Genomic DNA, 271,405 nt, shown 5'->3' on the forward strand with positions numbered 1-271,405 from the left:
TTGAACTCTTTTGATCCTGACCTCTAATATAATCCCACAGTAATAAGAGACAGACTCTATGATTTCAATACCTTTAGATCTGAAATTTCCGCACCTTGTTTTATGTCCCTGGATATGTTCCAGTGTCTCCTAGTTTATACTCTATGGGAACTTGAATAGAATTTGTATCCTACTGTTACCTGAAAGTTGTATAAATATTAATTATGTCAAATTGGCACATAATACTTTCCAGGCCTACTATATACTTCTACTTCTCTGTACATTCATGCTATTAATTTCTGAGAGTTTGATATAAAAACCTTAATTTTTCCACTTGAAACAAGCAGTTGTAATATATGGTGGCAGCATATGTAGCTTTGTTCTGGATTTTCCAAGTCTCTTGTAAATGTGTTATCGCATTTTCATAATTTAAAAAATAAAAAAGAAAGATTAAAAAAAAGATCTACCCTCACAATAAATTAGTTTACCAAGCCCAACCTGTGGGGGTTTCATCAGTGCTCGTGACCTCGGGGGAGGGAAGCCCCCAGCTCCAGCCCCTGCAGCCCTCCTGACCCAGCAAGGGGCGAGGAGGGACTGAGAAGCACTGGATCGGTCACCAAGCCCAGGAAATAGACACTGCCCCCCCAACACACCTAACCTGCACATCCCAGAAGGCCTGCTGGCCACAGTTCCCATCACGCACGGATACATCGTGTCCAGCTTTGAACAAGAAATCACAGGGCGTCCTCAGAGGCAAGACCGCAGCTGGAAGAGACAGAGCCAGCATCAGAGCCAGACTCAGAAACGGCAGGGAGGTTGGAATTCTCAGGCTAGGAGATCTCTGTGTGTGTTACAGGCTCTAATAAGACACTCAAGAGCTAATGGGTTATGGGGGGGCGGGGGGAATCCCAGGAGAGAATCAAAGAAATGCTAGTAATCAAAGCAGCGGAAAGAAATGAAGAACACCTCGGACGGGCTCATCAGGAGGCTGAGCCTCCTCAGGAGCCTCCATCAGGAGGCTGGACATCAGGACAGATCCCGGCTCTCAGCAGACCTTTCAGCCCGAGCGAAGAACCAGGGAGCGTGAAACAAAGACACAGTAGAAGGGACTTCCCTGTGGTCCGGTGGTTAAGAGTCCACCTTCCAATGCAGGGGATGTGGGCTCCATCCCTGGTCTGGGAACTAAGATCCCACGTGCCACGCAACTAAGCCCGCACGTGGCAACCACTGAGCCTGCGCACAACTGGAGAGTCGGCTGTGTGCCACACGAAGACCAGCACAGCCATAGTAATAATGATTTGCTACAAAAGAATAGAAACTCCCCAAACAGAAAAAGAGGAGCAAGTCTGAAAAAAATGGAACAGAATACCCAAGAACAGTGAGGTAATTACAGAAGAGGTAAAACCAAAGGTAACTAATGTACGCCTGTGGCTAAAATGTGAACGGGAATGTAGCTAAATTAGAAAATTGATGGAATGTTTAGCTTAAGAAAGTTTGGACCATTCCCATTTGAGTTAATGAAACATTAACCATAGGTCCTTCTGACAGTGATTGTTAAATTTAGTACATCTACATTTTTGAAGTTATATTTTAAATATATATATCATAAATACAGTATATATTTATAAATATATACTGAATTAAATTTTATATAATTATTAAATTATATCTATTTTATAAAATATAAATATCAGTAGCTAAAATTATATTTATTTTCTATATTTATGAATTATCTTTATAAAGTTTTAGAATGTAAGATTTTTTAAGCTGTAATGCTGACAAATTGAATATTGATTTCAATACCTAAAGCAATCAAGGACTTCCCTGGTGGCGCAATGGGGAAGAATCCGCCTGCCAAAGACGGGACACAGGTTTGATCCCTGGTCCAGGAAGATTCCATATGCCAAGGAGCAAGTAAGCCCATGCGTCACAACTGCTGAGCCTGAGCTCTGGAGCCTGGGAGCCACGACTCCCGAAGACCGTGCGCCTAGAGCCCGTTCCACAGAGAGACGCCACTGTGGTGAGAAGCCCAACCACTGCAACAGCAAGTAACCCCATGCACACTAGAAAAGATTGCTATTTATAAAATATAAATATCAATAGCTTAATATAAATATAACAAATATATTATAATAGATTTATATATAATTATAATATATATTTGGAGAAGGCAATGGCATCTCACTCCAGTACTCTTGCCTGGAAAATCCCATGGACGGAGGAGCCTGGTGGGCTGCAGTCCATGTAGTCACTAAGAGTCGGACACGACTGAGCAACTTCACTTTCACTTTTCCCTTTCATGCATTGGAGAAGAAAATGGCAACCCACTCCAGTGTTCTTGCCTGGAGAATCCCAGGGACCAGGAAGCCTGGTGGGCTGCCATCTGTGGGGCTGCACAGAGTCGGACACAACTAAAGCGACTTAGCAGCAGCAGCATAATATATATTATATATCATTTCAATATTATATATATTTATTATATATTTATATATTATATTTTAATATATAATAATGTAATATAATATAATTATATAATTGTATATTATATGTATTTATAATATATTATATATAACATATTATATATAATATAATATATAATATAAAAGAAAATAAATATATAAATAAAATTTATAAAATATATTATATTATATATAATACATATTATATTTTATATTATTATATAAAATACTATATTTATAATATAATATATTTTATAAATTTTATTTATATATTTATTTTAATATAATGATATATTTAATATGTAATATATATTTTATATATTGTTTTAATATATAGTATATATTATTTATATATAAATATATATTTATATAGATTATTTATTATATATATAATATACATAATAAATATATAATAAATAAATAATAAATATATAGTATATATATAATAAAATAAATATCAATATCAAAATATAAATATCAATGGCCCAATAAATATACATAATTAAATATGTATATATAAATATATATCAATATATCAAATATAAATATCAATAGCCCAATAAATATATTATTTATATATATAATATATATAATCAAAATATAAATATCAGTAGCCCAATACATATACTATATATAATTATATATTTATATATGTATTATTTAATTGTATATTTAAATATAAATAATGTTTAATATATTTATTATTTCACTATATATAATAAATAAAATCAATATCAAAATATAAATATCAATAGCCTAATAAATATATTGTATATAATTATATATTTATATAACTTATTTAATTGTATATTTAAATATAATTTAATGTATTTATTATTTAATTATATATTATAATAAATTTGATAAAAATAAATATCATTATCAAAATATAAATATCAATAGCCCCTTGCACACCAGCAACGAAGACCCAGCGCAGCCAAAAATAAATAGATAAGTGTAATAAAAAACAGACAAACCCTCAAGCAACCGGAAACCCACAGGGAGCACACACGGTCCTCACACTGTCGCTGCCGCACCGGGTGAGGGCTGCGTGGAGGACAGGCCAGGTGAAGCCACTCGGAAAGCCGTGAACCGCGGCGAGACCACGTGGGGGCGCCTCCCTGCGAGCGCCCCCGAGGACGCGGGAGACGCGGAGCCAGCGCTGCCCGCCGCAGCCTCATTCACCGTTTTCCCCGCTGAACCACCAGCAGATGCTCGTTTCCAACGCCCGCAGCCTCAGGCCCCGCTGGTCTCAAGGTCTGAGCTCCCGAGGGAGGGGGGCGCCCACCAGGGGACCAGCGGGCAGCCACCGGGCTGGTGCGGGGCGGCCACGGGCCACTTCCGGCCCCTCAGGCCCGGCATCAACAAAGAGGTTTTGTGCTGACTGCAGTGACTAATCCTGATTACCAAAGAGAAACCAAACCACCGGTCCACAAATGAAGTAAGGAAGACGACAGTCATCCCTCATATCTGTAGAAAGCCGGTTCCAGGACCCCACGGGCGCCAGATTCCAAGGATGCTTCAGCCTCGTGGATAAAACAGCGTTGTTGTGTTGTCGTTGTACAGTCACTAAGTCATGTCCGGCTCTTTGCAACCCTGTGGACTGCAGCCTGGCAGGCTCCTCTTTCCATGGGATACTGAAGCAGGTTGCAGTTTCTTACTCCAGGGGATATTCCCGACCCAGGGATGTAACCCACATCTCCTGCATTGGCAGGGGGAGGCTTTTCTACTGAGCCACCAGGGAAGCCCATAAAGCCACACAGTATTTTCATTTGACTATGCACGTCCTCCTCTGTGCTTTAATTAATCTCTAGACAACTTGTGATACCTAATACAAAGTCAGTGCTACATAAATAGTTGTACACACAATGTAAATGCTATGTACACTGTTGCCAGCAGGGCAAATTCAAGTTTTCCTTTTTGGAAACTTCTGGACTTTTTCTGGAATATTTTCAATCCCCAGTTGGTTGACCCGTGGCTGGCTGGCTGGCTGGATATAGGAGATCCCTTGAGGCATGGTCAGCATGGCCAGGCCTGGGACTCAGGTCCATGGAAAACTGAAACAACCCAACTCAGGCAGGACCACGGACCGTGTGGCTAGGATTGCAGGTGACACGTGCTCTGAATCCCTGAGATTAACAGGAAGGACGCTCCCCACCGCCGCCTGCAGTGGCCTCCTGCCTGGCACTCTCTCCACGCCCTGAGGCCACCTCTTGTGAGCCCTATCGGCACCATCAAGACTTCACAGTCCAGATGTGGTCAGGCGTTGTGCCAGGGTGATGACCAGTATGGCCCTGAGGCTCAACCTCTGTCTCCTGCAAACAAGGAACACAAGCCCATCAGGTGATGAAGCCGTGTGCTGGGAACACGCAATACACAGCAGGAGGGTTTCTTATAAACACCACAATGTGTTCACGACTAAATCTATTTTAAACACTCAGAATTTTTCTGCTGGAAAGCGGTGCGAACAGGAACCAGGAAGTGAGCCATGTGCCCAGCATCTCACCCGATCCCTGCAGATATATAGAGGCTCCTGGCCCAGGAGGCCCCACACTGAGCACCTTCTCTCTCTCCACCTACTCCTCTAACCTACTCCACCCTCAATCCACCAGAACCATGGGCTGCTGTGGCTGTTCCGGAGGCTGCGGCTCCAGCTGTGGGGGCTGTGGCTCCAGCTGTGGAGGCTGCGGTTCCAGCTGTGGGGGCTGCAGCTCCAGCTGCTGTGTGCCCGTCTGCTGCTGCAAGCCCGTATGCTGCTGTGTGCCAGCCTGCTCCTGCTCCAGCTGTGGCAAAGGGGGCTGCGGCTCCTGTGGGGGCTCCAAGGGGGGCTGTGGCTCCTGTGGGGGCTCCAAGGGGGGCTGTGGCTCCTGTGGGGGCTCCAAGGGGTGCTGTGGCTCCAGCTGCTGTGTGCCTGTCTGCTGCTGCAAGCCCGTATGCTGCTGTGTGCCAGCCTGCTCTTGCTCCAGCTGTGGCGAAGGGGGGTGTGGCTCCTGTGGCTGCTCCCAGTCCAGCTGCTGCAAACCCTGCTGCTCCCAGTCCAGCTGCTGTGTCCCCGTTTGCTGCCAGTGCAAGATCTGATTCTTCAACACACACCCCAGTATGTATCAGATGCCCTGGATGGAGATAAATGCTTGACCTCAAAGCCCTGAATCCCAGCCCTGGCCTGCTGTTTCAGGAATGTGGGAGCGGGGGTGTTTATAGTAGAAAGAGCTTGAGAGGGTCTGACCCCTGACCTCCCATCAGCTTCCTGTGAAAAGCCTCGACCACAGCCCTCAGACGTCTCCCCTGAACTCACCGGCTTAATTCTCTGTCATGGGCTACAGATTCTGAGAATCCTTGCAATTCCTTTCAATAAACGTATCCCTTCCCCGCACACGTCCTGGTCTTATCATGATTCTTTTCTTACTGTTTCTGGTAATTTACCATTTCAACATCCCTCCTCTCTCTGTCTCCTTTGGATTTCCTGAATCTCAACAGAGCATTCAGCAACCCACTGCCCCGGGCAACCCAGAGTGCTCAGCACCCACAGCACGCACTGTGCAAGAAACTGGGGCTCAGGAGAGAACCGGGCACCCACCTGCCCGAGGCGGCTTGACTGTGGCGGGGAGGTGGGCAGCCCTGATCGGGTTCGGGAGGGGGCAGGGGCCAGGCAGCCACAGGGGCCACAGGGACGCCAGAGGAGGGATGGACGTGAAGGTCTGAGGCCGGCTGCAGAGGCGGTGGGGGCCAGCCCCGTTTCTCAGTAACTTGGGGGTAAGAATTCTGAACACAATGACCGTTTGGATCCGCGGCAGGAAACTGAGCCGTGAAGAGAGGTGTGTCGCAGCACCCGAGAACTGAAAGCGACCTGACTCTCTGGTCTTCGCTGTGGTTCCGCATAAGCTCCACAGGATGGCGCTGGAGCTGCTGTAAGAGGCTTCGCATTTGCTTGAAAGGGATTTATATTTTCAAGTCTTTTTTTTTTTTTAAAAAAAGCAGACAGGGAAATCCCACGCTACCCACGCTCCTGAATCCTGGAGACGACCCGCTGTTCTGCAGAGAAGGGAGCGAGGCTGCTGTGCGGACACTCACGTCTGCTCTTCAAGCTCAGAAAGAGGTGTGTGTGTATGTGTGTGTGTGTGTGTGTGCGTGCGTGTGTGAGCACATGTCTTCACATGCACATCAGAGGAAGAGAGAGATGCCTTCTGAACCGCGGGGACTCAGAGCTCGGAGCCCACCATAGCCAGTGGTGTACCTGGAAGGCTCCTAAGGCCTGGCTGGGGACCCCCAGTGTGCACCCAGTCATGCCCTGGTGGCTGCTGCCAGCTGCTCTGCAAGTGTTCCCACGGGGCCTCGGGTCCCACAGCCGAGACCAGCAAGTGCTAAGCTGAGACACTGCAAACGCGAGGTGCTGCTCAGAGAGCCACCCATGTCCAGCTGCCTCCCCATCAGCGCCGGAAACTGGCCCGGTCCAGTCACAGAGAGAAGCCGGCTCAGCCTGGGGCCAGGGGTTGCGCACCAGGGCCAGAGCCTTTATCTCTAAACTCTTAAGTCATGTCTGCCCGTTCTGGCCTTTGCTTTCTGTACCAGACTCTCCACTTGGGACAGGACTGTCTCCCAGGCTGGCGGCGGGGGAGGGTGTGCAGATGAAGAGCACAACAGTGGGGTGTGGGGTAAACAGAGCTTGGGCTCCCGAGCTTGCCTGCAGAGCTGCTCAGGACCCGGCCCTGAGCCCCTGGGGTCCAGCCGCAGGGCAGGTGGGACGCCCTGACTGCCCTGCTGCTCTTGTTCAGTCGCTAAGTCGTGTCTGACTCTTTGCAACCCCACGGGCTGTGGCGCACCAGGCTCCCCTGGCCTTCACTATTTCCTGGAGTTTGCTCACACTCACGCCCACCAGGTCAGTGATGCCATCCAACCGTCTCGTCGTCTGCCGCCCCCTTCTCCTTTCGTCTTCAATCTTTCCCAGCATCAGGGTCTTCTCCAATGAGTTGGAGCTTCAATTTCAGTATCAGTCCTTCCAATCAATATTCAGGACTGATTTCCTTTAGGATTGTCTGGTTTGATCTCCTTGCAGTCCAAGGACTTTCAAGAGTCTTCTCCAACACCACAGTTTGAAAGCACCAATTCCTCAGTGCTCAGCCTTCTTATGGTCCATTATGACATTCGTACATGACTGCTGGAGAAACCATAACTTGACTGTACGGAGCTTTGTCGGCAGAATGACGTCCCTGCTTTTGAGTACATTGTTTGGGTTTGTCGTAGCTTTTCTTACAAGGAGCAAGAGCCTTTTAATCTCGTGGCTGCAGTCACCATCGGCAGTGATTTTGGGGCCCCCAAAATAAACTCTGTCCATTTTCTCCCATTCTATTTGCCGTGAAGTGATGGGACTGGATGCCATGATCTTGGTCTTTTTAATGTTGAGTTTTAAGCCAGGTTTTTCACTCTCCTCTTTCACCCTCATCAAGGGTCTCTATAGTTCCTCTTCCCTTTCTGACTGTCCTGGGGAAGATGAGACCAGCAGCATCGCATGCTGCGTCGTCTAGGCCCCGGCTGAACTCGGACAATCAGATATTTTCTCTCTTTGCCTCTGTTAAGCCAGGTCTCCCCTTCTGGGTTTCTGCAATTGGTTTTTGGACATAAGCTGCCACTGAGCTTCCAGCCATGCCCATTCAAGCTCTGACCACCCAGACAACCTGCCGACCGCTGTTCCTGAATCCTAAATCCATCTCTTCTTTCCTACAAACAGAGCAGCATAGTTACACCCTGCAAGCTCTGCCCACGACTGGCTGCCCCTCCAACACCTGCGGGGCCAGCCCCCTGCCCCGGGCTGTGATGCAGCAAACGTCCGCTCGGGATGCTGAGCCCGGCACAGCCCAGGCCACAAGGCTTCTTCCCCAACTAGTGGTCCTAGGAAATGCACTGGGAGCCATGTAGGGAAGGGAGAATCCAGTCACCCCGAAGTCTCTCTGGTGTGAGCATACGGCAGTCAGGGGGCATGGAAGAGGAGTTGGGAGAAGTCTGAAACAGCAGGTCAGAGGGAGAGCGAGTCACCAGCCAGACTGACCGAACACAAGGCGCCCGGGGACTCAAGGGCAGACCTGGGTCTGGAAAGGGGCGGCCATGTCCACCAGGAAAGGGGCCGAGGTTCCTCCTGTTTGACCCGTAAAGAAAGTCTCTTCTGAGAACTGAAAAGCATGGGTGACCTTCGAGAATAAAGAAAGCATGTTCATGCCTGCTTTTAAAAAAATTACATGGGATCAACCAAAATATGAACACTCTAGGACTTCCCTGGAGGTCCAGTGGTCAGGAATCCACCTGCCGATGCAGGGGACACGGGTTTGATCCCTGGTCCAGGAAGATGCCACGTGCCGCCGGGCAACCAAACCCACGCACCACAACTGCTGAGCCTGCGATTCTAGCGCCCGAGCTCTGCGGCTGGAGAAGCCACTGCGTGAGGAGCCCGCACACCACGGGCCGAGTGTAGCCCCTGCTCGCCGCAACTAGAGAAAGCCCACGTGCAGCAAGAAGACCCAGCGCACGCGTGCACACACACTCACAACACTCTAGAGAGTGGGATTGTGGGTGATTTGCCTGCTTCTCTACTTCTCCAGTTTTGTTTAACTAAGATCTCACTTTTTTCCTGAGAAGTAATTGACGTGTCTCTCTCTCTTTAGCCGCTCAGTCGTGTCCGACTCTTGCGACCCCGTGGACTGTAGCCCGACAGGCTCCTCTGTCCATGGGATTCTCCAGGCAAGAACACTGGAGTGGGTTGCCATTCCTTCTCCATTTGACGTATAATGCTGTCTTCAGGTGTACAACGCAATGATTCAGTATATATATTGTGAAACCGTCACCACAGTACATCTAGCAGCAGGCTCACCTTCTAATTACAATGTTTCTTCTTGTGACCAGATCTTCCTGCGACTCTCAAACATAGAATAGGCACCATTAACTACTGTCTCCATGCTGCACCTGAGGTGCCCGGGACCTGTTATCTTGTAACTGGCATTTGTGCCTTTTGACGCCTTCCTTCACCCCTGCCTCGGGCAGCCCCCACCTCTCTCTGTACCCATGAGCCGGCTGGGTTTGGGGGAGTTTTACATCCCACATATCAGTGAGACCACACAGGATGTGTCTTTCTCTGTCTGACTTATTTCACTTAGCTTAATGTCTTCTCAGTGTTCAGCTGCCCGGTGTCTGATGCTTTGTGACTCCATGGACTGTAGCCCTCCAGGCTCCTCTGGCCACGGGATTCTCCAGGCAAGAGTACTGGAGTGGGGTGCCATTTCCTTCTCCAGGGAATCTTCCCGACCAGGGATCAAACCTGGGTCTCCTGCGTCTTCTGCACTGCAGGCCGATTCTTAACTGCTGAGCCACTGGGGAAGCCCCCACAGTATCCTCTACGTCCATCCCTACTGTCCCAAATGGCAGGACACCTTTCCTTCTCTTTATAGCTGAATAATACCCCATGATACACCGCATCTTCTTATCCACTCACCCCTAATGGACATGTAGGTTGCTTCCATGTTTTCACTAATGTAAACAAGGCTGCAGTAAACATGGGGGTCCAGAGGTCATTTCAAGGTAATGTGTTCATTTCTCTAAGATAGTATCCAGAAGTAGAATTGCTGGCTCATACGATAGCTCTATTTCTAATTTTTTGAGGAAACTCCATACTGTTTTCCACAGTGGATGCACCAACTTACATTCCCACGAACAGTGCCTGAGGGTTCCCTTCTCTCCACTTCCTCATCTTGCCATTTGTTGTCTTTCTGATAATAGCTGTTTGCAGGTGTGAGATGATACCTTGTGGTTTTGATTTGCATTTCTCTGATGGTTAGGGATGTTGAGCATCTTTTCATGTGTCTGTTGATCATCTGTATGTCTTCCTTATGGGAAAAAAAGTCTATTCAGATACTCTGCCCATTTTTTAAGCATATTGTTTGCCTGTTTTTTGGGGTCTTTTTGTTTCGCTATTGAGCGATATGAGCTCTTTATATACTTTGGATATTAATCCTTTATCAAAAAGGATTAATCAAATGATTTACAAATGATTAATCAAATATTTTCCCCCACTCGGTGGTTGCCTTTTAACTTTGTAGGTGGTTTGGTTCCCTTTGCTGTGCGGAAGCTTCTTAGTTTGATACAGTCCTGCTTGCTTACTTTTGCTGTTGTTTCCACTACAAACCTCAAATTTTAAAAAATAAAACTTTGAAGATAAGTAATGGGGAGGTTTTCAGTACAGAAAATAGATGTGGGGAAAGATCCCAGGACCCCCAGTTATATGTAGTCAACAGAAAATTGGAAATAGCACAAAGCTGGAGCTGTTCCTTTTTACAGGAAACAAATAAGACAGGGAAGAAGCCAGACTTAGAAACCCAGGAGGGTGTCTGCTGGGAAAAGTCAACAGAAGCCCATGGATTCCAGGCCCACAAACAAGACACAGCACAGATGGGAACCAGGAAGTGAGCACGTGCCCAGGTCACACCCGCCCCAGCAGGTATATAGAGGCTCCTGCCCAGGAGGCCCCACACTGAGCACCTTCTCTCTCTCCACCTGCTCCTCTGACCTACTCCACTCTCAACCCACCAGAACCATGGGCTGCTGTGGCTGTTCCGGAGGCTGCGGCTCCAGCTGTGGGGGCTGCGGCTCCAGCTGTGGGGGCTGCGGCTCCAACTGTGGAGGCTGCGGCTCCAGCTGTGGGGGCTGTGGCTCCAGCTGCTGTGTGCCCGTCTGCTGCTGCAAGCCCGTGTGCTGCTGTGTGCCAGCCTGCTCCTGCTCCAGCTGTGGCTCCAGCTGTGGGGGCTCCAAGGGGGGCTGTGGCTCATGTGGGGGCTCCAAGGGGGGCTGTGGCTCTTGTGGGGGCTCCAAGGGGGGCTGTGGCTCCTGTGGGGGCTCCAAGGGGGGCTGTGGCTCATGTGGGGGCTGCGGCTCCAGCTGTGGAGGCTGCGGCTCTAGTTGTGGAGGCTGTGGCTCCAGCTGCTGTGTGCCCGTCTGTTGCTGCAAGCCCGTGTGCTGCTGTGTTCCAGCCTGCTCCTGCTCCAGCTGTGGCAAAGGGGGCTGTGGCTCCTGTGGCTGCTCCCAGTCCAGCTGCTGTGTTCCTGTTTGCTGCTCCCAGTCCAGCTGCTGCAAACCCTGCTGCTCCCAGTCCAGCTGCTGTGCTCCTGTTTGCTGCTCCCAGTCCAGCTGCTGCAAACCCTGCTGCTCCCAGTCCAGCTGCTGTGTCCCCGTGTGCTGCCAGCGCAAGATCTGAAGCTGTGTCCAGGGACCTCAAGTGGCTCCCGGGAACCCAGGAATCTAGGAAGTGACTGGTGCCCCGTCCAAGACTAGCAAGTGGCAGTTCTGAATCCATCTTTTCTGAATGGGGAGCCCAGCTCTCCAGTCCCAGCAGATTGCTTCCCAGATGCAGGCGAAGGGACACCTCTTCGTGCCTTCTGTCCGTTCTGGATCCCCGCGTCCTCTGCCTCAAAGAAGTCATTTCCTTCCCAGTCTCCGCATGACTGCAGTCCCCACAGGCCCCTGATTCCTGGAGCCCACTGACCCTTGTGCTTTGGACTTGGCCTACCTGGCCCATCCCACAAGGCCAACATCTGGACCACAGACCCAGAGGGTGCCCCCACTTTCCTCAGCCCCGCATCAGCTGGCCCAACGCCGCCCTTCACCAGGATTCGCCTGTGCCTCCTTCACCGGCCACAGTCCAGTCTGGACCTGGTGCAGACTCTAAATAAACACATTCCCTTCTCAAGGACTCTGTCTCCATGATACTTCTTTATTTTTTTAATATTCTTTTAAATTTTTTTGGCTCCACTGGGTCTTGGTTGCGGCAGTGGGATCTTTTAGTTTGGGCACATGATCTCAGTTTCAGCATGTTGGGTCTAGTTCCCCAACCAGGGATTGAACCCATGCCCCTCTGCATTGGGAGCATGCAGTGTTAGCCACTGGAGCACCAGGGAAGTCCCCAAGATACTTCTTTAATGGCCACTCTAATGAGGAATTCAAAAAACAGCTGTGCATTGTTGATGGGAATAAAAAACAGGTGCAATTTCTTTTTTCTGTAGGTATTTTTGGCAATATTTACTATAATTTCACTGTTGCTGGCATTATTTTCCTTGCTTTGGTGGCATTTTAAAATACAGTTATTAGTAAGAATGAAACAAAATATAGCAGTTGGAAAAGAGAAAGTAAAATTATCATTATCTACATATGTTCCCACTGCATACCTGGCGGGGGGGTGAAAAAGTACCGCAGAACGTAAGTGAACTCAAGCAGAAGCCTGGGGACATAAAATGTAAAATCAACAGCCTTTCTCCTTACACGCAAAAAAACAGAAATACAGTGAAAGACAGCACTTCCTCCACTCCTTAAACGTGAACTCTACAAGAGCCATTTCTAAAATCTGCATAAAAAGCACTCCTTCTAACAGTAGAAGCTGGAAATTGTCCAGATGTCCATTAACAGAAAGGAAGAACTGCCTGTGGTTTAGTCGCTCAGCGGAACACCAGGCAGCAATGGGGACTCTTACAGACTGATGCTGAGCAGAAGACATCGGCAGAAAGGCACACGCTGTGACCGTTTCCACATGACGTCCATAACCACACGCAGAACAGACTGGTCTACACCACGAAGGACCGGGATGCGGCTCCTCTGGGGGAAAGTGGTTGGAAAGAGGACAGAAGAGAGCTCCCGGGGTCTGGGGATGCTCTCTCTCTAAATTGGGGCATGCTGGTTACATGTGTGTTCAGTCCGTGAAAATCTGTCAAGCTGTCAAAGACGGGCACTCAATATGACACATGGTCAGTGTGCGCTTCGTGGCTGAACAGGGGAGGACCTTCGCATTCCGTTACAAGGTCGTCACTAAAGGGATGTTGGCTCTAAGCCTAAACTATGCTTAGTGGCCCATCTTTGGAAAACTTGCCTTGCAGGTTACGGGCATTAAGGTAAAATAGCTTCGCAGGAAGCGTGGTGACATTCTTCTCCGTGAACTTCTATTTCAATAAAAGTCTTTAAAAATCTATGTGAAGAAAGTTGTAATATACTGAGAGACATGAAAGGAGTCATGAATAAAAGAACAGATAATTCTTGTTTTAATAGGAAGGTTTTTTTCATTTATATATATTTATTTCGAAATATTTATACCAGTACTGCTGCTAACTTGCTTCAGTCGTGTCCGACTCTGTGCGACCCCATAGACAGCAGCCCACCAGGCTCCCCGTCCCTGGGATTCTCCAGGCAAGAACACTGGAGTGGGTTGCCATTGCCTTCTCCGCATACCAGTACAGTGAAACTAAATTTGAGAGACACTGGATATCATCAGTTTGGATATTGTTCGTTTATTATAAAAGAGTAACATGGAAATTATTTACGTGATGAAAGACGTCACGACTTCAGTGGAACGGGCAGCTTCATGTGATGTCATTTCAATAGTGACATTTCAGTCGACATAGCAAGAATGCCACCATCTCTACATAAGAAGTGATCCTTGTCTATAACTACTTTGTGTGCTATGTGCTAAGTAAATTGTATCTTTACTTCATCTCTGGTGCTCATTCGCTTCAGTTCTGTCCGACTCTTTACAACTCTATGGACTGTAGCCCACCAGGCTTCTCTGTCCATGGGATTCTCCAGGCAAGAATACTGGAGTGAGTTGCCATGCCTCCTCCAGGGGAACTTCCCGACCCACGGATCAAACTCACATCTCCTGGGAGGAGAACTGTATTTCCAGCTTGCCCATTAACTGGTTGAATCTCTCCACTCTTTCCATTAGAGCCCCATCCACAGCTACTACCATTGCTTGCAATGTTTCCTTGTGATTTTTCTGGAAGCTTAATGCCCCTTTGGTTACAGTTTTAGTTGTCCTTCTTTCAACTAATACTCGGTCAAAGAGGGGAGGAAACTTTCTAAATGGCTGTCCTGCCATGACCCCGGCTGCCGCGGCTCCCAGTCACGCTCTCACGCCTTGATGCAGGCAGCAGGAAGTGTTAATATTTTAAGCAAGTCATTCTTCCTAAATTAATCTATATACTGGATCTGAATACATATACCAAGAAGATATTTTAAGTAGCTACGCTGACTGTAACATTTATACAGAGGGAAAAAAAGATATACGTAAAAATAGCTAAGAAAATGTTGAAAAGAAAGGGGACCAGGACTTCCTTGGTGATCCAGTGGTTAAGAATCCGCCTGCCAAAGCAGCGGACACACGTTCAATCCCTGGTCTGGAAAGATTCCACATGCCGCGGGGCAGCTAAGCCCGAGCCGCGCAACTACTGAGCCCTCCTGCCACAGCTACTGGAGCCTGAGTGCCCAGAGCCCACGCTCAGCAATAAGAGAAGCCCCTGCACTGAGCGGCCCCAGCACCAACTAGAGAAAGCCCCCGTGCAGCTGCAAAACCCCAGCACAGCCAAAAATAAATCAAGGGAAGAAATAGTTTCAGAAAGAGTCCATTGCCTAAAAAGAAATGGAAGCAGATACCAACCCTATTATTAAGTTATGAGCATTCAAACAACTTGAAACAAATGTAAAAATCCAAAAAATAGAGGTAAAAGAACAGACCACCAGAGAGAGGTTGAAACGAGCGTGAGACTTTTCTACATATAAAAGAGAGCATATTATATTTGTTCAAAAATAGATTATTCCACAGACGGATATTAAAGCAACTATGCAGAGCCTTCCTGGGCGGCTCGGTGGCAGAATCCACCTGCCAGTGCGGGAGATGCTGCGTCCATCCCGGGCCCAGGAAGACCACGCGCGCCGCGGGGCGACGAAGCCCAAGCCGCGCAGCTACTGCGCCTGCGCTCTAGAGCCCGGGAGCCGCAAGCACTGAGCCCACGAGCTGCAAGCACTGAGCCCACGAGCCGCAAGTACTGAGCCCACGAGCCGCAAGTACTGAGGCCCGGGTGCCTAAAGCCCATGCTCCACAGTGAGAAGCTCACGCACTGCAGCTAGAGAAGAGCCCGTGTGCAGCAACAAAGACCCAGCACAGCCAAAAACAACTACGGAGGACGCTAAAAAATCAAGATTGTGCCTTTACTTCATCTCTTGTGCTCAGTCACTTCAGCAGTGTCTGACTCTCTGCGACCCTGTGGACTGCAGCCCACCAAGTTCCTCCGTCCATGGGAGTCTCCAGGCAAGAATACTGGAGTGGCTCGCCATGCCCTTCTCCAGGGGATCTTCCCGACCCAGGGATGAAACCTGGGTCTCCTGCGCCTTCTGCATCGCAGGCAGACTCTTCACTGCTGAGCCACCAGGGAAGCCCCACTTCATCTCTTACTCTAAAAATAAATTCCATACAGAGTAAAGACTCAAATGAAAAATAAAAACACAAAATGACTAAAAGAAAAGAGGAACTTTTAAAATAATACTGAGATGGGATAGTTGTTTCTAACCACACTGCTGGGCATACACACTGAGGAAACCAGAAGGGAAAGAGACACGTGTACCCCAATGTTCATTGCAGCACTGTTTATAATAGCCAGGACATGGAAGCAAGTTAGATGCCCATCAGCAGATGAATGGATAAGGAAGCTGTGGTACATATACACAATGGAGTATTACTCAGCCATTAAAAAGAATACATTTGAATCAGTCCTAATGAGATGGATGAAACCGGAACCTATTATACAGAGTGAAGTAAGCCAGAAAGAAAAACACCAATACAGTATACTAACGCATATATATGGAATTTAGAAAGATGGTAACAATAACCCTGTGTACGAGACAGCAAAAGAGACACTGATGTATAGATCAGTCTTATGGACTCTATGGGAGAGGAAGAGGGTGGGGAGATTTGGGAGAATGGCATTGAAACATGTATAATATCATGTATGAAACGAGTCACCAGTCCAGGTTCGATGAACGATACTAGATGCTTGGGGCTAGTGCACTGGGACGACCCAGAGGGAGGGTATGGGGAGGGAGGTGGGAGGAGGGTTCAGGATGGGGAGCACAGGTATACCTGTGGTGGATTCATTTCGATATTTGGCAAAACTAATACAATATTGTAAAGTTTAAAAATAAAATAAAATTAAAAAAAAAAAAATACTGAGATGGGATAGTTGTTTCTAACCATGGCACAAAATCCAGCAGCTCACGGAAAGAAAAGATAGACAAATTTGGCATAAAAGAAAAATAAACATATAAAAAGAACAATCTGTATGGCAAAAAATAATAACGACAGTGTCGACTGATAATTAACAAAGGATGAGCTTCAGCCGGAGGGACGGCCGTCCCATCAGTCTGGCCTGCAGGGGGGCACTGACCCGATTGAGTCTCTGGTTTGGAAGCCACAGGAAACAGGCACAACACAGGCCGCATCCGAGCTGCCGTTCCCGGGCGGGCGCCAGGGGCTGAGATGACGGGCTGCGCAGAGGGGGCCGGGACTAAAGGCCCGGGAAATCCACAGTGATGCAAAGCGCACACACGAACCCAGAGAAAACACCTCCCCAGAAAAGGTCTGAGAGCTACCACCTCACCCCATCAGAAGGACCACAGTTACAAAGACAAGCAACCGGTGCTGGCCAGGACGTGCCGAGTAGGGGAGCCTGGCGCTGCCGGCGGGAAGGCCAACTGGCGCAGCCATCGTGGGGAGAGGAGGTCGGCTCCTCCAGAAATCAGAAACAGGCCTGTCACGCGGCCCGGCAATTTCACTTCTGGGTATCTACCCAAAGGAAACAAAGACGCAGTTAGAAAAGACACAGGACACCAATGTTCACTGCAGTGTTTTTTACAACAGACAAAACACAAAACCTAAGAATTGATGCTTTTGAACTGTGGTGTTGGAGAAGACTCTTGAGAGTCCCTTGGACTGCAAGGAGATCCAACCAGTCCATTCCGAAAGAGATCAGCCCTGGGATTTCTTTGGAGGGAATGATGCTAAAGCTGAAACTCCAGTACTTTGGCCACCTCATGCGAAGAGTTGACTCATTGGAAAAGACTCTGATGCTGGGAGGGATTGGGGGCAGGAGGAGAAGGGGATAACAGAGGATGAGATGGCTGGATGGCATCACTGACTCAATGGACGTGAGTCTGGGTGAACTCCGGGAGTTGGTGATGGACAGGGAGGCCTGGCGTGCTGCGATTCATGGGGTTGCAGAGTCGGACACAACTGAGTGACTGATCTGATCTGATCTGAAGCATCCATCAGTAGATGAAGAAAGAAGATGTGGGGTATATATATATATAGCTTTTTTCTTAAGGACACTTTAGAACCAAATTCTGAACTGTATTCGTTTTTGCACGAGCCCTCACAACTATGTCAAATGTAAAAGCACATGTGACTCATTTATCCAAAACAGTTCATGAAAATTGGACCCAAATAAATGAGAATATGTACAAAATAAACCGTGAAATAAACCAGACAGAAATATGTGTCCAGGGCTGTATACACTGTTTGGAAATGGTGAACCCCGATTGGCTGGCAAGAGTTGTCTGTTGCTACTGCCACAGGAAACTTTACAAGCAGTGTGAAACGTTTCCACCGACAGAAAACAATCCACCTGTGACTTTACTCGACAAAGGGAAAGACGTGGATGCCGCAACCAGCCCTGGAGCAGCGTTCGTCGGTTAAGGGCAACAGTGCACAGCCATCTTCAGAACCGCAGGTGCACTCGCAGACCACCAGGCTGTGTGCAGCCCCAGAATCCCTGCAGGCAGTTCCCTCCTAACTTGCTGCGGCGTCTTCCACAATAGCTCACGTTTTTCACCAAAGAATCTGAAAGTAACGATGGCTCGCTATGGTTTGCCAGTAGAAGGCCGTGGAATTTGATGTTTTAAGTCCTCTTAAATAGATCTTCAAAAATTCAGGAGAGAAATCTGCACACACACAATGTACCAGAAGGGCACTCAAAAGGACGAGTTTGTTGTTAAAGGACAGATGTGCTTTCTGAACTGCGGTTTGCCAGCTCAGTCGCTCAGTCTGGTCCAACTCTTTGCGGCCCCGTGGACTGTAGCCTGCCAGGCTCCTCTGTCCTTGGGATTCTCCAGGCAAAAATGTGTGCTGTGCTGTGCTTAGTCGCTCAGTCATGTCAGACTCTTTGTGACCTCCGTGGACTCTAGCCCGCCAGGCTCCTCCATCCATAGGATTCTCCAGGCCAGAATACTGGAGGGGTTGCCATGCCCTCCTCCAGGGGATCTTCCTGACCCAGGGATCAAACCCAGGTCTTGTGCATTACAGGAGGATTCTTTACTGTCTGAGCCACCAGGGAAGCCCAAAAATGTTTGGAAATATGTTTTTAAACATTCCAGGTGAAGAACTGAGACGGGGCTCCTGTGGTGGTCCAGCAGTTAAGAATTCGCCTCCCTGTGCAGGGCACACGGATCTGTTAGGCAGGCAGAATAGGGAGAAGGAGTCCAAAGTGGCGGTGGCTAAAAGACAAGGAAGGTTCGAGGACCAGAGTGAAGACTTCAGGCAGAACACACAGCACTCCCGGCTAAGCCCAATTTGCATAGGGCAGGCCCAGGTGGGGGAAAAAACATATAAAAGGAGGAGCCAAAGCGCTTTCTCTCGGACTCTCTCCCACGTGTGTGCGCCCTGGGTCGCACCTCGGTCGCCACGAAGCGAGCGCACGGGGTCCGCGCGATGTCGGCCACCCACCCGACCCGTCTTGAAACACAGACCAAGGAGTCTAATGCGTGCGCGAGTCAGGGGCTCGCACGAAAGCCGCCGTGGCGCAATGAAGGTGAAGGCCGCCCTCGCCGGCGGCCGAGGTGGGATCCCGAGGCCTCTCCCAGTCCGCCGAGGGCGCACCACCGGCCCGTCTCGCCCGCCGCGCCGGGGAGGTGGAGCATGAGCGCACGTGTTAGGACCTGAAGGACGGTGAACTATGCCTGGGCAGGGCGAAGCCAGAGGAAACTCTGGTGGAGGTCCGTAGCGGTCCTGACGTGCAAATCGGTCGTCCGACCTGGGTATAGGGGCGGAAGACTAATGGAACCAGGAATGTTAGGCAGGCAGAATAGGGAGAAGGAGTCCAAAGTGGCGGTGGCTAAAAGACAAGGAAGGTCCGAGGACCAGAGTGAAGACTTCAGGCAGGACACACAGCACTCCCGGCTAAGCCCAATTCGCATAGGGCAGGCCCAGGTGGGGGAAAAAACACATAAAAGGGGGAGCCAAAGCGCTTTCTCTCGGACTCTCTCTCCCGCGTGTGTGCGCTCTTTCTCTCTCTCTCTCTGTCTCTCTCTCTCTCCTGCTATCTTCTAAATACAATGGAGCTATAACACTGATTTGCCTAAGAGCTGTAGCACGGTTTGTCCAGGACCCGAGAGCTGTGACGCGCCGAGGGCTTTAATGTCCGTCGCTCCAATTCTTTGTTGTGACGAGACAAAGAACCGAGGAACATACACTCGCGTGACAGATCCAATCCCTGGTCTGATAAGATTCTGCAACTAACCCTGGGTGCCACAACTGCTGCGGCCACGCCCTGGAGCCGAGAACTGCAACAAGAGAGGCCACTGCATCGAGAAGGCCGTGCACCGCGGCTGGAGGGCGGCCCCCGCTCACCGTGGCTGGAGAAAAGCCCCTGCAGCAAGAAAGGCCCGGCGCAGCCAAAAAAGAATGAGAGACTACACGACCCTGAGCCAAACATGCAAGAGCAAAGTGTCTGTTGTCATTTTCACACTTAGTTATTAAAGAACTAAGAAAGATTTCTCATCAAAAGTAGTAAAATGTACCTCCTACACTGCTGGTGGGAATGTGAATTGGTACAGACACTACAGAGAACAGTATGGAAGCTCCTTAAAACAATAAAAACAGAGCCACCAAATGACCTGCAATCCCACTCCTGGGCTTGTATCAGAGAAAAGCGTGATCTGAAAGGACGCACCCAGTGTTCGCTGCAGCACCGTTTACAACAGCCGGGACGTGGAAGCGCCGCGAGGCCCATTGGCAGAGCAATGGATGAAGGAGGTGCAGTGCATACGCGCAAGTCAGTCGTTAAAAAGAATGAAATGGCATTTGCAGCCACACAGATGGCCTGGAGAGTGTCATACTGAGTGAAGTAAGTCAAACAGAGATGGAGAAATCAGGAAAGGCATCCCTTATATGTGGGATCTAAAAGGAAATGATACAAATGAACTTACTTATGAAACAGAAAGAGACTCAGAGAATGAACTTACGGTTGCTGCGGGGAAAGGATGGGGGAGCAGATGGTTAGGGAGTCTGGAAGGGCTGTGTACACACTGCTATATTTAAGACGGATAACCAAGAAGGACCTACTGTGTACCACATGGAACTCTGCTCCGTGTTATGTGGAAGCCTGGATGGGAGCGGGGTTTGGGAGAGAATGGGTTCATGTGTGTGTGACTGAGTCACCTCGCTGCTCACCCGAAACTATCGCAGCATGGTTAGTCAGCTCTACTCCAGTGCAAAGTAAAAAGTTCAAAGGAAAACAAGTAATAAGATGTGAAATAAACATGCGAAAATAAGCTAGAAGTGATTCCTAAAAGTGAAAATATTATTCAGTCAATCATATCCAATTTTTCGCGACCCTATGCACCACAGCCTGCCAGGCTCCTCTGTCCATGGAACTCTCCAGGCAAGAATAGTGCAATGGGTTGCCATTCCCTTCTCCAGGGGATCTTTCCAACCCAGAGACTGAACCCAGGTCTCCTGCTTTGCAGGCAGATTCTTTACTGTCTGAAACACCAAGGAAATCATGCTGATGAAAGGCCCAAATTACAGCAAAATTTCATATCACGTCAATAGCAGAATTCATTAACAAGAGGCGACGCATTTCAAACAAAAGTAAGGAAAGCTCATGAATTATTTGATAATCCAGTTAATGTGTAATAGCAAATCACATGAGTATTTTGGTAAAGGTTTATGTTTCCTGCGGATTTGACATGAAAACATTGGCACAGTCAAAGGTAGTCTTAAACACATAATGGGCCAACCCCACCAAGGACGCAATCACAAGCAGGCTGACAGGTGTGACTTAAAAAGAAATATAAGGTAAGCAAGGAGGTCAAACCAGTTAATCCTAAAGGAAATTAGTCCTGAATATCCATTGGAGGGACTCATGCTGAAGCCGAAGCTCCAATACTTTGGCCACCTGGCGTGAAGAGCCAACTCATTGGAAAAGATCCTGATGCTGGGAAAGACTGAAGGCAGGAGGAGAAGGGAACGACAGAGGATGAGATGGTTGGATGGCATCACCGACTCAATGGACAGGAGTTTGAGTGAACTCTGAGAGATGGTGGAGGACGGGGAGCCTGGCGTGCTGCAGTTATGGTTGCCGGGGCGGTGGGGAAGGGTGGGGGAGTGGATCGAAAAGAGTTGGACACGACTTATCAACGGAACAACAGTAAGACTAAACACCAGACAAAATGCTGATGCCCTGAAGTTTTACAGCACAAATGTAAAGACATTTGATTAATATTTGCCCAGATTTGAGAGCAAACCTAAATGCTTATGTATCATGAGGCTAAAACAAACTTTCAAAATCAACAAGTAAAAAAAAAACCTCAAGCAGCCATGATAAAGGAAAAACTGAAGTATCTTTGTGTTCACTTTAGAAAATAAAACTCTGAAATTGTTGTCATATGATTAAGTGATGAAGGATATGTGGCCAAAAAAAGAAGAAAGAAAAACCATTGTGGAGGATGCCCTGGGGTAGAGAAGAGGGGTTGGGGCAACTCATTCAGCAAAATAAGATTATTTTCCCTGCGTCTGTGCTCCGTAACGTCTGCCTGTCTGTGAACCTAGCTAGGCTCCTCTGGCCGTGGGATTTCCGAGCAAGAATACTGGAGCCGGTCGCGACTTCCTCCTCCAGGGGATCTTCCCGACCCAGGGATCAAACCCGTGTCTCCTGTGTCTCCAGCGCAGCAGGCGGACTCTTCACAGCTGAGCCAGTGTGTAAAGCCCTTATTCTCCCATTCCGGTCGCATTTGTGGTATCTATCATTTCTTTAAATCCGTAACTTACTGTTATTTCTTTTCTTCCTCGGTTAACTCTAATACATGCATACCCTCTCTGGGTTGGGCCTCCAAAGTCAGACAACGTATACAGATCTTGAACTCCAGCCTTTAAGCTCGAAACGAGGCCAGTTTGGAGTCAAGCGAGTTCTGCTCCCGCACAGAAAGCGGCGGGAACCTCGGCGCCCCCTGGTGACGACCCAAGAAACCGCGCCTGGGACCCGGGGCCGCGTCGCCCGAAGCCGGGGGCGGGGGGTGTCTCGCCAACTCCAGGACAAACTCGCAAGATACTAACACTAGGGCCCCAACTTCTCAATATTTCTAGTAAGAAGCTGTCAGCACTCCACTTTGAGGTATTCCCTTCCCAGTCACACATTTTGTTTTCTCTGTTAGAGTTCTAGATATCTGGATACCAAAGAGATAGCCAGGTTTCTTGAAAGAACACTTAAGAGTCTTGGAAACAGAGACCCAGCGGCGGTGCACACGGCCTCAGGGATCCTATTCTGGCTAATAATGCCCTTAGAATATGCTCAAGTCCCCTCTGTACGTTCGATCTGCTGACAATAAAACTAAAAGCTGAAAATGGATCAAGAACTCACCTGTGTGTTCTGCTAGAGGGTTAAGGTCAATAACACTGGTTCCGGGCAGCTCAGTGGGTAAGAATATGTCTGCCAGTGCAGGGGACACGGGTTCGAGCCCAGGTCCATAAGTCCCACGTAAGTCAAGTCGTCAGCAAGGCCATGCTCCCTCTGCAAGTCTGCAAGGAGAGCCCGTCTCTCATCGCCACGACCTTCTGGTGGCTGCCAGGATGCCCTGGCTTGTGGCCACCTCACTCAGACACTGAAAGTGGCACCTGCAAACCCCCTCAGCTGCACCTCACACCCTCTCCTCCTCTCGGCCTGCTCAGGCCTCCCCCACCTCTCTCTCACAATGATGGATGTGGTCACACTTAACCCATCACCACCCAAGGGGATACTCCCTCATCTCAAGATGCCGAGCTTAATCACACCTGCAAACTCCCAACAGAGATGAAGGAGCCTGGACCCAATGCCATCCTCACAGGTCACACACAGTCCAACCAGAGGCAGGTGACCAACTACCGGGGACGCTTAGGAAGGACAGACTGAAATCCAGATGAATGAGGAAGAGGCAAATTTAGAAACCTAAGAAAGTTGTCAGTGACCCAGGCAACAGGAGCTCAGACAACAAATAAAAAAACATGACCTGGAAAAACAGACAAGAGGAAGTGATCAGCAGCCTGGTATACACCCCAGCAGGTGTATAAAGGCTCCTGGCCCAGGAGGCCCCACACTGACCACCTTCTCTCTCTCCACCTGCTCCTCTGACCTACTCCACCCTCAACCCACCAGAACCATGGGCTGCTGTGGCTGTTCCGGAGGCTGCGGCTCCAGCTGTGGGGGCTGCGCCTCCAGCTGTGGGGGCTGCGGCTCCAGCTGTGGAGGCTGTGGCTCCAGCTGTGGGGGCTGTGGCTCCAGCTGTGGGGGCTGCGGCTCCAGCTGCTGTGTGCCCGTCTGCTGCTGCAAGCCCGTGTGCTGCTGTGTGCCAGCCTGCTCCTGCTCCAGCTGTGGCAAAGGGGGCTGTGGCTCATGTGGGGGCTCCAAGGGGGGCTGTGGCTCGTGTGGGGGCTCCAAGGGGGGCTGTGGCTCCTGTGGAGGCTCCAAGGGGGGCTGTGGCTCCTGTGGCTGCTCCCAGTCTAGCTGCTGTGTCCCCGTTTGCTGCTCCCAGTCTAGCTGCTGCAAACCCTGCTGCTCCCAGTCCAGCTGCTGTGTGCCAGCCTGCTCCTGCTCCAGCTGTGGCAAAGGGGGCTGTGGCTCGTGTGGGGGCTCCAAGGGGGGCTGTGGCTTGTGTGGGGGCTCCAAGGGGGGCTGTGGCTCGTGTGGGGGCTCCAAGGGGGGCTGTGGCTCCTGTGGCTGCTCCCAGTCTAGCTGCTGTGTCCCCATTTGCTGCTCCCAGTCTAGCTGCTGCAAACCCTGCTGCTCCCAGTCCAGCTGCTGTGTGCCCGTCTGCTGCTGCAAGCCCGTGTGCTGCTGTGTGCCAGCCTGCTCCTGCTCCAGCTGTGGCAAAGGGAGCTGCGGCTCCTGTGGGGGCTCCAAGGGGGGCTGTGGCTCGTGTGGCTGCTCCCAGTCCAGTTGCTGTGTCCCCGTCTGCTGCTCCCAGTCCAGCTGCTGCAGACCCTGCTGCTCCCAGTCCAGCTGCTGTGTCCCCGTGTGCTGCCAGTGCAAGATCTGATGTAATGGTCAGTCCAGCATTCAGCTAACCTCTTCCAACCGCGGCATCTGTGAGGCTCTCTGGCTTGTCATTCTCCTGCACACATCTTGCTCTGTGGACCTCTTCCCTGCATTTCCTGACTCCAGCATAGGAAGCACCATTCACATGAGGAGCCATGGCTCTGTCCCCATCCATCTAGGATATCCTTATGCAGAGGAAGGCCGCATGCTAAGAGTCCTCTAAAAACCAAGTGGCCGCCACCTTTCCTTCTGACTCTTCTAAGGGCCATCATCTGCCACAACCAGGCGCTGACCCTCATGTGAAGGGTCTGGTCAAGAACATCCAGCTCCTGGCTTCTCAATAAGAAAAGATGCCACTGTGATCACATCCAAGTTTCCTTCTCCAATGAAGCCCAGTCCAGCAGAACTCCGTTCCTTACAGCAGGTTTCTGTACTTGTTTGTTAAAATACAATAAAATGTCCTGTCAATAAAGTTGTCTTTGTCACTGCCAACCGAATTCATTCCCGCTGCAACTCTTCGTAGCAGTCTCTGTACAACGCACTGGTGACCAAGTGGGTTCACTGGAAGTGGGTGCCCGGAAGCCCATGCCAGCTGACCAGGCCCTGACTCCACTTACCACCAGGTGTCCCGTCTGCTCCAGCCACGGCCATACTGCACCACCGATGTTGTGGCCGGGGGACATTCCAGGGTGCGGCAGAGAGGCCTGGGCTCCGAGTCAGGATGTGACGTGTGTGACCTGGACGTGTGGCCGTCCAGCAGTGGGGCTTTCCCTTGGGGGGGGGGGGCCAGTAAACTTGCTGTGTTGGGGCCAGCACCCTCTCCATGCCCCTCCTCTCTCACGTCCCAGAGGCTGGACAGCACTCTCCTGACTCTCTTGTGGCCCTGGTTCCAGATGCAATGGCTCAGCCCTTGCAAATGCCAGATGCAGAGGCTCAGCCAGTCTGCATTTACCTTCTCATGGTGTTTAGAAAAGAAAAATAACGCAGAAGCAGATAAGGGCATTGTGGACCTCTGCATGGGACATTAACAACATCCACTGTCCAGCCACAGGTGTCCTGCTCATCAGTCATAATGCAGCAGGGTGGGCTCCTAACCCAGACTGGCAGGGGTCCTCACATACAGGGGAAGTTTAGGGACAGGCGGACACACACATGGGGAAAACACGGGGAGAAGATGAAGCAGAACTCTGGTGATGGTTCCACAAGCCAAAGATCACCAAAAATGGACCAGGGACCTGGGAGAGAGCATAGAACAGATTCTCCCTCACAGCTGTCAGAAGGAGGGAAGACAGCACTGAGAAATTCACCCAGACTGTAAGAGTCATAAAGGGTTCAGCCATGAAATAGAAGCCAAGAATCGTGGAAGAGATCAGAGGCTCCATCACAGTTCTAACAAGTGTCCCACATGGAAAGATCAAAAGAAATGGCAGGAGAACAATACTCAGAGAGATGACACATGAAGCTTCTTCAGATCAAAGGCACAAACTCAGTACCTAGGAGGAAGCACAAGAATATATACAAACAAGTCACGTCAGAGTGAAACTGGAATACTGCAGACAACAAGGAGTGGACTTCTGCCGCCATGTACAATGTGGTAAGTTGCAGCCTCCCAAAATTCCTACTACAACAACTAAAAGAAAACCCTGATGCTGGGAAAGATTGAAGACAAAGGGGAAGAGGGTGGCAGAGGATGAGATGGTTAGATAACAACACCAACTCAGTGGGCAGGAACTTGAGCGAACTCCAGGAGATAGCAGAGGACAGGGAAGCCTGGCGCGCTGCAGTCCATGCGGTTGCAGAGACTCAGATATGACTTAGTGACTGAACAGCAAACACAACAAATTAGGGGCTTCCCTGGAGGCCCAGGGATAAGAACCCGCTTGCCAGTGCAGGGGACACAGGCTTGACCCCTGGTCCAGGAAGACTCCACATGCCACAGAGCATCGAAGCCCGTGTGGTATAACTGCTGAGCCCAGGTGCCCAGGGCCTGTGCTCCCCAAGAGACGACGCCACGTGAGAAGTCTGCACGCCACAACCAGAGAGGAGTCCTGCTCTCCGCATCGAAAGCAAGCCCGCACAGCAGCGAGGACGCAGCACAGACAGAAAGTAAAGAAATAATTCTTAAAATAAAGCCAGGTAAATTACCAAAAGTGTATCTGAAAGACAATGGGGAAATATAGAGTAACAGGGATTAGATGGATAGGATTCCTAATAGCAGAAACCTTTCCCCCAAAAGAGGGCTCTCCCATGATGGAAGATTATACCATGTAAAACTTCTATGGTCCTTCCATAAAAAGTAGCCGGTAGACAGAAAAAAAAAAATTAGCAGACATAAAGAGAAACAGGAGGGGCCTTCCTGGAGCCCAGTGGTTCAGACTCGGCACTTGCCCTGCCAGGTCCTGGGTTCAGGCCCTGGTCAGAGAACTAAGATCCTGAAAACTGCATGGCCAAAAAATAAAACCAGAAATAGGAAAATGTGACAAATAATCAAAAGCGGAAAATGTAATAAAAGCAGACTCAAAATGATTCAGATCTTACTGTTAACTAGCAAAGACTTAAAGATAGCATGGGGAAAATATGGACATACTAGATGAAAAGATGGAAAAATTCTGCCAAAAGAGTGTCCATAAAAATACAATAAAATGGACATTCTAAAACAGAAAAGTACAATATATAAAATTCAGAATTTATCAGATGGCTTTAACAGATGACTGGACATAGCAAAAAAAAAAAAAATTAGGGAATTCAATTTTTAAAAAAGTCCGTTTGGAAAAACATCCAAACTGAAGCAGATAGAAATGAGAATGCAAAAAATAAATGACTGTAAAAGACGTGTGGGAATGAGCCACAAGTCTAACATAAGTGTAATTGGAAAATCAGAGGGAAATAAGATAGAAAATGGGGCAAAAGCAATATTTCAAAAGAGAGAGGTTGAGAATATTTTAGACTTAACCAAAGATATCAACCCATAGATTCAAGAAGTTCAGCAAAACTCAAAAAGAAACTTTTAAAACCCTAGCTACAAAATGATCACCTTCTGAAAGAAAAAAAATGTTAAGGTCTTAAAAGCAAAGAATATGGCACATAATTCCCAAAGAAGCAACAGTAACATTTAGGGCTGACTTTTCAAGAAAAGCCACGGAAGCCGGGGGACAAGGGCACACCACCTCTAAAGGGTGAAAGAAGAAACTCGCTAACAGTTCTGCATTGGAGACTCTCCTCTGAAAAATAAGTTTTGCAAAAGTGAAGCTTAAATAAAGATATTTAAGAAAGACAAAGACTATGCCAAAGCCTTTGACTGTGTTCAGTTCAGCTCAGTCGTGTCCGACTCTTTGCGACCCCACGAATCGCAGCACCCCAGGCCTCCCTGTCCATCACCAACTCCCGCAGTTCACTCAGACTCACGTCCATTGAGTCGGTGATGTGACTGTGTGAATCACAATAAACTGCGGAAAATTCTGAAAGAGATGGGAATAGAGACCAGACCACCTGACCTACCTCTTGAGAAACCTATATGCAGGTCAGGAAGCAGCAGTTTCCTGCTGGAAACTGGACATGAAACAACAGATTGGTTCCAAATAGGAAAAGGAGTATGTCAAGGCTGTATATTGTCACCCTGCTCATTTAAATTATATGCAGAGTACATCATGAGAAATGCTGGGCTGGAAGAAGCACAAGCTGGAATCAAGATTGCCGGGAGAAATATCAACCTCAGATATGCAGATGACACCATCCTTATGGCAGAAAGTGAAGAGGAACTAAAAAGCCTCTTGATGAAAGTGAAAGAGGAGAGTGAAAAAGTTGGCTTAAAGCTCAACATTCAGAAAATGAAGATCATGGCATCTGGTCCCATCACTGCATGGGACATAGATGGGGAAACAGTGGAAACAGTGTCAGACTTTGTTTTTTGGGGCTCCAAAATCACTGCAGATGGTGACTGCAGCCATGAAATTAAAAGACGCTTACTCCTTGGAAGGAAAGTTATGACCAACCTAGACAGAATATTAAAAAGCAGAGACATTACTTTGCCAACAAAGGTCTGTCTAGTCAAGGCTATGGTTTTTCCAATGGTCATGTATGGATGTGAGAGTTGGACTGTGAAGAAAGCTGAGCACCGAAGAATTGATGCTTTTGAACTGTGGTGTTGGAGAAGACTCTTGAGAGTCCCTTGGACTGCAAGGAGATCCAACCAGTCCATTCTAAAGGAGATCAGTCCTGGGTGTTCATTGGAAGGACTGATGCTGAAGCTGAAACTCCAGTACTTTGGCCACCTCATGGGAAGAGTTGACTCACTGGAAAAGACTCTGATGTTGGGAGGGATTGGGGGCAGGAGGAGAAGGGGACGACAGAGGATGAGATGGCTGGATGGCATCACTGACTCAATGGACACGGGTTTGGGTAAACTCCGGGAGTTAGTGATGGACAGAGAGGCGTGGCGTGCTGCAATTCATGGGGTCGCAAAGTGTCGGACACGAATGAGCAACTGAACTGAACTGAACTGAAGAAAGACAAAACTAAGAACACTCTTCACAAGCAGACTCATACTTCCAGAAATACTGAAAGATGTTCTTCAGGCTGAAGGAAACTGGTCCCATAAAACACACACACACAGATCTACCGGAAGGAATGAACAGCACTAAAAGTGTAAATAATACAAAAGATAAATACAAAAGAGTAATGACCATAATGAGCTGAATTGTGTCCCCCCAAAACTCTTAGACTGAAGCCCTAATGTAATATTTGGAGATAAGGCTGTTTAGAGAAATGCTCGCTCAGTCGCTTCAGTCCTGTCTGACTCTTCTGTGACCCCGTGGACTGTAGCCCACCAGGCTCCTCCTTCCGTGGGATTTCCCAGGCAAGAATAGTGGAGTGTGTTGCCATTTCCTCCTCCAGGGGATCTTCCCAACCCAGGGATCGAACCCAGGTCTCCCGCACTGCAGGCAGATTCTTTACCAGCTGAGCCACCAGGGAAGCCCAAGAATACTGGAGGGGCTAGCCTATCCCTTCTCTAGCGGATCTTCCCGACCCAGGAATCGAACCAGGGTCTTCTGCACTGCAGGTGGATTCTTTACCAGCTGAGCCTTCAGGGAAGCCCTTGTAAGGGCAGAATTAAGGTTGAATGGAGTAGTAAGGATGGGACTCTAACCCAATAGGACTTCTGTCCTTATAAGAAGAGGAGACACATCAGCTCTGTCTCCCCCCGGCTCTCCTGACAAAGGTCATGGAAGGAGACAAGCCAGAAAGAGATGTCTCACCCAGAATCAACTTTGATCTTGGACTTCTAGCCTCCAGAATTGTAAGAAAATAAGTTCCTCTTGTCTCTGACACCCAGGAAGTGGTCCTTTGCCAGGGCAGCCAAGCAGAGTCATACACTGAGTGTTTAAGGCAACAATAATAAACGTGATTTATGGGATTCACAAGAGTGTACAGTGAACTGTACAAGTCAGCAGGGGGAGGTAGCCCCTAGTAATGCTCTTGATTTCCTTGTGAAGAAGTGAAAAACACTAAGGGTGGACTAAGTTTGTCAAGGAAATCCTGAAATGTGAAATACGAATAACCACAAAAGAAAAATCCAAAATAATCTACAAATAATGTATCACAAGAAATAAGTAAATTTAGCAACATCAGTGGGGAAACAACATAAATTTTCCAAGTGTAGTAACAACAGTTAGAAAATTTTAAATATATATTTATTTTTATTAAAATACAAAAATTATTTACAATTGATCCCCTAAAATAATAAACCTAGAAATATAAATCATATGAAAGATGTACAGATTCTCTAAAGTGAAATTATAAAGCATTACTGAAAGAAATTAAAGAGGATTTAATAAACGGAAAGCTACGCATGTTCACAGACCACGTGATTCGATGTTGAAAAGGTGTGAATTTTCCAAAAATTGATTACTGTGTTCAGTTAAAATCCTAGCAATTTTTTTTTTAATTTGACAAACTTACTTTGAGTAGAAGGGGTAATAGTGAACATTCTTCCCTTGTTCCCAGTCTTACAGAAAAATATTGTTTTTGCCACTCTGAAGGACAGGGAAGCTTGGCATGCTGCAGTCCATGGAGTCGAAAAGGGTCAGACATGGTCTAACGTGGTTAACTACACTGATTCATTTTCAAATATTAAGGAAACCTTTTTTTTTCAGGTATGATAGTATGAGAGATTAGTATTAGATATTGTCTAAAAGTAAAACATAGTTATCGTTAATAATATGATTCTTAGTTTTACTTCAATTTAAACTAGCCATAAGGAACGAAGATGGTGACCGCGGTGGGAAGGTTGCTCTGGTCTTCTCGGTCTCTTCGTAATTGACCCCAACAGAGTCATCAAGCATCTGAGCGTCAATGATCTCCCAGTGGGCCGAAGCGTGGAAGAGACCCTCCACTTGGCGAAAGCGTTCCAGTTTGTGGAAACCCATGGAGAAGTCTGCCCGGCCAACTGGACACCTGAGTCTCCTACAATCAAGCCCCATCCAACTGCTTCCAGAGAATATTTTGAGAAGGTAAGTCAGTAGACTGTCCTGTGCACGCCTGCAGCTTCCCGCACCAGAAAAGAACCACAGTGGGAACTCACTTGTAGCTTTTCAAAGATTAGTATTTATAGCAGGCAAAAAAAAAAAACCAAACCCAGTGATGCTTATATTCATAAACAGTATTACTCTACTGCTACTGCTAAGTCACTTCAGTCGTGTCCGACTCTGTGCAACCCCACAGACGGCAGCCCACCAGGCTCCCCTGTCCCTGGGATTCTCCAGGCAAGAACACTGGAGTGGGTTGCCATTTCCTTCTCCAATGCGTGAAAGTGAGAAGTGAAAGTGAAGTATTCAGTCATGTCTGACTCTTAGCGACCCCATGGACTGCAGCCCACCAGGCTCCTCTGTCCATGGGATTTTCCAGGCAAGAGTACTGGAGTGGGGTGCCATTGCCTTCGTTTTTGTAATGTTGGCCAAGGCTTTTAAAATGTTTTCGGTTACTAATGTAATGAGTCCAAGGCAAGGTGTGGATGGATGGCTAGTTTCTGCGGAGTGTGTATGTGGCTCACCTGTTTCTTGGATCCTGTCTTCAGTGGGAAAAGGAAACAGATCTTTTTCCTCAGCCTTACTTGAACCTTTGTGTATACCAGAGTAGTACAACAGGTATTGAAAACTTCTGATCAAAGGTCTTGAAATTTTCCTCTTGAATTTCTTTGTATTAAACTGAATTTTCTTTAAAGAACATAGTTTTAAGTTGTTAGTATCAGTGGTCTAATTTAACACTTGCATTGAATGTATGGTTGAAGGAAATGTGAATCATGTTTTTTTTTAAAAAAAGCACAGTGGCAAAGTGACTTAACTGATGGTTCATGTTCCCCATTCCTGAGATTTATAGTTTATATAGTTATTTTACTTACTTTGTTAGCTGACTTAGTGTCTACATACATTTCTAATATTGATTGGGTATAATTAGAAAGGATATTTATTGAATCCAAGGATTGCAGTATGAATTTGAATCATTCATGCATTTGAATTATTGTAATGATTTTCTTTCTTGAAGTGTTCCACGTAGAAAATATAATAAAAAATATACATATTTTAAAATAAAAAAAAATAAACTAGCCATAAGCATATAATAATTCTTTCATTAGTAATGCACGTCTCTTACTCTCTCAGACTTTTTTTTTTAATTTATTTATCTATTTTAATTGGAGGAAAATTCCTGGAGTAAAGCCTCATGAAAATTTTTAAACTATATGTCTACCACCTTGATTAAAAAATTAAAATTAATCTTTATGTAATAAATAATAAATTTAGTGTGAAGACGAATTGGAAGTTAGTATTCTCCTAAATAAGCTGAGAGGAGCTGCATTTGGGGCGCTGAGCGTAAGCTGGGCCCGTCCACCTGGAGCCACGAGCCTCTCCCGTGCAGCCAGACACTGAGAAGGAGGCCCCCGGGACTCTGTTGGGTGCAGACTTGGGCCATCCTATCGAGGGCCACTTGTGACGGGCAAAAAGGGCAGGTGACCAGTTCCTAGGGATGTCAAGAAGGAATGGGCAAGCAGAGCTCAGGCCCTAATTATAGGAGCCAAAAGGCGGGGAGACACCAAATTTAGAACCCTAAGAAAACAGATGCTCACGAGTCAGTGAGAGCACAGGGGCAAGGAGGAAACAAATGCGGCCCAGACAGGAACCAGGAAGGGAGCACGCGCCCAGGTCACACCCACCCCGGCAGGTATATAGAGGCTCCTGGCCCAGGAGGCCCCACACTGAGCACCTTCTCTCTCTCCACCTGCTCCTCTGACCTACTCCACCCTCAACCCACCAGAACCATGGGCTGCTGTGGCTGTTCCGGAGGCTGTGGCTCCAGCTGTGGGGGCTGCGGCTCCAGCTGTGGGGGCTGCGGCTCCAGCTGTGGAGGCTGCGGCTCTAGCTGTGGGGGCTGCGGCTCTAGCTGTGGGGGCTGCGGCTCCAGCTGCTGTGTGCCCGCCTGCTGCTGCAAGCCCGTATGCTGCTGTGTGCCAGCCTGCTCCTGCTCCAGCTGTGGCAAAGGGGGCTGTGGCTCCTGTGGCTGCTCCCAGTCTAGCTGCTGTGTCCCCATTTGCTGCTCCCAGTCTAGCTGCTGCAAACCCTGCTGCTCCCAGTCCAGCTGCTGTGTGCCCGCCTGCTGCTGCAAGCCCGTGTGCTGCTGTGTGCCAGCCTGCTCCTGCTCCAGCTGTGGCAAAGGGAGCTGCGGCTCCTGTGGGGGCTCCAAGGGGTGCTGTGGCTCGTGTGGCTGCTCCCAGTCCAGTTGCTGTGTCCCCGTCTGCTGCTCCCAGTCCAGCTGCTGCAGACCCTGCTGCTCCCAGTCCAGCTGCTGCATCCCCGTGTGCTGCTCCCAGTCCAGCTGCTGCAAACCCTGCTGTTCCCAGTCCAGCTGCTGTGTCCCCGTGTGCTGCCAGCGCAAGATCTGAGATGCTGAGCTCAGACCTCAGGTGGTTCTAGCCAGTCCCAGCTCCCTGACTGTGAGCAGTGAGACGTCCAGACCCCCAGGGCACACTCCGTCTCTCCAGGGTGGTGAAGTCTGCATCTCTGGGACCAGAGCCCTGTCGCACACTCCCTGGTGGGGAAGGGCTCCCCGTGTCCTGCTTGAGCCGTCTGGGGACTCGCTGCCACTTCCAACCCATGAGCATGCCCCTCCTTGGCAGCTGAGCTCCTGCATGTGCAGGCTGCTCAGGGACTGAGCCACAGAAAGCCCACCCCTCATCCTCTGATGGGCACAGGGCTGTTCTAACCATCTCCTGGCTTCTTGCTGCTCTGCCCCGGTTCTCACATAACCTCAGGGCTGGTGCTGACCTCCCAGGGCCTGGGGCCCAGATCCACCAAATAACCCCCCCTCTTCCGTGACTCCACCTCCTTCTGATCTCGGTCTAGCAAATCCTACTCTGGGCTTGTGAAGCCGCTAAATAAACAGACTGTCCTCAACAAACCTTGTCTCACCGTGATTCTTTTCTTACAGCCTTTCACAGAAGAAACATTTCTAAATGTCTGGCATACCATCAGTGGTAGTGGAAACCAGAGTGTGTTGGCAATATTTGCTGAAATTTATAGTATTACACGCAGACCTTTTCTCTCTCTTTTTTTTTTAGTTTTTTTTTTTTAATGTGGACCGTTTTTTTGGTAAGTCTTTATTGCACCTGTTACAATACTGCTTCTGTTTTATGTTTTGGGGTTTTTGGCCACAAGGCGTGTGAGATATCTCCCCAGCCAGGCATCGAACCCGTGCCCACTCCACTGGAAGGTGAAGTCTTAACCACGGGACCGGCAAGGACGTCCCACAGGCAGACCTTTTCATTCTGTGCATTGAGTTCTCATCATTTACTGGGAGGAAGGGATACTGTAAATTCACAGATTTTGTTGAAATAGCTGGTTAACACAAAATTATTTATCAGAGGATGGAATTAGCCACCACCTAAAACTGAATGGCTTACACTTGTTTATACGACTTATGACACATGCTCTGGGTGGGTGGTAAGGGGACTCCAGACAAACAGCAGCGATGCCTGTACGGTCACTGTGACTCGGGCTGGGGTTTTGTTATTATGTGATGACAAAAAGTCAGGACACAAAATGTTAGACGCATGTGGTCACAATCATGTGCAGCCAAGAGACGGATGAGCTGGTTTTCCTTAATGTTTTATTTTTAATTTTAAAAATTAGTAAGCTTTTAAAAATATGCGGATCTGGGGCACTGTGAGCACTCCTAAGCCTCACGTGTGGTGGTTACACGGGAACAGAAGTTCAAGTAGCTGTAAACGTTGAAGGTAGGTACACGTTCCCACCTCAAATCAGAAGCAAAACACAGAAATGAAAATACACCATCCAGATGCTCTTAAGTCACATGGAGAAAACAGATCACATCAGGATTTCCCGGTGGTCCAGTGGCTAAGACTCCATGCTCCCAATGCAGAGGGCCCAGGCTCGATCCCGGGTCAGGAAAGTAGATCCCACACTCTGCAGCTAAGACCTGGTGTGCCGCGGCTGAGACCTGGTGTGCCGCGGCTGAGACCTGGTGTGCCGCGGCTGAGACCTGGTGCAGCCAAATATATAAACATTTAAAAAATAGGTCACATAGAACCCCCTTGTACAGTCGGTGGGAATGTAAATCGATAGGCCACTATGGAGAACTGTATGGAGATTTCTCAAACAACTGTGACGAAAGCTATCATCCAACCCAGCAGCCCCGCTACTGGGCACACACCCTGAGAAAACCATAACTTGAAAAAGACACATGTGCCCCAGTGTCTGCTGCAGCACTGCTCACAACAGCCAGGACCTGGAGGCAGCCTAGATGCCACTGGCAGATGAATGCATGAATGAAGAGGTGGCGGTACATACACACAGTGGGATATCACTCAGCTATAAAGAGGGGTGACTTTGAGTCAGTTCTAGTGAGGTGGACGAACCTAGAGCCTGTTATACAGGGTGAAGTAAGTCAGAAAGAGAAAAATAAATACTGTATATTGACACACATACATGGAATCTAGACAAACGGTACTGATGAGTGACCCTAGCGGCAGGGCAGGAACAGAGTCGCAGACATAAAGAACAGACTTGTGGGTGAGCTGAGAGAACAGCACTGAAATATACACGCTACATTCATAAGACAGGGAGCTAGCGGGAAGCTGCCTCACAGCACAGGAAGCTTGGCTCAGGCCCTGTAACGACAGAGACGGGTGGGATGGGGCTAGGTGGGAGGGAAGGCCGAGGGGGAGGGGACGCAAGCATACTGGTGGCTGAGTCACCTTACACAGCAGAAACCAACATGGTACAGCAGCGATCCTCCAATTACAAATAAAGTTTTTAAAGAACGGATCATATCAAGCCCAGCGTTGGACGTCAGGGGAAAATCACTTCCCTCGTTCTGCCAGATACAGGACCGCAGGCCGCAGGAAAGAGCTTGCCCCTGCGTTTGGTTCTCCAACTATGCTGTGCGTCCAGGACTGCTGACGTTGTCAACACCAAGAGCTGGGACAGAGCCTGAAACCTTCTGTGAAAGTCACTCTTGCCTCCCATAAACTCAGAGTTAGGAAAATCCTTGCAGGGTACCAGAGAGGCCCAGGCCAAAAACCCTGGCAGGACACACAGACTGCACAGCCCATCACCAAAAGGGCGGGCTCCACAGACAGGACTGGCATGCTCCAGGGGCAAGGTTGACGACCACCACCCAGTACCATTCACTGGTGATCTCCAGCAGCCAGACATTCCTGCCTTGTGGGGAGGGATCCGTCTAAGAGGGGGAAAGAGTCTTTCAACCATGGTGCTGAGACAGCTGGAGACCCACATGGCCTTATTCTACACCATACACAAAAATTAACTAGAACTGGACCCAAGAGGGACTTCCCTGGTCGTCCGGTGGTTAGGAATCCACCTTGCAGTGAAAGGTGCCGAGGCTCCGCCGCGGCGACCACAGTCCCACATGCCGGGGACACTACGCCCGCCCCTGCGACCACGATCCCACATGCCGGGGACAGTACGCCTGCCCCTCAACCACGATCCCACATGCCGGGGACAGTACACCTGCCCCTGCGACCACAATCTCACATGCCGGGGACAGTACGCCTGCCCCCTCGACCACGACCCCACATGCCGGGGACACTACGCCCACACACCACAGCTGGAGAGCAGCTCCCGCGCCACAGCTGAGACCCAAGGCGGCAATCAACAAACAAACCAACCTCAAAATTAGACCCCAGACCCAAATCTAAGTGCTCAGACTATGGAACTCTTAAAAGAAAACATGGGTGTAAGTCTTCAGGACCTTGGGTTTGGCGAAGGATTCTTAGATATGACACAAAAAGCAAGCAACAGGGGAAAAAATGGATAAATTGGACTTCATCAAAATTAAAAACATTTGTGCTTCGAAGAACATCACTATGAAAGGGAAAAGACAACACAGATTGGAAAAAATGTTTGCAAATTACGTGTCTAAAACGGGCCTTTATGTGACCTATACAAACTTCAGTCTGTCTGACGGGGATTGCCAATGATTTGCGCTCAGGAAATTAGAAATAGAAAGAAACTTCCCCAAATTGATAAAGAACACCTACAAAAAACCTACAGGCAACATCGCACCTAATGGTAAGAAACTCAAAGCTTTCCCACTAAGATCAGAAACCAGGGGAAAATGCAGTCCTCGCTCAGCACTGCTTTCCAGCACCACGCCGGAAGCCCTAGCTAACACACTCAGACATGAAAAGGAAATGAAAGACATCCAGATTGGGAGGGAAGAAACGAAACTGTCCTCGCTCACAGATGACATGCTCATATGCGTAGAAAACCCAAAATAATCAATAACAACAACTCCCAGGGACAGGCCTCCCTCCCGTGTTCCCCGCCTCTCGTTTGCAGAAGAGTTCTAGCCTCCGAGGTCTTCCCTGAGTTCCAAACGGTAAATCAGAGAAGCGAAAAAAGCAGAAACAAAGGCATACGGTCAAGCAAGACACAGTAATAATAGTTTAGCCATAAACTACTTCCTCCTCAACAGCTGTAGATAATATCATGAGCCACGTCCTGGAGCTGTTTTGCAGATACTGAAGCCCCCAGCAGGTGGAAGAAGTTAAGTGCAGGCTGCCCACAAGCACAGCTGGAGCCATAAGGGTGATGACCGAGATTCTTCAAGCATCGCCCTATTACTTCACCCGACTGCCCGTCTCAGAACTGTGCACGAGGCTAGTCGCCCACCCTGGGACCCTCTCCCTCACGCTGTCTTTAAAGACCCTTCCCCCTGGAAATTCCGACAGTCCAGTGGTGAGGACTCCGTGCTGTCACTGCTGAGGGCGTGCGTTCAAACCCTGGTTGGAGAACTAAGATCCTGCAAGCCACGGCTATAAATAAATAAATGTGATTTGAAAAAAAAAAAAAAGCCCCTTATCTGAAAGCCACGGGGGAGTTCAGGTCTTTTGAACCTGAGCTGCCAGTTCTCCTGGCCTGGTGCCTGCAGTAGGCACGGCGCTTCCTTCCTGCAGACGGTGTCCGAGACTGGCTGTGTCGTGCAGACACGGCGCTTCCTTCCTGCAGACCGTGTCCGAGACTGGCTGTGTCGTGCAGACACGGCGCTTCCTTCTGGCAGACCGTGTCCGAGGCTGGCTGTGTCGTGTGTTGGGCAAGCGGGCTCAAGTTTGGTTTTGTAACAAACACCTTCTTGGGACAGCAGGAGCACAAAGGCACCTGCAGGGAAGCGGGGCTCTGGGCTTTGTTTGGGGCCCCACAGAGAGAGCAGCACACACCTATGAATGGCAGATATTGCATTCTAGAAAATTCCAGAACAGCTACAAATTCTGGAAAGTTCTTTCCATTAATAACTGCAAAACAAAATGGCAGGAGATCAAATTTAGAAACATAGGAAAGGCGACGGTGGACAGAACCAATGAGAGGCCACGGACAAGCAGTGTGTATGCACAGACACACACACACGCACTCGTGGGCCCTGGAGAAACTCACAAACAGGAAGTACTAATAGGAAGTCAGCACATGATCCACCTGTCCTGGCAGGTATATAAAGGCTCCTGGCCCCAGAGGCCCCACACTGAGCACCTTCTCTCTCTCCACCTGCTCCTCTGACCTACTCCACTCTCAACCCACCTGAACCATGGGCTGCTGCGGCTGTTCCGGAGGCTGCGGCTCCAGCTGTGGAGGCTGCGGCTCCAGCTGTGGAGGCTGCGGCTCCAGCTGTGGGGGCTGTGGCTCCAGCTGTGGGGGCTGCGGCTCCAGCTGCTGTGTGCCTGTCTGCTGCTGCAAGCCCGTGTGCTGCTGTGTGCCAGCCTGCTCCTGCTCCAGCTGTGGCAAAGGGGGCTGTGGCTCGTGTGGGGGCTCCAAGGGGGGCTGTGTCCCCGTTTGCTGTTCCCAGTCCAGCTGCTGCAAACCCTGCTGCTCCCAGTCCAGCTGCTGCAAATCCTGCTGCTCCCAGTCCAGCTGCTGCAAACCCTGCTGCTCCCAGTCTAGCTGCTGTGTGCCCGCCTGTTGCTGCAAGCCCGTGTGCTGCTGTGTGCCAGCCTGTTCTTGCTCCAGCTGTGGCAAAGGGGGGTGTGGCTCCTGTGGCTGCTCCCAATCCAGCTGCTGCAAACCCTGCTGCTCCCAGTCCAGCTGCTGCAAACCCAGCTGCTCCCAGTCCAGCTGCTGCAAACCCAGCTGCTCCCAGTCCAGCTGCTGTGTCCCCGTTTGCTGCCAGTGCAAGATTTGAAGCTGTGACCTTGAACCCCCTACAAGGGACTCCAATCTGAGCTCCCATGGCTGTGACCAGTGAGACACCGGTATCCTCAGAATGCAGAGCCTCGTGCATCTTCATCAGGAAAGGCACTCCCTGAGACTCTGGATCCTGAGGGCACTGCAGGCCACCTCGTGCTCCCGCCCCATCTTGAAGCCCCTCCCCAACTTGTCGTTCTCACCTCTGCTCTTGTATCTGCCACTTATCTGGGTCTGAGCCAGAAACACCCCCCACTTTCCTCACTGGCTCCAAGGACCAGCTAGTGCTGTTGCTGCCAGAGACCTGCCCACCTCCCCATCACCTCTCTTCACCTGAGTTGTGTGGGTTCGGGACTCCCAGGAGGGCGCTAACACTCCCCCATCCTGGGATTGCCCAGGACCCCCAGCCCATCTCCCCTCCTCCCTGGACCTTGCTCTCCAGCACCTGCTCTCTGCTGCAGACCCCAAAGAACCCCTAAATAAACACATTCTCCAACACCAGCTGGGGCTCACTGTGGTTCTTTTTTACTTGCTCTGTAGACGAAACACTGTAGAAACACCAGTGGAGTGAAAACTGGTGAAGCTTCGTGACATTTACAAATGTTGAATCAAATTTCCTTTTTGAGAGATGCGTTTTCTCAGAATGTGTCCTAAGGGACAATTCCTGGTTATTCCCCAGAATCACACGATAAGGCTACGAGTCAGATTATCATTCACAGAAGCGAGAACTCGGGCAGTGTCTGTAAGTACAGCGAGTGTGACCCAGTGGTTAAGTTTCCCATCCCCAGGCGGGCACCAGGCCGAGGGCACAGACACCTGTGCACCCTGGCCACCTGAAACGATGGCTATGGGGTCAGGAGGGACGTGGCCTTCTCTCAGCTCTGCGCCCTCGGGGCCTTAGCAACGCTTCTCTTTCATTGCTTGGCTGGTGCTCTGTTCTGCTCTGACGCAGTTGGGACCAGCCTCTTATGAGATAAGATAAGCCTCTGAGCTTATCTCATGAGCCTTTTTAAACTACACGTTTATTTTGTTGTTGCTCAGCCACTAAGTCATGTCCGAGTCTTTGTAACCCCATGAACTGCAGCACGGCAGGGTTCCCTGTCCTTCACCATCTCCCAGAGCTTGCTCAAACTCACATCCATTGAGTCAGAGATGCCATCCAACCATCTCATCCTCTGTCGTCCCCTTCTGCTCCTGCCCTCAATCTTTGCCAGCATCAGGGTTTTTTCCAAAGAGTCAGCTCCTCATATCAGGTGGCCAAAGTATTGGAGCTTCAACTTCAGCATCAGTCCTTCCAATGAATATTCAAGGTTGATTTCCTTTAGGATTGACTGGTTTGATCTCCTTGCAGTCCAAGGGACTCTTAGGAGTCTCCTCCAATACCACAGTTTGAAAGAATCAATTCTTCAGTGCTCAGCCTTCTTTATGGTCCAGCTCTCACATCCATACATGACTGCTGGAAAAACCATAGCCTTGACTATATGGACCTTTGTTGGCAAAGTAATGTCTCTGCTTTTTAATATGCTGTCTAGGGTTTTCATAGCTTTTCTTCCAAGGAGCAAGTGTCTTTTAATTTCACATCTTGTTGATTCAAAGGTATGGTTTAAAATAACACATAAATGATGAAAGAAATGACCCAGATCTTCTAAATAATTCCTAAAGGGAGGCATTCTAGACATCGGAACTCATGGCCTCTCAGAAGAGAAACACCTCTGGTTCTCAGAGGCTGCCAGCCCTCACTGGCTCCATGTGCACGTCCACAGCACCTGCTGGGCACCAGGCCCTGTTCTGACTCAGGAAATGGCAGCAAACAGCGTAAAGAGCCTGCTGTCGAGATTTTGGCTGTCCAGTCGCGAGAAGCTGACAGAAAGAGCGTGATCAGCCTGCGGGCTATGCTGGGCGCTGAGATGGCGCCGTGGAAATGGGAGGGAAGGCTGGCAGGGCGAGCACCACGCCGCAGAGCCCAGACACCACACGGAGGACCTGCGGGCACCTGGGGACGCAGACCTGGCTGGCAGCCCTCCTCGCCCTCAGACTAGAGCGGTGGTGCCTCCCACGGCCGGCAGGAGACAGGAAGGTTCTGGTTTATGACTAAACTCTCCCCACCCACAAACAAAAGGAGGGAAAATCTCATTTTTCATGAATTTGAAGCGGTGCGATGCAGTGCCTTCCCCGGCGGTCCACTAGCTAAGACAACACTCCCAACGGAGGGCACGGGGGCTCTGCCAAAAGCTGAAAGCCAGATGAGGGTAAGCGCTCTGTATTTAGGGGCCAGTGGGAAACAACACCCCAGTATATCCCCTTTCCTCTGTCCTAAAGGCCCACGGCTGACTTTGGAACCGTGGACAGCCAGCCACCAGGACAGGGTGGTCTTTATGGGCCCATTTTCTTTTTAATACATATTTTAAATTAATTTAAAATGTGGGGTGGGGGCATGGATCCAATCCCTGATCAGGAAACTAAGATCCCACATGCCGAGTGGTCAAGAAGAAGAAGACTCAATGCAGAGAGCTAAGCTTGCCGCTGAGTTCCTATCTCTGCTCACGATTGAGGTGACACCCGACTCTGGTCTTGGTGACGGGGGCTTTTCCACGTCCTTGACGGCAGAAAGAAAAGCTGCCGACAACAAGTCGTTCCCTAGGACCGTTTGTAGAACTTCATAGACCCCTGGAATCCAGAACCTTAGGGCCAGTCTCTTGGTCCTAACAGGACACGATCCCCTGATGAGAAAGCCTCTCCAGTAATGTGATTTGTTGGTGCATCCACTTTGAAATAGGAAAATACCCCGTGGACAGTCACAGAAAAGCACACGCAAGCTCTCAGACCAAACGTTGTTGACGGCTGCATTTTAACTTACGGGCCACCCAGGTGGCTCAGTGGTAAAGAATCTGCCTGCCAATGCAGGAGATGCAAGAGACCAGGGGTTCCATCCCTGGATCAGGAAGATCCCTGGAAGAGGAAATGGCAACCAGTTATTCTTGCCTGGAAAATCCCACCAACAGAGGAGCCTGGAGGGCTACAGTCCATGGTGTCACAAAGAGCTGGACATGACTTAGTGACTAGGCACCCATGCACACATTTTAACTACCCTCTGCATAAACCAACTAGAATTACACTATTCACATTACTTTGTAAGCAACTTGATTTTTTCCAATAACACGTATTATCATGGATACCCCTCCTGGGAAGTGGCTGAAGGTCTGACTTTTATACGAATCTTTATGTCTTTACGCCTAGACAAGCATAGTTCCCACATTGGACTCACTTCTCTATTGTCATCTTCTTGGCCAGCCTCCTACCCGCCCCCCACCCCATGCTCCCATGCCACCCAACCACCACGCTACCCCAGCCTCAGGGACACGCCCAAAATACATGCAGGAGACACTCAGTATTGTTTGTAACAAAGTAGGGTGCTATTCTTCTCATTATCTGCAGCTACATGCTGAAGCTGAAGCTTCGGTACTGTGGCCACCTGATGTGAAGAGCTGATTCGTTGGAAAAGACCCTGATGCTGGGAAAGATTGAGGGCAGGAGGAGAAGGGGGCGACAGAGGATGAGACGGCTGGATGGCATCACTGACTCAATGGACGTGAGTCTGAGCAAGTTCCGGGAGAAAGTGAAGGACAGAGAAGCCTAACAAACCGCAGTCCAAGGGGTCACAGAGAGTCGGATACGACTTACTGACTGAATAACAATGCATTGATCACTAACTGATGCCTCAGGGAAATTTCTCCCATCCAACTGGTGTGGCTCATCTAATCTTCTTAAAGGGCATTATTATTGGTTCCTAACTGGGTGGTATTTTTTGGCCAATGCTGCTGCTGCTGCTAAGTTGCTTCAGTCGTGTCTGACTCTGTGTGACCCCATAGACGCAGCCCACCAGGCTCCCCTGTCCCTGGGATTCTCCAGGCAAGAACACTGGAGTGGGTTGCCATTTCCTTCTCCAATGCATGAAAGTGAAAAGGGAAAGTGAAGTTGCTCAGTCGTGTCCAACTCTTAGCGACCCCGTGGACTGCAGCCCACCAGGCTCCTCCGCCCATGGGATTTTCCAGACAAGAACACTGGAGTGGGGTGCCATGGCCTTCTCCAAAAGTATCTATGTGTGTTTATGTTTGCTTTTATTTTTAGCAATTTCAAGGCAAATTGTATTATATCACCCAATTGTTTTAGTTGTTGTTTTTAAGAAAAGGAAACTGTAAGAATTTATATTCCTAGAAAAAGCGTATAAGGGCACCCTTTTCTTCAAATTCACCAGAAAGAGGTGTTATTATTCTTGTTAATTTTTTCCCAACTGGTAGACATAAAATAACTCATTCTTACTTTGATTTGCTTTTAACTACCAAGGAATTTGGTCTACTTTTCATTGGGGGCAGCAGAGGATACAAACGGTTAGATGGCGTCACCGATTCAATGGACATGAATTTGAGCAAACTCTGGGAGACAGTGAAGGACAGGCACGCCTGGCGGGCTCCAGGCCACGGGGTCGCAAAGAGCTGGACACAAGTGAGCACGACAATTTGCTCTTCAGATAACTGCCTATTTTCTACTGGATTGCTTGTATTCTACCTGTGAATTTATAAGAGCTGCTAATGATTACAGATCTTAGACCTGATAAATGACCCCAGCAGCTTTTCAGGCTACAGGGTCAACATGCAAACCTTGATTGTATGTCTATTCACTTGTAATGAACAATCAAATTAAGAATGCAATTCCATAGTTCTGCAAAGAATAAAATACTTTGGAGTAAATTTAACAAAGGAAGTGTGAAACTGATGATCTGCAGATGACAAAGGATTATGGAAAGAAACGAAAGAAGATCCAAGCAAATCAAAACACATCGCATGTTTGCTGTGTCTATGTGCCTCTAAAAGTCTACACTGAAGCCCTAACCCCCAGTTTGGCTATATTTGGAGGTGGGGCCTGCAAGGTCATTAAGGTGAAGTGAGGTCACAAGGGTGGCCTTCAACCTGTACGAATAGTGCTCTTTTTTTTTTTTCTTTTTTGGTCATATCTCTTGGTTCTCGGCAGTGAAAGTGCCAAATCCTGACCACTGGACAGGGAACTCCTAGGAGGAGGGTCTTTAGAGAAGAGGGAGCAGAGACGCTCCACCCCTCTCTCTCTGTCTCTCCATCTCGCTGTCTCTCCATCTCTCTCTGTGTCTCTCTCTGTCTCTCTATCTCTCTCTCTGTCTCTCCATCTCTCTCTCTTTCTCTCCTTTTCTCTGTCTCTCCTCCTCTCTGTCTCTCCATCTCTCTCTGTGTCTCTCTCTGTCTCTCCATCTCTCTCTCTGTCTCTCCTTTTCTCTCTGTCTCTCCTCCTTTCTGTCTCTCCATCTCTCTGCCCCTCCTTCTCTCTATCTCTGTCTCCTCCTCTCTCTCTCTGTCTCTCCTTCTCTCTGTCTCTCCTTCTCTCTGTGTCTCTCCATCTCTCTCCTTCTCTCTGTCTCTCCATCTCTCTCTCTGTCTCTCCATCTCTCTGTCTCTTTCTCTCTCTGTCTCTCAATCTCTCTGCCCCTCCTTCTGTCTCTGTCTCCTCCTCTCTCTCTCTCTGTGTCTCTCTCTGTCTCTCTATCTCTCTCTCTCTCCATCTCTCTCCTTCTCTCTGTCTCTCCATCTCTCTCTCTGTCTCTCCATCTCTCTGTCTCTTTCTCTCTCTGTCTCTCCATCTCTCTCTCTGTCTCTCCATCTCTCTGTCTCTTTCTCTCTCTGTCTCTCCATCTCTCTGTCTCTTTCTCTCTCTGTCTCTCCATCTCTCTGTCTCTTTCTCTCTCTGTCTCTCCATCTCTCTGCCCCTCCTTCTGTCTGGCTCTGTCTCCTCCTCTCTTTCTGTCCCTTTCTTTCCCTCCCCCCACACCTATGCACACACATCCTAAAGAAAGACTGTGTGGAAAACACAGTGGGAAGGCGGCCATTAGCACCCAAAAGGAAAGCCCTCACCAGAAGCTCAGTCGGCCGGCGTAGTGATTTGGACTCCAGCCTTCAAAACTGTGAGAAAACAAGTTTCCTTTGTTTTTAAGCCATGAGTCTACGGTACTTTGTTGTGGCAGCTCAGGCTGACAAACACAACATTCATGTATCAGAAGATTTAACTACATTGAGATGGTAACACTTCCCAAATTGGTCTACAGATTCAATGAAACCTCCATTAAAATCCCAGCTGGCCTCTTTGTAGAAACCGACAAGTTGACCTTAACATGCTTATGGGAACTCAAGGGATGCAAAACAGCCCTGAAGAAGAGAAACATGGTTTAAAAACATAATTTAAAAACATAGTTAGAAAGGAGAACCACACTTCCTGATTCCAAAACTTACTACAAAGCTCTTGTCATCAAGACAGCGTGGCAGCAGCTGGGGACGGGCACACAGACCAATGGAGTAGACTCGAGAGCCTGGACATGAGCCTTCGCCTGTGACCGGTGACTGTGGACAAGCTGCCCAGGCCAACGAGGAAAGGACAGTCCCTCAGAAGGGCTGCTGAGGGGCTTCCCTGGAGGTCCCGTGGCTGGGGCTCCGTGCTTTCACTGCCAAGGACCCGGGTTCAATCCCTGGTTGAGGAACTAAGATCCAACAAGCTGAGCAGCACGGCCAAAAAGGGGGAAAAAATGATGTGGAGAAGACTGGACGCCCACACTCTTAGAAGACATGGGGGTAAATTTTCATGACCTTGAATTTAGCAATGGCTTCCTAGGTATGACACTAAAACACGAGCAACAAAAGAAAAGAAGAAATCGCATTTTAATGAAGTTTTGACATTTTGTGCATCAAAGGACACGACCAAAAAAGTGAAAAGATAACCAGCAGAATGGGAAAAATATTTACAGATCACATATCTGTTAGGGCCTAGGAGCCAGAATGTATTAAGAATTCTTACAACTCAAAAATCGAGAGACAGATAACCCAGTGAAAAAGTGGGCAAATGATGTCAACAGATACTTACCTGAAGAAGGTCTAGAAACGGGCAACAAGCACGCGAAAAGGTTTGCAGCATCACTAGCTATCAGGGAAAGTTAAACCAAAACCACAATGAGATACCAAGAGAAGCCACCACAGAGAAACGCAGGCACCGCAACGAGAGCGTATCCGCTGCAACTAAACAAAGGCCACGCACAGCAGCGAGGGCGCAGCGCAGCCAAGAACAAACACACACCTGCGTTTTTTACAAAGATAATGGGAGAAAATCTGGTGACCCTGGGTTCAGTGAGGACTTCTTAGACACATCAAAAGTGGGATGCATAAAAAATGATAAGCTGCACTTCATTAAAATTAAAAATATCTCCTCTGCAAAAGCACTGTTAAGAGAATGAAAAGACAAGCCACGGCCTGGGGTAGAAGTTAAAAATCTTTCCAAAGCACATCTCAGATACAGGACTGGTATCCAAAATACACAAAGAATTCTTAAACTTGACGAAAGAAAATGAACAACTCGATTTACAAGTGTGCAAAAGATCTGAAAGGACACATCCCCAGAGGGATGTCAGACGACAAACAAGCACGTGAACACAAGCCTGTGTGTAGACCGCTCAGGATTGGCGAGTTTAAGTGACAACGAGATACCACTACAGACACTCTGGGAGGAATGCAACACGATGCAGCCACCTTGGCAGTGTCTCAAAACATTAAACATGCTCACACCCGACTACTCAACAATCACCTTCCTCAGTATTTACCCAAAGGGGTGGGAATTTGTGTCCACACAAAAACCTGCACATGGATGTTGACCGCTCTATTACTAATAATGACCAAAAATTGAAGTCACCAAGATGCCCCTGAGTAGGTGGTCCATCCAGACAAGGGGGATATTCAGTTCAGTTCAGTTCAGTTCAGTCGCTCAGTCGTGTCCGAGACTCTTTGTGACTCCATGAATTGCAGCATGCCAGGCCTCCCTGTCCATCACCAACTCCCAGAGTTCACTCAAACTCATGTCCATCAAGTCGGTGATGCCATCCAGCCATCTCATCCTCTGTCGTCCCCTTCTCCTCCTGCCCCCAATCCCTCCCAGCATCAGAGTCTTTTCCAATGAGTTAGCTCTTTGCATGAGGTGGCCAGAGTACTGGAGTTTCAGCTTTAGCATCATTCCTTCCAAAGAACACCCAGGACTGAATGGAATATTATTCAGTGCTAAAAAAGAAATGATCTATCAAGGCAGGAAAAGACAAAGAGGAACCTTAAAAGCATGCTGCTAAACGAAAGAAGCCAATCTGAAAGGTTTACACACTGCATGACTCCAACCAGACACCATTCTGGGAAAGGCAACTCTGCAGAGACAGCAAAAAGATCAGGGTTTATGGGGAAGGGTGACGGTAAGGAGATGAGGTGAATAAATGGAGAGCAGAGAACGTTGAGGGCAGTGCAACTGTTATTCTGTATGACACGACAACGATGGATACCTGTTCTTACGCTCTTCTCAAAACCCACAGAAGGCACGACATGAAGAGTGAACTCCAGTAGACTATGGGAACCTCCCTGGTGGTCCAGTGGTTAAGGGTCCAAGCGTCCAACGCACAGGACACAGGTTCAATATCTGGTCGTGGAACTAGGATTCCACATGCTAAGGGGGCAACCAAGCCCGTGTGCCACAGCTAGAGAGCCCTTGAACTCACAACTGCTGAGCCCCCACTAAACACAGGCAACAAAAGCCAAGAATAAATCACACTTTAGTGAAGTTTTGACATTTTGTGCATCAAAGGACACGACCAAAAAAGTGAAAAGATAACCAGCAGAATGGGAAAAATATTTACAGATCACACGTCTGTTAAGGGCCTAGTAACCAGAATATATTAAGAATTCTTACAACTCAAGAATAAAGAGACAGATAACCCAATGAAAAAGTGGCAAATTATCTCAACAGATACTTATCTGAAGAAGATCTAGAAATGGGCAACAAGCACATGAAAAGGTTTATTCACCCACAGATGAATAAATACAATATGGACTTTGGTTAAACAATGATAGGTCAGTATTGGCTGACCAACTGCAACCGATGTACCACACTAACGGAAAATGTTAAAAAAAAAAAAAAGGGAAATCGTATAGGTGGAAATAAAGGGTGTGTGTGGGAATCCTCTGTACTTTTTACTCCATTTTTTCTGTTAACCTGAAACTGTTCCAGAAAAATAAAGCCTATTAAATGTTTTTAAATCTCTGGGTGTGCACCTGACTCCCCTTAGCTACTCTTCATTTTTGTTGTTGCTTACTTGTCATGCCTCCACACCAGGAGCTCCATTTTATTGGGGGTTGGTGCCCAGCCCTCCAATTCTGTCGTCCCTTAAGTGTGATCTCAGACCTCCTGCTGCCCCGTGGAGTCCGCTCCATCCACAGGACACCTGTGCGGGCTGCATTCTCACAGGACGTGGAAGGCACTCTGGGCTCTGGCCCTGGGGACCGTTAGGCAGCACAAGGCAAAGGCTGGATCCCTACCAGGAGGAATCCACTCTGCTCCCCAGTGTTCCCACTGTTCTTCCAGAAGTAGAGAGGACTCAGGCTTCCTTTTTTCTTACCTCCTTGGGGACAGAGAATGAGGACACCTGACCTGACTCCCACTCTGCTCTGGGGTCCTCTGGGGTCCACATAAAGACAGACACACAGACCAATGGAACAGAATTGAGAGCCTAGAAACAAACTCTCATCTATACGACAAGCGACTGTTGACAAGGATCCAAGTCTCCGTCCAGACCCACTGCATCCCAATATTTCCCCAGGCCAGGGTCCTGACTCTTTCCAAGTTCTCTTCAAGTCCAGAGTTTCAAGGAAAGCTGAAACTTCATCCATAACCCCATTCACGACCTCCCTGCCCACTGCCCTTGAAAGACACATGGGTTGGAAACAAAGTTGACAACAGAGGAGATGTGCTACGTATTCAAGCTGCCATCTTCCTAGAATCCCCTCCAAATTTTATTTCTGAATAGAGATGCAAATTTTCTAAATATTAACCAATAGGATACAACACTGTATCAAAGTAAACATACACTATGACCAACATGGGTTTATTCCAGGCATGCAAGCACGGTTCAATACCAGGAAATCCAGTCAGACCCACAGATGGAGAGCTCGCCATCCGACTATGTACTAAGAAGCCCTGAAATAAGGGCACAACCAAACACAGGTGCTGCAGACGGTGTAATCAAGTAGAGACGAACTTCATGCGGAGAAAGGTGCGTCTTGACCGATGATGGCATCACGTAATTTGAAGGGTTCCTTCTCAGGACCAGAATCAGAGGTAGAGACTGAAAGAAAAGTGGAGAAAAAGGCAGGGAATTCTCATGAAAAGGGAGGATGCCCAGCCAAAGGCAGCTGGGCTGGGGGCACGAGGAGGAGCTGGTGCCCAAGTGGATTCGGGAGCACTGACACCTGAGGCGCAGGCTTAAGTCTTCCTTTTCAGTAGAGTAATCCTCTTATGCCCTTTTCAGGGCTTAGAGCCGCCCCTTCAGCCAGTGTCCCTGAATCAGCAATGGCTTGGTGACTAGAGGGGAACCTCTCTTCCTCCCATGGAGCAAGGCTGGGAGGGAGGACCAGCAGCCAAAAGAAGCAGCCTCAGGAGGCGATGGTTTGAGGGGAGAGGGGAAGAACAGGACCTGAGATGAGACCTTTGGGAAGGGCAAAAGCACTCAGGGAGGAAAAGGGGCTACCTTCTAATACCAGGATAGGGCGGGGGGCGGGGGTTGTTGTTCAGTCGCTCAGTCGTGTCCAACTCTTTGTGACCCCATGGACTGCAGCACACTAGGCTTCCCTGTCTTCTGAGTTCCCTGTCTCCTGAGTTCCCTGTCCTTCTGAGATCCCTGTCCTTCCGAGTTCCCCGTCCTTCCGAGTTCCCCGTTCTTCCGAGTTCCCCGTCCTTCGGAGTTCCCCGGTCTTCTGGGTTCCCCGTCCTTCTGAGTTCCCCATCTTCTGAGTTCCCCGTCCTTCTGAGTTCCAGGTCTTTGAGTTCCCTGTCTTCTGAGTTCCCCTTCCTTCTGAGTTCCCCGTCCTTCTGAGTTCCCGGTCTCCTGAGTTCCCCGTCCTTCTGAGTTCCCCGTCTTCTGAGTTCCCCGTCCTTCTGAGTTCCAGGTCTTTGAGTTCCCTGTCTCCTGAGTTCCCCATCCTTCTGAGTTCCCCGTCTTCTGAGTTCCCCGTCCTTCTGAGTTCCAGGTCTTTGAGTTCCCTGTCTTCTGAGTTCTCCTTCCTTCTGAGTTCCCCGTCCTTCTGAGTTCCCGGTCTCCTGAGTTCCCTGTCCTTCTGAGTTCCCCGTCTTCTGAGTGCCAGGTCTTTGAGTTCCCTGTTTTCTGAGTTCCCCATCCTTCTGAGTTCCCCGTCTTCTGAGTTCCCCGTCCTTCTGAGTTCCCTGTCTTCTGAGTTCCCCGTGCTTCTGAGTTCCCCGTCCTTCTGAGTTCCCCATCCTTCTGAGTTCCAGGTCTTTGAGTTCCCTGTCTCCTGAGTTCCCTGTCCTCTGAGTTCCCTGTCCTCTGAGTTCCCTGTCCCCTGAGTTCGCTGTGTCCTGAGTTCCCTGTCTCCTAAGTTCTCTGTCCTCTCAGTTTCCTGTCCTCTGAGTTCCTTGTCTCCTGAGTTCCCCATCCTTCTGAGTTCCAGGTCTTTGAGTTCCCGGTCCTCTGAGTTCCCTGTCTCCTGAGTTCCCTGTCCTCTGAGTTCCCTGTCTCCTGAGTTCCCTGTCCTCTGAGTTCCCTGTCTCCTGAGTTTCCTGTCCTTTGAGTTCCGTGTCTTCTGAGTTCCCTGTCCCCTGAGTTCCCTGTCCCCTGATTTCCCTGTCTTCTGAGTTCCCTGTCCTCTGAGTTCCGTGTCTCCTGAGTTCCCTGTCCTCTCAGTTCCGTGTCTCCTGAGTTCCCTGTCCCCTGAGTTCCCTGTCCCCTGATTTCCCTGTCTCCTAAGTTCCCTGTCCCCTGAGTTCCCTGTCCCCTGATTTCCCTGTCTCCTGAGTTCCCTGTCCTCTGAGTTCCCTGTCTCCTGAGTTCCCTGTCTTCTGAGTTCCCTGTCTTCTGAGTTCCCTGTCTTCTGAGTTCCAGGTCTCTGAGTTCCCTGTCCTCTGAGTTCCCTGTCTCCCGAGTTCCCTGTCTCCCGAGTTCCCTGTCTCCTGAGTTCCCTGTCCTCTGAGTTCCCTGTCCTCTGAGTTCCCTGTCTCCCGAGTTCCCTGTCTCCTGAGTTCCCTGTCTCCTGAGTTCCCTGTCCTCTCAGTTTCCTGTCCTGAGTTCCCTGTCTTCTGAGTTCCAGGTCTCTGAGTTCCCTGTCCTCTGAGTTCCCTGTCTCCCGAGTTCCCTGTCTCCTGAGTTCCCTGTCTCCTGAGTTCCCTGTCCTCTCAGTTCCCTGTCCTGAGTTCCCTGTCTTCTGAGTTCCAGGTCTTTGAGTTCCCTGTCCTCTGAGTTCCCTGTCTCCTGAGTTCCCCATCCTTCTGAGTTCCCTGTCCTCCTGAGTTTGCTCACATCCACTGAGTCAGCGATGCCATCCACCCATCTCTCCTCTGTCACCCCCTTCTCCTCTTGCCCTCAGTTTTTCCCAGCATCAGTCCATTTACCAATGAGTCAGATGAGGGGATTGGGGCTAGATCCTTCTTATTTGGATATTAAAGGAAAGGGCATCCCCAGAGAACTGACAGAGTCTCTGGTAAAAAGAGGCAAAACTACCGACATACTTGTTCATGCCTAGAAACCAAACAAAAGCCATCTTCAGATGACAGGATTACAGGCAATCTGCTTTCTTCTCTAGTTTTCTTTTTTAACTGTTTCCAGTAAAGACCAAGAATGATCTTTAAACTCTACTCGTGTAAGATTAACACTGTCAGGGAGAAGCCAACACAGCAAAGGTAATAACACCTGGTAGGCTCTGTCACCTGAGGTCAGCAGAGAGGCCGGGGACTAGTGCCCTGGAGGCCCTGGGGAAGCGCCGAAGCCTGGGGTCCTAAATACAGGGGCCAAGAAAAAGGGGGAGAGGACAAAGAGGGAACAAAGAAAGTGGATGCTTCCTCCTGAGCCAGGAGGAAGAGACAACAGGGCTATAAAAATCATAAAAACAGCCACAAGGAAGTGAGCATGTGCCCAGCATCACACCTGACCCTGCACAGGTATATAGAGGCTCCTGGCCCAGGAGATTGCACACCTGAGCACCTTCTCTCTCTCCACCTGCTCCTCTGACCTACTCCACCCTCAACCCACCAGAACCATGGGCTGCTGTGGCTGTTCCGGAGGCTGCGGCTCCAGCTGTGGGGGCTGCGGCTCCAGCTGTGGGGGCTGTGGCTCCAGCTGCTGTGTGCCCGTCTGCTGCTGCAAGCCTGTGTGCGGCTGTGTGCCAGCCTGCTCCTGCTCCAGCTGTGGCAAAGGGGGCTGCGGCTCCTGTGGGGGCTCCAAGGGGGGCTGTGGCTCATGTGGGGGCTCCAAGGGGGGCTGTGGCTCCTGTGGGGGGTCTAAGGGGGGCTGTGGCTCCTGTGGGGGCTCCAAGGGGGGCTGTGGCTCCTGTGGGGGGTCTAAGGGGGGCTGTGGCTCCTGTGGGGGGTCTAAAGGGGGCTGTGGCTCGTGTGGGGGCTCCAAGGGGGGCTGTGGTTCCAGCTGCTGTGTGCCCGTGTGCTGCTGTGTGCCAGCCTGTTCTTGCTCCAGCTGTGGCAAAGCAGGCTGTGGCTCCTGTGGCTGCTCCCAATCCAGCTGCTGCAAACCCTGCTGCTCCCATTCCAGCTGCTGCAAACCCTGCTGCTCCCAGTCCAGCTGCTGTGTGCCCGCCTGCTGCTGCAAGCCCGTGTGCTGCTGTGTGCCAGCCTGCTCCTGCTCCAGCTGTGGCAAAGGGAGCTGCGGCTCCTGTGGGGGCTCCAAGGGGGGCTGTGGCTCGTGTGGGGGCTCCAAGGGGGGCTGTGGCTCGTGTGGCTGCTCCCAGTCCAGTTGCTGTGTCCCCGTCTGCTGCTCCCAGTCCAGCTGCTGCAAACCCTGCTGCTCCCAGTCCAGCTGCTGTGTCCCCATTTGCTGTCAGTGCAAGATCTGAGGCTCTGCCCCAAGACCTTGGGTTCCTCATGTTTGGAATCTTATATTCTTACGGTTTTCCTGCATCAGCTCCCTTCCACACATCCTCCCTGATTTACCCACAGCCTCCCCTCCTCCTCGCTCACGTACACATCTCCCTCCAGGCTCAGCACTGGGGCCTGTGTTTACCCTACTCTCCAGGGAGATGTGTATTTCTGGTCACAGGAGACGCATCTCCTTAGAATCAGGTGGCCCTTCTGAGTCATGTGTGGGTCACCTTCTGCTCTTCCTGGGCCAGCTGGGACCCTGCAAGGCCAGGTCCACGTTCTGAGTGATGGCTAAGGACCCTCCTTCCCTGTGCCCTCTGCTCCCTACGAGAGCTTCCTTCCTTCCTTCCTTCCTTCCTTCCTTTCTGCTGCCTCCAGCTCCCTCTGTTTATAAAGATAACAACTGAATCCCCTCTAATAAACATCTCTGATGCCAACTGTGATTGTCTTCCTTTCACCCTGTTTCTTGGGTGGTGACGATTAGCGGCTTCTCTGTAAATGTGCTCTGGGATCCGAGAATCACACTGGGAGGTCCAGGCTGGAAAGCCCACGGGTTCACAGACCATGCACCAGTTTCTGTCTTCCCAGCAGCCCCCAAATAGCCTCACCCTCTCTGCCTCCAGGACAAGAGGGCTCAGCCCTGGGGGAGAGGCAGTGGGGGCTCCACCCAGGAGGTTCTGATGGGCAGCCGGTCCTGGGCATGGTAGGTGTACCCAGTTGGGTAAAAGATGCCCACCCTCCCACCTCCTTCTCCTCCCAGGCCCCAGGACAGGGATGCTGGTCCTCAGAAAGACCACAGAGCCCGCCACGGCGGGGAGAGGAGGTGTAAAACAGCAGGATCCCCTGACCAGCAAGCCACATTCCACCTTTTATAAATTACTGAATGAAAAATCCTTCAAATTCTACAGTGCTTTACAATTTTCAAAAGTCTGACACACAGATCAATGAAACAGGGTAGAGAGCCCAGAAATAAACCCATGCTGCTGCTTTTTAGGCGCTCAGTCGTGTCCGATTCTGTGACCCCATGGACTGTAGCCCGCCAGGCTCTTCTCTCCATGAAATTCTCTAGGTAGGCAAGAGTACTGCAGTGCGTTGCCATGCCCTCCTCCAGGGGATCTTCCAACCCAGGGATCGAACCCAGGTCTCCCGCATTTCAGGCAGATTCTTTACCAGTGAGCCACCAGGGAAGCCCCATGAACCAATGCACATATAGTCAGTTAATCTATGACAAGGGGGGCAAGAACATACAGTGGAGAAAAGACAGTCTCTTCAATAAGTGCTGCTGGAAAAACTGGACAGCTACCAGTATAAGAATGAAATTAGAACATGCTTTAACATCATATACAAAAATAAACTCCAAGTGGATTAAAGACCTAAATATAAGAGCAGATACTATAAAACCCTTAAAGGAAAGCACAGGCAGAACACTCTGACATTAATCACAGCAATATTTTTTGGATCTGTCTCTTACAGTAAAGGCAATAAGAGCAAAAATAAACAGATGGGACCTAATTCAACTTAAAGGCTCTTGCACCTCAAAGGCAACCATCAACAAAATGAAAAGACAACCTACTAAATGCGAGAAAATATTTGCAAATGATACAGCAGATAAGGAGTTAACATCTAAGACATATAACCAGGTCACACAACTCAACATCAAAAGGAAAAACAACCCAATTTTTAAAAAGGGCATTAGAACTGAGTAGATAGTTTTGCAAAGAGGAAATGCAGATGGGCAACCGGCATGTGCAAAGATGCTCACCATTAATAATGATCAGGGAGACAAAAGTCAAAACCACAGCGAGACATCACCTCACACAGGTCAGCATGGCCATCACCAAAGAGCAAACAGGTAACAAAAGTTGGTGAGGAAGTGGAGACAAAGGAACCCTTGCACACTGCTGGTGGGAATGCAAACTGCTGCAGCCACCGTGGAAAACAGTACAGAGGTTTCTCAAAAACCCAAACTGGAACTGCCCTACGACCTAGCACTTCCACGCCTGAGCCTGCGTCTGAAAGAAACAAGACACTAATTTGAAAACATACACGCATCCCAGCGTCCACAGCAGCACTATTTACAACAGCCATGAGTAGTGCGGAGACAACATCAGCGTCCATGAGTGTCCAACACTCAAAAATCAGGGTTTCCAACGCATAGTCTCTTCTGGGCTCCTCTTCTGTCCCTTCGTCTATTTGTCTGTTTCGGTGCTGGCAGCAAACTTGTAGCATCTGAGAGTTGAAGAACACCTTAATATCTGCCAGGGGGCTCCCTCTTGCCCATTATTCATAACTGCATCAGTTATTCACCAACTTTACACAGAAGTTTTAGATCTATGCAGAAATTTTGAAATTAAATCCTTCTGGGACTTCTATTGGAACTGAACTGAATATGGAGCATAATATGGGGAAATTAACATTTTATAATGTTAATTCTTTCCACCCCAAAACATAGTATCAGTTCAGTTCAGTCACTCAGTCGTGTCCAACTCTTTGCCACCCCATGGACTGCAGCACGCCAGGCCTCCTGTCCATCACCAACTCCCAGAGCTTGCTCAGACTCCTGTCCATCGAGTCGGGATGCCATGCAAACAGAGTGTACTCCTCCATTTTTCAGTTCCTCTAAGTTCTTTTAAAAAACATAAATAAATAAAAGAGGGATTGCCCTGGTGGTCCAACGACTAAGATTCCGAGCAGATTTTTACACTTTGCCCTTAGGGGTCTCAGGCATTCTTTACAGATTAATCCTTAGATTCCTAAGGTTTTGTTGGTATTTTAAATAATGGCTTGCTCTCCATTGGATTCTCTAAATATTTATGGTGAAAAGGAATGCTCTGTTCTTGTTGGTTGAGCTGGAAACCTTGAAAACATGAACTTGGCTTTGCTACCTGCTGGTTCTTTGAGGCTGTGATTTAAATCATCACGTTCTTTACAAGAGGGTAAGGACTTCCCTCCTCCCGTCCTCCGCTGACGGCAGGGCTGGGCTCGCGACCAGGCTTCCGCAGAGGGTCTGGAGTTGCTCGGAGGGTTACGTTTACCGCAAGCTTCCAGTGGACGGGAACGCAGCCACCCCATGCACTCGCCTCTGATCTCTCCAGCCCCCACGGCGACCAGAAACGCCTCGAGGACCCGGACTCTGGTCACCAAGCCCTGATCCAGGCCCTGCAGGTATATCCTCATCTCTGAAGAACCCACCGCTGGACCCCAGTCTCCAACAGCTCGATTTGTGCGACTGCTCTGAGCGACAGCGCCTTCAAAATCTCTGGCAACCAGGCAATCGGCCTCCTCTTGGGGCCGGAGGGTCCCCCGGCCACTGCAGGGGACCGACTTGGACACCCCGGATCTCCCGCTCCGGCTCAGCCCTCCACGGCCCCCTGGGAGTCCCCTGCCCCCTACAGTGGGGGAGGGCAGGGCAAGCAGGAAAAGCGGAGGACGGTGCCCGCCCCACCGGGCGCGTCCTTCTCCTCCCGGCCGCCAGAGGGAGCAGTTTGAGGAGGAGACATTCTCCAAGGTCAGAGTCAAGGCGGAAGGGAAGGCAGACAGGTGAGGAGGCGGCTTCCACTGAGAGAAGCGGGGGACTGCTCCCCGCACAGACCCCGACCTTTACTCAAGGGTGTTAAAAACAAGGCAACGGGCTTAAATCGAGGTGCTTCTGCTACCCTGTGTCACCAAGCCGAGACAAGACTCGACGGTTTCAGCTTCTCCCAGGAATGGAATGTCGAACCAGCCCATCAGGAAGGGCCGAGTCAGCTCGGGTGACGTCAGCGGCCCGGCCGACCCCTGGCGCCCGAGGGAGACCGGCCCGGACACACCCAGCCCGCGCCGGGCTGCGCGACCGCCTCCCGCCTAGAGAACCTTCCCTGCGCACAGCTCCTTGCAGTTCCTTTCCGTCTGCTGGAGGGGCTGCTGCCTGAGTCACAGCGTGCTGAACACAGGAAATAAGATCTCCAAAATGTAATTGAGTTTTGTTTTTAACTCAGGGAAACACTAGGCCAGAAAAAACCCAAACACCAGCAAGGTAGCTGACGAACCCAGCTCCGGCTTCACTGGAGGATTCCCACAGGTTAAGCACAGATGAACTGTGAGCTCACCATTCAACATTAAACACCACTGCTGCTGCTGAGTCACTTCAGTCATGTCCGACTCTGTGTGACCCCATAGATAGCAGCCCACCAGGCTCCCCGGCCCTGGGATTCTCCAGGCAAGAAACACCAAACCACCCAGGATGGATGTTGTCTCAGCCCAAACAACAGGCAGCAGATTTAGAACCCTGGACCCTCAAAAACAGATGTACTCAGTGGGTGAATAGAATACACTTCGAATATTTGAGCAATAAAAATTAGAAAGGTATCAAACAGGTGCAAATAGAGCAGGCAGGGACTTGCTTGGTGGTCCAGTGGTTAACAGTCTGGGCTTCCAATGCCGGGGGCATGGGTTCAAACCCTGATCAGGTAACTGAGACCTATATGTCACATGCCGCCCCCCCCCCAAAAAAAAAGAGCAAAGGCATCTTTGGAAAAAGACAAAGTAGAACTTCTGACAATTAACACTCAAAGTAGCCTCCAATCAGCTACGGCTGAAGAGAAAGCTGAATCCAGAGAAAACAGCCAGAATGCCACCCAGGAGATGAAACACAAAACCCGAGAAAGTCGCCCTCGATACACAGGGCCAGGTCAGCAGGCCCTCAAAGACCCAACCACACAACCAACAGTTCTACTCCCGGGCATCCGCTCAGACATCAAAACACATGTCAGCACAAAGCTTGGATGCCAATGTGTAGGGGCATTTCCCAAGATAGCCCCAAACTGGAAACAGTCCAAATACCCATCAAGAGGTAGATGGGCAAACACAAGACGGACCATCCACACGAGGGGACAGCACTTGGTGATAAGCGTGAAGTAGCGGTGAGGTGCCGATGCGTTGCCAATGTGCGAAGAAAAGTGAAAGTGAGAGTGTCAGTCGCTCAGTCGTGTGCAACTCTTTGCAACCCCATGGACTGTAGCCCACCAGGCTCCTCTGTCCATGGGATTTGCCAGGCAGGAATGCTGGAGTGGGGTGCAGGTCCCTTCTCCAGGGGATCTTCCCAATCCAGGGATCGAACAGGCAGATTCTTTTGGCAACATGGATGAGCCCTAAATTCAACATGCCGAGGGAAAGAAGCCGGTCACAAAAGACCTCATGCAGTGTCATTTATGTGAGATGTCCAGAGCATGCAAACCTAGAGACAGAAAGTAACCCAGGACGGGGGAGGGGCGGGGGGTAGGCTTGCGCAGGAAAGGGGAGTGACGGTGATGTCTGCGGGGTCTCTGGGGGTGATGAAATGTTCTAAATCTGATCGTCGTGGAAGGATGCTGTGTAATTTTTTCCTTTTGGCCATGCAGCTTGTGGGATCTTAGTTTCCCGCCCAGGGAGGGAGCCTGCACCCTCTGCAGTGAAAGAACCAAGTCCTGACGGCGGGACTGCTGAGGCGCTCCCTGAATTGTGTGCTTTTAACGGATGAACGGTGTGACGTGTGGATTTTATGTCAGTAGAGCCAGCTTTTCTAAAACCATGGGCAGAGCAGCATGACATTTGTCTGTTTAGAGAATAGACAGACTGAGGAGAGGCCATTTCCAAAGAGAATCTCCCAAAACAGTGAGAAAAAGCATTGGCTTCCCCAAGGGCACAGTGGGTACAGAATCTGTCTGGAAAGCAGGAGACACTGGTTTGATCCCTGGATTGGGAAGGTCCCCTGGAGGAGGAAATGGCAACCCACTCCAGCATTCTTGCCTGGAGAGTCCCATGGACAGAGGAGCCAGTGGGCTACAGTCCCGGGGGTCGCACAGAGTCACACACGACTGTACACACGACACATTAAGCACCCTCGGGGTCCCAAAGCACCTAAAGCAGGTGAAACAGTCAAACCCTCAGCAAACTCTTGAAATGAACACAGAAGACAGACGCTTAGAGAGGAGGCGCAGACGGACGGACCTCAGCAAAGACGGCAGGTGGGCGCACAGAAAGCCCTGGGAAAAACAGCCGCCAGTCTGGAATTCCGTCCCCAGGGAAAATAATGTCCACAGCGAGTGGGGAGAGCCAACCACTTCCATAGAAAACAGTCTGCTAAGACATGCTCGGTGAGGGGGCTGCAGAGGGCGGTTCTGAGAAGCAGGAGAGTGAGAGGAGGAAGGATTCAGGTGTGAGAAGAGGGCAAACAGAGCCGTTGGCAGACATGGGGGTGAGTTTAAGCAAACACTGACTGTAAAAATAAACAACACACCACAAGGCAACAGAAGAAGAGGTGGCGCCCCGACACTGGAAACACCCATGCAGGACAGAGCTCGGGTCGAAGTTTCCTGAGCTCTGCCCACTGCTCTTCAGAGGCAGGTAGAGGGCCGATCACATTTAGACAATGTTTTATTTAAAATACATATGAAATAGGGGCTTCCCTGGTGGCTCAGTGGTAAAGAACCTGCCTGCCAATGCAGCATACCCAGGTTCGATCCCTGGGTTGGGAAGATCCCCTGGAAAAGGAAATGGCTACCCCCTCCAGGATTCTTGCCTGGAGAATTCTACGGACAGAGGAGCCCAGGGGGCTACAGTCCATGGGGTCACAAAGAGTCAGATACTAACTGAGTGACTAACACTTTCTTTTTCTGGCACTCTCAATGCAGGGGGCCCAGGTTCAATCCTTGGTCAGAGAACGAGATCCCACGTGCTGCAACTAAGACTCAGAGCAGCCAAATAAATAAATAAAAATAAATATCTAAAAAATAAATAAAATAAAATATGTCTGAAATGGAGAGGGTTGTTAGTAACACAGGGAGTACAGTAAATAACTTCTAAGTCAATCAAGGCAAAAAAAAAAAAAAAAGCTTAAAAACCCCATATTTGCTAGGAGGAACAGAAAGAAAGCATTTAAATAGGACAATTAAATGCAAAGAAAGGAAGGAACAAAAGTAAATGTATCAGAAATCGCAGAGTCACATGGATTCCGCTCATGGGTTAATGGACAGAACCCCCAAATACGGGAGTTTTTCAGTAGTTCTGCATGAGTCACAAGAGAGAACCCCAAACACAAGCTCACAGGAGGCTGAAAGACCCTGGCCGGGAAAAGGCACGCCGGCCAGTGTCAGGACAGTGCCGATCAAGCAGCAGGTTTCCCTTTGTGATTGATTCTTTTTATTTCTTGGCTGTACCAGGTCTTAGCTGCGGCGTGGGGGATCTTAGTTCCCCGACCGGGAATCGAATCCAGGCCCCCTGCACCGGAGCACGGAGTCTCAGCCTCTGGACCCCCAGGGGAGTCCCAAGGGGGAGGTCCTGAACACACTGCTTTTCGCCTCTAGATAATCACGCGGACAAAGAGTTGGGAAGGCCGCAGAGTGTCCACAACACCACAGGCTGTCGTGAAGGCTCACTGAGCCTGGAGGACACAGAGGGCTCTTACACATGTCGGGGCCACTCAGGAACTGTGCCCACGTGCCAGCCGGGGGCGTGCCCACCGAGACCAGATGGCCAGGCCTGTGCTTAGGCCTCCTCGCACGTCGGGTGGAAATCAGGCTGTACGATCGGCCGCAAAACCCTAGTCGTTAGGAACACTTCCACCATTTCTAGACAATGCAGGGGCCAGAGAGAAAATTAAAAGGCCAATTATAGAAACAGTTACAACTGACTAGTGATGAAAATAGTACATGTCAAACTTGGGGTTACGGAACTAAAGCTTTATTTTAAAATAACGTTTAATCCAAAATGCTTGTTTCAGAAAAAAAAAAAAAGGCTAGAGATTAATGAGCAAATTATCTATAACAGAAAGTAGACAGAAACAGCAGAGAAAAATAATAGAGGAGAAGGAAATCAAAGCGAGAACAAAAATAGTTAATTTTTTTCAAATTTACAAATGCTTAATTATTATAAAGCAATATAAAATAGCAGTAGGTTTTTTTAAGAAAAGCAGTTATGTTAATTTTTAAACATCTCCCTGTGCCTATGCCTGAGTATGTCTGTGTGTGTGTCGGCATCACAGATACGTATAGTTTAGAATCTTGCTTTAGTCACTTCACTGCACGCTTCTCACCATGTCCTAGGACTGTCAGCATCACACATACTTCAGGATCTAGTTTTTTTTTCTTAGTGAAGCACGGTTGATTTACAATATGGTGATACCTTCAGGTGTAGAGCTGACTGGTTCAGTTATACGTGTATATAATCTATGCTTTTTCAGATTCTTTTCCTTTATAGGTTATTAAAAATATTGAATATAGTTCCCTGTGCTATACAGTAGGTCCTTGTTGAGTATCTATTTTAATAAAAATTAATTTTAAATACACAATAAAGATCAACAATACCAGAAACTGGTCTTCGCAAAGACTAAGAAATTCACCAACTCCTGGCAAAACTGACCAGGGAAACAAAAGGGAAGGAGCAGGAATATAAGCTAAGTGCAGCAGTGTGTAACCCCGGGAAGGAAATGGCAACCCACTCCAGTATTCTTGCCTGGGAAATCCCGTGGACAGAGGAGGCTGGCAGGCTACAGTCCATGGGGTCGCACAGAACTGGACACGACAGAGTGACTGAAAAAAGCAGCAGTGTATAGAAAGTAGGAGCCAAAACAGCACATCGACAGACCCAGCAGCTATCAAACAGGAGACATCGATGCAAAAGTGCCTGCCAATACATGAGAAAAGCTTGGATTTGTGACAATCTTGTCTTAAGAAACAGACACCCAGGGATATCTCAGCCACATAAACTGGCGAGTGAAATGTCACCCTCCAGACACTCACCTGAGACGCACACCGCTTCACAAACAGGTTCTACCAAATGAGCAAGCGATGAGTAACTCCGCAGCAACAGACCTCTCCAGCCGGTGGATGTGGGACACACCCACCCCCCGCCCCCAGGCCGGTGTGAGCCCAACACCAAAAGTGGGGCAGGGGTGTCTGGGAAAATGAAAACCACTCTTGTTTATGAACTAGGCATAAACACTCCGTGAGCAGAACCAATCCAGTAATAACAGACTGTGAAAGCTGTAACCATGCTCAGGAACGCAAGGACTATTTACATTTTAAATCAATCCTAAAATTCACCATACTAGTCAAAGGAGAAAACTTCTAGCCACTTCAACAGCTGCAGAGATATTCAATAAACTTCGACATCCACTGAAGACAAGCAGAAAATCACTGGACTAAAAGGAACATCCCTTAATCTGACAAAAATCTGCACCAAAAATTCACAACCAGTATTTCATATAATGGTGAAATGTTAGAAGCATTACCTTGTATTGATGTGAACGATTTGACATTGCAGCCTACGAAGAAGGCCTTGATATTGGAAAAAATAAGAAAATGAAACCCTGACTTCAAAAAATGTCCAAAATTTAATTCCAGGTAGATTCCTAAAACTCTAATCTTGGGTTTCCCTGGTGGTTCAGACGGTAAAGAAGTCGCCTGCAATGCAGGAGTCTTGTGTTCAATCCCTAGGTGGGGAATATCCCCTGGAGAGGGAATGGCAGCCCACTCCAGTATTCTTGCTGGGAAGATTTCATGGACAGAGGAGCCTGGTGGGCTGCAGTCCATGGGTCCTCCAAGAGTCAGAGCTGACTGAGCGACTAACGCTTTCACTTTTTTCAATCCAACACGCACTGAGCTTTGGACAAGAAACGTGCAGTATTGTTTGAAATAGCGACAAAAAGAGACAAAATGTCCAACAACCGGTGAAAGGGGATAAGTCAGTGGAGGAGCCTGGCGGGCCACAGTCCAGGGGATTGCAAAGAGTTGGACACAACTGAGCGAATCCACTTCCATTCCTTGTAACTTTAGCAGTGGATAAACAGAGCCACGTGCATCACCTATGTTGTTATCTACACCCTTTGTAGAGCTAAAAGACATAATTTTTAATCAACGAGTCTCAGGAATGGGCTGGACCCTCAGGGGTCTCCCTCAAGTCTGGACACAGATTCAACAAGGGGAACTGGATTCAATGAGTGACCAGTAACAGCTAATGACACACGGACCTTACTTCAGGGGCTGATATCCAGAGGAAGACAAGAAAAAGTCCCAGACTCGGCACAAACAGGAACCAGAAAGGGAGCATGTGCCCAGGTCACACCTGGCCTGCACAGGTATATAAAGGCTCCTGGCCCCAGAGGCCCCACACTAAGCACCTTCTCTCTCTCCACCTGCTCCTCTGACCTACTCCACCCTCAACCCACCAGAACCATGGGCTGCTGTGGCTGTTCCGGAGGCTGTGGCTCCAGCTATGGGGGCTGCAGTTCCAGCTGTGGGGGCTGCGGCTCCAGCTGTGGGGGCTGCGGCTCCAGCTGCTGTGTGCCCGTCTGCTGCTGCAAGCCCGTGTGCTGCTGTGTGCCAGCCTGCTCCTGCTCCAGCTGTGGCAAAGGGGGCTGTGGCTCCTGTGGGGGTTCCAAGGGGGGCTGTGGCTCGTGTGGGGGCTGTGGCTCTGGCTGTGGGGGCTGTGGCTCCAGCTGCTGTGTGCCCGTGTGCTGCTGTGTGCCAGCCTGCTCTTGCTCCAGCTGTGGCAAAGGGGGCTGTGGCTCCTGTGGCTGCTCCCAGGCCAGCTGCTGTGTCCCCGTTTGCTGCCAGCGCAAGATTTAATTTTCAGTTTTGCAGGGATTCTTATCAGACCCAGCACCATCCCTGGTCAGGAGTCCTGGGCTCCAGTGAAGCCGCCCCATCCTCTTCCTTTCCAAGCATGAACATTTTTTGACCTCCTGTCCAATGCGATGGGGGTGTATGTCCAATGATGACTTCCAAAGCCTCATTCCCAGCATCTGGAGACCATCCCTCGCCACCTGCATCAGTGAATGGCCAGTCCCGAGCCCTGACCAACTGCACCGGCTCCTGCGAGGACATCTGAGCAGACGACACAGGCTTTTCTCAGCTCTGCCACTCACATCTCTCTGTCCCTTAACCTAATAAAGCCACGTGTCCCAGAACCCATTGCTGTTTGCCCTATTTGTCTGTCTAAGCCCTCTGCTGGGGTGGCAGGGTGTGTGTCAGCATTACACCTGTGCCACGCTCATTCCTGGACCTCTAACAGCCCACCTGCCCGAGCTGCCCATAGCGTCCTCAGCCGATGTGGATCTGCGTCTTCCAAACGCCATGTGTGTGTGTTTTCTACAGCCAGCTAGCTGAGCAGCCTTGAGCAAGTCACCTTTCCTCCCTGGACTTCAGTGTCCACACCTGTAAGATGGGCTGCTGACAGCACCTTCCTCGCAGGAAATGCTCCATGAACGGTAAAGCAGCTGCATGAGGCGGGACTACGCTGTGCTGGCCAGCGCTGAGTTCTGCACGCACCCCGGGCTCAGTGTTGAGCTGAGTAATGTGTTGACTGAAGCAGCCAGACCAAAGCAAAGCCCCTCCTATGTGGTTCTGGCACTGTGCACCTCCAGAATGCCCACAGCACCCTAGTGCGCCCGATCCCTGATCACGGTGAAAACCAAAGCCACACCCTCCCTCCACTCAAGCCACCCCAGACCCGCTCACCCAGAGTCTCACGATGTGAGTCATAAAGCCTGTCCTGCCCTCGTGGTGTCATCAGTGCTGATATCCGAGCCAGTCTGGGGGCAGACGGTTCACCCGACCTCCTGCAGGGCACCACAAACCAGTGACACTTCCCTGTGTCCCCGCGACAGGCCTGTGCCCCCAGGACCGAAAGCCACAAAGGCTGACGCTGAGCCCACACCCCTACCTTCCCTGTGTCCCCGCGACAGGCCTGTGCCCCCAGGACCGAGAGCCACAAAGGCTGACGCTGAGCCCACACCCCTACCTTCCCTGTGTCCCCACGACAGGCCTGTGCCCCCAGGACCGGAAGCCACAAAGGCTGACGCTGAGCCCACACCCCTACCTTCCCTGTGTCCCCACGACAGGCCTGTGCAGCCAGGACCGGAAGCCACAAAGGCCGACGCGGAGCCCACACCCCTACCTTCCCTGTGTCCCCACGACAGGTCTGTGCAGCCAGGACCGAAAGCCACAAAGGCTGACGCTGAGCCCACACCCCTACCCTCTGGAATGTGAAGGTTTGTGATGGTGTGTAAAAACCAAGAGAGCGAAGCTTCTGCTTCCAGCGGGGATGTAACATTTATGGAAGGCCCACAGTCCCATTTTGGCAACTGGAAAAGGCCGAATTAATTGCAAAACCCATAAGTCAAAAGACTAAGTAAATTTTATACCACCATGATGGAGAGCAGAACGGAAGCTCCTTCAAAAACTACAAATAGAACCACCACATGACCCAGCAACCCCACTGCTGAGCACATGTTTGATAAAACCACAATTCAAAGAGATGCACACACCCCAGTGTTCACAGTAGCACGATTCACCATAGCCATGACATGGAAGCAACCCAAATGTCCATCAACACAGGAATGGATAAAGAAGATGCGGTACATGTATGCTGTGTTAGGTCGCTTCAGTCATGTCCATCTGTAAGGACTGGAGCCCGCCGGGCTCCTCTGTCCATGGGATTCCCCAGGCAAGAGTACTGGAGTGGGTTGCCGTGCTCTTCTCAGGGGATCCTCCTGACCCAGGGATCCAACCCCCATTTCTTGCGTCTCCGGCACTCGCAGGCGGGTTCTTTACCACTGGTGCCACCTGGGAAGCCCGTGGCACATGCATACAATATTCCATTGCAGTGCATGTATACAGTGGACATTATTCAGCCATAAAAGCAGAGTGGAACCCTGCCATTCGCAGCATCATGCATGGACCTGCAGGCTGTCACACGGAGCGAAGCGAGTCAGACAGAGTAAGGCCAGCACACGGCATCACTGTTACGTCGGAGCCCAAGGATGAAACAGACCCGCTGAGTTACAAAACACAGACAGACGAACAGACTGGAAAGCAAATGCGTGCTGCAGTGCAGTCCAGTGCAGGCCAGTTCAAGCCAGTCGCTCAGTCGTGTCCGACTCTTCATGACCCCATGAATCGCAGCACGCAGGGCCTCCCTGTCCATCACCAACTCCCTGAGTTCACTCAGACTCACGTCCATCGAGTCAGTGATGCCATCCAGCCATCTCATCCTCTGTCGTCCCCTTCTCCTCCTGCCCCCAATCCCTCCCAGCATCAGTCTTTTCCAAAGAGTCAACTCTTCGCATGAGGTGGTCAAAGTACTGGAGTTTCAGCTTCAGCATCAGTCCTTCTAATGAACACCCAGGACTGATCTCCTTTAGAATGGACTGGTTGGATCTCCTTGCAGTCCAAGGGACTCTCAAGAGTCTTCTCCAACACCACAGTTCAAAAGCATCAATTCTTCGGTGCTCAGCCTTCTTCACAGTCCAACTCTCACATCCATACATGACCACTGGAAAAACCATAGCCTTGACTAGCCAGACCTTTGTTGGCAAAGTAATGTCTCTGCTTTTGAATATGCTATCTAGGTTGGTCATAACTTTCCTTCCAAGGACTAAGCCTCTTTTAATTTCATGGCTGCAATCACCATCTGCAATGATTTTGGAACCCCCAAAAGTAAAGTCTGACACTGTTTCCACTGTTTCCCCATCTATTTCCCATGAAGTGATGGGACCAGATGCCATGATCTTAGTTTTCTGAATGTTGAGCTTTAAGCCAACTTTTTCACTCTCCTCTTTCACTTTCATCAAGAGGCTTTTTAGTTCCTCTTCACTTTCTGCCATAAGGATGGTGTCATCGGCATATCTGAGGTTATTGATATTTCTCCGGGCAATCTTGATTCCAGCTTGTGCTTCTTCCAGCCCAGCGTTTCTCATGATGTACTCTGCATATAAGTTAAATAAGCAGGGTGACAATATACAGCCTTGACGTACTCCTTTTCCTATTTGGAACCAGTCTGTTGTTCCATGTCCAGTTCTAACTGCTGCTTCCTGACCTGCATACAGGTTTCTCAAGAGGCAGATCAGGTGGTCTGGTATTTCCATCTCTTTCAGAATTTTCCACAGTTTATTGTGATCACACAGTCAAAGGCTTTGGCATAGTCAATAGAGCAGAAGTAGATGTTTTTCTGGAACTCTCTTGCTTTTTCCATGATCCAGCAGATGGTGGCAATTTGATCTCTGGTTCCTCTGCCTTTTCTAAAACCAGCTTGAACATCAGGAAGTTCATGGTTCACGTATTGCTGAAGCCTGGCTTGCAGAATTTTGAGCATTACTTTACTAGCATGTGAGATGAGTGCAACTGTGTGGTAGTTTGAGCATTCTTTGGCATTGCCTTTCTTTGGGATTGGAATGAAAACTGACCTTTTCCAGTCCTGTGGCCACTGCTGAGTTTTCCAAATTTGCTGGCATATTGAGTGCAGCACCTTCACAGCATCATCTTTCAGGATTTGAAATAGCTCAACTGGAATTCCATCACCTCCACTAGCTTTGTTCATAGTGATGCTTTCTAAGGCCCACTGGACTTCACATTCCAGGATGTCTGGCTCTAGGTCAGTGATCACACCATCGTGATTATCTGGGTCCTGAAGCTCTTTTTTGTACAGTTCTTCTGTGTATTCTTGCCATCTCTTCTTAATATCTTCTGCTTCTGTTAGGTCCATACCATTTCTGTCCTTTATCGAGCCTATCTTTGCATGAAATGTTCCCTTGGTATCTCTGATTTTCTTGAAGAGATCTCTAGTCTTTCCCATTCTATTGTTTTCCTCTATTTCTTTGCATTGATCACTGAGGAAGGCTTTCGTATCTCTCCTTGCTATTCTTTGGAACTCTGCATTCAGATGCTTATATCTTTCCTTTTCTCCTTTGCTTTTTGCTTCTCTTCTTTTCACAGCTATTTGTAAGGCCTCTCCAGACAGCCATTTTGCTTTTTTGCATTTCTTTTCCATGGGGATGGTCTTAATCTCTGTCTCCTGTACAATGTCACAAACCTCCGTTCATAGTTCATCAGGCACTCTGTCTATCAGATGGAGTCCCTTAAATCTATTTCTCACTTCCACTGTATTATCATAAGGGAGTTGATTTAGGTCATACCTGAATGGTCTAGTGGTTTTCCCTACTTTCTTCAATTTAAGTTTGAATTTGGCAATAAGGAGTTCATGATCTGAGCCACAGTCAGCTCCCGGTCTTGTTTTTGCTGACTGTATAGAGTTTCTCCATCTTTGGCTGCAAAGAATATAATCAATCTGATTTCAGTGTTGACCATCTAGTGATCTCCATGTGTAGACTCTTCTCTTGTGTTGTTGGAAGTGGGTGTTTGCTATGACCAGTGTGTTCTCTTGGCAAAACTCTATTAGCCTTTGCCCTGCTTCACTCTGTATTCCAAGGCCAAATTTGCCTGTTACTCCAGGTGTTTCTTGACTTCCTACTTTTGCATTCCAGTCCCCTATAATGAAAAGGACATCTTTTTTGTGTTTTAGTTCTAAAAGGTTTTGTAGGTCTTCATAGAACCATTCAACTTCAGCTTCTTCAGCGTTACTGGTTGGGGCATAGACTTGGATTACTGTGATATTGAATGGTTTGCCTTGGAAACGAACAGAGATCATTCTGGCGTTTTTGAGATTGCATCCAAGTACTGCATTTTGGACTCTTTTGTTGACCATGATGGCTACTCCGTTTCTTCTGAGGGATTCCTGCCCACAGTAGTAGATATAATGGTCATCTGAGTTAAATTCACCCATTCCAGTCCATTTCAGTTCGCTGATTCCTAGAATTTCGACATTCACTCTTGCCATCTCTTGTTTGACCACTTCCAATTTGCCTTGATTCATGGACCTGACATTCCAGGTTCCTATGCAATATTGCTCTTTACAGCATCGGACCTTGCTTCTATCACCAGTTACATCCACAGATGGGTATTGTTTTTGCTTTGGCTCCATCCCTTCATTCTTTCTGGAGTTATTTCTCCACTGATCTCCAGTAGCATATTGGGCACCTACTGACCTGGGGAGTTCCTCTTTCAGTATCCTATCATTTTGCCTTAATGTATGGTTACCAAAGGGAAAAGACTAGGGAAGGGATAAATTAGGAGTTGTGATTAACATATGTACACTGCTATATACAAAATAGATAATTAACAAGGACTCACTGCAAAGCACAGGGAACTCTACTTGATACTCTGTAATGATCTATATGGGAAAATAATCTGAAAAAGAATGGATACATGTATACGTATAACTGAATCACTTTGCTGTACAACTAAAATTAGCACAACACTGTAAGTCAACTATGGAGAAGGAAATGGCAACCCACTCCAGTATTCTTGTCTGGAGAATTCCATGGACAGAGGAGCCTGCTGGGCTACAGTCCAAGTGGTCACAAAGAGTCGGACACAACTGAGCGACCAACACAAACACAAATCAACTATACTCGAATATAAAATAAAAATAAAATACTTAAAAAGACATTAGTAAGTCTTCTGTGTTTTACCACAATTTATTCATTTATATTTTTAAGTGGGATGTATACATTAATATATATATGACATCAGAGAATTGTGGAAGCAATGAGGTCCAGATGAAATAAATTCCAGAGATGGAAAGCTTGTCTCAGATAAACTGAGCATCAGTCGCTGTCTTCCTTCAGGTGACTGGTCAGCTGCGCGTGAGGGCTGGTCACCGGCATAACCCAGAAGGAGGAACTATACTGGGAAAGCAGAGCTGGTGGCCGCTGAGCCTGGCACAGCCACATGAATACACAAAAACGTTAAAAAAAAACAGAGAAAACAGCAAAAGCAGCAGCAGGAGCACACAGTATCTTTGAAGGAACAATCATAAAAATGGTAGTTGACTTTTAAACAGAAATGGTGGGATCCAGAAGATAATGGGATGACATTTTACAGAGCTGAGAGAAAAAAACCTCCCAGCTTGGAGTTTTATACCTAATGAAAATATCCTCCAAAATGTAAGTGGAGTAGAGTTGTTTTCAGCTGAAAGATGATATCACTGAAAGACCTACAACACAAGACATACTAAAGTTCTTCGGGATGAAGAAAAGTAACCCCATATGAGAGTAGGGAGGATCGGGAATTGAGCAAAGAATAGTAGCAAGTGTAAAAATGTTGGTAAGCACACACACACACAAAATAACTGTTTCCAACAATACACTAACATCCTGTGAGACCTTTAACATTTGCAGAAATAAAATGTAGAAGGATAAATGGAATTAAGAGCTGTGAAGTTCTCTCCCTGTTCAGGAAGTCATGAGACTTTAAGAATGTAAAATGTAGTCTCCAGAATAATCATTAAAGAATGATACATGAACATATAACTCAAAAGCTAATAGAAGAGATAAACTGAATTTTTAAAATTCAGTGAATCCAAAAGAAGGCAAGATAAAGGAATAAAGAAACAAAGAAGAGATGAAAGAAATAGAAAATAGAAACAGCAATTAAACCCAACAATATCAGTAAATTACAGTCAATGCAAATAATCTAAATACTCCAATAAAAGTCAAATGTCATATTGGAAAATTAAAAGAATTTTCAACTGCATACTATTTACAAAAGGCACACTTTCAATAATGGAACCCAGAAAGGTAAAAAGAAAAAAATGGGAAAAGGATATATCATGCAAACACTAATTTTGTAGAAAGTTAGTGTAGCTCTATTAATATCAGACAAGGTAGACTTTAAAACAAAACTCTTACCAGAGAGAACAAAGAACATTTCATGAGGTTAAAAGAGTCAATGAGACCGAAAAAGGAAACAATCCTAAATTTCTATTAACCAAATAACAGAGCTTCAAAATATATAAAGCAAATGTTGACAAAACTACAAGAAGGAAAATACAAATCCACAAATGGAATTGAGAATTTTCACTTTTATTGCAATATATCTCAGTAACTGATAGAACAAGGAGATAAATCAGTAGGGAGTTAGGAGATCTGAATGTGATTAGCCAATTTGACCTCATTGACATATATTGAAATAATACAGAGTATATGCTTTGACAGAGAGACAGAGCATGTGCTTTGACACATACTCAGTAAGAGATAGATATCTGTTTTCAAATCCCCAAATGTTTGAAAATTAAGGCATAGATTTCAAAATAACCCATAAGCCTAAGAAATCACAGTGGAAATTGGAAGATATTTTGGACTGCCTTTTAATGTAAATATGACATCAAAACCTGCTGGATACAGCTTATGCAGTGCTTAAAGGAAGGGGACGACAGAGGATGAGATGGCTGGATGGCATCATCGACTCGATGGACGTGAGTTTGGGTGAACTCTGGGAGTTGGTGATGGACAGGGAGGCCTGGCGTGCTGCGATTCATGGGGTCGCAAAGAGTTGGACACAACTGAGCGACTGAACTGAACTGAAAGGAGATCAACCCTGAATATTCACTGGAAGGACTGATGCTGAAGCTGCAATACTTTGGCCACCTGATGTGAAGAGCTGACTCATTGGAAAAGACCCTGATGCTGGGAGAGATTGAGGGCAGGAGCAGAAGGCAGTGACAGCGGATGAGATGGTTGGATGGCATCACCAACTCAATGGACGTGGCTTTGACCAACTCTGGGAGATGGTGATGGACAGGGGAGCCTGGCGTGCTACAATCCATGGGGTCGCAAAGAGTTGGACATCACTTAGCAACTGAACAACAAAGAAAAATCTACAGGTCAAAACACATACTCTCCTTTTAGAAAAGGAGAGCAAGTGAAAACCAAGTATCTAAACTTGCAAGAAACTGGAAAGAGGAAAGCAGATTGAATCTGAAATAAGGTAGAAGAAAGAAAATAGTAAAACTAATAAAATAAAAATAAATATTAGAAGGGAGCACAAATCAATGAAATTGAAATCAGATGTAAGACAGAGAAAATTAACATCGTCAAGTGTTTGCTCTTCATAAAGATTAACAAAATTTACAAACCACCAGCAATACTGATCCAAAAACAGAGAAAACGATACATTGCAAATAACAGAAATGAAAAGGTGGCATCACTACATACCCTGCACACAATAAAATATGACGAGGTACAAGACTAAATTACATGAACAATTTCAAATTTTAGATAAAATAAGCAAAGCCCTGAAAAGCACAACTGTATCACAACTGAGATAAGAAATAGAGTGTGAATGGTCCTACATCTGTTAAAAAAATTGAATCTGTAAATGAAAACCTTTCCGGGAAGAAAGCAGAAGGCCAGTGTCTTCAAGACTGAGTATCTTCAGGGACTTCCCAGATGGCCCAATGCCTAAGACTCTGCACTTCCAATGCAGGGGGCCTGGGTTTGATCCCTGGTCAGGGAACTAGATCCCACATACCGCAACTACAGTCCGACACAGCCAAATAAATAAAACATTTTCTTTAAAAAAGAGTGAATACCTCCAGATACTTAAGGAAGATATCACGCCAACTGTGGTAGACAGAACAACGGACACCCAGACATGTTCACATCCTAATCCTCAGAATCTACACGGCAAGAGAGTCCGTGTTTCTAAGACTCGCCATCGAGGCTGACACAGCTGGTCTGGATGACGACGTTACCTGGCGCTAGGAGATACCCACTACAATATTCCTGGCAGCACTGCTACACATAGGAGAACAAGCAGCGGAGGAAATGTGTTCGTCAGTGGAGACCTGCACAGCAGCCACGCTGGATGGACCAGGCTCGCCCGCATCAACAAAGACGCACCGAGGCAGTGGGGGGAAGAAGGGAACCTGCAGGAAGGCAGTTAGATGATTCCATACACGAATACTTTACAGCACAGACGGTACTGTGTGGTGTACATGGGGCTTAAACACGCAGCAAAGTGACAAACCAGAGCCAGGAAGACACTGGCCATCTGGAGTGGCACTGCCTCTGGACAGAGGGGTGGGAGAGGCTCTGAGAGCCCGCTGGGGTCTGCACTGTGCTGTTACAACCTGAAGCAAAACGGGAGAAAATGTGGACATGTTTGGGTCCCGCAGTTAGGTGTTTGTTATACCCTTCTCTGTATTTATTTGTCCACTACAAAAATGTCATAACATACTAGGAAAGAAAATAGCCTGAAATGTGAATAATCTGAGGTTAAAAGCATATGGAAGGGACTTCTCTGGGGGTCCAGGGGTTAAGGAATCCCCTGCTACTGCAGGGGGACACAGGTTCAGTCCCTGGTCCGGAAGATTTCACATGCCCAGGAGCAACTGAGCCCCTGCGTGCACCACACCCACTGGGCTTCCGAGATGCGACCACTGAGGCCGCAGCACCTAGAGTCAGCGCTCTGCAGCAAGAGAAGCCACCGCAGCGAGACGCCCGCGCACGGCAACTGGAGAGCTGCCCCGGCTCGCTGCAACTGGAGAAAGACCCAAGCAGCCACCCAAGAACCAGCACAGCCAAACAGAAAGCGCACACAGACGGAGGCCGCTTTACTGCATGGCTTTTAATAGCCAAGGTACGGAAAGAATCCAGGGCGTAAAAACGGAGAGTTGGTTGAAGCATCCGCGCACACCCACAACACCCAACTGCACACAGTTACAACCAGGCGGTGGGAGGCGGGGATGCGACGTGCTTCGAAAGTACTTTGTTGCGTGAAAAAAAAAAAAAAGTCAGACACAAAAGAATGCACACCTCTTGCTCGCGCGTGTACGAAATTCAAGAACAGCAGCACTGACGGAATGGGTCAGAAAGTGAGGGGAGACTGAGAAGGGTCGCCCCGGGGATTTTTAGGACTAGTTCTGGGCGGTCAGCGCAGCTGCCAAAGGCCGCTGTTGGAACACCTGAGTGGGCGTCGTACTAACTATACCTTGACTTAAAAAGGTTGTGGGAAACGTAACGCCACGGGTACAGGTTTACTGTGTCATCAGTTGAAACACTGACGGGTCAGCAGGAGCTAGGGAGCTCCGTTTCCTTTGGCGCCGAAGGCGGCTTTCAGGGCGGCCGGAAGGGGGAGCGCACGGGCCGCAGCTACCGCGCTCGCACCTGACCGCCGCGGGCGCGGGTCCCTCGGGGGCGGCGGGCTGTGAGCGCGCCGGGCCCGGCCGGCTCGACCCGCCCCGTAGGGGCCACGGCGCCTCCAGGGGCCCTCGCAGGACTCTGCTCCACCCTGGGGACCCCGAGGCGGTATCTGCACGTGCGGGCTGGCACGGCCGCGATCACCTGCCCGACTTGGACACTGACCGCCTGGCACTGCCGCCCCATCCCGAGAGCCAGCTGGGGAGCTGGAACCCACGCGAGGCGTCCCTTCAGCCCGCAGCCAGCTTCCCAAGCCGCTCCTGCTCCTCCAAAGCTGCGCGCCCGCCGAGATGCTGGCCGCCCCTCCCTGAGCCTGCGGGGTCTGGGGGCGTGAGCGGCAAGGGCCACCCACCAGGCAACGCACCTAGACCTCTGGCCCTCCGCGGCTGGTGCTTGAGGGGAAGGTGGTCTCGCCCCCAACTGCAGAGAACCCAAGAATGCTGCTAAGCATCCTGGTGGCCTTGGAGGTCGCTGTCCTCCCCAGAGTGGGTGCCACCCTACCCAAATGCACCATCCTTGCAAAACCCCAGGTTTTACACGAGAAATGACTCCTTGGATGATAAAATAATCCTGAACTGGAAATTCCCCCGCGGTCCAGCGATTAAGACTATTGCCCTCACTGCCCAGGCCTCGGGTTCAGTCCCTGGTGGTGGCAACTAAGATCCCTCAAGCAGCGAGGTGAGGCCAAAAAATAAAATAACCCTGGCCCAAACATGCTCCCCCAACCAGACACACCCATGCACACCACTGCCTCCCTCCCAGAGGGGGCACAAGGACACCACCCCTCCCCTCAGTTTACTGCCGCCTGCTCAAGGACAGAGCCAGGAGCTGCCCTTGGCCACATGCAGGCGCTGACCACGCCTGGGCTGGGCAGAAGAGGAGCCACTTGGACGGTCCTCCCGTGCCCTCTCTACTGGGCTCATCCTGGATCTGGCCTAGGGAGCAAGAGAGCGGGGAGTCCTCCCAGCCTAGCTGACAGTTCCCCTGTCCCCCACTTCTGAGGGTCCCAGGCCCTTTGGGTTCTGTCCATGCTTCCCCAAGGGCCTCTGATATGGGCTCAGGCCACCGGGCCAGCTGCGGGGCTCAGCCTGAATCTTCCTACACTCTCCCAGGAGCAAGCCTCCCCCATTTTTCAGACATGGAATGAGCCCAAATGCAACAAGCTCCCCGCCACACCCTACACTCCATCCAGACCTGACCTGGCTATGCACCTGGGCTGGGCATCTCGCTGAGTTCAGGGTCCACCTCCAGCCAGGGCTTCTCTCCTCAGCAACACCTTACTCCTTCGGTTCCACCTGGGGCAGGGAAAGAGGAAGGACCTCAACCCAGCCCCAGCCCCAAATAGCCCTGGAGTTAGCCAGTGCTTCCTTCCGGGACAGCCCCGCCCCACCCCCACCCCACGATGTTTGTTATCCAAAGTGCTGGCTCGGAGTCAAGAACACACTCTCCTCCACACACACACACCCAAATACTCACACCTGAGTGCTCAGGCTAGCAAGGGAGAGGCCCACGAACTGTGGACAAAGCTCTGAAGCCAGAGGTCAGGAGAATTGAGAGTGGGAAAGAGAGGGCCCAGTGGAGGCCCTGGCCATCACGACCTTCCCCAGCTGCACTCACAGCTCTAGGGTCCCGAGTGCCCACCTGTCCCAGGAGAGTATAGAAAGCAGTCTCCTGCAAGGATTTTTGTGACCCTTCATTCAAACAGCCGCGGCTGAGGGCGCTTCTCAGATCCCTCCCTCCAGGCGAAGAGGCTGCGCTCTCCGGGGGGCCGAAGCCTCTCAGAGCCCTGAGTTGCCCCCACGGGCTAGAGGAGGCCCCGCCCTCACTCTCCACTGGGCAGCCCTGGGGACTGGGGTTAAGGAATGTTTGGGTCGTCTGGTCACAACATCCCCCCACCAAATTATCACCTTCAAAAGCTCCCGGGGTTCCTTGGCCCCCTAGGCAGAAGTCTTTCTCCCCTCCTCAGAGCGAGGCCCCCAGGGCCTGGCACAGGTACACACCTGGCGCAACACAGATGCCCGAAACATGCCCCCCACCCCGCCCTGCGGCTGCCCCGAGCCGGCGGAAGGACGAGGTCTTCGCAGCCTGAGGGGGTCCCTGCGCCTCCGTGGCCTCCAGTCGCTGTCTGTCCATCCTGGGGTGGCCTCCCGGACGCTCCCCTCCGCGCTCCGGGGTGTTGCCGGCAGACACCGCCCGAGGTGTAATTACCTATGTTTGCTCCCGCTCTGGACAACCAGAGTCCAAGCGGCCGAGGGCTCGTGTTCCAACAGCGGTCGGCTGGGGCGGACCCTCAACTGTCTTTACCGGGCTGGGGGGCACCCTGCGAGGGCGGGTCCCGAGAGCGCCGCTTAAGGTGGACTTTTAATTGGAAGCGACAAAGGCTGGGGGTACAGTGCTGCCCAGGGGGCCACCACCTCCCACCAGAGTTCAGATGTGTGACCAGAGGCACACCTTCTCGCCTCTGAGCTTCCCACTCCACCCCCCCACCCCGTAAAATGCAGACCCAGGCTCCCACCGCCAGGGCTCGTGGAGAGGGGACGCGCGGATGCCTAAGGTAAAGCGCCGCCTGGGCCGGGCTCGCGGGGTGCGCTCGTGCCCGCCCCGGGCTAGAGAAGCCGCCCGCGGCAGGCCCCGCACGAACAAAGACTGCCGGGGGTGGGGTGGGGTGGGGGGCAGCTCCTGCCAGGCCGGTGGAGAGAGGACGCTCGCGCTCGGGACCCGGACGACTGGACCCTCCGCGTCTGTAAGATGAGACTAGGGGGCGGTCTCCGGGTGGGGCGGAGCGCTGGGGCCCGGAGGGCTTCCTGGAGGTGGGGTTCCAGGCGCGGGATCGGAGGCCGCGCGGCCCCTTTAAGATCCGGGGCCGGGGCGAGAGGGGAGGGCAGAGGGTGCCCGGCGACGGCGCGGAGGCCGGCCCCCGCCCCCCACGGCCGCCGCCTCTAATCTGCACCCGGAGCCGGGGCGCTGGCTGACGTCACCTGCCCCCGAGCCGCGTGCGCTGATTGGCTGCAGGTGACGTCAGGGGCTTTTTTCGCTTGGCATGACCTCATCCCCGCCGGCGGCCCCGCCCTCCGCCCCGGGCCTGTCACTCGCGGCCGAGCGCGGCGGCCAAGCCGGCTCCGCGGCCCCCGCCCCCCGCCCCGCCGGACGCCGGACCCCGAGCCCGAGCCCGAGCCGGAGCAGCCCCGGCCGCGCCCGCCGAGCCGCGGGGTGGGATGCGCGCGTGCCCGCCCGCAGTGCGCGCGCTCGGGCCCGTGCGAGCGCTCCCCGCGGCGGCGGCGACGGCGGCGACCCGCGCGCTCCCCCGGCCCCGGCTGCGCGGGCCCCCGCCGGGCCCATGGGCTGCGCGGCGGAGCGGGCACGCTGAGCGCAGCGCAGGTCCCGGGTGCCGGCCTGAGGCGAGCGAGAGCGAGGTGAGCGGGGCGCCGGTGGGGCTGGGGGACGCGCGGGGCGCCGGCGGGGCCGGGGGGGTGGTGGTTCGTGCGGGGCGCAGGCGGGGCTGAGGGGGGGCGCGCGGAGCGCCGGGGGCCTGGGGGCGACGCGCGAGGCGCCGGGGTGCTGGGGGTACGCGCGGGGCGCCGAGGGCCTGGGGGTACGCGCGGGGCGCCGAGGGGCTAGGGGATCACCGGCGCGCGGCCCGAGCGCCCGGCTCGGCCGGGTGGGCGCTGCATCGGGAGCGCTCGGGGGGTTGCACGGGGCGGGCACGGGGAAGAGGAGATGGCCTGGAGATGAGCGGCCCCCACCGGCCCTCAGGAGCGCCGCGGACCCGACCGAGAAGTCCTTCCCCCGCCTCCCGCGGCGCCCCGCGGACCCCGGCCCGGCACACACCCGGCCACCGCTTCGCCGCCTTTCTACGCGCGATTCTTTCTTATTTTGGTGGGGGAGGGGCATGAATTAAGGACGAGGACGACCATTAAGATCGAGCGTGGATCTATCTGAGCCCCATGTGCCCCCCCCGAAAAGCACCCCCACCACAGGGACCAGGATTGGAGAGGATGGGCCTTTGCAGGGCCGGGCGCGGAGATGCGGCGGCCTGGGCCGTTGGAGCTCAGGGCGTTTGGCGGGTGGCAGCCTCAGGAGAGGTTCGCTCCGTGTCTGGCCTTCTCCCCTGTCTCGCCACGCTGCGATGGGCACCCCCACCTCAGGGAGCTCAGCTGGCCTCTGCGGAATAAAGGCCAGCCGCCAGCCTGCTGCAGACGCGGCGGGTGCTGGGGGAGGGGCTGGCACTGCCAGGCTGAGTGCAACCAGCCTCCTTCAGCCTGTGCACCCACCTTGGGGTGAAGGGTATGTAATAGTCTGGCCTGGAGGGGAAGGGGCAGAAATGGGCCCAGTCTGCACGAGGTCATCCCTTCTGGGAGAATTTACCTTCTAATTTCCTGCTGCAAAAAATGTACTGACTTTGCAAGGGGGAGCGTTGGGGCCTGGGCTCTCAGTGATGGGGTGGGGGTGGGCGGCCTCCGTAGGATGGGGGAGAAAGGCGGCGGGTGGAGTGTGCGGTCTGCAGTTTTCTTGCGCAGCTTGGTGAAGGGGAGGGGGTTCTTCCTGCCTTGTGCCCTCTGCTCCTGGGGGTCTGTGGAGGTCTGAGAGACTGTCCGTTCCCAGCGTCTCCCCGAGTCCTTCTTGCTCCCACAGCAGCCCAGGAAACGCAGGTAGCATCCAGCACCCCTGTCCTGCCCCAAGATGGCAGGTGTCCCTGGCATTTGCTCCTCAGATGGTTGATAAGCATTCGCCAAAGATGGCCAGGTCATGTGACCAGGGACTGGGAGTTCGTCCTGAAGTCTAACTGAAATACCTCCTGCTGTAGTCAGCCTAGGGCCCTGGGGGAGTTGCTAGGCAGGTTCTAGTCCCCTGCTGCCCTCCGGAAGCTTCCTGGATCCCAGAGGCTGCCTCTGGAAAGGGCAGGTTCCAGGTACAGAGATGCAGAAAGATGTTTGAAGCCCCTTTCCGCACCAGGACCCTTCCCAGCATCACCTCTCCTCTAGGCTGAGGCTGACCTTGAGGCCCAGAAGCTGCAATCAGAGAGCTTGGGGTGGGGGGTGGGGGGCCCGTAGTCTCCTGCCTAGAGGAGGGGTGGAGGAAGCGGAGGTTGTCTGCCTGTCTCCTAGATGTGCAGCTCCCAAGGAGAGGAGAGGAAGGGGCGAGCCCACAGCAACAGTGATGAGGCTCAGGCTGAGACTGTCAGACTGCACAGGCTGAGGCCCCCTCTGCCTGAACCTCAGACGGTGACTGGTGGGCTCTGGCCCCGGCAGTTAGCATGGGGGAGGGGTGCCCAGTAGAAGTCCTGTTGATCAGCGGGGATAAAACCAGCTAGGCAGGAGCAGAGGAAGCCGAGACTGGTGCGTCCTGAGCCTGCCTCCCTGAGGACCCTTGTGCCAAGCCCTCCAGTCCCAGTTCAGCCCCTAACTCCTGGGCACTGAGGGTAGAGCCCCACCCCACTGTCTCCCAAGTCCATAGCCTCCCCAGGTCAGGCTGGCTCTGCCTGGCCTTGCCAAGAGCAGCCAGGACAGAGTGGACGCAGCTTGGGTCCTGTGCCAGTCATCTCAGAGAGCTGGGGGGCGGTGCAGAGAGCCAACCTGGTGAGCACGTGGGCCCCTGCCTGTGAGAGGCCACCCCTGCCAGCCTCTCTCCTGGCTTCCAGAGGGTAGCAGTTTCTGCCTCCAAGCCTGCCCCAGGGTCAGAGTGAGCCAGAAACCCAGCACCGGGGGTCTGTCCGCCGTCAGCTCTGCCTGAGGCCTACCTTGGTGACCTGGCTCTGCCAGGCCGGAGCCATGCTGAGTGGTGGCCAGGGTCTCTATCTGCCTGTCCTGGGATTCCCGCGTCCCCCGACGCTGAGCACAAGGTGCCGTGGTGAGGATGCCCCTAGCTGGGAGTTTTCTGGTTGTACACGTGCTGAGGGACACGGATGTCCCTCTTGGAGGCCATGGGAGCCGGTGAGGAGAGGCTGTGGCTGCATCTGGGGCTGGGGCATGCTGGAATCTCTGGCACTCGCGTGCAGAAGGTGAGGACACATGCGTGCAGTGACCACGTGAACGTGCACACACGCACTGTCGTGTGAATCACGGCACACAGGGCTGGGATGGATTGTGGGAACCGGGTAAGTACGTGCCATGAGCGTGGCCAGTGGCAAAGGGCTGTGTCCAGCCTGTATTTCACATGAGGGCCAGGCGGCGCCGTGGACCCCAGGAAAGCAGGGAGGCGGTGCCTGTGGCCTCCCAGGCCTGGCCCAGCAGCAGGCAGGGAGGGGCGGGGCTCCTCCTGCTTCTGGCCTGGGACCCTGTCTCCTCGGCTGCTGCCCTCTGGTGGGGCTGACCCAGGCTCCCAGCTGACCTAGGCTCTGGGTTCTCCCTCCCCGGGGGAGGGTCTCAGCTGAGCCTGCAGGGGGTCCTTAAAAGCCGGGAGGCCCAAGCCCCTACACATCCATTTTCTCTGCGCCCACCTGGCCTATTGCAGCATCTCCACCCCACCCTGCTCTGCCCAGCTCTGCGCCCTGCTCTGACTGTCGCAGCTGGGGAAGTGAGGGGTCTGCCCAAGGAGGGCCTGGGGGCCAGCACAATGCAGGGGGTCCCGCCCAGGAAGGGCAGGGCTCCCCAGGATGGGAGAGTGAGCCTGTGCATGTGGGAGGTGACTGGAGGGTTAGGACCTGGTGGGGCGTGCAGGGGCGGGCGGGCCTGGCTGAATTGGTCCCACCCAGCTGCTGGGCACCTGAGGGCGGGCTCGGGGAGCGGGCGAGGAGCGGACCTGGCTCTGCAGCTCCGCCTGCTGCCGCAGGAGCAGCGGTTGCCTGGCACCCCTGCTGTTGCCATGGCAACAACGGAGGTGCCAACTTGCTAATGAGTCCCCCTCAGCTGCAAATAACAATATTACAGTGGTTAATAGGGCCAAGCCAGAGACTCCTCAGGAGCCGGGGCTGGGGACCAGGTACCAGGTGGGCCCACAGGCCAGCCGTCCACCCCTCCAGCCCCTGCCCCCTCTCCTCCGCGGGTCTCCGGCCTCACCTCCCTGCCCCTCCGCCAGCCTCCTTTCCCCTCCGTGCAGTGAGCACCCCTTCACGCCGCTCTGGCAGTGTAAGGACTGCCGCAGGGGCCTCCCCCGCCCCACCTCCCCCCGTGGGAGGAGGCTCTGCCCGTGGTGTCCCCACCCCACGGTCTCCTTGTCGGGGTCCTGGGCCTCTGGACTGGATGCAGGTCCCACACCCCATGGTGGGAGGCTCTGCCCAGGTGCGTCAGGGGGGCCTGGAGGCGGGGCCTGTCCCAGCCTTAAAGGGAGTCAGGCAAGAACTTGGAAAAACCTCTCAAAACCGCTCGACCAGGAGTCAAGTTGGGGTCCCCTGGGCACGCGGGCAGAGGCCTCAGAGCAGGTCGGGCCCCTCAGCAGGCAGAACCACTGTCTTGCCGTGGCCCTCAGGAGGGCAGGGCCCCGTCTGCACCCCAGGCCCTGTCCCCACCATCAAGGCGCCCAAGCGCCTGAGGAGCAGCATCTGTGAGCAGGACCTCGAGGCCCCAGCACTGTCCAGGGCCTCCCTTGGCACCAGCTCCAGTGGCCCAGCCCTGGGCTGCCCATGCCAGGCGGGCCAGTCCCCGCCTGCCTTGTACCTACTCCTCTGGCACCCCTGGCACCCCCCACGAGCCTGGGAGCTCATCCCAAGGGCTGGCGCAGAGACAGTGGCCACCGTCCCCAGGGTTGTCAGTGCTGACTGAAAGGCGAGGCGTGTCTCCAAGTGCCGCACCCCAGCACCCTCTGTGGCTGCCGGCGAGGGGCTTACCGAGGGAGTTCCCTCGCTGGCCCTGTGGGGGAGTCCGTCTCTCAGCCTCCCCACCCCCCAAGCTGGCAGAGGAGAGACCCCGGGTGATCAGGGCGGCCGTGGGCCCCTTTCTGTCCAGTGTCCTTGATGCGACCTTGGGTTAATCCCACCCCTCCCCCGAGCCTCAGTTTCCCCAGCTTTCGAGTACTCGTCATCCTGAAGATGCATGCCTCCCTGGGTACTGTGAGGCCTGGGAGGGGGGGCGTTGAGAAAGGCCCGTCTTGGCAGGTGGGCCAGTGGTGGCAGAGGCTTGGCACCAAGTCAGAGGGGGCTTCCGCCCAGACTCCAGAGCCTCACGTCCCACCCACCTCCTACTCCCTCCAGTCACCCCTGAGCCCGAGGGTCCTACACAGTCACGCACACTCACCGCTGACCACTATCCTTGGGTGCCCTCCACCGCACCACAGTCCTTGTACCCACCAGGCCCCCAAAGGGGCCTCCTCAACCCCAGGGCACTGATGAGTCTGCGGTGCCCCATCATAGTGTCTCCCCCATTTCGTAAGTGTGTGACCCAGCCCTGAAGAAGGAGGAGGAGGCTGGCCCCCTGTGTGCCTGAACCCTGGCCTGCAGAACTGGGACGCAGAGCTCCCGGCCCAGTCGGTGCCCTACCCTCCACCCCATCCAGATGATCGGCTTATGGAGCCAGCGGGCCACGCCATCCAGAAAGTGGGGGGCGGGGAGAGACCTGCATCCCCAAGACAGGACAGGCAACGCAGGGGCAGAAGGGGGCGCCCTGGGAGGGGTGAGCGTCCGGGGGGCCTGGCCTGGGGGAGGGACCCTCGGGCCTCATCCTGCCTGAGTCCTGCTGCCCTGCCTTCTGTGGCCCCCACTCGCCTTGCTATGTCCTGCTGAGAGGCTGGCGCTCTGACCTGGAGGGCTCAGGACGGGACCAGCCCCTCCCGAGCACCCTTCCCAGGGTCACAGACCCCAGCGGGAAAGCCGCAGGCTTAGGGAGCCCAACCTCCATGAAGGAGCCAGAGGGAGCGAGAACCCTCCCCACTGGCATGTGTCAGCCCCAGACACGCTGCCCTTGGACCAGTCCCCTTGCCAGCCCGTCCGAGGCCCAGGGGCCTGCGGGACCACTGACCGTCCGCCTCTCCCCGCAGGTCTGGCGCCATGCCTGGGCACTCCAAACCCTAGGCCACGTCCAGGCCGTTGGAGCTGCCCCTGCCCACTCCCGGGGTCGCCCCTCCCCACTGCCCACTGCCGCGCCATGGCCGGGGACCGGCTCCCACGGAAGGTGATGGATGCCAAGAGGCTGGCCAGCCTGCTGCGGGGCGGGCCCGGGGGCCCGCTGGTCATCGACAGCCGCTCCTTCGTGGAGTACAACAGCTGGCACGTACTCAGCTCCGTCAACATCTGCTGCTCCAAGCTGGTGAAGCGGCGGCTACAGCAGGGCAAAGTGACCATTGCTGAGCTGATCCAGCCTGCCGCCCGCAGCCAGGTATGCAGCCCGCCCGTCTCTCTGGCTCCTCCGGGAGCCAGGGCTGGGGCAGCCTTCCCTTTTTCTGCCCTTGAAGCTGCTCTGTGCTCCTCGGGGTCAGATTCCAAGCCATTGGCAGGCAGCGCCCCTGTCCACCTTAGGACTACAAGAGCGCTCCTCCCCAGGGTGACCCTCCGCCGACAGACTCAACACCCTCCTACCAGCTTCCTGCCCTCCCCACAGAGCCACTGACCCTGCCCGGGTCCCCACTCAGCCCCACACAGAGGCCTCCATGCAGGGCCCAGCCACGTGGTGTGGCTGTGCCCGGGCTGTGGATGGAGCCGGGGGGGACACGGGAGACAGACGGGCAGCGAGGAGGGCGGCTAGGCCTCTCTGACCACCCTGAGGACTCAGAAGAGGACCAGACGGGCGGCTGGGGGCTCACACAGGCACAGGGGCATCCAGCCCCGGTCTCTCCCCCGGATCCTGAGGACCAGGAGCTCTCTCCGAGGCCTGCAAGACCGTCGCTGGTCACCTCAGGCAACAGTTGTCTCTGTTGCCCAGGGGCATCGAGCCCACACTGGACTGTGACCTGCGAAGCCCGCGTGGGGGAGGTTTGGCTCCCCAGGCGGCCCAGAGGCTCAGGGAGGGGTCTTGGTCACTGGCCCTGCTTGGGGCAGAGCTGGGATGTGAGAGGAGCCAGACGGGAGTCCCCTGCGGCCTCCAGTGAGGGGAATCCGGTGATGAATAACCCCCAGCAAGTGCTGGGCCAGAATGCTCTCCCATTGGCTGTCGGTGACATCATCGGCCCAGGGCTGGCAGCTCAGCGGGCTTAAGGGCTGAGCGTGTTGGGGGCGGGCTACCAGCTGCTCCGAGCCCAGCGGCTCACATCTGGGCCCCCAGCTGGCAGCGGAGAGGGGAGGGCCGGTGGGCCCCAGCTTCCCACTGCTTCCACTGGGATGGCTGGGGGCAAGGAGGGCCTGCTGCAGCCTCCAGAGGCCCCATCACTGGCCAGGGACAGAAGGAGACCCCAGACCCAGAGGTCCCCCCACCCAGCCTTCAGAATCCCCAATGTGTGCCTCCTGGGGCCCTTGGCCTCCCTGGGAGCCAGCCAGGCCTCCCTGTGCCCCGGAGGTCAGGGCGCCCGCATGCGCCTCCTGGGAACTCACGCCTGCCCCGCGTCTCCTCCACAGGGGCTGGGCCCCCAGTGTCTTGTTAACTGTATGTGGGAGCGTGGCTGCCTCAGGGGGCTGTGTCCCCCGACCCTCCCTGCTCCGGGGGGCTGCCCTGTGGCTGCACAGTCACAGCTGTCCAGGTGTACACCGTGGCTGGGCGCCTGCCCTCCCTGCCTTCAAGGCACCACAGGGACAGGCCCTCCCTTTCCACCGCCTGACCAGCAGCAGTGGAGGCGGCAGGGGATGCGGCGACTGGCGGGCACCTGGCCCCCCTGACCTCTGCCCTCTGCCCAGATGGAGGCCGCGGAGCCTCAGGACGTGGTGGTCTACGACCAGAGCACCCGGGACGCCAGCGTGCTGGCCGCAGACAGCTTCCTGTCCATCCTGCTCAGCAAGCTTGACGGCTGCTTCGACAGCGTGGCCATCCTTACAGGTGCCTTCCCGAGGCCTCTCTCCCCTGCTGGCGGCAGGGCGGGGGCGGGGGCAGGGGTGGGCACGTCCAAAGGGTCACGTTCCGGATCGGCCTCTGCTCTCCTCTCTAAGCCCAGGGCCCAGCGTCTGCTGGGGCGGTGGGGACCCAGTGGAGACGAAGCTAGGGAGCTCTGAGTTCTCAGGGACTCCTCCGACCCCCTCCCCCGGGCCCCCACACTTCAGGTCCCACCTCCAGCGAGGGCCCAGGCCCACCACCAGCAGGTGAGACATGGACAGCGGGAAACCCCAACACAGGCCTGAGGCAGGGGAAATAGGGGGGATCTAGGCAAAGACCTGGTGTACCTTGGAAGCTACCCCCCACCCACACAGGTACGCGCGCACACACACACACACACACACACGCATACAGTCTGAGGGAGGAGGCATAGGCCCCACCCTGGGGAAACCCTAGTCTGAGCAGGAACTGATCCCCCACTGGGGGGTCCTCTGAATGCTCCAGCTGGCACAGGGAGCCTAGCAACTGCCTATTTGATCACCACTGCTATCTGCCCAGGGGGAGGTCCCCATGGGGCTTACATTCCCCCAGATCAGACTGGCCAGCCCCCTCCCCAGGTGGCCCAGGGCCTGTCCCCCAGGATGTGCGACCTCCCTGCCTGGGTGCCCTGCGCTACAGCAGGAGAGGGTGGGGGGAGGGCCCACACCGGCATCACCCCCACCATCACACAGCTGCTAGGGTGCTGCTCTTCATTCTGACACCTGCCCTGAGCACCTCCTGAGCATGACGGGCGTTGGGGGCACCAGGCCAGCCCTCCTGTGAGGAGAGGGGCTGCAGACTGCTCCAGCAGCTGCCAGGGGCCGGGGCTCCGGGCAGACCCCTCAGAGAACGGGTCCTGTGAGCGTGTGCTGTGCTCTCCATGTGTGGATGGGGGGGGGGGGGGTGTGTGTGCGTGCATGTGTGAGCTCTGGGAGCCAGAAGCCACAGAGCTGCAGAGCTGACACAGCTGATATGCCCTGGGGCTGTGTGGGCCGAGCGGAGGGGGGTGTCACAGGTGTCCTGGTCTGCCCGCAGTCCCCCGGGAGCCCCTGTGTGTGTGCACACACGCGCGTGTGTGCCCTTGCTACATATGACACCAGAGGCCCTCCCAGACGTTTGAGAAGAGGGTCCCGGAGCAGCGCCCCACTTCCCCCTGGGCTGCCCAGGGCCCATGCTGGTCAGTCCCGGGTGAGCTGGGTGGGAAGTCCCCTGCGAGCTGGCGGTGCCCCACCCCAGGGTTAGAGGGTTTCCCCCGTTTCTATGAGGAGCAAGCCAGGGAGCAGTCATGACCCTGAGGAGGGACAGGCTTGGGGCAGCGCCCACCCGAACCCTGGAGAAGGGCAGGCCGAAGGGTTAGAGGTAGGCCGTCGGCCCAGCGAGCTAGGCACACGGAGCGGGCTGGGCAGACGCCCGCGGGAAGGACAGACCCCTCCGTGGGTGGGCGGAGGGGCGCCAGGGAGACGCGAGGCACAGCCAGGGAGAAGGGAACTCCAGGGCGGGGCGCTTTGCGGAGCGAGCGGTGGAAGCGGGCCGCGCCGGGGTCCCGAGCCGGTGCCCAGACCACGCCGCGCCTCTCCCGCACGGCTACTGGCCATGACTCCCGGCGGGCATGGGGACGCGCGCCTGGCGCTTTAAGGGGTGCGCGGAATGCGGGCCGGTGTGGTCGCCGCGGGCCGCCCAGCCCCTGCGCGCCACCTCTCGACCCGGCCGGAGAGGACTCCAGCGCTTGCGGCCCCTGCGCGGAGGGCGGGTGCCGCCCCAGCCCGGGACTGCGGCGGGCAGGGACTGCGGCGGGCAGCGGGGGCTCCGGGGCGCGCCCCCAAATCCAGGCCGAGCCGCATCCGCACTGGAGCGCGCAGTGACAGAGGTGGGTGGGGCCAGGAGTGCCTCCCGGAACGCGCGTTTTTCCCTGACCTGCAAGGCATGGTTGGGGAGGGGGGGCTACCCTACCGAAGGAGGGTGCCCTGGAGAGCCCTGGGAGGTCTGGGCACCTCCCCAGGTCCTGAGAGGGCTGCACCTGGGGGGAGTGGGGGACAGACGGTCCAGGGCTGCTGGCACAGATGCTGCCCCTCCCATGTCACCCATTCCTAGGCCCTGGGGTGTCCCGAAATCATGGGAGGACGGGAGGCTATAGGGAGCACTCTAAGCTGCCTGACTCGGCCTAGAGGGCGTTCTTGGGGGTTCCAGGAATTGCAGCAAAGGCTGGCAGATCTCTGCCCCTCCTAGAGGCTCTCCTTAGGAAGAGGGGGTTCCTGGTGGAATTCACCACCCCACACACTTGCCTGTCTTTGCTGCTGAGAGAGCAGAGGAAAGGGACTGGCAGAGAAGGGTCTTCTGAGAGATGGTGCAGGTCCCGCGCCTCCCCCACGGGGGTCCCTGGCTCTGCACAGTGAGCTGGGGCCCGGCCCGGCCTCCCCTCGGGACCTGAGCAGCAGTGCCGGTGCCTCTGTCACCTGCTTCTCCCCGTGCAGCCAGCAGGCTCCCCTCCAAGGCTTATACCTCCATGCCCCTAGCCTGGAGGTGGTGGTCCCCCAAAGTCCAGCCTTGGTTAGGGGCCCCGGGAGTGCACCAGGCAGGCACTCTGGTTTATCTGAGCTGGGTCTAGGTGAAGAGCGAGGTCGCCAGGCATCTCTGTCTTCAGGAATCAGCCAGGTCTGGCCCCAACTGTGTCTGCGGGCGCCTGCCTCGCCCCTCTGCCGCCTCCTGGGGACAGGTCGGCCGTGGCCTGGCTGTTTGCTTATCCACTTCCATGAACCTCAGCACAGTGTCTGGGGCAGGCAGGACCAGGACACCGAAGCCCGAGGTCACTCGCTGAGTCCGATGTGTGCCCGTGGGTCCCCCTCAGCCCCTTCCTGACCAGCGGAGGGGCTCCTTCTGCCCACGTGCAGTCCAATGTACACGCGCGGGCAAGGAGGCAGGACACACGCCGGCCACGTGTACAGCGTGCGGCCTGCGTGCCCCAGTCCCCAGCGCTCCTTTCTCAGCCCAGCCTCTGCTCCTCCGTCGTCCCCTGCTGGGTGGAATGGAGCCGTAACCCGAGCGCACATGACCCTGTGTGCTGTGCCAGCTCCAGAGAGTGATGTCATGCCCAGGGCAGGGGGGGAGTGGCCCTCAGAAGCCCTTGCCTCTCTGTCCTGGCATCCAAGCCTGGCCCAGGGCTCCCAGCCAACTGGAGGGATTGCATCAGCCCTGGGGGAGAGGCGGGCAGGCCCAGCCTGGCCCCACGCCACAGCGTGAAGACCCCTGTGGCCTCTGAACCTGCCTGTGCGTGGGTGCTGCTTGTGCTGCATGCTGACTGGTCATTTGTACGGCCTCCACTTTTATGGGCATCACAGCGGCGTCCTGAGGGAGGCCAGCCCCTGACTGGCATGAGGAGGGATGTGGGCTTAGGGATGGGTGATGGGAGCGGGACAGCCTGGAGCCCTCCAGGACCAGCACGGAGACCAGGTGCTCCAGCCGGGGGCTTGCTGGCAGACTGGGCTGGGGTCTGTGCAGGGGGAGGCTGGGCAGCCGCTCTCCTTCCCCAGCCGGCCCACCCCTGACATGCGTCTCATCCATCCGCCCACAGGGGGCTTTGCCACCTTCTCCTCCTGCTTCCCCGGCCTCTGCGAGGGCAAGCCTGCTACCCTGCTTCCCATGAGCCTCTCCCAGCCCTGCCTCCCTGTGCCCAGCGTGGGCTTGACCCGCATCCTGCCTCACCTCTACCTGGGCTCTCAGAAGGATGTCCTGAACAAGGTGTGTGTGCAGCCGGAGCCGGAGCCTCTCCTGGGCTGGTCTGGGGTGGGGAGGGGGGGTGCGGGGGTGGGGGAGCTGACCGTGGATGTGAGGGGTAGATACGCCCGGGTGTGAGCCTGCCTGTGGTTTCACAGGACCCCAGAGGTCCTGGCAAGACCAGGGCAGGGCGGGGACGGGGCCTGGCAGGGCTGGGCAAAGAGGCGGCTCCCTGCCCCTTTGGCTCTGCAGCCTACGTGCCAGCCTGCTGATGTCACTGGGCCCCTGGCCAGCCCTGAAAGAACCCCGTGTTTTAAAAATGGTGACGCGGAAAGAGGGTAAAGCCACCGCCCAGGCAGCTCAGCCTTAAAATTCCTGGGAGCGGGAAGCAGGCTGTGGGCGGGTCTTGCAGGAGCGGCCCCCCACCCCTCCACCTAGCGAGGGGCTTGTAGGCTCTGCCGGGGGGAGGCGGGGGGGTGGGGTGCTCCAGGAACCAGATTCCAAGGCCCTGCCTCCAGGGCATCCCAGTTTTCAGTTGGCTGCACCCGCTTCCACCCTGTTCCCTACCCTCCCAGGATCTGATGACCCAAAACGGAATAAGCTACGTCCTCAACGCCAGCAACTCCTGCCCCAAGCCCGACTTCATCTGCGAGAGCCGTTTCCTGCGCATTCCCATCAATGACAACTACTGTGAAAAGCTGCTGCCCTGGCTGGACAAGTCCATCGAGTTCATCGGTGAGGTGGCCGACACCCTCTCACCCAGGCCCTGGGAGGGCTGGAAGGCAGGGGCGGGAGAGGGCGGGAGAAACCTGAGGGAAGGGAAGGGCTGTGCGGCCCCAGCACTCACGTGGACCCCTGCCCCCAGATAAAGCCAAGTTGTCCAGCTGCCAAGTCATCGTCCACTGTCTGGCCGGCATCTCCCGCTCTGCCACCATCGCCATCGCCTACATCATGAAGACCATGGGGATGTCCTCGGACGACGCCTACAGGTAGCGCCGCCCCCTCCACCCGCTCGCCCCGCCCCCTCCACCTGCTCGTCCGCGGAGCCACCGTTCTGGGCCGGGGAGGAGGCCTGAGCCCAGCCCTGGCCCACTGGGGTCTGCCCAGCAGCTAGGTGCCCCCGAGTGGGCACTGGGGGCTGGGGCGAGCCTGGGGAGCTGCCTGGCCCGGCCGGAGCCCTGCCCGCATCCCGCGGCTCTCCCCCAGGTTCGTGAAGGACCGGCGCCCGTCCATCTCGCCCAACTTCAATTTCCTGGGCCAGCTGCTGGAGTACGAGCGCAGCCTGAAGCTGCTGGCCGCCCTGCAAGGCGACGGGGCGTCCCACCCCGGGACCCCGGAGCCCCTGCCGGGCCCTGCCGCCCCACTGCCGCCGCCGCCGCCACCACCTACCTCAGAGAGTGCTGCGAACGCCGCCTCCAGGGAGGCTGCACAGACAGGGGCTGCGGAGGCCCCCGGCCCCGCCCCTGCCACCAGCGCGCTGCAGCAGGGCCTCTGCGGCCTGCACCTCTCCTCCGACCGCCTCCAGGACACCAACCGCCTCAAGCGCTCCTTCTCGCTGGACATAAAGTCGGCCTACACCCCGAGCCGGCGGCCTGACGACCCCGGGCCCCCGGACCCCGGGGAGGCCCCCAAGCTCTGCAAACTGGACAGCCCGTCCGGGGGCACGTTGGGCCTGCCCTCCCCAAGCCCCGACAGCCCGGACGCGGCGCCCGACCCGCGCCCCCGGCTCCGCCGGCGGCCCCGGCCCCCAGCCGGCTCCCCGGCGCGCTCCCCGGCGCAAGGCCTCGGCCTGAACTTCGGCGACGCCACCCGGCAGACTCCGCGGCACGGCCTCTCGGCCCTGTCGGCACCCGGGCTGCCCGGCCCTGGCCAGCCGGCAGGCCCCGGGGGCTGGGCGCCGCCGCTCGACTCCCCGGGCACGCCCTCCCCCGACGGGCCGTGGTGCTGCAGCCCCGAGGGCGCACAGGGCGCGGGCGGCGCGCGGTTCGCACCCTTCGGCCGGGCCGGGGGGCCGGGCGCGGGCGGCGGCGACCTGCGGCGGCGGGATGCGGCGAGGCCCGAGGCCCGGGACGCGAGGACCGGCTGGCCCGACGAGCCGGCCCCCGAGACGCAGTTTAAGCGCCGGAGCTGCCAAATGGAGTTCGAGGAGGGCATGGTGGAGGGGCGCGCGCGCGGCGAGGAGCTGGCCGCGCTGGGCAAGCAGGCCAGCTTCTCGGGCAGCGTGGAGGTCATCGAGGTGTCCTGACCGCGGCCGGAGCGGCCTCTCCGCGGGGACGCGGCGCCCCGAGCCCTTGGCTGCCCTCGGCTGGGCCCGCTATAAATATATATTATATATAATGCAAAGAAAGGTAAATGGTTTTACTGCGATTTTTATCGAGAAGTAAATATTTCCATTTTTTATTTATTTAAGCTGTTCATTCTGGCAATGATTTGGCAACAGTGCGGGCGGTCCTCGGAGCTCTATTTTTACTGTCTGGTATTTAAACTGAAACCCACGTTTCTAAGCAATATGAGGCCACCTTCAGTTGCAAGCTGGGGTGCCAGGCCTGGGGTTCCCCCTCCCCCTCCCCCAGGAAACACTGCTGACCATTGCAAAGAGGCTGCTGAGCTTTCGTGCACTTTTTACATAAGAAAAGGGGAAAAAAGGATAAAAAACCTTTGCCGCAGACTGAGCCGCAGAGCCTCCCTGCCCTCCCGCTGCGTCCTCTCCTGCCTCTCCCTTCTCTGCTCCACTCCCGGCTCCTCACCAAAGCCATAGATGGGAGGGGGTGTCCCGGGAGCCGGGGGGGGGGGGTGCCGAGGAGGCGCTCACAGCCCCCTGCCAGCTCCAGGCACCAAGTCTCAGTGCCACCAAGGGCGTCCCTGCCACCCATCCCCTCAGCCTGTTGCCTGCCAGGTGTTGGGGGGCCAGGGTGGGGTCCGGAAGAGGGTAGCAGTGCAGAGAAGGGGGCTCTGAGTGTGAGGGCACATGAGTCCCCAGGGCAGGGTGGAGGTGGAACAGCCCCACTCGCGTCTGAGCCTGGGTCCAGCCTTAGTTCCAGTCCCGAGGAGGCTGCTACCCTCTCCTCCACCTTGTGGGGTTCCCCCCCCCCAGTGCCAGCTGCCAAGTGGGGAACTGGCAGAGGGGGAGCTTGGCCCCTGAGGGGCAGTGGAAATAGCTGGGCCAGCCGTGCTGGCTCCGCTGGTCGGAGGGCAGATAGATTCAGGGTCTTGTTCTGCCAGTCGAGGTGCCTCTCAGAGGAGGCACCTCATGCCTCTGGGTGGGGGTGGGGTGGGGTGTGGCGGCTTTCCTTCACTTGGGAGAGCCCCCTCCAGCTAAAGGCCCCTCATGTGAGCAGATGCTGGAGGTGTCCCCCATGTCTGCCAGCCCCCACAGGGCCCTCGGAGGAGGAAAACCCCGTACACCCCTCTCCTGTGGAGCGCTCCCCTCCCAAGTCTCCCTGATATCTTCGAGGTGACATGCCAGTCCCCAACCCCCGTTAGCTTTTTGGCCCAGGTGGGCCAGCCTGGGGGTGAGGGCAGGAGAAAAGCCCCAGCTATCCTCACCCCCCACCATCTGGGGTCAGGGGGACCCAAGGCTTTTGGCAGCAGGAGTGGGTGTCCCCCGACGTTCAGATGTCCTGGAGCATCCAGGAGTGGATGCTGGTCACTTGGTGAGAGGCCAAGGCCTGGCTGGAGGGGTGGCCTGGGCAGGACTGAGTGCTTAGGCAGGTGGGCGGGGGTTGCCTGCCCCCAGCTGCCCTCCAGCTGTTTATTCTGTTTGTTCTTCTTTTGACCCCAGCTCCTGTCCTGTCAAACCTTCTTTGAGCAAAAGTCCTGTTCCTGTTCCCTCTGTCCCCACCCCGTTCCCCCAAGAAAATAAGCTATCATTGTTGTATTTGCAATCTATGGATTAGAGGTTTAAGTATTTATTATTATTGGTTAATTATTATTATTATTGATTATGTAAATCTGCCTCCTGTCTGTCTATTGCGTTGGGTTTCGGAGGTGACCGTTGGTGTGGAGGATGCACTGGTCCCCTCTCCGCGCCCCACGCCTGTGCTGTCCAGGAGACAGTGGTGGGGGCCACTGGTTGAGCCCCACAGCCCTGGGGGCAGGTCCCACGGCCCGATCCCCTCCCTCCGTCCTTCTCCAGGGCTGCCGGTGCCCTGTGGCTTCTGGCCTGGGGCACGTGGGGGCTTTTGCTCTTGAGACACTGGCTGAAGTGAGTCGTTGTGAAGGGAGAAGTCCCTGTCTCAGCCCCCCAGCCCACGCCTCTCCCCATGCGGGGGCACAAGGCACCCAGCAAGAGCCCCTCCCTGGTCAGTCCCACCCAATCCCTGGGAGGTGCGGAGTGGGGCCCCAGGGCCCTCCCCCCTCCTGCCAGCCCAGTGCCCTGGCATGGGGTCCCCAGAATGGACCTGGCCTCCTCCTATTATTTGCTGGAAAGTCCAGCGGAGGAGAGGTGGCAGGTCCGCCCGCCCGGCTCCTGGTCCCTCTGGACTGGGCTGCCCACCCACCTGCCCGCCCCTCCTCTCCGCCCTCTCCCCCATCGCGGCCGCTCTCTGCTCCCTGTCCTGTCCCCTTCTTTTGTATTTGGAAACAACGTGTTGTAATAAATCCTGAAATGGGTGTTTTCTCCATGCGTCTGGCTGCCTCTTTCTTCAGGCTGGGGGGAGGTGGTGTGGAGGGGCTTCCTGGGGCCAGGAGGTGGAGGGTATGGGACCTGGAAAGCCAGACTGCCTCCCACTCATGGCTCTGAACCCAGAACCCTAAACTCAGGGGGCAGGGGGGAGGGGGGAGGGGCAGATGTAGGATGTAGAACAGCCTTTTTTTTTTTTTTGCTGTTTCAAGCTACTGAGAATTTAAATAACGTAGAACTATATAAAAGGGAATCTCAGTTTCGGCCTTCAGCTCCCCGCAACCCCCTCTCCAGAAATAACTGCTGGGAGCAGTTCCACACCCCACTGCAGACCTCCATGTGTGTGCACGCGTGAGCAGCGTGTGAGTACACGCATGTACCTACCACACAACAGCTCTTCCTTTTCACCAGAAACGGGGGTCTAGCTCTACAGAGCATCTGCAACTAGCTTTAGGGCGTTATTTAGATTCCTTATGGAACGTGCAAAGCCCAAAGGCATGGGGATGCCTGATGGGAAGCTCCCTGTGCGTCTCCGGCCACCGGGCTCCTCTCCCTGGAGCCAGCGCCCCCTGCAGGCCTCCTTCCCTCCCTGCCGGGGTGGCAGAGCTGCAGTGTCAGTGTCCCCCTGGCCACCGAGCGTCCTCCGGCCTCGCTGCAGCTCTGAGCATCCCCATGGTGTCTCCTGGGACACATTCTGGCCCTGACTCCCCTGGCTCCCTCCAAAGTTTGCCCAGCCGTTACCATAACGACGGCTCCGCTGTACTGAGTGCTTGTGATGTGCCAGGCACCACTCCCTGAATTTCCTGGGAACCTCAGCTCTGGAGTCTCCGGGCAGCGTCCCCAGCAGATCTGTGCCCTCTGCCCCGCCGACCTCTGGCTAATGTGGCTCAAGATCTCCACTGGGGGGTCTGACCCTTCTTCGCGGTTGAACCTGCCTATCCTGGGGACCCTCCTCCTTTCTGAGCAGGCAGGTAGCCTAAACCAGTGACGCCAGCCAGACCTGTGTCTGTGCAAGTGTGTGTGACCACACACGTGTGTACACATAAGCACATGTGCACGTGTGTCAGCACACACACTTGCGTGGTGTATGTGTGTTTCAGGAAGCAGGAGAAAGCTAGGCCGGCCTCTCATCCGGGTCTTTGGGAGGAGGTAGGGTCCTTGAATCCTGCATCCTTAAGAGTCCTCAAAGAGGCCAAAAGCTAGAAGCATTGGCTGTCCTCTGGCAAAGCTATTTTTAGCTCAAGAACATCTATTTATAGCTCTGGCAGCCCCTTGGAGTCAATAAAGAGGAGGACGGGAAAAAGCTGATGGTTGTTTGCAGCAGCGCAGCGGTGCTTCCCCACCCCAACTCTGTAGGAGCACGGGAGACCAGCAGGGGCCCTGGGGCCGGGGCAAGACTCCAAACCCCTCGGCTCCCAGGGTCAGCCCGCCCCAGGACTGAATGAGGCAGGCAGGGCGGTCGGAGCTGGACCTCGGGGGCTGGCCTCCGCCTGCTCCTGACCACAGTCTGGTCCCGGCCACGCCGGGTCACCTGGGTTGTGGGCCCTCTGCTTATGTTTCCGCATCTCCCCCGCCACCCCTCACCCCTAGACCAGGAGCTCTAGGCACTTGACGGGTTTGGGATGGGGGACAGATGGGTGCTTTGGGGTTGTTGCGGTTGGCCTCAGACTGCTGACCGAGATACTGTGGCTGGGATGCCCGTGGCCCTCACCTGGGCTGGTGCTACCTGCAGACACCCCCACAAACATTTGCCCACCATATATCTCAGCAACCACCATCAGGGAACTTTGAAAAAACAAGGATTATTACAGGCCCTGAAGCACACAGTATGTCCGTGTTAGTCGTTCAGTCGTGTCCGACTTCTTGCGACCCCTTGGACTGCAGACTGCCAGTCTCCTCTGTCCATGGGGTTCTCTAGGCAAGAATACTGGAGTGGGTCGCCATTCCACCTGGGGTCATACAAAGCGGTCACAAGGAGAGAGGAAGAGTTCAGGCCTGCGGTTGCGCTCTTGTTGGGGTCAAGTGTGGGTGCCCAGGGTTTTGCAGTTTCACTCTTTGTTGGTGAATTAAGATATGAGCGGGAATTAAGGGAAGGGGACAGTTATCTAGGTCACCAGGGCTTTCCACATGGGGACCCTCAGGGGTAGGATGGCCTGACTCTTCAGCTGTGCAGCTGGTGTGCGTGCCTGCTCAGTCGCTTCAGTCATGTCTGACTCTGCAACCCCATGGACTGTAGCCCACCAGGCTCCTTTGTCCATGGCTTTCTCCAGGCAAGAATGCTGGAGTGAGTTGCCATGCCTTTCTCCAGGGGATCTTCCTGACCCAGGGATTGAACCTGCAACGTGTTTATTTCAGATGGATACCTTTGAAACGGACGCCTCGACAATCAGTGCTTAGTGTCTGGCACTACCTTTACAATCAAAAAGGCTATCAGGCACAGGGGTGGATGAACAGTTGGGTGGGTAGCTACATGAGTGGGTAGGTGAGTGGACGGGAGGGAGAGATGATGGATAGGTGGGGGATTAAGGAGAGGATGGGTCACACGGATGGATGGTGGGTGGGTAAATGGGAGGAAGGCAGGGAAGGAGGGAGAGAAGGAAGGTGGGTATGTAGGAACCATCTGTCACACACTTGTGTGCGTGCTAAGTCACTTCAGTTCAGTCCGACTCTGTTCAACCCTAAGGGCTGCAGCCCTCCAGGCTCCTCTGTCCGTGGGGATTCTCTGAGCAAGAAAGCTGGAGTGAATTGCCGTGCCCTCCTCCACGGTATCCTCCTGACCCAGGGATCGAATCCACGTCTCTTAAGTCTGTCTGCATTGGCAGGTGGGTTCTTTCACACCACCTGTGCATCCATCCATCCTCCGGCTGGACAATAGGCATCCTGTCCTTGGTTAAGGAAGGTGCTCAGTGACAGCTCAATGACAACCACAGACTACCCATCTTGGAGTTGGACGCCACTGTAGAGACCCAGTCAACCCTCTCCAAGGTCCCAGGAGGGGACCCAGCTTCCCCAACAGCCCAGAGGGTCAGGGTCAGCCTCAATGGCCCCTCGGGCCCCTTGCAGCTCAGACCCTGCTTCTGTGAGTGGGTCTGTCTAGGTGTTTCTGAGGCTCAGAGTGTGGCAAGAGCCAAGAGGGCCGGTTCTCAGGAAGGCTGCAGGTGGTTGGTCGGCCTCTGAAGGCCAGGCTGCATGTGGAGAGGCTGGGACGCGTGCAGGGAGAGGGCAGAGGCGGGGCTGTGCCCACTAGGGCCATGTGGGAGCCGAGCGCCTCTGGTCAGGGAGTGGGAGGGAGACACAGCCCTCTGTGGCTCTGGAAGACAGCTTGGGGCTTCATCTCTTCTGCAGAAAAGTGCTCCGTCCTGAGAAGGGGAGAAGCCACAGTACCTCCGAGGGCCGGAAGAGTGGACAAGGGAAGTTGGCGTGCTACTCTTCCAGAAAGAGGGGGCTGGGTTCTGGGCACACAAGTTGGGGGGCGGGGGGAGCTGAGCTGACTTCCAGTAGGGCTTCTCATGGGTGCTAGGCAGCGGGGGCTTATTAGGCCGAGACCCCAGAGAAACCTCCGTCTTTTACCCTTTTTGGCAGGGGCGGGGTTTCTAGACTAGAAAGGCAGTTCCGGGCCTGCTTCTGGCCCTGGGGTTGGGGAGTCTCCAGACACAGGGTCCTTCTGAAGGAGGGGCCAGACCCTGAGGATGCGGCGTGGCTTTAGGAAAGGAGAACTGGCCGGGAGCAAAATGAGGCGGGTGGCGCCCTCGGGGACCGAGGACAGGACCAAAGCTAGTCTTGGGCAGAAAGGAGGGAAGAGGCTGCGACAGGGGCCGTTCCCAGAGCCAGGAGGGGAGGCGGGGGACGAAGGAGGAGGACAAACGAACTCCCGCTCCGCCCCCACCCCAAACGCACAAAGGCTGCGGGGCGGGGTGACGCCAGGGCCAGGCTTGGCCAGCTCTAGGCAGGTCCCTGGGGGAGCTCCCTCCAGCCTTTCAAAACCGAGCCAGGCTTCTAACCCCCCAGGCCAGTGGAACGGCAGGGAAGGGGCTGGGGAGAACCGGGGCAGACCTGGTTCTCTCCATCTCTGAGCAAACACCGCTTGGGAGACCAGGGCAGCCAAGGGCAATTCGGGAACAGGGAGAGCTGTCCCTTGCCCCATCTCCCCCTTGAATTAAGTGGAGCACCCCGCCTCCTGGCAGCACAAATGCTCCTAGGGCTCCCCCCACACGGACACCTGGAGACTGCCCAGATCCCCCAGAGCAGATCCACCCAGGAGAGGAGCGTTGGCACTGCGGGCATCGGGCCGGCGGAAGCCAGCCTCAGCCTGACACAATTGGTGGACGTAGCTATAAAAAGCCAAGGAGAGTTTGAAATAGAAGTGGGGGAAGGGAGGAGGGGCTGGGAGGGGGCCGGAGTCCCGGAGGGAGGCAGGCAGGAGAGAGGCCCTGGGTGCTGACACCAGGGTAGGAAACAAAGCCCCCTCCTGGAGCGCCCCAGCCCCCCGCACCTGTCCAGTGGGAGTTCACATCTGGAAACATTTGGGGAAGCAGTGAAGTCCAGCCAGCCTGGTGCCTGGAGTGAGGGGATGGTATGCGGGACAGGATGGCAACCAGGGCCGTCCACACCTCCTGCCTGGCTCTGGGCTGGTGGCTCCCAGGGGGCCTGAGAGCAGAGCAGCCCCTCACCCCAAGGCCTCCAGTCTCTGCCTCTTCCCCGGTCAAGCCCCTGGCCCTGGAGCCCCACCCCTCCACCAGGCCCCCCACTCCGCAGGGACCCATATCAGGGGAAACCAGGCCTGGCAGGAAGGAGGCTCGGCTCACGGTACCTTTACCTGCTTCCTCTACCAGAGCCTCAGTGGCACTGCCCACCTGCCCAGGATACTGGGCTGATGGGGATCCCACGTATCTCAGGCTGTGGACATCAAGGCCAAAATTGGGCAACCAGAGGCCTGCAGCACTGACCCACTGTGGGCCCAGAGGGAGAAGAGAGATCCTCAGAGCTTCTTCCCTGAGTCCCCACACCCTGCTCCCGGCTGATCTCAGCCCTGGTTCCACAGAGACATCACTGTGTCTGAGGTTCCTGCACCTAGGACCCAGCCTCTGCCCCTGGCCCCTGCTGGTGGTCAGCTGTGGGGAGCTGGGCGCCAGGTGCTAGAGCACATCTAGAACAGGGGGGTGGTGGGGAGCAGCTGATGAGGCCCTTCCCCTTGAGTCCGCCCTAACAGGAAAAGCCGGAGGGACTGGATTTGGGGCCTTAGAACGGGGTGAGGGTACATCTGGGGGGCCTCAGCTCTCCCTGCCCGAGGCTGGTGCCCTGGCCCTCCCCGGGGCCCAGCAGGGGAAGGGTGTGGCTGCACCGCCAGTGGGGGGAATGGGCGCGGCCGCCCCCATGGGCGAGGGTAGGGCTGGCCGGCTGGGCGGTGACGTCAGCCCAGTGTAGGGGTTCCCAGGGAGTCGGCCTCAGGACACGTCGCCGTCACACTCCAGTCCCTGGGGTCCCCTTTCTGGGAGCGCAGATCCCGCCCTACCGCCCCGCACAGCCAGGGCCCGGAGGCTAGGCGCGGTGGGTGTGCCGCCCGCGGGCGCTGAGCTAGCGCAGGGACGGACCCGGCCCGCCGCGGCGCCCTTGATCCTCCAAGCGCCTCTGTCCCTTTGTTCCCCGCGCCTCCGCGCGCCCTCGCGGGCCACGGGCCGGGAGCGTAGCGGGGCGCGGTGAGGACCTGCTCCGCGCCAAGCCCGAGGGCACGGTGGCCCCGCCCCAGGCCCCAGGTGCGCAAACACCTGCCGGGCGAGTACTAGACTCGGGCGCCGCTCCTTGTGCTCCTGGCCGGCCTTCAGCTCCCACCCAACTCTTCCCGATCCAGGCGAGCAGCCCGGCAGCGCCACCTGCTGCCCGCGCCCTGGACGGGGCGGCCGGTCCGCGCGGGCCGGACCCCCGAGGGCCCTCCAGGTTGGGAGGAAGTGTGGCCTGGGAGTCCGGGTCTTCAGCGGTCTCCAGCCTTCCGGCACCCTCCCGCATCCTCCTCCGAGACCCTCCCCTTGGCCCATCTGCAGCTCCGACTGCCCACAGCTTCCCCCTGTTGCGGGCCTCTGGCCCACTGCCACACCCCAGGGCTCAGGGTCACATCTGCTGTCAACGGCCACAGCTGTGTCTCCAGCCAGATTTCATCCTCAGCCTTCAGACCCAGAAAGGACAAGCTGCCAGGTGCCACCTACAGTCTAGCTGGCACCTTGGCTCCCTTCCTTTCCCCTTGCCCACCCCCTCACCCCTCCTTCCGTCCCTCACTCCAGTGCCCTCCAGTAAGCAGCACTGACTGTGACTCCCAGCCCCTGCACCTCTCATCTGGATGGGGTCACCACGTCCAGGCCTCCTCCGTGGGCCCCCACACCTTCCCACCTCCACTGAGCTGCCTGCAAGCACCCTCCTCTGCCAGCCACTGCTTCTCTCTTCCTGGAAGGTGCCCCTGCTCTGGTGCCACTGGTGCCAATGTGCTCCATGTTCATCCATAGCTCAGGTGCAGTCGTGTGCTGTCCATTCAGTGGTGTCCAGCTCTGTGCGACCCCATGGACTGTATGCCGGCCAGCCTCCTCCATCCAAGGAATTCTCCAGGCAGGAATACTGGAGTGGGTTGCTCTTCCCTTCTTCACCTAGGTGCAGGGCCTCACTCAAATCCCTCCTTTGCTGAGCAGCCATTCACACTCATCCTCCTTCGTCAGGGGTCTGCCTCTGCCCCCACTGCCCAGCAAGGGCCTGGTGCTGAGAGTCCTGATCTCTGCCTTCACGTTCGCATGACATTCTCCTGTGTGCCTGAGTGTGTCCAAATATCCCTTGTTTATAAAGACACTAGTCATACTGGATTAGGGCCTACACTCGTAAACTTATCTCAACTAATTTCATTTGCAAAGACCCCATCTGCCAGTATTAGGGGTGCACCTCCACCACCTCCCTGCAGGGTCACACCAGCTCTGCTGCCCCCCACCATAGCCCATGCAGAATCTGATTATCGCAGGAAGCCTCACCGTGCCATCACATGGATGATGTCCCCTAGATAGACTGCAGAGCCCAGGACTGAGGGACGTTCTAGATCTAAAATAACATACATGCATGCCGAAGGGATAGATCCCATGAAAATTTAGGAACTTGCCACACCTAGCTGACTGCACCTTTGGGGGAGTTCAGTTATCTGGAAGTGCCAAGACGTCCCCTCCAATGTGAGGGACACGTTTTTACACCTGAGCACCTCAACACTAGAAGAGCACACACATTTTGCTGGGAATATCAATCAGGCAATTGTCTAAACTGGAAAGCACAGCAACATAAGATCTTTTCAAGTAAAAGAAGTCCAGGGAATTCTCTGCTGGTCCAGTGGTTAGGATTCCGTGCTTTCATCGCCAAGGGCCTGGGTTCAATTCCTGGAGGGGAACTAAACTCCTGCAAACCACACAGTGTGGGAAAAAAAAAGTCCAGAAGTAAGAAGTGCAAGACTGCTGTGGAGGTTTCGAAGTTTCAGCAGTAAACTCAAATCCTTTCCATTTTCTGCTCTGCCATCATTAGCATGCCTCATAGTCCAAGACGGCTGCAGAAGCTCTAGCCGTTGTCTTCCTATTATTGGCAGGAACCAGGAGACCGGGCCAGGGGTGGGTGGGATGAAGGATCGACAGGATACCCTGCAAGCCACCTAACAACTTCCACGTGCATCTCATTGGCCACTCTGTCTACATGGGAAGCTGGGGTAAAGGAGTAGAAGGAGGAAAATGAGGAACAGGAAAAAGGGAAGGAGAAGAGAAGGGTATGACACTGGGCAGGCAACATCATCTCTGACCAGAGCTCGCTGAGTGTGCTGAGCTCACTGTGTGCCTGCTCAGTCGTGTCCGACTGTTTGTGACCTCATGAACTGTACCCCACTAGGCTCCTCTGGCCATGGGATTTTCCAGGCAAGAATGCTGGAGTGGGTTGCCATTTCCTCCTCCGTGGGATCTTCCTGACCCAGGGATCGAACCCGAAGCCCAGACCGCCTCAGGGACATCTGGGGGTGTGAGGGGACATCCGGGGTGTGAGGGGACATCCGGGGGTGTGTGAGGGGACATCCGGGTGTGAGGGGACATCCGGGGTTGTGTGAGGGGACATCCGGGGGTGTGTGAGGGGACATCCGGGGTGCGTGAGGAGACATCCGGGGTGTGTGAGGAGACATCCGGGGTGTGAGGGGACATCCGGGGGTGTGTGAGGGGACATCCGGGATGTGAGGGGACATCTGGGGTGTGAGGGGACATCCGGGGGTATGAGGGGACATCCGGGGGTGTGTGAGGGGATATCCGGGGTGTGTGAGGAGACATCCGGGGTGTGTGAGGAGACATCCGGGGTGTGAGGGGACATCCGGGGGTGTGTGAGGGGACATCCGGGATGTGAGGGGACATCTGGGGTGTGAGGGGACATCCGGGGATATGAGAGGACATCCGGGGTATGAGGGGACATCCGGGTGTGCGGGGACTTCCGGGTGTGAGGGGACAGCCGGTGGAAATGGACAGCCGGTGTGAAGGGACATCCGGGGGTATGGGGGGACAGCCGGTGTTAGGGGACAGCCGGTGTGAGAGGACATTCCGGGTATGAGGGGACAGCCGGTGTGAGGGGACATCCGGGGGTGTCAGGGGACAGCAGGTTTGAGGGGACATCCGGTTGTGAGGGGACATCCGGGGGTGTGTGAGGGGACATCCAGGATGTGAGGGGACATCCGGGGGTGTGAGGGGACATCCGGGGGTGTCAGGGGACAGCAGGTGTGAGGGGACAGCCGGTGTGAGGGGACATCCGGGGGTGTCAGGGGACAGCAGGTTTGAGGGGACATCCGGTTGTGAGGGGACATCCGGGGGCGTGTGAGGGGACATCCAGGATGTGAGGGGACATCCGGGGGTGTGAGGGGACATCCGGGGGTGTCAGGGGACAGCAGGTGTGAGGGGACAGCCGGTGTGAGGGGACATCCGGGGTGTGTGAGGGGACAGCAAATGTGAGGAAACAGCCAGTGTGAGGGGACATCCGGGGGTGTCAGGGGACAGTAGGTGTGAGGGGACATCCGGGGTGTGAAGGGACAGCCGGTGTGAGGAGACAGCCGGTGTGAGGCTATCCGGGGTGTGTGAGGGGACAGCTGGGGGTGTGAGGGGACATCCGGGGTGTGAGGGGACAGCCGGTGTGAGGATATCCGGGGTGTGTGAGGGGACAGCTGGGGGTGTGAGGGGACATCCGGGGTGTGAGGGGACAGCCGGTGTGAGGCTATCCAGGGTGTGTGAGGGGACAGCTGGGGGTGTGAGGGGACATCCGGGGTGTGAGGGGACAGCCTGTGTGAGGATATCCGGGGTGTGTGAGGGGACAGCTGGGGGTGTGAGGGGACATCCGGGGTGTGAGGGGACAGCCTGTGTGAGGATATCCGGGGTGTGTGAGGGGACAGCTGGGGGTGTGAGGGGACATCCGGGGTGTGAGGGGACAGCCGGGGGTGTGACGGGACATACGGGGTGGGAGGGGGACATCCCAGGGCGTAAGGGAAAATTCCTGCGCCTGCTCCTGAGGACCCGGCGGGCGGGGACGCAGTAGCAGCCGAGACTACGTTTCCCAGCAGGCGGCGCGCCATGCGTCACTTCCTGCGGCGCCCGCGGCGCGCGTGTGGGAGTGAGTAAGAGAGTGTTTACTTCCGGCCGCCGCCGCCGCGGGCTGAGGGCCGAGCAAGTCGGGCGGCGGGCGCGGCGGGCCCCGCGCAGCCATGGACTGGCTCATGGGGTGAGTCCGGCGACGGGGCGGGCGGGCCGGGCCGCGGGGCGCGCCGCGGGCGGCACCGGTGAAGGACATCCTACCGGGCGGGCGAGGGGCGACCCCGGGTCGGGCCCGGGGCCGGGGCTCCCTGGAGCGGGGTCGGGGCCGGGCGGGGAGCGGGCCCGCTTCCGGCCTGCGGTCGAGCGCTCGCGCCGAACGCCGCGTCCCGGGAGCCGGACCGGGGCCGGCGGCCACACCTCGCCGCTGGTTGTCGGGCGGCGGGGGAGGTCGGACCGGGGCTGCTCGCCGGTCGGCGCGGGGAACTTGCTTCTGCAAGAAATAACATTGATGCCGGCAGAGGACAGTTCTTTTAAAAGGAGGGAAAAGGAGCAAAACAAGCCAACTCTGCCAGCGTCCGCCGGGCGAGGTCGGCGGGCAGGGTGCGCTCGGCGCTTCCGCGGGCGGCCGCCGCAGGGCGGGGTAGGAAGGAAGCATCAGCACCGGGCCCGGGCCGGGCTCTCCCTCCCTCGGCGTGTGTTGGGCTTGCTGGAGGTTAGATCAACGTGCGGAACGTCACGTCGTCCTGCACAAGTTATTCTACCTGTTTCGGTCCTTTTTTCTTCTTTTCTTTCTTTCTTTCTTTTTTTTTTTTTTTTACTTTTTGAGGATGAAGAAGGGCAGGCACTTCTCACCCAGTTGGGCGGTCCTTCGCCAGCCTGGCTCTAACATGCACAGCGCTCCTCTGGAGTCAGGGTAGTTACTCTAGGGCCTTGGGGTGGGAGTGAGGGAGCGCTTGCCGTGTTGTTGACCGGGGTGGGTGGAAGGCTTGTCTGGACACCGAAGTCCTGGAAGGGAGGCGAAAGGTCCCATGTACGTTTCATGTCAGTGTCTTATCAAGCTGTTGCTGGCGTAGACGGAGTGGAGGGTGCTGGCAGGATAGTCAGCATGAGATGAATGAGACCCTTCCCTGCTGGCAGGTCGGCTGCAGTCTAGTGAAGGGGGAGACCAGACAGCGTGAGGGAGGAATCAGAAGGCCAAAGACAGGTGCTGAGTGTGTCGGGGAGGACCTGGAGCTAGAGCGCAGGGGCCGGGACAGCACGGCGCTGTGGGGCAAGGCAGCTCACCTCGTTCCTTGCAGAGGCAGGACTCCAATCCCAGCCTTGCTGCTCAAGAGCTTTGTGACTCTAGGTGGTCACTTCTTCTCCAGACCTGCTTTTAAAAAGTCATCTGTAAAGTGGGAGCCGTGGTCCTTGTCACTTGGCACTGTGGAAGGGTACGCTGAGGTAACAGCAAAACGTGAAGCACAGTGCCCGGCCTTGGTGGGTGTAAGAGGAGGTGTTCGTAGGAGGCCTTCGTAGCTCACGGGCACCAAGCCTGGAGGGTAGGCAGCTGTGTTCATTCTGAATGGTGGGTGCTTGCTTCTGCCTTTATCAGGAGAGATGGTGTCTGAGCCCCCTGGCCTCCTGCTCGTTGGTTTCAGAGGAGCAGACTGCTGATTGGCTGAGTTGAATTCGCAGGCCTCCGTATCAGAGGGACCAGCCTGATGAGCGGGGTTGCCGAGGAGGCAGCTGATCATATTCTGTCTGTGTGATCATTCTGTGCTCGTGTCTGTAGGAAGCAGGTACTCTCTCTCTGGAAACTGACCAGCAGTCTGTTTTTCCTAACTGCCTAAGGTCTGTGCTTTATGGACTTTATTGTTATCATTGTGAACAACCAGAAATTTACTACAGCTCTTCTTGAGGCTCTTGTCAAGACTGAGCACCCAGGTGGTCATCTGGGCAAGGTCAGCAGAGCACTGATTTCCTCGTGCTTGCTGGCCGGTGCCCGTGTTGGAGGAAGACAGTTTTAAAAGGGATTGGCTTGGAGTTGCTGCCTCTGTGGTCTCTGCGGAGGGAAGGAGCCCTCACTGCTGCCTGGCTATAAAGTGGGCAGTTCTAAAGTGACTTGAGCTCTCAAGAGAGAGGTTAGGATGGAGTTTGCTTTTCTGTGTGTGTGTGTCTTTTTAAACTTGCTGGACTGCATGTCAGATTTGGTGAATCATGAATTCTTTCACGTCTCCTTAACTATGAACCCCCTGCTCCTTAAAAAGAAGGCGGAATGATCTCAGTCGTCAGGTTCTGATCTTGAGAACATGTTTCCAGGGTGAGTGTTCTGGGACACCAGAGCTGGGAGGGCCGGGGTGTCCCCTTGTCCATCCCACGAGTTTATCGAGCATCTGCTGTGACGTAGGAGGCTGCCAAGGCCCAGACTTCACAGCCATGGGGGATGTGAGTGGTGCAGACCCCGGTGTCTCCCACCCTGGCCCACCTGCTGCTCCACCCAGTGCCTCTCTGAGGAGGGCTGGCCAGAGGCAGGTGAGGGGCCTGGCTCCTGCCGACGCCCTTTACGTGCTCAGTGCTGGGACTGCCATTGGCCAGGTTGCAGCCTGGAAGAATCGAGGAAGTGTGTGTGTGTTTTACTATTTCTTGATATTTTTGTTAATTCACACCATTCGCTGTCAACCAGGTTGTTTGGAATAGAGTTTTCATGTTTTTCATGTTTTTTGTTCTTTTCAAAAGAAGGATTTTCTTTGCCTTCATTCATCTTGAGTGACAAAGTATGGCCGCATGTGGAGTGGCGAATGGGGCGCCCTCCTCCTGTTGTGCTCGCCGTCCTGACCACAGCAGCGGCCGACAGACGGCTCTGTGAGCTCGCGTCCTCCCTGCCACTGTAGGGTCTTGCTGAGTGACGCTGGCAGCCTTATCTTCAGCTCTCCCTGCCGTGGCTGAGGAAAGCGAGGCCTGCAGGAAACCTGCTTGGGGAGCTGGAAGTGAAGCCAGCATGTTACGACTTGCTGCTGGGCTTTGCTGGGCTCACTTGCAGGAGAGCTTTGTGCCAGGCAGCTCACATCCTCCGTCTTCCTGTGCGTTTCCTCTGCTTGGCGTTGAGCCGGCCATTGAAGTCGGTGCGTGGTAGCTTTGTCCCTCGCCTTTTACAAAAGTAATTTTTAGCTTGAAAGGGGCCATGACTTCTTGTGTGGTCACGTCTCTGGTCCTTGGCTCTGTCCTTTCTGAACAGCGGCTGACAGGCTGGTACCCTCCTCGCCTAGAGTGGAAGCTGCGTGAGCTGGGCCAGCGAGGGACCCACCCGACAGAGTGTGGTGGTTGGGGCGCCTTCACTGGCAGTGGCAGGCATTTGGGAGTGGTCGATAGCAGCGCGGTTTATGTTTTACCCGACAGAGCCACTCCAGAAGCTTCCCAGCAGCATCTGGGAATGCAGGAGAGGAAATGCACTCCCTTCGCTTCTGCCTGGTGGGGCCCACAGGGTGAAGTTTGCAGGGACCTGCCCACCAGGGCGGGGCCGTGCACCCCGCCAGCCCCTGACTGGGGCGGCTCCCAGCCTTGATGTTGGTGCCTCCTGTTCTTCCCTGGAGGCAGGGGAGGCAGGAGAGGTGCAGGGTAGGGCTTCCTGGCTCTCCTGCTGAAGAGAGCGGCTCCTGGGCTGGTCACTTACTCCAGAGGGCGATGGGCTTGGCGCTTTGGGGCTGTGCCTAGGGTTTGCTGTGCAGACGGGGCCTCTCGGGCCCAGTGGCTCTGCCCGCAGGCCTCCTGTGCTCGAGTGAAGGGGACCCAAGCCTGTGGTTGCCACCCCTGTGGGTGTCTGAACTTGGTGTTGATGACTATCCCTTGGCAGTTTGCCTCTGGGGAGGATGTCGCGGTGGCTGGCTGTCAAATCCAATCATGAGAACACCCAGGCTGAACTTGAACAGCTTCATGGAGGTGTAATTTACATACCATAAAGTTTACTTGCATTGGGTGTACAATTAAGTAATTTTGAGTAAAATTACAGAGTAGCGTGACCATCACCACAGTTTAGTTTGAGAACACTGTGTTCACCCCGAAGGAAGCCTGGTGCTCGGTGGCTCCCTGTTCCCACCCCAGCCCCGGGCGATGACTGCTGTAGGGTCCACGTCTGCACATCTGCCCGCTGGGCGGCTTTTGCAGAGGGGACGGAGGCACAGCACGTGCTCGTCTGTGAGCTGCTCGCGCAGCCCTGCCGTGGACGTCCTCCGTGCTGTTGCTGGTCTCGGCTGTCCCTCTGTTGCCGAGTGGTAATCCGTGGTGTGGAGACTCGTGTGTATCGCCTCTTCATGGACACCTGGCTCTTCCTGCTTTCCGCTGGTCCTGAGAGACGTTGCTGTGACCCAGCCTCTTTCAGCCAGCCCTGCGCCGGACGCTTCCCACCGGGAGACCTCCAGGCCCTGCTGTGTTCACCATCTGGCATGGGCCAGGCCCTGAGCCCAGGATAAGATGGAGAAGAGAGTCTGTACTGTGTCAGGCTGGTGCTGGGGGCGCCGAGGGCCAGGCAGGTGGCTTGGGAGGGTGCATAGGAGCTTTCCAAGTAGGAGAGAGGGAAGGTCATGTTCCTGGGAGGAGGAATGGCCCGTGCAAAGGCACCGGGGCAGGAGTAGCAGTCGGGCGTGCGGCGGGTGGGCCTGGGCGGGTGTACCAATCCCTTCAAGGGGAGCCTCGGTCATGTGGAGTGTGCTCTCTCTTTTTGAAAAATTATTTACTTTTGACTGCACTGGGTCTCTGTTGCTGCACATGGGCTTTCTCTCATTGCACGCGGGGGCTTAGTTGCCCTGCGGCCTGTGGGATCTTACCTGACCAGGGATTGAACCCATGTTCCCTGCATTGGCAGGTGGAGTCTCAACCGCTGGACCACCAGGGAGGTCCATGCGGGGCCCTCTTGGAATGAGCCCCGTGTGTCTGCACACTTGGTGGTGACACGTCATTTCTCACTTGTCCTCCTGCTTGGAGGGTCTGCAGGGAACCCTTGCACTAAGCGTCCCCAGGGCTGTGCCGCTGGTGAGAGACTGGCGGACGGGAACCCAGCAGAGCCACAGGGAGCCCGGTGGGTGCTGAGCAGGGCCCGCCTTCCACCTGGCAGATGCTCCTGGGGCAGCCGCAGCACCCCGTCCCAGCTGTTGGCCTTGCTTCTCACCCCTGCCCCGGTGTCACTGCCCTCTGGGCTCACTGAGGCCTCCTCTCAGGACGCTGGAAAGCTGGGCTCACCGAGCCTCGTCTCGGAATGCTGGAAAGTGGGGCTCACTGAGCCTCGTCTCAGGACGCTGGAAAGCGGGGCTCACTGAGGCCTCCTCTCAGGATGCTGGAAAGCGGGGCTCATCGAGCCGTCTCAGGACGCTGGAAAGCTGGGCTCACCGAGCCTCGTCTCAGGACGCTGGAAAGCGGGGCTCACTGAGCCTCGTCTCAGGATGCTGGAAAGCTGGGCGGCACCAGGGCGCTGGCTGCCGGACTCGTCCAGTGCTCATGCTGGCCTGGGAGGCGCCTGCTCTGGCGGGTGCTGGCAGCCACCTCTGCGGATGCCTCTGTTGACGATCCGCCTGCACCAGCCTTTCCACGCTGCCCTTGCTGTACCCAGGCCCACCTGGTTTTGTCGGGGAGGGGTTTGTGGGATCCGAGAGGGAGGCCAGGCCTGGGCGCAGTGCGCTCGGCAGGGCACCCTCTGCACCTGTGTGGAGCGCGTCGGCCCCGCGAGCTGGTCTCGGCGCCCGATGGTGACTTCTGCACGCATCCCCACGTCTGTTCCCAGCTGACTTGGCTAGAGGGCCTGCGCTTCTTTGTCTTCCTCCAGTTTGTTTTTCTTTCTGCCCAGCATTTCTCCCGGCCCGGGGCACCCCAGGCCGTATGCAGGGCTCTGCCCTGGAGTGGAGCCTGGGGATGGGGCTAGAAACAGCTGGAACCGGAGGGTAGACTGTGGACACTTCAGATGAGGAGGGGCTGGGCTGTGTGGCTTTCCTTGCCTGGAGCCACATGCCTTTGGGCCGCGGCCACGTTCTCTTGGTTTTCTTCTCTGAAGAAGTCTCCTTGCTGGTGGGAAGCGTGGCTGTGCGTGCTCGCCTGCAGTGGCTGAGCCTGATGTCCCCCTGCTGCTGCTGGCGGGCTCCCCCAGAGGGTGGGTGCAATGCTGGGAAGTGGGGCGGGGTCCAATGAGGGGTTACACAAGAGCTGTTTAGTGGGGACTCTGAGGGGTCTTTGAGAAGTTGCTGTTTGAGCTAAGAGCTGGGGGATATGAATGGGGCTCAGGGCCCGGATGGTTGGGGGTTTGAATCCCCACTGCAGCGTCACAAGATGTCCTGTCTCACTTTCGAGAGCCTGTTTCATCCTCTGTGAAAGGGGCGGAGGATGCACAGTAACCTTCCCAGCGGGTGGTGGGAGGGTGCTCTGCGTCCACGTGGAGAAGGCCCCAGGTGCCCTCGGCGGTGCCTGTGTGCAGAGTGCGGGGGAGGGCTCTGCACACCAGGCCCCCAGCCCCCTGCCAGTGTCACCGCTTCCCGCCCTGCCGTGCTGCTGTGGCAAGCAGCCACCCTGGTCCTGGGCACGCGGCCCCTTCTGCAGCAGGCCTGGCTCTCGGGGTGACTCAGGAGGGAGCGAGGGTCCAGGGGCTCTGTGTTCTGCAGGTGCCTCATCCCAGCCCCTGCCGACCGCGCCCTCCATCTGTGACCCTCCGCTCGCTGCCCCTACCAGCACCCAGTGCCGCTCTGACGCTGTCCGCTCTCCTGCCCCCCAGGTGCTGCGGGAGCTGCCCGGCTGCTCCTTGGGCCTCCTCTCCCCCCGGGTGGCAGTGCCGGGTATGGAAGGTGAAGTTCTGCGGCGGCGTGTCCTCAGGTCCGCGCCTTCCGCACTGAGAGCCCTCCTGGGTCACCCCAGGGGCGCGTGCTGGGGCTGCGGGGCCGCCTGCAGGGCTTTCTGCTGGCTCTGTCCTCCCAGCAGCCACTCGGGTCCCAGGCTTAGCTCCCCCGTCTGTGTGGTCCAGCTCGTGGTCATGACTGGCCCCGGTGGTCCATCCCCCAAGTTCCTGGGGGCGTCTCAGAGGGAGGGCAGAGGAAGTGGTTATCACCTGTCCCGACTGCCTGTTAGTGAAAGTGAAAGTATTAGTTGCTCAGTTGTGTCCAGCTCTTTGCAACCCCATGGTCTGCCCATCGAATTCCGCGGGCAAGGTTCGGGAGTGGATAACCATTCCCTTCTCCCAGGAATCTTCCTGAAGGAATAGCAGCCCACTCCAGTGTTCATGCCTGGAGGATCTCATGGACAGAGGAGCCTGTCAGGCTACCATCCATGGGGTTGCAAAGGGTCAGACATGACTGAAGCAACTTAGCACGGCCATTCCCTTCTCCCAGGGATCTTCCTGACTCAGGGATCGAAGCCGGGTCTCCTGCACTGCAGCAGATTCTTTACCGCTGAGCCACCAGGGAAGCCCTCAAGATACTGTAACGGGTTGCCATTTCCTACTCCAGGGGATCTTCCCCATCCAGGGATCCCACCCGTGCACTGCAGGTGGGTTACCACTGAGCCACCTGGGAAGCCGTTTAGTGAGGTGCTTCCAAAACAAACAGGCCTCTGGGCAGTGGCCGTTTTCATTCCGGGGCGGGGGGTGCCTCTCCCTTCCTGCCAGCCTGTGGGTTGACGGGTGCAACCCCAGCGCAGAGCCTCTTCCTGTAGGGGCGCCTCTGCTGGACGTCTCCCAGCTGGGGCTGCAGGGGAGGGTCCTCCCCGCTTCTCCAGCTGAGTGTGGCCTTGTCTGTCCCCACTTCTGGGCTGACTCGGTGGTGTCACCCGGAGGTCTTCCATGTGGCCATGGAACGGACCCCCTCTGGGAGGAAGGTGTCTGAAGGCGTGGGGCACACACCCCTCCCGGCCCCCGCTGCCTTGGTTGGTGGGTGTGCACGCTGGGCTCGGCAGCCACGCCTCGGAGTGGAAGAAAAATGTGGAAACCGGAGAGGGGCTTCCGAGTTGCCGGCCTGCTCCCTCTGGACGGGGCTTGCCGGGTCTCCAGAGCCCTGATCCACGCCAGCTCCAAGACCTTCATGCTTTTTGTGGCTTGGGTGAGCTCACCTCGTCAGGCCCTAACAGCTGCCAGGGGCTGGGAGTGGAGGGCAGGGAGCTGGGTGGGGGACCTGGTCTGTGGCCTTTACTGTGCTTCAGTCGCTAAGTCGTGTCTGACTTTTGGTGACCCTGTGACTCCAGTACACCAGGCTTTCATCTCCTTGACTGTCTTCCCGAGTTTGCTTAAACTCATGTCCTTTGAGTCAGTCAACCATCTCATCCTCTGTGTCCCCCCTCTCTTCCTGCCCTCAGTCTTTCCAGCATCAGAATCTTTTCCATTGAGTTGGCTCTTCACATCAGGTGGCCAAAGGACTGAAGCTTCAGCTTCAGCATCAGTCCTTCCAGTAAACATTGAGGGTGGACTTCCTTTAGGATTGACTGCTTTAATCTTGCTGTCCAGGGGACTCTCGAGAGTCTTCTCCAACACCACAGTTGAAAGCATCAGTCCTTCAGCACTCAGCCTTCCCTGTGGTCCAGCTCTCACATCCGTACACGGCTCGTGGAGAAGCCACAGCTTTGACTGCACGGTCAGCACCGTGGTGTCCCTGCTCTTCAGCACTGTCTAGGTTTGTCTGCCGGAGAAGGCGATGGCACCCCACTCCAGTACTCCTGCCTGGAAAATCCCATGGACGGAGGAGCCTGGTAGGCTGCAATCCGTGGGGTCGCTAGGAGTCGGACACGACTGAGCGACTTCGCTTTCACTTTTCACTTTCATGCACTGGAGGAGGAAATGGCAACCCACTCCAGTGTTCTTGCCTGGAGAGTCCTAGGGACGGCGGAGCCTGGTGGCTGCCGTCTATGGGGTCGCACAGAGTCGGACACGACTGAAGCGACTTAGCATAGCACAGGTTTGTCCGCACAGCATGACCCTCGTGGAATCCTTCGTTCCCGCTCCCACCCGTAGAAATGGGAGGGAGCCGGTTTCCTTGCTGTGCTGGGTGGAGGCTGTGGTTTCACACAGCCCAGAGGCCCTGGTACAGGGGCGGCCCAGGAGGACTGGAGAGCTTGGCATCCTTCTTGGTCCTCACGTGCCAGGTGCTGGTTAGGACCAGACGGCTCTCTTGGGGGCATTGTCAGCCCTCTGGAAACGGAGCCTCTGAGTCTCTCAGAGAGGGACTTGAGCTGCTGAGTTTCAGCTTCTTTCCTGTGGGGCTAGCACTGACTTGCGCCCGTTTTGGCTCCGCAGGGCCTGGGCCCCGGGTCAGGTGAGGGATCCTCGCGTTGGCCTTGCCGCAGCCCTGGGAGCAGGCTGCCTGCCGGCGGGGTTCAGCCCGGAGCCATCTCACCGTCCAGCTGGGCAGGGCCTGGAGCTGCGCCCCGCTGGGGTGCCGCTGGCTCCCGGTGGGCAGGAGTGCCACTCGGCGCAGGTGGGGAAGGTGCGGGTTGGCCTGCATCGGCCGTGGAGGCGGCAGCGAGACCGTTCCCTGGCTGAGCTGGGCGCGTGGGCCTCTGTGGTCACTCGCGGGCCTGCTCTTCACAGAGCCGTCTGGCTGCTTATGACTGAGGTGAGTCTTTGCTATTATGTTGGACAAAAAATTCCTTCAGTTTTTCAATGCTATAAAGAAAACGCAGGTTTTAATTTTCACCCAGAACTTTACTGAAGCGTTTTGTTCCACCGCCTCCTGCCGTCTTTCAGGTAGTGGAGCAAGATGACCTCCCGATTTCATCTTTGTAAACCTTCTGTATCTTTTTGATACAGAACTGTTGCACCTGCCTTTTCACAGTCTGCCAGGGAATTGAATGTTTTCCATTTGCAGAATTTTTAACGACCAAGTAAAGGGAAATCTGAAGCTGCAGTGTCTGATGGATACAGAAATGAATCGGAACTTCCCAGCCGAGCTATAACAGGTTTTACCTGGTCATCACAGAAACTCGCGGTCCTTCTGGCCAGCCCAGTATTGTACGGGGATCTGATCCCAAGTGTTAGGATGAACAGGACTTATTCTTAAAGAGACAGGGAGGAGCAGAGACAGGAACTGGGAGGTGCTAGCTCCCAGCTAAGAGTGCTGTGTCCCTGGCCCGCCCAACTCTGTGTCTCCCTTGGGCTCAGGCTTTGCTGCCGAGCAGAGGGGGTGCGGCCATGCGGGAGCCCGAGCAGGGACCCCGAGGCGCAGCTGCGTGTGCGTGTGTCCAGGCCGAGGGAGCCGGGGGCCGAGTGTGCATCTGCGGGCTGCAGCCCCAGCAGGGCCTCGGGATGGACCAGAGCTCGTGCCCCTGCCCTCTCCTTCCTGGCTGTGTGTGCACATGCGCACGTGTACACACACACACACACACACACACTCACTCTCTCTCTCTCTCTCTCTCTCTCTCTCTCTCTCTGTCTCTGTGTTGGGGCTGTGCGTGCCATTTAGTTGATTCTGTCGGGAAAGGAATTCCGTTCTCACTGCCCTCACAGTGTGGCTCCCAGTCCAGGCCGCATGTGGTCCCTGGGGCCGTGGGGAAGACGGCTGGGGCAGGGCACACGGAGAGCCTGGGGCACTGTGGTCCTCCAGGTGAGCTTGCGCAGTGCCCGGCCCCTCCTGGGTGTTGGGAGCAAAGGCGGGAGGCGGGGCTGAGCTGTCCCGAGGGAGAGACTGTGGACACCTCGGCCCGCTTCCTGGTCCTCTGTCCTTTGGTCTCTTAGCTTTTGAAGGTGGTGAGAGCAAAGAAGGACTCCACAGAAGAAAGCGCAGGCCATGGCTGCCCCGGGCTGCCCTTCCTCTCCCTCCTGTCTGTTGCTGCCCGGGCGTGGCTGCCCCGGGCTGCCCTTCCTCTCCCTCATCTCGGTTGCTGCCCGGGCGCGGGATGACTCCCTGGGAGGACCACGTCCTCTCAGAGGACCTTCTTGCTGGGGGTGTGGGGCGGTTGGCGTCGTGAACGTCCTCCCTTGTCCGGCCGGCAGCGTGGTGTCCCACGGCACGCAGTGCCAGGGCTGCCCATCTTCCTGAGCATCCCTGGCACGGGGTGTGTGCTGGCGGGGCACGGCTTTTTCCCAGGACAGGGCTCTGTCCCTCCCCCTAGAGGAGGCGTGCCTCTGGTGGCCGGGGGAGCGTGTGGCCTCCCTTGCGGATGCTCTTCTCTCCCAGAGCATAGGAGCCTCACTCCTGCAGCCCAGCAGCAGGCGGGCACCAGAGCAGCTGGCCTCGGGGCGTTGGCCCCATGGGCTCCGGTCCCGGGAGAGGTGCCAGGAGTGGGGCTCGCTCCCACCCCCCGCCCTTGCCGCCCCGTCCGCAGGTCAGGTCAGCTCGGGGTCACTCACGGCTGCTCCCTGGGCCCTGGCGCCTGATGGGGAGGCTCCAGCCCCAGCCCTGCAGACCGGTTCTGGCTGGGAGGAGTTTTCTGCTCGGCGCCTGCTGTGTGGCAGGTGTTCTCGTGGCCGCGGTCATGTTCACTAGCTTCATGGACGTGGACGTGCTCACGCCCACCAAGCGCTGAGAGTGCCGGGGCACGCGGCGGAGGTCCTGTGGGTCCTGCCTGTCATCACAGGCTGTCCCCGCCCTCCCTGCCCGGCCTGCTCCCGCCTCCTGGAAGCAGGACGTCGGCTGGGTCCGTGTGGCCGCGTGCAGTGGTCCGGGTCTCGGGGTGCTGTCTGCAGAGTGCCCCCACGTGGCTCTGTGCTGTTGTGACGGAGACCCAGGCGCTTCTCTGGACGTGGGCCTGCAGCAGGGGTTGAAAATGCTTTGTGATGAAACCCTTGTTTTCAAGTACATTCTCTTGTTCCTGCTGGAAGGCCTCCTACCTTTTTGGCTGAAGAAGTGCTGGGCTCAGCTGAGTTCTGTTGAGAGCTCTGGCGTTTATAATCCATACAAAACTAAGCGTGTCCTCTTGTTGTGACCTTGCTGGCTTTCGTGCACTTCCTTCCAGGCCCACCGCTTGTAGCTGGGCGTAATGTGCGATTGTCGGCCCCACCAGGCAGGAAGGCCCCTGAGCCCTAGCTTGTGCGCGGCCGTGGAGATGTTGGGGTGCTGTGTATCATTTCTTCTCGTGTGTTGCCTCCTCACTGGATGTGTGGGTGTAGGTGGGAGCATTGGTGGTTTGCGGGCCCTGAGTCTGAACTGTCGCCAGGAAGACAGCGGGCCCCGGTTCACAGCACACGGCACTCTCTTGTGAGGTGGCGCCGTGTAAGGGCGCAGCCCGCCGCCTGCTGTGGAGCCCGTGGAGCTCACGTCCGCTCACGCTCCACCCCAGGCCCTGCCCGGCCATCAGGCTGGGGCCTGCCGGGCCCACGTGACCGTCCACATGGTTGAGGGCAGGGGCGTGCACAGGCCAGCCCAGGGCCCCCCGCACCCTCCTCGGTTCCTGCTTGGGGGCTGAGGCAGGTCCAGCTGCCCTCCCAGCTGGAGCCCCCGTGCAGTGCAGACATGCTCATGGGACCCGCGTGGACTCTTTCAGGATGGAGCAGCAGGGGCCTGATGGGGTCTGCCATCAGTCTGCTCCTGTGTGCGGGTCTGCCCCACTCCTGTCAGCACAGCCAGGACCCGTGGGCACAGGGCTGACCGGGGCCAGCGTGGCCGGCCCTGCACGTGGTGGTCAGAGGCCCTCTCTCTGCCGCCAGCCGGGTGGCCGCAGCTGCTCTCTTGGGGGTCTCCAGGCCTTAGTCTGGCCCCGCCGCCTCCCCCTGGGGGCTGTGGCTCCTCGTGGGCAGGGGGCCACGTCCTGGCATCTGTTCCTGTTGTGCCCGCAGTGCTGGCTGTGTTGTAGGAGCAGGCTCTGCTGTGAGGGCCATGGTGACGCATCTCCACAGTGCCCTTGCCCCGCGCCTGCCCAGCAGGGAGGGGAGAGCAGGGCTGGGTGCGCAGCTGTGTTTGCCCAGCGTCCGTGGGCCCTATGGTGTCAGCGCACAGCAGGACATTGGGCCTGCGGGCGTCCCCAGCTTTCTGCTGATTGGCTGTAATCAGGGTCACAGGGTCCTCCCGTAGCACAGCAGATGGGAGAGCAGCGGTGATCACCAGGCCCCTCCCATCCACCGGGAGCTGAGCGACCTGCTGGGAGCAGCTCACAGGTAGCACTGCAGTTTTCCACCTCGTGTATTTTTCTCAGAAGTCTGGGTCACTTGGTTTCTAATGAAAACAATAAAATATCCCCTCAAATGAGGTTTGGAGGGGTCTGGGCTAGAGACTGCACCCTGGCCTTTGTGAGCCTGTGCTGGAGCAGGCGGGTCCTGACTGCTTGCACGGCCCACGGCCCTGCCCGCGGGACCTGACCCAGGAATCACTTGTGGGCGGTGTGACCACACCAGGGTCACGACTTCCCTAGGCTCCCTCTGGGTGGGCCCACGGTTCCCTGGGCTGACCCAGCTCCAGGGCCTCAGGCCCTCCTAGACCCAGGCACCCATGGGTGGGATTGGGGAGCTTATGTCTTTTATCTTTGGTTCGCATCTTCCGCAAACCAGCAGAGTACTGACCGTGTCGTACTCCTGCCCAGAAGACCCTCTGGACGCCCTTGTCTGAGGGATGGAGTCCTCATTTCCCTCCATCCCCACCCGCACCCGTGGGTGCCCCTTGCTCTGAGCCTCTGATGCCAAAAGCCCTGCCTGGGCTCCTTGGCTTGGAGAACCTCCCGCCTGCCCGCCCGGCTCCTGTGTGGCTTTCTGGTCACGGTGCTTAGAATATTTGACCACCAGCTTCAGGGCCCAGACGCAAATGAGGGCAAGGGTTGAGCTTCCCAGCCATCTTCTTAAAGGTGCTTGCCCTATCCGTTAGAGAAACGAAGGGGGCTTGCCTGGCAGTCCAGTGGCTGGACTCGGCTTCCACTGAAGGGGCCAGGCCCTGGTTGAGGAACCGGAGACCCTGCATGCTACTTGGTGTGGCCAGAAAAAAAAATTAAGAAAATGATCCCATTTCCAATAACATTGAAAAGAATAAAATATTTATGATAAACTAAGGAGATGAAAAATTTGTATGTTGAAAACTATAAGACGTCAATTAAATAAATTGAAGGCATAAAAGATATTCTGTGTTCATGGATTAGAAGAATTAATGTGGTTAAAATGTCTACACTCTCTAAAGCAACCTAGAGATTCAGTGTAATCACTATCCAAATTCCAATGGCATTTTTCACAAAAATATAAAAAATGATTGTAGAATTTGTATGGAAACACAGAAGACCCCAAAGCAACTGTGAAAAAGAACAAAGTTGGCGGCATCACATGCAATGATTTGAAACCACATTATAAAACAGCAGTGATCAGAACAGTGTAGTGCTGGTAAAAACAGCCGTGATCAACTGAACAGAATCGTAGCCCGGGGCGGGGGCGGGGGAACAGCCGTGTGTGTGTGTGTGTGTGTGTGTGTGTGTGGTCAGTTACTTTACAGCAAAGGAGCCAAGAATGTACAACGGGCAGAGGATGGTCTCTCTAACAAATGTTACCGAGAAAACGGCATGCACATGCAAAAGAGTGAAACTGGACCACTGTCTTTTGCCACATACAAAAATGAACTTAAAGTGGATTAAATATTTGAACCTAACACGTGAAACCTTAAAACTTGCAGAAGAAAACATAGGCAGTATGTTGACATTGCTCTTGGTGATGATTGTTTTTTGCATTTGACACCAGAAGGAAAGGCAGCAAAAGCAAAAATCAGTGGGGTGACATTAACTCAGAGCCTGCGCACAACGGAGGCTGCCAGCAGAGGGAGAGAAGGGCAGCAAATAGCCCATCCGACACGGGCTTCAGATCCAAAACACACCGTGCGCTAAGGTGCACAAGAGACCTAAACAGATGTTTCCCAGAGGAAATACACAGATGGCCAACAGGCACATGAAGAGATGCTCAATACCACTAATCATCGGGAAAACACACGTCAAAACCACACTGAGCTATCACCTCACCCGTCAGAATGGTTGTTGTGAAAAAGACGAGAGGTCTCAAGAGTTGGTGCAGACGTGGAGAAGAGGAAGGCTTTGTGCAGGGTTGGTGGGAATGTCAGCTGGCACAGCCACCATGGGAAACAGTGTGGAGGGTCCTCTGGAAACTGGAAATGGAGCTATTGCCTGATGCAGCAGCCCGCTTTTAGGAGTATATCTGAAGGAAATCGTATTCTTGAAGAGAGTTCTCTACGTCCGTGTAGACGTCTCTGCATCCGCTGCAGCGCTAGTTGCAGTTGCCAAGATACAGAAGTGTCTTCAGTGTCGATTGGTGGGCGAACGGATGGGGAAAACGCGGCCTGCACGTGTGGGCACAGAGACCCCTAGGGAGGGGAAAGGCCAGCCGCCTGGGGAGGTGTGGTGCACGCGGCCCCGGCAGAAGGCACATCCAGACCCCATCAGAGAACAGAGGAACGGGCAGGGAGGATGCGCCCCAGGCCCCTGGGGAGAGCCTGGCCACGCTGCTCGTGGCTGTAGTCGAGGGGCCGTCCACGACGCAAGACCGCGCATCTCTGCTGGCCTCCTGTAAGTGGACAGGCACACGTACGGAAATACCCTCAGGGTGGAGGTGAACACCCTTTACCCTTAGCATGCACGTGTGTAGGCTCCAGCCTTCCCAGGATGTGGGCCGAAGCCCTGTTCAGGTGGAGGCGCAGGGCAGTGTGGACGAAACAGGAGAGGCTGCGGGAGCAGCTAGGCTGCGGCTCCAGGGCCAGAAGCAGAGAGGCTGGGGAACGGGCGACAGGGATGTGGAGGGCACTCAGTCGTGTCCGACTCTCTGAGGCCCCTTCTCCAGGGGGTCTTCCCAACACAGGGATGGAACCCAGGGCTCCTGCATTGTGGGCAGATTCTTTACCAGCTGAGCCACCAGTGAAGCCCAAGAATACCGGAGTGGGTAGCCTATCCCTTTTTCAACAAGATGGGTCGCCATATAGACATCAGCTGCGTGAGCGACTCAGCCTGTTTCTTACTGAAGGATTTTGAAAGCAGCCTCTGTTGATGAAAATCAGTGAGATCCTTCTTTTTGTCTCTGCTGGTTCTGAGTGTTTGGGTTGAAGCTGTTCATAGGAGAGGCCACCCCCGCGCTCCTGTCTGCAGCCCTGCCTCCGCTCTGGGTCACCAGCTGGTGCTGTTAGAGCCCCTTGATCTGATTGTGAGGCCAGGGGGCCAGTGTCCACTGGGGTTTCTGGGCAGGCTTTGCTCCAGCACGCTTCCTGTCCCAGCAGACCTCACATGACCCCCTGGCAACCCTCCCAGTAGAGACCTGACGTGTGTCCTGGGGGGGCCCGGCTGTCCCCACAGCGCCCCCCTCACAGATTCCCAGAACCTGCTGGACCCAGTGTAGTTCCTCCTTCCATCCCGTTCAGTGTCTCGTTCTTCCCTGCTTCTCCACTGGGTGGCCAGCAATGCCCAGAAAGGCCCCGCCTGCGTCGCCGTCCTGTGCTCCTGCAGCGTCGGGTCCCTCCAGCCGTCCCTCTGGAGGCAGGCAGGGAGGGCTCACGTCTGTGTGTCGGTCTCTGGGTCTGGCCTGGGGAGGTGCCCACTGCAGCCTGCACCCCGCCCCCCTCTGCCATCCCCGGCCTTACGCTGGCATCCCCACACAGCAGCCTGCCCTCGACCAGGGCCTCTGCTGAGACAGGTCTGCCTGGCCCTCTGCCTTGGAGGGGAGCCGAGGCTGCCCCTTTGGTGGGTCCCTACCGTGCCCTGCAGAGCTTCCTGTGAGCCGCAGGGGTCTGAGGTGTGACAGCAGCCCCTCTGTGATGGGAACGGAGCGAGTGCTGGGCTCCAGGGCAGCTCAGGACGTGGCAGCTTGCTGCCTCCCCCGGCTCAGCCGCCCTGGGTGACCAGGGACCTGGGGAGAGGGAAGCACACCCTCGGCTTCCTGAGAGCCAACAGACAGGTGAGCGAGGCCCCGCCGGGCCGCTGCGCGCCGCCTCTCGTTCCGGGTGTTCTCTGGCCCCCAGGGGAGTGTCCTCCTGGGCCGTGGTGGCCAGGCCTGTCCTCCGTGCTCAGAGGAGCTGGCGAGAGGCGGTGCCGGTCTCCCGCAGCGGCCACACGCAGGATGAGAGCGAGATCTGCAAAGCCTGACGTGGCCTCTCTGAGTGCTGGCCTGAGACCCTCCCTTCTGGAGCTCACGGTCTCGCCTCCCAGGTCGGGCTTGGGCACACACTTCTGGGCACCGTGTGTCTTGTTCCCTCCTCACAGGGCGAGGGGGAGAGAGCAGGTGTGAGCCTTTGCCTTTCTAGGCTGTGGACACAGTGACGAAGGCCACAGGCTGGCCTTGGGCGGCCTGGAGCACAGGGGCTCTGGCCGTGACGCCTCTGAAGAGACACTGTCCTGTCAGCCCTTTGGTTTCTCTGCATCAATATACGCAAGTCTGGATAAATGCTTGACTCCTTGCCTCTGCTTACCAGCTCTCAGAATTAAGTGTTGATTCTGTAACGCCTTCTCCAAGTAACCAAGGTTTAAGGTATATATTTTACTAGGAACTGACGGATTGAAACAGTCTCAGCCTTGGAGTCTACTGCAGCTCTGATCCTCCTTGATGGTCACTCTGCCCCATCCGTGGCCTCTGGGCGCTGATTCAAGCTGGTTCCAAGCCTTGTGACAGTGACTCTCGGGGCTTCGGAGGGTGACCCTGCTCTCTGCTGTGACAGCGAAGCCCCGGCTGGAGCCCGCCTTTCCTCTGAGGAGCCTGGTTTCTTGTGGTGGGAATGGCTCGTAGAGACCACGTTCCCGGTGCCAGGGGCGCCCACTGCTTTGGGATGGTCGTCGTCTCTGGGACTTCCCAGGGAACAGACAACGCGTGGAAAGACTGAAGGTGCCCTGGAGTCACGCTGGCCCTCCCTATCCCACTGCAGGGCCTGGGGCTTCCACGGGAGACCTGGCCCACTCTGTAGCCGTCCCTCACCATGCTGAGGAGCCAGGGGCTCAGGCGCCTGCTGACCGAGCCCCGTGACTCCCCCTTGTCTGGACAGGGGCCTCTCCTGCCAACAGCGGGGCTGGGGCGGCGGGTGTCCAGGCCCCTCAGTCCTGTCTGAGTTATACGTGACAGTTTTTATTTTCAGGAGTAGATCTTCCTGGCATGCTGTCCTGATACAGAGGCTGTTCTGATTCTTATTTATTTGTTCTCTGTGTTGTCTTTATGTTTTGAAAGAGAGCTCCACTTTAAAAAAAAACACGACGCTTGTTTATCTGTGAGTGTGTCTCAGACTTCGCTGGGTCCTCGCTGCTGTGCGTGGGCCTGCCCTGGCTGTGGCACATGTGGGCCACGCTGGTGGCCGCACGCAGCTTCTCACGCGGTGGCGGCTCCTGGTGCGGAGCACAGGCGGTCGGTGTGCGGCTTCAGGAGTTGCAGCTTGTGGCTCAGTGGCTGTGGCCCCCAGGCTCCAGAGCACAGGCTGAGTAGTTGACAAACGGGCGCAGTCGCCCCTCAGCATCTGAGGTCTTCCTGAGTCGGGAGTCAGCCCTGTGTCTCCTGCATTGGCAGGCGGATCCTTACCCTCTGTGCCACCAGGAAAGTTCTCTGTGTTGTGTTCTAATAACTTGGGATCAGACTCCACCCATCACCTTCATTGGATCTCTTTTTAAATAGTGAGTTTTCTCGTGTGTGTATGTCTGTGTGCCTTGGGTGCCTACACCAGCCTTTTCAGTTCTGCGCTCTAGAGGTCCCGCTTCCGTCATCAGAGGTGACAGAGTCCGGCTGGGTCGGCCTCCCCGTGCAGGCTCCCCCTCGGAAAGGAGCTGTGCGGGTTGGCCCGGGCTGGCCTGTTCACACCCTCAGACCTCACCGTGTCGGGGTCCGCCTGAGCCCAGACGCCTCCATGCTGGGCGCCTTCCATGCTTTCCGGGCACCTGTGTTCGGTGGCAGGCTCCCTGGCATTCACAAAGGCCCTTGCCCTCCCTGCTCTCTCCACACGCCGTGCTGCCCCGTCATGTGCTTTATGCGCCGAGACGTTTCCTGTGGTTGCCCCGCACGTGTTTCAGATCCCTCTTTGAGGACGTCAGCAGGGGCACCGAGCAGCTTCTCTGCCCATGGAGGGAGTCGCTTTGGGGGAACTGGCCCCAGAGCCAGCACAGGTGTCCCCCTGTTGTCCCCTCGTCTCTCAGCTTCCTCTTTCTCCACATGAGCAGCATTTTCGTTTCCCACCTGTCTGCTCTGCCCGGGGCAGCCGTGGTCACAAAGCTCCCTGACCCGCGGTGGGCCCTGTGTTCAGGGCAGCAGGAATTTGATCATCTGTGTGGGACAGGCAGGGTCTCCCTGGGTGAGAGGCTGGGATCGGGCCTCTGAAGGGCTCCAGGGAGACCTGGAGCAGGGAGCCTGACCCGGAGCGGGGAGCCGCTGCCCCAGCTCCACGTCTAGGTGCTGGGGTGTGGAGCGGCCAGCGCCAGGCTCGAAGCTGAGCCGCGGCTCCTGGAGGGAAAGACGGGAGGGAACCCGGTGCAGCAGGAAGGCCCCGGGCGGGCCCGCTCCCCAGCTTGAGGTTTTTCTCGTCGACCTGTCTTGACTCTTAAACCACCAAACCCACTGGATCTGGAGAATTGCAGACCTGGGAAATGCTGGAGCCTGAGACAGACACAGAAAGGGAACCACGGTCCCAGGGTGGCGAGCTGGATGGCGATACTGGGTGTTGGTGTGACAGTTCTGTAAGACATGTTTGGGAAGGGCATTTATTCATTAAGTGGACACTTTGAATAACTGTTTGGAGTAGAACTTGAAAAGCACTCTAAAAATAGCAGACTTCATTTGAAGTTCACGACCAGCCTGTGGAAACACGGATTCATTGAACACACTTGAGGGCAGCACGCTTGGAGAGCGCTTCCCGTTGGCTGTTTTCAGGCACACTTGGCGTTTCTTTCGACTGTCTCCTCAGCACTGTCACAGGCCCTGGTGCCCACTGTGCCGTCTGCACCAGGCTCTCGTGTGCCCCCTGCGTGTACAGGAAGGACGCCCGCGGCCGGCGGGGCCCAGGCCCAGGCCCTGTGTGGACCGCCGCAGGTGGAGGGCCAGAGGCCGCGGCCACCTGCTCTGGAGGCCTCTGTCAGCGGTGATCATGACCCCTGGTAGACGCAGTCTGTCACGTGACCTAGGGTGCACTGTGTGCACGCGTGTGGTCTGTGCTCCCGCCGCGTGCAGTGTCGGGGCAGGGATGGACGCAGCCTGACCTGGCCTTGCAGCCGCTGCTGTTGGGACGGGCCTGGGCCAAGCACAGCCCCGCCTGGGGGTCCATGGGTCCTGGGCGGTCCTCTGCAGTCCCTGGTGGCCGCTGTCCACAGTGAAGGGGGCGGCACGGGGGCCCCTGCTGCTCTGGGGCAGTCCCTCCCCACCCCTCCCGCCCCGGCCTCCCCTCGCGGGGGGCCCCACACCCCTTCCTCTCTCTGAGCCCCTCCCTGGCCTGGCTATGGCTTCCCGGGCCCCCTCAGAGTTCGCCGCGGAGCTCGGGACCCTTGCCTTTCACATCCTCCGCTCCCGGAACCCACAGTGGTGAGGCGTGTCAGTGCGTGAGGGGAGGCTTTTCCCAAATAGAAGTCCAGTCTCGCGTCCCTCCTCGGGCCGAGCCTTCCCCTGCGCCTTCGTGGCGCCTGCCAGGAGCTGCAGGGCCTCGGGGCTGCTGTGCGGGGTGTCCAGCCCACGGGCCCTGTTGGTCCCAGGCCGACGGCAGGGGCTCCGGGGCCAGGCCCTGTCTCCTCAGCCCCTCTCCCCGGCCGGGCCCGGGACGCGGAGGCGTGGAGACGGTGGAGGAGGGCGTGAACGGCAGGAGGGTGGGTCTGTTCTGGCTCTGCAGCCCCATGGCCGTGTCACTCGTGTGAGTGTGACCCCATCTGGGGTGGCCGCTTCCTGGGTGCTATCCCAACAGCCGTTCTCTTTGCCACTTGTTTTCAGGAAACCACGGCTGGGACACCGGGTCCTGCGCCTTCTCTCCCTGGCTGGCTGGCGGCCGGGCCTCCATGGCTGCGGCTCCCCGTCCTCTCTGGCCCTCCGTTTGCTGAGTGGAGCGTCACTCCGTCGCGGTGTTTCTCGTCAGTGGGGCTGAGCCTGCTTTGACATCTTTATTACCTTTTTTCACGAGCCTTCCTCTGGGAACTGCTCGGCAGGGTCTCGGGATGCTCTTGGGGTTCACGTGCTTGCTGCAGGAAAAGGGTTTTGCTTGTCCCTTCCTTCAGCCGCACTCACCGTGCCGAGGGACCTCCTCCAGGAGGCAGAAGCTGCGCCTCACGCGTGGAGCGAGACCTGGGAGCAGCTGGTGCTTGGTGCCTTGTTTGCGCAGCGGGAAGATTTCCTTTTCTTCCCACAGCCATGCTTGCCGGATCACCGTCCTTGCCGTCGCCACCTGCGTTCTGCTCCTATGGAAAATGCTCCCCCACGTCGTGTATCCTGGGGCCCCAGGCAGTTCAGAAGCTCTGCCAGCCGGGAGCTCCCTGGACCGCCCCACAGCTGTCCCATGGGGCGGGGGTGCGCTGGGAAGTGCTGGCCGATCTCTGCCCCAGCCCACCCAGCCTGCTCTGCAGGCCTCTGGGCTGGTCAAGGGGCACCCAGGAGGCGGGCTGACCTGCCTCGCGGTTCTTCGGGCCGGGGCTGGGATGGGGAGGCTGGGGAGCTCTTTCCTGCACTTGCTGGAGGAGGCGGGAGGCTCCTCAGGCTGAAAGCGCCGCCTGTGGCTCCTGAGTCCACCAGAGGGCGCGCTGGACATGCAGGACTCCGGAGCCCCGGGGCGGCAGCCACAGCGCGGGGCGGGCAGAGCGGTCTCCCTCTGCAGGGAGCGGGGGCGCGTCCACGCGGGCTGCGGAGCGCTGCCGCTCCATCGGGTGGGTGTGGCACGGGGTGGGTTTGGTGGGAAGGTGGGAGCCTCGAGCTCCGGGGCCTGCACCGGACTCCCGTTCCCACCTGCGTGGGGCAGGGGGCGCTCCCGGCAGCATCAGTGTCTCAGTGTGAATGTCTGAACGGGGAAGCAGGTGTTCGGTCTTCGAAGGCCCTACTGCTGGCCTCCTTCATTGTGTCTTGCCCCCTCCTCGCCCCCACTGGGATCCTGTTTGAGGGGTTCTTGGCAGCTTGTGAGCACCCCCTGCCTGGAAGCACCCTTCAGGTGACGGCCCTCAGGGGCACGTGTCCATACTGTGCCCCGTGCTCTGGGGAGCCCTGGCCACCACCAGGGGCTGGCTGCAGTGACTGCCCGTGTTTGAACAGCTAAGGGCCACCAAGGCCAGGGTCTGTGTTTTGCCGCTCACTGACCTTCAGTGAAGTTTTTGTCAATACTTCCTAGACGCCTCATGAAAACACAGCCCCAGGCAGAGCGCACCGTCCACCGCACCCATTCTGCCACTATGCCTGAGACCGGGGCGGGTCATCCAGCATCAGGGACCCCGCCTGTGTCCCAGCAGCGGGGGCGGGGCCTCCCTGAGCCACAGGGCGCTCCTCCATGTGGTTCAGAATTCCGAGGGGGGCGGTGGCTGGTGGCGGCGTGGTCCTGTGAAGGCAGGGTGCCCAAGGGGCCGCGAGCACGAGGCTCCCCGGGGCCCCTTTCTGGGCGGATGTGGGTGCGCCTGCTCCCTGCACGTCCTGCCCTTCCTGTGCAGGCAGGAGCCTGGGTTCCCAGCTCCGGCTGGCTCCGGCTGGGGAGTCCAGGGGATGGCAGACCTGTGCTCTGTCCTGGCCTCTGGGCACGTCTCTGTGAAAACACAGGTGTCCATTCGGAGGCCTTGGGCAGGGCCTTGGGTTTAGCCCACAGCCTTGGACAGGATGCAGGCAGCCCACTGACCCTCAGGGCTGGGTCCCAGGGTTCTCTGACTGGTATTTGAGGATGAGGGATGGAGGGAGGGGAGTCGGGCAAGGCTGAGCTGTGACGGGACACTGTTGAGATGAGTTGTCTCTGAGGCCCACCAGCCCCATAGGCAGGGTAGGCCAGCCTCCGTGAATCTGCCTGAACTGGGTGGGAAGCCTTGCCCACAGGTGGGCGGAGGAGGGGTGTGGGCAGCTTGTGAGCACCCCCTGTCTGGAAGCACCGCTCAGGTGAGTGGCAGCTGAGGGGGGGCTGTCAGAAAGGGGAGAGCCCAGGGGCCCCATTGGAGGGGAGCAGGGGCTGCCTGCCAGTGTCCTGTCGTGTTGGCCCCTTTGCCTGAAGAGAGCGGATTTGCACTTGTGTGTTGAATCTGCTCCCTCCCCAGCCCCCCTGGAATGAGAGCTGAGGGCTCTGGAAAGGCAGAGACCGATGGGAACAAAGTGGGGAGACAGCAGAGTCAGAAGTTGGAAGGCTGGTGATCAGGTGGGATGCAGGCATGAGGAAGCGGAAGCCTAGGAACCTAGCATGGTTCCCAGGGCTGTGGGACCTCGGGACCTTGGAGGGGCCGGTTGGTGGTCTGGAGGTGCACGGCAGCAGCTGGACAGCCTGCTCCCTCCTGCTTGCCTCGAACCCAAGTATCGCTTTCCTGAGAGTGCGTGTCCCGGGACCGCGCCAGGGCCTCCGCCATGCAGACAGAGCCACGAGCATGGTTCCCAGCCCAGCCTGTGTCCAGGGCCCTGGCGCCTGCTGTCCACTCCCCAGGCGGAAGGACGGGGTCTGACCCGCCCAGAAGAGCCCTCCAGACACTGGACAGTGGAGGGGTGAGCATGCCCCTGCGTGCAGCCTGAACCAGCCCCGTCCCCCCTTGCCCCCACTCAGCCCTCCACACAAAACTGTCAGTGAGCTCTTTAGTGCCCATCTTTAAATATGAGTGGATGGCCAGGGAGCAGCCCATGTTTCATGGACTGTGTGAACAGGAAGGCAGAGACCAAAACCAATAGAAAAAGAGGAAGCAGACTGAACAAACAGATGAGCTGGCCCTGTCGTTCATCTCCTGAGAGACTGCAGAGCACGGAGGACCCCCCTGGCAAGTAAGAACCAACCAGTGGAGAAAAGGAATGTCCAGAGAATTAACAGGAGTGCTTGGAGGCTGGAGGTGTGATGACAAAGTGAAATCCTAGTAAAGGAAGAGGCGGTAGTTGGGTGTATTTCCCAGCAGGGCCAGAGCGTCAGCTATGGACACCAGGTTGGCGGTGGTGAAGGTGTCAGCTCATCGGTCAGGGGCCCTGAGCCACGGCGGGGTTCCAGAAGAGGGGCTTTGAAGCAACTTGGAAAATTTCTAGAATCACAGGAAGTGAGTTGAGATTGAGTAGGCTCACCCCTTGCCCCAGAGTGCAAACTTCTCCGCTCCCACCAGGAAACACGAGTGGGACTTTCAGAGCATGGGATAAGGGAAGGATTTCAGAAACCTTCAGAAGGGAACAGAGCAAAACTAACCAGGAATCTGAACAAAATCCAACCCGGAAACTAAAAAACAAGGAATTCCAACGTGGAAGTCGTTTCACATCAGCCGAACTAGTAATCCAACGCAAGGACAGAATAAAACATTTTTTCACTTGCAAATTCTGGAAAAAGTAGTCCTCATCCGCCTCCTATTGGGAAACTAACTGCTGAGGAGACCCAGCACCAAAGGGAGAGGAAGGGGGTCCTTGGAGGCCGCGCAGCCCAGCAGGCAGCTGGGGGCGGAAGGGGAGACTTTCCTCCCAGGCTCCCCGTCAGGACCTGCCTGGGAAGTATCGAGGTGGCTGCAGGTTCTGTCAGAGGAGTTTGATCCTTGCTGGGGGCATGTCCTTAGATCTCCCCTCAACTCACGGTGGGATTACCTCCCACCAAAGCTGTCGTAAGCTGAAAATATGGAAAGCTGAAAAGGCATTCAGTGCATCTGACCTCCTCACCTGCTTCAGACATGCCCAGAACTTGCACAGCAGCCTCCACGGGGCCAGACCATCTCACACAGAGCCCTGCGAGCGCCCCTGGGGACAGGCCCGTCCTGGGCGCGACGGCCACAGCGGGACAGCGGCCCGGCGGGGGGGCAGGTGCCGCCGGGTTCGCCTGCACACCGTGCGTCCGCAACAGGAAGCTGCTCCACCCGCGTGGTGCGCCTCGGGCGCCCCTGGGTTGCGGGGGGCTCTCCCGGACACTTGACGGGGTGTCCCTGGAGGCGGTGGGGGCCAGCCTGGCGTGCTCACCATCGGGGGAGGGGGTGTCACTCTGCACCCCCGCTGAGCTCCCAGCCTGTCTGCTCTCGGGGTCCTTTCCACTCGGGAAGCTCCCCTACAGCCCTGCATGAGCAGTGGACCTCGTCCATCCCTCTCTGACATTTGTCTCAGGGAAGTCTGTTTCTTGATTGGATTCCAGCATTTTAGATTCGGGGAAGTCCCAGTGTCTGTGCTTGAGTGCCTGTAGGGGTCGGGCCCCGGGCGGGGGAGGCGGCTCCCCCAGCCTCCTTCCTGTGCGCTGCTGCTGCTAAGTCGCTTCAGTCGTGTCCGACTCTGTGCGACCCCATAGGCGGCAGCCCACGAGGCTCCCCCGTCCCTGGGATTCCCCAGGCAAGGACACTGGAGTGGGTTGCCATTTCCTTCTCCAGTGCCTGGGCTAAATGTTGCCTCCAACGTTTTTATACCAGCAGGGAGGGCGGGGTGACTTGGCAGGATCCACCTCAGCCTTTTCTTAGGCAGCCTGGGCTCTGTGCCTGCTGGGCTTAGGAAGGCTTGTGGGGAGAGACAACAGTCCCTGTGCCCAGGCCAGCGCTTTGGGGGGTTCAGGAGTGGCGGCTGCGTGACCTGGGTGCCCCGTAGGCAGCGGCGGCCCAGGAGCCAGGGGGCAGTTGGCTTGGCTGGAACCTCACACAAAGCTGACAGCCTGTCCTGTGTTCGTGCCGCGCTCCCGGCCCCTAGCCTGCGGGGTGCAGCCTGCCTCCCCGCTCCCGTCCAGGCGCTCTTCCCACCTGGCTACCCCCTGCTCCAGCGTCCAGGCGTTGCCCAGCTGCCCCTGGCAGCCGGGCCCAGGGGGGCACTCTGCCCCAACCTGCATGTCTTCTCTGCCCTCCTTGGCGGGCGGTCCGGGGCTAGGGGGCTGACACGGGACAGATGCAGAGGGAGCCCAGCGCTCAGCCTCTGGCGGGCGAGGCTAGCGGGTCTCCTGTTTGCCTGGGCTGCATGAGGTGGGGCGCTGCCCTTCTCCCTGCTAGTGTGAGGAGCCCTGGTGGCCTGGGGCTTCCTCCTCCTCTGGAGAAGGAGCGCAGGGCCAGGAGGGAGGCAGGTGTGGCCCTCGCACTTCCCAGTGATTCACCTGCCGCCCGAGCAGCAGCAGGGCTGTTGGTGAGGCCCGCCTCTCCCTGCCCAGGGCAGCCGCGCTCTTGCCAGGAGTAGAAATTCACATCCCTCAGTCCCGGGCCTGCCCTCCTGGAGGTGTGAGCGCCCCGGAGCCCGCGGTGGCAGGGTCATATGTGGACCTTGTCTCGGCTCTGCCTCCGCCTCCTGCACCGTGAGATGGGGCATCAGGTCAGGTGAGCGGGCCTGGAGAGGGGAGCACCGGGATGGGGCGGGGGGTGGCCAGGCCTGGGGCTGGCACGAGGGTGTTGCCCTGGGCAGCGGAGGCCCAGGAGCTAGTGCCCGGAGCTCCCGGCCATCGAGGTTCCAGCTGGCTCGGGGCGGAGCAGAGACGCCACGGGAGGTGCGCCTCCTGCCTCCTCCCACTGGGGGCCGTGGGCTGGGGGCCTCTGGTCTCAGGAGGCTGTTTCTGTGCGGGCCGCGAGGCAGTCACTGCAGAGGACCCCCCACCCACCCACCTTCCACCCCCACCTCTCCCTGGTGTGTGTGACCTCTCCTTGGCTCCAAGCTGGTTTCTTTGAGTGGATCTCTAGCTTTCCGCTCTGAGATCCAGCGTGGTGACCACCCCCGTACCACCACCGGTAGCATCAGCTGCGACATTTAGCAAGGCGTCCCAGCCCTTCTGACTGAAACCACAGAAGCCCCTGTTTCACTCGCAGGGCCTTGAACAGGGACTCCGTCCACCTGCCCAGCCTCGAGCTCACCAGGCTGCTGGCACCTCTGGATGTGGCCCCAGTGGTGTGGCTGCCGTGAGGGGTGCCCAGGGGCCTGTGTGTGTGGGGGGAGCAGGTGGTCTTGGGGCTCTGAGGACAGACACAGGGCAGGCCTGGGAGGAGAGGCCCCCAAACCTTTGCCTGTCTTTGAAAACCCAGATGAAGCTCTTTGGCATTGTGAAATAGATCGGTCAGAGAAAAGGGGTTGGAGAAAGTGGTGACAGAGCCTGAAACCATCTCCAGCCTGGAAAGAAGGCGCTCCAGCACGGTCATCCTGTTCTCTCTCGTGCGATGAGTGACTGGCTCTTTGCAGCAGGACACGCGAAGGGAAAGCACTGCAGCTCCAAACGCACAGGTGGCGGGTTTCAGGTTAGCGCCCTGTGCCCCTCCGAGTCGTGGAGCCGGAAAGGAGCTGGCCCTCTGGTGCCCCCTGGCCTCTGGCACCTCTTGCCCTTGGACGCCCTTTGCTTGGAGTCCTCGGCAGGGGCCCCTTGGGCCGTGGCTTCTCTGGGGCCCGAGGGACCCCCTGCAGGGGCGCCAGCGAGAGTCCCTGCTTTCCTGTGGGTGTGTGGCATGTTTGCCTCCGGTCAGCTTGCAGAGGTGTAATTTACATTCCACTGAGTCTGAAGGTAAGCTTTGTTTAATTTTGACAGATACGCGTAGTCTCTGACTTCCCACAAGGCTGATCTAGAACCTTGGACGGCCCTCGCCACACCCTCAGGGCTTAGCACCCACTGAGCTGCCGCGGGCCTCAGGTTCCGACCTGAACCCGTCTAGAGGGGACCCTTGAGTGTCCAGTGTGCAGGGTCTGCCCTTGGAGCCTGCTGCAGGGAGACTCACCCGCGCTGTGCAGAGCTGTCCTCTGTCCTCTGGTGAGGCGCAGCCTCGCACACAGGAGGCCCAGCTGGCCCCGCCCTTCCCGCGCGTTCAGACCAGGATCGCGCTGCCGTGAGCACCCACGGTGTCTCCGTGTGCCTGGCGCCTTCGTCCTTCTGCCCAGGGGAGCAGGTGGCTGGTCCCCGGGGAGGTGCATGTGGCCTGTGGAGGCTCACGTCTGTGTCCGCACGTGCTGTCTGGCCCTGTCGGCCTCCGTGGTCTGATTCTGACCGTCCTGGTGTGTGGGTGCAGCTTCTCTGGGGGCATGTCTGTCACCATGTCCTGCCCATTTTCAGTTGCATTTTGAGAGCGCTCTGTCTGTTGGGGAGGGAAGTCCTGGGTCAGTACCCGATGCTTGTCTTTTCATTCTCTCATGGGGTGCAGAAGTCCTTGCTGTGGATCGTGTCCAGCTGCTCATCACTGTCCGGGGACTGGGCCCTGGCGGCTTGCTCTGTTATGTGCAAGGACTGAGCATTGGCTCCTGCTGCTTCTGGACAGGATGCCCAGTTTGCTGCATGCTCCTTTCTGCACACCTGGGGCCAGCCTCCTGAAGGGGTCAAGGGCAGGCAGGCAGGGTGTCCGGGTGGACATGGGCACCTGACTCTGTCTTTGCGTTCTTTACTGGAGCTCACTGACTCGATGGACATGAGTCTGAGCAAGCTCCGGGAGTTGATGGACAGGGAAGCCTGGCATGCTGCAGTCCATGGGGTCGCAAAGAGTTGGTCACGACTGAGCGACTGCACTGAGCTTACCAGAGCTCAGGAAGGTAGGGGGCGAGGAGAGACGCATCCTGACACCAGCCACAGGCCTGTAGAGGGGGGCCCGTGGTCCCGGAGGGTGGCAGCTCCTTCCCTGTGCCCATTCACAGCACCCTCAGGGGCCAGCAGGGTGTCAGGGGTGCCCTGGGAAAAGCCTGGGCCAGGGGTGGGAAGAAAGGGCATGGTTGCCCTGCAGCTGTACTCACACTCCCACTCACACACACCGCTTCCCTGTGTAGACGCGCACACACGTTCCACCTGTACAACCCTAGAGGAGTCCGTGGAGGCTGGACGGTCCAGATGCTTGTCTTGAAAATAAATACGCGGGTGGCTTCCGGCCTGGAGAACTGCTTTGCCCACTCGGGGAGGCGTGTTTACGTATCTTTACGTAGACACACGTGCCATCTGCCATGTGCGGTGTGGTTAGGGCTTGGTTTCCTGGTGTGCGGTGGTCTTGAGAGGAGCTCGGCGGTCGGGAGGACTGTCCGGACCCCGAGTGCGGGGCGCTCACTGCACGGGCTTCTGGCGCAGGGGCGCCTCTGTTCCAGCCCTGCCATCCCCCTGCCTCCTGGCCTCTGCGGAGGCCTGAGCTCTCCAGACTCACCTTCCAGCACAGCAGGCTGCTCTCTGTTCTCCTGAAAGTCCGCCTGCAGGAACGGGGGCCTTGAACTCATGGTGGCATCTTGCCTGCGGTCTTACCAAGGAAGCGGGCAGGGTGATTTGTCAGGGGCCCCGAGGCCCTCCTTCATCAGCCTGCGTCAGTCTGCCCCCAGGGCACTTGGGCCGAGCGTGCACATTCTGTGTGCTCATGGGTGCCCTCCTGGCAGCGGGGCCTGGGCCCAGCCCCTGGTTGTTGATGGTGAAGGGCTTGGGGGGCCGTGGGAGCAAGGTCCAGGGCGTTGTTTGTGTCCTGAAAGGCCCTCTCCTTGGGGACAGCAGCCCTCGGGGATGGGCTCTGAGCTCTGGGCTCCTGGCGGGGTCCTGGGTGTGGGGGTGCAGACGCCCAAGCGTCCTGAACACGGGGCACCTGACGAGGGCGGCTTGTGCTCCAGGGCACGAGGTCCACCCGCAGCGCCGGCTGGGGGACGTCCCCGGGCGCTCTGGGCATCACTCGGCTGGGTGGTGCCTGGGAGGCCTGTTCGCCCGCTGCCGGCAGCCGCGTGGGTTGTTTCCAGTTTGTGACCTGGCAGGCAGGTTTCTGTGTAGTCCTGAGCTTGCTCTCGCCGGGGCGAATTGCCTGGTGGGGTCTGAGAATGCTGGGCCGCCTTCCCCTGGGCCGGGCCCACCAGCCCTCTCTTGCTCGCTGCAGCCTCTAAGTGTGGGGGCCTCTTGTGTTCAGCCTGGTGGCCGCGTGGCCCCTCGCGCTGACCCCTCTGCTCTGCCTGGAAGGTCCCTTCAACCCTTGTCCCTGATGTAGGAGGAGCTGGCTCTTCCGGGTGGAGGCGGGCTGGTGGTCTTCCCAGGAGGCGGACGCAGCCCCTCCTCTCACAGCCGGTCCCTCCAGCTCCTGCTGCGGCACCTTCTGTCGTCGCCGCTGTGTCTGCAGTGTTCGGCCTGCCTTCACCTCCATCCAGGGTACTTTTTGTCTCAGATATTTCAGTTTCTACAAGTTCAACTGGGATCTTCAGAAAACACTTTTTAAAATCTCCTTGTAACGTGTCCGGTGTTCCTCTTGTCTCTGGAGCAGGTGGGGCACAGTCATAGTGACCCCGACACCACTGTCTTCTCACTGTCTCCCTGAGCCGTCTTGGGGTTTTTTTTGATCGATTGATTTGATTCCTAGTGTGGCTCAGACGGTAAAGCATCTGCCTACAATGCGGGAGACCCAGGTTGAATCCCTGGGTCAGGGAAGGTCTCCTGAAGAAGGAAATGGCAACCCACTCCGGTATTTTTGCCTGGAAAATCCCATGGATGGAGGAGCCGGTGGGCTGCAGTCCACGGGGTTGCACAGAGTCGGACGTGACTGAACGACGTCCCTCGCGTTGTTTTCCTCCTTCTTGAGGTTGGTGGTTTCTGATTGAACAGAAAACCTGGCAGCTTCACCTCGGCTGCTGTTCGTCTGTGTCCTTCAGTCGCTAAGTCGCGTCTGACTCTGACCCCGTGGACCGTGGCACGCCAGACTCCTGTCCTCCACTGTCTCCCAGAGTCTGCTGAAGTTCATGTCCACTGAGTCAGTGATGCCATCCAACCATCCTGTCCTCGGCCGCCCCCTCCTCCTGCCCTCGACTTTCCCAGCAGCAGGGTCTTTTGCCTTGTTTGTTGCTGGGTATCTCTGTGTGTCTGTAAGTTGCTTAGACTCAGGTTGGAAATGACTGACTGCTCTCAGTCTTGCGTCTGTTCTGTGTTGGTGGGGTTATGATACTATTTCATATCTGGCCAGTTTTTCTTACCACTGACCTCGAGTTCGCCACTGTCCCGCTCTGGTTGGGGGGAAGGAACTCGTTTTAGGCCCTTTCGAGCCTTGAGGTCGGCCGCGCCGATCCTCCTGGGTGGGGTGTTGTCCTGGAGCATGTGTCCTGGTGGGCTTAGCCGGGAACCCGAGGGCCCGCAGCACGTCTGCACGGCACTCGGCATCCCGTCCCCCTGGTGCGCTGCCCATGATCTCTGCCCATTCGGCCTCCCGGACTCGCTGCTGGGGCTCCTCAGCGGGGTCCCCTCCCCGCCGAGCGGGTCCTCGAAGGCAGTGGCCAGGCACCACCGCAGGCCCTCGCTGGTCGCCTTCCTGCTGAGGAGCCCGGAGGAGGAGACACTGCCCGGCCGACTCAGTGAGGCTGGGACAAGACCCCAGCAAGAAGGCAGGGCTCAGCACAGTGCCCTCCGTGAGCACCGCGGTAAAGCTTCCTCAGCCTGGGAGTTGGCCAAAGGCTTCGTGGCCCTCTGTCCATCCGTGCGGCCCTGGTCTGGGAAGCCCCGCCCTCTCTGCTTCTCTGCCCCACGTGTCTGCAGCCCCAGCTCTGTTCTTGCGTTGGCTGTGGCCGAGACCCTGGGCCCTCCAGCGGGCCGTCGCGGCCCTCGCCAGGCCTTCTTTGCCGTCCAGGGCACCATCCCTCGCGTCCTCCAGCGTCTGAAACCAGTTGCTTCTTATGTTGTATCCAGTCTGCGGTTGTTGATGGTGGAGGGCGAGTCCAGCGTCGGTTACTCCCAGTGGAGAAAGGTCTTCATTCCCTTTTCATTAAAAACCACAAGCCCTCCCCTCTCCTGTCTCCCCGGCGCTGCCGGGGTGTCTCCTCTCGTCTGGACTTCATTTAGGAGCTCCCGTTTCTGGTTCTTATTGGCCTTTTTGTCTGTCTGTTCAGTTCTTCCTTTAATTCTATTTCTGAGAGTTCCAAACTTGATTTATCGAGGTGTGGGTTTCGTCTGCTTGTGTGTGTTTTTCTGGATTGTGGTAATTATCACCCTTCCTTGTTCTTTCCATTCTTGTTGGACTTAGCCTTGAAGCTTTGCCCACTTGCTCTTACGTGAACCACATGTTCTGGCGCCTTCAACCAGGGTTCGGGCTCTGCTGCCTTCACAGCTGGGGCGCTGTGAGTGGGAGGGTTGCAGACAGGTGGGGAGGAGGTGGGCATGGTCTCCGGGGGCGGGCCACAGGCGGAGGCGTCAGGGTGCACGCACGCCGGGCTCCATGTGGATGCCGTGTCCGCCGGGCGGGGACGCAGACGTGGAGGTGAGCGTGCACACCCATGCCCTCGCTCTGCCAGCCCAGAGCGCCCAGGAAGGGGACTCCCCGGCGGCAGGGTGGCCGGGTCAGGTCTCAGTCTTCCAGAGGAAGTGGCAGTTCTCATCCTGTGGCGGAGAGTTGGAGGCAGCCTCTGCTCAGTTGTACCAGCTGCCTGGCAGGCCACATCCTCCCCACCCAGGGCTGCCACGGCCCATGCTCCCCGGGTGAGCACGGTGCCTGGGTCCTGCCCTGGTCCTCACGTGTGGTCGGACAGCCAGCCTGCTCCACTGTGTGTGGGGTGGTCCTTCCGGGGGCTTTGCCACAGCGCAGAGCTGGCTTGAGCCTGGGTGAATGCTTGGCTCTGTGGGATGTGGCCGCAGGGCAGAGAGTCCGGCTAAGGCCGCGGTGTGGGGGCCTGGCCGCTCCGGAGCCATGCTTCTGCTGGATGGGGCTGCTGCTGAGTGCAGGCCAGCCCCGTGCTGACAACGAGCTGGGCCTGTGGCCAGAGGCTGGAGCCCAGCCGGGGTCGTCCGGTCGGACGGTTGCTTTTCTAGTCCTTGACGGTCCTGTGTGGGGCCCGCGTGACGAAGACCTCGGTCACACCCTCTCGTGCCCCCTTGGGAGGCCTCTGGCAGTGTCCACGGGGCCTGCCACCCTCTTCCTCGTGCCCACTTGGCACCTTGTCTTCCCAAGACCGTTGGGCTGGAGATGCTGCCTGCCTGCCTCCGCGCTCTGCAGGTGCACAGCCCACCTCTCCCTGCAGCCCTGTCTGTCCAGAGCGTCCCCGGCTGCATCAGAAGGGCCCCCTGACAGGTTCCCTCTGGGGCCACGCTGACCCCGCGGCAGTGGCCTCGCCCCACACAGCGCCTGAGCGGCGCCACTTTGAAAGGCGACTGAGACGTCCCCTCAAGTAACCGGACTTGGCCGGCCCTGCCTGTAAAAGGAGCAGCTGCTGTCCCTGCCCGGCCGGGGCCCGGCCGCCCTCCCCGCCCGGCTTGTCCTCATTGGCCGGCGTGGCTGGCTCCCAGTCAGGGCTGCGAGGGAGGCAGGGAGCCTTGGGGCCGGGGCGCCTGCTTCCCCGGCCCGCTCCTGTGCTGCCCGCCATGCTTGGAGACCACAGTGGTCTCCCCGCGGACCGAGCTCTGCTCAGCCCGCCCCCCAAGGCCGGGCTCAGCTGCAAGACAGTGCTTCAGGCAGTTGGCAAAGTGCTCAGGTGAGCGTGGCAGGGCCGCGGGCGTTGGAGGGTCCCTCCTCCCACCCCGGGGCTATCTGGGGAGGAGTGGCCGTCCCCCCAGTCAGGTCTCCATGTTGTGCAGACCCCGCCTGGGCTGGGGAGCACATGGGCCCGGGGCGGGAGTAGCTGGGCATGCTCAGAACTTTGTTTGGAGTGAGGTTCTCCCTAGACTTCAGCCCTTCCTGCTGTCTGTGGGAGGCAGGAAGCCCCCAAAGCGGGTGTTCAGCTCAGAGGGTCTGGGTGAGAACAGGGGGCCCCTGAGACTGGCGTCTGCCTGCGGTGAACCGTGCCCGTGGCAGACCTGTGTCGTGCCCTGCTGAGCCCCCTGGACCGTGCCTTCGCCACCCCGGGTCCCCGGGCAGGGTGACCGGAGTCTGTGACGAGCGACCTTGTCCGGAGCCTGCCCTGGTCGTGTCTGCCGTGGGCCCTCTTTCCTCACCTCCCTCAGTTGTTCCACAGAGCCTCCAGTGTCCCACGTGAGAGGCTGGAGCGTCTCCAGAGCCTCTTCTGCATCAGGGTGGGAGCGGCTAGGTCGGGCATTCAGGAGAGCGTGGGGGGCTGGGGAGCGGGCCTCCCAGGCGGGGCGTCCATCCTGTGCTGCGTGCTCTGGGGGCCCGGCTCAGCCCCGTGGTTAGGGGGCCCTGGACACGCTGCTGGCGGGGTGGAGCACTGCCCTCCTCCCCCGGGAGCCGCAGTTCAGACGAGATCCAGCCGACCTCGACCCCCGTTTGCACGTCTTGTGTTTGCTTGTGATCTGGGTGCATCACGGCTCCGAAGGAAAACTCTATTTTGCTCTTCAGTTTCCATCTTTGATTGTAACCAGGCTCTGCAGGCCTCTGTGTGAGGGTCTGGGTGAGGCCCAGCTGTGGCTGCTGCTAGCCCTGGGGGAGGGACCACCGACCGGCTCCGTGACCCGCGTCCCTGGGTTTCTGTGGTTGCCACCCTCCTACCCCACAGGGCCACCCCCGGCCACCCCCCACCACGGAGGACTCCGCGGGGTCGTAAGCAGAAGCCCAGAGTGGGCTGCCGAGTGAGCCGCCGTGTAGAGGTGTGGGGAATGGCCACGCTGGCAGGGCCCCCTCCGGGACGTTGGCTCTGATCAGGAGCGGTGACGCCCCCAACAGTGCGGGGGGTTGCCGTGTGCACCCAGCGTGGCGGGGGCGCCCAGACCCGGAGTGGGCGCCAAGGAGAACAAGGGCAGGGCCGGCCCTCCGAGCTGTCTGGGAGAGAGAGGCCGAGGCCGAGGGGACCAGGAGGACTTCACACAAAGGTGGCGATTCAGCCAGGACCCAGAAGAGCAGCTCACCTCCCCGGGAGAGAAGTCCCGTGCATGCGGGCTCAGCACGGGGCGGCCCTGGAGGCTGCGGTGCTGGGTGGGGCCTCGCCATGAGCACCTGATGCACGAGGACTGGTCTTGGGGATCTCCGCCGTCCTCCGTCTGCCCGGCGCCTTCCCTCTCAGCCAGTCTCTTGTTTGGTGGGGACGCACAGCTTGTGAAAGCCCGCTCTGTTTCGGGTGCTGACCGCCTGGCCTCTAACCCAGAAGAGAAACGACTTCATGTCTCCCCACAGCGTCTGGTCGCTGCAGCCCGTGGGGATTTGACAGGGGTTCCGTGGGGGTCTTCCCAGCCTTCTGCCCCCATGTCCCTGCTCTAGAGAGGAAGGGGCCGGGCACCAGGGCCCGTGAGGACCCGTGAGAACGTGGCCGGGGGCAGGGTGGTCACCAGGTGTCGAGCGCAGGTGCCCAGGCCTGCTCGTCAGAATGTGGGGTCTTGGGAGGCAGGGCTCTCTGCTGGGCACCTCCTTCCTCGGATCGCCTGCCGCACTGCTCAGTGTGTCCAGGGCTTCCCTGTGGGGCCCACCCAGCACCCAGGTTTTACTCGGAGTCCACGTCCTTGCGTCTGCAGGAGGCTCGTAACCCAGCTCCCCTCCAGCCATGAGGCCGCGCCCAGGCCGCCCGCCTCCGTCAGGGCCTCCGCGTGCCCGTGCGCGCCCTGCTCCTGCGGCCCTCGGCCCAGGCCGCCCTGAGCCCCCTCCTGGGGAATGCGCTGGCTGCTCTGGCGTCTGTCAGCATCAGGGGAAGGCGGCGGGCCGGCCGGGCTCTGAGGGGAGAGGGGCGCCGCCCCCACTGTGTCCGTACCCCCAGTCCAGTGCCACCTTGCCAGCTCTGTGCCTGAAGGCCCCGGCCCCTCGCCCAGCACTGACGCCTGGAGGGGTGGTTTGTGGTAACACCTGAACTGCCTGCCGCTCCTGGACATCAGGACCTTGCCACAGGTGTCCTTGTGGTGGCCCCTGGGGTGGCCTTGCCTGGGGCCGAGCTGACCACGGTGCCTTTGGCAGGAGTTGATGAACGGAGCTGGCGGCGGCGGCGCTCGGCACCTGGGGGCCTCAGCTGGAGGGGCGTCCAGTGCCTGAGCCGACGGAGAGAACCGAGCCCGGCTCCAGGGTCACCGCGTGTTGCTGGAAGCCTGTGCCTGAGGGCTCGGCCTCCCGGCTCCAGGCCTTCCTCTCACAGAACGGACTGCACGGGGCGGAGGCGCCTGGGTGTGGCCGGCCCTGCCAGCCCCCAGCCCGGCCCCAGGCAGGCCCGGCCCTCAGTCCTGCGCCTTCTGGCCAGCGGCTGTCCTCATGGTGGTGTGTGTGCAGGGCACGGGTGTGCGCGGGGCGTGGGTACAGAGAAGGCCGGGCCTGCTTCCCTGCAGTGCTGGAGCCTGGGGCCCAGGGTGCTTCTGCCGGCTGGCTTTGGGAGGGCAGGTGCTGATGGCGGAGTGAGGGAATGGGGAGGCAAGGCCTCTGACCACGCAGACCATAGCCCAGGGCCCCCAAGGCCCATCTCATGGAGCACAAGCCCAGGTCCTCTGGGGGGCGTGTCCCCCCAGGAACCAGAGACGGAGGGCACCCCCAGCTGGAGGGGCCGACCATCTCCCTGGAAGGGACGTGTGGGCACAGGGACACCACACCCTGGGCAGGAGGAGACCCCGGGCAGGCCTGCGCAAGGCCCCTCGACACCCCTCCATGACACCCACTTCCTCTGCCCCTCGGCCCAGCCGCCCTTGTGAAAACCCGCAGGGGGAGGCTGCTGCGTGGAGCTCAGGGCGCGTGGGCGGGGCCATTGGGGGCTTCTGGCCGGGGCCCCCCTCACCCCAGCCTTTGCGGCTGATGGCAGCACCTTCCACCCCCCGCCACCACCTTGGGGTGGCTGGCCCCAGCCAGGTGTGCCACCTGGAGCAGAGGCGAGGGGGTCGGGCCAGCGGGGCCGGGCACACAGTGGACAGTTGCCTGGGGGCAGACACTCAGGGATGGGCAGAGCAGAGGGCCACTCGGGGTGGGAGGTGCACTCTGCGGGCTGAGCCCGGGAGCCCGGGGCTGTGGACACAGCACCGTCCAGGCAAGTGCAGGCTTCCCCCCGGGCGGTGGTGGCTCCAGGCTCAGACCCAGGCTCCGAACGCGCTCCACCCTCCGGTCTCCGCAGCCCCTCTGGGGCTTGGTCACTTCTGTGCCCCGGGAGGCCCATGTCCACACTTGTCCCCGTGACCCGCACCCCCAGGACTCCTGAGGTGCCCCGCGTGTGACTGTGTGTGTCCCCGTGACCCACACCCCCAGGACCCCTGAGGCGCCCCACGTGTGCCTGTGTGTGCTGTGTCTGCATCTGGGCCCAGCACAGGACCTCGTGGCCCCGCCCAGCGCTGGCCACTGCCGTGCCGCACCCGAGGCCGAGCACACGTTCCTTTTAAGGCAAAGATCTGCTGTGCGAAGCTGAGGGGAAAACATTTCCCTGGCATTCAGGGAGCATTTTTCCTTCCTGTTTCTCTTAAATAAACCACTAGCAACTTTTCAAAACAGAAGAACAAAAAGGGCAAGGTCAGGAGCTGCAGGCCTTCCATCCTGTGTGATCCCCTGACCCCTGTGCCTCGGTGGGGCTGGAGCGGGGGGCACACAGAGTGTCTTGTTGGTGCCCCATGCAGGGTCCACGGTGTGTCTCCCCCAGGCGCCCGGGCCCTCCGTCTGAGACCGGCCCCACCTGCTAGCCAGGCTGCGTCCCCCAGGCCTGTGGCTGCCCCTCGGGTGGGGGCCTCAGCGAGCATTTGCGCCCTCGGATGCCCCCGCCCCCATCCCAGATGGCCCTTCCTCAAGAGTCCACAGCTGAGGGCAGCCTTTTCTGGTCAGTGGACTCAGGACAGGCTGATGGACCGGCCATTTATTTGCTCAGAGTCGGGATGGTGCACTCGAGTGAGGGAAGAAGACGAGCGTCTGTTCTCAGGAACCTCCCCCACCCTCCTCGAAAGCCCGACCAGCCTTGAAACGTGGGTGGGAGCAGTGTGACCCCACGTCGGCCCCGGGGCCCTGCTCTGGACACGGCACACACTGGCTCCTTCTGCCCCAGCCTGCGGAAGACACGGGAACTCGGGTCTAACCCGGCCCAGGCTGGCGTCCCGGCCGTGGATCCGGCTGCTCCGTCGGGCGGTTTCCTCCCTGGAGGATGTGCCGCCCCTCCGTCTCGGGCCTCAGGCCGGGGGGAGGCCGGCTGTGGGCCCACCACCGTCCCCGCTGAGGTGGGGCTGGGGCTCCCTCAGTCCCAGGAGCGCTGGGTCTTGGTTCTCAGCGTCCAGAGGACACTTCAGAGGCGTGTGTCCTGTTATACGGCAGCAGACTCTCAGTGGATAAGAAAGAAAAACATTAGTGAGAAGTGGCCGTATCGTCAAATCTCTGTGACATCAGCTCGCGCCGACGTCTGTGCCTGGAACCACGTGGGGCTGCTTAGCAGGCGTGCGGGCAGGGGGCTGTGGGGACAGCAGGCCTCGGGGCGGCCTGGGGCACTGGCGCAGAGCAGGGCCTCAGCATGGCGGGCTGCTGGCCCCCTGTGTCGAAGGATACCCTGTGAGGCTGCGGGGCCGTGGTGTCACACGTTGGGGGGCGGTGAGCTGGCTCGTATGGCCACTCTCCCGACCTCGGGTGGGCTGCACGCCCCCTGTTGCCTCGGGTTCCAGGCTTGGGCCCTGACAGGGCAGGGAGGGCAGAGGCGCAGGGTGGCTTCCACCCACACCAGGGCCCCAGGAGCCGTAGCCCCTGAGCTGCCCCCCAGAGCCGGGCCTGCAGCCTCCACGCCTGCCTCCGCCGTGACCCCTGCCTCTCTTCTCTTCGCAGGAAGTCCAAAGCCAAGCCCAACGGTAAGAAGCCCGCCGCCGAGGAGAAGAAGGTGTACCTGGAGCCAGAGTACGCCAAGTCCAGAATCACGGACTTCGGGTTCAAGGAGCTGGTGGTGCTGCCCCGGGAGATCGACCTCAACGAGTGGCTGGCCAGCAACAGTGCGTGGGGGCGGGGCTGGGGCGGGGCAGGGCGGGCTCTCGTTTCCCCGGGGACCCCCGGAGCTGGTGCTCAGCATCTGCATGCACAAGCTGATTGAAGCTGAGGCACGGGATGGCCAACCCCGCAGGGCCTTGGGGTCCCTGCAGAGACAGGTACTCGGTGCGGGTCCTGGTCGCACCGGGGGCGGGACACCAGGGCAGGGGGAGGCTGCGGGACGCAAGCGTGGCAGCAGGGCCAGGATGGGGAGGGCCGCGGCCTGGGGGCGGCTCACCTGCACCTGCCAGCCAGGCTTGGCGCTCAGCTCACGCAACACCCCCCGCAGGGCCTTGTGCTGGCTCTCCTCAGAGGAGCGGTTGTCTCTGTGGCTGCGAGCTGGTGCTGCCGGCCATGTTAGTGGTGTCCCCGACCGGCTGGGGATGGTAAGAGCTGGGGTGTGAGGTTTTCTGCCCAGGCCTTCGTGGAGGGCACTTGGTCTCAGTGGCCAGGGGCACTCTGCCCAGCTCAGCACCGTGGCCCGTGCTGCCCGCCCTTGAGGGCAGTGCTGTGCTGAGGCTGTGGTCTCTGGTCTGGTCAAACCAGCCGCCACGCCCAGGGCCTGAGGAGAGGCTCTGGTCCCCTTGGGCCCGCAGGACCCTGGAGGCGAGGCGGCCCGGGTGTGGCCCTCAGGCTCCGCTTTCCCTTCGCAGCCACGACGTTCTTTCACCACGTGAACCTGCAGTACAGCACCATTTCGGAGTTCTGCACGGGTGAAGCGTGCCAGACCATGGCCGTGTGCAACACGTGAGTGCGTGCCCGCCGCTCCCGCCCGGCCCTCCCCACGTGTCCTTGTCCCGCCACGCCCGCCCGGCCCCGCCCGGCCCCTCCCGGCCCGCCCACGTGTCCTTGTCAAAGTCTCACCAGGGCTGCTCCCCTGTCTCCAGAGGCCCCACCTGGTGGGGAAACAGGAAGCAGAGCCCAGCAGAGGGGGAACCCGGCCAGCATGGGTCCCCCTGGGCACAGGTGCAGGGAGCCAGCCGGGCCCTGATGGGCTGTGTCCCGGGGCAGAGACATTTCCACAGGACATGCCCACCGTGCATCCTGAGACCGCGGGGCGTGTGCAGCCAGAGACACTTCCTGGTGCTGGTCCCGCCGGCTAAGGGCCGACTCGGACTGCATGAGGAGGTGTTGCCGGCCCACGGGGCTGGGATGCTTTGGCGCCCCTGGCGCAGTGCCCTTCCGCAGGCCTGGCAGGGCTGCTGTCTTCTGGAAATGGGCACCCCAAGGACTCCAGGACACCCCCGCCTCTGCAGCAGCTCTTGAAGCTGCACGGGTAGGAGAGCCACCATGTGGCCCTGGGCTCACCCCCAGCCTGGGGGGCAGAAGCCACGGAAGCGGCAAGAGGCCACGTGGGCCAAGGGGGAGGCGCGGAAGCTCCTCTCTGACAGCCCCCGTCAGGGTCAAGGCCTGTGTGCCGGGCTGACACGAGGTGTGCGAGCAGCCAGCGTCCACTAGTGGGCGTGCTGTGCTGCCGCGGGCAGCCCAGCTCAGACCCGGACAGGGGGCCCTGCTCTTGCTGAGACCCCTGAAAGCTCAGCCCCACAGAGGGCGTGAGTGCAGAAGACGGCTGCTCTCCACTCCTTACTCACCCGGCGAGAGCTGCGGATGGCTTACTCGGGTGTCACTGTGTCCCCAGAGAGCCACAGCCCGGCCTGGCCCGCAGAGGGTGCGGCAGTGCTGGGCGCATGCGCGAAGTGAGCCCGGGTTCCTCGGTGTGAGGCGGTGTCCTCTAGAGCAGACGTGGCCGGGCAGCCAGAAGGAGGCAAGGGCAGTGTGGCGTCGCCCTGCCTACGGTACCCTCGCAGCAGGTGCCTGGCCAGGCAGTGTCAGAGGGGGCCTGCGGGCTGGCGGGTGCGGACGCCAGGGCCCTCCTGATGCACCACCAGGCACCCTTCAGGCACCAGAGTGCTTGAGAAGAGGCTCCTTGAAGGGGCACAGGATTTGGTGTCGGGCAGACCTCTGTCTAGATGTTGGCTCTGCCACATCAAACTTGGAGATCTGGAGATCTTCAGAATTCTGCTGTTTAGTCTTCCTACCTGTAACCTGCTTTATAGGGCTTTTGTAGGTTTATATCAATGGTTATTGTTGTTCCTTCATTCAGTAATGCACGACTCTTTGTGACCCCATGGACTGCAGCACACCAGGCTCCCCTGTCCTTCACCATCTCCTGGAGCTTGCTCAGACTCATGTCCATTGAGTCAATGATGCCATCCAACCATCTCATCTTCTGTTGTCCCCTTCTCCTCCAGCCTTCAATCTTTCCCAGCATCAGCATCTTTTCCAGTGAGTCAGCTCTTCGCATCAGGTGGTCACAGTATTGGAGCTTCAGCATCAGTCCTTCCAATGAATATTCAGGACTGATTTCCTTTAGGATGGACTAGTTGGATCTCCTTGCAGTCCAAAGGACTCTCAAGAGTCTTTTCTAACACCACAGTTCAAAAGCATAAATTCTTTGGTGCTCAGCTTTCTTTATGGTTCACCTCTCACGTCCATACGTGACTACTGGAAAAACCACAGCTTTGACTAGATGGACCTTTGTTGGCAAAGTAATGTCTCTGCTTTTCAATATGCTGTCTAGATTTGTCATAGCTTTTCTTTCAAGGAGCAAGCGTCTTTTCATTTCATGGCTGCAGTCACCATCTGCAGTGATTTTGGAGCCCAAGAAAGTAGCTTTTGAATGTTGAGTTTTAAGCCAGGTTTTTCACTCTCCTCTTTCAGCTTCATCAAGAGGCTCTTTAGTTCCTCTTCACTTTCTGCCATAAGGGTGGTATCGTCTGCATATCTGAAGTTATTGATATTTCTCCCTGCAATCGTGATTCCAGCTTGTGCTTCATCCAGCCTGGCATTTTGCATGATGTACTCTGCATATAAGTTAAATAGGCAGGGTGACAATATACAGCCTTGACATACTCCTTTCCCACCCAGTTTTGAACCAGTCCATTGTTCCATGTCCAGTTCTAACTGTTGCTTCTTGGCCTGCGTACAGATTTCTCAAGAGGCAGGTCAGGTGGTCTGTTATCCCCATCTCTTTCAGAATTTTCTGCAGTTTGCTGTGATGCACACAGTCAAAGGCTTTGGTGTAGTCAATAAAACAGAAGTAGATGTTTTTCTGAAACTCTCTTGCTTTTTCAGTGATTCAGTGGATGTTGGCAGTTTGATCTCCAGTTCTTCTGCCATTTCTAAATCCAGTTTGAACATGTGGAAGTTCTCGGTTCATGTACTGTTGAAGCCTGGCTTGCAGAATTTTGAGCAGTACTTTGCTAGCGTGTGAGCTCAGTGCAATTCTGCGGTAGTTTGAGCATTCTTTGGCATTGCCTTTCTTTGGGATTGGAATGAAAACTGACCTTTTCCAGTCCTGCGGCCACCGCTGAGTTTCCAAATTTGCTGGCATATTGAGTGCAGCACTTTAAAAGCATCATTTTTAAGGACTTGAAATAGTTCAGCTGGAATTCCACTACCTCAACTAGCTTTGTTTGTAGTGATGCTTCCTAAGGCCCACTTGACTTTGCATTCCAGGATGTCTGGCTCTAGGTGAGTGATCACACCATCGTGGTTATCTGGGTCATTAAGATCTCTCTTATATGGTTCTTCTGTGTATTTTTGCCACCTCTTCTTAATATCTTTTGCTTCTATTGGGTCCATACCATTTCTGTCCTTTATTGTGCCCATCTTTGCATGAAATGTTCCCTTGGTATCTCTAATTTTCTTGAAGAGATCTCTAGTCTTTCCCATTGTATTGTTTTCCTCTATTTATTTGCATTGATCAGCGAAGAAGGCTTTCTTATCTCTCCTTGCTATTCTTTGGAACTCCAGATGTATCTTTCCTTTTCTCCTTTGCCTTTCACTTCTCTTCTTTTCTCAGCTATTTGTAAGGCCTCCTCAGATAAGTATTTTGCCTTTTTGTGTTTCTTTTTCTTGGGGATCATAGAAAAAGCAAGAGAGTTCCAGAGAAACATCTACTTCTGCTTTATTGACTACGCCAAAGACTTTGACTGTGTGGATCACAACAAACTGTGGAAAATTCAGAAAGAAATGGGAATACCAGACCACCCTACCTGCCTCCTGAGAAATCTATATGCTGGTCAAGAAGCAACAGTTAGAACTGAACATGGAACAACGGACTGTTTCATAATTGGGAAAGGAGTATGTTAAGGCTGTATATTGTCACCCTGCTTATTTAACTTATATGCAGAGTACGTCATGCATAATGCCGGGCTGGATGAAGCACAAGCTGGAATCATGATTACAGGGAGAAATATAAATAACCTCAGATATGCAGACGATACCACCCTCATGGCAGAAAGGGAAGAAGATCTCAAGAGCCTCTTGATGAACGTGAAAGAGGAGAGTGAAAAAGCTGGCTTAAAATTCAACATTCAAAAAACTAAGATCATGGCATCCAGTCCCATCACTTCATGGCAAATAGATGGGGAAACAGTGGAAACAGTGACAGACTATTTTCTTGGGCTCCAGAATCACTACAGATGGTGAGTGCAGCCATGAAATGAAAAGACACTTGTTCCTTGAAAGAAAAGCTATGACAAATCTAGACAGCATATTGAAAAGCAGAGACATTACTTTGCCAACAAAGGTGCGTCTAGTCAAGGCTGTGGTTTTCCCAGTGGTCACGTGTGGACGTGAGAGGTGAACCATAAAGCGAGCTGAGCGCCAAAGAATTGATGCTTTTGAACTGTGGTGTTGGAGAAGACTCTTGAGAGTCCCTTGGACTGCAAGGAGATCCAGCCAGTCCATCCTAAAGGAAATCAGTCCTGAATTTTCATTGGAAGGACTGATGCTGAAGCTAAAGCTCCAGCACTTTGGCCACCCAATGCAAAGAACTGACTCATTGGAAAAAACCCTGATGCCGGGAGAGACTGAAGCCAGGAGGAAGAGGGGATGACAGAGGATGAGATGGTTGGATGACATCACCCACTCGATGGACGTGAGTTTGAGCAAGTGCTGGGAATTGGTGAAGGACAGGGAGGCCTGGCGTGCTGCAGTCCGCAGGGTTGCAGACTCGGACACGACTGAGGGACTGAACAGAACTTCTTGAGGATGGTCTTGATCACTGCCTCCTGTCACAAACCTCTGTCCATAGTTCTTCAGGCACTCTGTCCATCAGATATAACCCTTTGAATCTAGTTGTCTCTCTCGTTGTATAATTGTGGGGTTAATTCAGGTCGCACCTGAACAGTCCAGTGGCGTTCACTGCTCTCTTCGGTTTAAGTCTGAGTTTGGCGATGAGGAGTTCATGATCTGAGGCAGTCAGCTCCCAGTCTTGTGTTTGCTGACTGTATAGAGTTTCTCTATCTTTGGCTGCAAATCAGTCTGATTTTGGTATTGACCATTTGGTGATGTCCATGTGTAGACTCATCTCTTGTGTTGTTGGAAGAGGGTGTTTGCTATGACCAGTGCATTCTCTTGGCAAAACTCTGTTAGCCTTTGCCTTGCTTCATTCTGTACTCCAAGGCCAAATTTGCCTGTTAACTACAGGTATCTCTTGACTTCCTATTTTTGCATTCCAGTCCCCCTGTGATGAAAAGGACATCTTTTTTTGGTGTTAGTTCTAGAAGGTCTTGTACGTCTTCATAGAACTGTTCAACTTCAGCTTCTTCACCATTGCTGGTTGGGGCAGATTACTGTGATATTGAAGCAAACAGATCATTCTGTCGTTTTTGAGACTGCACCCAAGCTCTTCACTGTGGGCCCTTTTGTTGACTATGAGGGCTACTTCATGTCTTCTGAGGGATTCTTGCCCACAGTAGTAAATATGATAATGGTCATCGAAATTAAATTCTCCCGTTCCAGCCCATTTTAGTTCACTGATTCGTAAAATGTCGACATTCACTCTTGCCATCTCCTGTTTGACCACTTCCAAATTACCTTGATTCATGGACCTAACATTCCAGGTTCCTATGCAATATTGTTCTTAGAGCATTGGACTTGACTTCCATCACCAGTCACATCCACAACTGGGTGGTGTTTTCATTTTTTTTCCGTCTTTTCATTCTTTCTGGAGTTCTCTCTCCACTGTTCTCCAGTAGCATCTTGGGCACCTACCAACTGGGGAGTTCATCCTCCTGTGTTGTATCTTTTTGTCTTTTCGTACTGTTCGTGGAGTTCTCAGGGCAAGAGTCCTGAACTGGTCTGCCAGTCCCTTCTCTGGTGGACCACGTTCTGTTGGAAATCTCCACCGTGACCAGTCTGTCTTGGTGGCCCTACGCGGCATGGCTTATGGTTTCATTGAGGCAGACAAGGCTAATACTCTGCCTAGGTTTGTCATAGTTTCTCTTCCAAGGAGCAGATGCCTTTCTAGGAATCGTTCAAGACCAAGGAATGGAAACTCACATGAGTTAGTTTAAAAGGAAATGGGAGGTTTATCAGAGGTCCACAGAGCCGTGTGCCGTCTGTCACAGGGCCCTCAGGTCCACCTAGGGCCCAGAGTGGGGCTGCAGCCCAGGCCGGACACTGTTTCCACCCTGCTGATGCCTGAAGGGCTGGAACCAAAGGGGAGTTTGGAGTCCCAAGAGAAGAGAAGGAGGCCTGTGCCCGCAACACATTTGAAGACCTAACAGCTGAAAAGTTACAAATTTGGCCAAGACACAAACCTACAGATTCAGGAAGCCTAATGAGTTTGGGCTTCCCTGGTGGCTCAGAGGTTAAAGCGTCTGCCTGCAATGTGGGAGACCAGGGTTTGATCCCTGGGTCGGGAAGATCCCCTGGAGAAGGAAGTGGCAACCCACTCCAGTATTCTTGCCTGGAGAATCCCATGGAGGGAGGAGCCTGGTGGGCTACAGTCCACGGGGTTGCAAAGAGTCGGACATGACTGAGCGACTTCACTTTCACTTTCAGTGAGTTTGAAATAGGATAAACCCAGTGACTCCACCACAGGCACATAATCAAACTGCTGAAGAGAACATGCTGTAACAGCCAGCGGAGCCAGCAGCATCGCCCCTGTAGGGCCGTGGCGGGGTGGCTGTGGCCGTCCTCACCCACCCGGGCAGGGGGAGGCCCCACAACGTGGCTAAGGTGCTGAATGGAGACAGCAGCCTCCCGGGAGCCACACACTGCTCTTCAAGGACGAAGGTGAGGTAGGGACGGCTGTCAGTGAGGGGAGACTTGGAGAGCTCACTTGGCATGCAGTGAAGGAAGCAGTGCTAGGTGGGGCCGTAGGGCAGAGGACACGGGGAGACGTGATAACTGCCTCTTCTCTTCAGCTCTTGGAGACATGTCTGGTAGGTGAGCAAAAGCCACAGCTGTCGACATGTCTCCAGTGTGTGCCTGCAGCGCTGAGACAGTGGTGGCCTGCGGCCAGGCAGAGAGCCCTGTGTGCTGGTCGGCTTTCTGACTCCAGATGTAGAAGAGGTCCTGGGCGCCAGGTACCGGGTGGAAAAGTCAGGATGTGCTTTGTAATCCTTTGCTGCTGCTGCTGCTGCTAAGTCACTCAGTCGTGTCCGACTCTGTGTGACCCCCATAGACAGCAGCCCACCAGGCTCCCCGTCCCTGGGGTTCTCCAGGCAAGAACACTGGAGTGGGTTGCCATTTCCTTCTCCAATGCATGAAAGTGAAAAGTGAAAGTGAAGTCTCTCAGTCGTATCCGACTCTTAGCGACCCCAATGGACTGCAGCCTACCAGGCTCCTCCGTCCATGGGATTTTCCAGGCAAGAGTACTGGAGTGGGGTGCCATTGCCTTCTCCATGTAATCCTTTGAGCAACCTCTAAAAAAGTTGCATAAGGGACATAAATCATAATAGATAAATTAAAAGGAAATAGTGCCAAGCAAGGCAGGAAATATAAGGAGTGAAAAGCAAAGGGAACAAATAGTAAACGATTGTGAACTTAAATTCAGACAGATCCGTCATCGCAGTTAACGTCGTGCTGTAAGCATGCTGGTGACGAGACAGAGGCTGTAAGTTGGGGCTTTTAAAATGAACCAGCTGTGCAGGGAATATGAGAAAGTCACTTTAAATGCAATGACATTGGCAGGTTGAAAATGGAAAAAGAAATGCCAATAAAACATAAGTCAGAAGCAAACTAAAGTGGCTGCGCTCATACCAGACAAAGCAGACTTCAAGTCAAAAAGTACTGACCTTGAATGCATCTGTGCCAAATAGCAGAGCTTTCACACAAAGCAGACAGGCAGAACCGCAAGGACACATGCTGTGGTTGCAGATTGAGCACTCCTCTCCTGGTGGTGTGTGGACTAGTGGGCAGAAAGCCGGCACGAACTGGGACTAAACAGCACCGTCAGCCAGCTGGACCGGAGCGACGTTTGCCCCTTAGTAGCCAGTCCGCATTCCTTTCAGGTGCTCTGGGGCACTCACCACAGGAGGTCCCGTCCTGGCTCACAAAACAGACTACGAACTAGTCAGAGGTGCGGAGTAAGTTAACCGACCACAATAGTTACGTTTGAAATCGGTAACAGAAAAGTCTCCAAACGTTTAGAAATCAGCATACTTTTTTTCTCTTGCCATGCTGTGTGGCATGTGAACTCTTAGGTCCCTGATCAAGGCAGATCGAATGTGTCCTTGACATTGGACACACAGTCTTAACCACCAGAATGCCAGGGACATCCCAAGAAATTAACACACTTTCAAATACTCCATGGGTCAGAGAGGAAGTCTCCAGGGAAATTAGAAAATGTTATAAAGGGAAATAAGAACGCAGCATATTTGACCTGCACTTGAGATGCAGCTGAAGCGAGGTTTAGAGGATTAAATGCTTATTTTGGAAGGAGAAAGATCTCAGTTCAGCCTAAGCTTCCATATTAAGAAACTGGAAAAAAAGAAGCGTGTGTGTGCGTGCATGTGTGTGTTGTCATGTCCAGCTCTCTGCAGCTGTAGCCTGCCAGGCTCCGTCCATGGGTTTTCCCAGCAAGAATCCTGGAGTGCGTTGCCATCCCTTCCAGGGGATCTTCCTGATCCAGAGATGAACCTGCGTCTCCTGTGTCTTCCTGCATTGCAGATTCTTTACCACTGAGCCACTGGGGAATCCCAGAAAAAAAGAGCAAAAAACAAAACCCTAAATTGAGCAGAAGAAAAGAAATGATAAAATAGGAACAGAAATCACTGACATGGATTTCTGAAAACAAATGAAACCAGAAGCCGGTTCCTTGAAAAGAGAAGTAAAATTGAGAAACCTCTAGTAAAACTCACAAAGGTAAAAAGAGACAAGACAGATTATCAATATAAGGAATAAAAGAGGAAGTAACTCTAAAGCCAGCAGAAATTCCAGGGTAATAAGGAAGCTTCAGAAAAATCTCTGCTTATGTAAATTTAACAATTGAGATTAAATGAACTAGTTCCTTGGAAAGCACAAAATATCACAATTGACCCAAGATAGGTAATGCAGTAAGGCAAGAAAAAGGGATAAAAGTCATTTAAATTGGAGAAGAAAATAAAACTGCATTTGCATACAGCATGATCGTCTATGTAGAAAAGCCCAAGAACTCGAGCAAAAAGTTGAATCAATAAATTTAGCAAGCTCAACACACAAAAAATCAATCATAGTTTGTATACTAGCAGTACAAGTGGAACACAAAATTGATGAAGTTACATCGTTTACAGTAGCTCCCAAAACAGTGAAATACTTAGATGCAGACTTAGGGAAACTATAAAATGCAGGTGAATGGAGCCGAAGACCAGCGCAAGTGGGGAGGCGCTGTGTTCCTGGACGGGGAGACAGCACACCAGAAGCATACACGTATTTAGTGCAGTTTCAGTCAAACTCCCAGCAGAGTTTTTATCTGTAAATAAGCTGATTATAGAATGTACATGGAGTAGCAGAACCCCTAGAATAGCTACAGTGATTTTGAAAAAACAGTCAAATCGGTAGAGTCCCACAGTGCTGTGCTAAGAGTTAATATAAAACTGTGGTGACCAACACTGTGGTGGTGGTGAAGAGGAGACAGGTCAGTGCAACAGAGCAGAGTCCAGAAATGCATCCCACAAACATGGCCCCTTGATGTTTGACAGGGGTGCAGAAGAATTCCGTGGAGAAAGAATAGTCTTTTCAACTAAAGCTGTTAGAAAAACCAGTCATCCAAATGTCTCCTTCTGCCAGAGTTGACTCGAAGTAAATGTTAACTCTAAATATAAACCATAAAACTTTCAGAAGAAAGCACAGGAGAAACCTTCATGATGTAGCATTAGGCGAAGAGTTCTTGGTCATGACACAAGATACAGTCCATTGATGAAGGAGAATCAGTAAAGTAGACTTCATCAAAATTTAGAACTTTTGTTCTGAGAAAGACACTTGAGAGAAAGGAAGGACAGACTGCAGACTGACCCCACATCCCTGGAAGGACTGTTGGCTGGAGGGGTCAGGACCTCACGGCTCACAGTGAGGAGTCGGATTATCACTGGGCAGAGGACGCAGACCGGTCACGGGGGTGCCCCGTGCCCCCACGGGCAGAGGAGCACCAGCAGCAGGTGGAGCACACGGATTCAGACTTGGCTGTGCGGGCGTCTGTGACCTCCTCGCCACGTGCCGGCGCGGAGGGAGGGGGCGCCGGTGGGGCGGCCGTTGCTGGGACATCTCGGCGGCGTTCCTGCTGTGGACTCGGCTGTCCTGCTTCCGAGCATCCACCTGAGAGAAATGGGAACTGGAGCTCAGGCAGACACCTGCCAGGAGGGTTTGCAGCCTGACCCATAGTTGCCCCAAACTTCAGGGCACCCAGGCGTCGTGATGGACTGGGGCATCCACACAGGAGTCCATCTCAGTGACGAGAAAGGCAGGACGGGTGGCAGAGCCGGGCTCCAGACACCACCCGAGTTCCTGAGGACGCATCGCTAGCATGCAGGGACTGACCAGCAGGCCAGGGGCCGGGCTGAGAGCTGTGCCCCATCATGTGTCCTCTGTTGGGGTTAAAACCCGTCAGGCTGCACACCAAAGCCAGTCAGCTTTACTGTGAGACGGTGCAAAAATAAAATGAGACCAGAGGAGAGGAACGCTGAAAGCAGCGGGTCCCTGCTGCCACGGGGGCTGGGCAGCAGCAGGACCCCTGAGGAGCTGGTGTCTCCGGGTCTGGACCTCATGGAAGGGTCTCCTGGTTTCGAGCTGCAGTGGTTTTTCTGACTCTGGCACTAGTGGCCAGGGGTATCAGCACCAAGCAGGGCTGGGGAATCGCTGGGGTGGTGCTGCCTCCCTCCCTGCACGGGCCCCGGGACCCCAGGGGCCTCTGTGAGGGGAGGGGCGCCTCATCTGTCCTCTCAGCGCATCCTCAGGCGGGGCAGGGGCCCGGGCAGGGGACAGACGGTCAGCAGGGCCACCCTGTGGTGGGGAGGGCTCTGGATCCTTCCTGGGTGTTTGCTTCCTGGGGGCCCGCAGGGAGCTCGGCCAGCTTCTCAGGGCTTTGTCTGGCCCGCTCCGGGGCCTTGGGGGGCGTGCAGGTGCTGGGCTCTGCGGGGCCCGCAGTGCTGGGGCAGCCTGGGCGCAGCCGTGGCAGGGAGGCCTCGCCGAGGTGGAAGTGGCTGGCAGGTGTCATCTGCCTTCTGCAGTGGGGAGGCTGGGGCCTGGAACCCATTGGCAGTCAGGGCTGTGTTCCCTTGTCCACAGAGGGGCGGCCTTTTTCCTGGTGGCCTGCCCATTTGTTGTGGGCTGTGTTCCCGTCTTGCAGCCTGACCCCAGCCCACCCAGGGGCACGGATGAACTCACAGGCGAAGGGGGTGAGAGGAGCCCTGGTTCCTGCTAGAGGAATAGGTGTGGGCAGCAGGGCTGTTCTGAGGTCCCCTGGGCTGTGTCTTTTCTTTTGGCCAGGAGAGATGGAGAGCCTGCTGTCCTGACAGCAGGTCTGGCCAGGTGTTGGGAGTAGGGGGGTGCCCTGTGGCTGACACCCAGGGGTGCTTAGTGAGCTCAGGAAGTCAGGGCAGAGTGCTCAGGGCCAGCCTGGGGTCCTGGCCTGCTATAAGTGGAATGGTGTTGGGGAGAGCTGTCAGTTCTGAAGCCCAGTAAAGACAGCGGGAAGGGGAGGGGTGCTGGCAGAGGTCTGATGGGGCAGGGTTGGTGCCTAGGCCGAAGAAGCGGTGCCCTGGTCATCGCCCACTGACCCAGGCAGCCTGCAGTTCCCCACTCCCTGCCAGCGGCTCCGTGCAGCCCTCGGCCAGCCCGCCTGCGGACACAGGGCCCCCTGCTGGGAAGACTGGAGCCCACCTGGGGCGGGAGGGGAGAGTGGGACATGGCGGCTGCAGGGCCCATGTCTGGAGGACAGCAGAACAGCAGCGTTACGTGAACTAGGAGATACGCCTGGTCTCAGGGCTGGGCTGGGGTCCGCATCTCCCAGCGCCTTGACCCACCCCCACCTGCTGGGGAAGTCTGTGAGGGACCCAGGGACAGGGGCCCCCTCACCCCACCCGGCCCAGGGCGCAGGTTTGGCCCATACTGGGGGCAGCAGGGAGCCGCCTGTGGGGCGCGTGACTGTGTTGGTCACTCAGTCACGTTTGACTCTCTGCTGCCCGTGGACTGTAGTCCGCCAGGCTCCTCTGTCCATGGGATTCTCCAGGCAAGAGTACAGAAGTGGGGTGCCAGTCTCTTCTCCAGGGGATCTTCCCGACCCTGGGATCGAACCCAGATCTCCCCGACTGAGGGCAAATTCTTTACCATCTGAGCCACCAGGAAAGACCCGGATCCTGACAAGGCAGGGCCTCCGGGGAAAGATGGGAAAGCTGTCTGCCACCGTTAACGCAGGGGGAGGTCCCGTGTAGAGCAAAGCCTGAGCACGGCCAGCTTTCCTGGCCGCCCGTCACCGCTCGCCTGTCCCCACAGACAGTACTACTGGTACGACGAGCGGGGCAAGAAGGTGAAGTGCACGGCCCCCCAGTACGTGGACTTCGTCATGAGCTCCGTGCAGAAGCTGGTGACCGACGAGGACGTGTTCCCCACGAAATACGGTGCGTGTCCCCGCCCCGCCCCGCCCCGCCCACGACCCCGCCCACTCCAGGCTCTGCGCCCTGAGCCGCCAAGGCAGCACCTGGCCCATGGGCGGTACCATCGCCCAGGCCCCTCCTCTGCGGCCAGGGCACCGAGCGCCCTGGGCGCTGGGCCGGCTTCGGCCGGGTCGCGGGCCCCTGGTCCCAGAGGCGCCCGGCGCAGCGGGGAGAGCGCTCACCGTCGGGACCCCGCTCGGCGCCCAGTCACTCGGGCGCTGCAGGCGGGCGCACAGGGAGGCCTGCGGCGGGGGGAGGGAGACAGACCCCGGTCCGGGGCCGGGGTGGTGACCCGGCCGCCCCGCAGGCCGCGAGTTCCCCAGCTCCTTCGAGGCCCTGGTGAAGAAGATCTGCAAGTACCTGTTCCATGTGCTGGCGCATATCTACTCGGCGCACTTCAAGGAGACGCTGGCGCTCGAGCTGCACGGACACTTGAACACGCTCTACGCGCACTTCATCCTCTTCGCCCGCGAGTTCAACCTGCTCGACCCCAAAGAGACGGCGGTCATGGACGACCTGACGGAGGCGCTGTGCGGCGGGGGCGGCGGGGACGGGCCGGGCGGGGCAGCGGGCGCACAGAACCACGTCAAGGAGAGGTGAGCCCGTCGGCGCCCGCGCGCGTCCGTGTCTGTGCGTGCACGGACTGTGGGCGCCCGGACTCTGGCGTCGGCCCCGAGAACCTTGGACTCCGCTCGTCCGTGGCAGACACCTCCGGGGCCGCCCGTCTGCGTCTCCCTCTGGGGTCTGCCCCTCCGGGTCTTCCGCGCCCGCCCCGCCCCCGGCTCGGCCTTGGCCTCCGGGGAGACACGCAGCGGGGCGGGGGCCCTTCCCCGCGGCGGGGCCCGCAGGCTTCGCTTCTGCCGCCCATTGTCTTGGCTCGGGCTGGAGTGGCTTTTAGAGACCCCGGCCTGGCTTTCTCCTCCCTCCGCCCGATCTGGACTCTGGCTCAGGGCCGGCTGGAGGGGCGGGGAGGCCGCGTGTCTGGAGCCCCGCGAGCTGCAATGTCTCCCTCCGCTGTCCTGACTGCCCAGGAGGGGAACGGGGCTGGCCAGGCTCCGGGCTGCGATGCCCTGGGGGGCGGCCTGTGCGGAGCCGCGGCCGGGGGCAGGAGAGCCTGGTTTCCCTGTGCGGGTGTAATAAAGAGACTTCTCTCAGGTCAGCTCCTGTGTGTGTCCTCAGCGTCTCGGCGCTCCGTGCTGTGGCGGCCTGGCCATGCGCCCTGCTCCTCACATGGCCTGGGGCAGCGCCCTCCCTTGCATGCCAGCCCACGAAGCTCTCACTGAACACAGCTGTGCTGGCCGAGAGCAGGTGCTGCCTCCCTGCCGGGGCTCACCCGGGACTCCCCTGCTGCACATGTCCACAGGTTGCCAGGAGCTGGGGGCAGGGCTGTGTTCTGTGGGTCAAGTCCCCAGGGGTTCTGGACCCTCTGGTGTCCCTGTGGTGCACTCTCTGCACACTGGCAGCAGGGACCCTGCAGTGGGGGCCACAGTCTGCCAGAGGTGGGCGTCCTGGCCAGCCGGCACAGAGGCTCTGCTGCAGGGCCCCCCTCTGGACTTGGCAGCATCGCTTGGGTGGGTGTAGGATAGCTGGGGGGGTGGTGTGAACAGCCCTGGAGCTGGTCCAGCCCCCTGTGGGCAGAGACGCGCCTGCAGGGCCCTGCGCCTTCTCCGGGTGTTGATTCCTGTCACACACCCCACCCCAATCCCCCGTCAAACCTGAGTGGCAGTGATGGGACCCTGGGCTCTGGTCTTGACTCCCAGCTACTGGGGCTCCTATACTCTCCCCACCAGCCTGTGCCCTGCTGGGTCCTGAATTTCCTGCCCTCCTGACGCTCAGCTGACCTCAAACTCAGTTGTGGCCAGTAGACCCTTCCTCTGCGGCCCTGGCATGTCACCAGCCCCCAGGCCTAGCGGGGCCACCTGCTCCCTCCGCCTCCCTGCAGGACAGGCTCCTGGCTGACCACGCTGCGCCCGCGCACAGGCTGCCAAGAGCCCTGCGCCTCTGGGAGGCCATGGCCCCTCCAAGGCCACCCATCCTGCTCACTTCCCCTCTGCCTTCCGGCTCACTGTGAGCCCTTGGCCTGCAGGCCGCATGGGCTGTCTCCCTCCTCTTCTGGGTATGGATCTCTGAAACAGAGGCCTCAGGACGCAGGGGAACTGGACCATGGTTGACCTGGTGCCCAGGGAGGACTCTCTGGGGAGAGCCAGAGTAGGGGCGGAAGGGAGCCGGCCTGCTGGGTCCCCAAATGTCTGTGCAGCAGACTTGTGAGCAAGCAGCTTGGATGTTTAGCTGAGGAGACTCCAGCCAAAGTGTCAGAGGTGCAGCCTGCTTTCTCTGCTGCTTATAGTAAAACACATTGAGAGATTGAGGAAGAGCTAGTAACAAGAGGGATCAAAACACTTGATGGTCGAGAAGGTCTCAGCCAAGCCCGACTGCAAAAAGACACTAGAATGAGGAGATCACCTGTCAGGAAATGCAGCCTGGAGAAAAAGCCAAGGGTTGTTGGGCAGCCTTTTGCTGGTAACGCAGAACATGAACCAGGGCAGAGATTCTGTCATAGAGTCTTGGAACAGACTTCAGTCGTCCCAGCAGAAGCCAGAAATGGGAAGAATCTCGGGAGGATCTGAAGGAGCCTCTTGTCTTAGGAACTGAACCCGCACGACATACCACGATACTGCCATGGTTCCTGAGAACTTCATTCCATCAGAAACGCTGCCAGGTTGGACTGAAGGGGCAGACGGTCTAGTGGGAGGCTGTTGGACTGCAGCTCTCGGCAGGACGCAGACTGATGGAACCTCGGCCGAGGACGCTGGCTCCTCTTCTCTAAAATGAAGGGCTGAAGGGGGCAGAGGGTCCTGGGGGTGGAGCCCTCAGCTACAGAGGGCAACTCCCAGGCCTTGCTGGGCACCGGCCTCACGGGGTGTGCCGCGCTGGACTTGGAAATCCTCCTCCTTCGTTTTCTCCCTTTTTGGATGGAAACACCCGTGCCTGGCCTCTTGAAGCTGCTCTACTGTTCTATTTTGGAGGTCGATGACCTCTAGTTTCAAAGGCCCATATGGAAAGGGACAGTTCCCCAGCGTGTGCTGGGACAGTTCATATTCCGCGTCCGCTATTACCTGCTTCAGGTGGTTTAGGTGAGGTTTGGAGCTTGACTTGCCTCTGTAGTGGGTGGAGACTTCAGGAAAGGGGTGTGTTTTACACGTGAGATGGATGTGGAACTTGCTAGGGAGCAGTCTGCAGTGGGCGGGGCACACCACCCCCCCCCAACCCCGAGAAAGAGCCCACCCCCCGCGCCTGGAACCTGTCGGCCTGTTGCCTTCCCCAGCATCGGGGGACAGCTGCAGATGCAGGGAGCTTGCTCACCGGCTGGACCTGAGGGGGGAGACGGCTGAGTGTGGTCACGGGGCTCCTTCAGACCGAGCAGGGAGAGTCGGCGACGCGGCGCTGGCCTGGCTCCCGGCTCCAGGAACGCAGGGGCCTCCAGAAGCTGACCGAGGGGTGTGCCTGGTGGCTCAGTTGTTAAGAACCGGCTTTCAGCGCAGGGTGGTTCAGCCCCTGGTTGGCTCCTCGTGCCGTAGGGTGACTGAGCCCACATGCCTACACTGAAGAGCCTGCGTACCCCAACGACACAGACTGGGGGCCCCAAGAGTAAATCAACAAATGCTAAAAAAAAAAATAGCTAAGGAAGGAAATGGATCTTCCCCCAGGGTCGGCAGAAGTGAGGCCATTTCAGTGAGACCACATTCCTGAACTTCAGAACTTAAGAAGGTATGTTTGTATGGTTTCAGTTCAGTTCAGTCACTCAGTCGTGTCCGACTCTTGGTGACCCCATGAATCGCAGCACGCCAGGCCTCCCTGTCCATCACCAACTCCCGGAGTTCACTCAAACTCATGTGCATCGAGTCGGTGATGCCATCCAGCCATCTCATCCTCTGTCGTCCCCTTCTCCTCCTGCCCCCAATCCCTCCCAGCATCAGAGTCTTTTCCAATGAGTCAACTCTTCGCATGAGGTGACCAAAGTATTGGAGTTTCAGCTTCATCATCAGTCCTTCCAATGAACACCCAGGACTGATCTCCTTTAGGATGGACTGGTTGGATCTCCTTGCAGTCCAAGGGACTCTCAAGAGTCTTCTCCAACACCACAGTTCAAAAGCATCAATTCTTCGGTGCTCAGCCTTCTTCACAGTCCAACTCTCACATCCATACATGACCACAGGAAAAACCATAGCCTTGACCAGATGGACCTTTGTTGGCAAAGTAATGTCTCTGCTTTTTAATATTCTGTCTAGGTTGGTCATAACTTTCCTTCCAAGGAGCAAGAGTCTTTTAATTTCATGGCTGCAGTCACCATCTGCAGTGATTTTGGAGCCCCAAAAAACAAAGTCTGACACTGTTTCCACTGTTTCCCCATCTATGTCCCATGAAGTGATGGGACCAGATGCCATGATCTTCATTTTCTGAATGTTGAGCTTTAAGCCAACTTTTTCACTCTCCACTTTCACTTTCATCAAGAGTCTTTTTAGTTCCTCTTCACTTTCTGCCATAAGGATGGTGTCATCTGCATATCTGAGGTTGATATTTCTCCCGGCAGTCTTGATTCCAGCTTGTGCTTCTTCCAGTCCAGCGTTTCTCATGATGTACTCTGCATATAAGTTAAATAAGCAGGGTGACAATATACAGCCTTGACGTACTCCTTTTCCTATTTGGAACCAGTCTGTTGTTCCATGTCCAGTTCTAACTGTTTCTTCCTGACCTGCATATACATTTCTCAAGAGGCAGGTCAGGTGGTCTGGTATTCCCATCTCTTTCAGAATTTTCCACAGTTTATTGTGATCCACACAGTCAAAGGCTTTGGCATGGTCAATAAAGCAGAAATAGATGTTTTTCTGGAACTCTCTTGCTTTTTCCATGATCCAGCGGATGTTGGCAATTTGATCTCCGGTTCCTCTGCCTTTTCTAAAACCAGCTTGAACATCTGGAAGTTCACGGTTCATGTATTGCTGAAGCCTGGCTTGGAGAATTTTGAGCATTACTTTACTAGCATGTGAGATGAGTGCAATTGTGCGGTAGTTTGAGCATTCTTTGGCATTGCCTTTCTTTGGGATTGGAATGAAAACTGATCTTTTCCGGTCCTGTGGCCACTGCTGAGTTTTCCAAATTTGCTGGCATGTTGAGTGCAGCATTTTCACAGCAGCATCTTTCAGGATTTGAAATAGCTTAACTGGAATTCCATCACCTCCACTAGCTTTGTTCATAGTGATGCTTTCTAAGGCCCACTGGACTTCACATTCCAGGATGTCTGGCTCTAGGTGAGTGATCACACCATCGTGATTATCTGGGTCATGAAGCTCTTTTTTGTACAGTTCTTCTGTGTATTCTTGCCACCTCTTCTTAATATCTTCTGCTTCTGTTATGTCCATACCATGTCTGTCCTTTGTCGAGCCCATCTTTGCATGAAATGTTCCCTTGGTATCTCTAATTTTCTTCTCTTTCTTTCCATTGATCACTGAGGAAGGCTTTCTTATCTCTCCTTGCTATTCTCTGGAACTCTGCATTCAGATGCTTATATCTTTCCTTTTCTCCTTTGCTTTTCACTTCTCTTCTTTTCACAGCTATTTGTAAGGCCTCCTCAGACAGCCATTTTGCTTTTTTGCATTTTTTTTCCATGGGGATGGTCTTGATCCCTGTCTCCTGTACAATGTCACGAACCTCCGCTCATAGTTCATCAGGCACTCTGTCTATCATATCTAGTCCCTTAAATCTATTTCTCACTTCCACTGTATAATCAAGGGATTTGATTTAGGTCATACCTGAATGGTCTAGTGGTTTTCCCTGCTTTCATCAATTTCAGTCAATTTGGCAATAAGGAGTTCATGATCTGAGCCACAGTCAGCTCCCGGTCTTGTTTTTGCTGACTGTATAGAGTTTCTCCATCTTTGGCTGCAAAGAATATAATCAATCTGATTTCGGTGTTGACCATCTGGTGATGTCCATGTGTAGAGTCTTCTCTTGTGTTGTTGGAAGAGGGTGTTTGCTATGACCAGTATGCTCTCTTGGCAAAACTCTATTAGCCTTTGCCTTACTTCATTCCGTACTCCAAGGCCAAATCTGCCTGTTATTCCAGGTGTTTCTTGACTTCCTACTTTTGCATTCTAGTCCCCTATAATGAAAAGGACATCTTTTTTGGGTGTTAGTTCTAAAAGGTCTTGTAGGTCTTCATAGAACCTTTCAGCTTCTTCAGTGTTACTGGTTGGGGCATAGGCTTGGATTACTGTGATATTGAATGGTTTGCCTTGGACACGAACAGAGATCATTTTGTCATTTTTGAGATTGCATTCAAGTACTGCATTTCAGACTCAGTGGAATGTGGTCCACGGGAGAAGGGAATGGCAAACCAGTATTCTTGCCTTGAGAACCCCATGAACAGTATGAAAAGGCAAAATGATAGGATACTGAAAGAGGAACTCCCTGGGTCAGTAGGGGCCCAATATGCTACTGGAGATCAGTGGAGAAATAACTCCAGAAAGAATGAAGGGATGGAGCCAAAACAAAAACAATACCCAGTTGTGGATGTGACTGGTGATAGAAGCAAGGTCTGATGCTGTAAAGAGCAATATTGCATAGGAACCTGGAATGTCAGGACCATGAATCAAGGCAAATTGGAATGGTCAAACAGGAGATGGCAAGAGTAAATGTCAACATTCTAGGAATCAGTGAATTAAAATGGGCTGGAATGGGTGAATTTAACTCAGATGACCATTATATCTACTACTGCGGGCAGGAATCCCTCAGAAGAAATGGAGTAGCCATCATGGCCAAAAGGAGAGTCTGAAATGCAGGACTTGGATGGTTTAAGCCCCTAGGTTTTTGATAACACGTTATACCAGCAGCCTGTGTAAGACAGGCCATGGAACTCTTACAGGGTCATCAAGGGCCGAGAGTGTCCACGAAGGCACTGCACCCAGGGCCCGACCCTGCGGACAGGCCTGACCGCAGCATAGACTCTGCAGCCCCACCTGCGCCCTGGAGCCGGCACTTGGCTCCCCGCCTTGCTGGGGGACTGTCTCCGCGGCCCCCGCTACGCAGACACCCCGGCTTTGACGTTCACGCCGCTTCTCTCTCCCCGCCCTGGCCACCATCTCTGCGCCCTGCACCTCCACCCTTGCCAAGCCACACCGGGAGACCGGGCTGCTGGGGGGCGGGGGCGGGCCCGGGGGAGGAGGTGGGGACTGGGCCTGGTGGGCGAGGGTGAAGCAGGAGTAGGCGCGGGGCCGCGGGGGGCGGGGGGCGGGCCAGGCCCCTCCCGCGGCGAGCTCTCTGCTCCGCAGCGCCCCCGGAGGCCGGCCGGTGGGAGCAGGGCCTTTCAGCGCCGGGACGCGCCTCTCCCAGGGCGGGCGCCACTGTCAGCTGAGCGCCTGGACCGGCCAGGGTGGGCTCCGGGCAGGGCAGAGGGAGGGCTGAGCGGCAGCTGCACCCACGGCTGGGTGTCCCGCCCACCGGCTCTGCCCCAAGCAGCGCGCAGCGCCCCCGCCCAGGGTTACCCTGGTGGGCAGCACCCACGCCGGTCGGTGGGTCACCAGGCCTGCAGCGTCATCCTATGATCCTTTTTGTTTTCTGCTAGGGCGCATTGAAGTCTCTACTTCACAGACATAGTGCTCAGTGTAAAGTGCTCCGAAGGCGTCTGTCTGCACACGCTGATGTAGTTATAGGAGTAAATAGTAGCAGCAGCAGCTTTTGGCTTAGCTTGCTTTGGTTTCTTTTATTTACAACCGAGAGAGAGCTTGGTGGAGAAGCGGGACTTCGGGAGAGGGCGTGCCCCCTGAGGGAGTGCGCTGGTGGGCTCCCACGGGAGGCTGCGGGTCGCTGGTGTTGACTGCGGTGTCCTCTTCGGGGATGACAGTCGAGCCCACGGAGGCCGACTCGTCAGAGCGCAGACTCTAAGAGGGCCAAGGGGAGAGCTGAGGCGGCCTGTGGCAAGTCAGCTGGTCTCAGTGAAGACACGCAGAACCGTGGGGTCAAGAGAACCTCTCTGGAGGCCGGTCAAGAGCCAGACAGCCACGCGCCTTGCCAGGGTGTAGCAAGCAACCCCCTCCCTCCACCTGGTTCTTAAGCTGAAGTGAACGGGACACCACTAGTGCAGGGACCGCAGCAGAACCTGGGCCCTCAGCGATGGGGCGGTTTCCAGCGTCGCCCCCCGGCCGCAGACCCTCGTGAGTCTGGGGCCGCTGCAGCGGAGGCCCCAGGCTCAGAGCTACGCCCGGGAAGCCCGGCGCCTCCAGCACGAGGGCCGAGAGGGGAGCGCGGGAACCCTAGGCCGGATCTGCCCGCCCCAGGGCCAGACGGCAGCACCTCGGAACAGCCGGTCGGGCGGCTGTGGGCCAGGGATGGCGCCGCCCCCACCACGGGCGAGACGGCCGCCCAGGCCGGTCGCACTGTGCTGGTGCGGACGGCTGGGTGCACAGTCCCCTCCACACGCGGGGAGGCGGCTCCGCGGGCCTCGTGCTCCCCGCTGGGGGCCCCGGCCAGGGGCTGCTCTGCGTCCCTCCTCACGGCCGCATGGTGACTCCCGGGTGCTGCCCTTGAGACATGGGGCTGGGTGGCCCGCGGCCCTCAGGAGGCTGGGCCTGTCCTTGGCGTTGCAGCGACGGGGCGGGGGCGGGGAGGGGCGGCTGCCCGCCTGGGGTCGTGGTGCCTCCACCCCTGGCGGGAACCACGCTGCCCTGCCAGCCTGCTGTCCCAGGGCTGCCCACCCGCCTCGGCCCGTCACTCCGGGGCTGGGCCACACGCCCCTCTGCCGCTCCCAGCACAAGGGAGGGCTGGAAAGGAAGGTCATCGTCCTGGAAGGGCCCGGGTGCGGTCTCAGGGTGCTGGTCTCGGGGAGGCAGCAGAGCCGCAGTGGCCGGGCGGGGGCGCGCTCGCCCGGTGCCCGTCCCCAGCAGCGTGCCCTACCGGCGTCCGCGCCCCACCCGGCCCCGCCCCCGCCGCCGGGCAGACGTCGCGCCGTCACGCTTGCTGGCTCGGTCCCAGGCCGTCCCACGTCCCACCCGCCCGCACGGAGACTGGCGTGGGTGACTTTACGGAAGGAATTTATTGTTCGGAACTAAGTTGCTCACAGTTATTTGATGGGGGTACACGGGGTGGGCGCGTCCGTTTCCGTGACGTCTGTGTGTCCGAGTACAAAAGAGGAAGGCTAACAAGAGTATTGCTTCCCGGTCCTCGTCTCTGGAGAGGCCCCTCCCACGGGGACCGCGTGGCTTTTGCTGTTATAGGTGTTTCGTTTTTTGTTATGTACTGAGACCCCAGCCTGGGGCGGGGTCAATGGAACAGAAGCATTAAAATGTGTCCACGACGGGCGAGCAGGCAGGTGGACGCGAGGTGGACGTGTGGCGGCCAGGGCATGCAACCCCGCCTGCCGCGCGGCCCTCCGGACGCAGGGACTCGCTGCCTTTCTCTTTGTCCTTGGTTGTTTTTTTTTTTTAACTTTTTGTCATTTTAGTAAAAAAAAACCTGCAATGCCCCGCTGTCTTGCGTGTTATGTGTAGGGGGCCAACTCGGGCCTTCCCCAGGTCCCACACTCGGACACAAAACCAAGATGGGGCCTGGCCCGGGCCCCCCAGGATGGAGTCACGTCTCCTCGGACCGAACCTGGGACAGAGCGAGCCACGCCGTTCTCTAAATATATTTATATGTGTGTGTATAGAAAGAACCGAACTCCAAGTCTAGTCCTGCCCGCGGCCCGCCCCCACCCCCAACACCCTTCTCCAAAAACAACCAAGAAAAAAAGTTTATAAAAATATCTTGCAGGAATTCTTTAAAGTTTACAGTAGCTTGCCGGCACTGCACCGGCCGGCTGCCCCCAGCACCCCGACGGCTCTGTCCACGGGGCACCTCGGCCCAGACCCCACCCTGCCCAAGACACACACACGCACACACACAGACAGACGGACGGACAGACGGCAGGACGGCGCTGCTGCTGCCCCTTCCCTGAACAGAGAAGAAACTCAATAAGTTAAAACAGCAAATAAATAATACTGATCTCGGCCAGCCTCGGGGCAGCGGGCACGCTGGGCCCTGGGTCTCTTTCCACCTGCGGCCCCCAGGGAGCTGGGGGTGGGACACGGCGGGTCAGGTGGGCGGCGCTGAGGTGCATGGACGAGGAGCGGCGGGGTGGGGGGGGGCGCGCCAGGGAGAGGCCGAGGCAGCAGGGCGAGACGACTGCTTCGCCCCCTCGGGCCCGCCCCGGAGGCCGGCTGGACCCGCCAAGGGCGCTGGTCAGCGCGCGTCCAGTTGGGGGCCTGGGTCCTCCTCCCCATGGCCATGCGGAGCTGAAACTGGGCAGAGCTGCCGCGCGGGCAGGCGGGCGGGCAGGCGGCGGGAGGAGAGGGCGGGTCTGCGGCAGCTGCCTTCGGTCAGCCAGAGTCCGGCGGAGAGCACGGAGGGCGGCCTCGTGGAGGTGACATGTTAACTTTTCGGGATAATTCCTGGTATCAGAGTGGAGACAGTGGCGTTGTCAGAGACAGGCAGAGAGAGAGAGCAAGAGAAAGAGAGAGCGGGCCCGGTCGGCCCGGCCTGGGCTGCGAACCCCGGGGCCCCCTTTCCTTTCCTCCCCGGCTTCACGACAGTCTAGACGGACAGACGGGCGTGGCCCTGGGTCCACCCGGCGGGTGGGCGGGCAGCGGGCTGCACGAGGGGAGGGGGCTATGTGTCTGTCTAAGGCTGCTCCCGGCGGGCGGCGGGCAGCCCCGTCCTGGCCGTGTCCTTGCCCGCTGGGTACTCGGCGTCCCCTCCAGGGCCGGGGCCAGCGGCCGCGGAGTCCCCGAGTGGGCCGTGGGCACTCCGCTTGGCGGGCGTGCTGGGGGCCTGGGCCGCCTGCCCGTTCTTCTCGTCTGAAAAAAGTTGTTTAATTACGTCAAAGAAGTTACTCAATGGGCTGCCTGGGTGCACAGAACAGAAGACAAAAGAAAAAAAGAAAAGAGAGAAAAGGAGGGAGGGAGGGAAGAGAGAGAACAACAGACGAATGAGCCAGGGGCCCACTAGTGCGTCTGCGCGGGCGCGGGGCCGCGGCAGCAAGCGGGGCTGGCGGCCGGGGGCTCGAGGCCTCCGGGCGGCGGGCTGGGGCCCAGGCCGGCGGGGACCCTCCTCCTCCACCAGGCCTCCCGTCACCCTGAGTCCTCAGCGGCGGGAAGGCCAGGGCTGGGCGGGACCCGGGGACTGGAGGCCGGAGCCAGTGTGCCCGTCACACTCCTCCTGGGAGGCCTGGAGCCCCGCCCCTGGCCAACCCGGGTGGCACAGCGTGGACACAGAGGTCAGCAGCAGACAGACAGACGGATGGATCAGTGGACAGGCATGGAGCTTGGGTGTGGTGAGGGCTGGGGCAGGCAGCCAGAGTGGGGGCCCTGGTCCCGGAGAGACCGTCCCGCGGGAAAAGGAAGGGGCAGCCGTGGGGGCCCAGCCCCACAGGGGCCCTGTGGTCCTGGCCCTGGGGCACATCAGGCCCTCCTCCTAAGCCAGGCCCCCACCTGGGCAAGAACAGGCAGGACCCCCATCTCTGCTCCAAAGATGGAACAGCAGGAGCCCTGTCCCGCCCCGTCCAGTGGCAGAGGGCCTGACCCAAGCCTGCAGCCCAGGGGGCGCCCTGACCTGGGGCTGGAGCCCGCAGCTGGGAGCCTTGCTGGCCTTGGGGCCGAGGCGCCCCTTCCTACCCTAAGTCTTGGAGTCCCTCCCTGGCCTGCCCTGATCTTGGGCCGGGCCTGCGACCGCTGTGGGAGCTGAGTGAGGGAGGCGGCTGGTGGCAGAGCGGGGGGGCTGGGCACAGCCGGGCGCCTTGGGGGCAAGCGCGGCCACGTGTGCGTGTCCAGGCCCCTCAGGTACACAGGGACCCCAGGACAGCCGGGGGTGGGGGCAGCACCCGCCAGGAGCAGGCTGCAGGGGGTGCGGGGGTGAGCAATGGGGTGACAGGCTGGGGGGCCCAGGTGCGCGTGAGGGGTTCTTACCACATTTGGAAAGCCTCCCCGTCATCATTTCCATACAGTTAGTGGTGTCTGGAGCACAGAACGGAGAGAGGAGGGGAGACGTGTGAACACAGCTTCCAGCTCAGACCTCGAGCTGGGGGGCAGCCTCAGGCCGGGCCCTGGGAGGGGGCGGGGCCCCGGGAGGGGCGGGGGCATAGGGCGTGGCCAAGGGTGGGCGGGGCTGTGGCCAAGGGGTGGAGCCAACGCAGGCGGGCTAAGAGGGCGGGTGCTCAGAGAGGCGCCAGAACATGGAATCCGGGGCTCAGCGAGGAGATTCCTGTCGGAGCTGCACAGGGCTCGGCAGAGGGCAGCGGAGAGTGGGACCCCTCTCCTGGGCACTGAGGGGTCATGCCTGGCCCTCCCTCCCCTCTGACTCTGGGTCCAGGGCACTCGCTTAGAAGCTGAGAGGTCCAGGCCTCTGGCTAGGGTCTGTGCAGGCCACCTTTGGGTCCTCAGCCTACCACTCACACTCTTTGACGTGGTGGCTACAAGGTGCCCCTTAGCCCCAGACTCAGGGAGGCACCCCGTTCCCGACTCTCTCCACCCTCTGCTGGGCCAGGCCGGGTGGGCTGGGGGTGGGGAAGGCAGCCAGGCCCTCTAAGGGCCCCTCCCTGGGCTGCAGTGGGGCCCTGCTGGAGTGGATACCAGGTCTCAGCCCGGTGCCCCAGAGGGACCCCAGCTTCTGCCCCCTCCCCACATCCAGTGGCTTTAGGAATGAGCTCTCTGGATGAGCGAGTCCAGTATGAGAGGGAGGGACCAGGTAAGGGCCCTGGGGGAGGGGCTGGGGTCCCAGCCTGGGCTCCCCAGGTCCAGGGCTCCCTGAAGGAAGGCAGGGCAGACGGGCTTGGCCCAGAGCTGGCACCCAGCAGTCTCCAGGGAGGCGGTTCAGACCCAGAGCTGGCGCGGGGGTGGGGCCCTGCAAGAAGGGTCGGTCCACCAGGTTTGTTCCTGGGCCGGCGCCTAGCATGGGGGACACTGGCTGGCGGGAGGGGGCCCCCTAGGGCGGGACTCTGCCTGGCCAGGAGCGCAGACAGCCCGTGTCCCTGTCCTCCAGGCAGTTCTCCAGGCCCCTGCTCGCTTCCCCGGACAAGCTGTCCTGCCTCAGCTTCGGCCTCCCCCTGGGAGCGCTGCCTCCTCTGAGGTAGGGGCATTAAAGGCACAGCCCCCAGGCCAGCCAGCTCCCAGGGCCGGGGGAGTGGGCCCCCTCCGTGGGTCAGAGCCCTCCATCCAGCCCCAGCCCCCCCCACCAGAGGGGCACACGTGACAAGGAGGCGAAGGTGGAACACAGACGATGAAATGAGCATGGTGGGGCGGGATGGACGGGGGCCGCTCGGCCTCTAGGACCCCACACACAGGCACAGACGGCTGGCCACGGGGGCCCTGAGAAGGGGGCTCTGGGCTGGACCCTGCACTCCCCAGGCCCCACACGGCCTCGCGGTCAGCTGGCATCTCCTGCCGCAAACCCGCGCCGCATGCCCTCCCTGACACGCTGCTCACCGATCATGCACGAGCCCCAGGGCTCACCCGCACCCACACAGCCACAGCCCCCCCCCCGCCAGGGCCCAGCCGTGCTGACCCGCAGGCTCCCGGGCCTCCAGCGCTGCAGGCCTGGGCAACGCCAGCCCCTGTGTGCCCCCTCTAGGACCACTGGGAGGCCCCCGCTTCGCCTGGACCTCAGGCCCCCGTGTCCTGCCCGTCTAGGGGAGGGTGGGTGGCAGACGGCCCCTCACATCAGCCAGAGAGGGTACCAGAGTGGGTACCACCCCCCGCCCTGGAGGATGCTCTCTGGGGGACCCCAAGGGCGCAGGGCCCCGGCAGGACCCCGGTCACTCCAGAGGAGCCCGCTCTCGCTGGCCAGGGGCCGGGCTGCCCCGTGTCCAGCTGCTCAGCTGGGTGCTGGGCCCGCATGGCCTGTCCAGGGCCGGGAGGCAGCTGCTGGATGTATGGGTGGGCGCAGGGCGCCCTCCTCGGGCCGGCCTGGCTCTCGCAGAGGACCTGCCCACAGCCCCCTCCCTGCCCCGGCGGTGGGGCCGGACACCTTACCTGCCAGCGTCAGAGGCTACTCTCGTAGCTGGTGGCCACCTTCTGGCCCTTAAGCCCAGCACCCCAGCTTAGTCCTGGAGCTGGCGGGGGGGGTTCTACAGTGGACAAGAGGCGCCTTTCAGTGTGGCGTGCGGCCCTACCTCCCTGGTGTGCAGAGACGCCGCTATGCGGGAGCGCCCTGCTCCCTGGGGGCGCGTGGCTGCGGGCCAGGCGGCTCGCAGAGGGGCCGCACCCCGTCCCCAGCCCTCGGGCCGCCGAGCCGGGCCCCTCCCTCACCTGACAAGTGCTGGGCAGAGGGCTGCTCGTGTGTGCTCAGCAGCTGGGCCTGAATGGTCTCCACGACCCTCTTGAAGCGGCGGCTTGGGCCTGGGGGAGACAGGGCGGGTGAGGGGCAGGGCCAGCGGGGACCCCCACGCTGCAGCCCCGCGCCCAGGGGGCGGCCCCGGGCCTCCCCAGCGGCTCACCAGACAGGAGCGTGAACGTGACCGAGTAGATGCCGTTCTCCTTCTGCGCGGCCCCGCCCTCTGTGTACGTGATGTCCACCTGGAACTTGACCGGCTTCTGGAACACAGCCGGGCCCCCCGTCGCCTTGTACTCGGCCCGGAAGCTCGTCTGGGAGATGACGCTGTGGCTGAGGCTGGGGATCTGTGGGCGCAGGCCGCGTGAGTGCGACCTCCCCTCGTGGAGCCGCCCGCCCCCCGGCCCCCAGGCCCCAGCAGGGGGGGCTTTCTGCCTCAGGCAGGTGGACCCCGACACAGGGCAGAAAGCAGGGCTCGAGCGGTGGGAGGGGAGAGGCCGGGCCAGAGCTTGGGCCGCGTGTAGGGGACACAACCCCCAGGGTCGAGGCCCGGCTCTGCTGGACGTGGGCCTGTGGCTCTGGTCAGGCTGAGCAGCCTCTGCACGGAGGGGCGCGGGGCTGCAGGAGGCAGGCAGCGGGCACACAGGACAGGGTGCCAGGCTCCCGGGGACAGTCTCGAGGCCCCAGGCGAATCCCCCAGACCTGCAGAGCCCCCCGCCCCACGACGAGGCTGCAGGCCCCTCCTCAGAGTGGCTGTGCATCACCCCACCTCAGTGAGGGGTCCCTGGAGGCACCCCCACACCTGGCCTGGGCCCTCCCCAGGGGACACCCGTCTCCCGCCCCCCTGGCCCTGCCCAGGCTGGGGTCCCAGGGTCAGGGACCTCGTGGCGAGAGGCTCACCGACAGGAAGGCGTGGACGATGTCGGCTTTGATGGAGCTCAGCGGTTTGTCCTTGATGACCACGAAAATCTGCTCCTCCTTCTCCAGGCTGATGAAGTTCCCGAACCAGGACTTCTTGGCGAGCCTGGGTGCGGGCAGACGGCTGGTCAGCTCAGGGCATGCCAGCCAAGCTGAGCGCTGGCCTGTCCACCCCCCGGGCTGCAGGCAGCTCGCTGTCATAACTGGACCCCTTCCCTGGCCCCACCATCCTGACCCTCAGCCCACAGCCCTGACCCCTACCATCCTGACCCTCACCCCACAGCCCTGAACCCCACCATCCTCTGACCTCTGACCCCATCATCCTGATCCTCAGCCCACAGCTCCAGCTTTGACCTCATCACGGTGACCGTGACCCCACAGCCCTGACCCCATCCTGACCCTGACCCCTACCCCAGCCATGACTGTGACCCCACAGTCCTGACCCCCCCATCCTGATCCTGATCTCTGACTCCATTATCGTGACCCTCACCCCACAGCCCGTGCCTTGACCCCATCACAGTGACCATGACCACACAGCTCTGACCCCCCATCCTGACCCTGACCTCTGACCCCATCCTGACCCTCATCCCACAGCCCGTGCCTTGACCCCATCATGATGACTGTGACCCCACAGCTCTGACCCCACCCATCCTGACCCCCATCCCAGCCGTGACTGTGACCCCATCTGGACTCCACTATCCTGAGTGACTCCCCACCCTAACTGTCCCTCCATCCTGACCCTGACCAGCCCCGCCCTGAGGCCCGCAGCCCTCAAGGTGGTCCTGCGGCCACCCCCTCCCGCCTGGGTGTGGGCAGCACCCGCTGACACCCCGTCAGGAGGGGAGGAGGGGAGAGTGGGGGGCGCCCTGCCCTTGAGCACACCTCAACCCTAGCCTTGCGTTACGCTGCTATTTGGGGGTGACTTGTGGAGCGGCCTCCCTGCAGCTCCCAGGGAGAGGTGCCCATCGGGGGCTGTGTGGGTGGGGCAGGTGGGGGACCCTGTCCATATCTGCCTGGGGTGGGGGACAGGGACGGGGGCAGAGATGGGGGCTGGGGCCCGGATGCCACCTGCCCTCCCTCTGTGCCCGGGGGCTGGTGCCTGCCGCCCCGCCCAGATCACTCCTGGAACACGGAGCTCGCTCAGACCCCAGGGGGCCGAGCTGCTGCGTGGGGCAGGGCAGGGGCCACCCCAGGGACCCAGGGCGGCAGCACCCTCTCGCACGAGAGCCTGCACCTCACGGGCACCCAGCCTGCCCTGCCCATCGTCCCCTGTCCCTCTGCCGCGTCCGAGGCCCCCCTCTGGGCTGGGCCGCCCCCTCAGCGCACACGTCCTGCCTCCCACATTCAGCCCATGCGGGCCTCTCCCACGGTGGACGAGGCTGGGACTCGCTTCTGAGCAGGAGGGCAGCGGGCCTCTCCCCCGAGATCAGGCTCTGAAAGGCCGGCCTCCCCCTGGCCAGGGGCCTCCACCTTGTGTGGACAAACTGACACGGTTAGACACAGCAGGACAGACGGACGGGATGGGGAGGCCTGTGCAGTCAGGAGCCTGAATCCTGCTGGTGACCAGCTGAGCTTGGAGGTGGACGGAGCCCTGGATGGGCCTTGAGATGACCATCACTGACCAACGCTGTGGAGCGGGGCCTGACCCCAAGGCTGGCGGGTGGACGACAGCTGGTGGGAGCGCCTGCCCGACGCCAGGAGCTCAGCCGCGGACACAGCCAGGGCTCCACAAGCAGGGGTCCCGCCCAGGCCAGTACTGCTCGGGTGGCGCTGGCAGCGTGAGCAGGTCTTCAGCTCGCAGGGCGTCCTCCTGTGCGTCTCCCCTTTCTCTTGCCCGTTTCCGGAGCTGGCTCTGGGGCCCGTGGCAACGCTGTGGCGGCAGGCAGCCTGCCCACAAAGGCCGTGTCCACTTGTGGGGCCGGAGCCAGCCTCTGGGTGTGGCCTCCGAGGCAGAGACCTGCCCTTCCTGGCCCCCGGCGATCGCCGGCCACTTTCGCCTCCTTTCGCACACCCTGCTGGCTCTGCAGCTGTCGGCGCGTCCAGAGTTCCGTGGGCCTCAAGTTCAGACAAGGGCCAGGAGGTGGCTCTGGAGCCCGCGGTGGGGGCCAGCGCCCCGTCTCCCTCGATGACAAGACTGAGTAACGGGAGCGCTCAGCTGTGCACTCAGCGCCGGGTCTGACAGCAGCCTGAGGGGCTGGGAAGGCCTGTGTGGTTCAGTTCGGGCCCGGCTGGGCCTGTTGGTGAAGGCGTGTTGTCTGATAGCAGCTCTTACACGTGCTGACGCGGACTCAGCCTCACCCGCTGGGAGAAGGCGCTGAGAGCAAAGGCTGGGCCTCCCGGAGGAGACAGAGCTCCCGGCCCGAGATGAGGTGCCGGCCTGGTTCCCGCCCCTGGAGCTGAGAGCCTGGGCCATTGTGCAGGCCGGGTGTGAATGCTGCGTACACACGACGGACCGAGGCTGCGACCACGTGGAGGCGATGTCTCCCGGCCGGAGACCGCAACCTCATGAGGAGCAGGTGCCGGGGACGCCCCTGACCCCAGGGCCACCCGTCTGCTCCCCCGTCAGCCACACCCACTGGGTGGGGGGCAGGTGCCAGCCAGGGCCCTTGAGGGGGGACCAGGCCTCCAGGTCTTGAGAGTGGGCGCGAGGCTGTGGGCCGCCTGCACGGTGCTGTCTGCTGCTCTGCGTAGACTTTTTTTTAAGCTTTTCTAGAAAACCTAACAAGTTACAAACGTGGTTGCCAGAGCTGCTGATGACGGCAGGAAATCCTGACCGAAGGGACACCAACGGGGGGTCCCAGAGGCCCCGAGGCCCTGCATCTGGGGCTGGTGGCCCTCCGGCTCCACCCCGGCACTGTGTCCACAGGCCCACGTGGGGTCTCGATGCTGTGGTGACAGAGCTTCTCCTGCAGTGAGATCACGGCGACCCTGCCCATGGCCACGCCACAGGTCTCGTTCACACAGTGAAGGGAGAAGAGGCTGGGGCCTCTTGGGGGTCTGGGCCCCAGACACAGGGACTTGTGTCCAGACGTCCAGCGCAGCACTGCCTCCCTGTCGCCTCAAGGCCGCGCTTCCGCCTCTCGTGGGACCGTGGGCGGAGGCCCTTCCTACAGGCACCTCACAGCTGGCCCCCAGGGGCTTGGGGCCCGCCAGCCTCCCCGCGTGGAGCCCGTGGCTCGCAGCAGGAGTGGATGGTCACTCTGAAGCGCGGCTGTGCCATCCCTGCCACCCACACTCCCTGTCCCCTGAGCTGCGGCTTCGGAGCAGACCTGGGCAAGGCCGTGTCACCGCCCTGGCCCCGCACCTGCCCTGGCACTCAAAGGTGGAGACACAGGCGGCCCCAGCACCCTAGTGACCCTGGCCTGACACCCAGGGTCCATCCCGGATGCCCACACACTCCACATCCAGGCAGCGGGAAGGAGCCAGCAGCGCACACTCGAGCTTGAGCAGGGCCACTTACTCTGGGGACGACTCCGGGGTCAGGTTGGACATCTCCTCGGGCGTCGGAACTGCACACGAGACAGGGAGAGAGCGCGGTGACCGCCCCGCCCCGCCCCCAGCAAGGCCGCGGGCACAGGGAGCTGTCCGGTCTCCTGGTGCTGAAACCAGGCTTTGCCTTCTCTGGCCTCCAAAGGGCCCTGCTGTCTCCAGGAGGTGGCCACGCCCCCCATGCCCTGCCCGTTGACACGGTGCGGCTGGTGTGCTCTGCTGGCCAGGATGGACAGGGCCTCCGCCCCCCCCACTCTCCCGAGCCCCCCCCCCACCCTCCCTCCTGAGCTCCCCCCACCGGCCCCCTGCTGTGTCTGGCCACTCTCACCTTGCAGTTTCCGGCGGTGGAAGCGGGGCGACCCCAGGAAGCTGTTCTTGATGGAGTTGAGCCGCGTCCTCCAGGGCACCCCTCCCACGCTGGGGCTGGACGGCGGCGTGGGGTTGGGCGTGCCCGCCGGGCTCTCCTTGGGCGTGTGCACAGGCGTCCCCTTGGGGGTAGGGAGGGGACTGCCCCTCGGAGAGGGGTGAGGGGTCACCTGTATAGTGGGGACAGATTTGGTGTTCGGTTCAGTCCCGGGGGTTGGGAGCCGGGCAGGCGATGGCAGGGCGGGTGGGCCCGGGGGCAGGGCCGGCTCGGGGCTGAGGCCCCCTGGGACAAGGGGCTGGGCCTGGGTGCCAGCCGGGAGTGGGTTGGACTTGGTGCCCTGCAGCGGCTTGTCGGTCAGCTTGGCCTTGCTCGGCAAGGTCTGGGTCTTGGGGTTGGGCCGCGGGGCGGCCTGTGGAGGGAGGAGGTGTCCGGGCCGGGAGGCGCTCCGGCAAGCTTCAGGCTCCGCGGAGGTGGCCGAGGGGCAGGCCACAAAGGGGAGCTCGGGGGGCGGGGGAGGCAGGACGAACTTTCTAATAGGCTACAGGGCAGGCAGGAGCCACAGGGGAGAGCAAGGGGCCCCCCAGAGCCCAGCGCAGGCCCCGCCCCCGCAGGCCCCGCCCCCGCAGGCCCCGCCCCCGGCAAGTACACACAGCGCGAGGAGGACCCCAGGCAGGAGAAGGGGGCAGGCGGGTGGGGGAGCATTCGCCACAAAAGAAACCGACAAACGAGAAAACAAAACAGAAAACGTGCCGTTAGCAGAGCAGCCGGAGCCCCCAGAGCAGCAGGCAGGATGGGGGTCCGCCCGACCGCCCCCCGCCCTGGGGGCGCCCTGCTGGGCGGGGTCACTCACCCGGGGGCTGCTGAGCGGGCTGGTGGACAGGCCCGAGGAGGCCCCACTGATGGACCTGGACCTGGGGACACAGGCGCGCAGGCGGCTCAGACGGGGCGCTCCCGGCGCCTCGCCCCTCAGGCGGCCCCAGCCCAGCGCAGGCCTGGCAGTGCCCAGGGTGGGCCTGCCGTGCCCCCCGCCTCGCACCAGGCCCAGGAGGGCCCGGGCCCCTGGGGGTCATCGGAGCCCCATGGTGCAGCCGGCGGCCTGGGGACTCCTCTTCCCCCCACGCAAAAGCTGCCCCACATCCGAGGCCCAAAGCCCCAGGCCCAGAGGGCAGAGAGGGGCCCTCAGCACGGCTCTCGAGCCTGATGAGCAGAGGGATGTGGGAGGCGAGGCTCCCAGGGCCCCCTCTCCACAAACCCACTGACCCGAGCCCAGCTGAACCTCCAGGCTGAGCTGTCGCAGACCCAGAGTCCTGCACTCTGCTGAGCGCCTCACCCCCTGGCGCCTGGGCACCAGCCCAGCCCCTCCATGCCCACAGCCCACCCGTGTGGCCAAGAACCGCCCACCGCCCCCTCCTCGTTTGCACGGCGCCTGTGACGGCCGTCAGCAGGGACGTGGACTCTGTCCACCCCAGCCCCGTGTGGCCTGCAGACTAGGCCTGGGCACGACCACAGAGAGGTCACTGGCCAGCACACCCGGCAGAGACCACTGCGGCCACTGCCCCCTCGGGGCAGGAACTGGACACCTCTCGGGTTAGGGCCGGGCCTGCCGGGCCTTGCTCCACCACCCACGTGGCCTTGAGGGAAAGGAGACGCCCGCTCACCCCTGGGCGCCGGCACCGGCCATCCTTAGAGGAAGGAAACCGGAGGGGTCGAGACAGCCACAGGAGAGAAGAGGACAGAACAGAGTGAAGGGCGGCCACACCGCCCGCCCGGCCACACCGCCCTCGCCGCAGCCAGCCCCTGGGCCTCAGGGAAGAGCCGGGCCCCGCTGGCCAGGCCCCCGGCACCCATGGGCTGGAGCCCCACGGCGACGACCCTCCGACCCGACGCAGCCACGGAGCCGGCACCTTGCCCTCGGCAGCCCCAACCCAGTCCGCCCATGTCCGCCGGGCAGGGCCCGAAGCCCTCAGACGTGAGAACGGAGCGCGCACTGGCGGTCCCAGCGGGGGCCCACCCTGCACCACGGCTGGCAGGGGCAGCAGCTGCGAGCTTGCCGCTCAGCATGAAGGAAGCAGAGAAGCAGCGGCAGAGAGACGGGGCCGCGTCCACGCCCTGCTGTCTAAGCCTGGAAGCTGAGCTGCGGGAAGGACACGCCAGTGCAGAGCAGCCGGGGTGGGAGGGGGCACGGAGGGGGAGCCGGGGGGCCCGGGGCCAAGCGAGGCCCCGCCATGGGCGCTGCCGGGCAGCGGGCCCTGCAGGCGGGGCGCCGGGGGCCTGGACGGCTGGGTGGCGTGCAGGGCCTCCTGGGACCCGCACAGTCCCTGCTCCTTCCTGGGGAGCTTGCAGCGCCCGGGGCGACCACCTCCACTCTGGTCCGTGTGGACAGCCGGGCGGCCCCCGGACACAGGCCAGTGTGGAGTGGGGAAGGGGAGCCAAACAGGCCCAGAGGCCCGCTGACCACAGCCGAGGGCAGCCCAGGGCCTGGGGTGGGCAGAGCCCGGGTGTCCTGGCCCTCCTAGGGGGCCGCGTTCCTCCTCCTGGGCGTCAGCCTCAGCTGACCAGCCCTCCCCCCGGCTCACGGGCAGGCTCCCTCGCCAGAGGCGGGTGGCCACCCGAGGCCCAGCCCTGCCCCCAGGCCCGCCGCTGTCTGTGGGGCTGGGGCGGGGGATGGGGGGGCAGGGTGTGTACCTGTCTTCTTTGCTGAATTGGGGGTGGGCTTCAGCGATATCCAGGCTTTTACTGAACATTGCTTTACTACAGCAAGAACAAAGTGAGAAAACAGAGTTACCGCCGCGGCCCCGCCAGGCACACAGGAGGCCGGCCCTCCACACCTCCGAGCTGGGCACAGCCCGCCGGCCGAGGCCAGGCGCACAGCAGGGCCGGCCAGGCAGGCGCAGCACAGCCGGCGGCCTGATGGGCAGGGCGGCCTTGGGGACACCTGGTGCCGCCCCAGGGGTGCGGCCTGTCACCTCAACAAGGGCCCAAGCCAGGGGGGGCAGCCTCTGAGATGGAGCAGAAAGTGCGGGGGGTGAGGAGGGTCGGCTTTCCAGGGAGTGACCCCTGGGATGGCTGACCCCTGACCCTGCCCCAGCCCCCCGCGCCCCTGAGGCACGCGGGCCTGAAAGGCAGAGTGGAAGCCAGGACGGCCGAAGGTGGGGTGTACAGGGCGGGGGGAGGCTGGCGAGCCCCCAGCCTGCCCGCAGCTGTGGAGCCGGAAGCCAGTGCAAGGCTCAGGAAGGACGGCGCCTCCAGGAGAGGTGCCCCGCCAAGCAGGACCTTCCTCCTGCTCCTCCCCACCCCCCACCCTGGGGCAGGAGGCCGCGAGCAGTGGACCACGGTGGCCGGCAGACCTGGAGAGGGCCCAGAGGCTGGGACGCCAGAGGCTGGGGGCTGGGACCGCCGGGGGTGGGGCCGTGGCTGATGGGTCGATGGCCCGTTTAATCCTGACGGCGGCCCGCAGCCTGCAGTTCCTCAGAGGCCTGGCTGGCCCCAGCGCCGAGCACCCAGCTGACCGGTGTGGCCGGGGCTCCAGAGGTGACACCTCCCGCGAAGCCTCCGCCCTGGGGCCTCCCAGAGGGCTGAAGGCCGTACCTGGGCAGGGAGGCTTGGTCTCGCCCAGCATCCCGGGAACAGCAGAGGCTCTGCAGGGCCCTGATGCTCACCCCTCCTCGGGGGGCCCAGACTCCCCACCCCAAGATTCCACATCCCTGACCCCTGCCTGGCCACAGCTGACCCAAACACGGGCTCAGCATCAATCGGGGTTAAGCCTCCTGGGCTGCGGCTCTGAACACAGCTGACCTCCGCCCAGCCCTGCCCGGCCCTGCCCAGTCTAATCCACTCCAGCCCAGCTCTGTCCAGGATGGCCTCACCCAACCCAGCCTGACCCAGGCCAACCAAGCAAAGCCCTGCCCCTCTCAGCCCAACCCAGCCCAGTCTGCCGGGGCGCAGAGTTCAGCCCAGATCACCTTATTCCAGCTCAACCAGCCCAGTCCAGCTCAGCTCAGCCAGCCAGCCCAGCCCAGTGCAGCCAGTGCAGCCCATGCAGGCCCCCCCTACCCCGACACCTCCCCAGGCACAGCTCAGCGCAGTGCCACGCAGCAGCCTCAGCCCAGCCCCAGGGCGGGGTGCAGAGAGGAGCCAGGCCCGGCCCCGCGCCGCCTGGCCGGGGCGGCAGGAGGCACGCACCTCTGGCCGTGCTGGGCCATCTCCAGGGCCCGCCGTGCAGGCACGGGGGAGCCGCCGTCCGTGACGCTCAGCACCTCCATGGACTTCCGCTCGGGCCGCCGCTTGCCGTGCCGGTTGAGCATCGGGGAGTCCACACGCTTCCGGGGCGGGTCTGCGTGCAGAGCGGGGTCAGGGCCGGCAGTCCGCAGGGGCGGGCGGGCGGCCCCGGGACCCCGTACCTATCTCGTTCCTGGGCGGCAGGTCCTCATCCTCGTGGCTCGGGTACCTCTCTTTCCGGTCCAGGAGGAGGAAGTAGATCATCTTCTCCTGATTCTCCCTGCAGAGGGTGAGAGGCGCCGGGAGGCTGGATGGGGTCCCCGCAGGCTGGCGCCCCCGCCCCCGGGCAGGCCCCCGGACGCACTCCTCGGACAGCAGGTCCTGCAGCAGCTTGTTGCGGTCCCGGAAGCAGCCGAGCGAGTGCATGCTGTCCAGCACGTCGGGGTCGATGTCCTCCAGGCTGGGCAGGGAGCGGATCTGCACCTTGCGAGGGACAGGCTGCTCCGGCTCCGGCTCGTTCTTGCCTCCTCTGCGGGGACAGGGCCCGGTCACTCCCTCCGGCAGCACCCGAGGCTCCTCGCCCGCTCCCCGGCCCTGGGCCTGAGTCCTGCTGCTCTCCCTGCGCCCGGCCCCTGCACATCTCCTGCGTCCTGCCTGTGCCCAGCACGGGCTGGCCAGGGTCCCCGAGAGCTGGCCCGGGGGCCCGAGGCTGGAGGCAGGCCTGCGCTGGGCCGGGCCCTCCCCCCGCCGTCCCTAGCGGGCCCTTCGGGCCACAGAGGCAGGCAAAGCGGGCGATGAGGGCAGGAAAAGCTACTTACATATACCATATGTGTTTCTGAATGTGCTCTAGCTACAAGGAAAGAGAAACAGGGAGTTAGTACGAGGAAGGAGCGGAGGCCGCGTTAGGAGGCCAGAGGAGCAGGAGCAGAGGGGCGGGGCTGGAGGCTGAGCGAGGAGTGAGACAGACAGCGGGGAAGGAGCGGGCGGGTGGGGGGGGGCGGAGACAGGTGTGGAGCCGGGGGCGGGAGGGAGCGCGGGGCCGGCGGGGGCTCACGGGCTCACGGAAAGGGGCCATCCCAGACGCCTGGCTAGTGCCCTGACCCTACCTACCCACGGGGGAGAGGACAGGCCTCCCCGGAGACGGCGGGGAGCTAGGGGGAGCGGGGCTGCAAGCAGGGGTAAGGCGCTGCGGGGTGGGCAGCAGGAGCCCCCCGGGGCTCAGGGAGGGGCGGAGGGAGGGGAGCAGCGGGCAGCGGGGCGCGGGCAGAGCTGGGGGGAGCTGGGCGAAGGGAGAGCAGGAGGCGCTCCGCCCCGACGGGGGCGCGCTGGACCTCTTTCAGAGCGGGGGGGGCCCCCCAAACCCTGGTCCCCCCCAGACCCTGACTCCCCGCCCGCCCCCGCCCCGGAGCGGGCCCTGAAGGACCGCGCACGGGGCCCTGCCCGGGCGCACGCACCGTGAGGCGCCGCGCCGCGTCCACCTCGATCATGCCGCGCAGCAGGCTCTGGCAGTCGGGCGGGATGAAGTGCGGCATGTGGAAGACGCCGCGCTTCACCTTCTCCAGCAGCTGCCGCAGGTTGTCGTCGTCGAATGGCAGCGCCCCCTGCAGGCGGTGTGGGGTCAGGGCGGGCGGACCCACGCGGCAGGGTGTCGGGGGTGTGGGGGCAGAGGGGCGGGGGGTGGGCCGACGGGGCGCGGGGAGCCTCACCACCAGCAGCGCGAACAGAATCACGCCGCAGCTCCACACGTCTGCCTTGCGGCCGTCGTATTTCTCCCCCTGCGGACAGTCCTGGGGTTGGTGGGGGCGCAGGGCCGGAATTCTTGCGGGGACAGAGGGTCCGGGAGGCTATGGGCCCGGGGGCGGCGCCTGACAGGCAGCCAGGCCCCGACCTGGGGGTCTGCAATCACCGGGGCAGGGAGGCCCCTTGTCTGGACAGGGGCTGGGGTGGGTGGCTACTTACCCGGATCACCTCCGGACAGGCATAGTGGGGCGACCTGAAGGCAAAAGCCGAAGTCAGGGCAGGAGGCTCAGGACGCACCGTACCCTGGCCATCCCACCCCCTGGACTTCTGGGCTGCCCCCCAGAACGGCAGCAGGTGGAGACCGAGGGTGGGGTGACCCCCGCTCCATGCCTCCAGACTGCCTGGCATGGATGCCCTACTGGGGAGTTCCAGGGATTTGGTGCCAGTTCTCCCACAACCTCATAGCCTCTGCATGCTCCTGGGAGCCAGGGACCCAAGGAGCCGGCGGGCAGAGGCAGGACCATGGGGCACGCCTTATCCCTGCCCCGGCAGCCCCACGGGGGCGCCGGGCCCCTGCCTCCAGCCCAGGCCGCTGGGCCGCCTGCCGGGGCAGCCATGGGGCCAGGCTGCGGCCACCGTCCTGGCCCGTGTAGGACCGGAGGCCGGCTCGGGGCTCAGCTCACCCGCAGCTGGTCTCCAGCAGGCTGTCGCCAACCTGCAGCGACGCCATGCCGAAGTCTGCGATCCGGATGTTATTCTTCTCGTCCAGCAGAAGGTTTTCTGGTTTCAGATCCCTGTGGCTGGAAGGAAGGCAGGATTGAGGCTGATGGCAGCGGCCCCCCTAAAACCCCGCCTCACAGCAGGAGGCCAATGGCAGCGCAGCCCGCTGATGTCACCAGCGGCCAATCGGAAGTCTCCCTCAGGCCGATGGCTGCAGGGTGGCAGGATGGGCGGACAGGACTGCCAGCGATGGGCACGCTCTGCTTTACTCCTTGGAGTCTCTCCCCTTTCCTGCTTCCCCCACCACACCTCATACCTGCTCTGGGCCAGCACCAACCTGGGGCCCCCAGACCAAGGATACCCTGGCCCCCGGGCCTCTGAAAGCACCAAGGACATTTGGGTGGGCACCTGGCAGAAAGCTTTCTGATGCCCCGAGGGGGTCAGTAGGGATATGCTGCCTGATCCAGTGAGGGGCTGGGGGATGCAAGAGCTGGGGGAGGCACACGTGCAGGGATGGGGGCTGCTTGGTGGGGGATGGGGTGCCTGGGTGCCTGCACAGAGATCCAACCAGTCCATCCTAAAGGAAATCAGTCCTGAAAATTCATTGGAAAGATACATGATGAAGCTGATGCTCCAGTACTTTGGCCACCTGATGCAGAGTTGACCCATTGGAAAAGACCCTGATGCTGGGAAAGACTGAGGGCAGGAGGAGAAGGGGGCGACAGAGGATGAGATGGTTGGATGGCATCACTGACTCAATGGGTATGAGTTTGAATAAGCTCTGGGGGTTGGTGATGGACAGGGAGGCCTGGTGTGCTGTAGTCTATGGGGTCACAAAGAGTCGGACACGACTGAGCGACTGAACTGAACTGGGGTGCCTGGGGGGGCGGGGGGCACCTGGTGGGCGGTGACACACCATATGGAGTGGCTGTGGCAGAAGTCCAGCGCAGAGATGATCTGGCGGAAGAACTTCCGGGCCTCTTTGGGGGTCAGCCTCCCCTTCTTGACCAGGTAGTCAAAGAGCTCTCCACCAGACACATGTTCTAGCACCAGGTATCTGCAGGAGGCAGGCAGGCGTTGGGTGGGTGCACCCAGCCAGGGCACCGCTGCTCCTCAGCAGGTGGGCGCCCGCCACTCCCCTCCTGGCAGGCCCAGGCAACAGACCCACACTGAGCCTCAAGACCAGGGGGCACTGAGGTAGCTGACCCTCTCCTGAGCCTGAGGTTTGGTCCTTCCAGGCCCTTCCTGGGCTCCTGAATGAGCGAGGACATGTCAGATGCTCAGGCCCTGAGGGAGCCGGGCACCAGCAGGGCGGACCTCAAAAGGGATGGGTTGGGGCAGGGCACAGCTGGTCTGGGAAGAGGCGAGGCAGGGTCCGGGGGAGGACCCGGGTGGGGAAGGAGCCTGGGCGGGAGGAGGGGGCCCGGGGAAGGGGAGGGGCCTAGATGGGAGGAGGGGCCTGGGCAGGGGAGGGGCCTGGGCGGGGGAGGGGCCTGGGCGGAGGAGGGGCCTGGGTGGGAGGAGGGGCCTGGGTGGGAGGAGGGGCCTGGGTGGGAGGAGGGGCCTGGGTGGGAGGAGGGGCCTGGGGGGGAGGAGGGGCCTGGGGGGGAGGGGCCTGGGCAGGGCAGGGGCCTGGGGGGCAGGGGCCTGGGGGGCAGGGGCCTGGGGGGCAGGGGCCTGGGGGGGAGAGGTCTGGGGGTGTCCAGATAGCAGGTAGTGACTGCCCCCAACTTGGCTCAACACAGCTCGATGGTGTAGGGGGTGAACCCCATGGCCCTCTGAACCGAGAAGGGGGCTGTGTCCGAGCGGAGCCTCCCTGGAGTCGAGCCTGAGGGGCTGGTTTCTGGGGTGGGGTGGGCGGCGGTCCTCAGGGGAGCTGGGACTCAGGCTGAGCACAGACCCTGAGGAATCCCCGGTGGGAGCTGGACAGGGGTGGTTCTGCTGGTCTGAGGGGCTTGGGGACGGGAGGGGGTGACAGGAGCCATGCGGTGGGACCACGGCAGGCAGGGACGGAGTGTGGGCCTGGAGCTGGTCTTACAGAAATGCAGGGGCCAGTGGGGGGGCAGCCCGTCTGTGGCGAGGAGCTGGGGGAGGAAGGGGCTGGGACACAGGGTGGGGACACGCTGGGGTGTCAGCGAGGAAAGGGGCGGTTCCCGGGGCCCGCCCTGTTCCTGAGAGGGGGTTCAGGCGGCACCCCAGCTCAGGGGCAGAGGCCCTGCCTGAGCTCCCACGTCCAGGCTCCCGGCCCTCCCTGGCACCTTGGGAGGGCGCTGGGCCCAGCAGCAGCCAGGCCGGCCTGTGTCCTCCCAGCATCCTGTCCCATCACCCAGCCTGTCTTGACTGTGTCCTCCACCTAGCCTGCCATCCCCAGCCCCTCCCTGCTTCTAGCCCATCCCGGGGGGGCCCCTAGGAGCCCCACTCTCTGCCCATCAGCCCCATAAGTATCAGAACAGGACAAGTGACTGTCTCCTGTGTGCAGACGTGGGCAAGACCTGCCCAAGACCTGCCCAGCACCCACCCGCACCCCAGGCTCACGGGCCGGCATCGAGACACAAGCAGGTGGGAACCCAGTCAGGCCAACGGGGGTGATGTGGACAGGAGGGGAGACCCATGGGTCCTGCCCCTCATCGTGGTTCTGATGGCAGCTCCAGCTCATCAGTATCGGAAGCCCAGGACCACCCCTGCCTCCCTCAGCCCCCAGGCCTCTAATGCGAGGACCCTGTTTTTCCCGGGGCCCCACGGGGGCGGCTTGTCACACCGTCTGCCACTAAACACTCGGAAGGGGCTGCTGGTGGGGCGCTGGGCCCCCTGCTCCCCAAGAGCTGCCCAGGACAGAGCCACTCAGGCTGGCCGGCCTGTGTGCATCAGGGCGCAGTCAGGGCCGGGCTGGAAGCCCCGAGGAGCCCCTGGAGCAGCGGGCCTGCGGGAGCGGTGCCAGATGGACCTCCTGCCCGCACCCCCTCCCTCCGCCGCTGTCCCAAGAAGGACGTGAGCCCTTGCCTCCAGCCACGCCCGCGGCAGCAGCAGAGCCGACGCCCCCTTTGGGTCCACCCTGGGTGCGGTCGCTGAGGTCACGCGCGGGAGGGGGCACGTGCGCGGACTGCCCACGTGGAAAGATGTCCGCCGGCCTCGGTGGTGACGGAAGGTCAGCCACGCTCAGGCAGCCGGACAGCAGGCCGTGGCCACAGTGCAGCCAGCCAGCCTGGGGTCCCCACGCCCGTGAGGAGCACGTAGGGGCTGCTGGGGCTGCGCGAGGGTCACGGGGCAGGAGAAAGGGCCTGAGTGGCTCCTGCCCCTTGACCCCTGCCCCCGGCCCCGCCCCCTGGAGCACTTCCCCCCGGAGGCCCCGCCCCCTGAGCCCTGCCCCCCAGGAGGCCCCGCCCCGCTCTCCGCACCCAGCAATACCTACAAATATTTTTTGTTTTCATAGACGTCGTGCAGTTTGAGGACGTGGGGGTGCTCGATCAGCTTCAGGATCGCGATCTCCCGCTCCACCTGCAGGGGGCCGCCGTCACTGGGGACTCCCCAGGGGGGGTTCTCCCTGCTCCCTGGCTCTGCCCTGTTCCTGCCCCCCAGCTATGCTCTGTCCCTGGCCACACACTGCCCCCCCCTGCCCCCAGTTGTGCCCCGTCCCTGCCAGCCCACCCCCGGGTCCCCTTCCCTGAGCTCCCAGCTCCCCACCCGGGTATCTTGGAGCATCTTGAACTTCGTGCCCCTGACCCACACGGTCACCAGCGGCAGGGCTCCCGCCCGCCCTCCTCACCTTCATCAGTACAGACTCGCTGAGCTTCTCCCGGTTGACGATCTTGACGGCCACCTTCTGGCACGTGACACAGTGGATCCCCAGCTTCACCAGGCCTGGGGGGACAGCAGGCCTCAGACCCCGTCCAGCCGGGCCACGGCTCGCACCCTGCCCTTGGGACCCCTCACTCAGCCCCTGGGGCCCTGGGCTCCTGCCCTGCCTGGCAAGTCATGAGCCAGACCCCAGGAACTCTCTGCCCCTACTCCTCAGGCACCGGCCAGAGGCTGCCCCCAGCATGGTCCCTGCCCCACGCCACACGGCGGTCTCGGCCTCCTCCAGCCTGGCCTCAGCATGGCCCTCACTCCCTCGCTAGTGACACCTGGAGTCGCCCCCCAGACCTCAGCGGAAACCCAGCCCCTCAGTGGGGAGCCAGGGTGACACCCGTCCCACCCCACCCACCCATGCTGGGCCTCACCGACCCTGCACCACTACCCATCACCCTCCTTCTGGCCTGAGGACCTCTGGACAGAGGGGCCTCGGGCACCCGCTCGCCCCACGACACCGGTGCAGGGCCCCTCCTGGGCAGGACGCCATCAACACACCTCTGCTGTGGCTGCAGGGACCCTCGGTCCTGCTCGCTGCCTCTCGGCCACGTGGGCACAGCTGGGCACCTGCCCCCCTCCCAACCCCGCAGAGATTCACTGACAGAGCCCCTGGCAGCCTCTCTCCCTCCCCAGCCTGGTTCCTGTCCTCCTGTGCCCTCTGTGGCCTCAGACCCAAACACCCTCTGCCCTCCCCGCCCCAGCCTGGGCCCCGCCTGGACATTCCCCGATGGGCACGGAGGTGACCACCACAGTTGGAGCCCCCTCCAGCACGTGGGAGCCCAGTGGCAGCCCCGGGGGAGACGCCGGGCTCCGCAGCTCTGCAGCCTGTGCTTGGCCTGGGCGGACGCCCGTCTCATTCACGCTGTGCTGCTCTAACCGTGACCTCGACGCGGCTCCGACCAGCGGGGTGTGCACTTGCCCCTTTGGATGCTGCTGGGGGGCAGCTCTCAGAAAACTGCAAAGCCCTTTGCTTGAGAAACAAATCTTGCCACATGCAGCTTCCCCTAAGGGGCATGCGTCTCTTTATCTGACCGTTGGTGTCGTTTCATGAACGCTCACACCTTCTCAGCAGCTCACGTCCTCCTCCTTGCCCCCTGCCCCGCAGCCTCGCCCATGGGCAGCAAGCTCGCGGGTGGCTGGGAGGTGATCCGTGCTCCCCAGAGGCAGGTGGGCCGGACGAGGGCCGGGGACCTAGCCTGGTGGAAGCCCTGAGCCCTGAGCCTGCCCTTCCTCAGCTCAGGGGAGGACAGAGGCCCTGCAGGGGGGCCCGCTGAGCCCCAGCTCCTGCCGGCGAAGGGCTGCGGCTCCTGGGGCTCACCAGCTGCCTTTGATCTGAGCCTGTGATTCAGGTCAGGAGACAGCAGAGCGAGCGGGCCCCAGGGGCCAGGGGCAGCAGCGGTGTCTGCAACTCAGAGCTGAGGCCCAGGGCCTCCACACCTCCAGGACGGCACCCAGGCCTGGCACAGACCCCTCGCCCAGACAAGGTGGACAGGCCTCAAGGAGCCACAGTCACGGTGGCCCGGCTGCTCCCGGGGACATGAGCCCCTCTGAGGCCCAGGGCAGACGCGGGACAAACTGCAAACAGAACAGGCGAGGGTTCCTGGGGAGTCGCCGGCCCTACCGCCGAGCCTCACAGCCTGCACAGGGGCTTGGCACACCAGTGCACACACATACCCCAACACGCGTGTCCTCAGGAGGCAGGACTCAGAGACACGTGGGGAATGAAGGAGCATGAGCTTCACCTCAGTAGCGACCTGGAGGGTGACATAGGCGGCCCCAGCAGTGGGGCGTGAGGTGGCCATCCCGCCTCCCCGATAATCACGGCAGGCAATCTGCTGACGGCGCACGGGGTTTGTGAGACACCGACACGCAGAGGCCAGGAGGACCGAGAACCCAGTGGACAAGGTGCCCAGGACACGCCCCAGGCAGGCGGGGAGCTGCTCTGGGCCTGGGCACAGCAGGCTGCCCTGGGCTGTGTCCTAGAACTCTGGTGGCTTCCTCCCTGCCTTCATTTCTCCCACTTGTTGCCTCTGTCCACAGAAGTCCACTGTGCACGGATTCCTACACACCCTGCAAAGCCCAGCATAGAGGTGCCCCTGTCAGGTGGAGCTTCTGGGCCCCCCTGGGTGTGCCGGTCTCCTGCAGCCCCAGGGCCCTCTGGGTGGGAGGTTTGGGTTTCAAGCAGCCTCACCACTTCCCTGGAGGCAGGGAGCAGAGTGCACCCTCGGGAGGGCCTGTGAGGGAAGCCCAGGACCGCCCTAATTACCAGCCCTCCAACTGCTCAGGCTCATTTTCCAATTGTGACTTTATCTCTAATTATTGTCTTTACAGCAAATTCGGGCACAGGCAAGAGAAGAAAAGTATACAGTGTCACAGATAATTGCTGGAGAAACTGGCAGTCCTGCTCAGGCGGCGGGTGCCCAGGGCTGCAGGGAGGGCTCCTCAGAGCCAACCTGAGAACCCTGGGCCCAGCCACGGGGTCCCTGCTGCACCCCAGCAGGGACCCGTGTACGTGTGCATGGGCACGGGGGGCAGGCTTCCTGAGCACAGCCTGGGGAGTCCAGGGACCCAGGGGCCGCTGGCTGAGTGCAGACCCCCGCACCTAGGCCCAGGTGCTGACCGCAGGACTCTCCCCCACCCTGACAGCCCAGCCTCCCGAGTAGCTCTGCCCTCCCCTCAGCCATTGGACCCGCGGGCCTAGAGGCAGGCACAGGCCCGGCTCCCGCCCCCAGCTGCTGCAGGAAGGATGGCAGAGCCTTGGGGACCTGGGAGCGGGGGGAGCCGAGGGGGAGGCGCACGGCTCAGGCTGCAGCCCTGGGGCCTCAGATTGCAGGTAGGGGGCTGGAGGGCCTGAGGGATCGGAGGCCACGTGGGTTGGTCCCGAGCAGATGCCTCACCCGGGCCCTCTGGTCATCCTTGACCCCCCTTTTCTTCTTGGTCATGGTCCTTTGGAAAAGACCCTGTTGGAGGGCTCAGCAACGCGGGGACTGCCAGCTTGGAGGACAGGACAGAGCACAGGGGCCGCCGTGCCACGGGGAGCCCCGGGGTGGGCCCAGACCCCACTGCCCAGAGACTGCCTGGGGCTGGACAGAGGTCTGGACGGGCGGTGCGGCCGCACCTGAGGGGGAGGGGACCTCTGCGCACCGGGCCCAGCCCTGTGGCCCCGCAGGGCAGCTGAAGCCGAGGCGGGGAGGAGGCAGCAGGACTGCGGGAACCCCTCCCTACAGACATGGTGGGAGACACTCCCCAGACTGCGCCCCAGCCTCCAGCACTGTTTTCCCCCCTTCCCTGAGCAATAAGCCTCTACAGGCCTGGCCGGGCAGGCACCGGGCTCCCCTCGCCAAGTTCTCGAGGTGCCCCTGCAGCCCCTGCGGGCGGGCAGCGCAGCGCAGCTCCCCAGGCAATTCCTCCCTCCATCCTGAGCTCAGAGCCACCTGAGGCCCCCTGGCCGTCCACCTCCACTCCACCCTGGAGACCCCTCCTGTGGCTTCTGCCACACACCCCCCAGAGAGGGTGAAGGCTCATGAAAGGGTGGGAGTCAGCTTGTCTCCCGGAGGCTCTGGAGGGGGGAGGGCCCCAGCCCCGAGTGGGCACTGCTGATCTAAGTCACTCTGTGCCAGGGAGCATGGAGGCAGGGGCGGGCGCAGGGGCAGAGGAGGACTGGAACCCACATCGCTGCAGGGGCCGCTCCGGCCGCTGTCCGTGGCGTCCAGATGCCCAGCTTGGTCTGACAACCCCAGGTCTTTGAGGGACAGGACACACCTGCTTCTGCGGAGCCCCCGTCAGTGTGCCCACACCGGCCTCCCTGTGCTGGGGGCTCAGGCCCGGGTGACCAGGCTGAGCGGGACGCCAGGCACCCGAGGGCCCCTCCCCTCAGCCTTCTGCGGAGCCAGGAGGAGGGAAGGGCAGCCTGGGCCCCCCAGAGCCCCTCTTGGTGCCTCAGGAGACACCAGCGTCCTGCCGCTGATGCTCACGGGACCACCTAAAGGTCACTGACCCTGGGGCAGGTGGCCGGCCCTCCCCATGACCGTCACTGCGCCACTGGGCCATGTGGCCAGCTCCCCAGGGCCACAAGCACAGCTGAGGGCGACCCGGTTTCCACCGCCTCTGCACACCTCGCCTTGGGGGTGTGGGGGACACTGCTTTCCCAGGGTGGACAGAGCAGACAGCCCGCCGCCCCTCCCACAGGGCTCTCCCTGGACGAGGGTGGGGGATGCCACTCCACACTGGCTCGTGGGGAAATGAGTCAGCACAGCTGGCCACCTTGAGCCAGCCCTGCCTCCCAGCCCGGCTTCCCACGCTGGCACCGGGGAGCTTGGAGGGCAGTGGGGGCAGGCACGGCTTGTTACCGTAACTGAGAAGGGGCAGGACAGGGCTGAGTCCCCGCTTTGAGAGGGGACACCTCTGGCGTACTGCTGAGAGCCTGCGGGTTGCCCGTGACCATCCCTGGGACCAGAGCTCCCCGGGCCCTGCACCCAAGGCCAGCCCAGTGGCTTCTCTGAGGAGGTCCTGCTGCAGTGGGGATCTCAGCTGCTCCTGCAGCTTCCCAGCTCTGCCCTGGCCACACCCCCACGCCCCCCTCCAAGAACTAGCCCAGAGACCCCAGCCCACCCTCACTGGGGCTCACATGTGCCCTCTTGATGGAGAGGATGGGTGGTTGTGGTGGCAGAACTCAGGAAGGGGCCCGGGTTCTCCATGAGCCCAAGGCCTGGAGAGGAGCCTGCGCCACCAAATGTCCCAGGGCGCAGTCAAAGAGGGGCACAGGACCAGGGCGGACCTGAGGGACTCCCCAAGAAACTGCGCCCAAGGAGCAGCCCCTCCCCCAGCTCCCCAGGCAGGAACGATGAGGCAGGAGGCACAGGCCCAGCTCGAGGGGCACGCATGACTGCACCTGCCACCTCGGTATGCTGCTGTCCACTCACCTCAGCAGAATGCAGGCCCCCAGGGCAGTGTGGTCCTCCCCAGGGACCCCCCAGGCAGTGTGGCCCCCCCCAGGCTTCACCAGGGCTGGTCTGTGTGGCCAGTGGGATGTGGCAGAATGGACGGCCTCCTTTCTCCAAGGTCAGATGCTAACAAGAGCTCAGCTTCCTTTGGGATCCCAGGGGTCACTGCTCCAAGGAGCCTGCTGCCCTGTCTCAAGGCGATGCTCCGCGGAGACACGCTGACCCATCTCTTCCCCTGACATGGCCTCCTCCAGGGTCTGCCTGGGTGGGTGGGGGTCCTGAGGGTGGGCAGGAGGCCACCCTACTACTGTGAGAGTTAACCCCTTGTGCTCACCTGGCTCTTCTCCAACCCCCCACCCGCGGGTGCAGGCTGTGGGCGAGGAGCCCTTCCAGGAAGGGCATCAGCTCCTCGTCCTTCAGGACGAGTGCTCTGGGCGGCAGCTGAGCAGCTCCTGCCCAGGGGCAGGGATCCGCCTGGGGCCCCAAACCCAGGTGTGCAGGGGTCGAACGGCAGCCCACGTCTCAATGCCTGGACCCCACGCGTGAGCCTGTTTGGGAAACCGGCCTTTGCAGAGGCACTTAAGTCACAGATTTCAGAAGGAATCGCCCTCCGTGTAGGACAAGTGGGCCTCACGTCCAACGACAAGTTTCTCATAAAAGAAAAGCAGACGGAGGCTGGACACAGACATGGGAGAAGGCCTCGCGGATGAGGGGGCAGAGGCCGCGGGGCTGCTTCCAGAGGAGCTGCAGGCTGCTGAGAGCTGGGGGAAGGGGTCTGGGGCCACCCTCCCTCAGGCCAGAGAGCCACCCGCAGACTTCCGACCCCTGGAGCTGAGAACAAGACTGTTGTTGTAGCGACCAGGTTCGCAGCAGTGTGTGCGGCCCAGAGGGCTGTGCACAGGGCCTTCAGCTCACACGGCATTCACCCTGTCTCCTCTCATTACAACCTCCTGGTATGTTTCAGAAGGGTTTCCCTTCGTTTCAGGGGATGCTATGCAAGCACGGGCTTCCCTGGTGGCTCAGACAGTAAAGAATCCACCTGCAATGCAGGAGACCTGAGTTCTATCCCTGGGTTGGGAAGTTCCCCTGGAGAAGGGAATGGCTACCCACTCCAGTATCCTTGCCTGGAGGACTCCATGGATGGAGGAGCCCTGAGCAGTGGTCGGGCCTGGATGCAGCCACAGCTCCAGCTACACCACAATCTAGTCAGAACTAAGGCTCCTCCATGTGTTCCACTTGAACGCTGACCCTTGCAACAGCCCCTCCCTTCCTCAGAAGGGGAAACTAGACCAGGCCAGGCCTGCGCAGCTCCAAGACCCACTGACTGCCACTGCCCGAGGGATCAGAAGCTGCTCCATGGCCAGCTGGCCCTGAAGGTGGGCCTCCCCATCGCCCCCTCAGAACAGGCTTGGGAAGTCTCAGGTGTGCTGGGCAAAGAGGCGGGGGCAGGACAGAGATGATGGAGTGACTACCTGCCCCTTCCCTGGGGCTGCGGAGGGGCACGCAGCAAGCTGGGCACCGAAGTCCCTTTCAGCACCACGGACAGGAGCTGGCGCCGGGCAGTGGGAGGGGCCCGCCCACCTAGGGAGCCCGCGGGAGCCAGAGCCAGGGTGCCCTGGAAGCCAGCTGTCAGCTCCAAGGCGCCCCCCTCTTCTCTGGGCCGAGCAGGCGGCCTCCCACACCACACCCCCGGTTGTGACCTCAGCTCAAGACACCCCCGACACTAGCCCCAACCTCAGGAGATGCCCCCCACCAGCACAGTCGTGGATGCCGGGCCCCATCCACACCCCCACAGGGCCTTGCACAGCCCGAAGGGCCCTCGGAGTCCAGGAGCACACTCTGCAGGAGCCCCCACCCTCGGGGCGGGGGCAGGGCCAGGACGGGCCAGTGGGGGATGGGACTCCAGGGCCCACGGGGGTCCTGTGGGAGGGACCTTCCCTCACTGGGGGATCCTCTTCACTCTCTCCAAGCCTGAGGGAGCCTGTGCTGGGACAGGGCCCACGGTGCTCTGGGCTGGAGCAGGGGGAGCTGGGGGGTCGCAGGGAAGCCAAGCCTCACCCCCACTTGCCGCTGTTCCGCCCACCTGCCTCCACCTGCCGGCAGCCCTGCAGCCCGCTGCCCAGCACCCTCTCCAAGGGACTTCCCTTCGCACCTGCCCACCCGGGGCCCATGCTCGGCTGGGGAAGTTCTGGGGCTTCGGGCCTCGCCTTCAGTAGGCAGAGACCTGATGAGTAAATGGAGAAAGGTCACAGAGCCCTGTCCTCCGGGGGCCAGCAGAGCGCCGAGTTCCATCCGCGCCCCTGGCCGCGGCCCCAGTGAGTCCCTCGGCCTGGACTTGAGGCCGGGCCCAGGAGGACGTCTCGGGGCGCCCTGAGCAGCCACCCCCTCTTCTGCTCTCTCTGGCAGAGGCCAGGACCGCCTCCCTGGCGGCTTCGAAGTCTGCTCCTCCAGGCGCAGCGCAGGGAGAGCGGGGAGCTGGACCTGGGGGCACCCCCGCTGCCTCAGGCGCCCCGGGTCCCAGCCCTGGGGGCACCTGCCTGGAGGCCCACTTCAAACAGGCCGCCGCTCGCGCGCAGAGCCCGGCGCGGACGCAGACCCGCGCCGGAGGGTCGGCCTCTTTGAAGCTGCCGCCGCATCAAAGCTGCCCGCGGCCCCTCCTTTCCCGCCCCCAGGCCGCGCTCTCGTGCGCAGAGCGCACCCCGGTTCCCTCGGGCTCTCCTTCGGGGGCCGAGCTCCCCAGCCTCCCCTCCTCCCCGGGCTGGTGGGGACGCCCTGGTGGGGACGCCCGCATCGCGCGCCATCCACCCTTGGGGCACCCACGCTTCCGGGCCCCCCGCGACACCCTCACCCCCGCCCCGTGCTCCTCTGGGGCTGGGAAGGAGGCCGCAACGGGAGGACTCGAGCCGGGGGCGCGCCGCACCGCGCGGCTCACTCTCAATATAGACTCCGCGGCTTCCTTCGCCCACCAGCGCCAGGCAGGCGGGAGGGGGAGGGGGCGGCGCACGTCTCTTGGGAGACGACTGTTCACGCTCCGAAAGGAACCTCTCAAATTAAATTAATTAAGCCCTGAAATATTTCACACAGCACTGCAGCCGCCTCTGCAGGGCTCCCTGCCCGCTCCCCCCACCCACAGCACCCAAACACGAGAGGGGGCTGCCGGAGGCTCAGTGGGGCAGCCCTCGACCCAAGGGAGGAAGGAGACGGGGATCTGCTCCCCACCCGCCATCAGGAGCCCTGCCCGCCTCCGTGGCCATCCTGCCCGGCCCTTGCATGGCCCCCTTCCTGCTGGGACCTGAAGGCCCTCCAGGGCTGGGCCAGCGGTGGGCACAGAGCTGCGGTCAGGGCCCCCATCCTCTCCTGGTGGAGGGGCTTGCCTGCCCTCCCCCCACCCCCCCAAGCTCCTGCTCAGGCTTTGTGGTCAGGGCCCCCATCCTCTACTAGGGGGGCCTTCCTGCCCTCCACCCAACCCCCCCTTAGCTCCTGCTCAGCTCCAGGCCCAGTAGGAAGGTGCTGAGGGACACCACCAACCGGAGCCCTGGGATGAAGGCTCAGTTGCCAGGGCCCAGCGGAGGGTTGAGGGAGGGGCCACAGTGACCCTGGCGATACAGACCCTCCTCCCCAAGAGACACTCAGCCCAGGTTCCCCAGGTCAAAGCTGAGAAGGGGTAGGAAAGGCCGGGCACCTGCCGGGCATGAAGGGGATGCCAAGCACCCAGGCCGCTGGCTCAGCAGCTGGGAGACCCTGCCCCCACCACAGGCTGGCGTGGGCTTTGGAGGCAGCCAGGAATAGGAGCACCCTCCGTGGCCAGGAGGTGCCCGGAGGCGTTTCCCAAGCAGGCCCCACCGAGGCATGCGTGCAAAAGCAGCTCCACTGACAACGATGATGAATCAGCAGAGGAAGCGGGAGGGGGGAACCGGCCCAGAGGACTCTGCTGGCCCAGGTGACAGAGCAGCAGAGCCGGGTGGGGCTCTGGGGCGGAGAGGGGGCAGGATGCTGAGGGGACCTGGGAGGAGGTCGGCTGCGGGTCAGCACCAGGAGAGGCTGCCAGGGTCCTGCCAGCCAGACAGGTCCGGGTGCCTTGTGTTTGCCTCCTGCTGACTCCACCCCACGGATTATAAGAGAGGGAGCCTGGTGGTAGAAAGGAGAGATCTCAAAACCAGGGACCTCTGGAAGGAAAGGCAGGTGATGGGGGCTGGGCAGGGGCCAGGCCTGCCAGCCTCCGGGTGGGGTGCCCAGGAGAGGCTGCAGTGGCCAGTGCCAGCTGGGACGGGGCTGCAGGAGCAGACGGGCACTTACCGAGGGTGCAGCTGTGTGGGCAGCGCAGGTCGGCATCCCCCTCTACCCCAGCCGAGAGTGCGACACAGCCAGGGACACAGCCCAGGACCCCAGGGGCCAGGAGGCGCCTGCTCGTCCTCGTCCTGGCAGGCCGAAAGGCCGGGCCCTGCCCTCAGCATGCCCCCACCAGACACCGCACACTGAACTCGGGGCAGGAGACGCCCCAGGAGAAGGCCAGGCAACCAGACATTCCTGATTCTCCCATGGGTGGTAAACGGCCAGGCACACGTCAGAGGGCGTCTGAGAAAGAAACAGCACTGGCTTGGTAGAAACAGACAGCTTTAAAGTGTCTTACTGTTTATTGTATTGATTTACCAGGATTTCGTAAGTTGCTACACCTATAAAACAAGAAATCCCCACAAAGGATGAAAAAACAAGGAGGAGCTCTAAAATATAACAGTAAGAGCTAGAGAAAGAAAGTGTGAAATAAAGACTAAAAACATGAGACAATGCCCAACAAGGCAGAGCAAAAAGAAAAAGTGAAGTGGAGAGAGGTGTCAGCCCAGGGTGAGACCTGAGGGGGTAGCTGAGTGGAGAGAGGTGATCAGCCCAGGAAAGAGGTGATCAGCCCAGGGTGAGACCAGAGAGAGTAGCTGAGTGGAGAGAGGTGATCAGCCCAGGAGAGAGGTGATCAGCCCAGGGTGAGACCTGAGGGGGTAGCTCAGTGGAGAGAGGTGATCAGCCCAGGAGAGAGGTGATCAGCCCAGGAAAGAGGTGATCAGCCCAGGGTGAGACCTGAGGGGGTAGCTGAGTGGAGAGAGGTGATCAGCCCAGGAAAGAGGTGATCAGCCCAGGAAAGAGGTGATCAGCCCAGGAAAGAGGTGATCAGCCCAGGGTGAGACCTGAGGGGGTAGCTGAGTGGAGAGAGCTAATGCCCGGAGCAGATGGCCCTGCCAGAGCAGAAGGCCCTTGTCCGCCCGTCCATTGCCCACACGTGGACCCACATCCGGGCACGGTCTCTCAAAGGTGAGGCCACGGAAGCATGCTTCATTCACTCACTCATTCACTCGACAAGTACACACTGGGCTTCTCCAGGGACAGGCATTTGAACCAACGACAAAAGAAGGCGCCCACACGGTGGGCTTAACACCGTCAAGACACCTGGCTAGGGCTGGACAGAAAGTCACTGCAGTGGCCACTCAGTCCTGACCCAGAGAAAGCCCCCGAGGGGGAAAGGTGAGCCTCCCTGGGGGACCCCACTGGTCTTCTGCATAAGTGACGCCTGGTGCACAATAAAGACGATGGCATACACAGAGAAGCAGGAAAAGTGACCCAGACCTCCAGAGAAAAGCAGCCAACGCGGCGGGCGGCAGCTGGCCCAAGCGGCAGGATTTTCTGAAAAGGATTTCGCAGTAATATTACAAAATATCTTTTTAATTAGAGGAAAAGATGCACAAAAAGAAGTCACTGAAAGGACCACACAGCAGACTGGACACAAGAGAAGAAAGGACTGGTGAAGTCTAAGACAGGCCAACGTAGAGCGTGCGAGCTGAACAGAGCGCAGCAGAATGAGACAGTCTGCCTCAAGGGCCCCTGCGAGGGCCCCGGGCGAGGACGTTGAGGACAAGTGGTCTACAGCCACGTCTAAAGAGATAACAAAGCGGGGGGGGGGGGCGCCAAACACTGAAAGAGGGAAGAAGGGGCGATAATTAAAAATACCTGGCTGGCAGCGAACAAGGCAGCAAAGGAGGAAGCCTGTACGGGAAGCAAAGGAAGCGAAGAGAAGATGGAAGGACCGACGGCGGCCGCCAACCGCAGCACGCACGCGACCACAGTGAAGGCGGACGCCCGAACACGCAGCCCGCAAGCGGCTCAGCGCGGGCAGACGGCACACCCAGCCTGAAAGAGGGGGAGGACGAAGCTGCACCAGGCAGGCCCTGAGCACGCAGGGGCAGAGGCCGCCTGTGGTGACCCTCCGCTGGCAGAGGACGGTCCAGCTCTCAGCCTGGCGGGATTAGAGGGTCCGGAGAAGTGGAATGGGAGGCGGGAACGAGAGGGCAAACGCGGGGTTTCACGAGTGAAGGAGGCTGTCCACCTGCGTCCCACGCAGGGACAGGTCAGGCCTGCCACAGACCACGGACTCGGTGCCATGAGGGTCGGGCAGTCGGGTCAAGAAGCAGAGGGAAAGACCTGGCTTCAAGGAGCTCTGACGCAAAGCAAGAGGCAGGAGAGCCGGACGGGCTCCTGGCCCCATCAGTGCTCGAGGCCAGCGCTCACGGGGGCACCTCCCGGGCCACCGCTCCTGGGAAGTCACCTGCCAGGTGGGCGCACCAGACCAGAAGGAAGCCACCATCCCACCCAGAGGAGTCCTGGGAACCCCCCACCCCAAGGAGGAGGCCCCTTAGAGACACACAGCAGTCCAGGGCAGGACAGAGGGCTTCCCCGGGAGGAAGGAGCCTGACAGGCTGGGCGGCCTCCTGGAAACCCGCACACGAGCTGACAGGACACACTGCCGAAAGGCGACGGGGAGCGAGGAAACCAATGGACTCCCGTCCCTGGCAGCCCAGAGGCTAAGCCACCAGACGGGGCCTAAAGGAGGGACGCTGTCTGCAGGAACCTCCAGCCTGGCCTTGGGGAGTGTGGCAGGGGCAGGGGGCACAGGGTGGACTGAGGGGCCTGATCGCCCCGCAAAGTCGGGCCGCTCCCCAGACACAGCAGGACACGGTGGACCAGAGGGGCCGTGGCCCCAAGACCCACTGGGGCTTGGTCACGCTGGGCGGGCACCTGGGCGGGCACCCGGGCGGGCACCTGGGCGGGCACCCCTGCCGTTGGTGGTGGCATGGGGCGACGCGGCTTCGCTCAGCCAGCCCGTCTCCCACCCCAGGGACGGGGTCACAGCCAGGCTCGCTGCCCAGCCGCAGCCCCCCACCCCACTGCGCCTGCTGACCCAGGCTCCTGGGGTGTCCGGGGGGGCACTGGCCTTGAGAGGAGGGGAGAGGTGGGGCGGGCGGGACATCCGCAGGGGCGCTCGTGTCTACAACCTTCCTGGGAACTGGGCTGCGCTGGGGGCCAGAGTCCCCGGCCCCTCCCTGCAGGATCCCAGCTGGTCTCCAAATCCCCAGCCTCCTCACACAAAGCCCTCCCCCTCCTCTCTCCTGCCAAACCACCATCTGTTGCCATGACGACGCCGGGAGCAGACAGACAGGGGCACTGAGACCCCCCCCCCCCACACTGCTCCCTCCCTTCAGCTGGGCCCTGGGCTCACAGGGCTCACAGGGCTCCCATGGGCCTCAGGGACCCCTGCCCCAGCCCCAGCAGCACCTGCCTCCTGCACAAAAGGCGAGGCAGAACCCCCTCCTCTGCCCACTCCCCTCGCCCCCGCCACGGTGCCAGCCTGCCCGGCGGGGCCTGTCTTGTGCTGGGGGTGGCTGATGACCTGCCTGGTCCCTGACCCACCTCCCCTGCTGTGCCCCCACCCATGAAGCCCCGGCCTGCGGCCAGCCCCACCCAAGGAGCACCCCCAGGAGACCAGCCCGCCCTCAACCCTACCCTGGGGCGGCTCTGGGAGCCCCGGCGTCCCGTGGGCAGGGCCGGGCAGGAGGTGCCCCAGGCCAACTCGAACGGAGCAGGGAGACCCCCGAGAAGAGCGGCCAGCACACGCGGAGGCCGTGGCTGGTGAGGACACGCGGCCGTCACAGCGACGAGAAGGCACACAGTTGCGGGCGGCTCTCACGCCTCTGCCAGACAGAAGCGATGGCTGCTCTCACCACAGGGCCTGGCTCAGAGGCTCCGTGGCCGGCCCGGAGTAGCCCAGGCTGAGACCGTGCAGAGCGGAGGGTTTTCCTTCTCTCGCGTTTGCTGAGCCCGACTTGCTGCCCTGTCTCAGCAGCTCTGGGGAGGAGTCAGCGACTCGCAGAAAGTGCTGGAGTGTTTCCACTTGGGTGCTGGGACCGGCTGACCGCCTCCCCAAGGCGTCCAGGCCCCGTCACCCCCGCCCCAGTAGCCTGCTCACGGTGCTCGGCCCACCTGCCCCAGGATTTCCCATGAACTGAGTCGCTGGGAGACACACAGCCAGAAGTGACTCAGGCAGGAAGGAGGCCTGGTGAACCCGGCCCTCCTATGTGACGAGCTCTTTTAGAATCAGAATCCGCCAGCGCCGGCTGCTTCCCGGAGCCGAGGAGACCGGCAATTCCCAGAAGAAACACCAGCATCCGACACACCTAGGCAGGAACTGTGGCCGGACCGGAGCCAGACAGAGCCGTGCGCAGACCTGGGGCCCGAGACGCTCCGGGTGTGGCCCCAGCCCCCAGGCTCAGGCCCAGCCCAGGAGCCGGGAGCCAGGCGGGGCTGCAGGCAGAGCTGGGGGCCCTCCCTGTCTGCCAGGCTGCCCTGTGGGTCTGGGAGGTGGGGGCGGGAGGGAGCAGGGACAGCCTGTGGCTGCAGCATGACGCCCCCCACCCCTGTGGTCACCATGATCCCCCCAGGTCCTTCCAAAGGCCACTGCCCCGGCACCCATTCACCCGGGCGTGTCCAGGACCCCCGCACAGGGGGGACCCACTCGGGGCTGCGGAAGGATGCGCTCACGGCAGGCAGAGCGGGGTCTGCATGCAGGGTCAGGGCCAGGGAGGCTGAGGTGCCCCCACCCCAGGCTGACGAGAGACGCGAGAGGGCCAGGAGGTTCAGGGCCCAGCCAGCAGGCCACCTTCTCCCCAGAGACGATGCCCCCAGCTCAGCAGCACGCGGTTGCCATGGCGATGACCGGGCGGCGTCCCACTCCGTGGAGCCGGGGCAGAGGGTGGACGCTCCTCCCCAGCTGAGGTCCCCTGGCCGGCACCCAGACCGAGGGCATTACAGCCCCACATCCAGGCTGAAGCTTCCCCGCACGTAGCAGGCCCCCGGGACCCCTCAGCCACGCCACCTGAAGCCCACCCGCCCGGCCAGCGTCTCTGCGGGGCATCCACCTACTGTGTGGTCAGCACCCCCCGCTTGGAGGCACCCCTCCTCCTGCTCTGCTGAGCTGCTAGGGGGCCGCAGCCACCGGGCAGGATGCCCCAGAGGGACTGCGGCCCTGTCTGGGGGGCACGCGCTGTGGAGCCATTAGCTCTGGGGTGTGCATGACCCAGCGACAGTCCACAGCCGGCTGTCCAGACCCCGCACCCACTTGCATGGGGAAACCCTCCCAGGTGGCCAGGGAGCGGACTCCACTCCCAACGGTGGCAGATGACCACGTGAGGTTTTTATTAACTGCTTTATCAACTCAACACTGTAAAATTAGCCCAATGAAACATTCTGATTGAATTCAGCAACTGTTCAGTAATTCAATCTGGTAAATTTTTTTTTCCCCCAAGCTGGTGCCTTAGTTTCAGAAGCCTTAGGACTGGGAGCTGATGCCGGGGTCGCTGGCCAGGCATCTGTAAGAAGGTGGGTGGCTGGCCCGAGGGGACCAGGGAGTGGGCGGCAGAGGGTGCAGCCGCCCTGAGGACAAGCTGCGAGGAGCCCCGCGTCCGAGGAGACGGCCGCCAGGGGCTGGGGTCGCACCTGCCGTGGGGACGCTGGGGTGACAGCAGAGGCCCCGCTGGATGCAGTGCCCTGGCCGGCAGCTGTCCAGGCCCCGGGGATGCCCGGTGGCGGACAGACAGAGTGGGGCTGATGGGCAGGAGCGAAGCAGGGTCAGTGACCCGGGGCCTGGTGCGCGAGGGGAGGGGAGGGGTCCCCAGCAGAGGTAGGCTGCCTGCAGGCCCTGGGCGCGCTTCAGCAGCAAACCTGGCCCCCCAACACCCCAGGCCCCAGGGAACTGACAGGGTTGCCTCGGTGACGGCGACTCGGCTGGGGACGTCTGCCCCGGGAGACCCACGGGAGCGCCGCCTGCCACGGCGCACACAGACAGATGCACCCACAGCCTCCCTGGCAGCAGATGTGGCCCACGCGACGGGCTGGGCATGCGGGGCCCTCCAGCTTGGAGCCGGCCCAGAGCTGCTCGGAGCCAAGCCAAGGGCGGAAAGGAACCCGGGGCCTCCCCCCAGCCCCCACCCTGTGGGGCTGGAGCTACGGGTGATCCCCCAGCCCTGCCTGCGCCCAGCTCTCAACAGAGGACGCAGGGAAGCTTCGTGCGTGGCAGGCTCCTCCCGTCTGCTGGCTGGCCTGTGCTCAAGCAGAGGAAGGCTCAGCGTGCTCACTTATGGCCGCACCCCCACCCAGCACGCCTAGGAGGGCCACTGGATCGGCCTGGGAAGCCACACGAGCACCCGCGGCCCAGTAGGTAGGGCAGGGTCACGGCTGCAGGGCAGACAAGCCCTCCGGTCAGTGGCCAGGAACTCCTGTCCCTCCGAGGGCATGGAGCCAGGGCCACAGGACCATTCTGCCGTGTCAAACGTGGACTCTGCTTTTAAAAAACCCTCATCCACATTTAAAAAAACTATTTGCTGACTTGGTTTCTCCAACCACGAAACAGGTCTTGTGCCCTACCCTCCCCAGGGCCAAGAAGCCTCTGTCCCCACCCCGCCTGTGGGTCGGAGGGCTGGGAACCCCATCCTAGACTCATCCCAAGAGATCAGCTGTCCGAGCCCTGCTTTGGGGGTCCCGGGTGGGACAGGGAGGCAGCTGCAGGCAGGCCCGGGGCCTGGTTTCCTCCTCTGCACCCGCCCTTTCTGTGGAGCCTTGAGACCACATGTGGGGGGCACGCAATCTGGGGGAGTCAGGGGCTGAGGTGGCTGCCGGCCGGTGCTGGGCATGAGACAAACAGCAAGGCGCTGGACAAGCTCCCTGCCACACCCCTCAGACAGACAGACAGACCCACACACTGCCTGCGGTACCAGCAGGAAGTGAGAAATGCCTGTGGCCCGAGCCCCGGCCCTGCTCAGCCGGGGTCAGGCGTCAGGAGGGCGCCTGTCCCCAGAAGGGCGCCTGCGGGCGTGAGTGCCAGCACGGGGTAAGAACAGAAGCTGCTCAGCGGTCAGCAGGCAGCTCCCCTGAAGGACGGAGGGAAGGAGAGAGGCAGGGAGCGCCCGCCCACACGGGCCCCCAGCACGTCCAGGGGGTCCAGGTGGCCCCTGCCTGGAGCTGCCCAGGCCATGGAGCCCGGTGGGACGCCCACCCCTCCACCTCCTGCCCGTGGGGCTGGCACTTGGGGAGCAAATGGAACGGCTGGGCGACAGGACCTGCCCGCTGACGGCACAATGGGCACAGAGCCTCAGGACGGGAGCCCAGCCCTGGGGGACGCTGCAGAGGCCCCGCCGGACGTGCCGGCCCCAGGACCTGCTCAGCGTCTCCTGGACCTCTGCCCTGACCCCTGACCCCCGCCCCAGGCAGCAGAGCCTGTCCCGCGTGCCGCCCCCAGCACATCCCAAGGATGGGCAGGCGAGGCACTGGATTTGCGCACAGCGCCCTGCGGGCCTGCGGGCTGCAGGCCTGGCTCCTGGGGGCCTGGACTCAACACCTCAGGAGCCGAAGGCACATGCTGTCCTGCCAGCACGGGGTCCCCGGGCTCTCGCCCTGCCGGCCCGCACCTGCCCGGGCCCCCAAGCCGGAGAAGAGGAGGGGCACAGGCACCCCAATGTCTCCATCAACACCCACGCCGAGCCTGCCCAGGGCTGACAGCCCCCCACAAACCCACGCTGTTTCCAGGGCCGCCCCGCACCATGGGCCGCTTGGCAGCCCAGAGCAGAGGCGCCCCATGGGGATAGGAGCCGGTCCACGGCACCCCGGGCTCGGCAGGACTCACCCAGGTGGGGAACCCGAGGCCCAGCAAGGAACCGCAGAGCCCCCAAGACAGCACCTGTGCCATGCGCTGATGCCCACCCGCCCAGAGTCTTCCCAGGGCTCGACAGGCATGGCAGAGGTGGGAGGACAGCCAGGGCCCCAGGCCCAGCCGGAGCAGACGGGCCCAGGAGCTGCCCTCCCTGAACCGTGGCTGCCCGTCCGGTCCTGTCCTGGTCAGGACTGCCCCCAGCAGAGCCTGGCCTGCTTCACCCAGATGCCCCGACATGTTCAGCGGCCGGAGACCACCGCCTCCTGCAGCAGCACCAAGAGGACTACCAACCAGGCCTCGGTCACTACAGGACCCCTCGCTCAGCACCTGGCACCACAGGACTGCCACCTGCCGGGCATGACTCAGGACCCTCAGCCCCTGGACAGACAGGAGGTGAGCCTGCGAGGTCGGGGCCCTGGTCACCTCTGGAGGCCCACAGCCCTGACTGGCCCCAGGCTCATACCCTGGCCCTCGCCCTGACGCGGCCAGCGGCCCAACTGCGCTGTCCCACCAGCCTGGATCCTGACGGGGCATCACCAGCATCACCCCGACAGGGAGGGGGCCCCACACCCCTTGCTGCAGACACCAGGGCAGCACACAGATGCCCAGAGGAGGGCATGCAGAGCCAGGGGCAGGAAGCAGGGCCCCTGAGCCGAGGCCCTACAGCCAGCCGACCCCAAAGGCGGGCTGCAGGACAGGGGTCTGAGTGCCCCTCCGGCAGAGGGACGGATGGGCGTGGGCGGCACCAGGGCAGCAGCCGGCTCTCACAGATGCTGAGGCACCACATGCCCAGCAGGGCCAGCAGCGAAGCCGACCGTGCATCTAGGAACACGGCCCACAGACCCTGGGCCCCTGGGCATCAGGCAGAGGGGTCCCTGCAGCCCCCGGGAAGCGCCCGGCAGCCACCTCCCAGGTGGCACAGCCCACACCCGCTCACAGGTGCCCTCAGCTGCCCCACGGCATCTGCTGGAGGAGGTCCTATCTGTGCCACTTTATAATTAGTCACAAATCCCCTGGGATTGGGGTTTAGAGCCAGCAAACCCAATCTGAAAGGAGCTTCGCCTGGAGAGATAAGCCAGCGTCTGACCCTTCCCGTGCACCCAGCCCAGCCCCCACCCCATACACGTGGATACTCCCTCCACCCCAAGGCCTCGGTCCATCCCAAACACTGCCCATCCCCCGCCTCCCCACCGGCCTCGCACAGGATGTTTAGTGGGGGTTGGAGCTGGGGACCCTCGCTTCCTGAGTCCAGGCCCCAGGCCTGGGGAGGGGCCTGCCGGCACAGCCTCTGAGGCCGAGGACCCTCCCTATACGTGTAGGGAGCTTGGCAGATCCCCCCGAGGCTGAGCCAGTGGAGGGTAACACCTGCCCTTCACACCCACCACACCCCTGTCCCCCCAGGTAGGGGCTCAGACAGGCAGACCCCAGACTCAGAGGGTTGGCACAGAGCCCAGCCCACAGCTGGTACCCCCCTGACCCCTTCCAAGGCCACCCCGATGTCCCAGCATTCTGAAGCAACGCCTGCATTTCATGCATTCTTGGGTCACAAGACCCTCGAGATAAGGGGATCCAGGAGGGAGCCAGAGCCTCTCACGGCCTGCCCGCCCCTCCCTGGGGAACCCAGGTGGTTTGGGGTACCCGCAACCTTCAGAGCCCAGGGACAGGCGGGTGAGGGCTCCCAGGGAGGCACCGTGAGTTAACCCGAGACCAGAGAAGGTGCTGCAGCCCTGGAAGGCGAACAGCACTCGCGCGCAGGGACCCTGCCCTCCCCTCGCCTGGCCGGTCAGCAGCAGCCCCAGGAGAACTGGCCACCAGCTCCTTCTGCCCGGAGAGGGGAATGGGGGCCGGGGTCTCCCCCAGGAGCATGCCTGGCGGCTCCCACCTGCTCCTCCTCAGCACAGGACCAGTCCCACACCAGGAAGCTGGGTGTGGGAACCCTCCGAAGACCCCTGGGCCTGTCCACAGGCCTGCTCACAGCTGCAGGGGATGTGGGAGGACAAACTGCTAATGGCAGCCTCTCTGCTGCGGCGCCAGGAAGCTGCGGACTTCAGCACTACCTCGCTGGACAGCTCCGCCCGCAGGCCGCCCGGGGCGAGGGCCTGGCGCCAAGGTACCCGGCGACCGCCTAGCCTCATCCCTGCAAGCCCGGAGGAGGCTGCGGCAGAGACGGCACCGCCCAGGGCCTGCACTGCCGTCCCTGAAGACAAGGGCGAGTGCAGGGGGTGGGGGTCCCACAGGCAGCTGGCCCTGGGGCTATCCTTGACCATCCTGCGCCTGAAGAGCAGTTCTCCCAGGTCACTGGGCCCCCAGCTCTGTGCGGAAGCAGGCGCCCCCGGCGTGAGCCCCACTTTAGCAGGAGCACGTGCCCTGGCCTCGAGCAGCCCCGACGCCAGGCAGGAAACCCCAGACCCAGACAACGCGAGGGGTCCAGGCTCGGGGGCTCCCAAGTGAGGTCACAGGCCAGACGTGGTGGCAGAGGCGACCCAGGAGGAGGAGCTGGAGGCAAGGGCTGGGGGTGGGCAAGCCCAAGGCTGCCCCGTGGATGCACGGCCGGCCTCACACGACATCTGTCCGCCCCCCAGTGACAGGGCCACCGCAGCCTGTGGGCAGAGCCAGGACCCAGCACGACGGAAGGACGCAGGGCACCCGCCCACCCGAAGCTGTCCAAGCTCTCCAGGACGGCCTCCCTCAGCCCCCTGCCCTCTTCGTGAGGGCCCCGCTCCGTGCCTGTTCCTCACTTACACCCCCAAGGGCTGCAGCGGCTTGGGCTGCGGGACCAGGAGTGACCGGCCACCATCTTCCACTGTCTCAGGCTCACTCGCTGCAGGACAGAGCTGACCCTGGGAGCTCCTCACGGAGCAGCCCCCCCTGGGCCCACACCCGCGTGCATGGTGAGCAGGGCAGCCTGGGTGGGCCTGCTGCCCCTAGGCAGGGCCAGGCCGGCATCTCGCGGGGCACTGCCCGCCGGCACCAACGGCCACCACAGCAGGGCTGGGGCGGGAATGAGGGTGGCCAGACCTCCAGGGGCCGTGCCCGGGGGCCAGAGGGACTCGGCCTCCAGGAAGCAGTCCTTACCCACCAAACCAGCGTCTGACGGGGCTTCTGCCAGCTTTGGAAATCAGTGCTGACTTCTCAGGATGCTAAGCATACAGTACTTTATAAAGAGTATCTTTTAGACCCAGCCCTGAAACATTCGCAATTCGACAACAACGTCTGGGGAGTGGGCTGAGGCAAACTGTCCCTGTGACTGCGGTGCCGAGGCTGGGTGGGCTCTTGGGGCCCGGGGGGCTACTTTCTCTACTGCTGTCTCTGGAAATGCCTGTATGTGGTGGGTTTCCACAGCAGCCCAGGAATGTTGGGGCCCTGGAACAAAGGTGTCTGCCGGCCACGTGGCAGGAGGCTGGGCACGAGAGGTCAGCGGGGGTGGGGGCACAGGGGGACAGGCTGCCCAGAGCGCCGTGTGCCACGGGAAGGCACAAGCAGCCCCCCAGCCCAGGCTGCGCGTCCCCCGGGGGCCCTCAGCCCGGCACAGCTGGCCAGTCCGCCACAATCCCCACACACTCTGCTCAGTCGCTGCCCCCAAAACCGGCGCTGCATGGAAATCCGGCTGCCGAGGGGAGAAGCAGACACGACGCCCACCCGTCCCATCCCAGTGCTGCCTCCCCCGGCCCCCAGCCCAGGCCGCGCATTCAGCCCAAGAATGACCGCTGTTGCCAGCCCCCTGCCTGGTCCCAAGCAGGTGCGTCCCCTAGGGGCACACCACCCCCTCACCCCAGGGCCGGGCTGGGAAACAGAGGCCTGGAGATGCGTGACTTTCCCACGGCACAGCCTGGGCTGGGGGCCCTGCACCCAGGCTGACCGCAGAGACCCCAGACAAGAGACCCAAGATGCTCTCTGGGCCCGGGACGGGGCGCCCTGTCCAGCTCCTTCCCGGCTCCACAGGGCTGGCCAAGGGACTCCTTCTGAACAGCTGTGTAAGACTCAGCCCCTCAAACACACCAAGGCCCACCCTGAAGGGCAGGGGCTGGGGAGCTCCACACGCAGTCCTCTCCAGGGGCCTTGGACATCCCTGGGTCCCCGCAGCTGCCCACCCAACGCCTGCCCCACTCCCTGCAGGGAGGAAACAGGCTCACGAGGCTGCCCAGCTCCGTCGCAGGCCCTCCTGGATGACGGGTCGGGGGGAGTCTGCTGGGGGCGGCAGAGCCTGTGCTCCCATGTAAGCAGGGCTCCTCACAGCCTCTGCCAACCCGGGTTCCCACGGCCCTGCCCGCCCACGCCCCGGCCTCCAGCTGGCGCCAGAGTCAATGCCCGAGGAAGCTGGACATACGGTCCCAATGCACCGCTGGACCCGGCTCAGGGGCAACTGGGAGCAGGAAGCAGCAGCCTCAGGGCTGCTGCCCCGGGGCTACTCTGGCCTCATGGCCTGTGGTCCAGACCAAAACTGGCCATCAGGAGGGACCACCGGGAGAGACCCACTGGGTTCCCGTGGCCACCCTCCACCACCAGGCACCGCCTCGGCCCCCACCCTCCAGCTCCTCCGCCGGGCCGGCAGCTGCCAGCAGCTCTGGAGTCACCCAGGGGCACCGCGGCCAAGCCTCCCCAGGAAAGGCCAAATTCCTGGCCGAGCAGCCTCCCGCCGCCCCCGAGAACCGCCCACAGCCTGACGTGTCCCCAGTGCCAGCCACGTCACGCAGGCCAGGCGGGTCTCCCAGCTCTGCCCCGGGGTGAGGAGGGCCAGACGCGGGGCTTGGCTGAGCCCAGGGGGCAGCCGTGGCCTAGGCCCCATGTGGATGAGGACAGGCCAGCCCCCGGGGAGCGCCCCTGTCCGTGCAGGCCAGCACCCCGGCCGGGGGTGTCCCAGGATGCCATGTTGGCGCTGGACACACACTGACTTCAGAGGCCCCGATCCAGCCCAGGGCACAGGGAAGAAACAGAGGCCCAGCGGCCTCCCGGGGCCCTGAGGGACAAAAGCCAAGCGGCCGGGAAGAAAACCCAGAAGAGGAGGGCCGTTTCCTTGGCCCGTGGGGGGCTCCCAGCTGCCCCGCTCCGAAACACTGGCCCCTCAGAGGCTGCAGAACAAGGCCGGGGCCGCCTCTCAGGGCCCAGCCCGGACAATCCTTGCTTTGTCCCTGCGGCCTCAGACCCAGCCCAGCCTCCGCCTTGTCCCGAGTCCGAGGCAGCTGGCCTGGCAGCCCGACTCGGTGGCCGGCAGCCCTGCCTGGGGCGGCGCCTCAGGCAGGCCATGGGCAGCTCCAACAACCCCAGCCAGGACCTGGGCGCTGGGCTCACAGAGGCCCACTCTGGGCTCACCACCCAGCGCGGGCTGACCTGGCCGCATCGGCCGGCCTGTGGGGGCCACGCGGCTGGCCAGGCCTGTCACCGGGGAGGGCTCTCCTGCAGGGCTTGTCCGGAGGCGCCAGCCCACTCTGTGTCCAAGGACTTCTTGCAGAGTCCAGGGCAACACCAGGGACCACCACAGGGGGGGGCCCTTACCCTCCCCCAAGACCCTCGATGGCCCTGGCCGGTGCTGGCCACGTGCGCCCGGCACTGCAACTGGCCCTCGGGGCCTCACAAAGGCCGTGGGGGGCCTGGGGCTCAGAGCCCCTCGAGCGCCAGAGCCAGGGGTCGTCCCCGGCTGTGACTCCAGATCGTGAACATAGAACCGCCGTGCAAGGAACAAGGCGTCCACGAGGTCCTGGGGGCCTGCTGCAGGGCGGGGTAGGCCAGGCCCACAGCGGCACCCCGGGGGCCACAGGCAGGCCTCGTGATCCGTGCGGCCGCAGGCCCCGAGAGGCCCCACTCTGAGCAGCCAGGCGGTGCGGGTGGACTGGGCAGGAAGGCACACTGTGAGAGGGCCAGAGGGCAGCCGCCTCTGTGGGCACTGCCTGACTCTCTGGGTGCCCACTGGCCTCCACCTCTGCGGGCACTGCCCGACCCTCCGGGTGCCACTGGCCTCGAAGGTGCTCTCCAAATCGGAGCACGAGGTGGCACCAGGTCCCCTGGACACTCCTGGTGCAAGGCAGCCACACACCTTCCCTGGGCCCATGAACACGGCAGCACGGCCCATGTAAGCTGTCCATGAGCAGGCTCTGACCCTGGAGGGCCTGCCCGCTCCAGGCACACGGAAGGTGCCAGCAGTGAGCAGGGCGCATGGGCAGGCAGAGGAGACGTGGCCGGGGCTGCTGCCCAGCCTCTCAAGACACCAGACTGCCCCCTGTCCCTGACACCTGCAGGCCCGGAGACCTCCCCACAGACAAGTGCCTGGAGTGAAAACCGGGAAAAAGCAGCCAGAGCAAAGTGGGGGTGGACAGCCACAACCTGCAGTCTCCCGGTCGCGCCCTCGCCACCCACCCACAGCGGTCGGGGTTAGCTGGGACGGGCCAGGGCAGGGCAGCCAGCCCGGGGGCCCAGTGCACACATGCCCCCAACACAGCCCAGCCTGCCAGTCACCAGCGAGGCTCGGGGATGCCCTGGCCACCGTCCAGCAGTCCGGGGCTGAGTCTGAGACCCTCCACTCCCCTGCCCAGAGCACAGTCAGACGGCTGCCTGTCCTGCAGGGGTTCCCCCTGGAGCCCCGAGTGAGCATCTGCCTCAGGGCTGTGGCCAGTGTTGGCCTGGCTGCTTCCAGAAGAGCCAGACCTGGCCCTGTCCACAAGCCACTCCTAGACAGACGGCTCCAGAGACGATGCCTGGCACACGTGGGCAGAGGCAGGCCCCCACACCATGCTGGGGGCCGCCACTGGTCCCCCTGCCCCCTGGAAACCCGGCCAGAGCGGCACTGGGCAGCACCCAGCTCTGCCAGAGCAGGTCAGGCCTCTGCCCCCGACCCCGTCTCTGCAGAGCCTGGCACCACAGCCAGTGGTGAGGCAAGGGGGTGGGGCGGGTGCACGAAGACCCAGAGGTGTTCAGAGCCACAGGGGACCATGGTGGGCCGGGGACGCTCTGGGACCGGGGTCCTTGGGCTCGGTCCACCCAGACCCTCCCATCCCTTCAGGTAAAGGCCCGCCCTCTGAGGGGAAACCCCCCGTCACCCTAGGGACCCCGTGCAGAGCTGCCCTCTGTGCACAAGCACAGCCCCCCCAGGGCTGGCTCCAAGCCTAGGCAGGGGGCTTCCTGGGGGAGGGTCTGTGCCTTGGGAGACGGCTGAGCGGCATCTGTCCCAGCATCACTGATGGGGCGCCAAGCCTTTCCACCCCCCATCCCGCCAAGGAGGCAAGGACATAGGTGTGGGCTCTCCACTGCCCTCCAGCTCTGCCCACAGCTCCTCAGTGACAGGGTGCTAACGTCTAACCAGGGTGCCGTGAGCATCGCGGGCTTTCCCACGGCCGCTGGGAGCCACTGTCCTGGACCAAGTTCGGTTCTGGCCTGCTCCCTGCTTATAAAGTGGGTTAGATGGACTGGGTCTGGCCTGAGGCACAAAGTGGGAGGCTCCGGACCCACAGCAAAGGGCGGCGTGGCCTGCCGGCCGCACTGACCATCCGACAGGACAAGCGGCCCACGTGCGGCCAGTGGAGGCCCACCCTGCCCAGCCTGCTCTGTCCACCCACACAGGGACGCCCACTCCTTCGGGCCTCAGCCCCCCATGGCACCCCAGGCTGGTTCCTGGGCCAGCCCCTCCCTGACCACCCCTGGGGCCGAGGGGTTGTGGCCACTGGCTGGCTACACAGCTGCCTCCCTCTGCTCAGCCTCCTGAAATGGACACAGCCCTGCACACCACCCCGCCCGTCTCCACCTCTGCCTGCCCCCGCTCCTGGTCCTGAGCCATGGGTCATCCCAGGGTGCAAACCCTCCCTCCAGCTCACCTGTCTCTCCTGCTCACATCTGCCCCTTCCCAGCTCACCTGTTTCCCTCCAGCTCACACCTGTCTCTCTTCCCAGCTCACTTGAATCTCCCTCGCTCACCTGCCCCATCCCATCCCAGGAGTCCTCTCCAGCCTGCCTTCCACCAGCACCCACGTTAATTCTCCCAGGAGTCCCTCGAGAGCCTGGAGGGGCTCTCCCCACCGGCGAGCCCATCACCCTGCAAACCTGCCCAGGGGCAGGGCAGCCCCTCGATCCCCTCTTCTCTCTTTAGCTGGATGGACCCCTTGCCAGACAGCCCCGTCTCGGCCCCCATCTCCTCCCCGCTGGACGAGGGGTTTCCAAGGGAGGACTCCACCTCCTCCCGTGGACCCCAGCGCCCACCTCCCTCCTGTCCTCCCTGGGGTCCTCCTGGTCTGCTGCGCCCTGGGGGGTGTGCTGCACGCTTCCTGATGGGGCTGGGGGAGTGAAGATGGCACAGCCCCTCCTGGCCCCCTCGGTCCCTGCTGGACCCTCTGGGGGTGCCTCCCCGCCCCCGCCCCCAGCTGAAGAAGCCTCTCCTGGACGAGCAAGTGGACTCCACCCTGCAGAGCGACACCCGCCCCAGCGGGCCTGGAAGGCCCTGTCCCCCAACCGACCAGAAACCCCGGTGCAGCCAGGGTGAAGACCCTCGCCAGCCCGTTAAGGACAGCTGTGCGGAGATGACGTCCTGACCGCCTCGCCAGCCCTGACGGGGAGGCCCACCACTGCAGGAGTGACAGACCCCCGCCCTGAGCCCAACGCCGACCGAGCAAAACAGAACCACTCGTGGCTAGAGACACAACAGAAATGCGAACTGGACCGTGCCAGCCACCAGAGGGACGTCCAGCCAGACGGAGGAGTGGCTCTGTCCACACCTGCCCTCCATGCCTGCAGTGTCCCCCACCCCACATCTGATTCCCCAAAGGCAGTGTCTCGAGGGAGGGGGCGGGCCCGCCTCCCAACAGGACCCGCACTCCCCCGCCCCTCCCCAGGACACGGGGCCAGGTGGCCGGATCAGCCATCGCACACGGCCCACCGCCACTGACGTCTACCCTCAGCTCCCTTTACAGAACCTTGGCAGAGGACAGGCCATGAGTGGGGAGGTCGGAGGTGTCCATGAGACGAGGGGGGCCGGGCTGGACCCCCCACACCCCGGGTCTGGGTCATGGCTCAGGGGCAGCTGCTCCCCCGCAGCACACTGTTCCCTGAGGGCTCCTGGCAGGAAGCCTAGCCCCCAGATAAGGTCAGGCAGTTATCTTGGGAGTGAAGGAACAGGTCTGGGAAGTTACAGCTTTCTGGGCATTTGCTGCCAAAGAGCAGCCTACAGGCCAAGTGAGCAGGCCTGGTGGACACAGGCCACGAGGCTCCGTGTCCACCAAACTCTAGGTGACCCTGCCACAGAAGGGACAGAGACACGGGCCAACAGGAAGCTGGCGCTCCAGCCATCAGGGTCTCGGGGGGCAGCTCTGAGCACTCAGGCCAGGAGGAGCAGAGGACAGACAGATCCCCAGAGGGGCCTCAACCAGAGAGCAGATCCCACTCCGAGACAGGGGCCCGAGGAGCTGCTTCTAAACATCACGGGGCCTGTTGTTCACACACTACACACATCCTTTTGTGTTCATTACTGTTAATTACAGTGGGAACCTCCTGTAATTAACTGTACGACAGAATCACTCAATGAAGAGTACGGAGGCCAGCCCTACCCACGGAGACACGCCGCCGTATAATTCACTGCTGTCATCACTTACAGGCTGATGTTTCCTTATAATAACATTTTATTGGTACAATAATTAGATTATTTCACTGCCTCCTGCATTCTGCTGCCCCAACGCCCCTCCCCCATTGAGGATTTCACCAACGACGGTTGTTTCTCCCAGGAAACATGCGTATTTTGAACTCAGTTGAACACGGGCTGTCTGCCACCTCCTCCTTGAACCCGGCCCGCCGCCCGCACTTCCAAAGCTGCTGCGCTGGAGCCCAGGGCCCCCAGTGCCTCGGCAGTTGGCACCAGCGAGGGCTACCCACCCAGGAGGAGAGGGAGAGCACCCCCTCCGCCGCCCAGGCACCCTCTCTCGGCCTCAGTTACATCGCAGCCCCCCCACCCCCACCCAGCCCCCAGCTTGGCCCACTTTCCTGCCACCTCCAGGCTCCGCCTCTGGGCCACCCTGGGGGGCTTGGGGAGGGCCGGCAGGTCCCTGGCTGGAGCGGCTCCCTCCTGGACCCGGAGCCTGCCGCACCCTCCTGAGGTCCCAGGAACTTCCCAGGGAGACAGGGATGGGGGCAGTGCCAATTGGACCTCTGGGCCGCGAGAGAGGCCCAACCAGCGGCAAGAAGAAAATGGCTGAGTGCAGCCTCTCACAAAGCAGATGGGGAACAGGCCGCCGGCTGGGTCTAACCCAACTGCCAGAAAGACCGCCGGCCAGGAGCAGCCGGCGAGCCCCCTCCTCCCCCGGGCCGCGGGTCTGCTCCGCTGCCTGTGTGGGATCCCGGGCCGGGCTCTGCGCTCGGCCCGTCAGCAGCCTCCCTCTCCCTCCCCCGGGGGAGCGCAGTGTCGCAGACATTCCGAGCCGAGGCGGGGAGGAGAGAGAGGCGCTGTCCAGCCCCGTGAGTGGCCCAGGCGCTCTCCCACTCCCACCAAGAGGGAGGGCCCGGCTTGGCCGGAGCGGCCGGTCCCCGCAGGACGCGCGCGGCGACCTCCCCGCGCGCCGGCCGCCGGAGTTGGGGTCGCGGCCGGGGGCGCGCGGCCCGGGACGCAGCTGCTCGGGCAGCACGCCGATTAGCGCGGCCGCGGCAGACGGCAGATGGGCGCCCGCCTGGCCCCCTCCTCCCGCGGCACAATGGGCCGGGCCGCTCGGGCTCACAATGCGGCCGGGCCCGCGCACCTGCAGCCTGGCCGAGGGGCGCTGGCCGGGCCCGGGCCCCGCCGCTCGCGCCGCGTGTCCTTGGGCCGCGCCCGGCCGACCGCAACCGCGCGGCCTGCGGGGCTTCGCGGCGGGCCTGGGCGCCCGGCCTCCTATTGTTCGCGGCTCCGGGCCGGAGAGGCGGGCCCGGCCTGCGGCGCCCAGCTCGGGGCGGCCTCCTTTCCCCGGCCCCGCGCGGCGCTCCCGGGCGGCGGGCCTGCGCGCCCCCGGCCCTCGCGGTCCCCTGGCTCCCCCGGCGCCCATCGGCGCCCCTGGCCCTCCGGCCCCGCCGCGGGCCGGCCTCCCGGCCCCGGCCGGCGCGCACGCACCTGTCTGCCCCTTGCCCAGCGTCTTCTCCAGCCGGTAGGGCCCCACATACTGCGCGTGCTGCGCCCCGCCGCCGTCCTTCCCCGTCGATGTCATCGCTCCCGGGCCCGGCGCCGGCGAGGTGGGCGCCCCGGGCGGGCGCGCGGGCGGGCGGCGGCAGGGAGGGGCCGCGTCCGCGCGAGTCCGTCAGTCAGTCGGCTGGGCCGGGTCGGAGGCGCCCGGCGGGCCGCGCTCGCTCCGAGACCCCGCGCCTCCCCCGCGCCGCCGCCCCCCGCGCCTGCGCCCGCTCAGCTACGGCAGGCGCGCGCTGCCTCCGGCTCTGCGAGAGGACCGGGCGGGCGGGGGCACAAGGCTTCCGCCGCCGCCGCCGCCGTCGCCGCCGCCGAGGCCCGCGCCCCGCGCCCCGCGCCCCCCGCGCACGCCCGTCCGTCCGTCCGCGGCCGCGCAGCCGAGCCGAGCCGAGCCGAGCCCGCACGAGCGCAGCCCGACGCAGCGGGGGCCGTGAGTGGCTCCTGCGCCGGCCAATCAGCGGCGCCGGCCAATCAGCGGCCTCCTCTGCCGGCCCCGCCTCCGCCCCGTCCGTCAGGCCGAGGCCGGAGCTCCCGGGAGCTGGTCTCCCGGAGGCGAGGCCGGGGCGGTGTCCGGGAGGGGCCGGGGCGAGGCTGGGGCGGGGGCGGGGCCTGCGAGTCTCGGGCCCCCTGCCCACCACCCACCGCCCCCAAGCCCGCGGCCCCGCCCAGGGGGCGAGCTGCGGATGCCCGGCGGCCCGCCTTTAAAGCGCATCCCAGGACCGGGCAGGCGGCAGGCCCTGGGGTGGACGGTCTGCGACCCCGGCTCCCGGCGCCGTCCGTGGTGGGCGCGACCACCAGAGTGCAAAGGCGTTGCTAGCCCCTCCGCACCCCCCTCGCAGGGGCTGCGGCGCTGCATGACGCGTGGCCCAGCCGTGACGTGACCTTGCGCGCCCGGAGGCAGTGCCCGGGACACTGCGCTCCTCCACTCCGTTTTCTCGGGTACACGACGATGACCAGCACAGCGGAGTCAAGAACTCATCCAAGGCCACACAGCAGGCCTTTGTGCTGGCCCACCCCGCGGAGGGAAGCCTGACCTGGGGGAGCCTCCTGTTTCTTGCGGAAAACACACGTGCTTCCTGAGCCAGGGCCGCAGAGGCAGGGGGTGGAGGTGGGGAGAAGAGAGGTGAGGGCCGGGAGCAGGGAGCGCCACCCGTGCAGGCGCGGCCCCACACCCTCTGAGCCTCTGGGCGCCCTGATGTGGCTCCGATCTGCCGCCAAGTCCTGAGTGGCCAAGTTTCTCCGGCAGGTTTTCTGCGGGCTCTGGGGCCGCAGCCCCAGCCCGCACTCCTGTCAGGGTAATGCCCTGCTCCGGCCCAGCCTGTGGGGAGGGCTGCGTCAGCTCAGGGAACCCGCAGATCGTCCCAGCACCCGCCCTGGGAGGGCCGGCTTACGTTTTTTTCCCCTCTCTCCGCTCAGCAAAGGGAGGCAGCCCTCCAAACCCCAGCCCTCCGCCCTTGCAGGCGCCCCGTTGCTTCCTGCTTGTTTCTTAAAACGTTGCAGACTGAGTCTTCAGGTGGCAGGTGCTGTGTTCTCCAAAGGTGTGCAGAGCCTCACCCCACAAAACAGACTGCTGCAGACAGCTCCAGGCTTGGGCGGTGGGCACAGGTTTAACTGGATATACGGAGAGTTTGGGACTTTGGAGGGGAGACTCCAGGGGCTGAAGGCGCAACAGGAGTCATCAGGTCAGGATGATGAATCAGGGCAGGATTCGGGCTAGGGCTATCGGCAGACGGAGGAGGGCGGCATGCCCAGGCATCTGGAGGAGGGGCAGCTGCCAGGGAAGGGACATACCCTGTGGCCTGCCTGTCTTGCTCTGCTGGAGCTGTGCCTCCGCGGTCCCCTGGTTTCCCCAGCCTGCAGGACTTACCAGACACATCCTTCTCGTGCCCTCAGTAGCCTGGCCAGGTGACCATTCTTATCTGGATACTCTTGGGCTAAAGCACCTGGCTTTCAAGATTCCCACCCCCCACCCACACTGCACCCTGTGCTCCTGGGGTCTTCCCTCTCTGGCCACTTCTCAGTATTCTGTGTCTGTGCAGCCCACACCCATCATCCTTTCTCAGGGCTCCATGGGGGACCCCTCTGCTTGCCTCTCCGTGTTCCCTCCTCCTCTGTGTTCTGAAAGCACACTGCAGTGACCATGTTATTTCTCCATGTCCATTTCTCCATGTCCACTTCTAGTGCATTTCTGAATCACCCTTGCCAGCTCCAGGGCCACAGGGCAACCTCCCTCCTGCACAAACCCTCAAACTTAACACAGCACAGAACCATCTTTGTGCCTGGCCCCTCCTGGCCGGGCTTCCATCCGTCTGGCGCAGCACTGGCCTTGATGCAGAGAAAGTCCAGGTGTGAGCTTCACTGGAGGATCTCAGCAAACCTTTAAAGGAGAAATAACATGGTCACTGCAGAGTGCTTTCAGAACACAGAGGAGGAGGGAACTCTTTTGTGAGACCATCTTAACCCTGGTACCAAGTCCAGACAGGACACGACACGAAGAGGAAATTTAAGTCCAGTACACTTCATGAGGCCACACAAAAGTACTTAACAGAGTATTAAAACGAGAATACAAGGGCTTCTGTGGTGGCTCAGTGGTAAAGAATCCACCTGCCAATGCAGGAGACATAGGTTTGATCCCTGATCCTGGAAGATCCGACAAGCCTCGGAGCAACTAAATCCTTGTGCCACAACTTCTGAGCCTGTGCTCTCGAGACCGGGAGCTGTGACTACTGAGCCCCTGTGATGCAGCTACTAGAGCCTGAGCGCTCTGGAGCCTGTGCTTCACAGCAAGAGGAGCCGTTGCAGTGCAAACCCTGCAAACCACAACTAGAGAAAGCCCAGCAACGAAGACCCAGCACAACCAAAAATAATTTTTTTTTTTTTTTTTACAAAAGGACAACACATGTGACCAGGCAGGGCTAATTCCGAGAATGTAAGTTACTATAACATTTCAGGATCAACAGTTCACAATGTGAGTGGTCTGAAGCAGAAAACCACAATCATTTCCATAAATGCAAAACAATTAAGGCATTTGGCAAAATTCAACACCCATTGATGGTTTAAACACATACACACACGTCAGTAAACTAGGACTAAAAGGAGCTCCTTCATGGTTCAGCCGGTAAAGAATCCGCCTGCAATGCAGGAGACCCCAGTTTGATCCCTGGGTTGGGAAGATCCACTGGAGAAGGGATAGGCTACCACTCCAGTATTCTGGCCTGGAGAATTCCATAGACTGTACAGTCCATGGGGTCACAAAGAGTCGGACACTACTAAGCGACTTTCACTTCAACTGATAAAGGGGATCTAGAAAAACCCAATGACGTTACCCTGGATGGTGAAAGACGAATGGGAATGAGGCAGAAACATCTACTGCCACCAGGTGGCGCTAGTGGTAAAGAGCCCGCCTGCCAATGCCGCAGACTGACGAGATGTGGGTTCCATCCCTGAGTCCGGAACACCGCCCGGAGGAGGGCATGGCAACCCACTCCACTCTCCTTGCCTGGAGAATCCCATGGACAGAGAAGCCTGGTGGGCTACAGTCCATAGTGTTGCAAGGAGTCAGACACGACTGAAGAGACTTAGCACACAGGCATCGCCACTTTACTAGGGGACCCAGCCAATGTGATAAGGCAAGGAAAATAATATTTTTATATAGCTGGAAAGGGAAAATTGAAACAATCTTGATCCACAGATGACATTTTTTTGTCTGTAGACTAAACTACATGATACTCCTAGAACTAACAAGTGAGTTTGGCAAAGTCACAGGATAAAAAGCCAAAATGTAAAAATCCTGTCTCTGTGTCCTAACAGTGGACAATTAGAAGTTGAAGTTGTAAGAACAATATAACTTATAAACAGAATAAAAAACCATGAATTATTTAGAGAAAGTGTAAGAACAATACAATTTATAAATAGAATTTTAAAAATCATGAATTATTTAGAGGTAAATTTAACAGAATGTGTGTGAGACATGTACCCAAAAAACTATAAAATATCGTTGAGAGATCTGAAAAGACCTAAATGCATGCAGAGTCATGCCGTGTTTGTTACCAAGCCAGTTCTGGATCCACTCACCCAACGTGCAGCAAAGCCACTCTTCTGACCCCGGGTTGTGATGAAGTGCATTTTATTGCAAGCTCAACCAAGGAGAATGGGCAGCTCAGCTCATGCTCAAAAGGCACAAACTCCCCACAGCTTTCAGGGAAGGGACTTTATAAACAGTGTGGGGAGAGGGGTCACAGGGTGTGCACAATTCTCTGACGGGTTGCTGGTGAAGTATCGGGAATCTCAATCATCAACCATTCAGTTCCAGAGAGTCTGGTGTCTCCATGCTGGTGGTCAGCTTGCAGTTAGCTTCTTCCACCTGCGTATCAACTTGAGGCCACAGCTCAGAGTGTTTCCTGTGGCCCTTGGGGGGGGGCTTGGCTTTGACTCTCATTATTTTTTCTTGCTTGACTCCCACAGCTCAGAGTGTTTCCCGCGGCCCTTGGGGGGGGGGCTTGGCTTTGACTCTCATTGTTTTTTCTTGCTTGACTCCCACAGCTCAGAGTATTTCCTGCAGCCCTTGAGGGGGGGCTTGACTTCGACTCTCATTATTTTTTCTTGCTTGACTCCTTGCCTTTGTTTCTGCATTTTCTCACTTCTCTGATTAAATTTGCTCTTCAGAACTCAGGGAAGGCCTAGGAGGCTGAAGCCTTCCTATGTACAAGAGGCGTGGGATCCAGAGGGAATCTGTGCCTGAAGCCCCCACAGGGTCCCGCTCAGTCTCATGGTCATGGGTTCCAAGAATATATTGTTAAGGTGCTGATGTTTCCCCATATTGATCTGTAGGTTTGATGCAATTTCCAGCAAAACCACCCAATTTTTAAAAAGACTTTGACAAGATGATTCTAAAATTTATAAAGAGATACAAGGGATGAAGGAAATTCCAAACAATAATAAAGAAGAAGGAAGTTGAGAGACTTATACTACCTGATTCCAAGTCTTATAAAGCTATAGCAGATAAGACAGAACAGTGCTGGCTTAAAGATAGATAAATCAAAGGACAAGACTAGAGTTTAGAACTCAGTCCCTGCATTTATGACAAGAGGGTTTCAACAAAGGTGCAGAGGCCATCTAACAGAGAAAGACTCATTCCAGCAGAAGGCGGTGAAGTAAGTAGACAGCAGCTGTTAATAAAGGAAACTGGGGTTTCCCTGGTTGTCCAGCGGTTAAGAATCTGCCCTGCAATGCGAGGGACACCAGTTCAATCCCTGGTCTGGGAAGATCCCACGTGTCTTGGGGCAACTAAGCCCATGTGCTATGACTACTGAGCCCAGGCTCTAGAGCCCACGAGCTGCCAGGGCAGCCAAAAATAAACAAAGAAATAAAATTTTACAAAAGAGTCTCAAAGCTCACTCACTATCTTTGATGCAAATATCAACCAGACTAATGCTTATTCATACTGACTGGCAACTGTGCAGATATAAACGTAAGAATTATCAGCGTAAAACTGCTAGAAGAAAGCACAGGAAAACAGTGTTTCTGTCCTTGAGTTTATGCGAAGATTTTTCTAGATAAAATGCGAAAGGCACAAACCATACAATTTTTTAAATAATAAATTGGACCTCATAAAAATTAAAAATATTTGTGCTCCAAAAAACACGGTAAAGAAAATGAAAAGCCACAGATTGGGAGAAAATATTTGCAAAACATCCCCAGTAACAGAGTCGCGTTGTGAGTACACAAAGAACACTCGCAACTCAGTAAGAGACAGCTTGACTTAAACGTTGAGCAAAACAGGGCTTCCCCGTGGCACAGTGGATAAGAAGCCGACTGTCAATGCAGGGGACACGGCTTTTGGTCCCTGGCCTGGAAAAATTCCACGTGCCACGGAGCAGGTAAGCCCACGTGCCGCAATGACTGAGCCCGCCTGCAGCAACTGCTGAGGCCCGCGCACCGTGGGGCCCACGAGCCGCCATCGACGAGCCCCCAGGTTGCAACTGCTGAAGCCCGAGCACCTGCAGCCCGCGAGCCTCGACTGCTGTAACGACGCCCATGTGCCTGGAGCCTGCGCTCCGCAGCCAGAGAAACCACTGCAGTAAGAATGCAATGCAGAGGAGTCCCCGCTCGCCGTAACCAGAGAAAAGCCCACACAGCAACGGAGGCCCAGCCTACACAAATAATGTAAAAGTTCAAGACTGGGCAAGACATTTCAACCAAGAAGAGAAAGGGATGGCAAATAAGCATGTGGGGGGAATGGCCAAAGTGGTTGGTCACGTGATCCAGGAAAGGTCCAGCCACGGCTACAGGCCTGCTGGAACGACTGAACCCCCAGGGCTGACGGCGAACACTCCTACTGGAGCTCCTGTGTGTGTCGCTGACGGGGGTGCAGACGCCCGGCCACTTTGGAAATCAGTTTGGTAATCTCTTATAAAGTTCAACACACACTTACCACACAATCCAACAATCCCACTCAGAGGTATTTTCCCAAGTAAGCGAAAACTCAGTCCACTGGAACCAGCATGCCAATGTTCATAGCAGCTTTGTTTTTTGTTTTAATTTGTTTTATTTCAGTCTGTATGGAACCAGAAGCGTTGCTACTTGAACACGTCATGGTTTAGAGTATTACACGTGACAGTCATACTGAAAATAGGGCCATCTCCAAGTTGCAGACTATCTGAAACTGCTCTCTGTTTTTGAGTTAATTTTCACTGGCATTTATCGCTTTACAGGGCTGTCAGTTGCTGCCGCACAGCAAAGTGAGCCAGCTGTGCGTACACACGTCGCTGGCTGCTGCTGCTGTTCAGGCGCTCAGCCACGTCCGACTCTTTGCGACCCCCTGCACTGAAGCCCGCCAGGCTCCTCTATTCATGGGTATCTCAGGCAAGAATACTGGAGTGGGTTGTCATTTTCTCCTGCAGTCCAAGGATTGAAACCAAGTCTCCCGCATTGGCCGGCAGATTCTTTACCACTGAGCCACTTGGGAAGCCCACATATCACATATATATGTATGTGTGTGTGTGTGAATAGATATATATTCCCTCTTTTTCTGGATTTCCTTCCCATTAGGTGCCCACAGAGTGCTGAGCAGTTTCCCTGAGCTATTTGTACAGTAGGTCACAGCAGCTTTATTTATAATGGCCCCAAATTGGAAGCAACCCGAATGCCCTCCACTGAGTGGCAGGATGGGTAGGCCGGGGTCCCCCACAGTGGGCACCTGCCGCACCGTGAACAGGACTGTGGCGATGCCCGCCGTGACGCAGATGAACGGCAAGCACGTCACGCCGAGAATCTGGGCTCAAGAGGCGTGGAGTGATGTCACGTATGACGTTGGAGAAGAGGCAAGACTGCAGCTTAGGAAGGCGGACTGGGGCTGCCGGGTGTGGGGCGGGCGGGGGATGGCAAGTCGCCGGCAGAGGGAGACGCTGGGAGTGATGGGCGTGCTCTAGGGCCCCGCTGTGGTGGTGATGCGACTGTGGCTTTTGTCAAACTCATCGAGTTGTACACATAACACAGTTAGTTTTACCGCATGTGAATTTTACTTGGCTAAAGCTGACTGGATGGAGAAGGCAATGGCACCCCACTCCAGTACTCTTGCCTGGAAAATCCCATGGACGGAGGAGCCTGGTGTGCTGCAGTCCATGGGGTCGCAAAGAGTCGGACACGACTGAGCAACTTCACTTCACTCACTTCTTTCTTTATCGTTGGAGAAGGAAATGGCAACCCACTCCAGTATTCTTGCCTGGAGAATCCCAGGAACAGAGGGGCCTGGCAGGCCATGGTCCATGGGGTCACAAAGGGCTGGACACGACTGAAGTGACTAAGCAAAGCTGGCTGGCACAAATGGGATCTACCCAAGGAGCTGAGGGCCAGGTGGGGAGAGAAAGCCTATGTCCTCTGCCCATTTTCAGCATTCCCTGGCTGCGGGCAGGTGGGTGGCAGAAGGCTTCGTGGAGGAGGTGGGCTTGAGCTGCCTGAGGACCTGAGCGCAGAGCAGAAGACAAGGATACCCGGCTGTCGCTGGGCCTTCCCACGTCTACTGCACAGGGTCAGCGCGGATACTGTGGGTGCACAGCGCCCACAGCCCACGCACAGGCCCTCAGGAGGATGATCTGGAACGAGCAGGCTTGGTCACTCAGCTCTATGAGAGGCAGAGGGCCGTGGACCAGCCGTGGCAGGAGGGCAGGGTGTGGGGCTCAGGCCGCAGCAGCTCCCTCAGGAGGGGGTCTGGGGGCCACACGGGGCATCTGGCTGGCCGTGACTGCTGCAGAGGGTCTCTCTCGCCTGCCCACCGTCCTGCCCCCTTGCGTCCCCAGGGACAGAGGCTCCAGCTCCACAGCACCAGAACTTGCTTTTGAGGCCAAGTGCAGATGGACTCATCGTTCACTCATTCCACGTGGCCTGAGGCTCATGGCCGCAGGGATTAAAGATGGGGTGGCAGCCCCTGGACAGAGAATCACACGAGTAGATAAGACAAGGCCTGGTGGCACAAGTGAGCTGGGGAGACGCTCACAGCCCTGAGTCACCAAGTCACCCCACGGAGAAATGTGATTTTGGGTGTGAGCAATCCCCCCAGGGAGGGTGTGCAGCTCTGAAGACAGGCCAGAGGCACGCGGAGAGATGGGACCGGGTGGGCCTGCGAGGACAGAGGAGGGGGAGCAGTGGGCTCAGGACGGGAGGAGGGGGTGCAGGGCAGGCGGGACCATGTGTCCTCAGGCTCTATGGGGAAGGTGATGCTCACGGGAGCCTTAATTACCAAGCAGCGTGTGCTCATGGAGAGCATTACGACACAAGTGTCGTGCTTCTTTTGTTAAATGTATTAAGTATTTTATTCTTGATGATGTTATATATGTGAGTGTTTTCATAATTTCATTTTCAGATCTCTCTTGCTAATATATAGAGAGGCACACGGTTCTTGCACTGCCTTTTGTAAACCTGCCGACCTCACTAGTTCTGGCAGCTTTTAGAAGATCCCTTACGTTCCTATATTCCAGCTCAGGCTGTCTGCATACAGAGACGGCTTTACTCCTCTCTTCCGACCCGGATGCCTGTATTTCTTTCTCTTGCCTTATTACCCTGTCCCAACCCCCCTGGAGAGAGTTGAATACAAGTGGAGGCGAGCAGACATTCGTGTCTTGTTCCTGATGTCAGGAGGAAAGCTAGTCTTCTATTGTTAATATGGTGTGAGCTGTGGGGTTTCCTAAATACCCTTTGTCAGGTGGAGGAAGTTCACTTCAATTCCTAATTTGTTAAATGTTTTTATCACGCAAGGGTGTTACATTTGGTCAAACGCGTTTTCTAGGTCCGTTGAGGTGGTGTGGCTTTCTAAAATCCAATTGATGTCGTGTATGACATGAATTGATTTTCAAACACCAAACCGGCTTTGCATCCCTGTGATCAATACCACCTGGTCATGGAGCACAGTGTCGATGGATCCAGTCTGCTAACATTTTGCTGAGGATTTTTGTGTCTATATTTGGAGGGTATACTGGTCGGAAGCTTTCTTTTCTTGTGGTGTCTTTATCTGGCTTTGCTATCAGGGTGGTTCTGGCCTCGTAGAATGAGTCGGGAAGTGTTCTGCCCTCTTCTTGGAAGGGTTTGTGAAGAATTAGAATTAATTCTTCATTAGTGTTTGGTGAGATTCACCAGAGAAGCCATCTGGGTGAGGGTTTGTCCTTGTGCGAATCTGAATTATTAATTCGATCTCTTTACTCGTGACAAGTACGTTTGGATTTCCCATTTCTTTTGGCGTGAGTTTTGGTTGGTCGTTTCTCTCCAGGAACGCGCCTATCTCCCTACGTTGGTTGGTTGGTCGTTTCTCTCCAGGAACGCGCCTGTCTCCCTACGTTGCTTGGAGCACGTGCATATTCACCTGAGTCCTTTGCTGTCTGGGCCTCCCCTTGGCCTCTGAGGGGCTGAGACTGGAAAGTCAGGTCCTGTCCCCTCTCTGCTCGTCCCTTCCATGGCTCCCCCCACCCTAGGGCTCCTCTCCCACCAGCCGGCCCACCTCACCCCGGCTCCTCGCTGGGTACCTGGGTGCCAGGCGCACTTGTCCTCACAGCCTGGAAGGGCCTGCACGTTCTTCATCAAGTGTCAGAGGGTCTGTCTGCAGCAAGTCCCGCAGACAGGCTGGCTCAAACAGCAAACGCTCACTGTCTCCAGCCCTGGAGCTGGAATCCCAGACCCAGGCGTGGGCGGGGCTGGGCCTCCTGAGGCCTCTCCCCGACGCGTGCAGATGGCGGGTCGTCTCCTCCCGCGTCCTCACAGGGTCGTCCCTCTGAGTGTATGCGTGTCCTGACCTCTTCCTGTGAGGACCCCGGTCCTGGGGGGTTAGGGCTCACTCTAGTGGCCTCACTTTACCTTGTTGCTCAGTTGTAACTCATGTCAGCTCTAGTGATCCCATGGCCCATAGCTCATTTTGCCCTGGTCACCTCTTTAAAGGCCCAACTCCAGACAGCTGCACTCTGAGGCTCCGGGGCTTAAACATGGGAATCTGGGGCACAGGATTCGGCCCACAACCTTCAATTCTCCCTGAGGCCCAGCATGGCCTCGCCTCTAGAAACGGACATTTCCTTCCAAAGATACCGCACCCCTCTCCCCTGCTCACCCCTCCCCTGCTCACCCCTCCTCTGCTCACCTCTCTCCACATCACCCTTCTCCCCTGCTCACCTCTCCCCTGCTCACCCCTCTCCCCTGATCACCCCTCTCCCCTGCTCACCCCTCCCCTGCTCACCCCTCCTCTGCTCACCCCTCCCCTGCTCACCCCTCCCCTGCTCACCCCTCCCCTGCTCACCCCTCTCCCCTGCTCACCCCTCCCCTGCTCACCTCTCCCCTGCTCACCTCTCCCCTGCTCACCCCTCCCCTGCTCACCCCTCTCCCCTGCTCACCCCTCCCCTGCTCACCTCTCCCCTGCTCACCCCTCCCCTGCTCACCCCTCCCCTGCTCACCTCTCCCCTGCTCACCTCTCCCCTGCTCACCCCTCCCCTGCTCACCCCTCCCCTGCTCACCCCTCCCCTGCTCACCCCTCCCCTGCTCACCTCTCCCCTGCTCACCCCTCCCCTGCTCACCCCTCCCCTGCTCATCATTTCCTTTTCCACCGCAGGTATCATCTTCTGAGGTCCATTCTACATTACCTTTGGCCCATCTCCCACTGTGGAACTCAGCCCTGTGAGGCAGGATCCTTGTTTTGTTTCTGGATGAATCTTGGGAGCCAGAGCCCTGCCTGGCACAAGGTTGGTGCTCAGCCAACGAGCCGCTTCCCTCCCTACAGGTCCCTTTGTTGCATGAGCTCCAAGGGCTGCAGCAGGTGCAGGCATCGTAACGGTGAGTGTTGGCTAGGGTCTCCCGGGGACAGAAGCCGCAGATGTGCGCATCCTCTGTCTCTCTAATCTCCTTCCCGTCTCTCTCCCTGTAAGAGACCCCCAGAGCAGGTGGTGTGGTTCCAGTCTGAAGGCAGGAGCAGACTGAAGTCCCGGGTGGGAGGGATTCGCTCTTACCTGGGGAGGCTCAGCCTGCTGGGCTATTCAGGCCTCCAACTGATCGGATGAGGCCCACCCACCATTGGAAGAATCATCTGCTTTACAGAGTCCACCAATTCAGATGTTCCTCTTATCCAGACACACCAAGACTCTTTAGACATATATATATTTAAATTTGTTAATTGGGTGGTAATTACAATGTTGTGTTGGTTTCTGCCATACATCGACAAGAATGAGCCACAGGCATACATCTGTCCCCTCCCTCTTGAGCCTCCCTCCCACCCACCCCTCTAGGTTGTCACAGAACCCTGGGCTTGAACTCCCCGCATCACACAGCAGATGCCCACCGGCTACGCTTTTTCCATATGGTGCCGCACCGTGCACGGCTTCTCGCTCGGCGCACCCCACCCTCTGCTCCCCTCGCTGTGACCGCAGGTGTGTCCTCTGTGTCTGAGACTCCTCCGCTGCCCGGCAAATAGATCCATCAGTACCATCTTTCTAGACTCCACAAGTATGTCTTAATGCGCGATATTTGCTTTTCTCTTTCTGAAGAGTAGGCTCGAGGTTCATCCACCTCATCAGCACTGACTCAAACACCCAGACTCTTATTTGACCAAATGTCTGGGCCCCCAGTAGTCCAAACGAGTCAACATGTAAAATCCACGCTCACACTGAGTCTTCACTTACAAACAAGGATGCTGCTCTGGCCCATCTGCACTCGTGTGCTTGACCTGCCTCTCTGATCACTTTCCTGCAGTGAATTTCCCAGCAGACGCGGTCAGGGCACCGGGTGCTGCATTTTATACACCTTCTCTCCGCCCCTCCCGCACACGGCCCTCGCTCTAGAACAGGTGTGGGGATTTCCCGGGCTCTCCTGCTCACCCCCCATTATTCGAACGCTCGTGAACCACCTTCGTCTGTCTGCCCCCACGGAACGGGGTCATGTGTTGACACCTGGAGGCTCTGATCCTCTGATAGCCGCCCTCTTCACTCGCAGGACGGTTCTGGTCAGTGGCGAGGCTAGAGGTTTCCTCCCCTGCCTTTGGGCACCATTTGCATTTTTCTTTCGTGAATGAGTTCTTCATGTGTTTGCCTGCTTTTCTTTCGAGGTGTTCGGCTTCGCCTCACTGATTTGCAAGAGCCCTTTCAGTGTTGAAGACGTTAGCGTTCCCTGGCACGCTTGCTGCAGATATTTTTTCCAGGCTCGTTCTCTGACTCTCAGTCATGGTTACCGTGTTCTGTGGGCTAAACGCATTGTCAGCGTCTGTGTCCTCAGGTCTTGTAATCCCTCTACAGTTTCAGCAAGGTAGAGAACTCTGTTAGGGCCCTCCTGCTTTCAGTGGCCTTAACCTCTGAGCCGTATCCGTTGGTGCCTGCGATAGCAGCCTCAGGGCAGGAGGCCTGTCTGCCCACGTGGGGCCAACTGGGGTCTCCCTCCTCATCATTTGGGACTGGGATCCAGAGGTGCCCACCGGGCACTGCTGCCCATTCCTCCCGAGGACACAGAAGCCTGGGAGCTGTGAGCATGGGGTGGCCCCTAGGGGCCCTGAGATGCAGGAACAGTCAGATTACCGACAAGGGGGTGGGAGAGAGGGTGGCAGAGGTGAGCAGGCTGGGGCTGGGGGGAGGGACACAAGCTGTTGGGATGGAGAGAGCACCCCGGGCCTGGAAGGTTCCCCAGGCCTAGGAGGCCAGTCTGGGTCCCTGGGCATCTCTAGCTTGTTAGCTGGGTGGGTCATTTGCCCCCACAGAGCCTTGGTCAAGCCCCGCAGGGACGAGACGCCAGCACTCGAGTGTGTCTGGCAGCCTTACCATCTGCTGTCCTCCAGGAAATAAAGACTTTTGCGAGCAGGCAAGCCTCCCTAACTTATGTCCCCCCGCCTGCTTGTCCTAGGGGGACCCCAAGGGGCAGTTTTACTCTCTTCTGGCTGGGCTGGTCACTAGTTCCTGAGGTCACCACTCTACCCCTCCACCCCACCCCTCCAGCTCAGGGTGGGGAAGGAGAGATGACAAGGCAGGGGGCTTGGAGCAGGTGACCCAGTGACCCCCAGGGCCAGTCTCAGAGGCCTCCCTGCCTGCACCATGCTGGGATACATCCAGGTTCCCAGTGTTTGGCCCTTGGAGTGGGTTGGCCCTGGCGGGGTCTTAGAGGCAATCCTTCCATGCAGCCCCACCCCCCATACTTCTGTCTGCAGGGGGAGGGACCAAGCCCTGCAGCCCAAGCTGCTCCAGGCTCCCGGCCCCCAGCCTCCTGCTGCACACAAGCTCCTTCCCCTTCTTTGGACACCTGAAGAGGGAGTGGGGGGCCCTCAGTTTGTGGGTACTTCAGACCATCAAGGGCTGACCAGGAAAAATGGGGATCCCTGCTCCTGAGGGACCCCAAGGCCAAGAGGCACAGGTTCCAGGGATCAGGATCTGGCCTGAGGACAGAAACTTTCCAGTAATTCAGAGATGAGTGGGCAGCCATGGGTCCCAGGAGACTCTGAGCCACGCCCCCAGCTTGGTCGGGGGGACACCGGCTGGTGGGATGGGGTGGAGGAGCCTCCAGAGTGTAGAGACGTCTTTCGCTGCAGGGTCAAGATCCAGGGTCCCCTGGCTTTGCTCCATTTCTGGGGTAGCTATGTATTTCCATCAGCATTTGAATAAGAAATGGGGAATTAAAAAACAGGCTGTTGTAGCTGGTTGCGGAACCAGGTGAAGGTACTTAATACCGCTGAACTGCACACTTAAAAATGTCTAAGAGGGTAAGTTTTCTATTTTCAACCACAATTTAAAATGTGCAAAGCAGGCTGGACAAAAGATGGGAGTCACAATCTTCAAGGTGGGGCTTTGTTCCTTTCCCCTCCCTTCCCTGGGACTTGGTGGGGGAACAGGGAGCCTGTGACCACTGGGAGCTAGTGTGGCTGGATGGCTCAGGGAGCCCGGCCCCTTGGCCCTGGTCTGCGTGCTGGCCGTGGGAGGAGGGAGTGGGGTGGAGGGCCTTGTTTCCAAGCCGGCTCTCCCGGCGCTGGCCGCCTATTTTTGGAGCATTAATCCCATTCCTCGAGAGACTGCCCAGCCGTCGGCCCCTCCTCCCTCGCTGGCGGAGCTGCCAGGAGCCGGTGCGTGGGGGTCGGTGCCACTGCCCGCCCCAGGCTGGAAATGATGCTTGTTAGACCAACAGTGAACGTGGGTGCTGGGTGTGGAAGTGTGTGTGTGCGTGTGTGTCTGTGAGAGTGTGTGCGCACGTGCGCGTGTGTGCACATGTGTGAGTGTGAGTGCACGTGTGTGTGCAAGCGCGCCTGTGTGTGTCTGTGTGTGTGCACGTGTGTGTGTGTGAGTGTGCGCTGCGTGCATGTGTGTGCACACGTGTGTCTGTGAGAATGTGTGCACACGTGTGTCTGAGTGTGTGTGCGCGCATGTGTGAGTGTGTGCACGTGTGTGTGTGTGCGCACGCGTGTGTGGGTCTGTGAGTGTGTGTGTGCGCGTGTGTCTGTGAGAGTGTGTGCACACGCACGTGTGTGTGCACGTGTGTGAGTGTGAGTGCACGTGTGTGCAAGCACGCCTGTGTTTGTCTGTGAGTGTGTGTGCACATGTGTGTCTGTGAGTGTGCGCGCGTGTCTGTGAGAGTGTGTGTGCACACGTGTATCTGAGAGTGTGTGTGCGCGCATGTGTGAGTGTGTGCACCTGTGTGTGTGTGCGCACACATGTGTGGGTCTGTGAGTGTGTGTACGCGCGCCTGTGTGTGCTTGGACATGTCTGTGAGAATGTGTGTGTGTGCGCATGTGTGTGTGTGTGTGTGTGCGTGCGTGCATGGGTGTCTGTGTGTGTGTGCATGTGTGTGAGCGTGTGCATGTGTGTCTGTGAGAGTGTGTGCATGTGTGCACGTGCGCATGTGTCTGTGAGTGTGTGTGTGTGTGTGTGTGTAGGGGCCTGCGCATTTCTCCGCCCTCATTTCCCCCTGGAGCTGACCACCAAGAGTTGATATAAAAGAAACGTGCCCATGCAGTCCCCACATGACTGGTACCGGCAAATCCAGACTTAATGACGCTCACACTGGGCGAGCTGCAGCTTAATATTCCATGCGTTTTCAGTGAGACTGTCCTTGTATTTACTTGCTTAACGACATGGGGCCCCAGAGACCCTGGAGAGGTCCCGGCCCTGGAAGTGCTGCAGGGGACGGGGAAGTGCCTCAGCCCGCCTTCCCGTTCTGTCTGCTCCTGGCTTACAGTGAGACCATTTATTTATGTTTTCAATTTGGTTTTTATTATTATTTGTTTTTTCAGATTTAGGAGAAGTACATCAAACATCCTCACACCCCCAGAAGCCAGTCAGATAGATGTCTCCGAAGTGCAAGCAAAGTGTCTCCCTCAGATGGGAGCTGAAGAAAAATACCTAATAATTATGTTGAATGTTAATAATTCAAGTCAATGTCACTCAGTGGATTGAGCCCATATTTCTTGGAGTGTGCGCGTCTCATCGCTAGGCAAGCCTGTGCGTCACTTCTTTGCGCGCAAATAGCTGGCAGATTTGCATTTCTGCGGTGTTAGTGTTTCCCACGAAATTGGCCTTTAATACGGGATTTTTCTCCTGTTTTCTCAGGACCCCTTTGACACGATCGGCCACTTGGTCTGGACCTGACCTGATTCCTGAGTCCCGTGTGAGGCAACCTGTGGTTGACCTTGGTCATCCGTGGGCTCCACTATGTCGGGCACTCATGGGAGAATCTCCAGGGGCCATCACCAGCAATCTGGGAAGCAGCCCACTGCAGTGACAGCCCGCGGGGGGAGCACAGGCCTGGGTGAGGACTTGGAAGCCTCTTTGGTCGCTGGAAGGTAGAGCCTTTCAGGATTGGGTGCAGCTGCTGGAGACCTGTGTAGATTCCCCAAGCCCATGTTCTCAGGCCTGCGCCTCTGCCCCGGCCAGGCCCCAGGAGCACAGTAGCTGGGACAGGAGCCGGTCAGGGCTGCCCCTCTCGGGAGGGGCCTCGGCCCATCGCGGAGGGAGGCGGGGTCCAGCCCCGGGGCTGCAGGCCCCGCGATGGGGCAATGCCTTTCGGCCCTGGGGTCATGTCCTTCGCTCCCTTCCCACGGCCGTGTGCTCCCAGGCTCTGGTCAGCACTGGCCATGTGTGGTGGCCACCTTCAGGCAGCTGAGCATCCCTGAGCCCCCAGAGCATCCAGCCCCTCCAGCCCGACCTCCAGGGCAGGCCCCAGGGAGCTGCCTGCTGCCGAGGTCATCAGCCCCTCCTCTGCTGCCCGCCGCTGCTGAAGCTCGGGGCAGCCGCGTCCCCTACAGCACGCCCTGTGCTCAGAGCCCCGTGGGCCCTGTGGCTCCACCCAGCCCTGTCATGGCCCCGTCCCCTGCTCCCCTCTGCCTCCCGCTCTGGGTCTGTCTCAGCCTCCTGACTGTGCCCTTCGGCCACCTGCCCCACCCCCTCACGGAGTGTTGGGGGGCCTCTGGGCCCCAGTCTCCTGGCCCCTCCAGTACCAGTCCGCGGCCCACAGCACCCCCTCCCTCCCGTGAAGAGTGCAGCCTGACCCGATTCCGAGCCCCCTGATGGGCTGGTCCCTTATCACACTGCACCCAGGCCCTACCGGGCAGCTCTGGCTCCTCCTCCCATCACTGGCCCCTGACAGTGACCCTGGCCCTTCCAGCCCCCGCCCTGGCGCCTCTGTGAAGGGACGAGCAGCTGGGTTAGAGGGCACGGGAGGGAACGACCATCCGGGTGAGCAGCGTGTCTCAGGTCTGGCCCAAGAAGGCCCTCGCCCTGGAGCAGGGGGCTGGTCTGAGCAAGGCTGGGAACCCAGCCCGGACAGGGCTGCTGGCCCTGCTGAGGCCTCGGCCACGTCCTGGGATGTTCCCACCTCAGGAACAGGAAGGGGTCCGGTTGTGCCGCTGACTGCCTCCCTGCGGTGGCCTGGCATGTGTCCCCCAGCGTCCCGGCTTGAAACCCAAACTTCAGCGCCTCCGGTGTGGCTGTATTTGGAGACACAACCCCTTAAAGAGGCGATGTAAGACGACTGAGGTACACCAGGGTGGGTCCTGATCCACAGGACCGGGGTCCTTATGAGAAGAAGCCGTCAGGACACGGGCACACGCAGAGGGCTGGCCCTGTGAGGACATGGGGAGGAGACGGCCGTCTGCACTCCCGGTGGGGGGCCTCAGGAGGACCACCCTGCCCACACCAGGACGGGGATTCCAGCTTCCGGTCAGGGAACAGTGAGTGACTTCAGAGCCCGCGTTTGGACGTTGTTAGGGCAGCCCCGGAGGGCCCACAGTCATGCCCACCACCGTTTCTCTCGCTGCTCCCTGACCTGAGCGGGCTTTCGAGGACGGCAGAGCCGGGCCTCCCAGGCGGGCTGTGTTCAGCGGCACTGCCGGCTGGGCCAAGCCTGTGCGGGACAGAACCTGATCCAGGCCCTCGTTCCCGCCACCACCAAACACAGGGCGTCCCTCCGCAGGAGCTTCCCCAGGGCAATGCGGCCGTGAGATTTGGTTTGGCCAACGGGACGCAGGCACCAGTCGCAGCTTGCTGTCCGGCCAGGCCCCGAGGGCCCTGTGAGCTCCTGCCGTCACTGAGAGCAGGGTCTCAGGGGCCTCTCCAGAGGGGACACAGCGCGTGGACCCCAAGCACAGCCTCGAGCCACAGCCCTGACCCCAGCCACGCCCTCCTCGGCTCTGTGGCGGGTCTCAGGCTGCTTGCGAAAACTCCCAGCTCGGGGTTGGTTCTCAGGAGGACTTTGCAGCAATGAGTGAACGGACAGGGAGTGGTCCCAGGGTGGTATGAGTGGGGTGCACCCCCCTGTGTGTACCCCAAACCTGAACATGAACCCAGCCTGCATCAGCACCCTCCCCCTCGCAGTCATTGCCCTCCAGGGCTGCTAGCCCGGCTGCCCCCATGTGAGCAGACCTGCAGATGCCCCCTGGGGCCTCAGGTCCCGGAGTCAGCCCCGAGGCACTTCTCCCTGGACAAAGCTCCCCAGCCAATGGCTACAAGAGCAAAGAGGATCTGACCTGTGCACAGCAGACATCAATGGGAGCAGAAAGGAAGTTGAGACCTTCCATTTCAGTAGAATCCCTCAAATGCAGGACAGACAACCGTTTCCTAATGGCCAGTACCTACTCCTGAGGCTGAGGCGGCGTGTCCACAGATAAGTGATCTGCTGGTGTGAGGGGGGCAGGTGAACGGAGGGCCCTGAAGGGCCAGGAGCTTCCGTGTGGTGGCGCGCGCTCCCGGCTCCTCACCTTCCGGCTGTCAGAACCGTGGCAGGGGGCGCCTGTGAGGGGCCTCTCTCCACCGCCTGCTCCAGATGAAGCATCTGTGGCCGTGACTTTTCCTTACTTCGTGACACATGGCCCCTCGACGGGCTGCCCTCTCTGCAGATCCCAGGGGCCCCTCCACTGCCCATCCGTTGCCCTCCTCCAGCCAAGATGGGCCGATGGCTGTGGGGTCAGACACCCTCCCCACCTCAGCCCTACACCCGGCACTCAGCACTGAGATGCGGTGTCTGTGGCCACCAGGTCACATCCTGGGGACACCGTGCGTGCACAAGAGCACGTGGGTGCCCACCTCCCAGCCTTGGGAATGGCTGCCCGTGGCCCCTTCTCCGGAAGCTGGTGGAGCTGCCCGGGTGCAGCGTCTGTCTGAACAGAGGCCGAGGGTGCGCCCTGAAGCAAGTGAGCAACGGCAGGAGAGGGGGCCTGGGGGAGGAGCCAGAGGGTTCCCCCTCACAGGCAGGATCCCAGGAGAAAGGTCTTGCTGGTCGTGACACTTGTCTCTCCCCAAGGTGTGTCCCGCCCCGCCCAGGCCACGCCCCAGCCCCGCCCCAGGCCCCGCCCCGCCCCCAGCTCACGCCACGCCCGGGCCCCGCCCCTGCCCCGCCCACACCAGCCTCTGCCCTCCCCCTACCACGCCCTGGTCCCGCCTCTGCCCCGCCCCAAGCCCCGCCCAGCCCCCAACTCCGACCCCGCCCCGCCCCGCCCCGCCCCCCACCGGCCCCCAGCCCCGCTCCCAGCCCAGCATCACCTGTTGGTTGCATCCCTTGGCCCTAAGGCCTCCTGGGACTTGGTTTCCATAAAACGGGTTAATTCTCAACAGGGCTACACACTGAGCTGGCAGGGTATGACGTGTGCGGTGGTCAGCCTCCAGGGAGCTGAAATTATGATCACGGGTCAAAGACTCAGTCTGCGGACTAATTAAACATTCTTATTCACCAAACTGCTAGGACTGCTAAGTCGCTTCAGTCTGTGCGACGCCATAGACGGCAGCCCACCAGGCTCCCCGTCCCTGGGATTCTCCAGGCAAGAACACTGGAGTGGGTTGCCATTTCCTTCTCCAGTGCATGAAAGCGAAAAGTGAAAGTGAAGTTGCTCAGTCGTGTCCGACTCTTAGAGACCCCATGGACTGCAGCCCACCAGGCTCCTCCAGCCATGGGATTTTCCAGGCAAGAGTACTGGAGTGGGGTGCCATTGCCTTCTCTGTATTCACCAAAGGTCACCGAGAAAAAGAAAATGAAACTGTTTCCCAAAGAGTGATGGAAAACACTTTCCCTAAAGTCGGGTTTCCTGCCTGGCGAGAAGGGCCAGGGGCCAGGACGGACCGTTTGGGGGTTTTTGCTTGTTTTTTTTAAATTACTTATTTATTCATTTTTGGCAGTGCTGGGTCTTCACTGCTGCACAATCTTTTCTCCAGTGGCAACGAGCAGGGACTACTAGCAGCAGTGCACGCGGGCTTCTCAGTGCAGTGGCTTCTCTTGCTGCAGAGCGCGGGCTCTAGGAACAGGCTTCAGCAGCTGTGGCTCCCGGGGCTTGGTTGCTCTGAGGCATGCGGGATCTTCGTAGATCAGGGATCGAACCTGTGTCTCCTGCACTGGCAGGTGGATTCTTTACCACTGAGGCACCAGGAAAGCCCTCCTCTATTAGTTCCTAATTGGTCTATTTATTTATTTTGGCTGTGCTGGGTCTTCACTGCCATGCACAGGCTTCTCTCCTTGTGGAGAGTGGGCCCGGCAGTTGCAGCACTCAGGCTTAGTTGCCCCACAGCACGTGGTATCTCCGTTCTCTGACGAGAGATCAAGACCCACCACCCCTGCCTTGCAAGGCAGATTCCTAACCACTGGGCACCCAGGGAAGTCCTTAATTGATCACTTTTAGATATTACTCACTAATTTCCATTATTCTAGATGAGAAGGCTGTGTATCACTGACTGGATGTACAAGAGTTTGAGCAAGCTCCGGGAGTTGCTGATGGACAGGGGAGCCTGGCGAGCTGCAGTCCAGGGGGTCACAGAGTCGGACACGACTGAGACTGAACTGACTGAGATGAGGATTAGCTCTAACTCCTTACCTGTCCCTCACCTGCCCCATGTGTGCTCAACACAGAGAGTGCCTCTAAATTTGAATCACGGTCAATATGTACACCATTGTAGCTAAATATCACCCACCCCAGCAGACAAATAGCGTAATTTCATGTCCTTCCCTTTGCAGCCTATTGTCTCTCCTGGAGTTTGTTTTTGCCACACAGTCCACTTGCATCAATAACTGTGTTTTCATCTTTGATGCTTTCCAATTTCTCTGCCATACCTTAGAGCCATCTACTGCTGCTGTACCAAACTGCCACAAACTTAGTGGGGAACGCCTTGAAGTGTTCACTTCGTGACGAGTGAAGGTTCTAGAAGCATCCCTGTGCGTCCAATTGGACCAGGTCCTGCCAGAGTGGACAGAGGCCTTCCCAAGACCACAGTGCTGGGCCAAGGGCTGAGCACAAGCAGGGAGGAGTGTCCAGGGTGGGAGACCATGCCCACCCGGGAGGAGGTGTGGCAGCAGCAGGTGGCACCTGGCAGATAGGTGACATTAAGGGCAAAGGCAGAGAGCCAGGACCTGCTCCACCCAAGATCTGCCTCCTCGGCCACACCCTCCACAGAGGGCAGGACCGCCTGTCTCTGCTCTCCACCCTGCCCCAGCACCCAGCAGGCCCTCAGACCAGGGACTGCCCCAAGACTGACTAAGTTCTGGATGGAATGCCTGCCTTCATGGGGCCAGACGTGTCCGGAGAAGGCCAGATTTTGGGGGGAACCTGGGAAGAGAGGGGGATGTGCATTCCGGGGTGGGGAGGGGAGGGGTCCCCGGAGGTGGAGGGAAGAGGATACAGGGCTGGACATCAGGGGTAGCCAGCACCAGAGGTGTGGCCGAGGGGACCCCTGCGGGCACTGATGGGTGGAAGAAAATCTTATGGGCAGAGGCCCCCAGGATGGCACGTGGGTAGGAGGAGGCTGGGTGTCAGGAGGGAAGGGTCAGCTGAGACAGCCTAGGGTGAAGTGGGAGATGGTGGGGAAAGGGGCTATCAGAAGGTTCTAGAAGCCAGTGGGGCACCAATCCATGTTTGGGTCAGAGCTGGGCTATCTGTCCACAGGGTCTCCAGGCAGGCGATTCTCTATCTAAATGGCTGTCCAGCCCAGCGCTGGGTCAGTTCCCACGATCACTGCCGGCTCTGGCTGCCCCACAGGCCTGCGGGGTGGGTGCCTACGGCCAGGGTCTCCGAGGAGGGAGGAGGGAAAAGACAACAAAGGCGGAAGAAGCCTGTCCCTGTCAGTCAGGCCAGATGGAGCAGGTGGGCCTCGGGGCCTGGGCCTTTGTGCTCCGGGCCCAGTGACAGCCACAAATCATCCATCAGATTGAAGGCCCCATTGAAATTCTAATGGGAAGGGGGCTAGGAGGCAGGGACTTCCCAGGGCTGCCCTCCTGGCTGAGAGCTGTCCACCACAGGGTCGCAAGGCCCCACGAGGACCACGCAGAAGTGCCGTCACTCCCCGAGGAGCGCGGGCCTTGGGTGGCCTTCCCGGGGACCCAGCAAACTCCTCCGCCAGGGCCGAGGAGCCGCCCTCCCCCGACACCTGCGGACCGCTAGCGGAGGGCTGTGTGGTGGACAGACGAGGGAGGCTGGGTTTCACAGGGACTCCGGTGCAGCTGGCCTTTTGTGTGCATGAATTATAGATGCTCCCCTCCCCAAGTGGCAGGACACGGCTAATCCTCCGGTGCCCCCCACTGGGGTGAGTCCAGCGGCCTCTCTGCCCCGGTGTCCACTTGGGAACTCCCCACCCCCTCACCCCCGCCTGGCCTCATGTGCCCAGGACTCCGTCTTGGTTTTCATTCAGCTCAGAACGAGGGTGGGGGGAGGGGTGCCAGGGACAGAACCCTCATACCCCAGCATGTGTCTGCTGAGCAGGAGGGACCCCGAGGCTGGCAGCCTGGGACAGGTTGGCGACTGGAGGGGAGGGGTTGGGGGAGGAGTCCAGAGGGCGTGAGGACTTGGAAGCGTGTTCCAAAGGCGTGTCCAACTAACCGCTCACCAGAGATCCACAGTTCAGACGGCGTCCCCTGCCGGAGCACCTCCTCCAGCCCTCTGACTTACTTACTTACCCTTCTGAGGGTCCTACCACCCCCAGATGCACCAAGAAATTACCCCGTCCAGCTGCTGCGAGGCAGGGTGTCCACGCCCCACCCACCAGCACCGATCCACGGCCAGAAAGCTCAGTGCAGGACCCTTGGGCCGCTGCTGGTGTCTTGACCACGGCTGGAGATGGAGGAGGACTTGCAGGCATGGGGCAACCAGAGCCCACTCGAACCTGCCGGATGCCAACTGTTCGCGGCTGTGATGCTGAATTTCACCTAATGTGTTTATCACCATGACCTCAAAATAAGTGTCTCTTATTTTAAAAGAGAGCGTGGTGGCTGCTGGTCTCTGTTCCTCTCGCAGTACTGGGGTGCGCAGCCCTTCCCTTCTCCAGGGGACCTTCTCAACGCAGGGATCGAACCCAGGTCTCCTGCACTGCAGGCAGATTCTTTACCAGCTGAGCCACCCGGGAAGCCCCAAAATAAATGTCTCTTATTTTATTTTTTTGTGTGTGTGTGTTTATACACTTTTATTTACTTTTTTGGAAAGGTGAGTTATGAGAATATTTATATTGAAAAGTCTCACTTCCATCCTTCTCTTCCCCATTCATCCTGTTACCCCCATGGCCTCCTACTCATGACTATTTTTATTACTTTCTCCTATATCCTTTCAATGTTTCCTTATAAATATATCTATATGTTTCTTTCCTTTTTTTCTTTTCCCTTTTTCTTTTTTTTATTGAAGGATAATTGCTTTACAGAATTTTGTTGTTGTCTGTCAAACCTCAACATGAATCAGCCATAAGTACACATATACCCCCTCCCTTTTGAACTTCCCTCCCGTCTCACCCCTCTCGGTTGATACAGACCTCTAGGTCAAACCCTGTTTGAGTTTCCCGAGCCATACGGCAAATTCTCACTGCTCTCTGCTTTACACATGGTAATGTAAGTTTCCGTGTTACTCTCTCCGCACATCTCACCCTCTCCTCCCCTCAGTCCGTGGCCATAAGTCTGTTCTCTGTCTGTTTCTCTATTGCTGCCCTGTAAGTAAATTCTTCAGTACCATTTTTCTAGATTCTGTATACATGTGTTAGAATACAACATTTCTCTTTCTCTTTCTGACTTACTTCTGTATAGTAGGTTCTAGGTCCATCCACCTCATTAGAACTGACTCAAAAGCGTTCATTTTTATGGCTGAGTAATATTCCATTCTGTATATTTACCACAATTTCTTTATCCATTCATGTCGATGGACATCTAGGTTGCTTCCATGTTCTAGCTGTTGTAAATAGTGTTGCAGTGAACAGTGGGATGCGTGTGTATTTTTCAGTTTTGGTTTCCTCGGGGTTTATGCCTAGGAGTGGGACTGCTGGGTCATAGGGTGGTTCTATTCCTAGTTTTTTAAGGACTCTCCATACCGTCTTCCATAGTGGCTGCATCAATTTACATTCCCACCAACAGTGCAGGAGTTCCCTTTTCCCCACACCCTCTCCAGCGTTTATTGTTTGTAGACTTTTTGGTGATGGCCATTCTGACTGCTGTGAGGTGATGTCTCATGGTCGTTTTGATTTGTGTTTCTCTAATAATGAGCGATGTTGAGCATCTCTTCATGTGTCTGTTAGCCATCTGCATGTTTCTTTGGAGAAATGTCTGTTGAGGTCTTTTTCCGCTTTTTGATTGGGTTGTTTGTTTTTCTGGTATTGAGCTGTATGAGCTGCTTGTATATTTTGGAAACAAATCAGTTGTTTCATTTGCTATTATTTTCTCCCATTCTGAGGACGGTCTTTTCACCTCGCTTACAGCTTCCTTTGCTGTGCAAAAGCTTTTGAGTTTAATCAGATCTCACTTGCTGGCTTTTGCTTTCATTTCTGTTACTCTAGGGGGTGAGTCACAGAGGATCTTGCTTTGATTTACGTCATCGAGCGTTCTACCTGTTTTCCCCTAAAAGTTTTCTAGTTTCTGGTCTTACATTTAGGTCTTTAATGCTTTTTTAGTTTATCTTCTTGTATGGTGTTAGGAAGTGTTCTAAGTTCATTCTTTTACATGGAGCTGTCCATTTTCCCAGTACCATTTATTGAAGAGGCTGTCTTTGCCCCATTATATATTCTTGCCTCCTTGGTCAAAAATAAGGTACCTATAGGTGCGTGGGTTTATTTCTGGGCTTTCTACTTGCTCCATTGGTCTATATTTCTGTTTTTGTGCCAGTACCATACTGTCTTGATGACCATATCTTTGTAGTATAATCTGAAGTCAGGAAGGTTGATTCTTCCAGCTCCATTTTTCTTTCTTGGGACTGCTTTGGCTATTCAGGGTCTTTTGTGTTTCCATATGAATTGTGAATTTTTTTGCTCTAGTTCTGTGAAAAATGCCATTGGTAATTTGATAGGGATCGCATTGAATTGGTAGATTGCATTTGGTAGGTATAGTCATTTTCACAATATTGATTCTTCCTACCCAGGAACATGGAATATCTCTCCATCTGTTTATGTCATCTTTGATTTCTTTCTTTAGTGTTTTATAATTTTCTGTGTACAGTTCTTTTGTCTCTTAGATAAATTTATTCCTAGATATTTAATTCTTTTTGTTGCAATGGTGAATGGGAATGATTTCTTAATTTCTTTTTCTGATTTTTCATTGTTACTATATAGAGAGGCAAGTTATTTCTGTGTATTGATTTTGCATCCTGAAACTTTGCTGAATTCACTGACTAGCTCTAGTAATTTTCTGATACTATCTTCAGGGTTTTCTATGTACAGTATCGTGTCATCTGCAAACAGTGAGAGCTTTACTTCTTCTTTTTCCATCTGGATTCCTTTTATTTCTTTTTCTTCTCTGATTGCTGTAGCTAGGACGTCCAGAACTATGTTGAGTAATCTTGGTGAAAGTGGACACCCTTGTCTTGTTCCTGATCTTAGGGGGAATGCTTTCAGTTTTTCACCATTGAGAGTAATGTTTGCTGTAGACTTATCATATATGGCCTTTACTATGTTGAGGAAGGTTCCTTCTATGCCCATTTTTTGGAAGAGTTTTAATCATAAATGGGTGCTGAATTTTGTCAAAGGCTTTATCTGCATCTATCAAGATTATCATATGGTTTTTATCTTTCAATTTGTTAATGTGGTTTATCACATTGATTGATTTGTATATATTGAAGAATCTTTGCATCCCTGGGATAAACCCAACTTGATCATGGTGTGTGAGCTTTTTGATGTGTTGCTGAGTCCTGTTTGCTAAAATTTTGCTGAGAATTTTTGCATCTATGTTCATCAGGGATACTGGCCTGTGGTTTCCTTCTTTTGTGTTGTCTTTGGTTGTGGTATCAGACTCAGTTTGGAAGTGTTCCTTCCTCAGAAATTTCTTGAAAGAGTTTTAGAAGGATAGGCATTAGCTCTTCTCTAAATGTTTGATAGAATTCTCCTGTGAAGCCATCTGGTCCTGGGCTTCTGTTTTTTGGAAGATTTTTGATCACAGCTTCAATTTCAGTGCTTGTAACTGGGTTGTTCATAATTTCTATTTCTTCCTGGTTCAGTCTTGGAAGATTGATCTTCTCTAAGACTCTGTCCATTTCTTCCAGGTTATCCATTTATTGCCATATAGCTGTTCATAATAGTCTCTTATAATCCTTTGTATTTCTGCATTGTCTGTTGTAACCTCTCCTTTTTCATTTCTAATTCTCTTGATTTGATTTTTTTCTCTTTTTTCTTGATTAAATTGATAATAATTATTGGCTAAAGGGTTGTCAATTTTGTTTATCTTCTCAAAGAACCAGTTTTTAGTTTATTAATCTTTACTATTGTTTCTTTCATTTCTTTTTCATTTATTTCTGCTGAGATTTTTGTGATTTCTTTCCTTCTACTAATTTTGGATTTTTTTTGTTCTTCTTTTTCTAGTTGTTTTAGGTGTAAAGTTAGGTTGTCTATTCAATGTTTTTCTTGTTTCTTGAGGTCGGATTGTATTGCTATGAACTTCCCTCTTAGAACTGCTTTTGCTGCCTCCCATAGGTTTGAGTTGTTGTGTTTTCATTGTCATTTGTTTCTAGAATTTTTTTTTACTTCCCTTTTGATTTCCTCAGTAACCTGTTGGCTATTTAGAAACATATTGTTTAATCTCCATGTGTTTGTGTTCCTTACAGTTTTTTGCTTGCAACTGGTATCTAGTCTCATAGTGTGGAGAAGATGCTTGATACAATGCTTGATGCTTGATACAATTTCAATTTCCTTAAATTTATTAAGGTTTGATTTGTGACCCAAGACGTGGTCAATCCTGGAGAATGTTCCATGTGCATGTGAGAAGAAGGTATATTCTTCTGCATTTGGATGGAATTCCTGAAGATACCAGTGAGATCCATCTCATCTAATGTATCATTTAAGACTTGTGTTTTCTTATTAATTTTCTAGAGCCAGACATCCTGGAATGTGAAGTCAAGTGGGCCTTAGAAAGCATCACTACGAACAAAGCTAGTGGAGGTGATGGAATTCCAGTTGAGCTATTCCAAATCCTGAAAGATGATGCTGTGAAAGTGCTCCACTCAATATGCCAGCAAATTTGGAAAACTCAGCAGTGGCCACAGGACTGGAAAAGGTCAGTTTTCATTCCAATCCCAAAAAAAGGCAATGACAAAGAATGCTCAAACTACTGCACAATTGCACTGATCTCACACGTTAGTAAAGTAATGCTCAAATTCTCCAAGCCAGGCTTCAGCATCATGAACTGTGAACTTCCTGATGTGCAAGCTGGTTTTAGAAAAGGCAGAGGAACCAGAGATCAAATTGCCAACATCCACTGGATCATGGAAAAAGCAAGAGAGTTCCAGAAAAATATCTATTTCTGCTTTATTGACTATGCCAAAGCCTTTGACTGCATGGATCACAATAAACTGTGGAAAATTCTGAAAGAGATGGGAATACCAGACCACCTGACCTACCTCTTGAGAAATCTGTATGCAGGTCAGGAAGCAACAGTTAGAACTGGACATGGAACAACAGACTGGTTCCAAACAGGAAAAGGAGTTCGTCAAGGCTATATATTGTCACCCTGCTTATTTAACTTATATGCAGAGTACATCATGAGAAACGCTGGACTGGAAGAAGCACAAGCTGGAATCAAGATTGCCAGAAGAAATATCAATAACCTCAGATATGCAGATGACACCACCCTTATGGCAGAAAGTGAAGAGGAACTCAAAAGCCTCTTGATGAAAGTGAAAGTGGAGAATTAAAAAGTTGGCTTAAAGCTCAACATCCAGAAAACGAAGATCATGGCATCCGGTCCCATCACTTCATGGGAAATAGATGGGGAAACAGTATCAGACTTCATTTTGGGGGGCTCCAAATTCACTGCAGATGGTGACTGCAGCCATGAAATTAAAAGACGCTTACTCCTTGGAAGGAAAGTTATGACCAACCTAGATAGCATATTGAAAAGAAGAGACATTACTTTGCCAACAAAGGTCCATCTAGTCAAGGCTATGGTTTTTCCTGTGGTCATGTATGGATGTGAGAGTTGGACTGTGAAGAAGGCTGAGCACCGAAGAAGTGATGCTTTTGAACTGTGGTGTTGGAGAAGACTCTTGAGAGTCCCTTGGACCGCAAGGAGATCCAACCAGTCCATTCTGAAGGAGATCAGCCCTGGGATTTCTTTGGAGGGAATGATGCTAAAGCTGAAACTCCAGTACTTTGGCCACCTCATGCAAAGAGTTGACTCATTGGAAAAGACTCTGATGCTGGGAGGGATTGGGGGCAAGAGGAGAAGGGGACGACAGAGGATGAGATGGCTGGATGGCATCACTGACTCAGTGGACGTAAGTCTCAGTGAACTCCCGGAGTTGGTGATGGACAGGGAGGCCTGGCGTGCTGTGATTCACGGGGTCGCAAAGAGTCGGACACGACTGAGCGACTGATCTGATCTGATCTGGCATGTTTCTCCTTTTGTTTATCCTGTATGGGACTGTTTGTGCCTCTTGGACTTGATTGACTATTTCCTTTTCCATGTTGGGGAAATTTTCAACTATAATCTCTTCAAAATTTTCTCATATCCTTTATTTTCTCGGATCCCTATAATTCGAATGTTGGTACGTTTAATATTATCCCAGGGGTCTCTGAGACTGTCCTCGATTCTTTTCATTCTTTTTACTTCATTCTTCTCTTCAGAAGTTATTTTCACCATTTTATCTTCCAGCTCACTGATTAATTCTTCTGCTTCAGATATTCTATTGATTCCTTCCAGGGTATTTTAATTTCAGTAATTGTGTTCTTTGTTTCTGTATATTTATTCTTTAATTCTTCTAGGGCTTGGTTAAGTGATTCTTGCATTTTCTCCATTTTGTTTTCAAGGTTTTTGACCATGTTTACTATCATTATTCTGAATTCTTTTTCAGGTGGTTTACCTAATTCCTCTTCACCTATTTTGACTTCTATGTTTCCAATTTGTTGCCTCATTTGTGTAGTATTTCTCTTCTTTTCATTAATTTCTCTTTTTTTAACTTATTGTGTTTGAGGTCTCCTTTTCCCAGGCTGCTGGTGGTTGGGTCATGTGGGTCCCGTGTCCAAGTGCTTTCCTTTGTGTGAGTTCTCATCATCTGATCCTCCCTAGGGTTATTTCCCCGGTAGTCTAGTGTCTTGGTATCAGTGGTCCCACTCCCAAGGCTCAGGGCTTGATCTCTGGTCAGGAACCAGCATTCCACAAGTGGTTTGTTATGGCATTATGTGAGATTGAAACAATTACCCAAAAATGAGAAACCAAAGATGAATCCCAGACAAATGGCCGTTATAAAATCAGGCAAATAATAATTAAAATAATGGAATATACACATATACATGTACACTCATAAGCAAAGTCAAACAGTCCAACTAAAGTAAAGTATACTAGATTGACCTGGCAAACAAAGGAAATAAAAAATTATATTTACCAGGTAAGAACAAAACTAACTAAAGCACAAACTGGAAAACAAACCAAAGCAAAATGCCAAGTGGGGAACAGAGCAACGAAAACAGTACTAGCAAATATGTTGAGAGGAAAGGAAAGAAAGAAAAGAAAGAATAGACATGCAGACTTAAATAGAAGTAGATGAAGAAGATTTATATATATTAAAGATTAACTGCAAGGGGGACAGAACAGTCGGAAAGGGAAACAAAGGAATAGAGGAATAATAGGCTTAAAAAACTAAAATTATAAAAAAGAGAAAAGAAAAAAGGAAGAAGAAAGAAAAAGAGAGAGAGAGATAGGAAAAAAAAAAGGAAAACTCCATGGAACTGCAAAAGCCCAACATAGAGGGAGAGGTTTATAACAACAATAAAAAGTGTGAATACACACATTTACGTATACACCCATTAGCTAATCAAAACAGTCCAACAAATATAAAGTACGATAGACTGACCTGGCAAACAGAGGAAACCAAAAATTATACCCAGCAGTTAAGAACAAAACTAACTGAAGCACAAACTGGAAAGCAAATGAAAGCCCGGTGCCAACTGGGGAAGAAGGCGATGAAAATAAAACTCACAAATTCGTTGAGAGGAAAGGAAAGGAAAAGGAAAGAATAGATACGCAAAGGTAAACAGAGGTAGATAAAGAAGGTTTATGTAGAATAAAGAGTAACTGCAAGGGGGGAAAGAACAGTAGGAAAGGCAAACAAAGAATGAATGTAGAAAAAATAATAGCAGGTTAAAAAAAATTAAAGTTAAAAAAAGAGAAAAGAAAAGAAAGCTCCACAGAACTGCAAAAGCCCAACATATAGAGAGGCAGAGGTTTATAACAACAATAAAAAATGTGACTGAGAAAAAAAAAAGCTCAAAAGCTTAATTAGATTTCATAGTGCCAATAAAATTGACAACTACAACGGAGGGGGCGGTAAAAAAGAAAACAAAACAAAATTCAAAAGAATCTACAAAACAAATGAACACCTAAGAATCATAGATGTTTTTCTTGAGTCACTGCTGTCACAGTCCTTTCCCTTGCTGGAGTCACAGTCCGCCTCACCTCCCTAGGATGCCCTCCAGCACTGTGCTGGTCGCTGGACCTGCTGTGGGGGCAGCTCAGAGTCTAATCTGGCCCTCCGCCTGTGTCCTCTTGCCTCCAATGTCCACAGCTATCAGAACCAGTGTGTTTTCTTTTGTGGCAGCTCTCAACATCTTTTGATACATTTCATAGACATAGAGTCTGCCTTGTTGATCTTGTGGATTTAACCTGCAGCTTGTATAGCTGGTGGGAAGGTTTTGGGTCTTCTTCCTTAGCCACACTGCCCGTGGGTCTCAATTGTGGCTTTATTTCCACCTCCAAAATCACTGCAGATGGTGACTGCAGCCTTGAAATTAAAAGACACTCGCTCCTTGGAACAAAAGTTATAACCAACCTAGACAGCATATTAAAAAGCAGAGACATTACTTTGCCAACAAAGGTCCGTCTAGTCAAGGCTATGGTTTTCCCAGTAGTCATGAATGGATGTGAGAGTTGGACTATAAAACGCTGAGCACTGAAGAACTGATGCTTTTGAACTGTGGTGTTGGAGAAGACTCTTGAGAGTCCCTTGGACTGCAAGGAGATCAAACCAGTCCATTCTAAAGGAAATCAGTCATGAATATTCATTGGAAAGACTGATGCTAAAGCTGAAACTCCAGTACTTTGGCTACCTGATGTGAAAAACTGACTCATTGGAAAAGACCCTGATGTTGGGAAAGATTGAGGGCAGGAGGAGAAGGGGACAACAGAGGATGAGATGGTTGGATGGCATCACTGACTCAATGCACAGGAGTTTGAGTAAATTCTGGGAGTTGGTGATGGACAGGAGGCCTGGCGTGCTGCAGTCCATGGGGTCGAAAAGAACTGGACATGACTGAGTGACTGAAATGAACTTCCACCTCTACATGTGGATCGTCCATTGGCGTTTGCTCCTGAGGCTGCCCTGGAGGGCTTGGGTTTGCCCCTGTGAGGGCCAGGTGTGGAGGGGCTGCAGCTGCTTGGGTCGCAGGGGTTCTGCCAGCACCGGTTACTCAGGGGAGTTGGCAGCTGGGGCAGCAGGAAATAGTGCTCTAGAAGAGTATGGCAGCCACTATTGGCCAATACACTCCAGCGTTCTTGCCTGGAGAGCCCTCTCACAGAGAAGCCTAGCAGACCTCAGTCTACAGGGTTGCAAAGAGTTGGACATGACCTAAGCAACCCTGTGTGCATAGACGCAAGACATTTTTGCCTTGGCAGCTCAGCCCCAGTGAGAGTTGAGTGTGAAGATGGTGCAGCTGTTTGGCTTGCAGGGACCCTGGTGGTGCCCAGTGTGCAGGGACATGGAGTGCCTCCACCGCAGGAGGTATGGCCCAATCAGAGTCTTTTTTCAGGCCTTTTGTAGCTGGCTATCAGAAGGCCTCTTTGGCCAGTCTTTCTCCGTAGCTCCACCCATTCAGGCACTTAGAGGGCTCCCTTGCCTGGAGTCCTTCTCTGTTGTTCTGCTTGTCAGGCACATAGAGGGGCCCCTCTGGCTGGGGTCCTACTCTGTAGATCAGTGCATCGGTCACTTAAAGGGGCACCCTGGGTGGGGTTCTACTCTGTAGTTCAGACGTCAGGCGTTTGATGGGCCAGCTTCTCTATTGTTCAGCTGCCGATGCTGGCCTGTCGGGGGAGAGGGGCTATGGTGATGGCGCCATAGTGTGACTCAGCAGTATAGCCCTGCTTCCATAGTGTGACTCAGCAGTGTAGCCCTGCTCCCATGGCTGCCTGGCTTTCCTCCACCCACATTTCCCACCACGGTCTCCTCCTCACATCCCCTCGATCTGTCTCTCCGCAGTCAACAGCAGCCCTCACGCTGGGATTGCTCCACAATCCCTAAACTCCAGCTCCCAGCTGCTGCGCCTTCCAGGGGACCTGCGCCCCTCTCTGGGGTGTGCACGGCTGTGGCAAGGACTGTGATTCTCATTCCACTTAGGCTGCCACAGATCAGTGTTTCACTCTAAGCCTTAAAAGTTTCTCCTCTGACTCAGACAGTTGCCCTGCTGTGGGGATGGGACCCCTGCTTCAGTTCCCGCATGCGACAAGCACAGGTCCTGTCCTTCTAACACTCCTGTTTTTCCCTCCAGTTCCTTCGTCCTACCGAGTTTTGCCTAGGTCTATATATTCTTTTCCGCTGGTCAGGTCCTCCTGTGCACTCTCAGCTGGCGTTCTGCAGGCAACCCTGTGTCTGAAGGTGTATTCCTGATGTATCTGTGGAAAGAGAAGTACTCCACGCCCACCGACTCCTCCGCCATCTTGTCCTCTCTGTCTCTCATTTTAAAAGAGAATGTGGAGGCTGCTGGTCTCTGTTCCTCTCCCAAGTCCCCAGCTCCTCTCTGGCCAGCTGTGTCCTGAAGATGCTGGTGGCCCCGGTCCAGCTGAGTTGACAAGACCACCGCCTGGGGCCTGACATTCCCCCAGATGGGCCACTGAAGATGGCTGTCTGGAGTTTGGGGCCTCTCTGGAGGGCTGGCTACTGGGAGAAGCCATCGCCCCAGAGTTAAGAGTCCAGGCTCTGGGCCCCATTGCTGGGTCACCAGGCCAGCCCGGCCTCTCCCTGCCTTCGAGGCTCTGGACAGCGTCTAGGACAGGAACCTGCTGTCCTCTCCTCCCACATAAACCAGGGTCACAGCAAGTCAGCCTCGCGAGGCCCTCGAGAGAATGGAGTCAATTCATGTGAAAGCCCTTCCAAGGACTCATTCTCATTAGACGATAGGGAACTGTTAGCTCTTATCACTGCATGGATGAAGCATAACTGGGCCCGAGTTTGGGAGTATCTTCATGATGTCATCACAGAACCTCTCAACAGCCTGTTCCAGACACCCTGGCCAGACACAATAAGCCTGGCGACCAGGAGAGAGATGCACCGACACCTGGGGTGGGTATGAGCCTGCTCAGGCTGCTGTACAAGCATCACAGGTGGGGGCTTACACAGCAGACGTCCACTGTCTCCAGTCCTGGAGGCTGGACCCCAGACCCAGGTGTGGGCAGGGCTGGTCCTCCTGAGGCCCCCTCCTGGGTGTGCAGACGGCCGTCCCCTCCCCGTGTCCTCACAGGGTCGTCCCTCTGAGTGTGTCTGTGTCCTGACCTCCCCTTCTTATAAGGACCCCAGTCCTGTGGGTCTTGGGTCCGCGTCTTAATGAGCTCATTCACCTTAGGGAGGGAGCTCTTTGGAGACCCTGCCTCCAAACACAGTCACACTCTGACGTCCGGGGTTGAGGTCTGCAGCGCAGGGGTTTTGAGGGAACACGACTCAGCCAGTCGTGGATGGAGAACAGCACTGGGTCCAGTGTGCCTTTAACCGGTCACAGCCTCCTGGAGGAAACAGCCGCACTGCCCTGCAGAGGCCCCAGAGAGCAGTGGGCAGCCCAGAGAGGGGGCTCTTTAATCCCCCACCGGCTTTGTGTTAGGATCAAGAGGTGGGGACATGCCCCTTGCCACCCCTGCCCTAGTGGGTCTTCTTGTAGACTGAGGAGGGGGCCTTGCTTACTGGACAGCTAAGCGGAAGGGCAGGACAGGGACTCCCCACGCCTCCCTGGGACCCGACCTGCCCAAGCACCTTCTCTGCTGCTCCAGCCTCAGCTTTGCACGGTCAGCCTCTACCCTTGGGGAAGGACCGGGGACACTTGGGCTTGGAGGGTAAGTCTGTACCTTCTGAGGGGCATTATGAAAAAGACCCTGGAATCAAGATTGTTGGGAGAAATACCAATAACCTCAGGTACGCAGATGACACCACCCTTATGGCTGAAAGTGAAGAACTAAAGAGCCTCTTGAAGAAAGTGAAAGAGGAAAGTGAAAAACTTGGCTTAAAACTCAACATTCAGAAAACTAAGATCATGATACCTGGTCCCATCACTTCATGGCAAATAGATGTGGAAGCAATGGAAACTGTGACAGATTTTATTTTCTTGGGCTCCAAAATCACTGCAGATGGTGACTGCAGCCATGAAATGAAAAGACTCTTGCTCCTTGGAAGAAAAGTTATGACCAACCTAGACAGCATACTAAGAAGCAGAGACATTACTTTGCCTACAAAGGCCCATCGAGTCAAAGCTATGGGTTTTCCAGTAGTCACTTATGGATTTGAGAGTTGGACTATAAAGAAAGTTGACTGTTGAAGAACTGATGCTTTTAAACTGTGGTGTTGGAGAAGACTCTTGAGAGTCCCTTGGACTTCAAGGAGATCCAACCAGTCCATCCTAAAGGAAATCAGTCCTGAATATTCATTGAAGGGACTGATGCTGAAGCTGAAACTCCAATACTTTGGCCACTTGATGCGAAGAACTGACTCACTGAAAAAGATCCTCATCCTGGGAAAGATTGAAAGCAGGAGGGGAAGGGGACAACAGAGGATGAGATGGTTAGATGGCATCACCAACTGGATGAACAGGAATTTGAGTAAGCTCCGGGAGTTGGTGATGGACAGGGAAGCCTGGCATGCTGCAGTCCCTGGGGTCACAAAGAGTTGGACACAACTGAGTGACTGAACTGAACTGATGAAAAAGACTACTTCCCTCATATTCTCCAACAGCAGTTTGATCAGTAATGAACAGAACATAGGCCCCCAAAGTGAGTCGCTCAGTCATGTCTGACTCTTTGTGACCCCATGAACTGTAGCCCGCCAGGCTCCCCTGTCCATGGGATTCTCCAGGCAAGAATACTGGAGTGTGTTGCCATGCCCTCCTCCAGGGGATCTTCCCGACCCAGGGATTGAACCGAGGTCTCCTGAATTGCGGGCAGATTCTTTACCAGCTGAGCCACCAGGGAAGCCAAACCTCATCCTTATTTCTCGGCTGGCGCAGAACTCCACAGGGAGAAGTGTTGTTTACTGGGCCTACTCAAACCCCATCAGAACAAGTCCAGAGTTCCTGGAGTCTGAGGGACCAGATGAGAATTTTATGGGCATTCTGTGATTCTCCTGACCCTGGGTGAAAACAAAACTCACTTACAAGGAAGATTACCAGGTTCATTCCTGAATTTTCCACGGCAACATGCAGTGCCAGGAGCAGCCTCTATAAGGATTTCAGAGAAAGTGTAATTTAGTAATTCTATAACCAGCTATGTTTTTGTGCAAGGAATGGCCATAGGCTTTCAAAATGTGAAATTTTTGAAACTTTGAAATTTGAAGCTTTGCTGTGGTGTAATTGATACAGAATAAACCATCCAGTTCAATGAGTTGTAAAAAGAGAAATGCACACACCTTCGAAGCTGGCTCCCCAGGGGAGATCTGCAGCAGTTCAAGCTGCCTGGAAAGTTTCTTTTTGCTCCTTTGCAGTGAATCCCTCAACATTCAAAAAACTCAACATTCATAAAACTAAGATCATGGCATCCGGTCCCATCACTTCATGGCAAATAGATGGGGAAACAGTGGAAACAGTGAGAGACTTTATTTTCTTGGACTCCAGAATCACTGAGGATGATGACTGCAGCCATGAAATTAAAAGACGCTTGATCCTTGGAAGAAAAGCTATGATAAACTTAGAGCATTAAAAATAAAAAACATCATTTTGCTGACAAAGGTCCGTATAGTCAAAGCTGTGGTTTTTCCAGTAGTCATGTATGGATGTGAAAGTTGGACCATAAAGAAAGCTGAGCACTGAAGAATTGATGCTTTTGAACTGTGGTGTTAGAGAAGACCCTTGGACTGCAAGGAGATCCTACCAGTCAATCCTAAAGGATATCAGTCTTGAATATTCATTGGAAGGACTGATGCTGAAGCTCCAATCATTTAGTCACCTGATGCGAAGAACTGACTCCTTAGAAAAGACCCTGACGCTGGGAAAGATTGAAGGCAGGAGGGGAAGGGGATGACAGAGGATGAGATGGTTGGATGGCATCACCGACTCGATGGACATGGGTTTGAGCAAGCTCCGGGAGATGGTGATGGACAGGGAGGCCTGAGGTGCTGCAGTCCACGGGGCCACAGAGTCTGCGACAGACTCACGAGGTCACAGACACGACTGAGGGACGGAACTGTACTGAGTGAGTCCCTGATGCCCCATCTCAGACCACCAGCGAGCAGGTTTCCATCAACAGATCAATGTTGCCCATGCTGTGTGTTCGGTTGCTCTGTCATAGCCAACTCTTTGAGGCCCTTTTGGACTGTAGCCTGCCAGGCTCCTCTGTCCATTGGATTTTTCAGGCAAAAATCCAGGAGTGGGTTGCCATTTCCTTTTCCAGAGGATCTTCCCAACCCTGATATCAAAGCCGGGTCTCCTGCATTGCAGGCAGGTTCTTTACCCCTGAGCCCCTCTAGGACTCGGTGACAATGAAATCAGATGGCACATTCTCTCCGTGTCCGTTTTCACTCATTATCATGTCTGTGAGATATGACCCTCCTGCAGTGCCGCAGACAATATTTTCAAACGCCTCAAAAACCGGAGCCTCTCGGAGACCCTAGCGGTGCTTCCTCCACTTTCTGAGCGCCCGAGGGCCGGACAGGACCTGCCGTGTGCAGCGCTTTATATCCAGCACCTCAGGCGGGCCTCCAGCGCCTGCCACAGAAGCAAGTGAAGAAACAGAAGTAGATGCTGCTGTAAAGTGGGTGAGGTCGACCCTGAGCCAGCTTAAACGTGGACTGACTAAACAAAAAGGAACACAGGCAGGCCAACCGTGACGACGCAGACGTAATAATACAGCCGCCAGGGGTCGGGGACTTGGAGGGTGAAACAGTGATGGGCCGCTGCCTGGGTGACCGAGTGAGGAGCTTGGCAGGTCCTCCCCTCACACATGCAGTCATCAGTTCAGTTCAGTCGCTCAGTCGTGTCTGACTCTGCGACCCTATGGACTGCAGCACGCCAGGCCTCCCTGTCCCTCACCAACTCCCAGAGCTCGCTCAGACTCACGTCCATTGAGTCGGTGATGCCATCCAGACATTGCATCCTCTGTCATCCCCTTCTCCTCCTGCCTGCAATCTTTCCCAACATCAGGGGCTTTTCCAGTGAGTCAGCTCTTCAAATCAAGTGGCAAAAGGATTGGAGTTTCAGCTTCAGCAACCATCCTTCCCATGAACGTTCAGGACTGATCTCCTTTAGGATGGACTGGTTGGGAGTTTCAGCTTCAGCAACCGTCCCTCCAATGAACGTTCAGGACTGATCTCCTTTAGGATGGACTGGCTGGATCTCCTTGCAGTCCAAGGCACTCTCAAGAGTTTGTGGCACTTTAGCCAGAAGCTCCTCCCATCCCTCCCCACCTGCCAGGCCCCAGAGGGCAGGAGGACCAAGGCAGAGGAGACCGGCTTTCTCTGGAGCTTAGTGTGGAAAGTTCCATGTTCAGATCACCGCCCCAAACAATAAACTCTGTGGCCACTGACAGAGAAGGCCAGAACCCCAGCCACCCTGAGGCCTCCGTAGTGGTTGGGGCAAGCAGTAGACCAACCAGACAGACAGACGTTTCGGGTGGACACTGGGGATGAAAAACCAGAGAGGACCTTGAAAGATGCCACGTGTGCCCGCCGGCCTGGAAGACGGCACCTGTGCTCAGTGGAGAGCAGAGGCGCTCCAGGGGCCACTCACGACCTGACGGCCGTGAGTCTCCTTTCTGAAGGGCTGCCTGGTTCTCCCAACACCATCACTGAAGGGTCTGTGTTTACCCGTGACCTGTGACCCGCCTCTGTCATAGATGAACTTTCCACCCGGCTCACCTGTCTCCCTGTCCATGTCCACTCCAGGACCAGCACCACAGGGCCCTGAACGGTTACAGAGACCTCAGGGTGTTGTCACGTCTGCTGAGAAGTGAAAAAGTGAGGGTGAAAGTTGCTCAGTTGTGTCCGACTCTGTGACCCCATGGACTATACAGTCCACGGCACTCTCCAGGCCAGAATACTGGAGTGGCCTTTCCCTTCCCCAGGGGATCTTCCCAACCCAGGGATCGAACTGAGGTGTCCTGCACTGCAGGTGGATCTTTACCAGCTGAGCCGCCAGGGAAGCCCAAGAATACTGGAGTGAGTAGTCTATCCCTTCTCCAGCAGATCTTCCTGACCCAGGAGTCAAACCGGTGTCTCCTGCATTGCAGGCAGATTCTTTACCAAATGAGCCACCAGGGAAGCCCATCTACTGGGTCCTCAGTTTCTCCATTTTCAGGGTGTTCCTGGTTCTTCCTACATAAGATCTGTGTCCCCTGGAGGAGGAAACGGCAACCCACTCCAGTGTTCTTGCCCGGAGAATCCCACAGACAGAGGAGCCTGGCGGGCTGCTGAGCCGGACACAAGTAAGCGACTAGGCACACAAGATCTATATCACCGACTATTTAAGTCCGTAAATGTGTCTTGGTATCTCAGTTGGGGTTGCACTGAATTTAAACATTAACTGGGAAGAAGTGACATTTTATATGTTAGGTCCAAGGTGGTGGGATGTCATTCCACTTCTTCACCCTGACTTGCGCCCCTTGCCAGAGTGTTTTTTATATTATTATGTTTATATTTAATTTCTATTGGAATATAATTTGTTAACAACATGGTGTTCCAGAGCGTATTAAAGTTCCCCATGTGGGTTTCAGCCTAGTGTTTCCAAAATAGTGGTCCACTGTCTCTCCCTCCTAGGCAGCTGATGCCAATTCTGTAAGTTCTGACATTAAAAAAACCTTACTGGAAGGTGTCAGGCAGGGTTTCAGACAAAAGAGAGAACTCAGATTCTTTCTCCAGATGGTCCTTACAGGGCTTCCTGGGTGACAGCTGTGGAGGGCCGGTCACTGTCCAGCCAGACCCACGGCGGAAAGGTCAAGGTTTCCTGTGTGCAGGGGGTGGGGTGGTGACCAAATGTCCACATGTCACAGCCGCCATCAGGGGGGCAGTGATTACCAGACAGTGTCCACCGCCACTCACAGATCTAGAGAACCAGCTAGGTGTCACCAGTGGGGAGGTGGCGGGGGACGGGAAAAGGCAGCGTAGGGTTGCGGGTTAAGAGGGCGAACTCTTGGGTACAGTTATATACCTACCTAGTTATGTAGCTGTAGATGATACATACAAGGATGTATCGTACAACACAGGGAAAATAGCTTATATTGCATAATAGTCAGAAATGGAGTGTAGCCCCTAAAAGTTGTGGATATTGTTTTCTGTATATGCACTCCATTGCGTCTGACTCTCTGCAACCCCACGGACTGTAGTAGCCCACCGGGCTCCTCTGTCCATGGAATTTTCCAGGCAAGAGCACTGGAATGGGTTTCCATTTCCTACTCCAGGGAATCTTCCTGACCCAGGGATCGAAGTGGTGTCTCTCTTGCGTTGGCAGGCAGAGTCTTGATCGCTAGTACCACCTGGGAAGGCCATCGTTGCATCATACACCTGTGATTTACATTATATGATCCATCACATATACTTTGATGATAATGAGAAAAGACAACATTCACTGCAACCGTTGCACCTGACTTCAGAGATATTAAATGGTGAGACAAAAGGTGCCTAGGAATTTACAGAATACAGTGCATCCCGGCAAAGGCCCCGTGGATACATTGGCATGGCTCACAAATTAAAGAAGGAAACCCTGAGATCATCTCAACAGACGGTGAGGACGCTTTTGAGAAAACCCAGCCTGGCTGCATTAGATTTAAACAATAACTAGCTGGACTTCCCTGGAGGCGCAGAGGACAAGACTCTGCCTGTCAAGGCGGGCACACGGATGCCCTCCCTGGTCCAGGAAGATGTTACATGCTTCAGGGCAACTAGCTCGTGTGCCACAGCTGCTGAAGCCCAAGCTCTAGAGCCCGAAAGCCGCGACAGGAGAAGCCACGGCAACAAGAGGCCCATGCACAGCAACGCCCCGCTCACGACTAGAGGAAGCCTGAGTGCAGCCACGCAGACGCGAAGTAAAACTAAAAAGATCATCAAAAGAAAAAGTGACCCGCGCAGGAAGGCGTCACAGAAGACGGTCCCTCTGAGGCTGGGGCCTGTGTTCAGTGCTGGGGTCCCAACCACTGCAAGAAAGAGACATCAAAGGGAAAAATCACACTACCTTCTCGCACGTGACATAGTTGGATACACAGAAAACCCCAAAGAGCTAACGCTACGGGCTAAACTGTGTCCGCAGAGTCTCGTGTTCGAGTCCGAACTCCCAGACTTCAGAACGCAGCTGTGTTTGGAGCTGGGCCCTTTAGAAAGTGGTTGAGTGGGCATGCGGTCACTAGGGTGGGTCCAGTCCAGGGTGACCGGTGTCCTTATAAGAAGAGGAGGTCAGGACACAGAAGATGACCCTGTGAGGACGCGGGGAGCAGATGGCCGTCTGCACACCCAGGAGAGAGGCCTCAGGAGGACCAGCCCTGCCCTCACCTGGGTCTGGGGTTCCAGCCTCCAGGACTGGAGATGACATCTGTTATTTAAGCTGCCCGGTGTGAGGGATGTTGTTACGGTGGCCCTAGCAAACTGATACAGTCTTGATTGACTGAGGCAAAATCTGCACACAGGTATGCAGTGTCTATTCGGGGTGGCGAGAAAGCTCTGGAGACGGATGGCGGTGACGGCAGGACAACACAGATGTGCTCAGTGACCCTGAGCTGCGCCCTTGAAAACAGTTACAGGGGTGACTTTTATGGCATATATATTTTACCACAGTACAAAACATCAGCACACAGAAATCAGTTATTTAGGTGCCTGCGACGGTTGACAATAGAATTGGGAAAGTGATATTTATAATAACATCGACAAATATCAGGTAACTATGAATCTAACAGAAGACGTATAAGACCGCTATGGTGAGAATCAGGACATTCCGAGGGAATTTAAAGATTATCACTAAAAATGCAGACAGATGCCGTGTTTATGGGCCTTGAGACTCGATGCCGTCAGGGTGTCAGTTCTCCCCAGACTTGCTGTCAATGTTTTACACCAGATTTTAACGAGATGCTGCTAAGGTCTAAGAGACAGGACAGTTGCTTAGGTTTGCAGTTTCATGAAGTGAAGGAGGAGCCCCTGATTCGCTGAGAAGTTCCACCTTTGAGCTCTTCACGTCGGGCGGAGCTGCGCTGATGGGCGTGGTAGGGACGGACCTGCTCCGATGCGCTGAAGCCCCCGCAGGCCGAGACGAGGCCTCCTTCCCACGGGGACCAGCTACGCTCGATGCCTCGCTGGGTTGCTTGCTGGGGGCCAGAGTGATGTACTCCACCCATGGCAAAGGTCATGAGGAAGGAGGCTCGACATACACAAAGGCAGGATCGAGCCTCAGGAGTCCCCCTGGAAATCCTCGGGCATCTACCCCCATAACCAGAGCCTGCCTACTTTACTACTTTGTGTTCTCACCTACACCTCTGACTTTACGGGGGGGCTGTCCCCCACCACCTCTTTTGGAAAAGGAGTTAACTTAGAGCTCCAGTTAATAATAATTCCTGGGCGTGACAAGACTGTTTTAACCTACAAACTCCTCTGAAGGTTCTCTAGCCTGCCTGACAGGCTCGTCCGGCCACATGTGATTGCTCACAGCCTCCCAACCGTGAGAGGCATGAGATGCTTTAAACCTTCTAAAAACAGGTTCCTTAGAAAAGTTAGAAAACCATTAGTATAAGTATAGTGGGCTGATTAGAAATTGTATTGGTGAAGGGTTTTTCATTTGTTGAGCCAATGTTTGTTGCTAAGTCTCCATATCCCCTGCCCTTACACACATTAATGAATATATAGAAGAAATAAGTATTAACCTTTGATATAAATCACGTTAGACCTTAGGCTAAGTAAATTCTTTCCTTAATTAAAACCCACTATACCCTCACCCTATAGGAATGTAACTTTATTTGGGTGGCGTCTGTTTTAAGAATAATCACCCCTGGAGAAATAAGTGTCCTGGTTGACTGACCGCTGTCACAAGGAGAGGGTCGTAAATTGTCAGCAGGCCCCCCTGGCCAGAAGATGATGTAACACCCCTAAGACCTCTGTATACATTTGTATGAAGCACCTGACTTTGATGAAAGTCAGGACTGCTGACCCCGCATGACTTTTGCATAACATCTCAGTGTATAAAAGTAGACCGTGGAAAATAAAGAATGGGGATCAGTTTCTCGAAATACTGGTCTCCCCATGTCGCTCTCTCTCTCACTCTGGTTGAGTCTCCATCTGGAGCACGGAACCTGCCATGCTTACTAATTATGCCTGGGCTTCTAAGATCCAACCGGGGAGGCCTCAATGTCTCCTCTCCTTCGGGAGAACGGAAGGACGGCTGCGGCCTACGTAAGTGGTGCAAACTTCTTGTCTTGAAGTTTTATCGGTCTCCCGCGTAAACCAAGCTACTCAGCCTCTTTTCTCCACTGAATTTTCCTACTGAGCTATCCTCATTCTATTACTCTTTATATCTCTATTTAATATCTAATTAAAGCTATTGTATCCTGACCCTCGCGGATGCCGTCCCCGCTTCGAATACCCTGGATCAGCTGGGGCTGGACCCCGGCAGTTGCTTGCTGGTGCTTTATGTAGGCAAGTTCGGAACACGACCTGCTTTCACGCAGACATGCCTGAGAAGTTCCAGGTGGCCGGGCGCTTACCTCCGGGAGGGAGGGCCTGGCGCCCCCGGCGCCGTCTGCCTTGCGCGTGGCGCTGTGTGCGGCTCCGGACGCTGAAGCGGGGAGCGGCGGGCCCGCCACCTCAGTCTCCTGTGCCGCCGCCTGGGGTTCTCCTCCATGTCCTTTCCTTTGTGTGTGTCTGTGTGCACTCCCGGTGTGCATGTATGTGCGTGACTGTGAGCGAGCCCACGCGGGCGGGCAGGCGCGGGCGGGCAACTGCCGGCGAGGGCCGGGCCCCCGTCCACCTTTCGGCCACGCCTCCACGAGGAGGGGCTGCCCGCAGCTCGCCCGGCTCTGTGGGTCTCCTCACCGCCTCACGTCCCCCTGGCCACGGTCTGGTCTCCTTACAGTCAGTGCCCCGAGGACTGGGGTCCCCATCGGTCTGTCTGTCCCCAGCTCAGGGCACATGCCCCCAAATACCTGGAGATAAACGAGCGAGTCCGTCTCATACCCTAGTTCCTCAGTCGCACCCAGACCTTCAGGTTCCTGGGCAGAAACTTGTGTGTGAAGTTCTCTGTTAACTTTGTGTGTCCCTTTGGTTTCTGTCTTTATTTTACTTATCTTTCTCTTTGTTGCTGTTCAGTTGCTAAGCTGTGTCTGACTCTTTGTGATCCCATGGATGGCAGCACACCAGGCTTCCCTGTCCATCAGCAGTCCCTGGAGCTTGCTCAAACTCATGTCCATTGAGCCGGTGATGCCATCCAACCACCTCATCCTCTGTCATCCCCTTCTCCTCCTGCCCTCAATGTTTCCCAGGATCAGGATCTTTTCCAATGAGTCAACTTTTTCGCATCAGGTGGCCAAAGTATTGGAGCTTCAGCTTCAGCATCAGTCCTTCCAATGAATATTCAGGGTTGATTTCCTTTAGGATTGAGTGGTTGGATCTCCTTGCAGTCCAAGGGACCTTCAAGAGTCTTCTCCAACACCACAGTTCAAAAGCATCAATTCTTTGGCGCTCAGCCTTCTTTATGGTCCAACTCTCACATCCATGCATGACCACTGGAAAAACCATAGCCTTGACTAGACGGACCTTTGGTTTCTGTCCTCATGTTACTTTTTATCCTTCTCTTTAATAAAATTCATTTCCCCCCGCCCCGACGTCCAGCTGTGGTTTTACTGGGTGCGTCTGCTTGGCGGTTTCCTGTTTTCTCCACTTCCTTTGCCCTCGGTGAGACCTCCCCTCCCACTGGGCGCATCTGCCGTCCTCTCCGGCTGCAGCAGCCTCCCCTCCACGCCCACCCCCTGCTGCTGCGCAGCTCAGACGGGTCACTTCCGGGTGGCTTTAACCAGGAGATTGTTTACAAAAGTCTTTTTAAAGGGTCCTGGGGAGCAGGGCCACTCGTTGTTGGGCACCAACGGAGCTCGTGGGCATTCCCACCCCTTGCCCAAGTCTCCTCTGCTTTCACTGGCCACACGTTCAGCCTGCCCTCCAACCAGGTAGCTCCATCCCTGGGGACCTACTCACCTTCTACTCCACTGGCGTCTGTGAGAGTGTCTGGTTTCTCACCGTGAGGGTGGATCTCACCTGAAAAGTTGAGTGTTTAGCTGCACAGCTCAGACCTGTTCCGTCCTTCTGGAGGACTGTACCTTTAGTCAATATAACATCTTCCTCTCTTTCTGGTTGAAGCCTTCCGACCCTCATTCTACGTGAACTGACACCTGTTCGGGCGCAGTCCCACAGCACAGCCGCACTCTCTGCACCGCTGCTTTCGCCTCTCTCCCTCGCTTTGTGTTCACAGGTCCTTCTCATGTAGCTTCTGACTGTGTCTCTTATAATCGGCATACAGAATAGTCCACTAATCCCTCTCCAACCCCCTCAGATCTGGACGATTCTTCGCAGGGACCTAAGCTCTTGCCACTTTTCTGTGGTCAGCGGTGGCTCTGCACTGGTCTGGCCGTCTTGTCTTCCACTTCTTATTAGCTGTGGTTCTTACCAGTACCCCGCCCCCACAGCCTTTTCGTCATATTGGTTGGATTTTCTTTGTTCCGTTGTCTTGATTGTAGTTTGGAAGCTCTCCATCCTATTTCTGTTCTCCTGGTGGCTGCCTTTAAAGCCTTTTTAAATTTTATTTTGTATTAGAGTTGATTTACACTGTTGTGTTAGCTTCACGCGTTCGGCCTTGTGTACACATACCCACGCGTGTGCGTGCTCAGCTCAGACTTTGGGTCCCCACGGACTGTCGCCCGCCAGGTTCCTCTGCCCATGAGATTTTCCAGGCAAGGATACTGGAGTGGGTTGCCATTTCCTCCTCCAGGACAGACACCTATATCTGCTCTTTTTCAAATTCTTTCCCTGTGTAGGTTATTGCAGGATATTGAGTGAAGTTCCCCGCATTACACAGCAGGTCCTTGCTGATTATCTACTAAATCTTAACATATATGTTACTATATAAGATATTTTTCTGCTGATGCCTGGAATCAGTCTCCTGCTGATCTCAGAGGAGTTGGGCCTCTGGGGAGACATTTTATCAACACGACCTAGGAGATCAGAGTGCGGTGACGACAGGCACAGACGCTCGCCTGTTGGTCGTGGTGTTTGGACTCCGCTGTGCAGCTGGGCTGGGGCGTCCATCACCCTCTTCGGGCACGGTCAGCCAGCATCCCTGCCCTTCTTGGAAACAAGAGGAGAAGCTGCTGAGTTTGCAACACCCACATAAAACCCACGGGTGCACACGCGTGTGCACAAGTGTACGCACACATGTGTGCACAGATACACCACAAATTCATAGGCATGACCACACACATGCACACCTACACGCACATACGTGCACACGCACCATCACGTTGGCCCCACGGCTGCAGGGCTCAGCCCCTTCTGCTGCTCTGCACCCCGGACACCAGGAGCCGGGGGCGCCCGACGCTGCCCTGGGACTGCTCCGGGAGGCAGGACCCATGAGCTGGCGGGAGCAGAGGAGAACCCGCGGTTCTGTCCGTTCGGGGATGTTGCGTGAGTTTCCATAGATGCTTGGAAGAGAAAACAATTTCCTGTTGGTGGCTGAGCAGCTGGCAAGCGTCTAGCCTTCCAGATGGCTGGCCGCTGCCAGCCCAGATGCCTCGAGGGTTGCAGAGGGTTGTCAGCCAGGGGCCACTGAGGGGCCCCAGTGCTGGGAGGGTTCCAGCCACGAGAACGAGCGGCAGCCTGGGGCACACTGTGGGGACGGGGCCCAGGGGCTGAGAGAGGGGTGCAGGGCCAAAGCAGGACAGGGACCCGGGTGGCGGAGGGCTGGACCCCGCAGCCTCGGGTGAGCGAGCTCCAGGGAGGGGCACATCGATACCATCAGACTGGGGGCTACAGGAGGACCAAGTCCAGCAAAGGGGGAAAGCCAGGAGGGAGAACCCTGAGGAGAGAGACAGGGAGACAGAGATGGAGGGAGAGACAGAGACAGGGAGACAGACATGGGGAGATACAGAGAGACGGGGAGAGACAGAGAGATGGGGAGAGACAGAGAGACAGGGAGACAGAGATGGAGGGAGATACAGAGAGATGGGGAGACAGAGATGGGGAGATACAGAGAGATGGGGAGAGACAGAGAGACAGGGAGACAGAGATGGAGGGGGAGACAGAGACAGGGAGACAGAGATGGGGAGATACAGAGAGACGGGGAGAGACAGAGAGACAGGGAGACAGAGATGGGGAGAGACAGAGAGATGGGGAGAGACAGAGAGACAGGGAGACAGAGAGACGGGGAGAGACAGAGAGACAGGGAGAGATGGAGATGGGGAGACACAGGGACGCGGAGACACAGAGACGGGGAGGGACTGAGACGGAGGGAGAGACAGCAGGAGGAAGGGGGCTGGTGTGGGGGGCACGGAGGCGGGCGTCCAGACCAGACAGGGGAGAGCAGGGGCCGGGCGGGGGGCCAGCCCTGTGCTGCTCCTCATACCCACTTCTCTCCCCACTGACCTGCCGTCTGTCCCGCGGCCTCTCCGCCCCCGGCAGGCGCCGCCTCCGAGGAGGCCGCCAGGGGGCAGCGCGGCCCCGGGAGCAGAGAACGCAGGATTTCAGAAGGGCTCCCCGGAACTCTAACCAGCGACAATTAAGTGGGATAAAAACCACGCCTGTGGGGAAGGGGAGCCTGCCAACGGGGACAGAAGGAAGCCTCTCCAGGAAGAGAGAACAGCAGAGGATGACAGCTGGAGAAGTCAGGGCCCTGGGGCCCCGAAGTCGGGGCTCGGTCAGCACAGGCTCCCGTGCGGGGGGCACAGACGAGGATCAAAACTGGGGTGACAGGGAGCCAGGGAGGCGCTCGCACCACACCACAGAGGGACAGAGCCACCCGCTCACAGCGCCTGCATCCCCATCATCGCTGTCATCAATAAGGGGACCACCGTCCCCCCGGGCTGGTGGGCTGGGCCTGGCCTGCACGGGTGCCTGCCCGGAGCTGGCCGGGTGAGCCTAAGACAGAGGGTCCTACTGGACCGCCTGCCTTGGAGCCTGCACTGGGCACAGGCCGTCCAGCAGGGCTCACCCAGAGGAGCAGGTGTCACTGAGCCGAACCCTGACCTGCCTTGCCGGCCTCCACGCGGCCAGCCTCTGCTGGAGGAACTTACCTTCTGGAAGAATACTCAGTGTGAGGACTACTCACAGCACATGTTTCGGTTTGATCTGCATTATAAACACTCTACTGCCTCTGGAAGAAAAGCTGTGATAAACCCAGATCAGATCAGTCGTTCAGTCACGTCCAACTCTTTGCGACCCCATGAATCACAGCACGCCAGGCCTCCCTGTCCATCACCAACTCCTGGAGTTCACTGAGACTCATGTCCATCGAGTCGTGATGCCATCCAGCCATCTCATCCTCTGTCATCCCCTTCTCCTCCTGTCCCCAGTCCCTCCCAGCATCAGAGTCTTTTCCAATGAGTCAACTCTTCGCATGAGGTAGCCAAAGTACTGGAGTTTCAGCTTTAGCATCATTCCTTCCAAAGAACACCCAGGGCTGATCTCCTTCAGAAGGGACTGGTTGGATCTCCTTGCAGTCCAAGGGACTCTCAAGAGTCTTCTCCAACACCACAGTTCAAAAGCATCAATTCTTCGGTGCTCAGCTTTCTTCACGGTCCAACTCTCACATCCATACATGACCACTGGAAAAACCATAGCCTTGACTAGACGGACCTTTGTTGGCAAAGTAATGTCTCTGCTTTTGAATATGCTATCTAGGTTGGTCATAACTTTTCTTCCAAGGAGTAAGCATCTTTTAATTTCATGGCTGCAGTCACCATCTGCAGTGATTTTGGAGCCCAGAAAAATAAAGTCTGACACTGTTTCCACTGTTTCCCCATCTATTTCCCATGAAGTGATGGGATAAACCCAGACAGGATAGTAAAAAGCAGAGACATCCCTTTCCTAACAAAGGTCCATCTAGTCAAAGCTATGGTTTTCCCAGTAGTCATGTACGGATGTGAGAGTTGGACTATAAAGAAAGCTGAGTGCTGAAGAACTGATGCTTTTGAACTGTGGTGTTGGAGAAGACTCTTGAGAGTCCATCCCTTCAACTGCAAGGAGATCCAACCACTCAATCCTAAAGGAAATTAGTCCTGAATATTCATTGGGAGGACTAATGCTGAAGCTAAAGCTCCAATACTTTGGCCACCTGATGAGAAAAACTGACTCACTGAAAAGACCCTGATGCTGGGAAAGATTAAGGACACTGAGGAGAAGGGGGCGACAGAGGACGAGCTGGCTGGCTGACATCACCAACTCAATGGACATGAGTTTGAGCAAACTCCAGGAGATGGTGAAGGACAGGGAAGCCTGGTGTGCTCCAGTCCATGAGGTCACAAAGAGTCAGACACGACTGAGCAACTGAACAATAAAATCTCCTCTGACGGGGTGTCACCAGTAGAAACTGAGTTTAGGCCTGAGGTGGCCCTTGCCAATTTCTGAGCTAAGTCCTCCACGTGGGGTCCCAGTGCCAGCCGGAGGAGGTGCGGCCACCCCTGTGCCCCACACGGGTCAGCCCCTCGTGGCGTGCAGAGGAGGAGCACAGGCAGGCAGGTCGCTAGGAAGTGGTGGGTTCTGGCTTTGCTGCAGGTTATTTGACTGTAAGTTTATATACAGTCACGGTTAAGGAGCGCCATGGTGACAGCACCTTCTGAGCTCCTGCCCATCAGCGGTCGCTCCTCGCCTGCGGACCGGCTGCTGCAGAAGCCCTGCCGCACTCCTCACGTGGGCGGCACGGAGTCACAGAAGGGCGTGTTTCTGAGCTGGGTCCAGAGTGGGCCAAAGGGGAAGGAATGGGATGGGGCAGCAGGGAGGGGGCGGGTGCCGGTGTGGATAGGGAGAGGGGAAGGGAGGTGGGGCTGGGGCCAGGGTGGAGTGGAGTGGGGGTGGGGTGGGGTGGGGGTGGGATGAGCTAGGTTTGGGTGGGCAGAGGTGAGGTGAGATGCCTGGAACTGGGGTGGAGTGGGGTTGGGGGTGGGGCTGGATGGGGAGTGCAGTGGGGGCTGGAGGCGCTGGGGTGAGCTGGGCGGGAGATTGGGGGTGGTGGGATGGTGCAGAGGTTTTGACACAGCACTGGCCCCCAGCAGTCTTGCAGGGCTAAAGCCGGGGGGCACAGGGAGCGCGCAGGAGGGAGGGAGGCCAGCACCCATGAGACTGCCCCCCGCCCCCCGCCCATTGGACCTGTTCACCTACAGCCAGGCAGGGGAGGGCCCCCTGGAGAAAACTGGCCGGAAGGCTGGCTCCATCTTGGTGTATCAGGACACGTGTGACAAACAAAGACCCGGCTTTGCTACAAAGGAGTTCGTTCCCAGACATGGTGTTGCTTGAAACTTCCCCTCCAAACATCTCTGAATTAAACACTTGGAAAATTAACAGTGTCTTGCAAGAGCTTCTAGTTATAGGGATCCGGAGGTCGCTTTCCAGTGTAGCTGTTATATCTGTTGACATTCCCTACACTGGGAATCTGATCTTTGTGTTTCTTAGGGCACACCTGTAAGATACTCTCGGGGGCTTGAAGAGAGAGATTTGGTTCCAGTTCAGTCTCTTCAGATGGAACCATCTCTTTGCAACCTTGTTCATCTGGTCGTCCATCCATCACTCACTGCTTGTGTGACCTCAGGGAAGTGCTCCTGTTCCCTGAGCCCATCTCCCCATTTGTGTCGTGTGAGCCCCTCTGTGTGGCCCTTGGGCAGAGTGGGGGCGAGGTTTGCAAAGTCCCCGCCGTAGACTCTGGCTGGTGGGCGCTGCCGTCGGTGCTGGCTGCTTGATCGGCACCCCTTCAGCAACAGCTCCTGTGCACCCAAGGGTTGACTCAGAGATGACCAGCGTCAGAGCAGGACTGGCTGTGAGCCCACATCCCAGGGAGCAGTACAAGCTGCCCAGGCGTGTGCAAAGAGCCTTGCCTTAACACAAGAAGCGACACACAGCAGGGTCTTGATGTAAACACAGGAGTTTTCCAGGTCACAGGTGGCGGGGAGGGACTTGTAAGCAGGAATCAGGAATCAGGACAGATACCTCACAGCACACAGAAAAATGAGCTCGAAGCGGATCAAAGACCTTGACACAGGAGCTTAAACTATAAAACTCTCGGAAGAAAACATGGAAGTAAATCATCATAAAACTGGACTAGGCAACGGTGTCTTATGTATGACACCAGAAGCACAAGCGAAAGGAAAAGCACGTCAGTTAGACTTCACACGATTAAAATGTGAGACTTCCCTGGCAGTCCAGTGGCTAGACTCCTCACTCCCAGTGCAGGAGGACTGAGTTCAATCCCTAGCCAGGGAACTAAAACCCACGTGTCACAACTAAAGATCCTGCATGACGCGGCTAAGATCCGTGCTGCAGCCAAATTAAAAAAAAAAAAAATTAAAACACGAAAAGGACACCGTCAAGAAGTAAAGAGACAACCCACTGAGTTGGAGAAAAGAGTTGCAAATCATTTCTCTTTATATACTCATATCTAGAGTAGATAGACAGAGAAGGCAGTGGCACCCCACTCCAGTACTCTTGCCTGGCAAATCCCATGGACGGAGGAGCCTGGTGGGCTGCAGTCCATGGGGTCACTAAGAGTCGGACACGACTGAGCGACTTCACTTTCACTTTTCACTTTCATGCACTGGAGAAGGAAATGGCAACCCACTCCAGTGTTCTTGCCTGGAGAATCCCAGGGACGGCAGAGCCTGGTGGGCTGCCATCCATGGGGTCACACAGAGTCAGACTTAGCAGCAGCAGCAGAGTATATAGAGGAGGAATATATAAAGAACTTTTACAACTCAACAGTGAAGACACAAATAGCCCAGTTTAGTGGGTGGCTCAGTGGCAGCGAGTCCACTTGCTGATGTTATGAACCAATAGGCGTGTGCATATCCTGTTACTGCAGCTGCGCCTGTGACTGGTTATCTGATGCCCACAGGATATTCTCAGTAAGACTTTAGATGTACATGTAAGTGTCTGTTTTTCATAAATGCTCTTTATATTGTGTGTTATCAGACAAGATAGTTATTTAAGAAACGGAAAATGCAGAAACGACTGCAATGCAGTAGTAATTATGGTGCACTTTTTCACTATTTAAGTTGGATATTTCTCTACGTTCCTGAAACAGTTTTCTTGTGCTAGAAAATGAAAGCAGTGTTTTCATAAAAGTAAATGTACAGTGATTTGAAATACAATAAATGAAGGCAATGCATGGCTTTCCAATAAAAAATATTTGAAGACTGAAAAAAAAAACAAAAAAAGAATCTGCTTGCCAATGCAGGAGACTTGGACTCAATCCCTGGATCAGGAAGATCCCTTGTAGAAGGAAATGGCAACCCATTCCAGTGTTCTTGCCTGGGAAATCCTATGAACAGAGGAGCGTGGCAGGCTGCAATCCATGGGGTCCCCAAAACAGTAGACACGACTTAGCGACTAAAACAGTAACAAAACTGGCAGAGGATCTGAAGAGACATTTCTCCAGAGAGGATATACAACGGCCAGTAAGCCCGTGGAAAGATGCCAACACCAGCAGTCATCAGGGAAATGCAAATCAAGCTACAGTGAGGGAACTTGTACCACCAGGACAGCCACACTTTCAAATGGAGAATAACGATGTTGGTGAGGACGTGGAGCCGCCGGAGCCCTCTTGTGCTGCGTATGCAGGTATACAGTGTGCTCATCTTGGGAATCAGTGCTGCAGCTGTTCAAAGTGGTAAACAGGGGCACCACTGTCAGACAAAAAAAATCCAGGAGGCTGCCAATAAGAAAATAGACCTCATTTGGGGTTTTAAGGATTTGGGAGGCACAGATTCTAGTAACCTCAAGAGATGTTCCAAGTAAGAGCCAAAGAATTGATGCTTTCAAACTGTGGTGCTAGAGAAGACTCGAGAGTCCCTTGGAAAGCAAGGCGATCAAGCCAGTCAATCCTAAAGGAAATCACTCTGAATATTTATTGGAAAGACTGATGCTGAAGTTCCAATACTTTGACCACCTAATGTGAAGAGCCAACTCTTTGGAAAAGACCTTAATGCTGGGAAAGATTGAGGGCAGGAGGAGAGGGGGCGACAGAGGATGGGATGGTTGGATGGCATCACCGGCTCAATGGACATAAGTTTGAGCAAACTCTAGACAAGAGAAGCCTGGTGTGCTGCAGTTCATGGGGTCACAAAGAGTGGACATGACTTCACAACTGAACAGCAACAACATGTAAGAGAAAATCGGGGGCTTGTAAAGACGAAAACCATGAGACTGTAAAAGTTGTCTGGTGAGAACTGGATTGACTCTGATGTAAGTTAGAGAAGTTTTGTTCTCAAGCAATCACAAGTTATTTTCGGGTAGGGATCTGATAAGTATCTTGGAGTTTTGGCAGATATTCTGGATGACGTCAACAGGTCACAATGTCAGATTCCACCCAGGCTGCCATGCACATAAGTCGTACTTCTTCAATGCATCCCCAGTTCTCAGGCTCCAGTTTAGAGAGCTCTCTCAGCAATTCTGACTCTAGCTTGATTTTCTTTCATATTTCCCCCTTTTGACCTAAATTTTTCTTTTTTTTTAATTAATTTTATTTTTAAACTTTACAAATTGTATTAGTTTTGCCAAATATCAAAATGAATCCACCACAGGTACACATGTGTTCCCCATCCTGAACCCTCCTCCCTCCTCCCTCCCCATACCATCCCTCTGGGTCGTCCCAGTGCACTAGCCCCAAGCATCCAGTATCGTGCATCGAACCTGGACTGGCAACTCGTTTCATACATGATATTATACATGTTTCAATGCCATTCTCCCAAATCTTCCCACCCTCTCCCTCGGCAACAGAGTCCATAAGCCTGTTCTATACATCAGTGTCTCTTTTGCTGTCTCATATACAGGGTTATTGTTAGCATCTTTCTAAATTCCATATATATGCGTTAGTATACTGTGTTGGTGTTTTTCTTTCTGGCTTACTTCACTCTGTATAATAGGCTCCAGTTTCATCCACCTCATTAGAACTGATTCAAATGTATTCTTTTTAATGGCTGAGTAATACTCCATTGTGTATATGTACCACAGCTTTCTTATCCATTCATCTGCTGATGGACATCTAGGTTGCTTCCATGTCCTGGCTATTATAAACAGTGCTGCGATGAACATTGGGGTACACGTGTCTCTTTCCCTTCTGGTTTCCTCAGTGTGTATGCCCAGCAGTGGGATTGCTGGATCATAAGGCAGTTCTATGTCCAGTTTTTTAAGGAATCTCCACACTGTTCTCCATAGTGGCTGTACTAGTTTGCCTTCCCACCAAAATGTGCTAAGGCACTTCAGTTGTGTCTAGCTCTTTGCAACCCTGTGGACTGTAGCCCGCCAGGCTCCTCTATCCATGGGATTCTCCAGGCAAGAATACTGGAGTGGATTGCCATTTCCTTCTCCAGGGGATCTTCCTGACCCAGGGATCGAATCCACATTTCTTATGTCTCCTTCATCGGCAGGTGGGTTCTTTACCACTAGCACCACGTAGGAAAACTTAGAAAGCATTGATGATCAGCTCTTTGCTTATTTGGCATTGGTACCAACTCATTTGGTTCTTCGAAGGCTCATTGCCAGAGAGTCCCATCCACAGAGGAGAGAAAGAGACGGTTGAGAGCCAGCTTTGCTTTCAGAGAGATTTTGGCCACATGTGAGCAAGAAGTCATCTGAAAAGTGAGTCTCAGGCAGTGTTCGGTATAGGAGAAGTCTGTGGATCTTCATCAGGAGGAATTTTGCAGGAGTGGTCAGTCATCCCGACATCAAACATTCATCACTCCTCTGGAGGGCATCATGGTACAGCAGTCACATTCCAAGTCACAATAAGGCATTAAGTCCAGAGGGAGTCAGCTGAAGATTTCCCAGTGTCAGGGTTCGAGCATCTTTTGCAGTGTGAGATGTCTCTGATTATGTCATCAAGGGTTTAGGTAAACTTTCCGAGTAGCTCATACAACAACAAATGTAATGATCGTCTATACGTGAGTTGTTATGCTGGTTTCTCTGACATTTGTAGCAAGGTGTCCAATGTTAGCCTACATAACTTTGGGAAAAGGACGTTTTTAGTTCCCCTTGATTCCAAGTCAAAAAGATGCAAGGAAAACTGGAACTATCAGTTTGGAGAGTCATAGCCAGATATTAGCCAAAACTAGAATTCAGGATCTAGTCTAGATTACAGGTAAATACCAAAATCTCAAAGATTCTTTTAACAACACTAGAACCTGATATCCAGAAAATATATTACTGAAACGTAACTTTTCTAAAATCACCTTCATTTCCACCAAAGATAGCCAAATTAAGATTAATTTGTTTGCAAAATAAGTCAGGTTTCAATTAACTCAACGTATTTATTTACATAAGTGGAACAAGAATAGCAATTGGCCACATTTTTATTATCTTTTAAATAGATTTGCTGGAATTTTTCATAAAGAATCTCAGGATGAACTTTTAAAGGACTCTTGAGGCCAGGAAAGCCAAGCAAGAACTTGGCATCAGATTTCGCCAGCAATACCTTCTGCTGCTGTTGCTGCTGCTAAGTCGCGTCAGTCGTGTCCGACTCTGTTTGACCCCATAGACAGCAGGCCACCAGGCTCCCCCGTCCCTGGGGTTTTCCAGGCAAGAACACTGGAGTGGGTTGCCATTTCCTTCCCCAGTGCATGAAAAGGAAAAGTGGAAGTGAAGTCGCTCAGTTGTGTCTGACTCCTAGCGACCCCATGGACTGCAGCCTACCAGGCTCCTCCGTCCATGGGATTTTCTAGGCAAGAGTACTGGAGTGGGGTGCCATTGCCTTCTCCGGCAATACCTTCAGATCTGGCTAAATTCCTCTCTTCTTCAGGTCCCCCAAATATCTTGAGGTTTCTGTACCTACCGGGAAGTGGCTTTCCTTACACACATATTTAGGCTGCTTGGAGCCCTGTAAGCAAGATCTCAAGTGGCTTATTGGCTCCATAAATTTCATCTTAGTTCCTTAAGGAGATTCCTTGGTGGCTCAGATGGCAAAGAATCTGCCTGTAATGCAGGAGCCTCAGATTCAATCCCTGGGTCAGGAAGATCCCCTGGAGAAGAGAATGACTACCCACTCCAGTCTTCTTGCCTGGAGAATCCCATGGACAGGGGAGCCTGACAGGCTACACTCTGTGGGGTCACAAAGAGTCAGACACAAGTGAGCAACTAACACTTATTCCTTAAAGCTCTCTGGTCTGAGGCTATGCACATCCCTCTCAAATACGACATTCCAGTTAAAGCCTTGGTAAAAGAACAGATGTTTTTAACTGTGTACTGTTATAATGAGAGCAGAGTTGTATTGAAACTATACTGAAAATATTCACTCAGAGTTTCCAGCTTCTGGAGGGATCAAGTAGGGAGAAAAGAGCTATTTAATCTTTGTCTCCAAAGGTTTACTTTATCTAATTGTTGTAAGTTATGGATAGCTTGAGAGGAAAGGTTTTCTCAAATCTGGAAAAGCAAAACACAAAAGAACCTGTAATGTTTAGAGCAAAAAGTCATAAAAATGATAATCCTCCTAATTAGTCCATTCAGTTCCATGGAATGAATTCTTTTTTTAAAAATTACAACTAAAGCATATATTTTTCATTATAGGGCATAAAGATATTCAATCTCACAAATAAAAAAAATAGAATAGAAATGAATTTGAAATTCTGGCTCATCTAATTTTTTTCTTTACAATTTGATGTTTTTTATTTTTAATTTTTATTTTATAGTTTTAAAATGAAGTATAGTTGATTTACAGTATTATACGAGTTTTAGGTAAACAATAAAGTGGTTCAAAATGTTTACAGATCATATTTCGTTTAAACTCACTATAAAACAATGGCTGCATTTCTCTGAGCTGCACAGTTCAGCCTTGTAGAGCTGGTAGCTTATTTATTTTATACACAGCAGTTTACACCTCTTAATCCCTACCTTTAGATGAAACTCCAGCACTTTGGCCACCTCATGCGAAGAGTTGACTCATTGGAAAAGACTCTGATGCTGGGAGGAACTGGGGGCAGGAGGAGAAGGGGACGACAGAGGATGAGATGGCTGGATGGCATCACTGACTCGATGGACGTGAGTCTGAGTTAACTCCGGGAGTTGGTGATGGACAGGGAGGCCTGGCGTGCTGCGATTCATGGGGTCGCAAAGAGTCGGACACGACTGAGCGACTGATCTGATCTGATCTGATCCTGCCTCTGCCCCTCCCTTCTCTCCTCTGATCATTTTTTAAAAAAACGTATAATTCTGTATAAGAAAGCTGATTAGCAACACTGTGGTGGTTTCAGGTGAACAGTTAAGGGGCTCAGCCACACACACACACCCATTCTCCCCCACCTCCCCTCCCACCCAGGCTGCCACATAACACTGAGCAGGCTTCTGTGGTGTGCTGCAGTAGGTCCTTGTTGGTTATACGTTCTAACTACAGCCGGTATACATGTCCATCCCAAACTTCCTAACTGTCCATTCCCCCGTCCTTCCCTCCCCGTCCTTCCCCCTGGAGACTGTGAGCTTGTCTCTGAGCCTGTGAGTCCGTCTGTTTTGTGAATAAGCTCACCCGTAGCGTTTCTTTCCAGATCCCACACATGAGGGCGTCAGATGGCATCTCTCCTTCTCTATCTGATGAGGGCGTCAGACAGCGTGTCTCCTCCTCCCCGACTCTCCCCGCTCAGCGTGACCGTCTCTAGGTCCATCCTTGCTGCTACGGCGTCGTCTCACTCTTTTCAGTCGCTGAGGAATCAGTTCCGTGATCAGATGTGTGGTCACAATAAACGGGAAAAGTCTGAAAGAGATGGGAATCCCAGACCACCTGACCTGCCTCCTGAGAAACCTCTATGCAGGTCAGGAAGCAGCAGTTAGAACTGGACATGGAACAAACTGGTTCCAAATGGAAAAAGGAGTGCGTCAAGGCTGTATATTGTCACCCTGCTTATTTAACTTCTATGCAGGGTACATCATGAGAAACACTGGGCTGGAAGAAGCACAAGCTGGAATCAAGATTGCCGGGAGAACTATCAACCTCAGATATGCAGATGACACCATCCTTATGGCAGAAAGTGAAGAGGAACTAAAAGCCTCTTGATGAAAGTGAAAGAGGAGAGTGAAAAAGTTGGCTTAAAACTCAACATTCAGAAAACGAAGATCATGGCGTCTGGTCCCATCACTGCATGGGAAGTAGATGGGGAAACAGTGGAAACAGTGTCAGACTTTATTTTTTGGGCTCCAAAATCACTGCAGATGGTGACTGCAGCCATGAAATTAAAAGACGCTTACTCCTTGGAAGGAAAGTTATGACCAACCTAGATAGCATATTAAAAAGCAGAGATATTACTTTGCCAACAAAGGTCCGTCTAGTCAAGGCTATGGTTTTTCCAGTGGTCATGTATGGATGTGAGAGTTGGACTGTGAAGAAGGCTGAGCACCGAAGAATTGATGCTTTTGAACTGTGGTGTTGGAGAAGACTCTTGAGAGTCCCTTGGACTGCAAGGAGATCCAACCAGTCCATCCTAAAGGAGATCAGTCCTGGGTGTTCTTTGGAATAACTGATACTGAAGCTGAAACTCCAATACTTTGGCCACCTGATGCGAAGAGTTGACTCATTGGAAAAGACCCAATGCTGGGAGGGATTGGGGGCAGAAGGAGAAGGGGAGGACAGAGGATGAGATGGCCGGATGGCGTCACCGACTCGATGGACATGAGCTTGAGTGAACTCTGGGAGTTGGTGATAGACAGGGAGGCCTGGCGTGCTGCAATTCATGGGGTTGCAAAGAGTCGGACACGACTAAGCGACTGAACTGAACTGAACTGAATCAGTTCTGTGGAATTAGTTCTTTTTTAAAAATCTTTATTGAATTTGTTACAATATTACTTCTGTTTTATGCTTTGGTTTTCATTTTTGGCCGCCTGGCGTGTGGGATCCTAGTTCTGTGACCAGAGGCTGAACTTGCACTCCCTGCATTGGAAGGCAAAGTCCCAACCACTGGCCAACAATGGAAGTCCCCAGGGAATTAACTATTGATCTTGATCTTCTGTTAGTAGTTTTATGGAGCCATCAGTTTCTCCTGTAAATTTTCACCCAATTGAATGGTATGATGTAGAAATTTATCAGAACCGTGTCCTCTAGAGAAGTGTCAGAGCCCTTTCCATGAACTTCTCTGAAGAGGAAATGTATCTCTAAAGATCAGAGTAAAACCACATGTACAAATGACCAAAGACTTGAAATCACTTGTTAAAGATTAACCATTGTGATCTAAGCACAATGCACTTGACAAGGAAATCAGTTTATTTCTGGGACATTACAACATTTTAAGATAATTAACTGGAATTATGACTGATGACAGTATACCAGGATGTATCAGATTTCCAGAAATTTCAGTTTCAGAAACCACATTTTATACCTATACAGACACAGCATAAAGAAGGCTTTAGTATTATTTCTTACTTGACAATGCTTCTCATGTAATTTAGTATATCAGTTAAGCCTTCTTAGTTAAACATCTTTTTTATTAGAACAGAGAACAAATCTTTGAGATATTTTGGGAGCCCTAAGAAACATCTTGGGGTTTCCCTGGT

General features: G+C 57.0%; 3 protein-coding genes and 1 long non-coding RNA gene across 27 annotated transcripts; 3 read left to right on the forward strand and 1 right to left on the reverse strand.

Moving 5' to 3' along the window:
* The first annotated feature begins 77,381 nt into the window (after positions 1 to 77,381).
* DUSP8 (dual specificity phosphatase 8) lies at positions 77,382 to 93,276 on the forward strand. Its single transcript, XM_061407425.1, has 7 exons — positions 77,382 to 77,493; positions 82,988 to 83,325; positions 84,774 to 84,912; positions 88,514 to 88,680; positions 89,232 to 89,391; positions 89,522 to 89,645; positions 89,863 to 93,276. Exons 2-7 carry the CDS (start codon positions 83,095 to 83,097, stop codon positions 90,899 to 90,901), a joined length of 1,860 nt encoding a protein of 619 aa, XP_061263409.1. The 5' UTR covers positions 77,382 to 77,493; positions 82,988 to 83,094; the 3' UTR covers positions 90,902 to 93,276.
* Positions 93,277 to 102,919: 9,643 nt separating this feature from the next.
* On the forward strand, positions 102,920 to 155,562 carry MOB2 (MOB kinase activator 2). 2 transcript variants are annotated; one of them, XM_061407449.1, is made up of 5 exons: positions 102,920 to 103,024; positions 141,283 to 141,443; positions 142,131 to 142,224; positions 154,243 to 154,367; positions 154,711 to 155,562. In XM_061407449.1, exons 1-5 carry the CDS (start codon positions 103,008 to 103,010, stop codon positions 155,001 to 155,003), a joined length of 690 nt encoding a protein of 229 aa, XP_061263433.1. In that variant the 5' UTR covers positions 102,920 to 103,007; the 3' UTR covers positions 155,004 to 155,562. The 2 variants fall into 2 exon arrangements, with proteins under 2 accessions (XP_061263433.1, XP_061263432.1); XM_061407448.1 differs by lacking the exon at positions 102,920 to 103,024 and adding an exon at positions 135,947 to 136,117.
* Positions 155,563 to 163,472: 7,910 nt separating this feature from the next.
* BRSK2 (BR serine/threonine kinase 2) lies at positions 163,473 to 212,410 on the reverse strand. 23 transcript variants are annotated; one of them, XR_009734656.1, is made up of 23 exons: positions 212,068 to 212,390; positions 183,971 to 184,065; positions 183,617 to 183,702; positions 181,124 to 181,264; positions 180,171 to 180,287; positions 179,707 to 179,740; positions 179,454 to 179,522; positions 179,202 to 179,348; positions 178,566 to 178,597; positions 178,112 to 178,276; positions 177,930 to 178,027; positions 177,712 to 177,862; positions 176,215 to 176,280; positions 175,188 to 175,211; positions 174,380 to 174,440; positions 173,491 to 173,698; positions 173,134 to 173,182; positions 169,656 to 169,779; positions 168,922 to 169,102; positions 168,734 to 168,823; positions 168,458 to 168,552; positions 166,397 to 166,444; positions 164,846 to 164,884 (listed from the first exon to the last, which is right to left on the reverse strand). XR_009734656.1 is itself a non-coding variant. In XM_061407428.1 (22 exons), the coding sequence occupies exons 1-22, from the start codon at positions 212,159 to 212,161 to the stop codon at positions 165,114 to 165,116; spliced, it is 2,304 nt and encodes a 767-aa protein (XP_061263412.1). In that variant the 5' UTR covers positions 212,162 to 212,407; the 3' UTR covers positions 163,473 to 165,113. The 23 variants fall into 23 exon arrangements, 18 of the variants coding, with proteins under 18 accessions (XP_061263412.1, XP_061263415.1, XP_061263413.1 ...); XR_009734657.1 differs by lacking the exon at positions 164,846 to 164,884 and adding an exon at positions 165,253 to 165,289; XR_009734658.1 differs by lacking the exon at positions 164,846 to 164,884 and adding an exon at positions 165,308 to 165,337.
* Positions 212,411 to 223,222: 10,812 nt separating this feature from the next.
* On the forward strand, positions 223,223 to 228,014 carry LOC133241875 (uncharacterized). The gene is made up of 3 exons (XR_009734688.1): positions 223,223 to 223,284; positions 223,388 to 223,440; positions 227,861 to 228,014. It is a non-coding gene; the product is annotated as an uncharacterized LOC133241875 (long non-coding RNA).
* The last annotated feature ends 43,391 nt before the right edge of the window (positions 228,015 to 271,405 follow it).

The sequence above is a fragment of the Bos javanicus genome, chromosome 29 (assembly GCF_032452875.1).
Source record: "Bos javanicus breed banteng chromosome 29, ARS-OSU_banteng_1.0, whole genome shotgun sequence".
NCBI lineage: Eukaryota > Metazoa > Chordata > Mammalia > Artiodactyla > Bovidae > Bos > Bos javanicus.

What these genes read in the sequence shown, in the direction of transcription:
- DUSP8 (XM_061407425.1), top strand. Translation starts at nt 83,095, where the DNA reads ATGGCCGGGGACCGGCTCCCACGGAAGGTGATGGATGCCAAGAGGCTG. An exon ending in CAGCGTGGCCATCCTTACAG is followed by an intron (nt 84,913 to 88,513) that starts GTGCCTTCCCGA and finishes ATCCGCCCACAG; the next exon opens with GGGGCTTTGCCACCTTCTCC. An exon ending in AGAAGGATGTCCTGAACAAG is followed by an intron (nt 88,681 to 89,231) that starts GTGTGTGTGCAG and finishes CTACCCTCCCAG; the next exon opens with GATCTGATGACCCAAAACGG.
- MOB2 (XM_061407448.1), top strand. Translation starts at nt 136,008, where the DNA reads ATGCTTGGAGACCACAGTGGTCTCCCCGCGGACCGAGCTCTGCTCAGC. An exon ending in GCAGTTGGCAAAGTGCTCAG is followed by an intron (nt 136,118 to 141,282) that starts GTGAGCGTGGCA and finishes TTCTCTTCGCAG; the next exon opens with GAAGTCCAAAGCCAAGCCCA. An exon ending in CGAGTGGCTGGCCAGCAACA is followed by an intron (nt 141,444 to 142,130) that starts GTGCGTGGGGGC and finishes TTCCCTTCGCAG; the next exon opens with CCACGACGTTCTTTCACCAC.
- BRSK2 (XM_061407426.1), bottom strand. Translation starts at nt 212,161, where the DNA reads ATGACATCGACGGGGAAGGACGGCGGCGGGGCGCAGCACGCGCAGTAT. An exon ending in TTCTGTTCGCGCTGCTGGTG is followed by an intron (nt 179,349 to 179,453) that starts GTGAGGCTCCCC and finishes CACCGCCTGCAG; the next exon opens with GGGGCGCTGCCATTCGACGA. An exon ending in CTCTGCCCAGCACTTGTCAG is followed by an intron (nt 166,445 to 168,733) that starts GTGAGGGAGGGG and finishes TCTGTGCTCCAG; the next exon opens with ACACCACTAACTGTATGGAA.